Source organism: Bos indicus, chromosome 24, assembly GCF_029378745.1.
Source record: "Bos indicus isolate NIAB-ARS_2022 breed Sahiwal x Tharparkar chromosome 24, NIAB-ARS_B.indTharparkar_mat_pri_1.0, whole genome shotgun sequence".
Taxonomy (NCBI): Eukaryota; Metazoa; Chordata; class Mammalia; order Artiodactyla; family Bovidae; genus Bos; species Bos indicus.
The window spans coordinates 5,379,288-5,667,645 of NC_091783.1; the positions used below are offsets into that span (position 1 = coordinate 5,379,288).

Below are 288,358 nucleotides of genomic sequence, written 5' to 3' on the forward strand. Positions count from 1 at the left end.
TGTTATAGAAGCCCAGACTGACCAAGACAATATGGAAAAATGTTTATTGTGTATCTACCCTATGTCTCAGACTTAAGATGGCAACAGAAGGAACATTAAGATCCATCAAGAATCTTACTAATTTGGAAGAAGGTAATGGCACCCCACTCCAGTACTCTTGCCTGGAGAATCCCATGGATGGCGGAGCCTGGTAGGCTGTAGTCCATGGGGTCGCTAAGAGTTGGACACGACTGAGAGACTTCACTTTCACTTTTCATTTTTATGCATTGGAGAAAGAAATGTCAACCCACTCCAGTGTTCTTGCCTGGAGAATCCCGGGGATGGGGGAGCCTGGTGGGTTTCTGTCTATGGGGTCGCACAGAGTCGGACATGACTGAAGCAACTTAGCACCAGCAGCAGCAAAAGGCCTTAAACACATAACCATACTGCAGACACTATAATCACCACATCAGATACATGTTATAAAGAAAGTCAATGCACTCACGGACTCTGAGAATCTGCAAATTGGTCAGGTGATGGGGGAGTGTTGGGAGCCACCTTAGGCATTACTGACAAAATGGAGGCACAGCCCCAGCCCCCTCTCCTCATTCTGCAGGCACGGACCTAGGATGAAGGAGTTAGCTCTTGTGATTCTGACTTGTTTCTTCCTTTCTTCGGTTGAGTTGGCTGGAAAGAATGTTAAGGTGCTTATTGTTCTTGAGAAAAGCGTGAGAAAGCACAAAGCCTTCTGCAGTTGTGCCCAGAAAATAATCTATAAAGTAACCATTGACATTTGTTCAAGGATTTTTACAAAAAATGTCCCAGGATGAGCACATAGGCTGCAGCTTGAGGGCATGGAAAGGATTGTTATCTGAGACCTGTTTCTGAGGGAAATGTTTATGGCAAAGGAAGTTTGCTGAGTTTAGGGTTTAGGAATAATTAAGAATAGCTAGAAGCCTTTTTAGGCTTCTACTTAAGATACTTAAGAGCTTAAGATACTAGGGGCAAGCATGATTTAGAAAGATAAGAAATAAACTGAGGGATGTGGTATGAAGCCCAGACATAAGCATGAGTTACAATGTAATCACAAGTAAACAGGATTCTGAGAGAATCATGAAGCAGGGACTCTCCTGTGAAGAGCAACAATGAGACAATAATCTGGGTGAGGGGGAACTGAAAATGTCAAACCTCTGATCTAATGCTTTTGAAAAAGTATAAAAGAGAACCTGATGCTTGAAATAAACATGTATATCATTTCTTGCTGACACCGCTTATCCCTTCAGGCTGATCTCCTGGCGGCTGGAGCTGGACTCCAGCAGGGGAGAGAGAGAGTGCAGTTGGGGTCCAAGGCAGTGAGTACTGGGGTGGTGGTAGAAAAGCAGAGTAGAGAAAGGTGATGTTTTTTCAGGATCTACCGAAGGAAAAGTAGTGCATAGAGACTGGGGATTCCAGCAGATGGAGCAGCTGATGCAAACACTCACAAGTGGGAAAGAAGATGGCACTTCTGAAACACTTAAAAACAAGTTTGGATTTTAAGAAGGATGGGGAAGGGGTCAGCGGTGGTGGTCTGAGATGAGGAGTTAGGAAACAGAGTTTCCTAATGTGTCCTTTATTTTATTTTTAGAATTATTATTATTTTTTTTGATGAGGACCGTTTTTTAAATTTTATTGAATTTGTTGCAATATGCTTATGTTTTATATTTTCTATTTTTTTGGTCATGAGCTATGTAGGATCTTAGCTTCCCAACCAAGGACTGAACCCACATCCCTTGTATTGAAAGGCGAAGTCTTAGCCACTGGACCTCCAGGGACATTCCCTAATCTGTTCTTTACATAATTAATTCTGGGATGTCACTCATCTGATACATTAGGGAGAGATTATTTAGGAGAAAGCATTGCTTAAATGCTTTGTATATGATTTCATCTACCTCAAAAGTCTGTTCAGTAGTCATAAAATAAAAAGATAATATTTTATTACATTTATAAGTATTCTATGTGGTTTATCTACTACATAGCAATTTAGCTGCAAGTTTAAAGAATGTATGCTCAGAGGGCAGAATGTGATTCCCACTGTTTCTACAACATAAACACAACATTTGGCTCTCTAACAGATTTTTTTTTTTTTTAAGTCTGCTGCTGCTGCTGCTAAGTCGCTTCAGTTGTGTCCGACTCTGTGTGACCCCATAGACGGCAGCCCACCAGGCTCCTCCGTCCCTGGGATTCTCCAAGCAAGAACACTGGAGCGGGTTGCCATTTCAAGTCTAACAAGTAGCTATTTTAATAAACTGCTTCACTGATATGGGCTTGGCTGAATGGGTCCATGTTATAAAAATAACTTTACTACTTAAGAGTTACAGTTTACATAGGGTTTTGCCATTGTTGGTGGCCTGGCTGTTAAACAACGAAGACCATATATCAGTATTTGAACAACTCCTCAATTCAGTCTTACACAGCTTTGCTGTAAGAGTGATTAATGATTCCTGCCTTTCAATTAAACAAGACCTGTGTTCCTCTTGGGCATCCCAGGTGGCTCAGAAGTAAAGAACCTGCCTGTCAATGCTGGAGACAAGGAGACTCAGATTCGATCTCTGGGTAGGAGAAATCCCCTGGAGTAAAATGGCAACCCACTTAAATATTCTTGCCTGGGAAATTGCTTCCTGGCTTATGACCCCTAGGACTCAAGGCCCCTTCTTGGAGGGGCAGACTACTTGGGTGCCTCAATAACTGTCCATATCTTTTCTTCCCTGGCAAAGAGATGATCTGATCCCTTATCCCTTTGGTTAGAAGGACCAAGGGGAGAGTCAGTCTTGGGAGCTGGCTTTTCCAACCTGTTGCTTTGGCCTTGTCCTTGATATTTGAAAGCTCAAAAGGGGCACTAACTTCTGTTTCCTTTTTTATTTCTGCCACCAGCTCCCTTTCCTGAGTCAGGGAATTTCAAAGTCTAGGTGAACAATGGAAAAGTATGATGAGCAAAGCAAATAAATAGCAGAAACAATGGACTATCCAACCATTAATGCTCCCCATTACCTGTGTGGTACACTAGCAAACAAGGAGCAGAAAGTGAAGTCACTTATTGTCTACACTTGCACAAGCAGAAAAGCTAGAATTGTTTGTTGCCATTGCAAAGCTTGGAGAAGGCAATGGCACCTCACTCCAGTACTCTTGCCTGGAAAATCCCATGGCTGGAGGAGCCTGGTAGGCTGCAGTCCATGGGGTCTCGAAGAGTTGAACATGACTGAGCGACTTCACTTTCATGCATTGGAGAAGGAAATAGCAACCCACTCCAGTGTTCTTGCCTGGAGAATCCCAAGGACGGGGGAGCCTCGTGGGCTGCCGTCTATGGGGTCGCACAGAGTCGGACATGACTGAAGCGACTTAGCAGCATTGCAAAGCTCACAGAAACTGCAAACATGACAGAGAGGCAAGGCTTTAAGGTAGCACAAGTTAAACCATTTTCAAGCAGTTTTTCATCTTTTGCTGAAACATTTACTCAACTGTGTTAAAAAAAATAACCTGGACAATTTCTTTAGTTATAAAGGCAAAAGAATGCATCAGACATTTAGAATAACACGTGTGTGTGTGTGTGTGTGTGTGTGTATTTTCATTTCCATTTGTTGTTTCCTTTTGTTTTTTACAGGCCTATTTGAAATATTTAAACTGAATGTCCATTACCACACAGAAGGCTTTTGCTGAACATAGATTTCTAAATTCTAAAGGTACAGATGAAATAGTTAAAAGTCTAATTTTAAGGTTCATTTATTTTGTTACATATTTAATTAGCATATTATATAAACGACATATTAATTTTGATATATAACATATGTCCACCCTTACATAAAATAATTTTCTTCAAGCTATTCACACAAATCTCTGGCGTGAATGTGAGTAATCGAATACATTTTTTTCCAGAATACATTTTCATCCATTCCATCCAAGTTGTTTGATTTACAGCACTTTTAAAATTTGTGTATGATGTTGTCACTGGATATTTTAATATCCAGACACAATAACCATAAGGATAGCAGGAGTTTACAAAATATTACCACCTACTGTCCCATTTTTGATTAATTTTTTAAGTTTTGCAATAGATATGTTGTCACACGAATAAAACATAAATAAATCTAGATTGAGATTTCTGTTTTCATCCCATCTGTCAGGAGTCCTGTATGAGCATCAGAAATGATGGTGTATTGATGCTGTTTCACACCGTATCTTCTCCGAAAGAAGTAAAATATATTCATCCATATTCAAATCTGAGAACATTTTAAAACATTTTAGGAACATCTCATTTTGCGAGATAATTTGAGAGATGACAGTCACTACATTAGTTTTCCAGGGCTGTCATCACAAAGTGTCACAGACTGCGAGGCTTAAGCAGCAGACCGTTTTGGGAATAGAGTTCAAGACCCAGACCTCGGGCGCGCTGGTTTCCCGGGATGACTGACTCCCGGGCGTGCTGACGGTCATCTTCTCCGAGTCCTGCGATGGGCGTCCCTCCTGCGTGTCTGTGTCCCAGTGTCCCCCTCTTATAAGGACATCAGTCATATTGAATATGACTCACAGTGGAGCCCACTCCAATGACCTCATTTTACCTCCATTACTTCTTTAGAGACCCTGTCTGCAAATGCTGGCACATTCTGCAGTGCTCGGGTTAGGATGTCAACATATGGATTTGGAAGGGGGTCACAATTCAGCCTATAACATATGTTAATCACAATAAAATTATCAGATACCAATATTACATGACAAGAATAGTTTAAACATCTAGGGAAAAAAAAACTACTGAATAATAGTAAAATTAACAAAAGATCAATGTAAGGTTACAAAAGGTTGACAAAATTACTGCTATAAAATTAAAATTGCTACTCTTTTTTAGGTGATCTGGGTATATTTAAATTTACAAAATGTGAGCTTTTAATAAGGACACTTTCAAAATCAAGCAAAAAAGAAAAAGGTTACTAGTTTACCCAAATTGTAAATAAATTATTGTAATTATTTTCAAAATATATCAACTGTATTGCCAGAAATGTTAAGAATACTACTTTGACTACTAAAGTTAGGTAAATATTTAAGTATTAAAGATGTGTTTATTTAGAAACAACTGATTGTAGAATATATATATGTATAGATTATTTGCTTCACTCGGAAAACATAAGCAAAATTATTATAGTGAAACAAAAATTATATGGAGATCCAACCAGTCCATTCTGAAGGAGATCAGCCCTGGGATTTCTTTGGAAGGAATGATGCTAAAGCTGAAACTCCAGTACTCTGGCCACTTCATGCGAAGAGTTGACTCATTGGAAAAGACTCTGATGCTGGGAGGGATTGGGGGCAGGAGGAGAAGGGGACGACAGAGGATGAGATGGCTGGATGGCATCACTGACTCGATGGACATGAGTCTGAGTGAACTCTGAGAGTTGGTGATGAATAGGGAGGCCTCGCCTGCTGCGATTCATGGGGTCGCAAAGAGTCGGACACGACTGAATGACTGATCTGATCTGAAAAAGGAATAAAGTTGATATATATTATTATAAGAAAATATATAATGCATTTATTTATTTAGGAAACATTACTTTAAAATAAACATAAACTAACAGAATGTTGCTGGAATCCATGAAAAATTCAGGAATAAGAGTCTGGTGGTCAATAGAAAATAAATTGTAGGGAAGTTCTATTATTCATGGAAATTTGGCCAAATATAAATTTATAGGTGTAAATCATTTTACTATAAATTAATATTTTAGCAAAAATACGATTTAGGTACCCCAAACAAAATCATGAAAAATATAGTGAATACGATGTTTATGATTCCTGTTGTTTTTCAACACTTTATTAGGAACATTTTCAAAACTATATAAACATTAAAATAACTTTACAGTGAATTCTCATATGTCAACCATCTAGATTTTATAACTATTTTTTTTAATTTACTTTATCATATTTGAACCGTCTATTCCTCTATCCATTTATTAACTCATCTCATCTTCTGATGCATTGCAAAGTAAGTGAAAGACAACAGAAAACCCATTATATTCATCAAGCATATAATCTAGGAATAAACATGTACTTACACATTTTTTCCCATCTGTGGTAAAAGTTACATACAATAAAATACACAAAATTTAAGCTTATTTTTTGAAAAGAAAGATACATACACATGGATACAAATAATATGAAACTATAAGAAAACTATTAAAAATAGGTCATCAAACAAAAATATTATAGGATTTACATAATAAAAAGCACAATTCCCTTAATAATGCATCCATGTCCAGGAAAACAAAAAGTACACTGGAGACACCACAGCTCTTCAGGTTGATAATAAACCAGCCCCCAGGAAGATCATTACTCTTTGTGTTCCTTTAGACCTGGCAACACACTAAAATCACAGTGCAAGCAGGAAACTTATCTTAAATAGAAAAATAGTACTGATGAACCTCTTTACAGAGAAGAAATGCAGATTTAGACAAAGAGAACAGACTGTGGACACAATGGGGAAGGAGTAGGAAGCTACTGTATAACACAGGGAGCCCAACTTGGTGCTCTGTGATGACTTAGAGGGAGTGGATGGTGGGGAAAGGCTCAAGCGGGAGGGCGTATATACATATACATACACACACACACACACATACACACATGTATATGCATATAATTACATATGTATATATACACATATATACATATATATAATTATGATTGATTCATGTTGATATACAGTAGAGACTACCACAACATTGTAAAGCAATTATATTCCATTGAGCTATTTCAAATCCTGGAAGATGATGTTGTGAAAGTGCTGCACTCAATATGCCAGCAAATTTGGAAAACTCAGCAGTGACCACAGGACTGGAAAAGGTCAGTTTTCATTACAATCCGAAAGAAAGGCAATGCTAAAGAATGCTCAAACTACTGCACAATTGCACTCGTCTCACACGCTTTAATGCATTGGAGAAGGAAATGGCAACCCACTCCTGTGTTCTTGCCTGGAGAATCCCAGGGACGGGGGAGCCTGGTAGACTGCCATTTATAGGGTCACACAGAGTCAGACATGACTGAAGTGACTTAGCAGCAGCAGCAGCACATGCTAGTAATGCTCAAAATTCTCCAAGCCAGGCTTCAGCAATACGTGAACCATGAACTTCCAGATGCTCAAGCTGGTTTTAGAAAAGGCAGAGGAACCAGAGATCAAATTGCCAACATCCACTGGATCATCAAAAAAGCAAGAGAGTTCCAGAAAAACATCTATTTCTGCTTTATTAACTATGCCAAAGCTGTTGACTGTGTGGATCGCAATAAACTGTGGGAAATTCTTCAAGAGATGGGATTCCAGACCACCTGACCTGCCTCTTGAGAAACTTATATGCAGGTCAGGAAGTAACAGTTAGAACTGGACATGGAACAACAGAGTGGTTCCATATAGGAAAAGGAGTACGTCAAGGCTGTATGTTGTCACCCTGCTTATTTAACTTATATGCAGAGTACATCATGAGAAACACTGGACTGGATGAAGCACAAGCTGGAATCAAGATTGCCGGGAGAAATATCAATCACCTCAGATATGCAGATGACACCACCCTTATGGCAGAAAGTGAAGAGGAACTAAAAAGTCTCTTGATGAAAGTGAAAGAGGAGAGTGAAAAAGTTGGCTTAAAGCTCAACATTCAGAAATCGAAGATCATGGCATCTGGTCCCATCACTTCATGGGAAATAGGTGGGGAAACAGTGTCAGACTTTATTTTTGGGGGCTCCAAAATCACTGCAGATGGTGACTGCAGCCGTGAAATTAAAAGATGCTTACTCCTTGGAAGCAAAGTTATGACCAATCTAGATAACATATTGAAAAGCAGAGACATTACTTTGCCAACAAAGGTCTGTCTAGTCAAGGCTATGGTTTTTCCAGTGGTCATGTATGGATGTGAGAGTTGGACTGTGAAGAAAGCTGAGTGCCGAAGAATTGATGCTTTTGAACTGTGGTGTTGGAGAAGACTCCTGAGAGTCTCTTGGACTGCAAGCAGATCCAACCAGTCCATTCTAAAGGAGATCAGTCCTGGGTGTTCTCTGGAAGGACTGATGCTAAAGCTGAAACTCCAATACTTTGGCCACCTCATGTGAAGCGTTGACTCATTGGAAAAGACTCTGATGCTGGGAGGGATTAGGGGCAGGAGGAGAAGGGGATGACAGAGAATGAGATGGCTGGATGGCATTACCGACTCGATAGACAAGAGTTTGGGTAAACTCCGGGAGTTGGTGATGGACAGGGAGGCCTGGTGTGCTGCAATTCATGGGATCGCAAAAAGTCGGACATGACTGAGTGACTGAAATGAACTGAACATACATGTGTATATAATAGCCGACTCATTGGAAAAGACCCTGATTCTGGGACAATTGATTGAGCACAGGAGGAGAAGGGGGCAACTGCGGATGAGATGGTTGTATGCCATCACTGACTCAGTGGACATAAACTTGGGCAAACTCTGGGAGAAGGTGAAGGACAGGGAAGCCTGGTGTGCTGCAGTCCATGGGGTTGCAAGGAGTTGCACATGACTTGGCGACTGAGCCACAGCAAAAATATAATATCTTTTCCAATGGGAAAATAAGTTCCAAACTCAAAAACTTTGTCACCAAGAAACACAAAATCATATACCTAGATAATTATTTCTTCTTTTTACTTACTTGCATTTTTTAAATTTTTTGCAGTGATTGTTATGTCCTTGTTGAACCAAGTTGACAGAAATGTTAACAATTACAGTTGACAGAGTGTTGAAGTGTGCCAGTCACTTTCTAAGTGCTGCACATTCTGTAACTCATTTTATCTCCACAGCTCTGTGAGATGCAAATTGCTGCTGAGCCCCTTTTATAGATGAGGAAACTCAGTCACAGAAAGGTGAAGTTGTTTGTTCAGTTAATGAGGAGGGCCATCAGGCTTTGCCCCTCTGCTGTTGTTCAGTTGCTCAGTCATGTCTTACTCTTTGAGACCCCACAGACTGCAGCACGTCAGGCTTCCTTGTCCTCCACGATCATCCAGAGTTTGCTCAAACTCTTCTCCATTGAATCAGTGATGCCATCTCATCCTCTGTCGGCCCTTCCCCTCCTGCCCTTTGCCCCTTGCCCCTGTATCAGAGCACGTGTGACTGCCCCCATGCATAGCCCATGGAGCAGCGGAGTGTGTGTTCACGTTAACACAGAGTATTATAAACAAACCAGCTTTCAGTCTGAGTTTTCCTTCTCATTATGCATGGACCCTGTGCCTTGGCATTCTCTAAATTTAATAGTAGGGCTTCAAGTGATTGCTGCTGGCGTGCTGGCAGCATGTGAACACTCTGTAGTCTTTTTATGGGTTTAGAACCTTTCTCAGGTGGGATTTTCAGCAGTTTCAATGGTAATTACATGAAATATGTTATCTTCAGCTGCTTTTTAAAAAATTCATGAGCATGGATGGTATTCCAGGCAAAAGGGAAAAGGCCAAGGGAGACCAGTTCACCTGGGTAAAATGAAGTTGATTATGCATCCTCTGGTGAATCTGAAAATGCGTTCTTAATTTCAGTTGTTAAAAAGAAAATGCTTCCTTTTCGGAACTGAAAGAGCATCACTCTGTTCTGACCCATGAACTTGGCCTGACACATCCTATCACCTGACACCTTGTTCTCATCACAGCCAAATAGGATTAGAATATCTTTAGTTTCAACACCTCATATTAATTTTCTCTTTTCCACTTTCATAATTTCAGTTCCTGGGACCAGATGCCCTAATTAAAAAAATTTTTTTAATTAATGTACTTCTTTAAGAAATGAAAAGAAAGAAACTCAGCACACACTTCCAGATTGCCAGTGCCCACTGACTGGCTTATTGGCTCAGTGGCAAGTCCATCTTCATTTACAGTAAAGAGATTGAATGTGCCCTCTTTGGAGTGATCTGTGCACAGCCAGAGGACGAGCTTAAAGAAACAAGGTAGCCTGGGTAACAAAGGGGGCTCTAATAAGTTCTGTAAAGACTTGTCCAATGCTGGTTTTGAATAAAGATGTAAGACCTCTCTGTTCAGCCCTGTTAATGAACAGCATGGAGCTTTAGATAGTCTCAGGAGAAAGACTCCTTTTTTTTCCATTATAAAGAACTACTTCAGCAGAATGTCTGATAATGAGATGCAAAAACCTTCTACAGAGTCTCTTTTATTACAATCCCCAAATGAAAGTGGCTGCTAGCTATCTTACCCCGATTCCTTCCCATTAGATAGGAAACAGTTGTCCGACTGTGTCATAAATAGATTTAAGGAAATCTTGTCCATTGCCCAAATTTGGCCCTGGAGTCACAAACACACACACAAAATTCAAGAGCACATACTTGTCTAAATTGAGAGTAAAATAAAGTAGCTACTCTGAGAAACTTCTGGAAAGAAGTAGGGGGGAAAAGGAGAGAAAAATGGATCACTTCTACTTTACCTAGCAGGTGCCTCTCAAAAGGAGCTTCCTTTATTTCTTACATTAAAATTTTAGGCAATTGCAATATACCTCTTTCTAAAGCTATACAAGTAGTTATCCTTGTCAAGATTGGAAAGAGAATTTAAATAAATTTGCCTGCCATGTGTAATCCAGTGATTTGACTCTCATGAAAGATTTCTGAAAGATAAACAGAAACTCTTTAAATACACTTTTCATTTTATTTCAGAGTAAGTGTGTATGTGTTTATTGTTAATATTGTTGATTGATCCCTTGAATGCATGAAAAATACATGACATGCATGAAAAGAATTGCTTAGCTAAGGGAACCTCAATTTAGAGAATTGAATCATTTTATTTCATGTCCCATAGGTCAATTCAATCTCCTTATGGTATTTCATCTCTAAAAAAATGGTTTCAGTCCAGCTAGTGTAGTTCTTAGGTATTCTGGCATGCGATTTAGCCTGACTTTGGGTGTATTTAAGAGTCTGAGAAAACTAAAGGACTTTGGTTTGGTCTTTATCCCAGAGAAGTACAAGCTTCCAAACTTAAGGGAAACTGTTCTTTTATCTTCTGAAACAGACCTTATGAATCAGAAACTCATGAAAGCAAAACATTCTTCTAAAAAAAATTCCTCTAAGGCCAGGCAGAGATAAAAGTCCTTCATGTTAGGATATTTAAACCTGTGAAAGATTATCTTTGTCAAAGAAAAACTGTCCCAGAAGGGTTAAACAGGTGTAGACTAAAAAACTGCAGGTGAGACCGAAAAATCTCTACATAGGTAATTGTCATCTGTGAACAAATGTGTACCCAGCCCGCTTACCTTCTATTTCATTTTCTTGCTTTCTTGTATTATCAAGAACTTCCAGTATGATGTTGAAAAGGCATAGTGAGATTTCCAGTATGATGCTGAAAAGGCGTGGTGAGAGGGGATATTTATGCTTTGCTCCTGATCTTAGGATCATGCCCTCCAGCAGCTCGGGAGGTAAGAGCCTGGTCAGGACCTGAATGAGTTTGTGTGGTTGGGAACTTCTACGTTGCTTGGAGGGTCCAGAGTGCCAGAGGACAAAATGGAAATAAGTTTCTCAGAAAGAAGTGCTCCTACCAAGAAGCCGGTGGACCTTTCGAGAAGCTGTTTCCTTTGCTACTATTTCCATCCCTTTTAATGTTTCGGGGTGGTCTCTGACCTGTTTCTAGGACTCAGAAAACAAACAGAACACACCACCCAGGAGACATAGATGAAATTCACTTTGCCATCTCTCCACAGATATTGTAAGAAAAAAAAAATTTTTTTAAGTTTGCCCTGGAAATAACCCATGTTTTGAGGATACTAGCTAGAAACAGATAACATGAATCTAGGAGGCCAAGTTGCAGCAAGCGTGTTAAAACTGAGAAGGACAAATTCAGACTGAGGGTTTGTTCAAACCTGCCACTGCGTGTGAGGAATAAGCTGGACTGCACAGTGAAATGGTGTGCTGATGGCAGCAACTCGACAGGTGTAAAATTTCCATAACTGTAGGTCAAGAAGTTTAATCTAGTTTTATGAAAATGAGAACGCTCCTAATGGAGGCCTTTCTGGATTGTTCTTTGACGGTTAATTTCTGTTTAGTCTATCTGGGACAAAATCATGGGAGTGTTCTTGAGTGTATATGACCATCATTATGAGTAGAACACTTATAATAGTCTTGAGCTTCCATGGAAATGCACCACAGACTAGGTGGCTTAAATAACATAAATTTATTTTTTCACAGTTCTGGAGGCTGGAAGTTCGAGAGGGAGTTACCAACATGTTTGATTTCTGACGAGGGCTTCTTCCTGGCTTGTGCATTCGCCCTGCGTCCTCCTCTGAGCTCATGTGGAAGGAGAGAGAGCTAGTTCTCCTCTCCACATAAGAACACCAGTTTTATGGGATTAGGGGCCTACACTTATAATCTTATTTAATCTTAATTACCTCCATAAAGGTTCAGCTCTAAATACAGTCATGTTGGGGGCTGCAGCTTAAACATATGACTTTAGGCGAGATACATTTCCATCTATACTAGCTCTATAATGATATATTTATATTATTCATTGTTTCACACATTTAAACTTCTATTTTTCTTTAGTTTCATGTATCTAAGGTTTTTCTAAAAAATCTTATTTAAACTTCTAAAATGTTGCTGAAAACTTGAGAGATCTCTGGTTTGGGTAAATGGTCTGAAAATTCCTAAGGCTTCAACTTTGAGTCAGAAATCCCCTGAAACTAATTCTCTGTAACCTGTTTGTGATATGTTGTGCATTTAGTGGCATTAAAATATTTAGAGATAAAGTAAGCTTAGAGTAGTTTATGAATTCATCTTATAAAACAGAGAAATTGTTTACCATAAAGGAAGAATATTAAGTGTGACAATTTGGACTTAAATGATGAAGAAATGGTTTATGACAGGTTAGTCCCCTCAAAAGGTCCCAAAATGGCTTTGATAAAGAGAAGTGAAGAGTTGACTGAGCAGATAAGGCTATTGTGAGGGGGCTGAAATCTCATTTATTTTGTTTCTTTGCATAATAAAGTCTAGAAGAGATAAACCAAGAATCAGAAAAGTGCAAATACAGTCTGTATAAAACCAAGCACTCTTCAGATGAAAGGAAATTTCATTTTCAACTGTGTGACACATTATTTTGTCATGTAGAATTTAAAACCATGAAACATTGTTTTTTATATATTTCATAAGAACAAATTCCGTTTAGGACTTGAGTCTGAGTGAACTCTGGGAGTTGGTGATGGACACGGAGGCCTGGCGTGCTGCGATTCATGGGGTCACAAAGAGTCGGACATGACTGAGCCACTGAACTGAACTAAAGAACGTAACACAAAGAATTAAACAACAGCAATTAAATAATCAGATCAGATCAGATCAGATCAGTCACTCAGTCATGTCCGACTCTTTGTGGCCCCATGAATCACAGCATGTCAGGCCTCCCTGTCCATCACCAACTCCCGGAGTTCACTCAGACTCATGTCCATCAAGTCAGTGATGCCATCCAGCCATCTCATCCTCTGTCGTCCCCTTCTCCTCCTACCCCCAATACCTCCCAGCATCAGAGTCTTTTCCAATGAGTCAACTCTTCACAGGAGGTGGCCAAAGTACTGGAGTTTCAGCTTGAGCATCATTCCTTCCAAAGAAATCCCAGGGCTGATCTCCTTCAGAATGGACTGGTTGGATCTCCTTGCAGTCCAAGGGACTCTCAAGAGTCTTCTCCAACACCACAGTTCAAAAGCGTCAATTCTTCGGCACTCAGCCTTCTTCACAGTCCCTCACATCCATACATGACCACAGGAAAAACCATAGCTTTGACTAGACGAACCTTTGTTTGCAAAGTAATGTCTCTGCTTTTGAATATGCCATCTAGGTTGGTCATAACTTTCCTTCCGAGGAAGAAGCGTCTTTTAATTTCATGGCTGCAGTCACCATCTGTAGTGATTTTGGAGCCCAGAAAAATAAAGTCTGACACTGTTTCCACTATTTCCCCATCTATTTCCCATGAAGTGGTGGGACCGGATGCCATGATCTTCGTTTTCTGAATGTTGAGCTTTAAGCCAACTGTTTCACTCTCCACTTTCACTTTCATCAAGAGGCTTTTTAGTTCCTCTTCACTTTCTGCCATAAGGGTGTTGTCATCTGCATATCTGAGGTTATTGATATTTCTCCTGGCAATCTTGATTCCAGCTTGTGTTTCTTCCAGTCCAGCGCTAAACAGGGTACAATATATAGCCTTGATGAACTCCTTTTCCTATTTGGAACCAGTCTGTTGTTCATGTCCAGTTCTAACTGTTGCTTCCTGACCTGCATACAAATTTCTCAAGAGGCAGATCAGGTGTTCTGGTATTCCCATCTCTTTCAGAATTTTCCACAGTTTATTGTGATCCACACAGTCAAAGGCTTTGGCATAGTCAATAAAGCAGAAATAGATGCTTTTCTGGAACTCTCTTGCTTTTTCCATGATCCAGCAGATGTTGCCAATTTGATCTCTGGTTCCTCTGCCTTTTCTAAAACCAGCTTGAACATCAGGAAGTTCACAGATCACATATTGCTGAAGCCTGGCTTGGAGAATTTTGAGCATTTCTTTTCTTTCTTTTTTTTTGAGCGTTTCTTTACTAGCGTGTGAGATGAGTGCAATTGTGCGGTAGTTTGAGCATTCTTTGGCATTGCCTTTCTTTGGGATTGGAATGAAAACTGACCTTTTCCAGTCCTGTGGCCACTGCTGAGTTTTCCAAATTTGCCAGCATATTGAGTGCAACACTTTCATAGCATCATCTTTCAGGATTTGGAATAGCTCAACTGGAATTCCATCACCTCCACTAGCTTTGTTCGTAGTGATACTTTCTAAGGCCAACTTGACTTCACATTCCAGGATGTCTGGCTCTAGGTGAGTGATCACACCATCGTGATTATCTGGGTCATGAAGATCTTTTTTGTACAGTTCTTCTGTGTATTCTTGCTATCTCTTCTTAATATCTTCTGCTTCTGTTAGATCCATACCATTTCTGTCCTTTATCGAGCTCATCTTTGCACGACATATTCCTTTGGTATCTCTGATTTTCTTGAAGAGATCCCTAGTCTTCCCATTCTGTTGTTTTCCTCTATTTCTTTGCATTGATCGCTGAAGAAGGCTTTCTTATCTCTTCTTGCTGTTTTTTGGAACTCTGCATTCAGATGTTTATATCTTTCCTTTTCTCCTTTGCTTTTCGCTTCTCTTCTGTTCACAGCTATTTGTAAGGCCTCCCCAGACAGCCATTTTTCTTTTTTGCATTTCTTTTCCATGGGGATGGTCTTGATCCCTGTCTCCTGTACAATGTCACGAACCTCCATCCATAGTTCATCAGGCACTCTATCTATCAGATCTAGGCCCTTAAATCTATTTCTCACTTCCACTGTATAATCATAAGGGATTTGATTTAGGTCATACCTGAATGGTCTAGTGGTTTTCCCTACTTTCTTCAATTTCAGTCTGAATTTGGCAATAAGGAGTTCATGGTCTGAGCCACAGAAGCTCCTGGTCTTGTTTTTGCTGACTGTATAGAGCTTCTCTATCTTTGGCTGCAAAGAATATAATCAATCTGATTTCGGTGTTGACCATCTGGTGATGTCCATGTATAGATTCTTCTCTTGTGTTGTTGGAAGAGGGTGTTTGTTATGACCAGTGCATTTTCTTGGCAAAACTCTATCAGTCTTTGCCCTGCTTCATTCCGTATTCCAAGGCCAAATTTGCCTGTTACTCCAGGTGTTTCTTGACTTCCTACTTTTGCATTCCAGTCCCCTATAATGAAAAGGACATCTTTTTGGGGTGTTAGTTCTAAAAGGTCTTGTAGGTCTTCACAGAACCGTTTAACTTCAGCTTCTTCAGTGTTACTGGTTGGGGCATAGACTTGGATTACTGTGATATTGAATGGTTTGCCTTGGAAACAAACAGAGATCATCTGTTGTTTTTGAGATTGCATCCAAGTACTGCATTTCGGACTCTTTTGTTGACCATGATGTCCACTCCATTTCTTCTGAGGGATTCCTGCACGCAGCAGTAGAAATAATGTTCATCTGAGTTAAATTCACCCATTCCAGTCCATTTCAGTTTGCTGATTCCTAGAATGTCGACATTGACTCTTGCCATGTCTTGTTTGACCAATTCCAATTTGCCTTGATTCATGGACCTGACATTCCAGGTTCCTGTGAAATATTGCTCTTTACAGCATGGGACCTTGCTTCTATAACCAGTCACATCCACAGCTGGGTATTGTTTTTGCTTTGGCTCCATCCCTTCATTCTTTCTGGAGTTATTTCTCCACTGATCTCTAGTAGCATATTGGGCACGTACTGACCTAGGGAGTTTCTCTTTCAGTAGCCTATCATTTTGCCTTTTCATACTGTTCATGGGGTTCTCAAGGCAAGAATACTGAAGTGGTTTGCCATTCCCTTCTCCAGTGGACCACATTCTGTCAAATCTCTCCACCGTGACCCACCCGTCTTGGGTTGCCCCACGGGCATGGATAGTTTCACTGAGTTAGACAAGGCTGTGGTCCTAGTGTGATTAGATGGACTAGTTTTCTGTGAGTACGGTTTCAGTGTGTTTGCCCTCTGATGCCCTCTTGCAACACCTACCGTCTTACTTGGGTTTTCTCTTACCTTGGGTGTGGGGTATCTCTTTACAGCTGCTCCAGCAAAGCGCAGCCATTGCTCCTTACCTTGGATGTGGGGTATCTCCTCACCACCGCCCTTCCTGACCTTCAGTGTGGGATAGCTCCTCTAGGCCCTCCTGAGCCCGTGCAGCCATGGGTCCTTGGACCTGGGGTTGCTCCTCCCGGCCGCCGCTCCTGACCTCGGACGCGGGGTAGCTCCTCTCGGCTGTTCCTGTGCCATTGCAGTCTGGTACTCTTGGCCGCTGCCCCTGACCTCGGACATGAGGTAACTCCTCTTGGCTGCCGCCCTTCAGGCATGGGGTCCTCCCGGCTTCTGCCCCTGACCTCGGACGTGGGGTGGCTCCTCTCGGCCATGCTTGGCACGCCCGTCGCAGCCGCCTGCATATTAAATAATATACTGTATATTAAATAATTTAATACTGTATATTAAATAATATACAGTATTTAATTGATAAGCTAATTTAATACTGTATTATATATAATTTAATGCTGTATATTAAATAATATACAGTATTTAATTGATAAGCTAAAAATCTATAACTCTTTGGTGGTTTTAGTTTGATTGTTGAAACCGGGTTAATTTTATGGATTTCTCCTTTTAAATCCATTGGGTTAAACAAAATGAGTCCCCCATTGAAGTCTTCTCCTCCACTTTTGTCCGTTCTTCAGATATGCAAAGGTTTCACCATCACAGGAACTTCCAGGCTCGTGCCCCTGGGCTAGTTTGGAGTTATGATAATATATTCCTACCAATATGAGTCCAAAAGATGGTACTTAGAACAAAATAGTAGCATTTCACAAAGTGTATTTATACCATTTGTAAGAACACCATGATTCCTAGTCCATGATTCCTGCTCATTTTGAAGTCAAGTGTTATTCTTCATGTTCTTTGATGTGAGAGTAGGTTGCAGGGAGCTTTATAAAATCATCTCTGATGAAATTCAAAATAAAATGAAAGTTTAGGAATGATGCCCAGTCTTTGTTTCCATTTCCCTTGACATGAGGTTTGTGCACTCAGGAATCACCGTGTTGGGACAGTGAACTGCACCTTTTTTTCTGCCCCCAACCTGGGAAAGCACATCACCCAACCCTGAGAATGACCACACTGCATGTGGGATCTTAGCTCCCTGACCAAGCATTGAACTGGTGCCCCCTGCAGTGGAAGCACAGAGCCTTAACCATCAGACCACCAGGGAACTCCCTCCAAGGAGTTTTAAACGTGCCCCAGGTCTGGGTTACATATAGGACCACGTCATACTGCACTGTGGCTCTGCATTTGCCAGTGTGTGGACCCCATCTCACCTCCCCAGCCCCAAGCTCCGCAAGGCCAAGCGAGTCTTCACCAAGTGGCACCCACGCCCACATGGCCTCACACAGAACAGCCACCCAGGCAGTGACTCCAAAAGTGCTATATAAACGGGCTAAAATCAATAAAGCTTTTGAAGTGAGAAAGCTCCCAGCTTTCCTGGGAGAGGCCCTAGGACACCAAACACATTTTGCAAAGCATCCTATCATGCAGTTAGCCTCCAAGGATGGATGGAGGCTGTGAGGAGGATGACTTAACGCCCTGCAGTCTAGCTGATGCTCTGCTGACCTCAGTAGCACCCGGGCAATGAGCCCTGTGCCCTTCTCTCACCCCACTCTGCCCGTGCAGGCTGCTGCCTTTATTTCTCTTTCTTGCTTCTGTCCTTTCCTCTCTACTGCTTCCCGCTTTAGGCTGCAAGCATATTCGTGTCTTCTCTGTGCTCCAAAATAAAAAAAAAAAAACTCCCTGGACCACAACTCTTCTCCAATTATTTACTCCCTTGTCGGCGCAGTGGTAAAGAATCTGCCTGCCATGCAGTTGACCTGGGTTTGATCCCTGTGTTAGGAAGGTCCCCTAGAGAAGGGAATGGCAACCCACTCCAGTATTCTTGCCTGGAGAGTCCTGGGGACAGCGGAGCTAGAGAACATATGGTCACAAAAAGTCAGACACGACTGAGCAACTAACACTTTCTTCACCAAAATCAGTCTTAAGAGGAATGCTTTTTTCCCCCTTTATTCACACATATTCCATTTACTCCTCGAAACACTGAAAGGGTGCATCACTGCCTAGGTCTCTGCACCTAGCAAGAAGAGCTCGCCCGAGCTGTGCAGATGTACACATTTCAGCCAAGCTCCATTTCCTGGACCCCTCTGTATCTTTGTTAGAATCAGTTCCCATGCTCACCCCAAGGTGAGGCCAAATAAATTGAAACATCAGAATTGGAGCAGAGAAAGGTTTATTTCAGGGCCATGCAAAGACACAAGACAGGTGGACATGCTCTAAAAAACCTCAAGCTCCCCAAAGAGTCTCAAGCAAAGCATTTTTAAAGGCCAGGTGAGGGGGTAGGGGCATCACAGGGTGTGCTGTGAATTGTACACAGTTCTCTGATTGGCTGATGGGAAGGTAACAGGCTGATGTTACCAGGGTTGACATTCTCAGTCCTTAGGCTCCAGGAGCCCTAGGGCTATGTGTTGGTGGTCATCACATAGTTAACATCTTCCATTTGACACGGGCATAGCGGGGTGGGGTGGGGTTTCAATCTGTTAAACAAGTAAGGAAATGTGCATCATACACACTTATCTGGGAGGAGCTACAGAAAATATGGGGGAAACTTCTCCAACCATTCTGATTTCTTTCCCAGCTTTACTGAGGTATTGACAAGTTACATGGCATAAATCTAAGATATACAGTTTGATGATACACATGTATATTGGAAAATGTTCATTACAATAAAGTTAGTTTGGACTGTGAAGAAAGCTGAGCACCGAAGAATTGACGCTTTTGAACTGTGGTGTTGGAGAAGACTCTTGAGAGTCCGTTGGACTGCAAGGAGGTCCACTCAGTCCATTCTAAAGGAGATCAGTCCTGGGTGTTCTTTGGAAGGACTGATGCTAAAGCTGAAACTCTAGTACTTTGGCCACCTCATGCGAAGAGTTGACTCATCGGAAAAGACCCTGATGCTGGGAGGGATTGGGGGCAGAAGGAGAAGGGGACGACAGAGAATGAGATGGCTGGATGGCATCATCGACTCGATGGACATGAGTTTGAGTGAAGTCCAGGAGTTGAAGATGGACAGGGAGGCCTGGCGTGCTGCAATTCATGGGGTCGCAAAGAGTCAGACATGACTGAGCAACTGAACTGAACTGAACTGAACACATCCTTCACCTGATATAATTACCATTTTGTGGTGGTTGTTATGGTGAGGCCATTATAAAGAGAATATCTAACTCTTTGTGACCCCCAAGGACTGTGGCCTACCAAGATCCTCTGTTAATGGAATTTTCCAGGCAAGAATACTGGAGTAAGTAGCCATTTCCTTCTGCAAGGGATCTTCCTGATCCAAGGATCAACTTGGGTCTCCTGCATTGCAGGCAGATTCTTCACTGTTTGAGCCACCAGGGAAGCCCCAACTATTGTCACCATGATCTACATTATACCTCCATATAGTATTCATAAATTTGTACCCTTGACCTACATGTCCCCATTTCCACCTAATCCTCATTCTACATTCTGCTTTTTTGAGTCTGACTTTTTCAGATTTCACATACATGCAAGTGAGATCATACAGCATTTGTCTTTCTCTGTCTGGCTTATTTCACTTGACATGAATAATGATAAATGTCATTGTGATAAATGTTGATGGTTTTGCCTACTCAGAATCTATTTCCGTTTCTTTGGGGATTACCTGGCTGATGTGCCTTCATGAAATGAACATTTCCTTTGTTCAGTGGCTGGAGGTACCAGGGATGGAGGTGCTCAATGATGGACAAGTGCCAACCTGAATCTCTCTTAAATTTGATTCTTGAATGAAAGGAATTAAAATGATGAGAGAGGGACTTCCTTGGTGGTCCAGTGGTTAGGACTCTGTCATTCCAATGCAGGGGGCCATGCCTTTGACCCTTGGTTGCTGAACTAGGATGTCACATGCCAGGTTGCATGGCAGAAGCATTAGTCTTCACCTCTGTCTTGAGTGTCTGACCAATATGGCTTCTTGCTGCTTCCCGTTCTGATAAGTGTGCAAATTTATCCATCCTGGAACAGGATGTTCCTCTCTATTGTTTTATTCTTCACATACTGAAAGCACAGTCCCTTACATATGGTACATGTTAAATAATTATGCACTTAATAGAATCAGTATGTGGGTACATATATAGGTAACTGAGGCCAAGAACAACGGTTGGAGCTCAGAGTTTCAAATGTTTGAGTAAAAAGTGCAGTGTAATCTCAAATATCAGGGGATGAATTTACAAGAGTTTATTTAATCTGCAGATTTTCACCAATTTCAGGATTTGTCTCCTCCATTCTTTCATAATATTCCTTGCCTTAAACTGTAGAAAGAGCCCTTGATTCACATACTCAAGACTACCTACTTCTTTAATCATTCCTTATAAGCTCAGACTTCTGTTACTTCTCAGTTTTCTTGTAACACCTCTTTCTAGTCAAGTCTCACTTTATGTCCTGTTTACAACTATTTCCCCAGCTGTTACTAAATCATTCAATGGGCGGAGTTTACTTTGTGAAGTTTCTTTTTTTTTTATTCATCTAGTGTGACCATCCTCAAAATTGCTTCCATATTTGACACAAAATGTAACAACTGGCACTGCAAATTGGAAGGGGGTAATTAAAACTACTATACTAATTAACTTGTGAAACTAATTAAATATATTTTAATGAGCCACAAATAATATAGCTGAATATAATTAAATCAAGTAGATGGGGAATTAAATAGATGTTACTTGCAAGGTGATCTTCCCAGGTGACAGGGATCACACAACTATGCTTTTGCTGTTAATGGGCATCTGTGTGTTCAAAGGATGCTTTAATTTTCTTTCTCTATATTCTTGGGTGGATCTGTTGTCTGATGATCCTCAACCTTTTTGGCACCAGGGACCAGTTTTTTAAGGACTGGGGTGGCAGGGAGGCATGGTTTCAGGCTATTCAAGTGCACTACATTTATTGTGTATTTTATTTCTATTGTTATTACATCAGCTCAACCTCGAACCATCAGGCTTTAGATCTCTGAGTTTGGAGACCCCTGTGTTAATCAGTAAATATTTATTACCTGCTAAGTGTCATATGGGTTTCCCTGGTGGCTGAGTGGTAAAGTGTCTGCCGCAATATAGGAGACCCACTTGCAATACAGGAGATGCAGGTCTGATCCCTGTGTCAGGAAGATCCCCTGGAGAAAGGAATGGCAACCCACTCCAATGTCCTTGCTTGGAAAATTCCATGGACAGAGGAGCCTGGAGGGCTACAGTCCACGGGGTCCCAAGAGTCAGACAGTAAATCACCATGTGCCATATACCCCTCCAATATTAGAGAAGCAAAGTCTTTGCCTTGAAAAGTTCTCAATATAATAGGTGATACAGCAATGAAAACACTAATTGCAATGCAGTGATATTACTGATGAGAGAGTAAGTCTAAAGGCATGTACCTGAAACAAAAATCCTCATTTTAATAGAGTGATTCATTTTATAAAGAATTTCCCCCAAATTTCTCTTACTTAAGGTTATGGTAATTCTTTGGGATGGGCATTGCTTTCCTCACTGTTTGCAGATGAAGGAATGAACATGTAGAGCAGTTTAGTGGCTTCCCAGGGTTACATACTTAGCAAATGAAAAAATTAGGATACAATTGCTCAACTATTCATGTTTCATGTTATGCACCGAGAAACATTAGTTGGTGGACTGACTCCCTCGACTTCCAGTCACGGCACAGGGAAGGGTCCCTGTGGTTCACACACGTGTGCACACACACGTTGCACACACATGTGCCGCATCCCTGGGAATATGACTGCTGATGAAGTCGAAAATTGGAGTTGGGAAGCTCAAATTCAAGATGTTGAGAAAATGTGAATAAAAGGAAATGATTAAGTTTTCTTCATCAATTAAAAAAATCATTTACTCTGCTAAGCACAGAGTTTCTTCCCCCAGCACTAGTGCAGCAGGCTTGCAAGGAAAAGTCCTCATCAAGAAGAGAAAACAGGAGCTTCCTGGCAGTCCAGTAGTTAAGACTCCATGCTCCCATGCAGAAGGGACAGGTTTGATCGCTGGCTGGGGAAGTAAGACCTATGTGCCACACAACATTGCAAAGAGAGAGAGAGAGAAACAAGCAAATTCACTGCATGACATTGTGATAAATTTTGCTAGAAGGCAGGAGATAGAGAAGATCTTTCCTGCAAAGATGTAGAGGAGGAGGGAAACTGCCTTCATCTGTTGAGGAAGCAGAGGAAGTGAGAGGCAAGATTTTGTAGGAGAGACGACGCCTGAAGTGTTTTGAGATGTCAACAGTGAGTGAGAGTTACTTACTGGACAAAAGAGAAAAATTATTCTAGGTTATATTGTATGTAAGATAAAGAATTCAATTCAATTATTTAAAAAACTAACTCAATGAGCATATTTGCAGTCACTCTGAGGTGACCACGAATCAATTTTTGAGAAGCTTAGAAAATTCCAAACAATCTCTATGTAAATATTTAACTCTGCTCTTGGAATCCATGGAATTTATCTGTGCGTTGTCACTTCAGACGACATGAGGATTGTCAATCGCCATGTTCCACTTCTTGCTGCTACTCAGATGTCAGGTTTGGGGAGAGTTGGTGGAAGCACATTAATTATGCCCACATTAAAAGCTGGATGTGGAAACACATCCCCTTTCCACCTGTTTATTTACTTATTCTTTCTCTTTTCCTTAGACATCACTGGCCAGTGATCACCGCTACTCCACAACACCCGAAAGCAAGAAGTGCCCTCATTTACCTGACGTTAAAATCAAGCTGATTTCTTCCAGCTCAAACCTTTATCTAGTTAATATATGTTTCACACTTCAACCGGTTGCTCAGCTGTCGTATCACCTGAATGTACTTTCAGCTTGGTTAATACATCTCATAGAACCAGCAGCAGAGCACCCCAAAAACGTTATTTTTCTTTCTGAGTGGGTTTTCCTGGCTGGCATCTTCTTGTTCACTGGGGAAGAAATAATTACTTATCTACCAGTGCCTTCCATGAGTTCACAGGACATACACTGCAACCCTGCTTTCTATTATGGATCTAGACAACCCTTATTTATTACCTTTGTAGGTCAAGGCACAGTTCTGCATGATGTGGAAGTTAAGTTGGTACTTAAATTACTTCCTGTAAATAACACTCATTAACCATGGTGACCTGAGAACACTTTCAATTTAAGAAGCTGCCCAGTGAGGAGAGTCCTTATATTAATTCTGATACAGCTCCAGCTTCTCTTGTTCTTTTTACTCATTAACTTCTGGCTCCTAGAAGAGCTCTTTCACCTCTTTCCACATAGTTCAGTAACACATTTATTTCTGAAAGAAATGACATTTGTTGTTGTTGTTTACTCAGTAAGTCGTGTCTGAATTTTTTGACCCCGTGAACTGTAGCCCACCAGGCTTCTCAGTCCAGGGGATTTCCCAGGCAAGAATACTGGAGTATGTCTTCTGCATGGCGGGTGAATTCGTTACCACTGAGCCACCTGGGAAGCCCTGGAAAAGTATCTAAATCCTAGTAATTTATTTTCATAGCATTCAAATGTTCCCTATGTAAACCATGCATTTTTGTTAGATAAAAGAGATGCATTTTAAGAGAGAGAAATCTTACAAATTCTTTCATCAAAGACAAAAAATGACACATCTTTATCTTTATAAACTCTATCAACACTAATGTTCTTTTTATATATTACAATGAATTGTAGGTAATAGGAAGCTCATCTAGAAGTCAAAATGCTTGAGGCTGGTACAAAAGAATATGAGAAGTAAAAACTGGAATTGCACTACCAATTTTCAACTGCCACTGACGTTTCTAATCTTTTTCTGAGTATAACTGGTACAACCAGGTGTGATTGTTACAGACAGGAAAAATATAAATATGCCTGTGTGCTTATGTTAAGCCAAATTTACAGAAATGTAAATCAATTTTTTTCCCATACTTCAAAAAATTATTATTTGAATGAGGTTAAAAGAATGCCTTAGGCATATGTATATGTCCTAAGGCAACTTTCATTTGTTACATTTGAAAACATACCACAACAACACCAAACAGGAGATATGAATGAGTCACATGGTTCTGGAATTCAGATTTAACTCCTGGATTCGCTGGAGGAAGAGGAGTTACTGCCAAGTTCATAGTGAGTTCTTTGTGGGAGTGGTTTTGCTGTGATTGGCTATGCTGAAGGACAAAAATACCTGTGGAAAGTGAGCATAATCTCAGGACTACTACATAGAGGACGTGTACAGCATATGCTATGTCTCTGCTGCTGCTGCTAAGTCGCTTCAGTCATGTCCGACTCCGTGCGACCCCATAGAGGGCAGCCCACCAGGCTCCCCTGTCCCTGGGATTCTCCAGGCAAGAACACCGGAGTGGGTTGCCATTTCCTTCTCCAATGCATGAAAGTGAAAAGTGAAAGTGAAGTCGCTCAGTTTTGTCCGACCTTCAGCAACCCCATGGACTATAGCCTACCAGGCTCCTCCGTCCATGGGATTTTCCAGGCAAGAGTACTGGAGTGGGGTGCCCTGATCACCATGAAACCCCCTCTATGGCAGCTTCTCTTTGGACTAAGTCATTATCCTTGATGTCTGGAAAGATCAAGTGCTTATCCTGCAAATATCTGTAGACTCGAAATCACATTCTAAGTGTCTGGTAAACATGAGCACTCATCCATAAGGCCCCAATATTCACAGGTTTATAATCTAGCTCAAGAGGCAGAACTAAAACATATAAAATGATTGGAGAAGAAGTAAATGTTAAACCATGTCAAATTCCCTACCATAAAGAGTTAAGATGGATTAAACAGCATTCCGCTCTAGAGTTGGTGGAGAGGGTCACATTATTAAATAATTTGTAGGGTTTTATACAATTCCAGGAAAAAGAAATAACATTACTGGGAGGAAAATGATGAACGCAAATTGGATGAAAGATACCGGGCAGGTCCACCTGATCAGAGTGGAATTTAGGAGTTACGTGTGTGCATGCTCGGTAGCTAAGTTGTGTCTGACTATTTCACAATACCAGGGACTGTAGCCCACCAGGCTCCTCTGTCCATAGGATTTCCCAGACAAGAATACTGGAATGGGTTGTTCTTTCCTTCTCCAGGGGATCTTCCCAACCAGGGATCGAACCTGCTCTCCAGCTTTGGCAAGAGGATTTTCTTTTTCTTTCTTTTTTTTAACCACTGAGCCACCCTTAGGAGTTACAAATGCTGTTAAAAAAAATTGAGAGAGATGAGCCATATTCCAAGCTGATGCAGGAGAACACTTACGTGGCCACCAGGGATGATTTTAGATCTTTAAGCCATTGTATTTTGGCAAGGTTGTCTAACAGGGACATGAAGAAGGATTAGAAAGAAGACATGACCCACAGCCAAGGGGATAAGCTCGGGACCTTACAGTAATCCACGGACTTCATTCTTATTTTCGTTGTCTGGTAACTTAAATAGTGTCTGCTTCATAATAGCTTCTTAATAACATTTTTTTTCTTTTGAATTGATATTGAATGCACTTGTCCTTCCTGACCCACCAGAATTTTGAAAGGAGCTAATTGAAAATGCTTTCCAATCAAAAAGCATGATCCAAAGGATGTTGCTGTATGAAAGGAAGGGTGAGAAGCCCAGATGTGGACGATACCATGAAAAGCACCTCCAAGATTTTAAAATTAAGGATGGAAAAAGCACGTGTCCTTGAAAAGCAGCACCAAGAAGAATTTTTTAGAAGAATAATGAATATACACCTGAATTATTTAAATCTCATGTGAAGATGCTTTAAGGGGTGAAGTTTACATGGGAGATCAGAATATAAATGCAGGTGGCAATACTAACTAATATTCATGGTCTGATAAAAGCCAAGTAGCAGTCTTGCCTTCAAATACCAAGGAGTTGCAGGGCATAGAATATGTTTTATATTACAAGATTAGAATTTGTTGGCCATTATTACATATATGCTGACTCATTTTTTTACATTTTAATGGTCATATGAACTAGTAAAACTAGCAAAATTAGCAATTCAAGATGCTATGAAACCCAGTGAACAGACAAACTTGTTGTATTAGAATTCAGGGAGCATAAGAAAAAGTCCAGGAAAATGGTGGTGCTTTTCTGTTCTAATGGGCAACCAAAACAGCCTTAAAATGTTGTTTGAAGAATAAGCGTGTATGCGTGCTCAGTCACTCAGTTGTGTCCAACTCTTTGCAACCCCATAGACTACAGTCTTCCAGGTTCCTCTGTCCATGGAATTTTCCTGGCAAGAATATTGGAGTGGGTTGCCATTTCTTACTCCAGGAGATCTTCCCAACCTAGAGATCGAACTCGCATCTCTTGTGTCTCCTGCTTAGCAGGTGAATTCTTTACCACTGAGCCGCTGAAGAATATAGATTGCCAAAGAACTCTATATATTATTTAATTTTTCTTAAATAGATTTTTAAAACCTTCCAAAAGAGAGTATTTTGCTGAGGCCACTAAATAAGCTAAAGCAAAGTTGTATGAAATAAAAAATACAGCTCCACCATATAGACTGGCTACAATAATTTCTTTCTAGAAATACAAAAAGTGGCCACATTAAAATATGTTCAGTATGTATTCTTTCTTATATGTAAACAGAAAAATGTCCTAGAGTTTTCAAATAGTTGTTATTGAATCACCTGCTGGACCAGCTCCTTTGATGTTTGGGTCGTTTATTCTCATTTTGCTGTCTAGACTGAAGAAGCTATTACTTAATCTCAGGCATGGTTATTTTATCCATCTGTCCTTAGAGAAGATTTGACTAAATCAATTTAGCTCTAATGTAGAAGCATGCTCCCTGGGATTATTGAAGAATGATATATTTTCCAACCACAGAATAAATATAGAATATTTTTTCCAAGTAGTAATGAAGACTACATGGATCATTTGCACAGCAAGAACAAGATTATTATTATTTGAAATGTTATACATATTCATAGGGCAAATGTTGAATATTCATTTAAGTATTTTAAGAAAACATGTATTGTCCTGAGACATCTGTTACTTATCTTTACTGTTATGCTATATCTAATGTAAAGGGAACATAGCCACTGATATTAGGACAAAAATATTGGGTTGGTCAAAATATCAGTTCTGTTTTTCCATAAAATGTTAGGTAGGGGAAAATGAATACATTTTGACCAACCCAACAGAATTTAGTAGTCTATCCAAGAGGGTATGTATGTGCAGAAAAAGTGATTCTGTTAAGCTAATTTTGGCCAATTACTACACTGAAATTAGAAAAAAAATATATATGTATATATATGCACGATAGTTCTATTTAGACTATCATTAGGTTTCTATATGGAAGTGTGAATTGTTACATATGACTATCCTGTTATTTATTGAGAAGAATATTAGAGACCACTGGGTCCTAGAAATGCTTCCTTTAACCTGGTGGCAATACTGAGAAGTCCTAACATGAACTTCTTACTTTCATTTTAACATTCTTTGCTAATTCAGATGGCAAAAAAAGAAAAGTTCTTAGCTAGAGGTAAGAAGATGCATCTCCTTGTATTTAACTGTGACGTTGAATCCAGATGACTAATAGAGTTAATCCTTGACCTGAATCATGGCAGGTGCTATACTTAATCTAAACTTTCACATATCATACCCCCAAAATTGTAACTGTAGTAAGAATAAGAAAATAATAATAATGCTTGCTACTTCTAAACTATTGGTCACAATTACCATAGTATTACATATGCAATTTCTTGAAACTTCAGAGTATAAAACAAGATAAACATGGGACATTACTATTAGAGATTTTCCTTAATGGTATGTTCAAGAAGTTGATGGTAACTTAGGAGAGTGTGTTCATTGTGTCATTGTTTTCACTGACAGGATTTATAAGCATAGATGTAGATAGTGATGTTTATACATTTTATTTTTCTATCTAAACTCTAGGGGCCTTCCTTAGAAGGGGGCTTCTCAGGTGGCAGTAGCAATAAAGAACCCACCTGCCGATGCAGCAGACGTGGGTTTGATCCCTGAATCAGGAAGGTGCCCTGGAGGAGGTCATGGCAACCCACTCCAGTATTCTTGCTTGGAGAATCTCATGGACAGAGGAGCCTGGCAGGTGGGTTGCAAAGAGTTGGACACGACTGAATCAAAACAGCAGGCACATTTAAGCTATTACTAGTCAATGTGGCTTCTGACCTGCCAGAATCAATTTAAATACAATTTTTAAATTTCTACATTATTTTTGAAATTGATGAGATAGAATATTTTATACAGTTCTTTTCTATTATAAACAGGTTTAGACAGATATTGATACATATCATGAATATAATTTCCTCTTTTAATGTTCAGTTATAAATGATGATGTTTTAATACACTATAGGAAATACAACAAATTTTGATTGATAAATATATCCCTTCTACTTTATATTCAGACTTGTATGATTTTTTTTAAGTAATTTTTTTTTCTGTGTAAGCTTCAAATACTTTTTAAAAAATTACTACATACACTTATATAACATCTGATTTAAAATGTTGGCACAATTTTTCATCACATCTCACATTCATAGCTCCATTATTTTTCAGAGCTAACAGTCTTTTTTTCATAGATGTAAAGCAAAAATCTACCAAGCAAAAATAGCTTAATGATTAGGCCACAGAAAACTCAAGTAATCAAAATACTCAAAGACTCAGATTAGCATGAGAAGAATTGGACATTAAATAATGCTTATCATTAAGGCCTTGAATTCCTAATTCTACCTTCCTTATCTTTTGTCATCAGGCTGAATGTTTGGTACTCAGTTATTTACTCCTTTCTCACAACCAAGCTCTCAAATAATCACAGCCCTTTTATCTAAATCTCTCCATAACCCACACTTACAATATGATAAGCATGGTAATTGATATTTTGGCCATGGTAGTTCCTTTGTCACTGGTGCCAAAGTCTTAAGAAAACTTTGAGAAATCACATGGAGAAAGAAAAATGTTTATTTTTACTATATAGTTAGTTGTTTATTTTGTTGAGTTACAGTCCTTCCAATTTCTCCATACAAGAAAATAAATTGGCCCTGAATCAGTTTAATAGTTAATTTTAAAAAGTAGTGATTATAAACTACTTTTTAAAATTAACTATGTCATCCTTCATATAAGTTATTAAACTGATTCAGGGCCAATTTATTTTCTTGGAGAAGGCAATGGCATCCCACTCCAGCACTCTTGCCTGGGAAATCCTATGGACGGAGGAGCCTGGTAGGCTACAGTCCATGGGGTCACTAAGAGTCAACACGACTGAGCGACTTCACTTTCACTTATCATTTTCATGCATTGGAAAAGGAAATGGCAACCCACTCCAGTGTGCTTGCCTGGAGAATCCCAGGGACAGAGGAGCCTGGTGGGCTTCCGTCTATGGGGTCGCACAGAGTCGGACACGACTGATGCGACTTAGCAGCAGCAGCAGCAGCGATTAAACTTAAAAATTTAAGGAAAATGGAATAAAAATGTTTAGCATGAAATATTTAACCAAAACCAAGAAACCAAAAATGGAAAACAGCAATTATTTTAATATAGAAGAATATCTCCTTCAGGTTTTCACTTAGAGTGATCTTGGAAACACGGACTTTCCAAAGAAAGGCAACATAAAGAAATGAAATGTGGAGTAGAAAACAATCTTACAAGCATCTTCATTGATGTTCAAATGAATCTATTTAAAATAAAATGTTGATATATAATCCACCATAATTCTTTGCTTTCCAAAAATTAAATGTCTTGATTGTATTTTGATTGTTTACTATTTTAAAAATTAAAGGAGAAATTGAGAAATACTGAATCACATATGTAACTATATTTCAAGAAGTGAAAAATGCAGAATCTATTATAAATCGTGTTGTGACCTCACAATATTGTTTGACTCTTTTCTGTATTTTTAATGAAATGATTTAAAGGACAAACTTTATTTATAATTGTCAACAAAACCATGTCAACTCTGATAGCTTAGCCCCCCTTGTGTGCATTTCAACAATTTCCATTTCAACTTCAAATGAGCTTTATTTTGATCCAACGTGTGTAGGACGATAACAATACTTTAAGCAGACATGACAAATGTTTACTCTTCGAGTGTGGTCATGCTACTGCTCTAAGTAAGCTGAGATGCAGGCATGTCATAAAGACAGTAGTTTTCATCCATAAAGCTGAGCATGTTTCAGCGTGACAAAGATTTCCTGTTTTCAAAGATTGGCAAAAACTCTTTCTATTTATTCTGATTGAATTTATTAGAAACTCTGTTCTATGATTTACATGATTGTATATTATGAATATTCAAAAGCTAAGTATCTGCAATTTAAAAAGCCAATAAAACCACAAATCAGTTCCAAGATGGTTATAGTCAGACACTTTATTGTACACCTGAAGCTAACACAACATTGTAGATTAACTACACTTTAATTTTTTTAATGGTTAAAAAAACAATAAAAGGGACCTCACAGTACTTCCGTAGCTCCTCCCCGAGGCGAGGAAACGACAATCAGATCCCTAGAAAGGAACTCTCACCAGAAGCTGGCCATGCTGATGCTCTGATGTTGGCCTTCCAATCTCCAGAAGAATGAGAAATAAACTTCTGTCATTTATACGCCACCCACGCTGCGGTGTTTTGTTCCAGCTGCCAAGATGGAGTTGAGACATTGTTCTTGCTTTACGTTATGCGTCTGTCTAGCCCCTTTGGACTGAGCAAATCCTCCATTTTGGAGTTATACAGAGGACACAAACCATTATTTGGATATTACAAAGAGACATGAATGTGCTTGCTACCCATCCTGAAGATGCAGTGCATTCTATCTATATTATCAATTCAGAATAACTGGTACTTAAAATCTATCAGCCTGAATTGCATGTCTTTCTCAGCCACTGAAGAAAGATTAAGAGAACCACACATATGTTGAATCTCCACTATTTTTGCCAGACTGCAGTGTACTAATATTTTACTTCAATAAAACGATAATTTGGTTTGATACTGTACACTGTGTATACAATAAATATTAGCCTGTACCATCAGGCTGAGTAAATGATTGCAACAGCTCAGTTTGTCATTTCGTTGCAGAGGCCACTTGAAGTGAGGTCAGAAGTGGTTTCCTGCTCTTGGTGATGCCACTTCATTATGATTGGTTTATAGATGCCTAGTGGTATTATTGACACTTATTATGGCCGAACACTCTCTTTTATCCACATCACAAACACTGGTGCAGCTGTAAAGCTTGCTTTCAAAAGAATATTTTTTTAAAACTTTTTATTTTGTATTGGAGTATAGCCAATTAACAGTGCTGTGATAGTTTCAAGTGGTCCACCCAAAGAGACTTTTTTTTTTTAATATACAAGGATGTAAATATGAAGAGAACATAAAAATATGTATGATAGGAAAAATTAAATCTTGTGATGAAAAGGCTGAAATTTTTTCATTGAAATGAGCCCTAAAAACTGATGTGTGACTCAGGGCAGATTTCGACTCAGTGTTTTATTGATGCCATCTGCCTGAGTTCCTACTGAGTCAATCACTCATTGATCCTTGTTCCATTTAGGTTGTTAATAGATTTCTCAAGAAAAGTCAGTACAGCTAATATATTTGCAATTTTAAAAAAATCACAAAATGCAATTATCTGAGAGCATTTGTCATTATCTTAAAAATAAGTTTAATTTTATAAGAAAAGCATCTGTTCATTCTTTGGATTCCAGATCATTACTTTTAAAAAGTCTTTTATTTGCAGAGATCAAGGTTTACACATTTAATCAAAATGGTAGTAGCATCTTGTAATAATCTTCTCTGAAGAGGTGGAAGGGTGACTTCAGGAATAAACTGTTAAACATCAGGTATAAGGAGGAAAGGTCTAGAAAGCTGAAACAATGGAAATCTTTTGTTTCCCAAACAAACGTGAGATTTGGGATGTGCAGTTTGTAGAGATTATCCTTAATATGTAACCTATAAATGTCAACATCTGCTCTTAAAGCTTTCAATAATTATGTTTGTTAAAGATCAGTAAGGTTTATGTGGTAATTCTCATTGGTGTCAGGGTGGTCACTGAACTTTTGTTCTTTTGGGAAAGTAAACATACCATTTAGTGACTTTCTGTTTTTCAATGAAAAGTACTTCCGTCTCTATATTTATTCATGCTAGTTGGGGAACAGACTTTGCCGAAGACTAAAGGAAATGTGTAAGGTCAGAGGTATTGAATTTTGATGTATATTTATACTTTCATAAAGCAAGTTCTTGAAATAAAGTGTACTACAAAAAATGTGTCTCCTTGTTCAATAATGCTATCTTAAATCTCTCATAGGTTACAACACCTCCATGTGGATTTGCATCAGATCAAAAAAATTTAGGACATTTTTTACATTCACTTTAGGCCTTTTTTGGGGCTTCCCAGGTGCTGCTATTGGTAAAGAATCCGACTGCCAATGCAGGAGACGCAGGTTCAATCCCTGAGTCAGGAAGATCCTCTCGAGGAGGGAATGGCAACCCACTCCAGTATTCCTGCCTGGAAAATCCCATGGACATATGAGCCTGGCAGGCTACAGTCCATGGGGTCACAAAGAGCCAGACACGACCTAGTGACTAAACTATACTGAGCGGCAGTACAGTTCAGTTTACTAATCAGTGTTTACTTACTAAAAGCTCATTGTGCGTGTATGCTGCTTGTTTGTGTCTGCATTTTTTCAAATTTACCATTATGCCTAATGTCAGCTGAGTATGTTGATATGATGATGCTGGGACGTGAAGGTAGTGATTGAGTCCCCATCAGGAATGTCTGAGAATAAGGGAATATTGGGTTTAATAACAACTGTGAGCTTACCAGTAAGAGGCCCCATGATACATGATCACAGAAGAAAATCTATATGGGGGAGAGAGATATGACAGACTTGACATTTAAACTAATCTTTCAAAGTATGCAAGCATGAATGATTTAACAACCTTTAATAGAAATTTGCTTCAAAATGATTTACCATATGCTGCAGACAATTTTGAGAAGAACAGAGATTCCAATTAAAACTTAATTTGGTATATAAAATGGAGTTTCTCAGTTACCTGTATTGTCATTTTAATTTTGGATGCCACCATGTTTGTGGCCTGTGGCCAGCCAACACACTGCTATAAATCACTTGCAACATGGAATCGATTATGCTGAACACAGAACTGTATTCTTCTTGTTGTAAGTATAGAATATTTAAAACCAATTAATATTCCAAAATTAATTAGAATGTATTTCACAGCTCAGCAATCTCACAAATAAGGTCCTCATTAAGAGAAAGACATAATGAGGCATTCTGATGACAAGATAATCAGCACATACTGTATTTGCCTTGTATTATCTAGCAGGATAATATTTTAATAGCCCAAGGAAGTATATTTCTTGGATAGGTCTTACTGAAACCAAAGGAGAGGCATTGCTTTGTCAGGTATGAGAGGAATTCACCACTTGCATGAGTCAGAGTTCCCTGGAAGAAAGTTTATCTTAGATTCTGAAGGAAAATGTAGGATAATTTAGACTAGAAAACATGTCGCAGGGGTAAAACCTATACTTTCTCAGAGGGCTTATGTGGAAAACTGTGTTTCTCAGGCTTCCTGGTAAACGGTTTCCAACATGGCGGCCACCACTTGCTTCCTCCTGCACATACATGCTGTTTCCTTTTCAAAAGGTGGAGGGCTTCCCTCTGCCGTGTGCTGGCCCTGTGTTTTGCTTTGACAAATAAAATATGAAGAAACAGCTTTCCCAGATTCTTGACCCCAAGGCTTATGATGATAGGCAGATTGTAGTTCCTGACTCTTGGAAAGCTCTTTCTTAGAACCCAACCTTCTTGGGGTGAAGAGGAATACAACAGCTGAACCTGCAAATTCCCACCCAGCAGCCAGCACCAAATTCCAGTCATCTGAGGAGGTATGTTTGGTCATCCTAAGCCATCCCAGTGCTGTAGTCAGTGCCAAGGAAAGCAGAAGAAATGCCAATGGATCTTCAGAACTGAGACAGATATGTTGTTGTTATTTAAAGCAGCATGTTTTTAAGAGACTTTTAATACATCAATTGAAACAAAACACCTTGTGTATACATTAATGTTCAGTCTAAGGCAGATTATTGCAAATTTTAATTTGTTTTGTTTCAAGGAAAGCTGTTCCTTTCATTTTGTTCATTTATTTTCCTGTTATTAGTGTGCTACGTGCTATCTTAGGGGATTTCGATACTTGTACTATATTATTTTCCAAGGGAAAAAAAAAGTATCTCGTTAAGCAGGAATGACTTAGAATTAAGAATCAGATACTTAAAGGAGGCAATTTTGAGGAAGTGTATCCTCTGAGAAACTCTGGGAGAGGTCCACTCAGGGAACAGAAACAAGCCCAGGAGCAGTTTTTAATCACTAGATTGAGAAATACCTACATTCTGGGACATTGCTTGATAACTGAACTTTAGCAGGGAAGGAATGCAGAATTCTGAAGGCAATTCCAAAAGGGACAGAAAAGGGGGAAAGTGACTTATGGATAAGAAAATCTCATCTTCATGAAGTTCGTGAAGATGTTCTAGCAGTGATTTGCTGTGTAGGTGGTGAAAATTAGGTGCATGTGTAGACTCTATAATCAAACCTGAATAAGAGCTGGGGTGGGGGCAGGTCACGGGGAAGGGTCTGCAGCAGACACTGCGATGAAGGAAAAGAACACCCCCACCGTAATTGCGGGGTGCAGGGGGAGAGGCTTAGCTGGTCCTGGGAAATCTCATGGACAGAGGAGTCTCATGGGCTACAGTCCATGGGGTTGCAAAGAGTTGGACTGAGCGACTAACACACACAGAGCATAATCACAGGCTAAACTGCACTTGCCTGAGGAAAGTTATGCATTGTTACGGGGGACAAATTACCCTGTCTGACACCACTTTTTAACGCTTATAAAGCATGCTTATTTTTTTGCAGTGACATCTGAAAATACAAACAAATACACAGAGTAAATTACATTCTAGGATTTTTTAACATTTACATTACACATAAGAATTATGCCATTTGTCATTACATTATTTTGCTCAGAAGTTGCACTGGAAAATTTTGACAAAATCCATTATTTCTCTCCTAAAATTGATCATTCACTCTTATAGGTACCCAATGAGTGTAGCTTTCAACATATTTTACATTGGATAAAAACCTCCCTTAATGGCTTAACCTTTTCACAAGATACTTTATCTTGTACCTTTATAGGCTATAAATGTTTTCTGTCCGGATGAGATTCATTTACAGACAAAATAAAATAGAACACAAAGCAGGTTATGTGTCAGTGCTTTTAATTGTATAGTTTATTTACTAAGGTCCATATAATGGTCTCTGTCAATGAAAATTTGCAAACATTACTGCTGTTGTATAGTGGAGATGAAAATAAATTTCCAAGAATAGAATAGATATGTACTGGCTACACAGCCTTTAAAAGGAATAATTATCTGTGTTTTGGCATTTTTAAGAGAGTTATGGCACAATTCCTTCAAAATGCCTTGTGGATAGTAGATATTCAATGGATGCTTTGAGAAGTGTAATCATTTCTGTCCTTACCTTTGGCTGATTATAGTCAATAACATCTCCTGCATACAAGTGAGATGCTTCCAGCAGTTTCTCCTGTTGACAAGAGAATTACTAGCTGAATTTATTACAGTTATAGGGTTTAATGTTCTAGCTTCTATTTACTCAATGGCCACAGAGTCAAACGGAAGAAATGCCTATAAAATGTGTGATATAAACATGTTCTTCAGGAAACAAGATTACAGCCACCACAAGAGACTCATCATTGACTCATGCACCATTCTTATAACAAATCCACTTTAGAGTAGTTAGGGCATTGTCATGTTGGAAGTAGTTTATTTTAAATAAACAAGTTGGGTGCTATGAAACTAACTCTAAAGAATATGCACTTTTTTCATTGTATGCTTTATTCAATACAATGCAAGCTGCAGAAAATTTTCAAAGACTTTTTTTAATATTGTATCTAAAGAGAAGTACTTTGCTTGGGACAAAAATATTTGTTGAATAAATGAGTAAATAGAGCCTACAGGTGAAAAGCCTGCTTTTATTTCCTAGTTTGCAAAGCTGATGCTAGAAAGTGAAAGAGGGCCAATAGGTTGTAAATAACTGCATCTGTTTTTAAGCACAGTTGCTGCCATGCCAGGTGGCTCGGTGGTAAAGAGCCTGCCTGCCAATGCAGGAGACACAAGAGATGTGGATTCGATCATTGGGTGGGGAAGATACCCTAGAGGAGGAAATGGCAACCCACTCTAGTATTCTTGACTGGAAAATCCCATGGACAGAGGAGCCTGTAGGCTATAGCTCAAATGGACAGAAAGAATTGGACATGACTTAGTGACTGCACATGCACACAGGGATAAACAGATTACTCTGAACTTTTACAAAACACCCATAAAGAGAGAACGAGCAGGCAGTTCTACCACTAGTCTTTAAAAAAGATGACAAGTCTCTGGTAGTTTCTGACTTGAAGGTTTCCTACAGACTTGAATGAAACTCTAGAAACATTGACAAGATAAATGTGAGATACTGCTCACTATGGAAGTTAAACATTTTTAGGTGGAAGAGTACCATGACCTCAAATCTGCCCTAAACATAGCCTGAAAATACAAGGCAAGTCTTCTGTGCTACTGCTATTAAAAACCATAGCACCACCATCACTAAGATGTTTCTGAAAATGACATTCCCTATGGGTAGATTCCATCACCTTACCCACTGGGTCAAAAGGTCTTGACTACAATAGTCAGGCACTTTCCACTCATTTCAGGTATCTGTTTAAATTCCCAAAGGAGCTTTTTGAAATGGTACTTTCTGCCCTGTGACAACCTAGAGGGGTGGGAGGGGAGTTGGGAGAGAGGCTCAAGAGAGAGAGGACATATGTCTGATCCATGTGGATATGTGGCAGACACCAATACAATATTGCAATTATCCTCCAATTGAATAAATTTTTTTAAAAAGTGGTACTTTATTAAAATGACCAAAGAACATGTAGAAAATATTTGAGCCCACATTTGTAGAAGGTTTGTTTGGAATCTGGAAATAGGAAGGTGTGAATGAATCTGACTGTATCTGGATAATTTTGCCCAGTGGCCTTAGAAACTGCAATGAAGAGGTCAAGATCACCATTAGATCCACGAGAGAAAAGCAGTGGACAGAGCTTTGCACTTTTCTTCTCAGAATTTTGGAGTTCTTCAAGTGTTGGACTTTCTACTTTCCATCTCAGTAACCACATCTGCACATATTTATTGAACAATAAATATATGTCTTTGAATATGTACAATGGTATGGATGACATTTTATAGTCAAAATATTAATTCCTGACAAATTTTTTTCTTCAGCTCTCATCGAAATTAAACAAGTGTAAGACAGTTGAACTCATACTTCTTCTGTAGCCTGGCCTGAGCAGAGTGGTCTACCACTATCTGATGCTTTTAAATTAGTCTGTCTCTATTCCTAATATCAAAATTTAGCTAGTATGTAATTCATTTTTTTTTTTTAGATCTCATTCTGAAGCATGTGGGATCTTAGTTCCCTGACCAGGGATCAAACCCAGACCCCCTCCATTGGAAGCTCAGAGTCTTAATTCTGGGACCACCAGGGAAGTTCCCTGTATTTCACGTTTTAAAGTTCCTTATTCTTAACTGTGCTTAGGGCCTGTATTTTTTGACAAAATGGTTTTAATAGTTCATAGTTTATTGTATTAGTGTTCTAGCAGATTTATACATATATATTTAAATAGATTATTGTAGCTATCTTTTTAAAAACTGGAGTAATCTTTACCAAATGAATTGTGAGTTTCATCTCTACAGAGAAAATGAGTAGAAATAGAAGCATTTTTAGAAAGAGAAAATTTTCCAGCCATGCCTTCATCAGTTCAGTTCAGTCACTCAGTCATGTCTGACTATGCAACCCCTGAATCACAGCACGCCAGGCGTCCCTGTCCATCACCAACTCCCAGAGTTCACTCAAACTCATGTCCATCGAGTTGGTGATGCCATCCAACCATCTCATCCTCTGTCAGCCCCTTCTCCTGCTCCCTATCCCTCTCAGCATCAGGGTCTTTTCCAATGAGTCAACTCTTCGCATGAGGTGGCCAAAGTACTGGAGTTTCAGCTTTAGCATCAGTCCCTCCAATGAACACCCAGGACTGATCTCCTTTAGAATGGACTGGTTGGATCTCCTTGCAGTCCAAGGGACTCTCAAGAGTCTTCTCCAACACCATAGTTCAAAAGCATCAATTCTTCAGCACTCAGCTTTCTTTACAGTCCAACTCTCACATCCATACATGACTACTGGGAAAAACATAGCCTTGACTAGATGGACCTTTGTTGGCAAAGTAATGTCTCTGCTTTTCAATATACTATCTAGGTTGGTCATAATTTTCCTTCCAAGGAGTAAGCCTCTTTTAATTTCATGGCTGCAGTCACCATCTGCAGTGATTTTGGAGCCCCCAAAAATAAAGTCTGACACTGTTTCCTCTGTTTCCCCATCTATTTCCCATGAAGTGATGGGACCAGCTGCCATGATCTTCATTTTCTGAATGTTGAGCTTTAAGCCAACTTTTTCACTCTCCACTTTCACTTTCATCTAGAGGCTTTTGAGTTCCTCTTCACTTTCTGCCATAAGGGTGGTGTCATCTGCATATCTGAGGTTTTTGATATTCCTCCTGGTAATCTTGATTCCAGCTTGTGCTTCTTCCAGCCCAGTGTTTCTCATGATGTACTCTGCATATAAGTTAAATAAACAGGGTGACAATATACAGCTTTGATGTACTCCTTTTCCTATTTGGAACCACTCTGTTGTTCCATGTCCAGTTCTAACTGTTGCTTCCTGACCTGCATATAGGTTTCTCAAGAGGAAGGTGAGGTGGTCTGGTATTCCCATCTCTTTCAGAATTGTCCACAGTTTATTGTGATCCACACAGTCAAAGGCTTTGGCATAGTCAATAAAGCAGAAATAGATGCTTTTCTGGAACTCTCTTGCTTTTTCCATGGTCCAGCGGATGTTGCCAATTTGATCTCTGGTTCCTCTGCCTTTTCTAAAACCAGCTTGAACGTCTGGAAGTTCACAGTTCACATATTGCTGAAGCCTGATTTGGAGAATTTTGAGCATTACTTTACTAGCATGTGAGATGAGTGGAATTGTGCGGTAGTTTGAGCATTCTTTGGCATTGCCTTTCTTTGGGATTGGAATGAAAATTGGTGCCTTCATAAGTCACATCAAAAAGTTGATCTTATATAAGACTTATCAGCCACCTAACAATACTTTCTTATACAATGACAGCAATCCATGCCCTTTAGCATAAGTGCAGAAGTAAATGTTCTTTCACATTATAATTCATATTGAAATCTATTTACTTTTTCCTCCCTAAATCTTCATTCCTTATTTGTAAATGAGATTTTAAATAAATAGATAATCTTCAAGGTTTCTTTAAACTCTCAAACCCTGAGATTTTCCATGGAGCCTATAATTTTATTCTCTAAAAGTTGTCTTCCCAAGATTTCCTTCCCAAACCTTGTGTCTGCTTGTCATTTATTACATTAGTCTTTCACTCAAGTTTTGTACCATGTGTAATTGTTACAATCAGTTATCTGTCTGGGTTTCCTGGGGTGACTCAATAGTAAAGAATCCACCTGCTAATGCAGGAGACTCAGCTTTGATGCCTGAATGGGGAAGATCCCTTTGTCAAGGAAATAGATACCCTTTCCAGTATTCTTACCTGGGAAATCCCATGGACAAAAGAACCTGGTGGGTTATAGTCCATGGAGTTGCAAGAGTCAGACATGACTTAGTAACTAAACAGTAACAATTATGTTTTATCAGTTAAATACATACACTACTTTCCTTATGCTACTGCTAAGTCGCTTCAGTTGTGTCCGACTCTGTGTGACCCCATAGACGGCAGCCCACCAGGCTCCCCCGTCCCTGGGATTCTCCAGGCAAGAATACTGGAGTGGGTTGCCATTTCCTTCTCCAGTGCATGAAAGTGAAAAGGGAAAGTGAAGTCGCTCAGTCATGTCTGACTCCGCGACCCCACGGACTGCAGCCCACCAGGCTCCTCCATCCATGGGATTTTCCAGGCAAGAGCACTGGAGTGGGTCGCCATCGCCTTCTCCGACTTTCCCTATACTGCTTGTAATTGAATTTGTCTTTCATGATTGAGAAGGTATTTCAAACTCTGCACTCTTTTGAAACTAAAGCTAAAAATATTTTGACTACCATCCCCAGTAGTTGTGCAAACATGCAAAATATATGTAAAATTTACGAATATCTTTGTGATAGAGAAGCACGGTTCTTATTGAACTTGGTTCAATAAGATGTAGCTAAGTAAGATGATGGTAAGAAGTAAGTCTCCAAAGATACCTCAACACTGCTTTTAAATAGCACAAAAGATTGTCAAGGACTGGTATATCCAAACCACTTTGGGTAGAGAATATGCCCATGTGAGTTCTTAGCATATAAATCAAGTCCAACAACGGTAAAGTGAGATTAAGCAATGCTAACGCTGAGATCAGGGCTTCTCAGGTGTCTTAGTGGTAAAGAATCCACCTGCAATTCAGGAGGCCTGGGTGCTGAGTCAGTCCCTGAGTCAAGAAGATCTCCTGGAAAAGGAAATGGCAACGCACTCCAGTATCCTTGCCTGGATAATCCCATGGACAAAGGAGTCTGATGGGCTACAGTCCACGGGGTCACAAAGAGTCAGACATGACTGAGTGACAAAGCCTGTGTGCAACGCTGAGATCACAAAAACATCAAGGTAAAAATCACTACATAAATGTGGTCATTTAGCCTCTTGGTGCATAAATGAAGACACATGTTGTCAGCAGAAGATGATAAACAAGATTTTTTGCATGTTACTATAACATACAATGTGTACTTTACCCAACATAATATAGCATAACATATGAGCACATTTTATATGTAGCAAAGAGAAACACTGAATTATTTTATCAAATTCCAGAGTCTATTTCTACTAATTTTCACCGAATCTGTAAAATAAAATTACACAGTAGAAAGCCTTCTTTTCAAACAATATGACCACAGGAAAAACAGAAGGCACATTTTCATATTACTGAACCATAAAATGTGTGTGCCGTCACAGGCGAATGGAGCCCCCAGGAAGTTATTTAATAAGACCAAACTTCTGTTCCTTACAGCTAAGTGTTTTTCTCCTGTAGAAGATATTATGCAATCCAGAAAAGACGTTGCCCTTTCAAGCTAAACTGCAGGTGACAATAACATAAGAGTCCATTCAGAGACCTTTATTTATTTATTTTTTCAAGTTAGACTTTATTATTGACAATGGTGTTAGGTGCACAGCAAAAGTGAGCATAGATTTTCCATATGCCTCCTTCCCCTGCACACACATAACCTTTCCCATCTTCCAAATATCCCACCGTTCTATCTATTAATATCTATCTACCTATCCATCCATCTTTTCATCTCTATCATCTATTTATCCACCATCTATCAGTCCATCTGTCCATTTATCTATTCATCTCCATCTACCTATGTATTCACTCATCCATCTATCTATCCATCCATCCCTCTACTGATCTCTATCTGTCTATCCAAAAAAAAAAAAAAAGAGAGAGAGGAAAGAGATAATTACAAAATAGTGACTGCCAGAATGAGTTAAGAGAACAGTTTGTCTACAAGTCTCTGTGAAGTTGTGCTTTGTAAGTTCAAAGTACCATCACAATAGAATCTTTATACTTTTAAATATTTTTATGATGTGGACCGTTTTTAAAGTCTCTATTGAGTTTGTCACAACATTGCTTCTGTTTTACGTTTTGGACTTTTTTTTTTGGCTTCAGAGTTTATGGTATCTTAGCTCCCCAACCAGAGATCAAAGCTGCGTCCTCTGCATTGGAGGTGAAGTCTTAACCACTGGACCACCAGGGAAGTCCCCCCAATATAATCTTCAGTAGCCTTTCTTTAGAATTCTGATTTGTTTTACATTTGCTATAAAATTTTAGAATCTGAGATTTTTCAAGCCTGTAAAAAATAATGGAATCGGTGGTGTTCAATATTGCCACTTCATCAATTTACAAAGTGCATTGAGACAAAAGCAAACTGATCCAACACGGTATTGCTGTTGTTGTTTAGTAACTCAGTCAGGTCTGACTGTTTTCCAACCCTATGGACTGTAGCCCACCAGGCTCCTTTGTCCATGGGGTTTTCCAGGCAAAGATACTGGAGTGGGTAGTTATTTCCTTCTCAAGGGGATCTTCCTGACCCAGAGATCGAACCCACATCTCCTGCATTGTAGGCAGATTCTTTACCACTGAGCCACCAGGGAAGTCCAACAAAGTGTAGATTATTTAAAATTCCTTCCTAGTTACTGGCATATACTGTGATTGCACTCTGGATTTTGTGATTTCTGACTCAGTGCTTGGTTTTTATAGCCAGGTACCCTACTGTAGACAGTACTCTAACTAAATACATTATGTTTGCATTCTAACTACAAAAGTCTACATCTTATTTTAAACACCTTTAAATGGTCTTATAAAAACTGTGAGAAGATATATATATATGTGTGTGTGTGTGTATATATGTATAAAATTACCAAAAGCAGATTTTTTTGACCACTTAAAATAAATGTTGGTAGTTTAAAATGCCTAAAATATAAAATGTATGTGTAATACTACAGAGGCTGTGATTTATTTAGAAACAATCATGTTACTCCAGGAAACATGGTTATGCAATAAATGACGACATATACGAATAAACAGTGAACTTGCTTTTCAAAGACAATTAGATCAACTTGTTTGGAAATAGCTCCTTTCAAACTCAACGGAGATTATCACATTCATGACTTGTGCAAGAAGGAAAAGAATCTGATTTTAAAGTTTCATTTAATTTTACCCGGGGGGGTGGGGTGGAAACCTAGAGAAATGAATAAGCAGAGAAATGAGTAAGCAAATAAATGTTCCAATTTCCTTTCGATAATTTATTAAAGAATATCAACTTAGAAAGGTCAGGATGAGCATATTTGTTGAGACTTAAGAAAGGTGACTGCAATGGACTAAATGTTTGTGCTTCTCCAAAATTCATATGTTGATGCTCTAATTAGAAGCCTGGTGATATATGATGTCCTTTGGGAGGCACTTAAATTATGCTATGAGCCTGTGATAGGATTAGTGTCCTTAAAAGGATAGGAAGTGACCAGAGCTCTCTCTCCATAACATGAGAACAGCTAGAAGGTGACCTGGTGAAGCAGGAAACAGAACTGTGAGGAATAAATCTATTTTTTTAATGACTAATCTATTGTTCTTGGTTATAGCAGCCTGAGCTAACAAAATGGAGAGCTATTAAGGTAATTATTTGCTCTCAAATAAATATAATTGGGGGGAGGAATATAATTTAGCTCCAAATTACTGGAACAAATGGTCAGCCATGGGAATGATAAATCTTTTTTTTTTTTTTTTTGCATTTCATTTTTTTCAATTTTATTGAAGTATAATTTTGCCTGGAGAACTCCATGGACAGAGAAGCCTGGCAGGCAGCAGTCTATGGAGTCGCAAAGAGTCAGACATGACTGAGTAGCTAAGCACACACACACAAAATTTGTATACAATAAATACACTGTTTTAGGGATACATTTAGATGAGTTTTAGCAAATGTATGTACCATGTAACCAACAGTGCAATCAGGATATAGAACATTCTCATCAGCCCTGGAAAGGTCCTTCATATCCTTTTGCAATTAATCCTCACCTCCCCTCCGAGTGTTTAGGCAGACACAAAAGTGGCCAGTGCCTGAGCTTAGGGCAAAATCCTGGGACCTGAGATCATTGTGGAGGTCCAGGAAGCTGGAACGACGTGAGAAAGGGAAATAGGGGTGGTGAGAGCAACCATGGACCAGGGAGCAGTTCACACTTGGCCAGGACATCTTAGTAAGGTTTTAGACTTTTACTGAGTCAAGTGGAAAGCCAGTGCATGACTTTTAAGTAGAAAAATGTTGTGATTGGCTTTGTCTTTACAGGAGCAATAATTAGAAGCAGGGAGAAGAGATTTGGGGGGATGGGATGATGATGGTGGCGGATGAAGTGGAGACAAGCGGGTGATATTTTGGAAAATGTATCATTGCTCTATAAAACTGAATCAAAAAGCAAGTAGCTTGTTGGAGTTAAGGTTATGGATGCTTCGACCTGCAAGGTCATGATGTTATGTATATATTTGATCAGTCACCATGCTCAGATATTTTGTCGATCACTTTTCTAGGTGTTTCAGTAAAGGTATTTTTCAGATGAAAGTAACATTTAACCAGTAAGCTTTGAGTAAATTGTAGTGGATTTTATCAAACCAGTTGAGTTTTCCAAAAGAGGAGGGAATTCTTCCAGCAGGTGGTCCTCAGCTTGAATGCTGCTTCTCCAGGTCTGTAGCCTGCTTGCTCCCCATCCTGCAGATTTTAGATTTGCCAGGCTCCACAATCCTTGGAAGAAAAGCTATTAAAACCCTAGGCAGCATATTAAAAAGCAGAGACATCACTTTGCCTACAAGGGTCTGTATAGTCGAAGCTATGGTTTTTCCAGTAGTCAGGCACAGATGTGAGAGCTGGACCATAAAGAAGGCTGAGTGCTGAAGAATTTATGCTTTTGAAGCGTGGTGCTGGAGAAGACTCTTGAGAGTCCCTTGGACTGCAAGGAGATCAAATCAGTTCATCCGAAAGGAAATCACCCTTGAATATTCATTGAAAGGGCTGATGCTGAAGCTGAAGTTCTGATACTTTGGCCACCTAATGAGAAGCGCCAACTCCTTGGAGAAGACTCCAGTGCTGAGAGAGATTGAGGCCAGGAGGAGAAGCGGGCAACAGAGGATGTGATGGTTGGATGGCATCACTAACTCAGTGAACATGAACATGAGTTTGAACAAACTCCAGGAGATAGTGAAGAACAAGGAAGCCTGGACATGCTGAAGTTCATGGGGTTGCAGAGTCGGACAGGACTGAGGGACTGAACAACATCGAGAATCCTGTGAATCAGTTCCTTGAAAGACATCTCCCTCTTTGTGTGTACAAGTTGACCCTTGATCAGCTCAGGGGTTAGGGGTGCAGAACCTCCACATAGTCAAAAATCCACACATAACTAATGTCCACTCTCAATATCCAAGGTTCTGCATTCTTTGATCCACCAACTTTGGATCATGGAGTACTGGAGTATTTATTATTGAAAAAATTCCACACAGAAGTGGGCCCGCACAGTTGAGACCTGTGTTGTTCAAGAGTCAACTATATAAGTTATGTCATGTCAGTTGGGTTTCTCTGGGAAACCCTAATACACAGTCTTTGATATACTGCAGATTAGAGGTACCTGGAGAGGTGAGTGTAGCAAAAACCATACCCTGAATTGTGTCCTTTTATTATTGACCTCCTGCGGCATGTCAGAACTTGGTTAGGCTCCTGGGGATACAGCAGAAGGAGAGAAAATGAGGAGATCCCTGTCCAACTTTCCCAGTGATCGCACTTTGGAAACGTGCCTTAAACACTGTACATTTCAGGTTCTTAACTTAAAAATAGGCATATGACTAACCTCATTCAGTTGTTGAGAACTTTAAATGTCATAATGCATATAAAGTATTTAGTGGTGAACCAGGCTCAAAATGAGCTCTTTAAAATGACAGTGTTATTATTACTGTCTCCCACTCAAAGGGCATTATGTGGCTGCCATGACTGTTAACAGTACAAGTGGTAATAACAGTCGAAGAGATAATAATACCTTGCACTGACTTGACTCACTTAACATTTTAAAGAACTTTCATATATTATTCATTATTATGCCACTGATAACCTATGTAGATTATTGTGCTTTTCATGTCAATGGAAACCAGAAAAATGTTGCATGATTTTATCCTCAATTAAATATAGGGAGGTATCTGGCTGTATATGCCCATCTAACATTCTGCGTGTGTGTGTTAGTCACACAGTCGTGTCTGACTTTTTGTGACCCCATGGACTGTAGCTCACCAGGCTCCTCTGTCCATGGGGTTCTCCAGGCAAAAATGCTGGAGTGGGTTGCCCTTACCTTCTCCAGGGCATCTTCCCAACCCAGGGATCGAACCCAGGTCTCCTGACTACAGGCAGACTCTTTACTGTCTGAGTCACTGAGGCACACAGTGGATAAAATTTTATTTGGCTTCTGTAATGAGTAATCAGATTTCAAATAAGTATGATAGCACCAGAAGTCAATTAGTTGTATATGGAAAATGTTAAAAAAAAAGAGTGTATAATTTCTTTAAGAATATTTTAAGGAATATAATTTTTTTGAAAATTTAAAAATGAAAAAATAAACAATAAACAGAAACTGTTTCTTAGCCCCCAATTGTGCATATATTGTGTCATTGAGGGAACTTTGCAGAATTGAATTAGAAACAATTTTAGCTTCCTCGGACATTTTCCAAAAGTTTTTCAATGGAAGCTATTTTGTTGCATTTTAATTGTTTTCCCAAAGAGTCAATTGATTTTATCTAATGTTTTAATTGACAATACAACAATAGGATTAATGATAATAATAAAGTGGAAATGACTCAGCCATGCCCGACTCTTTTTGATCCCATGGACTGTAGCCTGCCAGCCTCCTCTGTCCATAGGACTTCCCAGGCTAGAACACTGGAGCGGGTTGCTGTTTCCTACTCTAGGGAATCTTCCCAACCCAGGGATTGAACCTGCATCTCTTGTGTCTCCTGCATTGTGAGGCAGATTCTTTACCACCACTGTGCCACCAGGGAAGCTGTGAGATGGAGTTGGAGAAGCACAATTTAACAAACACTGTACTATTGTTAATGGAATTATTAAAGTATTATTAAATATCATTTTCTATGGTAACAGTTTTTATGTTAAATCTTGGTCAGTGAAAGAGTTCCAATTTCTATCCCCACTATTGTGTTAAATACATGTTATTATTTTAGGAAAGAAAACTGGGTTCAAGTCTTTCCTCAGCTTCAGCCAAGATTAATGCATACCAAAGGAACAAGTTCTTTCTTCTAAATTCACCATCTATGGTTTTATGAATGAGCAGGACTGAACTGACCTGCTTCAGTTCAGTTCAGTTCAGTCACTCAGTCGTGTCCCACTCTTTACAACCCCATGGACTGCAGCACGTCAGGCTTCCCTGTCCATCATCAATTCCCAGAGCTTGCTCAAACTCATGTCCATCAAGTCGGTGATGCCATCCAACCATCTCATCCTCTGCTGTCCACTTCTCCTCCTGCCTTCAATCTTTCCCAGCATCAGGGTATTTTCAAATGAGTCAGTTCTTTGCATCAGGTGGCCAAAGGATTGGAGTTTCAGCTTCAGCATCAGTCCTTCCAAGGAACACTCAAGACTGACTTCCTTTAGGATGGACTTGTTGGATTTCTTTGCTGTCCAAGGGTGTTTTCCAACACCATGGTTCAAAAGTATCAATTCTTCGGTGTTCAATTTTCTTCATAGTCCAACTCTCACATCCATAAACGACTACTGGAAAAACCATAGCTTTGACTAGACGGACCTTTGTTGGCAAAGTAATGTCTCTGCTTCTTAGTATTCTGTCTAGGTTGGTCATAGCTTTTCTTCCAAGGAGCAAGCATCTTTTCATTCATGGCTGCAATGACCATCTGCAGCGATTTTTGGAGCCCCCAAAAATAAAGTCTGTCACTGTTTCCATTGGTTCCTCATCTATTTGTCATGAAGTGATGGAACCAGATGCCATGATCTTAGTTTTCTGAATGTTAAGATTTAAGCCAGCTTTTCCACTCTCGTCTTTCACTTTCATCAAGAAGCTCTTTAATTCTTCACTTTCTGCCATAAGAGTGGTGTCAACTGCATATCTGAGGTTATTGGTATTTCTCCCGGCAATCTTGATTCCAGCCTGTGCTTCATCCAGCCTGGCATTTCGCATGATGTACTCTGCATATAAGTTAAACAAGCAGGGTGACAATATACAGCCTTGACATATTCCTTTCCCAATTTGGAACCAATATTTTGTTCCATGTCCAGTTGTAACTGTTTCTTCTTGACCTGCATAAAGATTTCTCAGGAGGCAGGTAAGGTTGTCTGGTATCCTCATCTCTTTAAGAATTTTCCAGTTTGTTGTGATCCACACAGTCAAAGGCTTTGGCGTAGTCAATAAAGCAAAAGTATGTTTTTATGGAACTCTCTTGCGTTTTTGATGATCCGGTAGATGTTGGCAATTTGATCTCTGGTTCCTCTGCCTTTTCTAAAACCAGCTTGAACATCTGGAAGTTCACGGTTCATGTATTGTCGAAGCCTGGCTTGGAGAATTTTGAGCATTACTTTGCTAGCTTGTGAGATTAGTGCAATTCTGTGGTAGTATGAGCATTTTGGGGCCTTGTCCTTCTTTGGGATTGGAATGAAAACTGACCTTTTCCAGTCTCGTGGCCACTGCTGAGTTTTCCGAATTTGCTGACATATTGAGTGCAACACTTTCACAGCATCATCTTTTGGGATTTGAGATAGCTCAACTGGAATTCCATCACCTCCACTAGCTTTGTTTGTACTGATGCTTCCTAAGACCCACTTGACTTTGCATTCTAGGATGTCTGGTTCTAGGTGAGTGATCACACCATCATGGTTATCTGGGTCATGAAGATCTTTTTGTATTCTTGCACCTCTTCTGACCTCCTTCAGAGGGACTTAATGAAACTTGGAAGAGAGCCGATGCTCTTGTGCTTTTTTGGTTAAAGTCAAACTTGCTTCTTTCCATATATCTCCCAGGACCATTTTTGCATTCTCATATTTCAGGCTACTTACATCTAAAATGCCATGAAGACTTCAAAATATATCTGTGTTTCATTTCTATGCACTAGTGGATTTAATATACATCAATGAGAAAAAAAGTAGAGTTGTGAAGATGGGTAAACTGTTTGAGAGTGTTTAGGATGGTATAAGAATAGCCAGCTATTATAACAGGGTTGGAAAGGGGTGTAATTAATTGATCTAACATTTTAAAGAATATTCATTATATTCAAGTGATTTACTTATTCTAATTAAATATTATTTCAGCTAATGTACTTAATTTGATGGGTTCCTGCTCTAGGAATTACTTGATTAAACTCTCTTTGACTTGGCAAAATTTTATTTGTGTGACTATTAAATCTCTAGCTTATTAATGTCATTGGCGCAAATAATTGTTTTGTATTAAAATGTGAAAGATTTTTATTTGTTTCAAATGCATTCATTATAGTACTTCCTTGTTTTTAAAATGGTTTAAAATATATTTGTATCCTCAAAAGTAATTGATGAAATGAGTAGGGAAAGTGGTACTTTTTGCAAATCAAGGAAATGATTAAATGATTTTCAGGGGCTTCCCTGATGGTCAAGTGGCTGAAACTCCCTGCTCCCAATGCAGGAGACCCTGGTTTGATCCCTGGGCTTCCCAGGTGACAGTAGTGGCAAAGAACCTGCCTGGCACTACAGGAGACATAAGACACATGAGTTCAATCTCTGGGTCAGGAAGATCCCCTGGAAGAGGACACAGCAACCCACTTCAGTATTCTTTCCTGCAGAATCCCCTGGACAGAGGAGCCTGGCAGACTACAGTCCATGGGGTCCCAAAGAATTGGACATGACTGGAGCAACTTAGCACGCATGCAGGGAAATAAGATCCCAGATGCCTCAAGACCTGGCACAGCCAAATAAATAAATAAAAGTAAAGGAGACTCACATGAGTTGCCCAAAATCATACAAACAAGAGGTAAGACCTGGATGACATTCAGGTCAGGGGATTGCTTGTTTAGGGATGAATAACTAATTTGGCATAATTAGTCTCTGTTAACATCCATTTCCAGGAAATGTACTGATGTTTACCTATGTTCCTCATTCTGAAGGAGTCTTATATTGATAATATGGATATATTGAAGTTATTCTTCTAAGGAGTTTTGTCTGAAATTCAATGATATCCATCTCAAGTCCTCTCCTGCCGTCATTTCATTAGACTGTGGTAAAAAGTATGTCTGTGACTTCAGGGCACCCTTGAATAGGGGATTTGCAAGGGCTGTGGGGAATAAGGCATGAAGTTCTATGCAATCGAACAGTAGGTTGTGATGTTAAAGCAATTGCAGGTGGGCAGCTCAAAGCCAGCATGCTAAGTCAATTCAGTCATGTCTGACTCTATGCGACCCTACAGACTGCAGCAGCCAGGCTCTTATGTCCATGGGATTCTCCAGGCAAGAATACTGGAATGCATTGCCATGTCCTCCTCTGGGGGAATCTTCCCGACCCAGGGATCAAACCCATGTCACACATCTTCAACACTGGCAGGTGGGTTCTTTCCCACTAGTGTCGCCTCATAAGTCCAACTGCAGCATAAAGACAGTAAAATGCTAATGAGATGAACCCAGAGAAGATGCGGAAGAGCCCAAGATACCCTAACTCCTGGACCTTACTGACCAGCACTACTTAGTCTTCAGTATCACAGACCACCCAGCTTAGTTCATCTTCACAGGAATATCCAGGCACACCAGAGTCTGGAATTCTCCAGGCCAGAATATTGGAGTGGGTAGCTATTTCCTTCTCCAGAGTCTGTAAGTTGACTGTAATTGATGAATCAATAGTTAACATTCATAGCATTCTCCAAGTTTAAATTTCATGAAATGCATAGATTAACATTATATTTCTGTTATCTTGCTTCTAAAGCTTAAATGTCAACCTGAGGAAAAACTAGGAAAACAAGCAAAACTCAAATCTCAAAAACAAAACATCATAAAAAATGATTGTTGCTTCATGAGGTCACTTTATTTTCTAAGAGAAGAAATTAAGGAGTAATATTTTCCTGAAGACAGCCAGTCCGTGGTTTTTTCAGTAAAAACAAAACAAACAAACAAAAAAACAATCAGTGGTGTTTTTGTAGTAAATTCTCCTGAATAAGGTTCTCTGACCGCTTCTGTTTCAAACATGCTGCTTCTCACATCTTTGTTAAGATGAATTATGGTTTAAAAGTCAACAAAGCTTTAAACTTCTAAAGCCATTGGTCACTACTCATGCTATTTTTTTAAACGTCAAAGCTACACTTAAAAGCAAATCTGCATTCTCTTTGCTGGATTTGGAGAAATCAAGGAGCTCTGAATCATCCATTTGTAACCTGTGCTGATTTAAAAATAAAAATTGCATGTGAGAGTTGTGAGTTAAGTTTTATTTGGGGCAAAATGAGGACTGGAACTTAGGAGACAGCATTTCAGACACTCTGTGAAGCTGTTCCAAGGAGGGGTGGGGGAGCTAGGATAACAGGAGTTTTGCAACAAAGGGCAAGCAGTAGGAAACATCTAAAGATTGCAAATAATTAAAGAAACCAGCTCTGTTTAAATTAAGGAATTTAGCACTTTTCTATGAAGTGAAAGAGAGTGAAAAGTTGGCTTGAAACTCACATTCAAAAAACTAAGATCATGGCATCTGGTCCCATCACTTCATGGCAAATAGATGTGGAAATAATGTAAACAGTGAGAGATTATTATTATTATTATTATTTTGAGCTCCAAAATCACTGTAGATGGTGACTACAGCCATGAAATTAAAAGACGCTTGCTCCTTGGAAGACAAGCTATGACCAACCTAGACAGCATATTAAAAAGCAGAGACATTACATTGCCAACAAAGGTCCGTCTAGTCAAAGCTATGTTTTTTCCAGTACTCGTGTATGGATGTGAGAGTTCGACTATAAAGAAAGCTGAGCGCTGAAGAACTGATGCTTTTGAACTGTGGTGTTGGAGAAGACTCTTGAGAGTCCCTTGGACAGCAAGGAGATCCAACCAGTCCATCCTAAAGGAAATCAGTCCTGAATATTCATTGGAAGAACTGATGCTGAAGTTGAAACTCCAATACTTTGGCCACCTGATGTAAAGAATTGATTCCTTAGAAAAGACCCTGATGCTGGGAAAGCTTGAAGGCAGGAGGAGAAGGGGACAACAGAGGATGAGATGGTTGGATGGCATCACCGACTCGATGGACATGAGTTTGAGTAAACTCCAAGACTTGGCGACAGACTGGGAGGCCTGGTGTACTGCAGTCCATGGCGTCGCAAAGAGTCGGACATGACTGAGCGACTGAACTGAACTGAACTATGTATAGGAAGATATAAGAGTCTGGGTGAACTGAAATCATTCCTATAATATGCACCTCAGCTCTCCAGAGCCAGTATCCTGTTGTTTTGTTTTTAAAAAATACTTATTTACTTGGTTGCATCAGGCCTTGGTTGTGGCACGTGGGATCTCTCACGTGGCACGTGGGCTCTCTAGTGTGGCGCTCTGGCTTAGTTGCTCCACAGCATGGTTAGTTCCCAGACCAGGAATTGAACCTCCATCCTTCGCATTGCAAGGTGGGTTCTTAACCCCTGGACCACCAGGAAGTGCCTGTCCTCTGTTTTTGTAACTGAGCAGAAGCCTACGGGTCATTCCATGGATTGACCCTCCCTCATATCCTCTGCTTAGCTCCTCTCTGAAGCAATTAGATAACAACATCTGATGCACATTCCTGAGTTGTTTCACAGATAGGAAAACAACCCATCAAATGTAAGATGTTAACTATTTGATGACCCTGCGCAGACAGCCCCGGGCCTCCAAGAGCCTGAGGGCTGAGAAATAACCCCTGTGACATCCCCTTGCTCCCTCACCATCAGTCAATCAGAGAAACGTGCACAAGCTCATCACAGACCCTGTGACCTGCCCCCCTCCCCAACCTGGCTTTTAAAAATGCACTGCTGCCAAGAAACTTAAAAGAAAAAGAAAATGCTTTGGGACGTTTTAGGGCATGAGCCACCTGACTCCTTGCACGGCCCTGAAATTAAACTTTCTCTGCTCCAAACTCTTATGTTTCAGTTTGTTGGGCCTCACTGTGTGTTGGGAACACACACTTGCACTAACTTTTCCGCATCCTGCTTGTCTCCAGGGCTCACTATAGGGAGTGGCTGCAGTCTGGTGGCTGTTAGATGGCAGGTATTACTTTCCTTCCTGAATGTTCGCAGGGCTCACCAGCTCACCATCCATGGTGGCTGCAATTGCTGATGGCTGTGACCTCTTTTATTTACTGATTAGCGGGAAATATTTCATTTCTCACCTATGTGGTCTTGGGCTAGTGACTTAACATCTTTGTGCCTCAGTCTTCCCATCTATGAGAAAATTATAATCATAATGGTCACATTAGTTTGCTATGAGAAATCAGTGATAATAAAGGCAAAGCCCTCAGAAAAGACCTACCAGATAGTAACCACCACAGATGTGTTCCTTATAAACATCAAGTGCTCTGGCATCAACAAACCTGTGTGGAGCGATCTGGGAATTTATGTTCCGAATTGGAGCCAAGCTGCTCCCACTGTTACTCAGAATGCAGGTATTAGGGAAACAATGAGCACTGCTGCAAATTCCAACAGTTATTTGATGTTTGACTGAACCATAGAACCTGTTTCCATGCATAATGCAGAACTAGTCCTTTAAATAATTTACCAACCACTTTATTGACTAAAAGAAATGTAAAAATGTGTGAAATACTAGGCAACCCCTTATACCCGTTCTATCTGGGGCTTAAGACTGGAGGCTTAAGACATGTTTACCCTCTTTTCTCTTAGGAGCATATGCCCCGAGCTTAGTGAGCATTGTGCTATATTAACTTGTGTTTCCTTTAGAGAACACAACGGCAGAGCATCTTCTCATAAGTACAGAGGAGGAGAACTCTGTGTGTGGACTTACGTTCTGACTACTAGAATAGGATCTCCCTGGAGAGTAATCAGCCATTATCTTGTTCTTTTGGTGAAATAATTTGAAATTTTTATCCCATGAAAGAGAAAGATGTGGGGTTGACCTAAACAAAACAGGGCAAAATAGAAACATGCAATGGCTTGGAATAATGAACCCCATACACCTTATCATGATCTAAAAATCGCTCCATGATTTAGCTCCTATCTCTCAGCCTAAATTTATTTTGAAATTACTTGTATTCACGCAGTTCACTCCAGACCCAATTGTTCCCATTTTGGATTTTGCCTGAACACATCAATCTCATTCTTTGCACTGATTCACCTCTCTGTCTAGAAACTTTTTCTCTCCTGGACCTTCACAGGTTTTTATTATTTTACTTGTTTCATTCAGGTCTTCACAGAGATTCAAACTGAGACTGTACAGCACTAAGGATGCATTTCTTTCATCGTGAAATAAGCCGTATGAGTCCACACATTGCTGTGTGGAATGTCAGGGTGGTGGATCCACAGACTGTGGTGCCAGCAGAAACATCATGTGCAGTGGCTTGGGTGAGAGAGAGGCAGTGATGTAACAGTGTTTGGTTGAAGGACTCTGGGTCACCTGCTCTCACAACTCACTTGTACCTCTGACCTGTCTGAGTTCGGTGTCTTACATACTTTCCTATCTGATGATAGAGCGTTGCTGTACACACGAGTAGGTGGATCAGACTGCAGTGGTTTAGGACAGATGCCCAGCTCACACAGTCACCTGAGTGTCCATAGCTAAGTATTCAGTTTCTACAAGGTCAGAAACTGTTTCTCAAAAAGGAAACATGATATGCAGAGGAGGGTATAAATTTGTTCCAGAATCTGAGCGGTATGTGCAGGATTCTAGTATAAAGCCCTGTTTACAGAGATGCTTGGAGTGACCTTGGTGCTGCTGCAGCTTCGGAGCAGCCCTGATGTCGCCTGAACTTGCTACGGAGCCTCCCCCTGCTCCGGAACCCACACAGAACAGGCAGCCTGTGCTTATCTCTGCCTCGGTCAAAGTGGTTCATGATACCTGGCACATTTTGCCTCTACACTATCTCGATGTTTAGAGAAATTTGGAAGTGTGCATTTCCAGAAAATATACAGAACTGATGAAAGGGCAACATTAAAAAAAAACCCCACAGTTTGTCTTTTAAATAATGCCCAAATACTTAACATAATTACATAAGGATAAAAAACTAAAACAATCAGACAAAAACAAACCCAAAGGTCTCTTTCAACACTAAAATTATATAATTCAATAACCTATTTTTGGACCTAAGATATTATTTACAAAATAATTTCTTTTGAACAAAATATATTCATCAGTCTCATAAATGATTAGCAAGTATATTTCAAATAGGATGTTAAAGTTCATTAAGATCACAAGTTTTTTCCTGGTTGGATTTTTTTTCTGATTAGATAAGCACAAAATTTTACTTATATAAATGTCTTTTTAAAAGAGATAAGTAACTAGAAAAGTATATATATTAAATATAGTTATATTAAGCTACATGGAAGCAACCTAGATGTCCATCAGCAGATGAATGGGTAAGAAAGCTGTGGTACATATACACAATGGAGTATTACTCAGCCATTAAAAAGAATACATTTGAATCAGTTCTAATGAGGTGGATGAAACTGGAGCCTATTATACAGAGTGAAGTAAGCCAGAAAGAAAAACACCAATACAGTATACTAACGCATATATATGGAATTTAGAAAGATGGTAACAATAACCCTGTATACGAGACAGGAAAAGAGACACATATGTATAGAACAGTCTTTTGGACTGTGGGAGAGGGCGAGGGTGGGATGATTTGGGAGAATGGCATTGACACATGTATAATATCATATATGAAACAAGTTGCAGGTCCAGGTTCAATGCACGATATTGGATGTTTGGGGCTGGCGCACTGGGACGACCCAGAGGGATGGTATGGGGAGGGAGGAGGGAGGAGGGTTCAGGATGGGGAACACGTGTATACCTGTGGTGGATTCATATTGATGTATGGCAAAACCAATACAATATTGTAAAGTTAAAAAATAAAATAAAAATAAATAAATAAAAATCTATAGATATTCCAGGATAAACCTTTAGTTGTTCAAAGTTATATGTCAATGAATATTATTTTAAAGTTTTATTTTCCATATGGACTGTCTAGATAAAGGACTGATTTATGATGTATGCACTAGGTACATGATATAAATTTGTCAATCCATAAAGAATTAGACATTTAATGATTAAATAATAAATGAGCTGATTTTTTAATAGAACATACACTTCAAACTGTTGAAAACGATTATTTGAAATCTAAACAATTAAACTGAATTTTATTTTCAGATTCATCAAGAGAGTTGAACCAAATATAAGGCTCAACTTTGATGATTTCCAAGCATGGCTCCAGGGACTTCCCTGGCGGTCCAGTGGTTAAGACTCATTAATATACAGGAGGCCTAGGTTCAATTGCTGGTCAGGGAACTTGATCAGCAACTAAAAGCCTGCATACAGCTAAAGACCTGGTACAGTCAAATAAATAAAGATAAATAATATTTTTTTTAAAGAGCATAGAGAAGTATTTTTTTTTAATGGGGATGATAGCAGCAGTAAACTTTAGGGATTGTTTTGATGATTAACTGCGATTTGTAATTGCATGTTAAGAGGTACAAGAGGGAATTTAGACTCTTAAGACCTCTGTAAATGGGCACCAGCCTGGCTGAACTCATCTGTTATAATTTGCCCAATCCATCCACTATCCCTTCCGTGGAAGATGCTCAAAGCACATTAGTTGGATGAATGGATGTCTTATTACTGCACTGTGACCTGCAAACCGTTCTCGTGTTCCCTCTCCACATCCAGGGTTTCCTTCAATGTTCTCTGCCGTGTCTCTTACCCACCTTTAAGCTGCTCCCACTCCTTAGTAAGAGGAATGTTTAACTCACCTCCCAGCCCACCGTGTGCCTTCCCTGTACAGCCTTGTCACTCACAGGACTCATTTTTATGCTGCTCTTCACTATTGTCTTGTTCAACGCTACCTTATCTCTCCAGTAATAGACATGCACTGTTAGCCAAAGGCATATTTGATGATACATAAATTGCTTTGGTTGTCTGATGGATGTTTACGGACACAGACAGGTATTTGATTTTCTCATGTTTGCTCTGGGATGAGCTAGCATGAAGATTCAGTCTCTCAAAGCAGAATATGAATCTCATGCCAGAAGTAGATGCATTTTGATTTCAGAAAAGTCATCATAGAAAATAATGTGTCAAGGGCTCATCTAAAGATTATTTGTTTTGAAAACCAAGCTAATTTAGACTCTACAGAATTCTGGGCCTCCCTGGTGGCTCTGCGGTAAAGAATCTGACTGCCAATGCAGGAGACGCAAGAAACGTGGTTTTGATTACTGGGTCAGGAAGATCCCTTGGAGGAGGAAATGGCAACCCACTCCAGTATTCTCAGCTGGAAAAGTCCATGGATTGAGGAGCCTGGTGGGCAACAATCCACAGGGTTGCAAAGAGTCAGACACAACTGAGCACACACACACACACACACACACACACACACACACGATAATTGATAACGACTCAGAGCTCTGGAAACTGACTAAAGGGGAATAACAATCTGAGAATCTCTCATGCTTGAAAAACCTCTGAATTTCAGGAGAATTCCAAATGATGGATGTAGACAGTCCGCCTGTAGAGGTGGAGCATAATCCCTCACTCCTTAAATATCGGGGCCACATAGTGACTATTAAAGGATGAACACCATGAGATCCAGATTTAATGTTACCTTTTAGTCCCTCTAAACGTGCTGGACAAATTGAAAAAAATGTCTTTAGCCCAAGAGGTTATAAAGGGCTTTTGCCATCCAGATAAAGACAAGGCAGAGACCCAAGGCAGAAAAGAGTCTGAACATCAATCCAGGAGCTCAAGTTAACCCAACTATCACTTCAAACAGAAATTGTAGCATCAAATTAAACTGGCACATAAGAGGCTTTTAATTTAAGACCTGGAGGCATTAGCTAATTTAGGGTGGGTGCCAACCAGTGTGACAAAGTCTGAATACAAATGGCAGATACAGCAAGGACGCATGGCTCTGCCCTCAAGGACCTCACAGTGGGTAAAAGAAATACATTAAATGTTCATAACACAATAAGACTGTGGAGACATTCCTAAAGGCCATGCAACACAGAAGTGAGCAGTGTGCTGAGATGTGCTTGGGCTCCTACTTGAGTTCAAACATACATCTGTAACTTATAAGCACGGAGGTATTATAACCTCTTGTAGAAATAACAAAGGACAATACATACTTATTTAGGAAGTAGCAATTTCCAGTTACAGAAAGGATGACTGGACAGCCTCCTATTTGCCAAGCTATTTGGGAAACATTAAGTACATTTGTTACACATAAAAGGAATAAGAAGTCTGATAACTTTCTCAATGTCACGACGACAGGAAGAAAAAGGATTTGAACCCACATCTGAGTGACGCCAGTGTTCCATCCTTGTAATGGACCCACACCGTTTACAAAAGCTATCCAGTAGAACTCAAGTTTTTGTTGTTGTTCAGTCACTAAGTCATGTCTGACTCTGAGACTTCGTGGACATAGCATGCCAGGCTCCCCCGTCCTTCACTGTCTCCAGGAGTTTGCTTCAATTCATGTCCGTTGAGTTGGTGATGCAGCATCAGAGTCTTTTCCAATGAGTCGGCTCTTCAAGCAGCAAGTGGCCAAAGCATTGGAACTTCAGCTTCAGCATCAGTCCTGCCAATGAATACTCAGGGTTGATTTCCTATAGGATTGACCAGTTTGATCTCTTTGTAGTCCAAGGGACTCTTGAGAGTCTTATTCAGCACCACAGTTAAAAACACTCAGCCTTCTTTATGGCTCAACTCACATCCGCATATGACTAGTGGAAAAACCATAGCTTTGACTATATGAACTCTGTTGGCACAGTACTCAAGAACCATACACTCAATCCATCTACAGGAGGCCTGTTTCGATGGCTCTGTCGTGGTCCAATGAGGGAACTGAAAGCCACACCAGTTGTTTTAACAGAAGTTGGGAAGTTTAATATACACATAATCATTAGTTTATGAGATTTTAGAAGGCAGAAAAGCAACTCTGAGATATCATCATATGCCAGCAGCTACTTTATATGTATATACATATAATATATATATATATTTAAATTATGTGTATATGTGTGTGTGGCGGGGGGTAGTCGCTCAGATGTGTCCAACTCTTCGCAGCCCATGGACTATAGCTTGCAAGGCTCCTCTGTCCATGGAATTCTCCAGGCAAGAATCCTGGAGTGGGCTGCCATTTCCTTGTCTAGGGGATCATTCTGACCCAGGGATCAAACCCAGGTCTCCTGCATTGCAGGTGGACACTTTACCATCTGAGCCACCAGAGAAGCCTATATATATATAAAATTTAATTATTTATTTGGTTGCACCTGGTTTTGGTCGTGGCACTTGAGATCCTTAGCTTCAGCATATAGGACCAGTTCCCTGACCAGGGATGGAACCCCAGTCCCCTGCACTGGTCGTGTGGAGCCTTAGCCACTGGACCACCAGGGAAGTCCCCAGAAGACACTACTTCTTAAAGAGTTGAAAGAAGAAAGGGCAGGAATCGAGATTATTCAAATCTAGATGTTTCAAAGATGGGCCTTTGAGCTGGAATGAGAAGTCTAAGAAGGGTCCTGTCTCTCCAGGATCCTCAGTCAGGAGCTCAGAGAAGGGGTGCCTATGTCTGTCTAAGGAGAAATGTGGTTTGTAGAAGCCAGCTCTTGTCTGACAAAGCAAAATATACCAGGATGAATTTGAAGCTGGGAGACAGTGGTTTAAGAGCCATCATGCTCAACAAGATCGCATTTACAAAAAACCAGATGCCCTTTTTGCATCTTTTAGAAATTCCTCCCATAGCTACCACTGGTTGTAAGTCACCACCATTACTAAAATCAAGCAATATCAGGAGCTGCTATTAAGTATTTTGTCTCCCAAATACCATAAGTTACCAAAGAGAATGCAGAACTTAGTGGATATATAATTCATGTTAAATTTTTATTTATAAAATGAAAGTTAATTTTAGTATGCCTTTTGAAATTAGTGCAGGAGTATTGGTATTTTTATCATAGACCCATGACTAAATATAGTTCCTCTGCTGCAAACTTACATAAAATATTTACTTAAGGATAATTATACCACAAAAGCTGATTCAAATGCCAGGCTTCATTAGGAGAGTTTCACAGTTGTCTTAAATCGAGACAGGAGGGTTAATCAAAGTGTAATTACTCTGACCTTAAGCCACATATATCTTTTTATATGTCATGCTATTTATAATGCATTTTGGCAGATCAGCCTTTCAAACATATCAGAGGTTGTTTAGTAAAAAGGAGTTATTATTAATATCATTAGGGATGCACAGAAGTCAGAAAGAAATGGTTACTGGATTCCACCTAAATACATAATGGGCTATTGGAGATACAGAGAACTATAAAGAAGCTCTCAGCTCATCCCAAACTTGCATTCCTGTAGGAGATAAGGCAAGCAAACAGGAAAATTACATTACTCACAGTGTCTCCTCAGACCAAACATATGCTACAATCTATAAGTGCTATAAAAATTGAAAGAAAGAAATTCCCTGTGAGACTCGGGGAAGCTTTCAAGAATGAAGTGGAATTTGAGCTTGACCTTGAAGAATCATTACTCTCTGCTCTCATTTAGCACCTGTGCCAACCAGTCAGTGAAAGTGAAGTGAAAGTCACTCAGTCGTGTCTGACTCTTTGCAACCCCGTGGACTATACAGTCCATGGAATTCTCCAGGCCAGAATACTGGAGTGGGTAGCTGTTCCCTTCTCCAGGGGAATATCAATCAATTGGGGAGTTCAATCCCAACCCAGGGATTGAACTCAGGTCTCCGGCATTGCAGGAGGATTCTTTACCAGCTGGGCCACAAAGGAAGCCCAAGAATACTGGAGTGGGTAGCCTATCCCTTCTCCAATGGATCTCCTGACCTAGGAATTTAACCAGAGTCTCCTGCATTGCAGGCGGATTCTTCACCAACTGAGCCATCAGGATAGCCTGTCAAGCAGCACCTGAAGCCTCCCCACCCACCACCAGGTTAGCTCTCTCTGCATCAGTCCCCAAATTCCTCCAGGACAGGAACCTTGCTTTGTGTATCCCTGAATATCTAGTTTGCTTTAATAAGCATGTTCCAAACAGTGTGTTGGCCACCTGGTGAGAAGAGCTGACTCATTGGAAAAGACCCTGATGTTGGGCAAGAATTGAGGGCAAGAGGAGAAGTGGGTAATAGAGGATGAAATGGTTGGATCACATCACCGACTCAATGGTAATGAGTTTGAGCAAACTCTGGAGGATGGTGAAGAACAGGGAAGGCTGGGGTCACAAGTAGTCGGACCTAACTTAGTGATTGAACAAAACAGTGTGTTATATGGACCTGGATTAAACATTCCTATGGAAAGGTCAGTAGCTCCCATTCTTTCTCAGAATCTCACCAGGAAGAGAAGCATGTAAATGCAAAGGGCCGTGTACTACACACAATGGCAAAACCATCCACCTGCACCCAAGACAGAGGCCTGTGCAGCAGGCAGAGAGAACAGCCTTCTACAGTATTCAGTTCAGCGAGTTCTGACAGCTGTCCCACCTGGCAGACCACCAGTTGCCAGGTTCCCTCTCCCTCTAAACGTTCCACATGCCCCTTTGTGGTCTGCCCCTTCCTCTGCCTCCAGAAACAGTCAACTGCTCTTTCACTGTCATTACAGGCTAGTTTGATTTTAGATTCTATTTCGCATAAATAGAATCATCTGGAATGTGTGATGCACATAATATACCCGATAGGCACACCACTTGGTAACTGATTTCTTTCTTTCATGCAGCATGAATATTTTGCTTTTCATTCGTCTTGTTTCACACATCACTCACTATTTGGTTCCTTTTTGTGGTTGAGTATGACTCAGTTGTATGGGTTGTCTGTCTGTTCAAGTGTTGATGGACATCTGTGTTGTTTCCAGTTTGGGGCTATTATGATTAATTTCCTGTTTTCAGGAAGACAGTATAAAGGGTCAGAGTGTCCCTCTTGCATTGGCTATTTCTTAAGTAACTTTAAAAATAATGTATCACTGTGGCACATTTTAGGATAGCCCTTGCTGAACCCCAATGAAATAGTACTGCAAATGTAGGAAATTTGTTACAGAGGCATCATTTACTGTAAATGGTATGCAGAATCAAGAAAGAATAAAAGCATGAAATTTTCTTTCCTATTTTTTATTCTCATTATCATTCTGAATTATACAAGTTAAAAACCACACTTGATTTTGAAACGTGTGAGTAAAGGGGAGTTTAAAATGGATACTAAGTCATTTAAAAGTAGAGACTGATGCGTTATTTGTTCTTGAATTGATAATTCACCAGTGCCAAAACTCCATCTATAAACTGAAATGTTAGTTTTCTTTACATTTCATTTTTTCTTGAATTTTGAAAATTATAATTTCTTGTATGACTTCATATTGTTTTGCTTTAATAAAAATATTGATTTTATATTGTCTCTCTCAGGTATATAACTTTTTTTGTGTGTAGTGAATTACACTGACCATTGGAAAAACTGAAAACTTATAGAGGAATATACATAACTCTTCAAAGAGTAATGACTATGTCAGTAAAAATAGCACTTATAGCATTGTATCAAAATATTAATATTGAAATACTAAATTATATAACTGGCTATTCCTTTTAAGGTTTTCAATACAGAGACAGATATAAGTATAACATAAATATTGAACCAAAATCTAAGTTTTGATCTCGATTAGACAGTATTTCAAATATATAGCTAAATTTGAAGAAATTACTTTATTCAATAACCATTGAAGGGCTATTATGTATAATGTTCTCATACTTCATTTTAATCTAACATGGGAAAAAAACAGAGTTTAGGCTGGAAAGAAAATTCAAAAGCTAATATTTAGAAGTCATAAGAGCTGATAAAAATTTCACAGTAAGGAAACTATATGTGTGGAGAAGGCAATGGCAACCCACTCTAGTACTCTTCCTTGGAAAATCCCATGGGCAGAGGAGCCTGGTAGGCTGCAGTCCATGGGATTGCTGAGAGTCGGACACGACTGAGTGACTTCACTTTCATGCATTGGAGAAGGAAATGGCAACCCACTCCAGTGTTCTTGCCTGGAGAATCCCAGGGATGGGGATGGGACCATCTATGGGGTCACAGAGTTGGACACGACTGAAGTGACTTAGCAGCAGCAGCAGCATACATATATTACATATATATTATATAGATAATGGCTAAATTTATATCAATAAGAATAAATTTATGTCACTAAGAATATTTCAAACACTTACAGAATAAATCAACCACAATTTCTGCATAGAAGAATTTTTGAAGTCCTGATTTATTTGTTATTTACTTACGTGACATATCATTATGGAGTTTTAGAAGTTTAAGCTCTCAAATTACTGTATGATACTGACTGCATGATCTTCATATAAATGTCTCCTCGGATGAGGTATTTATTTTTTACTTTGACCTTTTAATTCAGGATAACTCTGATTATAATTATTCTCTTCATGTAACTGAAGTCAAAGCGGTACTTAAAAATCTCAATATTAATCTCTCCAGCAACATTAAATTTTAGCAAGCCATTCTTTGGGCCCTAAATAGGGCTAAATATTCTTAAGAAGGAAGCATGAGTGACAAGCATTAAGCTAGTTAGGAACATATGCATTTCTATCCGAATTGTTAATGCTAAAGGAAACACAAACTTTAAACGATACAATAGACCAGTTAGACCTAATTGATATCTATAGGACATTTCATCCCAAAACAATGAATTTCACCTTTTTCTCAAGCGCACATGGAACCTTCTCCAGGATAGATCACATCCTGGGCCATAAAGCTAGCCTTGGTAAATTCAAAAAAATAGAAATCATTCCAAGCATCTTTTCTGACCACAATGCAGTAAGATTAGATCTCAATTACAGGAGAAAAACTATTAAAAATTCCAACATATGGAGGCTGAACAACACGCTGCTGAATAACCAACAGATCACAGAAGAAATCAAAAAAGAAATCAAAATTTGCATAGAAACGAATGAAAATGAAAACACAACAACCCAAAACCTGTGGGACACGGTAAAAGCAGTCCTAAGGGGAAAGTTCATAGCAATACAGGCACACCTCAAGAAACAAGAAAAAAGTCAAATAAATAACCTAACTCTACACCTAAAGCAACTAGAAAAGGAAGAAATGAAGAACCCCAGGGTTAGTAGAAGGAAAGAAATCTTAAAAATTAGAGCAGAAATAAATGCAAAAGAAACAAAAGAGACCATAGCAAAAATCAACAAAGCCAAAAGCTGGTTCTTTGAAAGGATAAATAAAATTGACAAACCATTAGCCAGACTCATCAAGAAACAAAGGGAGAAAAATCAAATCAATAAAATTAGAAACGAAAATGGAGAGATCACAACAGACAACGAATTGTTAATGCTAGCTGCTGTAACATTTAAATTACAAAATCTAACCAGTTAAATACAACTGTGCTTATTTCTTCCTTATACAATACCCCACATGAGTCTGGCAATTTTCACAAATATTTGAGTTATTTTCATCATAGGTTTCATCACCATTTCACCCTGAGCTCTCTTACAGGCATTGCCTAGAGAGAAAAAGGCAACAGCTCCAGGACACTGGAGTTTCAACCCATCAGCCCCAAAATGACAGCATCGTCACACATCATCCATTCCCCAAACTGGCTCCGTGGCTGAAACCCAACTTCAAGTGGAATTTGGTCAGCATGGTCTTTCCCACAGCTGCTCCTAAAGTCCCTTTTCTTCTTTTCAAATGTCAAACAAAAATTCCCTTTTCTTCTTTTTCCGATCACTTTACTCATTGTGATTTTTTTTATTCAATGGACACCTAGGAAGAAATGTAGACATTGAAAAAGATAATTACCCAGTCCATGGGAATAATTGTCACAACAGAAGTTCCAATAATCTGCATAAAAATAGAGGCAACGGTGTTGCCCACAAAGGGAGAACTTGGCCCAGAGGAGATGTCATTTATACTAAAGTCCCACAAAAATGTCTTCTCTTCTGACACTGATATTCCACTTGAGAGATGCTTTGCCCAGAGTTCAGCCCAGTGAGGCTTCTGTTGCTGTCGTCGGCACCAACAGTCCTGTTGCTTATGCAGAGAGAATGGGAGCGTCTAGGCTGAGGGTTAAGAGATGACTGCTTTCACTGTAGCCTCCAGGATGACCTTGAAACTGTGCAGAGACTAAGCTGTTTGGTATGACTCCAGGAGAATCTCCATATAATCAAATACAACAGTATATGACATAATTTCCAGGCTCCCTGCTCTCTGCTCCCCTAAGTGAAACCATTTCCTAGCCAAAGTGGTTTTCTAGATGTCAGACAGTTCCGCTCTCTTTTACATCCATCTGCTGCTCAAACTACCCCACTGCCCACTTCTATCCAGGTTTTAGTTTTCTTTACAAGGAAATTCAAATCCTACATCATCACATATGGTTTGCTGCTGCTGCTGCTAAGTCACTTCAGTCGTGTCCGACTCTGTGTGACCCCATAGATGGCAGCCCACCAGGCTCCTCCGTCCATGGGAGTTTCCAGGCAAGAGTACTGGAGTGGGGTGCCATCGCCTTCTCCATAATATATGTGTGTGTGTGTGTGTGTGTGTAAAAAAAGTCCTGAATGCAACCATCATATTTGACTTGGAGTCTTTAAATAGTTTTCACAAATATATCCAGAAAAGGAATTCTTTCTTAAACCTGAAGAGCATGCCAATGAAGCTGAATTACTTTTGTGTAAAAGACGTGCTTGAAAAAAACTCAGTGATTAGTGATTTGTGAATGAAAGTTTTAATATCATATTCTGCTAATCACCAAAAAACACAAAACCTGTTGTCTGGTTTAAAAATGATATAAGAAATCTCTTTAAAATGATATAAGAAAATAACTATTGTTTCTTCACCATTATGTTCATTGATGTATCTGGAATAGCTTAAATGAGTATCCCATGTGAACTGACCTTAAATCACAAGTAAAACAAGACCACACAATTAAAGGGACTCTGCAGAAAAAGGTTAACCCAGAAGGACTGAGACTTCATCCTTAGGAAGTCCTGCTTATAAGGCTGACCTTTGGATGATGTCTGGGAGCTTGAATTTCAGAACTATTCTGTGATAAGAGTAACAAGCTGTGCCTAAACTCCTTGAGCAAATACTATAGTTTAGACTGAAACTGCTTTCCTTTCGAGAGTCTGGGAATTTGGTACATGCCAGAAGGGTGTGCATGTGACCAGTGCTCATTAAAAATCATTGGTGCTGAGTTGCTGGTGAACCCCCTTGTAGACTTTTCCCTGTGTTGTCCCATCTAGCTGCTGAGGGACTGAAGGAATCCTGTGTCATCTTCCCACCAGGTGAGAACTTGTGTTCCTTGTACCTAGGGTGCTGTGTGCTAGGTCGCTTCAGTTGTGTATGACTCTCTGTGACTCCATGGACTGTAGCCTGCCGGGTTTGTCTGTCTGTGGGATTCTCCAGGCAAGAATATTGGAGTGGGTTGCCATGCCCTCCTCCAGGGGATCTTTCCAACCCAGGGGTCGAACCCATGTCTCTCACGTCTCCTGCACTGGCAGGCGGGTTCTTTATAGCTAGCACCACGTGGGAAGCCCTCCTTGCACCTAGAATCCCCCATGTTCCCCTTTTTCCCCCTTTGCTGATTTTATTGTGTGTCCTTTCACTGTAATAAATCATAACTGTGAGTATGACTATATGCTGAATCCAAGGAATCATCACGTGTAGCGATGGTCTTAGAGACCTCTGACACAGTAACAAAAATTACCAAAATTATGCATTTGTCTGCAGACATCTTTCTGTATGAGCCTGTTTTCATTGGTAGCATATTCATGTCAATTCTTCTATACTTGCACAGTTGGAATTAGATGAAGAAGACTCTGTGCACAGAAAATGAAATTTCTAAAGAAAAAATAAAACCTAATTAATGTGGTGTCTCAAAAAGTACGATGTGTACAAAACAAGAATAACAATCATGGTTAGAGTTCAACTTAAAAAACTGTTTCTAAAATAAGCATAAATGTCTTAATTGTATATATCAATTTGTTATTTTATAATTCTACAAGCAATTGCTCTACTGAAAAAATACTTTTTAAAATAACACAAGCATATGGAATGATTTATGATTCATTTTCAAAATATTCTCAAGGATACATGCACTTTCCAGGCTCTTCTTTTGCCCTCTCCATCTCTTACATGTTCCATGATCAACTTATTAACTGGACTAAAAATTCCTTTAAACCAAAAGAACTACTACTTTGACAAATGCTGTGGTATCTTTTTACACTTTCCTTAGTTATAATGTACAAATTTGAACTTTGACTATTGGGTCATTGAGAGTTGAAATATCATATTGTAAAACTATTAACAAAAAAGCATTATTTATAATTTGTCTCTGTAACCACATTTTCAGGATAACGATACCAAGTACCAAGATTACTCCAAACCCTCTCTACATTATAATGCTTTTATATATGTTTGATTGTTAACTGTGTGTTATCTAAAGCCTTTGACTGTGTAGATCACAATAAACTGTGGAAAATCCTGGAAGAGATGGGCATACCAGACCACCTGACCTGCCTCTTGAGAAACCTATATGCAGGTCAGGAAGCAACAGTTAGAACTGGACATGGAACAACAGACTAGTTCCAAATAGCAAAAGGAGTACATCAAGGCTGTATATTGTCACCCTGCTTATTTAATTTCTATGCAGAGTACATCATGAGAAACGCTGGACTGGAAGAAGCACAAGCTGGAATCAAGATTGCTGGGAGAAATATCAATAACCTCAGATATGCAGATGACACCATCCTTATGGCAGAAAGTGAAGAGGAACTAAAAAGCCTCTTGATGAAAGTGAAAGAGGAGAGTGAAAAAGTTGGCTTAAAGCTCAACATTCAGAAAACGAAGATCATGGCATTTGGTCCCATCACTTCATGGCAGATAGATGGGGAAACAGTGGAAACAGTGTCAAACTTTATTTTTTTAGGCTCCAAAATCACTGCAGATGGTGATTGCTGCCATGAAATTAAGATGCTTACTCGTTGGAAGGAAAGTTATGACCAACCTAGAGAGCATATTGAAAAGCAGAGACATTACTTTGCCAACAAAGGTCCGTCTAGTCAAGACTATGGTTTTTCCAGTGGTCATGTATGGATGTGAGAGTTGGACTGTGAAGAAAGCTGAGTGCCGAAGAATTGATGCTTTTGAACTGTGGTGTTGGAGAAGACTCTTGAGAGTCCCTTGGACTGCAAGGAGATCCAACCAGTCCATTCTAAAGGAGATCAGTCCTGGGTGTTCTTTGGAAGGATTGATGCTAAAGCTGAAACTCCAGTATTTTAGCCACCTCATGCAAAGAGTTGACTCATTGGAAAAGACTCTGATGCTGGGAGGGATTGGGGGCAGGAGGAAAAGGGGACGACAAAGGATGAGATGGCTGGATGGCATCACTGACTTGATGGACGTGAGTCTGAGTGGACTCCGGGAGTTGGTGATGGACAGGGAGGCCTGGTGTGCTGCAGTTCATGGGGTCACAAAGAGTCAGACACGACTGAGTGACTGAACTGAGCTGAACTGAACTGATAGTATATTTGCATTTCATCTGATGAGTTCCTTAAGTGAAGAAGTTCGACATATTATTTTCTTTTAAATGTTTGTTTGTTTGTTTGGCTGCCTTGGGTCTCGGTCACATCACACAGGAACTTCCACTGTGGTGTGCAAGCTTAATTGCCATTAGCATGTGGGATCTTAGTTCTTCAACCAGGTATCAAACCTGCATCCACAGCATTGTAATTTTGTTTTACCTAAAACATTAAATTTCAAGTAATTCTATGCAAATTATTTTTTTAATCTGTTGCAAGAAAATGAGAGTGAATAATAAATAAGGTGCTTGCTTAGCAATTGTGTTTCAACAAGTACAAACAGCAACAAATACATGTGTAAATTACATATATGAAAGAAAAACATTCACAAATATGTCGCTTATAATTCTAATGCTAAAGGAAGATTGTCATAGGTAGTAAACTAGAGAAGACTGAGAATAGTCAAATAGGGTAAATATAAAGAAAACCACACAGGCATAGCACAGTAAAACTTAAAATTTAACCCAAAGATTCTTAAAAGCATCCAGAGAAACACAGACTTCTCAACCAGCAACAATAGAATGTTTAAGAAAATGGATAATTACATTCAAAGTGCAAAACAAACATACTGCGGATCCAGTTCTATATGTAGCAAAAATGCTTTCCAAAAAAGAAAGGTGGTCCAGTGGCTAAGACTCTGAGCTCCCAATGCAGGGGGCCCAGGTTCAGCTACTGATCGGGGAAGTAGATTTCACAGTCCTCAACTAAGACCTGGGGCAGTCAAATAAGTAAATTAATTAATATATATAATATATTATTTTTTTTAAAGAGAGGCAACTGAGTACATTTTCAAGTAAATGAAAATTTATAGGATTAGTGAACAGGAGATGTGAATGTAAAGGGAATAATTAGAGGGTTCTTCAGACAGAAGCAAAATGACCCCAGAAGGAAAGTAGACCCCAGAAAAATGACCTTGAGTCACAGATTTGCCACAAGAAGTACAGAGCCTGCTGAAAGTAAATATGTGGACTTGTCTAAATGATTACTGTTTGAATAAAACATTAATGATAATGTCTTGGGTACATAAATGTACAGAACAGTAAAATAGCTGATGATAATTGCACAAAAATATAAGAGTTGGTTTGAGAATAAAACAAGAGTTAAATTGTTTTAAGGTCCTTACAATGACTAAGTGTTGAAATTCTACTATATAAGCAGAAACCAACACAACATTGTAAAGCAATTATCTTCCAACTAAAAATTTAAATAATAAGTCTATATATCAGATTCTAATGTTAATGATGGATTTATAATTTCCATATCAAACCATAAAATTTAGTAAAATAATATATAATAGAGGAAGAAAATGAAATACAATAAAATTTAATTATTTGAGAACTAGGAGAAAAGATATAGTTGAGATGAAAAAGTGCAGATAAGATGGTAGACTTATGCACATACATTGTAATGACATTAAATATAAATGAGCAAAATTGTCCAATTAAAACTCTAGCCTTACTGGGTTAGATTTTACAATAAATCTCCTGTAAGTTTCTTATAAGACAACCTTTAAATATAAAGCTACAGCGAGCGGTCGGCGTCCCCCAACTTCTTAGAGGGACAAGTGGCGTTCAGCCACCTGAGATTGAGCAATAACAGGAAAAAATAAATAAGTAAATAAATATAAAGCTACAGATAGAGGGTGAAAATAAAAATATTGCAAAACATATATGTTGCAAGTATGAAAAAAAAGGAAGCTGGCAACAATATACAAAAAAAAAAAACAAACCAGATTCAATATTCTTTAAGAAAAGATTATTGAGATAGAGATGTTTTATAATATGAAAAAAGCAACACATTAGGAATATATAAAAAGTCTAAATATGTTTGCACCTAATCAGATAGCCTCAAAATATATAAGGCTAAGAGAAAAACAGAATTTAAAAGAGTCCCTGACATGTAAAATCACAGAGGGAGATAATATGCTGTTTACAATCACTGATTAAAAGTGACTGCTGAAGACAAGAACAATTTACCCCATTCTTGTCACAGCATCTTTATGAGTTTATGATTCCTCTCTCATGGGTGTGCTGAATTTTAAATCTGCAATTAACATGTGAAATATCTATGGACCTAAAAGAGCAGTTTGAAAGAATACGCTGGTGATGCTGTCAACAGTGATATTTTGTCCTTTGAATAAAAATGAACCCTGGTGATGCCATTAAAACATGTTGAGTGTGATAATTCCTTAAAAAATAAAAATGATCATGAGAAAAAATGGAAATAAATAACTTTGAATGTTCGTGTAAACATAGAAAAGGTAAAGCAAGCTGACAAGATGAGAAATGCAACAGACGCTTGAGGCCTAAGAAATATATGCAAAAGCTAGTCCACCCTGAACTGTACTCATGATATCCTTGAAATGATCAAATTCAGGATAAGTGCCTTATCAGCTCTAAAGTGAAATTCTGTGTTAGTGTGTTAAATTAGCTCTTCAACAGGGTTCCCAGGTGGTGCAGTGGTAATATCCACCTGCCAGTGTAGGAGATGTGGGTTCCATCCTTGGGTTGAAAACTCCCCTGAGTGGCCCACTCCAATATTCTTTCCTGGAAAATTCCATGCACAGAGGGGTCTGGCAGGCTACAGTCCAGGGCGTTGCAAAGATTTGGACATGACCTAGTGACTGAGTACACAGCACATATTATGTAGAAAATTTTATCATGTCCTTATATATTTGACTAACACAGAGATGTTTTGTACAAGAAGTGGAATCTTGACTACTATTGCTTCCAATTTGTTAAATAATAAATCTTTTAAATATGTATTTCTTTGTGTGTGGTGGGTTTAGTGTGGCACTTGGGATCTTCAGTCTTGTTGACACACGTGGGATCCTTTTCTTGATCTTCTTGTTGCCGCAGCGTGTGGGATCTTTAGTTGACAGCAGTGTGTGGGATCTTTAGTTACAGCATGTGGGATCTAGTTCCCTGACCAGGTATCAAACCTGGACGCTCTGCATTGGTGCACAGGGTCTTAACCACTGGACCACCAAGGAAGTCCCTAAATAACTAAATTAAAGATATTTTTAATACAATAAAAATTATATTTTTCTCTACTGTGCCTTTGCAGTTTTCAATAATAGGGAGTTTTGTGTGAGAAAATTAATTATGTAATAGTGTTGTTCAGTTGCTAAGTCATATCCAACTCTTTGTGACCCCATAAACTGCAGCACACCAGGCTTCCTGTCCTTCACTATCTCCCCAAGTTTGCTCAAACCCATGTCCATTGAGTCAGTGATGCCATCCAACCATCTTATCCTCTGTCACCCCCTTCTCTTCCTGCCCTCAATCTTTCCCAGCATCAGGATTTTTTCCAGTGAGTCAGCTCTCTACATCAGGTGACCAAAGTATTGGAGCTTCAGCTTCATCACTGGGTAGCTGTTTCTTTAAACTCTGTCAGGGGTGATTTATTGTAATTCTATAAAGATTTCAATCAAGACATCATGGAATGTCATGCATGATATAGATTTCTAATATCTATTGAAGGCAAATTCTTGAAAGAGCATGGATGCTTCCCCCTGGTGCCTCCCTTTTCTCATCTCTCAGCATTTCAGTTCTACTCCTAGCAGGGCTTTCAGGCTAAGTCCCACCTCTGCGTGGACTGTCTGGATTTGCCTGGCCACATTTTTGCTACTTCCCTTTCTTGGTCAAACTCACCTCCACACTTCTGAATCAGGAGAGGTAATTCTGAACCTTCAGTTCAGTTCAGTTCATTTCAGTCGCTCAGTTGTGTCCAACTCTTTGCGACCCCATGAATTGCAGCATGCCAGGCCTCCCTGTCCATCACCAACTCCCGAAGTTCACCCAGACTCACATCCATTGAGTCAGTGATGCCATCCAGCCATCTCATCCTCTGTCGTCCCCTTCTCCTCCTGCCCCCAATCCCTCCCAGCATCAGAGTCTTTTCCAATGAGTCAACTCTTCGCATGAGGTGGCCAAAGTATTGGAGTTTCAGCTTTAGCATCATTCCTTCCAAAGAAATCCCAGAGCTGATCTCCTTCAGAATGGACTGGTTGGATCTCCTTGCAGTCCAAGGGACTCTCAAGAGTCTTCTCCAACACCACAGTTCAAAAGCATCAGTTCTTCGGTGCTCAGCCTTCTTCACAGTCCAACTCTCACATCCATACATGACCACAGGAAAAACCATAGCCTTGACTAGACGGACCTTTGTTGGCAAAGTAATGTCTCTGCTTTTCAATATCCTATCTAGGTTGGTCATAACTTTCCTTCCAAGGAGTAAGTGTCTTTTAATTTCATGGCTGCAATCACCATCTGCAGTGATTTTGGAGCCCAAAAAAATAAAGTCTGACACTGTTTCCACTGTTTCCCCATCTATTTCCCATGAAGTGATTGGACCAATTGCCATGATCTTCGTTTTCTGAATGTTGAGCTTTAAGCCAACCTTTTCACTCTCCACTTTCACCTTCATCAAGAGGCTTTTTAGTTCCTCTTCACTTTCTGAACCTTACCACACGTATAAACAACGGTCTTCTGGAGGCCTATTGGTTTGTTGTGTGCTTTTCTAATTATAATTTCAAGTATTAAATATTCTATCCAGAGGAAACAGTGATGAATAAAGAAAATAAAGACAAGAATGCTGTTAACATTAGACTATTACCAGATTTCTCATGTCCAAGACCTTGTACTCATACAGCAGTTTTAACAGATATCCAATGAACTTCAATTAGTGGTTGAGTCACCTTCATGGTCCCTTATTTCTGACTGCTTATAATATGAATAAAATGCTATTTTCATATAAAATCTTACCAAATTTTTTGCTATTCATTGACAGAAACTACCATGAGAGAGAAAAATAAGCAAGAGCTTGATTTGGCCCTAGCAAACAGAAGGTTGTCCTCCCACGGATCTGCTTTGACTATTGTTTAATGTCATAAACCAAACTTCTCAGTAATTCTTATAGAAGAATGCCGAGAAGGTGGATTTCTACATTTCCAGAAGAAGGATGGAAATTCTTTTTTTGCCTATTTGCTTATCATGCATCTTCATAGAATGGGTGGTCACATATCTTGCATGATACTTCAAAGACCTTACAAACCAAAAATGTGCGTGCAAGCTCACTCCCTTGGTTGTGGCCAACCCTCTGCAACCCCATGGACTCTAGCCCTCTAGGATCCTCTGTCCATGAGGATTTCCCAGGCAAGAATGCTGGAGTAAGTTGCCATTTCCTCCTCCAGGGGATCTTCCTGACCCAGGGGTCAAATTTGGATATCTTGTGTCTCCTGCATTGGCACGTGGATTCTTTACCACTGAGCCATCTGGGGAGTTCCAGCTAAAAATATCTTACCTTTATTCTTTTTCTTGGATATCCCTAAAGACTAAAGTCTCAGTCCTCTGTTTAAAGATTTCAAATTCTCTATAGAAAATGTGTGTGTGTGTGTGTGTGTGTGTGTGATTTCATACAAAGAGTAAAAGAGATACCATGAAGTGAAAGTGTTAGCTGTTCAGTCATGTCTGACACTTTGCAATCTCATGGGCTGTAGCACTCTGGGCTCCTCTGTCCATAAAATTCTCCAGACAAGAACTGGAGTGGGTAGCCATTTCCTTCTTCAGGCCAATTTCTTGATTCAGGGATTGAACCTGATCACCTGCATTGCCAGGTAAATCTTTACCATTTGAGCAATCAGGGAAACCCCATATAGTCCTTGCTGCTGCTGCTGCTGCTGCTGCATCGCTTCAGTTGTGCCTGACTCTGTGCGACCCCATAGACGGCAGCCCACCAGGTTCCCCCATCCCTGGGATTCTCCAGGCAAGAACACTGGAGTGGGTTGCAATTTCCTTCTCCAATGCATGAAAGGGAAAAGTGAAAGTGAAGTCGCTCAGTCGCGTCCGACTCTTTGCGACCCCATGGACTGCAGCCTACCAGGCTCCTCCGTCCATGGGATTTTCCAGCCAAGACTACTGGAGTGGGTTGCCATTGCCTTCTCCATATACTCCTTAAATACACTAAATTTAAGTTAAAGTGGGATAACATGTACTGCTTCTCAAAATTCTGAATGAGTACCTCCAGTATATCTGGGAACTCTAAGCCAAAGTAATTTATGGGAAGAAAAAAAACACCACAAAATTTATTTTACATGCCTCACTTTAATCATAAAAAGAATTTTTCTATTGCTTTGCTACATTTTATTATCAATTTCACATAAACGTATTATTTCTTTCCCATGGATTTGAGAAAAACAGTATTATTTTTCAGTTCTAGTAAGAACAAAGATCCTTTTAAAGAACTATACATCGTTAGGTCATAAAAGCCTAATTCTTCTGATTTGTGGAGTCAGTTTTACATGTATTATACTTATTTTTGATGGGTTTATTTATTTCAGGCTGAATTTCATTTGGAGGGAGTCTATGAACAGATTAAGCTGTTACATTTAACAGAAATGCATATCCATATGGAGAACAACCATCCAAAATGATTCATGATCAATTAGAACAGGAAGGAGCCGCATTGTCCTGCTTTCAAAATGCTAACAGGATTATTTTTCAAGTTGTGATATTTTAAATGGAAATTGAAGAGGTGTGGAAATCTTTAAATATATACAGAAATATTCAGCAAGGACTCTTGATATATAGAAGGCAGTATATTTAATGCCTTTTGCTTGTGCATGCTCAGTAGCTCAGTCGTGTCCAAGTCTTTGTGATCTCATGGATTTTAACCCACCAGGCTCCTCTGTCCATAGGATTTCCCTGGCAAAAATACTGGAGTGTGTTACCATTTCTTCCTCCAGGGGATCTTCCTGACTCAGATCAAACCCACATCTCCTGCAGCTCCTGCAGGTGGATTCTTTATCACTGAGCCACTTGGGAAGCCCCAGGAGTGCATGCTAAAACTTTTTGTATTTGTCCAACTGAATCATGTCCAACTCTTGTGAAATGATGTCCTTGAAATTCTTGTTGAAGGATTCTGAGTAAGCTATCACTTCTTCTGATCAAAAAATGAGTAGTTTTGTAGACCTAATAGGTAGTGTAGTATAAAAATAATAATGTTGATTTATGTTGATGTATGGCAAAACCAATACCATATTGTAAAGTAATTAGCCTCTAATTAAAGTAAATAAATTTAAATTAAAAAAATAATAATTAAGAAGAGGTCTAGTTTAATCTACTGGAGAAGTGAATGAGTATTTTCACTGAGATGTAGATTTCAATTGGTCATTCAGGAGCTTCTATGGAGACTGATTTTGGAGGGTAGAACTTAGAATCAGTCCTCAGTTTCCTCTGTATTAACCATATAGCGAATGGATTCGTTTAAGTTCTTTGCTGATAGTGATGTCCATGTAGTTACAGAATGATGACCATCATTACAATTGTATTAGGTGGTATGTGAGAGCTCTTTCAGCCCAGATCAGCTGCCACTGTCCACAATTCTATTTGCAACCATCCTGAATAAAAATTGAGCAGAAGGCTAATGAAAAAGTGGTTATTAGCCCAGGAAAGGTGGTAAGGAGGGGGCTTGGACCAGGTAGAAGTTTCATAAGAACATTAATCATAATAGGTAAAACATGTACCACCAAAGTATATACTAGGCTTTGTTCTAAGTACTTTTCTTAAATTAACTCACATAGTATTCATAGGAACCTTGTGAAATAAACACTCTTTCCATGTCCATATTGTGACTACTGGAAAAACCATAGCTTTGAGTATATGGACCTCTGTTGGCAAAGTAATGTCTCTGTTTTTTTAATATACTGCCTGGGTTTGTCATAGCTTTTCTTCCAAGGAGCAAGTGTCTTTTAATTTCATGGCTGCAGTCACCATCTGCAGTGATTTTGGAACCCAAGAAAATAAAGTCTGTCACTGTTTCCATTGTTTCCCCATCTATTTGCCATGAAGTGATGGGACCGGATGCCATGATCATAGTGTTTAGAACATTGTAGATAAGAAAGTTGAAGCCGATGTTAATTGACTTTCCCAAATCACACAGTGAATAATTACAGGCACCAAGTAAGCGATCTCACTATGGCCATTGTCCAAAAGAGAGAACCTCTCTGAGGTATCAAAAAACTCTTTAATCAAGATACATGTATATTCCTGCTATCTCATTAAAAGCTACATTTCCAATAAAGTTTTACTTCTTACACAATTTACAAGTGTATCATATCTTTATCCAGTTTTGTTGCGTTGTGTGTTAGTCACTCAGTTATGTCCAAATCTCTGCAACCCCTGCCTGTAGCCCATTAGGCTCCTCTATCCATGGGATTTCTCAGGCAAGAATATTGGAAGCGGGTTGCCATTCCTTTCTCCAGGAGATCTTCCTGACCCAGGGATTGAACCCTGGTCTCCTGAATTGCAGGCATATTCTTTACCAACTGAGCCACCAGCGACGCCTCATCTGAACACTAAAAATAATTATAATGATACTCCAGTTAAGAAGGAAAAATGGATGCCAATTTAGGTTGAGCAGAACATTTTAGGTTATATATAGATAGATTTACAGATGTGTGTGTAGCATATGCACATATACATGCATATATATACACATATATATGTGCTTAGTAAAATATTTTTAAAAATTAAAGCATATTATAATAGAATTGGATACTGGAGGGAAAGTAAAATACAAATAAAAATTCAAAGAGGAAAATGCAGCAGCATAAAATTCACAACTGTTAAAGAACAATTTTTTTTCTGTATTTTTTAAAAGACTATGGTGAGTATTGAGTGACATTGGTGTATATAATCTATGGTATATATTTAGGTGAAAGAAAATAGCTGTGATTTGTAATGTCAATATCTCCAATATTGCAAAATACATCTTATATAACTAATTAAACTTGAGATGAAAAACATAAGATACCAATTTAAATGTGAGGGAATGATGCTCAAGCATGTAGTGAAAGAAACTGCTTTATCCCCAAAATCTCAAAACTGTATTCTTCAATTTGGCCCTGTCCAAGAGATGGTCACAAATAACCACCCAGAAGGTATCAGAAAAAATAAATTTCTCATGAGTTACTGATTAAGTTCTTAAGTTACAGGGTACAAAGAATTAACTTATGCTTACATTACAAAGTGATTTGAATGTGTGTATCTTTTCTGCTTTATTGACTATGACAAAGCCTTTGACTGTGTGGATCACAATAAACTGTGGAAAATTCTGAAAGAGATGGGAATACCAGACACCTGATCTGCCTCTCGAGAAATTTGTATGCAGGTCAGGAAGCAACAGTTAGAACTGGACGTGGAACAACAGACTGGTTCCAAATAGGAAAGGAGTTCGTCAAGGCTATATATTGTCACCCTGTTTATTTAACTTATATGCAGAGTACATCATGAGAAACATTGGGCTGGAAGAAGCACAAGCTGGAATCAAGATTACCGGGAGGAATATCAATAATGTCAGATATGCAGATGACACCACCCTTATGGCAGAAAGTGAAGAGGAACTCAAAAGCCTCTTGATGAAAGTGAAAGTGGAGAGTGAAAAAGTTGGCTTAAAGCTCAACATTCAGAAAACGAAGATCATGGCATCCGGTCCCACCACTTTATGGGAAATAGATGGAGAAACAGTGGAAACAGTGTCAGACTTTATTTTTCTGGGCTCCAAAATCACTGCATATGGTGACTGCAGCCATGAAATTAAGACACTTACTCCTTGGAAGGAAAGTTATGACCAACCTAGATAGCATATTCAAAAGCAGAGACATTACTTTGCCAACAAAGATTCATCTAGTCAAGGCTATGGTTTTTCCTGTGGTCATGTATGGATGTGAGAGTTGGACTGTGAAGAAGGCTGAGCACTGAAGAATTGATGCTTTTGAACTGTGGTGTTGGAGAAGACTCTTGAGAGTCCCTTGGACTGCAAGGAGATCCAACCAGTCCATTCTGAAGGAGATGAGCCCTGGGATTTCTTTGGAAGGAATGATGCTAAAGCTGAACCTCCAGTACTTTGGCCACCTCATGCGAAGAGTTGACTCATTGGAAAAGACTCTGATGCTGGGAAGGATTGGGGGCAGGAGGAAAAGAGGACAACAGAGGATGAGATGGCTGGATGGCATCATTGACTCGATGGATGTGAGTCTGGGTGAACTCCGGGAGTTGGTGATGGACAGGGAGGCCTGGTGTGCTGCAGTTCATGGGGTCGCAAAGAGTCGGACACGACTGAGCGACTGATCTGATCTGATCTTTGCTGGACACATCTTTCAGATTCTTAGGAATGATGTCTGTCTGCAGATGGGCTATTTCAGTAAATAACTTTTTTTAGAACAAATAACCCAATGGACTTGTTCTCCTTTCCATTTTCACTTAAGTCCAACAGTTGTGAAATAAAAAGTGTTTGACAATGTTAATATCTAAGTGTTAAGAGCTTTATAATATCTATGGCCAGGCAAGTCAGAACAGTATTCCAAATTCAGATTAAAACAGGTTATGCAAGAAGAACTAACCCAGAATGACTAAATAATGCTAATTATTTGAAACTGTTTGCTCATGACAGTTGAGTATTCAAGTCACTATCAGTGTGACAGAGTTGCTTAATTACTTTCACACCATAATTCTTTTTTTTTTATTTTTAAACTTTATGATATTGTATTAGTTTTGCCAAATATCGAAATGAATCCCCCACAGGTATACATGTGTTCCCCATCCTGAACCTTCCTTCCTCCTCCCTCCCCATACCCTCCCTCTGGGTTGTCCCAGTGCACCAGCCCCAAGCATCCAGTATCGTGCACCGAACCTGGACTGGCGACTCGTTTCATACATGATATTATACATGTTTCAATGCTATTCTCCCAAATCTCCCCTCCCTCTCCCTCTCCCACAGAGTCCATAAGACTGATCTATACATCGGTGTCTCTTTTGCTGTCTTGTACACAGGGTTATTGTTACCATCTTTCTAAATTCCATATATATGCGTTAGTATACTGTATTGGTGTTTTTCTTTCTGGCTTACTTCACTCTGTATAATAGGTTCCAGTTTCATCCATCTCATTAGAACTGATTCAAATGTATTCTTTTTAATGGCTGACTAATACTCCAGAAGCAATTGTTGCTTTTCAACAGGGCAAAATTTTGTGATTATTCCTTCAACCTCACTCCCACCAGGGCAGAGAAATGGTTCTCAGAGCCGCATTTTTCTTTACTCACACCCGCCAGGTGACCATAGGTAAAAACAATAACAAAAATGAAAACTTCAAAGTTCAAACTTCCTAAAATCAAAAGAGCGTCTCTAGGCCAGCCTGGACTCCACCGTTGCTCTCCAAGGGAGGTTCCTGAACCAGTGGCACCAGCATCGCCTGGGACTTGTTAGAAATAGAAATTCTTGAGCCCAGCCCACACCTGCTGAGTCAGATTCTCTGACGTGAGGCCCAGAAGTCTGTGTTTTAACAAAGTCTCCAAGTGAATCTGATGCACACAAAGAGTTGGGAACTGCTGATCTGGAGGAAAGCCCGCACTCCTTGAAGTGATAATGCCTTGGGTTTTAATCCCAGCTCTGACACTTACAATGCATATAGCATCTTCTCATTTACTAAACTCCTCTCAGTTTTAGCTTTGTCATCTACACACCAGAGACAATATCGACTGAGATGATGTTCTTGTAGAGACAATGGGGTCAAAATCTCTCAGAATGCATGGATCGCTCCTAACTCATCAAAGCTGGCAGTGCCATAGAGTCAGATGATGAAAAGGGAAAAAAATTTCAAGCTTAAGACTGAAGACGCTCTGTCAGCAGAATCAGACGTGTGACTGCACACATGTTCTGAGAAAGAAAGTTCTTCCCGGTAGCTGCTTTTAGCAAATGCCACCAACACTCCTGCTAAAGGGGTAATAATTTGCCCAAAACTGATTGTGATGCATTTTTTCTAACCAATCAGGGGCATTCTCTGAAAGCAACGGGGAGTGATGCACACAAGACCTGGAGAGTAAGAGTATTTGTCCATTTGGGGGAAGGAGACAGGCCAGTTGATACCATTGTTGCCTTCATCAGATTGGAAATATGACTTCTGTTTATTTTTCAGTGTAAATGAGCTTTTGAATTCAATTGAACTGGGCTACCTCTTCTCAGATGGATGGGTGTTTCATGTGTCCTGGATATTTAACGGGCTTCCCTAGTAAAGAATCTCCCTACGATGCAGGAGACCTGGCTTCGATTCCTGGGTTGGGGAGGTCCCCTCGAGAGTGAAACGGCCACATGTACTCTTGCTTATTTAATATCTACTATTCTTCCCACATGCTCGTTGTCTTTACAAGAAAAGGACTCTGCATGTTTGTTCATGCATCCCCAACATTTACAATCATGCCTGAGCCATAGCATCTATGCAGTAAATATTTGTTGAATGAGTAAGATTGTTTCTTTGCTATCTTCATTACTATGTAATCATCGATTCATAATTTTCAAGATACAGTTTTCCATTAGAAAAACTCTCTCCATTTTGAAAAACAATGATTTCAAACATTTTACATGATCAGAATCCTTTTATTCTTGTATGCTGAAAAGTTGAGTCCTTTTCTAGAATTCAGTGCTACAGCCCATTTTCCTTCTTGTTTGAAACACTGCAAAATGGCAACCTAAGGTATACGCCTTTGTTTTCACATTATGCTTTAATTTTAATATGCAACATTTTAAAAGTAGGAAGTAAAAGTACATAATGCCACATGAAAATACAGAAGACAATTGTTCAGCTTTCCATAGTAAATCTCTATCTGGAAAAATAAAAAAGTGGCAATTCAGATTTATAGGGAAAAAAATGACTAGAAGAAACTGCATAGAAAAAAGTGAGACATCAATTTGCTTTTGTAGCCTCTCTGACAGGACAGTCCAGAAAGCGAAGAGGAAAAAGGGGAAGACTGCAGAGCTAGGTAGGGCTGGACCCAAGAACTAAAAACCCCTCAAATGGGTGTGTGAGTGACTCTGCTTACTGCCACGCTGGGGCAAACATAAATCACTGGCCTCTTATTCATTGGAGATTTCCTGAAAAAATAACCAAAACCTACCACCACACTCAAATAATTCAAGAAAGAAGAAAATAAAAGGATATGGTCTTATGGCTCTGTAGGTTGAGAAAATTGAAACTATTTTAAAGGGAAAAATTAGGAGAAGATAGAGCCATGAACTTTCCCATTTTATGTCATGTGTCAAGAAAGGAGCAATGGGAGATAAATACTCATTTCTTCTTGATGTGAGTCATGCAGAATTTGACACATAAGTTGTTTTGTTCCTGGTTTCTGTGATTTTCAAGAGCATCGTTGATGTCCCTATTCTTGAGATGACTGGAAAGAGGGGTGTTTGGGGGGTGAGAAAGACATCTCTGAGGTCATTGTTCACAGGTTCCTGTGTTGCCAAAGACTCTATTGTGGAATTTGGAGGTAGAGTCAGGACATCAGGGTCAGAGGCAGGGGATGGGCTTCGCAAGGGGATTATCCAGCCCACAGTTTGAGCCACTGGGTTTACAGGCAAGATAATAAATCATGTATTGTTATTTAGAAGTCTTAATAGTCTTTAGAAGTCTTAATTCCACCTCACTTGCTTGGGCAAAATCTTGAGTTTGATTACCATATGATTATCCTACATCATCCCCTCACTTAGAAAACACAACCTGGGTTTCCACGGTTGACCTCTGACCTTCACAGACTAATCCATTGCCTACAAAAGTCCTATTTTACATAATTCCCTTCATGAATTGTATTTTCTTACAGAAACTTCTATACACCCTTCTCACTGACAGATTCTTCAATTAAATTTAAATAGTGTTTTGATTGGCAGATGCCTCGAATGAAGCAAGGTTTATTAATGATATTATTATTCTCATTTTCATCTGGTTTGAGAATCTTTATTTGTCTGAAAAAGAATCATTTGAGTGTGATATTACATCCTTTTACTTTTAACAAGTAGCAATCATACTCCATTGATGATGCTGAATAAAAGAGATTCATACAAGAAAAGTTCACACAATTTCTAAAAACTTGAGATGGCCTTTTAGGCAGATTATCATATATGAGCCATTATCATATATAAGCTCATCTATGAAGATTATAAGGAAAGTCAGTACAAATCAACATGCAAACACTTGCCAATCATAATTTATTTCTGTCCGAATTTTTAAAATTTGTATAAAAGTGGCAAACTATATTTTGAATCAAAACTGTGTTGTATGTTTCACAGGTAAATAATTCACATGAATTCACACTATGGACTTAATATCCAAGAACTAATAATATAGATCTTTGTTGGTGAAATAGAACTTTAAAGAAAATTTTAGATATCTTACAAATATTTCCAAAGTGAGGAAAATGAGAATGCAAAATATCTTCTACAATAAAATTCCATTATGTCTAGACACTTAATAATTATTACTTTGATTCTTTTCTACTCATCTCCCTCAAGAACACTCTAATATCCACTCCCAGTAAAGCCTGAGCTAATAATGAGAAGTATTTCCTGAGGGATTAAAACCTAACCTGGCATCCTATACTATTATACTATTATAAATAATATTAGATTCTGATGTTTGGTCTAGAGGGTCATATTTATTTGCTTTTAAGTTTCAGTATTAATATCAGAACATGGTCATTTGAATCTTTATGGAAAAGATGGATTATTCAATAAACATTGTGATAATTAAGCAGCCAGTTAGATAGGAAGAATAATGAATCACAAGTTTATAGCTTTTATCAAAACAAATTGAGAGAGCTTAATTATATGAAAAAAATCATGAAATATTAGAAGAAAATACAGATTAGGAAAACAGTTGCAGTATGCAAGACATCTGTAAGCATGAAACAGAAATTAAGAATTATTTTTAAAAGATAAATATTATTACCTAAAATATTTTAATATCTTACATGGCAAAAAAATGACCACAGATATAAGAAAAAAGTAAGGATGAAAATAAAGGAAGTCACTTGTGACAAATATGGTACTGTTAACTTTATATTACTATATTTAATAATAATAATAATAATAAACCAATAGAAAAATGAGAAAGGAAATGTCAATGTTCTCTGCAAATAGGATACACTTTTAATTAACATAAAATATTAATAATCACATTTGTTATAAGAAAAAAGAAGACAAGAAGGACATTAAGTTACCACTTTTATCTACAGCTACCAAAGATCAAAAGGTTTAATACCTGCTGACAAAAGTGTGAGGAAAGAGGTATTCTCATATTCCCTATCAATTGCTAAGGGATGATAAGAAACAAACAAGAAGACCACAAGTCACAGTGGCTTGAGAAAAAACAGATGTCTATTTCTCTATCATGTCAATGCCCGCCGTGTCAGGGAGCCATGCAGCTCTTCTTCACGAGTTCATCATGGATCCAGATGTATTGTTCTTTCATCTTCAAGGAAGATACTCAGCTGTGTGGAGTGGAAGATGGATCCCCGCTGTTTCACTACATTTTGACAGAATGGAGCAGAGAGAGGCAAGTCCTGGGACTGACGATTCCCTCCCAGTCCCCATCCAGGACTTTCTTCACTCTGTAGAAGAGGAGAGGACAGAGTCAGGCAGGAGACAACCTCAGATTGATGACAGTTCCCAGTAGGACTGAGACATCTGTGTATCGATCAAAGGTAGTGAATTCTAGTTTTCACTCCGGTCAGTCAGGGTTCCCTGACCACATGCGTAGGAGAAGACAGTGACCAGGTGGGCTGGGGCTTCTCTTCTCCTGAGCCTTGAGTTGACCAGGAGGCCAGGAGGCATTGACTCACCGTGGTGCTTAGACAGTGAGCTGGTAGCTTCCTGCTGGCCGGCTGCTCCATAACTAGACCTCCGTGGAAGATGCCACAGGTACGTCCAAAGGACATTGTCAGCTAAGGCCATCCATCAACTGACCACAAACCTCAAAGAGCAGGCAGAGAAAAAGAATCACATTAAAGAGATGAAACCTCATAGAACAGCCATAATGACACAGAGGAGAGAAAGGTGACAAATGACACCTACCCGTATAAACAGACACGCAAACAAATAAAAATTCAGGGGCCATACAAATATTCAAGAAAAAGACTTCATGGATTTTTTTTTAATAAAAAGAAGGTTTAAAAAATATAGAGTGTGTATCTATATATCTGCTTTGGGAGCACCAATCATTTAGCATTTCATCATACAAGCTTGTGTGCTCAGTCCTGTCTGACTCTTTGTGACCACAGGGATGGTAGCCCGCCAGGTTCCTCTGTTCATGGAATTTCCCAGGCAAGAATACTGGAGGGGGTTGCAATTTCCTTCTCCAAGGGATCTTCCTGACCCAGGGATCCAACCCGAGTCTCCTACATTTCCTGTGTTGGCAGGCAGATTCTTTAACACTGAGCCACCTGGAAAGCCCTTCAGTTCAGTTCAGTTCAGTTCAGTCGCTCAGTCATGTCTGACTATTTGCGACCCCATGAATTGAAGCACACCAGCCCTCCCTGTCCATCACCAACTCCCGGAGTTCACTGAGACTCACGTCCATCGAGTCAATGATGCCATCCAGCCATCTCATCCTCTGTCGTCCCCTTCTCTTCCTGCCCCCAATCCCTCCCAGCATCAGAGTCTTTTCCAATGAGTCAACTCTTCTCATGAGGTGGCCAAAGTACTGGAGTTTCAGCTTTAGCATCATTCCCTCCAAAGAAATCCCAGGGCTGATCTCCTTCAGAATGGACTGGTTGGATCTCCTTGCAGTCCATAGCATCTCCTAAATAATTTCTTAATAAAATTTTCCTCATTTTCAGAGCACTGGTGAAATATTGTTGTAGAACACATTTTTTTTAATTTTAAGAACAATGAGGATACACTGTAGCATAAAATGCTACATATATTACAGTATATACATTTTTTACTTTTGTATGCCCAAATCATTTATTACTATTACTAGGATGCACAGCAAATGCTATCATCATGAATTAATCCTGCTTTGATAGATTATTCATTCATACAAAAAAATCAAAAGAATGTACCTTTCAAATACATCTAAATGCTTCATCAAATCATGGTTACTGAGGTATGCAGCTTTTCTCAAAAACAAGAATTCTTCTTGTCTCTGTGATTCTAAACAGATTCTGAATTGATAAAGCAACAGGAACATGACCTACTCAGGGTGAGTATTGACTATAGCAAGTGTCAATCAAAGACTGATGGGCATCAATCTTTTTTTGAGGAAGATAAACGACTTTTTTTTTTTTTTTTTTGCTTATTTCTTATCTATGCAGTTCTTTGGCTCTAAAATCTCTGGAGATTTGTACAATCTTCAGTAGAACACTGTATTGATTCTTGAGTTTAGGTGCCTAGGGGTATCATAAATTGCTATCCCACCATCTTATCATTTTATTTAACTCTCAGATCATTTGCTTGGTGATATTTATATCTTAACTATCCTTCTAAATGTAAAAAGCATTTCTTAGCCTTTTTATTGAAATTTCATTGTACATTCCTAAATTGAATGTGAGTCTCATCGATTTCTGTCCTTTTCTTTCAGGGAACTCTTCAGTGTAGAGTGCTATAATGTCTTCTGATGACTGTAATTCTCATTCATTCTATCACCTTTGTGCATAATACCAGTTGGCATTGATTTCATACTGAATGGCTTTTTACATTTGTAGATTTAATCATATTTTTCCACTGAAGATTTGCCTATGAGAATTTATTTTTCAAATATCATGACATTCTGAATGTAATGTGGTATCCTGAACTGGATCCTGGAAGCAAAAATAAAATGCATGGATGAGGGGAAGGGGACTGAAATGGAATCAAGTGTGGACTTGAGTTAGTATACCAGTATTGGGTTTTTTTCAGTTGTGACAAATGTACCATGGTAATGCAAGATGTTGGTATCAAGGGAACTGGGTGAGAGGAGTATGATGATTCTACCTGAGCAACTTCTCTATTAATCCAAATTTACTGAGATATAAAAATTTTATTTTAAAAATCATAGTACCTCAATCATGTATTGATATTTCTATGTCTCTATAGTGAAAACTGCTATTATCTGTGTTGATAATGTGCCTTGCTTTTTTATAATTTTTAAAAGATAACATTAAATACAATTAAAATCAATTTGTAATATTTCATCCAAAAAATAAACAGTAAAAATGTAATTTATTTTCTTGTCTTGTCAACCGTGCCATTCTGGTGATGGAAATGAAGATGGGTTTATTCATTATGATGAGTTCTTGGCATGCTTTCACTTGTTTAGCAGATTGCATTTTCTATTTAATGCATTTTAGGATTTTTTTTTTGATCCATAAGTTGGTGATTCAATATAAGCCAATAAATGGAAAAGTATTATTCCATATGAAAATAGACTATCTCATATTTCATATTCTAGAATTACAATCATGAATTCTTTTTAATTATTTTTTTATTGAAGGATAATTGTTTTCCAGAATTTTGTTGTTTTCTGTCAAACCTCAACCTGAATCACCCATAGGTATACATATATTCCCTCCCTTTTGGACCATATGTAAAATAGATAGCCAACAGGAATTTGCTGTATGGTTCATGAAGCTCAAAAAGGGACTCTGTGTCAATCTAGAGGGGTGGGATGGGGCGGGAGGTGGGAGGGAGGTCCAAAAGGATCATGAATATTGATACTCCACAAGTACATGAAGTGTCATAAATTATTTTCTTAAGATCAAATATTGCTGCCACAGGACGGTGTATGTGTTACTTCCACCCACCAGACAAATAAAAGATTAGTAATATTTGTCACAGATAGTATACTCCATTTACCAATAGTTGAAGAGATAAATTACTGTGTAAATTTTAAATTGTTAATAGCCATGATACATTAAACTCACTCTCTGGAAAGAGGCAAAAAATGGAAAGATTTAAAGTTCAGTGACTCTGCTGCCAAAACACTTAACACATTAACTTTTACTGACAACATTGCTGGAATTCAAAGGATAATTGTCACCTATTTACTCAAGGTCCATCTTGGGAAGATAGGAGCTGAAAGCTTGAAGATCTAGGACATTATTATGAATGTTTAAATTGCCATAAGCCAAAGAGCCAAAGAAAGGCAATGTCAAACAATGCTCAAACTACCAAGTAATGCTCAAAATTCTCCAAACCAGGCTTCAGCAATACATGAACTGTGAACTTCCAGATGTTCAAGCTGGTTTTAGAAAAGGCAAAGGAACCAGAGATCAAATTGCCAACGTTTGCTGGATCATCGAAAAAACAAGAGAGCTCTAGAAAAACATCTCTTTCTGTTTATTGACTATGGCAAAGCCTTTGACTGTGTGGATCACAATAAACTGTGGAAAATTCTGAAAGAGATGGGACTACCAGATCACCTGACCTGCCTCTTGAGAAACTGATATGCAGGTCAGGAACAACAATTAGAACTAGACATGGAACAAAAGACTGGTTCCAAAGAGGAAAAGGAGTACGTCAAGGCTGTATATTGTCACCCTGTTTATTTAACTTATATGCAGAGTACATCATGAGAAATGCTGGGCTGGATGAAACACAAGCTGGAATCAAGATTGCAAGGAGAAATATCAATAACCTCAGGTATGCAGATGACACCACCCTTATGGCAGAAAGTGAAGAACTAAAGAGCCTCTTGATGAAAGTAAAAGAGGAGAATGAAAAAGTTGGCTTAAAGCTCAACATTCAGAAAACTAAGATCATGGTATCCAGTCCCATCGCTTCATGGCAAATAGATGGGAAAACAGTGGAAACAGTGGCTGACTTTATTTTTCTGGAGTGAATTCTCCAAAATCACTGCAGATGGTGATTGCAGCCATGAAATTAAACAATGCATACTCCCTAGAAGGAAAGTTATGACCAACCTAGACAGCATATTAAAAAACAGAGACATTACTTTGTCAACAAAGGTGTGTCTAGTCAAGGCTATCGTTTTTCCAGTGGTCATGTATGGATATGAGAGTTGGACTATAGAGAAAGCTGAGCACCAAAGAATTGATGCTTTTGAACTGTGGTGTTGGAGAAGACTCTTGAGAGTCCCTCGGACTGCAAGGAGATCCAACCAGTCCATCCAAAAGGAAATCAGTCCTGGGTGTTCATTGGAAGGACTGATGTTGAAGCTGAAACTCCAATATTTTGGCCACGTGATGCAAAGAGGTGACTCATTTGAAAAGACCCTGATGTTGGGAAAGATTGAAGGCAGGAGGAGAAGGGGAAAACAGAGGATGAGATGGTTGGATGGCATCACTGACTCAATGGACATGAGTTTGGGTAAACTCCGGGAGTTGGACAGGGTGGCCTGGCGTGCTGCAATTCATGGGGTCGCAAAGAGTTGGACACGACTGAGTGACTGAACTAAAGTGCCTGTTGACAGATGAATGGATAACATGTGGTCCATACTTGCAATGGAATATTATTCAGCCCTGAAAAAGAAGGACATTTTGCCTTTTGCAAACCATGAATAAACCTGGAGGATATGAAGCTGAATGAAATAAGACAGACACAGGAAGACAAATACCATATGATCTCATTTATATTTGGAATCTTAGAAGAAAGTCTAACTCATAGGAGTAAAATGTAGCATGGTGTTGCCATGGGCTGGAAGGTGGAGAAAATAGGAAGATATTGGGCAAAGGATAAAAACTTTCGCTTAGAAGAAGAAAAAATTCTAGGGATCTGACATACAGTGTAGTAAATATAGTTAATAATATTGTGTTGTATACTTGAAATGTGCCAAGATCTTTGGTTCTTATCACAAACACATACACAAAGAAAGGTAACTATGTGTGGTGATAGGTATATTAATTAGCTTGACTATGATCCATTAACACAATGTAAAGTATGTTCAATATGCACTTTTATTGAGTGATAAATTTTGGTAGCTTCTTTTGTACCTTTAGTAATTTCTTATACTTCTTTCATAATCTTCCTTTGATTCATGTTATTATTTATCTTTCAGGTTTATTAAGAAAAATAATTTGAAATTATATTATGCTTTTTTTTTAAGTGACTATCCCATGACCAGCAGAACTCTTAGTAAGTGCATAATGGTAAATATCAATCGTTAGTATTGATAATTATCTTAATTAAAACAGCACTTTATTTTGAATCTCAGAAGTGATTATTTGTTCTACTGCTTCTCAATTTTATTAGCATAATTTTGGTCATTAGGAAAATAATAGATAAAAGTAAATGCTCTATATTTTATATAACTTATGCAGAATATATTGAGTAAATTGAATTGCAATTATTCCATACAAGAACATATTGTGCACTTAAAAGTTTGAATTATCTAAATTTCAGTACTTGAGATTGTAAAATAAAGGTGGCATGGAAAGTATGGGCAGAAAGAGTTCTGACTTCACTTTAATGTTACCTGATTAATGATGCTAAATTTTATTCTGACCATTAAAATATCACTGATTCTCTATTGAAAATTTGCTTCTCTGGAGCTAAGAGTATTCTCTCTGTGAACAAGTATCTCCCACATTACAAAAAATTTACAGTCTCATGAATTCACATTAGAACACAATGAACTTTTCCTATCTTAAGAAAAATGTCAATTACTTATCTTTTGCAAATCAATGTCATAACCATAATATAAACACTTTGTTTCATTTTCTCGAATTAAGTAAAATACAGCCTAACAAACACTGAGCATTTTCACTGGTACTCTCTCCTTTTTTCCGTGATCTCCTCAAACTTTAATTTTTTTAATTAATTTTTTAATTTTAATTGGAGGCTAATCACTTCACAATATTGTAGTGGCTCCTGCCATACGTTGACATGAATCAGCCATGGGTGCGCATGCGTCCCCCATTCTGAACCCCCTCCCACCTCCCTCCCCATCCCATCCTTCAGGGTCATCCCAGTGCACCGGCCCTGAGCACCCTGTCTCATGCGTGGAACCTGGACTGGCGGTCTATTTCACATATGGTAATATCCATGTTTCAATGCTATTCTCTCAAACCATCTGCTCCCGCCTTCTCCTACAGAGTCAAAAAGTCTGTTCTTCATCTCTGTGTCTCTCTTGCTGTCTTGCGTATAGGGTCATCGTTTAATTTCTAAGTGCTCTTGTCATTACCTGGGTCTCAACTTGCTCAGGCGGACTTTTTTTTTAATTTTTATTTTATATTGGAATATAGTTGATGAATAATGTTATGTTAGTTTCAAGTGTACAAAAAGTGATTCAGTTGTACATAAACATGTATCTATTCATTTTCAAATTCCTTTCTCTTTTAGGTTGTTACAGAATGTTGAGCAGAGTCGCCTGTGCTGTATAGTAAGGCCTCCTTTTTGGTCGTTTATCTTATATATTGTGGTATGTATATGTAACTACTAATCTATCCCTCCCTACTCTTTCCCCTTAGGTAACCATAAGTATGTTTTCTATTTCTGGGAGTCTGTTTTCTAAATAAGTTCATTTGTAATTTTTTTGATCCTGCATATAAGTGATATCATATGATACTTGTCTTTCTCTGACTTACTTCAGTTAGTATGACAGTCTCCAGATCCATCCCTGTTGTTGCAAAAGGCATTATTTCATCCTTTTTAATGCCTGAGTAATATACCCTACCCTTTTAAATGTTCGATCCAATCATAACTATGAAGACATTTAATTATATGCCCATCTTGAAGGCTACAAAGAGTCTTCTCAGTAGACATAATAAATGTATTTAGAACTAAACTGCTTTTCAGGGAAGCAGTTGTTACATATACTTGGTATATTTTAAAATATTTAATGTTAACTATATCAATCTCAATAAATTTTGGTCCCTGTCAGAGTTTACATTGTAATCTTCATGAGTGCATGCCAGCACCCCATGTGCCATACGAGAGGAAATGCTCTAAATCCAGGGAGATTATTGAATCTAATTATCAATATTTATACAGTAGCGCTTTTTGACAAATGCTCAGAGAACTGTGAAGTGGTTTTTAATGTTTAAAGTGTATGAAATAGATTTGTTTCATATTCCAACAATGTTTGCTATTGTTTTAAGCCTACACTGTTGCCATAGTTACAGCATGAGGATCAAAAATCCTCTTTTCTTTGTAATACGTTAAAGGATAACTTTATAATGTTCTGATAGACTATAATGTTTGTTGAATACATCATCATATAAATACAGTTTTTATTTTTCTATCAGACTCCCCCAATACATCAAACATGAAATGAGCAGGAATTTTTTGATACTGACGATGAATAATAATACTTAATATTTTAAGAATTCTGATCAAAACAAACTAGAGCAAGGGAGGAGAACAGAGTAAATTTTAGTTTACTTGATTTTGTTTTATTATTACAATCATACAATTTAATCTTTATTCACAGTACTCCAAGTCATCTATTAATTTATCCAAACCAATAATTGCAAGTTAAGATAAATTTATAATTTCTGCATCAGGGGAGACCTATTGTGACTTTGAAAGCATGATCCTTGGAAGCAAGCCCTCTGAATGGTGGTCCTCTCGCTTCCCCTCACATATCTCAGCTGTCTGGGTAGAGATTAAATGTCCACTCCTTCATCATCTAATTCTGCATATCACGATTAAGTCACTTATCTTTTCCGTCATGCTTTCTGTTTTGAGAATGCAGGTATGGCAGAGAAGTACATATGACTTTTTGCATCTCCTTAGCAAAGATGGGGAAGGAATAAGATCAGATGTGGTGCAAAATGAAACTGCATCTGCAGACAGAGTGCTGAGCTTTGCAGAAGAATGACTAACACACTGTGGGTTACCTGCTGGCGGTAATTAATTCTTCAATTAGAGAAGCAAATATCAAAAAGAGCAAACATTTAAAGAAACCTCTTGGCCCAAATGCCAATTGCTAAGAGTGTTTTACCTTGAACTTTTGGATTTCCATTCTGCCTGTGCAGTTTCAGGATGAGATGAGAGTATATGCTGCAATTAAGGGTTTTGTTGAATAACTAAATCACACAACTTTTCACAAACCATCTACTACCAATGCTTGCCTGAAATTGGCTTCCCGCTCAAGAGGCTAATTGCTTAAACACACCAGGCATCTGTCGCCCTGAAAAGTCCTATGAACAGCTTCTACGTGATTGTTTTTTAATGAAAAAAGAACTGCAGTCTCTATTTATTCCTTTCATTCTCTTGAGGTAAAGAGACTTTCTTCTCAATTTAAAACCAAATACTATTATCAATATCCCTTGAAAATTCTACTTAATTAAAACACTCTAGTCATTAAATCTGCCAAATAAAACCTTGGTGATGTTTTTCAGTTAACTGCACTTAATTAGATTTATATAATATGAGTTAGTTCAGGTTCTGGAGTTTATCCTAAAGAGATTTTGGTTTGGCCAAAATGGACGTTCCTTGGTGGCTCAGTCGGTAACGAACCTGCCTGCAACGCAAGAGACCCCAGGTTCTATCCCTGGGTCAGGAAGATCCCCTGGAGAAGGAAATGGCAACCCACTCTGGTATTCTTTCCTGGAGAGTCCTATGGACAGAGGAGCCTGGCAGGCTACTATCCACAAAGAATCAGACATGACTGAGCTACTAACAATTTCACTTGGTCAAAATAAAGAGAAAGATTAAAGAGCAATGGATATCAATGGGATAAAATACTCTTATTTCCATGTCCTCATCTGGCTCAAACAACAAAGGAAAAAGTCTCAGGTTCTTGTTTAGCCTATTACCAGAAATGCATTCCCAGGACTCCAGTTGGTACAGCCTAAGGTGGCTCAGTGGTAAAGAGTCCGCCTGCCAATGCAGGAGATACAAGTTCGATCCCCAGGTCAGGGAGATCGCCTGGAGAAGGAAATGGCAATCCACTCCAGTATTCTTGCCTGGGAAATCTATTAGACAGAGAAGCCTGGCAGGCTACAGTCCATGGGGTTGCGAAAGAGTCAATTTAGAGACTGAATAGCAACAATCCCTGCACACACATCTGTGGCTCAGTCCACAGGACAGCTCTGTGTTCACACCTGACTCAAATCCAGGTCACCAGCCTGCTCTCATGCACTTATGGGAAAAAGGAGATCATAAAAACCTGGCCTGTATACCATAGGATTTATGAATTTTATCTTCCTCAGTTCAAAAAGTCAAGAAAAAATAATCTCTACAGCATTAAATTACAGTGCAATGGGACCCTGCCTCAGTCTTTTAAAAGAAAGGGTAAAAAAGTGTGCCATTAGGAAAATCACATGATGAAGGTCTGTCATCTGCACTCCTCTTTCAGGTCCTAGAAATTATTTTCAAGGATGTTGATAATAATTACATATGAACATCATGCCAAGTTGAAAGCAGACTTCTTTCTGTGCAAATCACATCTATGACAAAACACAAGGAAATAAAATGCCCTGAAGTCAGCTTGGACAATCCATGTTTAGAAGCATAGATTAGGGACTTCCCTGGTGGTCCAATGGCTGAGACTCCATGATCCCAATGCAGGGGCCTGGATTTGATTCCCAGTCAGGGAACTAGATCCCTTTATGCTACAACTAAGATCTGGTGCAGTCAGATAAATAAATAAATATTGTTAAAAGAAACATTGATTAATATTTATAAATTCACATGAGAAACATTTTCATGCTCATAAAATCTTAAATTTTAGGGTAAATAGCTTTGTTTCTTGTTGATTAAACTATAATGGAAAGAATAGGACTGAGTATTTAGACCTGGAGGATTCATGTCAGTGCTTGGTCTGGTATTCTGCTGAAACAGGACATCTTACAGGAATAGGAAAACACCGCTCAGCAAAGATCATGGCTTGAGGTAGGTCAGAGGAAAGATCAGAAGTTTAGACACCTAAGGCTAAATGTGTGCTCACTATTTTGACCTAACTGGACAAGATACACACTGGTTTGCTTGCTTTTGATTTATTTCTATTATTTATTCCATTGAATTAATGTATTTGAAAATTGCTATTAAGGTAATGCTAACAGTATGCAAAAGAAAAATATATGAGGCTGAAAGGTTAACTCCCCAGGTTGGTAGGTGCCCAATATGCTACTGGTGAAGAGTGGAGAAAGAACTCCAGAAAGAATGAGCCAAAGTGAAAACATCCAGTTGTGGATGTGAGTGGTGATGGAAGTAAAGTCCGATGCTGTACAGAGCAATATTACACGGCAACCTAGAATATTAGGTCTATGAATCAAGGTAAACTGGAAGTGGTCAAACAGGAGATGGCAAGAGTGAACATCAACATTTTAGGATTCAGTGAACTAAAATGGACTGAAATGGGCAAATTAAATTCAGATGACCATTATACCTACTACTGTGGGCAAAAATGTCTTAGAAGAAATGGAGTAGCCCTCATAGTCAATAGAAGAGTCCAAAATGCAGTACTTGGGTGCAGCCTCAAAAATGACAGAATAATCTCTGCTTGTTTCCAAGGCAAACTATTCAATATCATAGTAATCTAAGTCTATGCACTAACCACTAATGCCAAAGAAGCTGAAGTTGAAAGGTTCTATGATGACCTACAAGACCTTCTAGAACTAACACCGAAAAAAAAAAAAAAAAAAAAGATGTCCATTTCATCACGGGGGACTGGAATGCAAAAGTAGGAAGTCAAGGGATACCTGGAATAACAGGAAAGTTTGGTTTGGGAATACGGAATGAAGCAGGGCAAAGGCTAACAGAGTTTTGACAAGAAAATGCACTAGTCATAGCAAAAACCCTCTTCCAACAACACAAGACAAGACTCTACACATGGGCATCATCAAATGGTCAATGCTGAAATCAGATTGATTATATTCTTTTCAGCCAAACACGGAGGAGCTCTATACAGTCAACAAAAACAAGACCGGGATCGGACTGTGGCTCAGATCATGAACTCCTTATTGCCAAATTCAGACTTAAGTTGAAGAAAGTAGGGAAAACCACTAAACCATTAAGGTATGACCTAAATCAAATCCCTTATGATTATACAGTGGAAGTGAGAAATAGATTCAAGGGACTAGATCTGATAGACAGAGTGCCTGATAAACTATGGACCGAGGTTCATGACATTGTACAGGAGGCAGTGACCAAGACCATGCCCAAGAAAAATAAATGCAAAAAGGCAAAATGCCTGTCTTTTTGTGCCATTGGAAAGCTATGCTTTCCATTATAGTTTAATGGCTTAGCCTCACAAATAGCTAAGAAAAGAACAGAGGCTTAAAGACAAAGGAGAAAAGGCAAGATATACCGATCTGAATGCAGAGTTCCAAAGAATAGCAAGGAGAGATAAGAAAGTCTTCCTAAGTGATCAGTGCAAAGAAATTGAGGGAAACAGTAGAATGGGAAAAACTAGATGACTCTTCAAGAAAATTAGAGATACCAAGGGAACAGTTCATGCAAAATGGGCTCAATAAAGGACAGAAATGGTACGGACCTAACAGAAGCAGAAGATATTAGGAAGGGGTGGCAAGAATACACAGGAGAACTATAGGAAAAATATCTTAATGACCCAGATAAACACAATGGTGTGATCATTCACCTAGAGCCAGACATCCTGGACTGAAGTCAGGTGGGCCTTAGGAAGCTTCAAAACGAACAAAGCTAGTGGAGGTGATGGAATTCCAGTTGAGCTATTTCAAGTTCTAAAAGTTGATGCTGTGAGAGCACTGCACTCAATATACCAGCAAATTTGGATGTCTCAGCAGTGGCTACCAGACTGGAAAAGGACAGTTTTCATTCCAATCCCAAAGAAAGGCAATGCCAAAGAATGTTCAAACTACCGCACAATTGCACTCATCTCACACTCTATCAAAGTAATGCTCAAAATTCTCCAAGCCAGGCTTCAACAGTACACGAATCAAGAACTTCCAGATATTCAAGCTGGTTTTAGAAAAGGCAGAGGAATCAGAGATCAATTGCCAACATTCAGTGGATAATAGAAGAAGCAAGAGAGTTCCAGAAAAACATCTACTTCTGCTTCATTGACTATGCCACAGTCTTTGACTGTGTAGATCATGACAAACTGGAAAATTCTTCAAGATATAGGAATACCAGACCACCTGACGTGCCTCCTGAAGAATCTGTATGCAGGTCAGGAAGGAACAATTAGAACCAGACATGGAACAACAGACTGGTTGCAAATAGGAAAAGGAGTATGTCAAGGCTGTTGTCACCCTGCTTATTTAACTTCTATGCAGAGTGCATCATGTTAAATGCCAGGCTGGATGAAGCACAAGCTGAAATCAAGATTGCCAGGAGAAATATTGATAACCTCAGATATGGAGATGACACCATGCTTATGGCAAGAAGCAAAGAAGAACTAAAGAGCTTCTTGATTAAAATGAAAGAGGAGAGTGAAAAACTGGCTTTAAAACTCAACACTCAAAAACTAAGATCACAGCATCTGATCCCATCACTTCACAGCAAATAGATGGGGAAACAATGAAAACAGTGACAGACTTTATTTTCCTGGGCTCCAAGAAATCATTGCAGATGGTGACTGCAGCTATGAAATTTAAAGACACTTGCTCCTTGGAAGAAAAGCTATGACCAACCTAGGCAGCATTTTTAAAAGCAGAGACATTACTTTGTGTATAGAGGTCTATCTTGTTGAAGCTATGGTTTTTCTAGTAGTCATGTATGGATGTGAGAGGTGGACCATAAAGAAGGCTGAGTGTTGAAGAATTGATGCTTTTGAACTGTGCTGTTGGAGAAGACTCTTGAGAGTCCCTTGGAGTGCAAGAAGATCAAACCAGTCAATTCTAAAGGAAATCAGTCCTGAATATTCATTGGAAGGACTGATGTTGAAGCTGAAACTCCAATAGTTAAGTCACCTGATGCAACAAACCAACTCACTGGAAAAGACCGTGATGCTGGGAAATATTGAAGGCAGGAGGAGAAGGGGACAACAGAGGATGAGATGGTTGTATGGCATCACTGACTCAATGGTCATGAGTTTGAGCAAGCACCGGGAGTTGGTGATGGGCAGGGAAGCCTAGCATGCTGCAGTTCATGGGGTCACAAAGAGATGAACATGACTGAGACTGAACTGAACTCAACTGTGGGCTTCCCAGGTGGCACTCATGGTAAAGAACCTGCCTGCCAATGCTAGAGATATAAAGGCACATGTTCGATCCTTCAGTCGGGAAGATCCCCTGGAGGGGCCATGGCAACCCACTCCAGTGTTCTTGCCTGGAGAATCCCATGAACAGAAGAGCCTGTTGGGCTACAGTCCATGGCGTCACAAAGAGTCAGACAACGACTGAAGAGGCTTAACATGCAAGCATGCACAATGCTGACTGCTATATCGCAAAATCAGAGCAGAATTTTCATTACTGTTCAAGTAAAGTCCGATTGGTGGCTGTTGCAAGCTTCTTTTTCTGCCGGTAGAAGCTGAACATAATGAGTGGTGGAAGAGCCATCCACAGTCAGTTCAGTTATCTCACAGCAGAATTATATCTGGCTTGTTTCCATTTGTTCTTAAGCAGATCTGACAGTGGAAACGTCTTATAAATGTACCACGTTTCCTATAACCTTTAACTCAGGTTATTCTTAAAAACATGAAATAAACTAGAGGTAAATAAATGTATGAGGAAGCTTCCAACTTGAAGTTTAAAGTTCCAAGTAAGATGAATAAAAGAAAAATCAGCTAAACATACCACATTCAGGTTAGAAAATCAAGAGAATAAAATGTTTCCCCCAGAACACTTACTAAATTGAACTTTTCAAAAGAAAACCAATTTTATTATGTAGGGAACATTCCAATAAAAAAGTTAGAAACTCCAATGAAGAAAAAAAAAATTCTAGGTGAAAGACACATAATCATGTACACTATTTGACTTTATAGTGAAACATTACTTCCATGATAATATTGTTTTACACACTAAATATTAGTTGCTTAAATAAATAGACTACAAGTCTCACCAAAGGACGAAGTACAGGAGAAAGTGTGCTGAAAAATAGTTAAATCTTTAGCTCTTCAAAGTAGTTAAATCTTTGATTGCTGCTAAGTCGCTTCAGTCGTGTCCGACTCTGTGCGACCCCATAGACGGCAGCCCACCAGGCTTCCCCGTCCCTGGGATTCTCCAGGCAAGAACACTGGAGTGGGCTGCCATTTCCTTCTCCAGTGTGTGAAAGTGAAAAGTGAAAGTGAAGTCGCTCAGTTGTGTCTGACTCTTCACAACCCCATGGATTGCAGCCCACCAGGCTCCTCTGTCCATGGGATTTTCTAGGCAAGAGTACTGGAGTGGCTTGCCATTGCTTTCTTTGAGAATCCTATATACAGCAGTCTAAGTAACTCTGGAGATATGGATTTAATGACCAAAAAGAAAAGCTAAAGGTTGAAAAACCTATTGCCTTGGAGAGAAAAGGCAAAGAGGCAAAGAAGTTGAGATGGTCATTCCACATTAAAATTTGTTTAGGATTATTCTGTTTTATCCATCTTCGTGTATGTTTGGGAAATTTTTATTTTTTGAGGATAAGCTCAGAATATCACTGTTGGTCCAATGTCAGCTCCAGAACCATAGTTTTTCAAGTTAAGAATTATCTAATGTTATATCAAGTTTTCAATCATGAGTTAATTTTTGTTTTTCCTTAGATTTGCCTTTCTGAACAAAATTTGGCCTGGAAATAATACAGAAAATAGCCATTTTCTGTCTTCCATTTTCCAGAAGCCAAGTTCTCTTACCATGGGTTAGGACCATCACGGGTCCATGGTTTGTACCGTCCAAGGCTTGGTATAACAGATCAATGACTGTACATAAACAGTGGAACTGATGCATAGATGTTAGCACCACATACCCACGCAATCCATGCATGGTTTCTTCTTCATCTATGAAATGAAATACTCAGTCTTATCATTAACCTTCTCATCTGATGTTAGAAATTGTCTTTAGGTAACAATAAGAGAGAACAATAGATGAAAATAAGTTCATCTGCTCCTCTTCACTTTTCTATAGCTTAAACATATCTGAAATAAGCAAAACCACCAACCTTGAACGAGAAAATAAGAAGGTATCATGGCAGAGAAACAAGTACACAATTTGAGATTGAATACAAAGCAAAGGGTGGGGGGTGGTGTCTTGCAGGCTGTCCCCTTCCCACCCATGTTTCTCAAGGACATATCCATGTGAATACCACAAGCCTGTTTTAGTCTTGACTGGTAGGTACCACCTCCTTCTCCTCCACCTGCTCTGTTTCTCCAGCCACCTGTTTCCTCTCTCAGCAAGTCTCTGCAACACACAACCTGTGGCAATGACTTTATTCAAAAGAATATTTTTACTATTTGATCATTCTTGAAACTGATTTAGGGAAAAGGGGTGGGATGAAGGTGATGTGACTTCTGGTACTACTAGCCACAAATTATGCACTTAATGTTTTATGTTCTTAATGCCTAATCCTTTCTTTTTCTGTGCATATCATGGGGTACTGCTTCAAGACCCCAATATTCCTGAAATGTTTTTTCAATCCAAATGTAGAAGTCCAATTCAAACAAATCTAGACACAGTTTCAAAAGCTGCATAATCAGAAGCTAAATTTCGGTGTGTACTAGAGAAAAACTGTTGTATATTTTATTGAAAAATGAAACTTAAAATTGGAATGCATTATCCACCTACTAAAAATTCTGGAGGTAATTTCAGATGCCCAGTGATTTCATCAACAACCAGTTTCTCTCAATATCCCATACCATCATCTTCAGATAATTAACTTTAACCATAAGCTTGCTCCCTTATGATCAAAATGGCCATGAAATCATCTCTTTATACATTCTCAATTATGGAGATTTTTATGATAATGCTTATAATTTCTGTGGATTTGCTTCTAGGCTGAAATCAGAATTAAACAAATAATGGATTATTTTATAATTCACTATTGACTTTTCCAATAAAACAAAGCAGTTATTCATCAATAACCAACTAAAACATAGTGATGATGTTTTATTTCTTAAAATAAGCAAATTATATAAATCCTTTTGTATTTATCTAAATAATATTTTGATTATTTTATTTTTCCAAAGTTGGGTCTTACTCTTAAAATAAATGGTCAATAGATATATAAACAGATGTTCAACCTCACTAATTATTCAGTTATCACTGATATCTGATATCAGTGACCAGCCACTTTGGCTGTAGAATTTAATGCATTAGTTGCTGACCTTAAATCACTCTCTACTCTTGGAGGCAGAAATGGACAAATACATATGCAAATGTTCTACTTGAGTAATCTCTTTAAAAACTAACTTCCACATTTCATTGTTTAATCCACATTCTCCTTACAGTAATAGGCTTTAATTTTATATTTGGTATTCCACAAGAGGAGATTTTCTTTTCAAGCACCTCTATCCATCTGTATGTGGTTATGAATCCCAAGTTCTGTGCCTAAAATTTTAAAAATTAGTCAAAACTATATACCAAGAATAAATTACAAAAAATACTTATTGCTAAGGGTAACAAAAACAATATGTTTCATCTTTGAAATATTTAGATTTTCTAAGGAAAGGCAAATCCTTCATTTCAAAAAGATGGACAAGGTGGTTCTTATAAGTATATTCCAGTTAGGTAATATAAGGTATTGTAGTCCAACATATGAATATTCATTTTCTCTTTATCCATCTATCATCTGCCTATTTATCTAATGTATTTTCACTTATTATTGAGCACTTTTTTCCTATTTGGGGGGATAAAAATTATAATCATTTTACTCTTTTTGAAAATAATCTATACCATCAGTATTAGTACCTAGGTAAGATGGCCTTAGATACGCAGAGAGTATCCAGTGGCTGTGTAAGGAGTTTACTTTAGGAAAACATGTTGATTCTTCATGAATCAATCTGACCTTCTCTCATGCATGTGTGTGTGTGCTACACCTCTTCAGTTGTGTACGACTCGTTGCAACCCTATGGACTCTAGTCCTCCAGGCTCCTCTGCCCATGGGATTTTCCAGGCAAGAATAATGGAATGGATTGCCATTTCCTCCTCCAGAGGATCTTCCCAACCCAAGAATCAAACCCAAGTCTTTGGCAGGTGGGTTCTTTATCACCAGCACCACCTGGGAAGCCCCTTCTTCTCACTCCTTTGCAAAACTACTCTCTTTATTCAATACAGAACATTCTTGAAAAGGAAAACAAGCACTCAAAAAGAAGAAGCTTTATATAACAGGTTTGTTCTTCCCTAGAAGACTTTGTCATATAAAAAATCATTTGGGATAAACTCCCAAAACAAACACAAAAGATAAATCTCTGTTCACTAACATGATTGTCATGACCACAAATTTGCACAAGTGATATATTTGGCATTAGTTTGACTACCCCTCTGAATTTTCTGGAATCATTTCTAATACATATTGTAGGCTTCCACAGCTGTAGCATCTATAACAAATATTTTTCCTGTTGTTTGAGTGTGAGTTTTCCGGTGGAATCTTCACGGTAGCTACATTAATGTATTGAGGAATACCTCATTCAGACTTGGAAACAGAATACCTCATTTCACTTGGAAAAGTGAACAACTAACTGGGTGTAAATTTAACAGACTGTGTTCAATGTACAAAAAGATGATGAGCTCTGTTTCCCTATTTCTGAACTCAGCCTAACCTCAAGCTCTAACATTTGCTCAAATACAGGAAGACAATTATTTTCTAAATTGAAGATACACAACCACTTATGATAAAAAAATTCAACTCCTAAGCCCCATTCATTGATTCTTAACCAATAACAAGGATAGCCATGTCCTATGGGGAAAAAATCTGTTATTATTTTGAAAAGGACATAATTATTAGTAGATCCTGGGAAATTAATGAGCAGGTGCCATGCTGAGGACAAAATACAAATATCAAGAAGACATTTTTGATATGGAGGAACTTTCCTGTAACTCAGAATTTAACGGCTTGACAAGGACACCTAAAGCAAGCACTAACTGTTAGCTAAGTCTTTCTGGTGGCTCAGAGGCAAAGAATCCTCCTGCCAATGCAGGAGGCACAGGAGACCTAAATTCAAAGCCTGCTGTTTTGTGACAACTTAGAGGGATTCGGAGAAGGCAATGGCACCCCACTCAGTACTTTTGCCTAGAAAATCCCATGGACGGAGGAGCCTGGTGAGCTACAGTCCATGGGGTTGCAAAGAGTCAGACGTAACTGAGTGACTAACACACACACACAAATTACATTAATGTATCTTTAAATGAGAAAAAACTGTAAATCAATACAGTACCCTGTCACAGTAATGGATAACATTATAGTAATAAATAAGTATATTTTAATAAAATCAATATTGTATAAAAGATACAATTTATGTACCTACTAAATTGTACCACTGATATTCTCTTCTTTATTCCTTGGTTTTAAAACACAAAAGAACCTTCAAAGAAGCATTCATTTCAATTTCAAAGATGAGAGATCATGCTTTTTAGAGATGGCCTTCACAACATCTCCAGTCGCACATGTTGCTCTGTGATGCTACTATGTCACTTTGCCACAGATAGTAAATTCCACTTCTCTGTTCCCTTGTATCTGGGTGGACTTTGCGATTGCTCTGCTCAGTGGAATACGACCAAAATGATCATGTGCTAGTTGAAGCGGACACTTTCACTGGCCTTACAGCTTCTATTCCCTGTTACTCGTACATCAAGAAACCACTGTCAGATATGTAAGCAACCTGATACTGCCATGCTGTGGGAAGTCCAGGCCACACGGAAAAGCACCGGGGAGTCAGGCATCACTGTTTAAGAGTGGAAGAGTGAAAGAGAGAATGAGGGACCCCGAGGCATCGGACATAGGACGAAAGCAGTTGTCCTGGAAGTTGATCCTCAGTTCTGGCCCCATCCACTGGTACCTCATGGAGCACAACCAGGGCACCTTCTCACAATCTTCTTCATGGTCTTGCAGCAGTACGCTACATGGCAATTAAAAAAAAAAAAAAAAACCTACAGCAAGTGTCATTGGCTTTGGTGCTGAGCAGAAGTTGGAAGCCGAAAGGTCCTTAAGGAGACTGTTACGGGGAGCTGAGAAGATAACGCAGGAATTGTTATCAGAGTCAGAAGAAATGTTGACATGCATTATACAGTGCTGGAAAGTTTAACAAAACTGCCCATGTCTGCTCACCTTGTCTCTCCTTATGTTGGGTGTGTGTGTGTGTGTGTGTGTGTGTGTGTGTAATTACTCATCTATTTCAGTAAGAATTTATAACAACATGACAATTACCTTCTGTATGTCAGGAGTTTCCATTCTTTGAGCTTTCTCTTAAAATTCACTTGCTATTTTCTTTAATTGCTTTTTGGATTTTTTTTTAAGCTAAGGTGTAAAAAAATGTTTGGTTTTGTTTTTCTTTTTTTTTTTTTAAGCACTTTGGGCTTCCCTGGTGGCTCAGAAGGTAAAGAATCTGCCTGCAGTGCAGGAGACCTGGGTTCGATCCCTGGGTCGGGAAGATCCCCTGGAGAAAGGAATGGCAACCCACTCCAGTATTCTTGCCAGGAGAATCCCATGGACAGAGGAGCCTGACGGGCTACTACAGTCCATGGGGTCACAAAGAGTCAGACATTACTGAGCAGCTAACACTTTCACTTTCATGGATATACTTATTACATTCAACAGTGGCTCTGAAGTTATACATATCCTGGCTGGACGTGATTAGTGAAAAAAAAAAAAAAAAAACAGAAAAATATTAGGGCTTTCCTTTAAACTCAGGTGAAAAAAATCCAAATTGAGTAGCAAGTTCTTTTTTTTTTCTTCCTACTCTTCTCCCAGGCTGTGAATTAGAAGATCTAGATTCCATCAGTCATTATGTTACAAATGAAGTGGTATTGTGGAAATCACTTCTTCTGGTCTATTTTTCTTTTTCATTCTAAAATGATAGGATGGAATAAGACAGAGGATTTCAAACTCAACACTCACAGAAGTCAGAAAATCCACTCTATTCCAAATTCTACGTACTCATAACTGATGCTGTAAAAATACTGACAGTGATGGAAAACTATATGTTAGTACAAATGAAATGGTAAAATGGTGCAGATATTCCCAGCATAGTATCTAGGGGTAGCTGAGGATGGAGGAGATCGTCATGAATTATCAGTTGTTCTTTCAGATTAATAAATTGCTGACATTTAGGAATGCCAGTATTGGAGAAGGAAATGGCAACCCACTCCAGCGTTCTTTCCTAGAGAATCCCAGGGACAGGGGAGCCTGGGGGGCTGCCGTCTATGGGATTGCAAAGAGTCGGACACAACTGAAGTGACTTAGCAGCAGGAATGCCAGTAAACTGTGGTCCAATGATGATTTTTAAGTGAAGCAAGAATTATCTAGAATTGGACTTAACAAAATACATTACTCAAAAGCATCAGCTTATAAACCTTTGAACCAAAAGAACTATACTGTGCTTTAGTTACAAATTAAAATAATTGTAACTTAGTCCTCTGTGATTTTAACTCATATTAACTTGGTTCTCATGATCTGACCTTATGAGAACATCTAGTTCCTGTAATACCAAGGCAGGTCTCCCACATTACAGTCATCAAAAACAAAAACCTTAGGACACACATTTTTAAATAAAATCTTCAAATTTCTATTCTATGCATATATGAGAACTATTTTCTCTTTACTTACCTGTTTGTTTCTTTGACAAAAACCCACTGTGCTCAAAGTACTGTGTCAGTAGTCTTCAGAGCGCTCCTCCACAAGCTACTGCTTTATGTCATTTCTGAAAACCTTTTCTTCATTAGAAAGCATCATTTTAGAAGGAAGTATAACTGTGAAAGGAGTCATGTATTGTATATAAGCTTGTAATAACTATAATTAATCCTTTATTTCCCAGAGAAATTTATAAGAATTAACTGTGTATGTCATTAGAAAACTATTTTGAAGAATATTATTTTAAATGATACATTTACTAAAAAGCACTGATGACACCATCTCTTGATTAAAAAAAAAAAAAAAAAGTAACTGTAACTGCTTGGCACAAATTCTGCTGCAGTATCACTCCTTCCTGAAACTGCACTTTTTTACAAATTTGTCTGCCCTAAAAATGGGGGAAAGAGCTATTTTAAATTTCTCTTTTTGTCATGCAAAAGGAAATGAAAACATGTGGGACATTTCCTTGCAACATATTGAGTATAACAGAAAAGGGAAAGTCAAAGAAACAATAGATAAATAGATAAATGACTTTGTTATTATAATATTTGTTAATTTATTTCCATGCACTAAAGCTTGTTTTTTTCCTAAGAATCATGAATTTGAATTATGTCATGAGTCAGATATAAGCATTGTCCTAATTTAACATTCAGAGTTATTCTCAACAAGTAAGTTTCATCTTTTATTATTTTCCAAATCATCCACAAAATATCCAATAAATCATGGTAATAACAACATGATATGTCCTAAAATAGCTAAGAGAAGTAAACTTAAGTGATGCTATTATTTATATACTTAAAGATAAAAATTATCTTTGGCACCCACAAGTACCATTAACATATCTAACTTGGCAATTTTAAGTAGTCTTGCTTATAGTCATTAACAGATATTTTGACGTGGAATATGTAGATTTATTCTTCACCTTAATTTACATTATCTAAATATGATTAAATCCTTTTTAAACCCTTGATGGAGGCTTGTTTTCTCCCCCAAAATAACAGTGAATAGGTACAGAACAATGAACATTTCGATCTCAGTCCATATCCTTAGAAAAGTTCCTTTAGTTTATGCTGGTTTACAGACTACTAGCGATTTCATTAGGCCAGTGGTTACTAACAAATCTTCTTGTTTCTGAGCCACTGTCAATTAAAAATGAACCAGCAGAAAAATAAAGTTTTTCTAAAGTGTACCTGGTATAGTTCGGTAGGTAATGGAACTTTTTTATTCCCCTCACATTTCTCCAGACATGATAATACATTTTTCCTGGAGGACAATTACCATTAAATATGAAACAAGATGAGGAAGGGCATGGCAACCCACTCCAGTATTCTTGCCTGGAGAATCCCACGGACAGGTCGCAAAAAGTCAGACATGACTGGAGCGACTTAGCATATAGCCCTACAAGGAAAAGCAGGTCTCGGCATGAAAGATGGATAACAACTCCAGATCTGTAAGTACAGGTGAAAATTGGCTGAGTAATGTAGTCCTGTGAAAGTTCTTGCCCACAAGAGGCTAATATTCTTATGATATAATACTACATATTCATACTAGGAAGAAAATCATATTTTATTTTACCTATTTTTATAACATATCCTATCTGGCTTAAATGTGAGATTTTAAAGCTTTTACCTGTCTTCTGTTTTATGCAGATTTTCTACCTGTCAGGATACATTTATAGATTGAAAGGAAATAACTTTATCAATACTGCTTAAACTCAGTTTCAATACTAGAATACTGCAGATCATTTAAAAAAATTCCACTGTCTGGCAGCAATTATTTATGACCTGTTTTTGATAAACTGACATTACGACTTGTATATTGAGTTAATAAAATGGAAGAAACAGAACTTTAAAATATGTTAGGAGATTTTCAAGAGACTAATACAGCATGTATTGGAAGCACTATGGATTATAGTAATTTTTTTTAACACCACCTATTTTAGCCATTTAAATAAAAAACACTGAAGAAGATGCCAATAGTTCAGATGAATTAACAAAAGATCCCTAGTAGACCTGGAGCTTTATTGGTTTCTATAGAGACCCACATGTATGCAGATAAATACTTTCTTTTGAATCAGAAGAGCAAGTGTCCTACACCAATTCTTTTTGTTGTTCTTGTTGTTTAGTCACTAAGTCGTGTCCAACCCATCTGTGACCCCATGGACTGTAGCCCGCCAGGATCCTCTGTCCATGGGATTCTCCAGGCAAGAATACTGGGGTGGGTTGCTGTGCCCTCCTCCAGGGCATCTTTCCGACCCACAGGTTGAACCATTGTCTTCTGCATTGGCAGGTGGACTCTTTACCACTAAACCACCATGGAAACCCCAATTCTTTTTAGGGTTTTAGAATTCCTTCTTATCATTCATTGTTATAGGGTGCACTGTTCAAAAGAAACCAATGACACTCTGATTGGGTTCAAAAGGCATTAATTCTGCCTTCTATCCTGTAAGTAGTCTATATTTCAATGCTAAATTTGGAGAACTGTGACAAAGCTCCCTCTTTCTAGGACAGCACATTGAACTTATCAAAGCTATCTGTTTATAAGCTTTCTCTTTCAAAATAATCATATCTTGAAATCTGGCCATGTGTGTGCAAAACCTTCCCTTGGAGAAGCTTAAATTTTCCCATATGCTGCTTTTTCTCAGAAAGTAAAAAAATCGTGGGTCCCCATCAGTGAGGTAGCATTACTCAGGAAGTGGTGGTTCATGACTCAAAAGGGAAAAGGCAGGTTGCCAAGCAAGCAGGAGGTGGTGGATGGTTAACAGGACTTGTGCATGTGTGTGTGCAGGAAAGTGAATGAAATCTTCCAGGGAAAAGTTGCAGTCATAACCTGGAAGAATCCAGGGGGTGGAGCAAAAGGCTTAGCAGCTGCCTGACTCTCTCTTGGGGAGTGAAGAGTGAAGAGAAGACCTGAGCACCTCTCTCATGGAGCTTCTCTCCCGGTTCAGGATATGGAGGCTCAGAACTTGGACACTGAGGTTTGAGTAGAAGTACAGCCCTTCTCATTGGAAAAGACCCTGATGCTGGGAAAGATCGAAGGCATGAGGAGAAGGGGGCAGCAGAGGATGAGGTGGTTAGAGAGCATCACTGACTCAATGGACATGAATTTGAGTAAACTGGGAGATAGTGGAGGACAGAGGAGTCTGGTTTGCTACAGTTCATGGGGTTGCATAGAGTTGAACACTACTGAGCAACTGAACAACAATGCTTCAGCCCCAGGCACAGCCCAGGAGGCAGGGGTAGTCAGAGATCAAAGAGACCCCTATTTCTGAGAATCTGATCCCAAAGACAGACATGCTGGCCAATAGGAGACTGGAGGAATTACCACGTGAACAAAAGGTTTGGGTGCCCCTCCTCTTTGCCCTCCGGCCTGGATAACCCCTTCCAATGCAAGGCCCCCACATTGGTCTAGCAGTATTTCAGTGCCCCCTTCGTTAGTTAAGTTACAAAGACCTGTGTCCTGGGAAAGCAAACTGGGGGTGGGGTTGGGGGTGGGGGATTGTTCGACATACTTGAGTGGATGGATTTAGCAAAGACCAACTTTTCTTCTTCTTACCTTAAACTGCTGTTGAGAAATAGATTTCTCTTAAGAAAAATTTTAACGTTGCCACTGTTTCATTGAACGATTTTTTCCCCAAAAAGTCACTTTCATAAATAATATTTTTGGATGCAAAAAATAATTACCATCCAGTCTTTAGCATGTCAACATTTTACTATCAATTTATACATCTTCTGCCGTTTTTAAATGGTCCTCCTTCACCCATAGATGACCTGTTCTCTTTGGCATCTATTCACCATCTACTAACTGCTCAAGTCTTCCTTGACTTCACTCCCATCCACTCAGCCCCCACCCCAACACACACACACACACACACACACCCCTCGCTGGCACAAGAACCGCTTGCGGACATGCTATTTCCCACTTTGATCCTTTTACGAGCAGAAACGTGGGCAGATACATAACAGTTTTCAGAGATACTTCTCCGGCTCTCCACCCATCGGCTCACCCTGGCTCACCTTGGTTCATCTCTCGAGTTCACAGCTCCTCTCGCAGGCACGCCTTCTGATGGAGTTGGCGCTCGGCGGGCGCGCAGTCTCTCCCTCTGCGTTCTCTTATCTCTGTCTCTAGGTCTCTCTGTCTCTCCTCTCCCCTTTCCCTTTTCACCCAGTCTGGCGTTCTCCTTCTATTGCTCTAGCTCTCCTTCTCACCCTGCCCCATCTACCCACTTTTCAGTAAATGGACCAAAACACACACACTCACAGTCCTCTATGTCATCACTTTACCCCACCACGGTCGAGGACTTGCAGCTGCCCGGTATCAAAGAGCCAAAGGCTGGAAGGAAGGAGTCTTGGCGATTGCTTCCGGGACTGGGGAATCCTCTCGGGCCTCGGGGTCGCCTCATTATCCCTCATCTCAGATTACTGGCAGGAAGACCTCCATCCTCTCGCCGCTGCTTTGCTGGGAACCTGAGGGCAGGGCGGCCGCGAGCATCCCGCATCTCCCGCGCGCGCGCACGCCCGTGGGCGGCCCGGCGCTGCAGCAGCAGGTGCCAGGAGGGGGCGGCCCGGCCGCAGGTCCGCGCGCACGGCTCTTTCCTCTCTGCCTTTTAAGGTGACCTAGTCTCGGCGGCGCAGCGCCCCTCAGGTTTCTACCTCCTCGAATTCTTGGTACGCCTGCCTCCTCCCCGCCGTCATCGCCCCCCCACCAACTCCCAGTCCCAGCGGTGGAGTCGGGGGCTGCGGCTGGGAGCGCTCGGTTCCGGGGCCGCCGAGGCGGGGGCCGGGGGTCGACTGCCTCCGCTGGGCCCCGAGGTGCGGGCGGCTACGGGTGGGTGCGGGCTGAGTGCGCAGAGCCCGGAGGGTGGGACGCAGCCCGGGGGTGGGGGGTTACCGCAGCGTCCAGGCAGGGACACTCCGCTCCACGCGCTCCAGCCCTGCTCGGGCCACCTCGCGTTTACGGTTCTCCATATTCGTTTATTCTCATTTTAGAAGCTGGATATTTTTTTTTCGGGGTTGTTTCCCCAGCAACTCTTTTTCCCTCCCCTCTCCGAGTTTAACGCGCTGCGCGAGCGCGCGTCTGTCCATATTGGCGTGGGGTAGGAGGTGATCGGTGTTTGCTTTGGGGTTTTTTAAAATATCTTGGGGAGGGCGAAGGAAATGCGCTAGAAGCCCGTGCCTCTGCCCGAGCGGTTTGTCTGGGGCGACCTCCGAGTCAGACCAGGCGATAAAAGGCGAAACTTTTAATGTTGCCTTCGCCTCCGGCGCGCCGCTGCCTGGTCTCCCAGCCTGAGCCCGGGGTATACGGCTAATTCGTCACCCCCGAAGGGAGACGGGACCCGCTTCCTCTAGCCAGATGGACTGTGGGGCGCGGGGGACAGCTCGATCGCAGTTTCTAGGCGTTTTTCAAAAGTGAACATGTGAACCCCGAGAGGGATTTTCACTTGCTGGCCCCTCCTCCTCCCCCGCCTTTTTAGCCGGCACGAGGCTCCAGCTCGGGATTTGCCCGGCGCCCTCTGGACCCCTCTGCCCGGGCAGGCGGAGTGACGGCTCCCAGCCTGGTCCTCGCCCCTCTCCCCCTCGCCCCACCCCCAGGATCGGAGCGGGTGTGATGTCCTTGCAGCCGCCGCCGCCCCTTTCGGCCGCGCACCAGCCCTGGGGGCGCCGGCCGAGCGGAGCTGCGCGGCTGTACGCGGGCCGCGGGCTTCCCGAAGGGTCACGCCGCCCCGGGCTATGACTCAGGCGCCCACTTGGTAACTCTGCCATCTTCCCGCTCCCTCCCCGCCCCGTTCCCGTCCCCGCCTCCCCCCCCGCCCCCCGCCACCCGGGTCTCTCCGCCACCACCCTGCAGCCCTCCTCCCAGACGCCCACCCACCCGCTCCTCTCTCCGCAAGATCGCAGAGGTGGCGCGGAGCCCGGCGAGCCGATGACGGACCCCTTCCTCCTCCTGTCTTCAATGCCTCAGCGGACGATCCCCAAGGGCTGGACCGAGGAGGGCTGCTCCGACCTGCTGCTCGTGGTGTATGAAACTGGGGACTGAGCGAGCCCCAGCCGCCGCCGCCGCTGCGCGCTCCGTCGCTGCCGTCGGTCCGGACCTGCCCCTGCCTGGCCGCGCCGCGCGGCCCCAGCCCTTGCCCGGCTTCGGCTGGAGTGCCCCAGGGCTCGCCCCGCGCCCGCCGCCGCCCGCGCGCCCTCCTGCCAGCCGCGGCGGCGGCGGCGGTGATGCAGAGGGGGCGGGAGCAGCCGCCGGCGGCGCGGATGGAGGCGCCCGGCGCCCGGGCGTGAGGCGAGCGTCACGGCCGGGATGCTGCCGGCTTCGCGGCGGTGAGAGGGCGAGCGGGTGCGAGCGCGAGCCCGGGGCGGAGGACGCGCGGACTCGGATCTTGCTGCTGTGTGGGCTCGGATCGCTGGCTTTCCCCCCGCCTCACTCTCCCCCCGCTCTTCATCTGTTCCCGGTTTGCACCTCTCAACCCTCTCTCGACTCCGTCCTCTCCCTGACCACTGGAAGTCTTCCCGTCTCTAAATGGAATTAGTGGAGCCTGGAGCCTCTGGTGTAAGGAACAGACATGATCTATGGACGCAGTTTGTTTCACAGTGAGTACCTCTTCCCGCCACGCCGGGCCGCCCCGGGGACCCTCCTCCCGCCTCCCTCCCCTCGTGGCCGAGCGCTCAGGGAGAGCCTGGCCCCCGCCGCGCCCTCGCTGGACCCCGCAGTGCCCGCGAGTCTGGGGCAGATGTAAACTTTCTGTATTGCAGCATCCTCGACCCGGCGTGGGGGCGGCGCGCGGCGGTGGTCCCTGGAGCTGAGTGTCGGCCGAGGAAAACAGCCTCGCCGCGCGCCGGGGCGTCGGGGGGTGGAGGGTGCCGAGTGCCCGATGGGGACGCGCACGTGCGGCAGAGGACGGGGAGCGGGTCCCAGGGAGGTCGCAGGTGGAAGTGGGGGAGAGAGCGGGTTCGACAGCTCCGGGGAGAAGGAACGGTCCTTTCAGGGGCTTCTGGAGCCCAGCGGGCCCGTGTCGCCCCTCCGGTGGGTCGTGTGTGAGCCACCTGAACGCCACGCTTGAGGCTAGCGCGAGTGCCAGCCTCAACTCTTCCGGAGAGTGTAGATAGACCTCGAGTGTCGCTTCACGAGTGTGCGGTTCGCATGCGGTTCAGGGGAGAGCGGGGGACTGGAGGCAAATAGCGTCACAAGTCATCGAGTAAAGGCAGGCTAAGAAGATCCGTGGTGGGAATCTCACAGGATAGAGGGAGGGTGAGGCTGACCGTGCCACGCAGCCACGTTGCTGCTGTGTTCCTCACAGGACACAATCCACAGTGCGGTTCCATCCGAGTAGAAACCCCAAACCAGCAGCTTGGTACTGGTGGCTGTAAACGTGTGTGTGTGTGTGTGTGTGTGTGTGTGTGTGTGTGTGTGTGTGTGTATAGACATGGCAAGTTAAAAGTAAGACTTTTTTTTCTACCTGAACACAGACAGTAACAACCAGTGTTTTAATCTAAAAGCAGACAGGCTATATAGAGTACAAGTAAAATAATGGACATCTTTCTCAAACATTAATATCAGGGCTCACATATACTTTTCCTGAAACAGTCTTAATGGATGCCTTTTTAAGATCCTGTCCTGAACTTTCGTGTAGGAAATCATTGTGGATTATACCTGCCCTTATCCAAAATCATTTTAAAGTGGACTTAATAATTATAGACCTAATGAAACTGAGAGCTTTTAGATAATTGACAAGAAAATAAATGATAAAAGAGAAATACAGAAGGCAAAATCAGAAATTATGAAGACTAGATTACTTTAATACTTCTCTCAGTTTTAGACTTTGTGAAAATATTAAGTCAAGGATGTGGAAGTAAAACAGTAGGATGTGTTTTAATGGTCTTCATAGATTTACTGTTAAGTTTTAGGTTAGAGTCTTTTTCTGTTACTGAAAATCTGCCTTAATAAAATGTTTATAGAAATAACCTTTCTTAAAATTATAAAATATTCCTGGATAATACAAAGGATTGCATCAAAGTTAAGGTTAGGAGAGATTCATTTCCTAGCCTAAGCATGCTGAGGAGTGGGGTTACTTGGCAGGTCAGTTTTGTAAAAAAGAAACATGTTTATTTTGGTACTTAATGCCTTCAGTCCACATTAGGCTGTTCTTCCCTTGTTCCCCTCCCCCACCTGCCATAGGATTTGGTGAAATATTTGTTTCCTAAAATACAGTAACATTGTTGATGAAAACACTTTTCCTTTTCGTCTTTTGACCTGCTGACCCTCTGTCTTCTTTGCAAGAAGCTGGCAAAGTCATTTACAAAGGGCAGCCAGGCCACATTCCTGAAAGCCCACTGTGATGTGACATTAGTAGGTGACAAGTGGGCTCTTAGTCTCAAAGTCTGAATTTGCCTTAGGAGCTTGAGTCTCAACCATTCTTAACTGGCATTACTTCCTGAGGAGATTCCTAAATTGTCTTGATTTGTACATTTTGAATCAGTTTGTGCAAGTTCTTAGTTATCTGAGAAGGGTTGACAGTAATAATCTTCTTTGATATCTTTTTATCATTAAACTGTTATGTTGTTAATAGAATTTGGTCATCTCAGTGTACATTAATCTTCCCAATTTTTCTGTTCTGTTTCAGTTGTAGCAAGTTTAATCATCCTCCATTTGTCTGGAGCAGCCAAAAAAGGAACAGGTGTGTTTCTTTGGAAAAATTCAAGTGGGAGGTCTCTCCTCACTTGCATTTTCCTGTATTCTTCATATTCTTAATATTCCAGAATATCTGAGAGTTTTATAGTGTATATAATTGATTGGTTTTGACTAAGACAGCATTTAGAAGTTAATTTACTAATGGATATTGTAAGAATGTCCTCTCTATTTTTAGTTGTATAGAAAATTGGATAATGGGGCTTTAAAAATTTTTATTTTGCAGAAAAGCAAACCACCTCAGAAACACAGAAGTCTGTGCAGTGTGGAACGTGGACAAAACATGCAGAGGGAGGTATCTTCACTTCTCCCAACTATCCAAGCAAGTACCCCCCGGACCGGGAATGCATCTACATCATAGAAGGTGAGGGAGCCAAGTCCGGCCTGGCCGTCCCTGAGCTCTGGATGGACAGTGTGCATATAGGCATTACAGAGATTGCTTCTGGAGACCGTACACATAAATATCTCTGAGTGAAGCCAATAGCCATAAAATCTGGAATCGAGCTGATTATTGAAGTCATTAGTAAAGGCTTTGTTGTTGTTGTTTAGTTGCTAAGTCGTGTCCAACTGTTTGCAACCCCGTGGACTGTAGCCCACTAGGGCCCTGTGTCCATGGGATTCCCAGGCAAGAATCCTGGGGTGGGTTGCCATTTCCCTCTCCAGGGGATCTTCCTTCATCTAGGAGTCGAACATGTGTCTCCTGCATTGGCAGGCAGAATTCTTTACCACTTAGCCACCGGGGAAGCCCAGTATACATAGAGACATTACAAAAATTGGTTCTGGACACCCTACACAAAAAAATGTCTCTGAGTGAATCCAGCAACTATAAAATGTGGGATCGAGCTAATTATTGAAATGATTAAGTGAGTGAATGAAGTTGCTCAGTTGTGTCCAACTCTTTGCAACCCCGTGGGCTGTAGCCCATCAGGCTCCTCCATCCATGGAATTTTCTAGGCAAGAGTACTGGAGGGGGTTGCCATTTCCTTTTGCAGGGGATCGTCCCCAAACCTGGGTCTCCCACATTGAGGGCAGATCCTTAACCCTCTGAGCCACCAGGGAATCCCTGAGTGAAATGATTAGTAAAGACTTATAAACAGGTAAATTCTGGAAAATAGAAAGAATTTAACAACTTAGTTTATTTTGCAGTTGATTTCATTGATGTGGAATTCTTAATTAATGGAATGGATGTATGATTGGTATAATATTACTGAATGTGTAACCATTTTGTCAGCTCATCTTTTATGGGTTAAATAATTAGTAGAATAATCTATATTTCTGTTGTTTTCTCTCTTAAATAATATGAAGCACCCAAAACGTATTCGTGTAGAAAGAAATGTAATCATGTAGGGTGGGAGGGAGGCTCAAGAAGGAGGAGATATATGTATACCTATGATTGATTTGCATTGTTGTAAGGCAGAACACAACATTGTAAAGCAATTATCCTCTAGTTAAGCTTTTTTAAATTCATAATCATATTTTCCAAATATCAATCTGAATATTATTCTGAGCCTCAGTCTGTGCTCAGAAGTGACATTTTCATCCTTTCACACCAAAGTCAGCATTCCAAATGATGATGCTTCTTCTCATCAGTTTTTTTCCCAGCCTGAAGGATAAAAAGTGCTGAAAAAGGGATTCGCTTTTCTTTGAACATTTTCCATTTCCATTACCCTTGTAGACACCTCTCTATTAAGGACAATTTTTAAAAATATATGAACATTTCATCTAGTGGTTCTCAATATTATGTGTAGCACCTAATGGCCCCAAACTTGCAACTTCCCAAACACCTGTGCTCCCCCTACCACACACACACACACACACACACACCCACCCACCCACCCACCCACCCACACACAGAGTTACCTTACCAGAGTTAACCATAGAAGGTATTTATGCTCACTATTTACTTACAAGCAAGGCACATGTTAATTTGATAGGTCTTTCTTTCATGTCAAGGACAAAATTGAAAGTTGGGAAATAAAGAGAACCTCCTATCACTGTGAACCCTTCTTGAAATACTTCATGCTGCTGCTGCTAAGTTGCTTCAGTCATGTCCAACTCTGTGCGACCCCATAGACGGCAGCCCAGCAGGCTCCTCCGTCCCTGGGATTCTCCAGGCAAGAACACTGGAGTGGGTTGCCATTTCCATCTCCAATGCATGAGAGTGAAAAGTGAAAGTGAAGTCGCTCAGTCGTGTCCGACTCTTACTGGCCCCTTTTTCATTCATACATTTCACAAATATTTACTGAACCACTCTTGTTAGTATAGTTTAGAGAGTATTGAGCAACATAGACATGGTACTTGCCTTATGGAACCTACAGTGTGGCCTGGGTACTATGCTCTTTTCCAGTAAAGAATCTAAAGTGGCTGTGAGATGAGCAGTGTTTGGAACAGGGAGAAAGACGAGGCTATAAGGAGAAAGAGATGCTTGCATTCGGTTCTAAAGACCATTCAGGACACTGCCATTCTCCGTGTAAAATAGCATGTGCAGAGGTTCAGAGACACAGTGTGGTTGGTTAACCACGTGTCGATATAGAGGGCTTTTGCAGAGGGTAAGGAGAGGGACAAGTGAGGAGGCTGGAGTGCATGTGGTCTCAGGTAAAGGAGAACTTGGTATCCGTCTGCCACCCAGGCCGGTTTGGACTTGATATTGTAGACAGTGGGATGCCACTGAAATAACCTCAGGAGAGAAATAGTAAGCTGAGATTTTGATGAAGTAACTGGAAGAAAAGAACCGAAGTGGAAACTATTGTGAAAGACCAGGTAAACCACAGGGAAACTCTGAACTACAGAAGTGACATTGATGGGAAAACGATGAAAGGTATTTGGGGAACTGAACCTTGAGTGACTGGATGTAGGGAGGGGAGAGTAGGCATCCTGGGACTATTCTATAGGTTCTGGCTTGGTGACGTGTTAGATGCGATCCTTATGGCACCTAAGGAATAGGGGTGGAGAAAGGGGGGTTAAAGGGAAAGCCACGTGTTCAATTTCATGTTCATGGAGATGTCTCATGAAGAAATTGCATGTGTGGATCTTGAGTTCAGTAAATAGTCCTGGCATGAAAGTATATGTTTACAGGTGATAAATACAGAGATTGCTGTTGCGACTGTTAGTATGAGTACCATCATCAAAAGGGCATTTATAGCATTTTAACTCTTTTAAAAAATACAGATGCCGGGGTCACCTCCAGATTTTCTCATTTAATTGGTCTTGGATGGAGCTGCAAATACTATTATATTATAATCTCCCTCCTTTGGGATGTCCATGGCATCCAGTGCATTGGTCTGGAAAGAGAGGAGATAAGAAATACATAGACTAGATTTTTGTAAACTAATACGTAAGGGAGAGCAGAACAAAGAGAAAGGCGATGTGGACTATGAAGGAAAAGGCAGAGAGTTTCTGGGTTACAAAGTGGTCTCTAATTTTCTGCTGATTACATATCTCAATTCTATATACGTTTTGATACCCATGCATTCATTTTAAAGGCAAGCATATACCGAAGGCTTTAGTTTTAAAGCCATTCAAGTGGCTTAAATATATATTTAAGAACTGGTGTGGAGGGAACAGGAGTCATTCGGGATGATTGCTGATCACATGTAAAGTGGGCCCTCCTGTGCCAGGTCTTAACTTTCAAGTTTCTGGAGGGGTTGGTCTTTGGAGAGGGTCAGGAGGCTGGAGAGCACTCAAAGGATTCGAGACAGCTCTTTGCTAACTAGCATAAACGTGTGGATATTTCAAGAGCTGTGATGGCTATGCTGGGGGTACCCTGACTGAGTATCAGTCTAGAATGCCAGAATTTTGAACTGTTGGCCATGACAAGGCAAGAATGGAAAAGCTTCAGCAAATGCCTCCATGCAGAGGTTTACAGAGCCGCTCACCTGTTCTCACTTTCCTGTGATGAAAGCTGTAAGCACATTTATAAAGATAAGCTCATTTACTGCAGTTCACCCAACAGTGTTGTTGTTTTTGACAAATCCTGAAGGACAAGTACTGTGCTTGAGTGCTGAAGGAGGAAGGTGGTTGGTGGTGGTTTAGTCACCAAGTCAGGTCCGACTCTTGTGACCTCATGGTGTGTAGTCTGCCAGGCTCCTCTGTCCGTGGGGATTCTCCAGGCAAGAACACTGGAGTGGGTTGTCATTTCCTTCTCCAGTGTATCCTACCGACCCAGGAATGGAACCTGGGTCTCCTGCACTGCCGGCAGATTCTTTACCGACAGAGCTATGAGGGAGGCCCGAAGGAAGAAGGTAGACAGATACAGTTTGTGTATTTAGATTTAGAGAGGAGACGTTTTCTTTGTGTGTGTTGTTTTGTTGTTGTTTGTTTGTTTTTAAAGCAAGATTTCCTCACGTAAACAGGAGTTGGTTTGGAAGTATACAGGTAGTCAAGAACGTGGGAAAACGCATGGAAACTTGAAAGGGCATGCTGTCTTAGAAAACGTGAAGGCCTGGAATGGCCTGGGCTCGGGCTGTTCGTGAGGTGGAAGAGCCTTGCTGGGGTGAGCTGTAGGAGGCTTCGAAGAAAGCTGTGTGTCCATCCTGTTGATTGTTCCTTTATAGCTGAGGGTCTCTGAACGAGTTTAAGCCTGAGAATGATGGGATAAGACTTGTGTTCTGGAAGAGTTACTTTTCATATTCCTCTACACACATTTTGCTCTAACCAAGACATCTGATTGGGACTACTTGAATGACTGTAGAACTCCACGCGAAGCAGATCTCAAGTGGTGTCTGACCGGAAAACTGGCTTCTCCTGAAGATACGGGAGAAGTAACGGAAAGACGCCTCTCCACTCTTTAAACCTGAATTGGGAGCCTCTCACAAAAATACCGTGACTTGTTCATTGTGTCAGACATTGAAATGGTCTTTTTATATCAGAATAATATTTTGGGCAACCTCCTCAGTTTTAAGAATCATCCCTTAGACATTCTTACAGAAATTTTATCCCGTAGAATACTAACTGAAACAAACGGCCTTAGTGTTTCTGTGTATGTCACAAAGTTGGATAGAAGTTATTATACCAGATGAAATCTTAAATAGAATCCGAAAAGTCAAACTACAAATTTAAAAAAGGACCTTCTAGACATAATCTTCCTTTCTCTTTTTTAGCTGCCCCAAGACAGTGCATTGAACTTTACTTTGATGAAAAGTACTCTATTGAACCATCTTGGGAGTGCAAATTTGATCATATTGAAGTTCGAGATGGACCTTTTGGATTTTCTCCAATAATTGGACGTTTTTGTGGACAACAAAATCCACCTGTAATAAAATCCAGTGGAAGATTTCTATGGATTAAATTTTTTGCTGATGGAGAGCTGGAATCTATGGGATTTTCAGCCCGGTACAATTTCACACCTGGTAAGTGGGGACTTGTTTTTTTCCCCGTCAATGTTTTCTTCCTTAGCTCTCTTGCTATCATAGTGTAAGAACTTCTGTAAGACAACATTATCATTTCCAAAGAGCTTCCCAGTTCTATTTGGAACCAAACCTATAGTGCTCTCTCTTTTCATTTCATAAATTCTGAAAGGGAAATTACTTTTCCTTAAAATTTAGCCTACTCTAGAGGTAAACCGTAGTGACTCAGGGGTTTACATGGTCATCAGCAACACGATTAATTAGTTGGACTTCCATTATGCCGAAACATGTAATTCAAGAGGCAGTCTGTAATAGAGAAACTAATTATACTTTGAATCCCAATAAACTTGAAAAGGCAATTGCAATACTGTAAAATGTATCCATCGAAATGATCTTTGGAGAACTTGAATAAAATATTCATTTGTTCTGAAAATTATCATTTTTAAAGCAAATGGATCTTAGGATAAAGCCGTCTAATCTCTTTTTTAGAAATGCAAATCCCTAAGAGTTGTGATGAAAGGAAAAGTGAGCCCCCTAGCAGCCCAGTATTCATTTGCAAGGCCTGGCACACATTATCTGTTATTATATAATTATCCGTTCTATGTCAATTTTCCTTTTAAACTGTTAATATTAAAAAAGGCCTATGATGTTGACTGGCTTACTTTATGATGAGCTATCATTTGTTACAATAAAAATTGTTATCACATTTTAAACTTTGTGAACATCATGCTGCAGCAATTTGAGATTTGATGAGGTCATTTTTTTTTAATGGAAAGATGACTCAAATTACATAAAGCACATTATTTACTTATAATTACATATTTTTTTAAAGTTTGTGTGTATCGTTTTACTCAGGTTGTAACAGGCAGTAAATTAAATTGAAATGTATGTAAACTTTGTTCAAGTTTCCATCCCACGTTACAGAGGTAACATCAGAGCAGGGCTGTGATGCTCCATTCAAACACTAAAATGTTTTAAATAATTAATATGAGATTAATGATGACTTTTATTATGATACTATAGACTAATAATATAATTAAAATAAGTGAGATACAAACTCTATGTGTTAGCCTTAAACATTACTAGATTGTGGTTTTTATTATGTTTTTCTAATATTGGGTTGTTAACAGAAGTCATGGATATTTTATATGTGGCGATCAAACTTGATGTGTTCTGAAAACGTATAAACATTGTGATTACTTAATTAATGCTAGGGTTTTTAATGGAAATACATATTTTCTTCTTGACCGCTAATTTGGAATATAACCAGAACCTAAAGACAATGACATGTGTTATGATCTAGGCTTTCCTAAGTTCCATTTTCATCCTGAGATTGGTAATCATTGGAAACAATGTGAAGATATAAAATTGTAGTCTCATTAGAGATGTAGAGTCAACTTCATCAACTTAAGCAATGTGATCCAGATTCTGGCTCTATTTGAGATGCATAAATGGTGATGCTCAACTGCTATCCTTGGTTTTCAAAATCTTCTTGGTTCTCAAGTGCTGTTCTTTGCTCCTTGTTTCTTTAGAGCCATGCTACTTCATCTGTAGAAGAAGATTTTATCACCAAGAGCTACTGAATCAGAAGGGAATGTAGGGAGGTGGTTCATGAAATGATGAATACGTCAAGGATAGCCTTAAGCTTCTCTAGTCACTTGGACAAACCAAAGTGTATCAGAAGCCTACACCTGGCATCTGAGGGAAATGTAGGACCATAAGAGATGTGTAAAAATCCCATGTCTGTGGAAGTGACATTCCATGGCCCAAGGCCATTGTCTGAGTGGCACCATAATCCACAACTCATTCTGTAAAGAGACAATATTGAGGAGGCCACTTAGTTGATGAAGGAGGCAGAGATTAGTGATAATTTGTCTGTGGACAGAGGAGTCTGGCGGGCTACAGTCCATGGGGTTGCAAAGAGTCAGCCATGACAGACTGACCACAGAATACACAGCATATAGAGAACAGGGAGTCACAGAGACTTCACTTTAATTTGGGCTTTATTTTTATTTAGTAGTATGCTTCAAGTGGTGATTTGTGGAAGTTGAGCAGAGTTCTTCAAGTTCACTTTATCATTTAAGTTATAAAGCAGTGCTGACATTCTGAGGGCCCCCAAGCGGGATGCCCACTACGAGGGGATCTTCCCCACTGGCCTCCAGCATGGCCGTGAGGAACACTGGTTTTAGAAGCAGATTAGGCTTCCAGTTCAGACTTTCTTATTCTTGCTTGCTATAAATTTCGGACATGATTCTTAATGTTTTATGACACAATATTTTTATTTGTAAAATAAAAATACAAATAATATTGATTACCTCAAAAGATTTGCTGGAAGATATTTTGATTACTGACCAATGCATATTTATGGACTTTTCACTTCCTATAAGATCTCAACTATTGATAGCTCTTATTTTATTAATTTGATTGTGTGTTCTTTAGAAGTAAAGGAGGCTTGGCATACTTTATTGGGAGAGCAAGCATCCCACATTTTTTTAAAATTACAACTGCTGTTTCCCTGACTTTGGGGGGTGGATATGCAAAACTTAACCTTCCTGATGTCACTTTTCCTTATTAGGTTTGTTTAAGTGGGTCTAAGTCTCCACAGGAGGGTTATAGTTACTTCTGATAACAGTCATAAAATACGTTAGAGCAGAAATAGCACTGAGAAGACCAGGTGGTCTGCATTATTTTTGAAAATTTATCACAATCTGGAATCTGGATCTTAATTTATAGTCTCGGAAACTTGAGGTGGGCATATGAGAATTTACCCACTCTTAGTAATGAGTCCCATTAACCAAGCTTAAAAGACTGAATATACACATATATGTGTAAACACCTATGCATATACATATATGCACACATATAAAAACATACATACATTTTCAGTTAAGTGTTCCTAGACGCACACAGCTCAATGTTTCTTGTAAGCAACCATGCATAGACATCCAGATTATAATAAGATTATACAGTGAGTGTGAAATTCAGATACTGAAGCTTAACTTGGTAACTTGCATCCAGCTAAGGTACATGATGATTCACCTCTATAACATGGATTGTTTTTTCCCAGTGATGGTTTAGGTTTAAGCTTTTTGTTGTTGTTTAGTCACTAAGTTGTGTCCAGCTCTTTGCAACCCCATGGACTGTAGCATACCAGGCTCCTCTGTCTCCACCGTCTCCCAGAGTTTGCTCAGAATTGTGTCCATTGAGTTGGTGATGCCATCCAACCATCTCATCCTCTGTTGCCTTCTTCTGCTCCTGCCCTAAATCTTTACCAGCATCAGGGTTTTTCCAATGAATCAGCTCTCTGCATCAGATGGCCAAAGTATTGGAGCTTCAGCTTCACCATCAGTCTTTCCAGTGAATATTTAGGGTTGATTTCCTTTAGGACTGACTGGTTTGATCTCCTTTCAGTCCAAGGTACTCTAAGAGTCTTCTCTAGCACCACAATTTGAAAGCATCAGTTCTTTGGCACTCAGCCTCCTTTATTGTCCAACTCTTGCATCTGCACATGACTATAGGTTTCAAACTGCCATGGGCCATTTCTTCTGTACAGTCTTGAGCTGTGGTCTTGCCTGACCAGGACACTAATTTGTGTCAACTCTTATCTCAAAACTTGTTTTTGTCTCTTAGTATCTGAGTATCTTTGACTTTCTTTCCTAGTCACCTTTAAACATAGGCCTTTAATCCCTGGCTCCTGTGTTTCTGGGAACTACTTGTGATCTGGTGGTAGATAGTGGTGGATGGAGGTCACGTGTGGGCTTGGAGGGTGAGAAGCAGAGCCAGAGAAGATGCCACCGATTCACTCTTACAGGGATTTCCCATCTTCTGAAACATTCTGATGACTCTGCAGTTTTTATTTTATAGGCTATGACTATTTCTGGATGCTGTACCTTTACACAGTGCAGTGATGAATCACCTAGGATTACAGTCTAGCATGCGCGAGAAGGATTGTGAGATTGAGCGACAGTCAGAGAAAACTCAGCCAGTCAAACTCTGAGGTCTGCAGAAATGAAGGACAGGGTGAGGTCTGAAAAAGATGGCTAAGGACCCCAGAGCCCTGGGGGGAGGTTCCGGGATGATCCCTCTTGGGAAAACCTCTCTGCTTCCGGTGTAAACACAGCTGTGTTGTGACGTACACTCTCCTGCTCCTGAGACGAGAAATGAATTCAGAGTTACTGAGAATGTTACAAGTTACATGATGGAAAATTTGATAACCCACAGATAATTGAAAAAGAAAACATATTAAAATTGCAATAGACTGATATTATTTTCTCATCTTAATAAGGTTTTCTCATCTTAATAACATTTATTGGGAAATATTTTCTCACATGAGAAAAAATTTTATAATAAAATTACTTTAATAATACTGGAATAATATTCACCAAACTCGTAACAATGATTACCTTAGATGATTTTGGGAGTAGGATGGTTGAGAAGGAATTGAAGAAACCAAAATAGACATATAGTGAAAATTTATCAGCATTATCAGTTATTTTTTATTTTTGAAAAGGATACTATATTATTTTTGATATTACTTATATAAATAAAACAAGACGAATCAAAAAGAGAACATACCATAGTTGGTCATTTTAGGATGAATTTTATTCAAATTTAAAATGTATTTTTAAATAAAAATGAATTTTTAGAAGAGTGGATACCACTTCTCCACAATCCACATTTTTTTTACTTAAACAGAAAATGCCGTTTCAGTAGAGAATAACTCCCCCCGCAGCCAGCTTCCCTAGGCCTCAATTTTCTTTGCCACTTGAAAATATAAACTAAAGAGAAAATATATAACCGTATGTGCTGTTCCACCAGTTCAGAGGCATTATCAGGGAGTCTGTGTGATATTAAGAAAGAAGAACATCCCAGATATTTTATTTTTGGGGGATGTAACCCTTTCAATCTCTTTAGGAACAAATATCTCTTCTTGTTGTTGTTTAGTCTCTAAAGTGGAGTCCAAATCTTTTGCGACCTCATGGACTGTGGCCGGCCAGTCTCCTCTGTTCATGGACTTCTCCGGGAAAGAATACTGGAATAGGAAGTCAATCCCTTCTCCAGGGGATCTTCCCATCCCAGGGATCAAACCCCATCTTCTGCATTTCGAGCGGATTCTTTACCAGCTGAGCCACCAGAGAAGCCCAGTTAGTCTTGTGCTTTCCTTCCTAATGGGGAGACTTTCTGCTCTTTCAGTTCAGTTCAGTCACTCAGTCATGTCCGACTCTGCAGCCACATGGACTGCAGTACACCAGGCTTCCCTGTCCATCACCAACTCCCTGAGCTTGCTCAAACTCATGTTTATCGAGTCAGTGATGCCATCTGACCATCTCATCCTTTATCATCCCCTTCTCTCCCTGCCTTCAGTCTTTCCCAGCATCAGGGTCTTTTCCAGTGAGTCAGTTCTTCACATCAAGTGGCCAAAGTATTGGAGCTTCAGCTTCACCATCAGTCCTTCCAGTGAATATTGAGGACTGATTTCCTTTAGGATTGACTGGTGTGATCTTGTTGTCCAAGGGACTCCCAAGAGGCTTCTCCAACACCACAGTTCAAAAGTATCAATTCTTCACCACTTAGCCTTCTTTGTAGTTCAACTCTCACATCCATACACGACTACTGGAAGAATCATAACTTTGACTAGATGGACCTTTTGTTGGTAAAGTAATGTCTCTGCTTTTTAATATGCTGTCTAGGTTGGTCATAGTTTTTCTTCCAAGGAGCAAGCATCTTAATTTCATGGCTGCAATCACCACCTGCAGTGATTTTGGAGCCCAGGAACATAGTCTGTCACTGTTTCCACTGTTTCCCCATCTATTTGCCATGAAGTGATGGGAACGGATGCCATGATCTTCTTTTTCTGAATTTTGAGTTTTAAGCCAGCTTTTTAGTCTCATCTTTACAGACATAGGAAATGGAAACCCACTCCAGTACTCTTGCCTGGAGAATCCCATGGAGGGAGGAGCCTGGTAGGCTACAGTCCATGGGGTCGCAAAGAGTCGGACATGACTGAGCGACTTCACTTTCACTATGTCAGTTTTACAGACATAAAATGTAATGTTTTTGAAATCTTCCTCTTTTGATGATATTTTCCTGAACTTGCTGTATGTATCAAAGATATACACATCCTATTGGAGAAATTTAGTTTAAGGATTATACCTCAAAGTATCAAATAAGTCAGGTTGAGTTAGGTGTTGTCATGGGATGAATGGCATTGTCAACATTGAAATTATCAGGATATTTTGTACTTAAATAGCACGTTTCATCTGAGCAGCGCAAAGTGTTTCAGGAACATTCTGCACAATTCCTAGACTCCTTGGAAAACTCCATACTGATTCACTCCAAAGGCAATGCAAGGGATACACTGCAGTGCAGTGATTTAAATTGAATGTTTAAAAAAGATTTCTGTGCATATTAAATTATATATATTAATTAGGTAAAATACTGTCATAGACTCAGTTACTTTAATTATCCATTGCAGTGCTTTTTCTATCTGAAATGTGTGAATATTAAAACATGTTGAAAATTACTAATTTTTCTTGTCTAGATAATCAGAGTTTAGATATGTGCTTTGGTGGTAAGAAAGAAAAGCTATATTTCATCTATCTGTACCAGTTTTTCAGTAACTAAACTTTAATTTGCATTTTATACTAAAAGATGAAAGAATAAAAGAGTTTATAGGTTAATGTTAAAACAAGGACAAGGACTTTATCTGATTATTTTTTTCACCTAGAAACAAAAGATTGAATAAGTTTTGGTCAGATAGCATTATGTTGTCTTTCTATTATCTTTACACTGTAGGCTCCCAGTATTCTAATTTCAACCCCAACAAATACTGTCAAATGGAAAATGTATGAAATGAAATTACATTTCTTCTTGAGGCTTTTATTTTTCAAGAAATGAAACTGAAAACTTGAGAGTCACAGTAGGGACATATAATAATTACCAAAGATATTCATGTAAGGGCAATTTCCCCATGCTTCAACTCTCATCCCCCCAGCCTGTGATTTGGTTGATCTGATGTGTATAGAAGAGGGCTCAAGGGAAAGGTTGAGGAATAAGTAAAGAGAGCGAGCGAGGGAGAGAGGCTGTTTGGTCTAGGTGGGTGTTCAGGAGAGAAGTTGAGAGTGGGAGAGAATTTCCAGGATTAGCTCCCATCTGTACAGAGAATATTGAAAGCTGTAGCAGAAGAGAAGAAAGATTTTTAAAGAAGTTTCCTGTACAGAGAGAATACCTTTCCTCATCTTGTTCTTTCCTGGAAAGGTAGAGAAAAGTGTTTAGGTGTGTATTTTTATTTTTTGTTATTTTAATGATTAATTGTTGGACTGCATGTTTTTGAATATGATACGTTTAAGACTGGTCCATGTGGAACCTCGGGTATATTTACATTGTAGGCATGTGTTTTCTTTAGATCTGAAAGAGACCTTGAAGTTCATCTCATTCAGCCTTTTTTATTTTAAAGATAAAGAAAGCAGTGATCTAGAGAAGAGGCGTTGCCCAGGTTCGTGAGCTCTGTGTAGAAGTTCAATGACTGCTTGTTCATCAGTTACATAACCACTGTGCTGATACACCTTTCACAAAGGTAGAGATCATGACTTTAATTACACCACATATTGTAAGTGCTTTCAGTTTAGTTATATTAAGAAATTTAATTAAGGGATAGAACTGTATCACCCACATTTCACCATTCCTGGTTATGGATTTTAAAATTCACCTTTCCCATGTTGCCTGAAATGCCGTTCAGTTGACAGTGATGAAAAAGGCAATGATTTATCTTCTTTCCCTCTACCTCTGTTATAAACATCTGCCTTTTCAGCCCCCACCCCCCAGCCGGAAGTGTGTGACTCATTTCCTGTTCTTCCCCAAGGTCTCCTGTTACTGACCTGGTCAGTTAGCTGTGTGTAAAGTGCTCTCATGACTGGGAACTTGTGACTGATGTGCTAAATACTCAAGGAAAAACCTTGCATTTCTTTCTCCTGCAATGACTCCCTCTTCCTAACACATGTGTCTCTGACTTTTTTCAGAGACCAGTTGCTTCCAGTCACCAACAGCTTCCCTCTCCCCAGGGCTGCTGTGTACAGCTGTTATGTCCAGGACACTAGGCTGAGGGAAGGAGAGCTGATTCCGTGCCCATTCAGGCGCCCCAAGCAGACCCATATCCAGAAATGGGTGCTGTTTACTAATTTCCACAAAGGCGTCTTATGGACTATCTAGGATTATACATTGATCAATCACAACATCGCCTCTGAGCCCATCACCTTTAGACCCAATCACACCTTTGGATGTCCCAACATCCAAAGACCACCATCCACCCTCCACTAAAATTGTCCTAAAGAGAAATGGTATCATCCGAGTCAGAGAAACATTCAAGAAATACAATAAAGGAACAACAACAACAAAAAGCATATGTTTTATCTCCATTTTGCATTCTTATGTTTTTTTCTAAGTGTCCATAGTTATGAGGCTTTTTGGTAAAATCTCCTAGCAAACGCTAACATTTAACTTATAGCATATTCAAAAAGTATTATGCTTTTCAAATTATAACATCCTGTATCTATATGTTTTGACTAAGAAAACATTATAGTCTAAGTTGTTTTTTTTTTTCCAAAATTTTTCACAATTTGCCCATAGTTTAATACTTCTTATTATTTATTTATGTGCAGAATCAATCAAATAGTTATCAGGAAAACACTCACACTGTTATTTTGTTGACCAAAAATGTCCTTCTATTTTATAATTTGTCTTCCATTATAGCTATTTAAGTGCAGCTCATGTAACTATACTCAAAGTGAACTCACAGAATGACTTAATCTCTACTTGTATTTGCCACTTACTTATTCAACAAGTATTTATTGATTTACTGTGCTAATATTGTAAATATATAGTGTGTAAAACATCCTGTCTTCCCTAAAATGAGTCCATATCCTATGAGAAGAGTAAGATATTGTGTAGTAGAGTAATGCCCTTCCCCCTTCAAAAAGTTGATACTTTATTTCTATATGTATGTATATATGTACCTATCTCTCTATATCATTTGATTTTATGTGAATGCCATCTTTATACATAAATATGGCAGCAACTCCAACAAAATAGCAACTTGCGATCCTTTCCAGAGATGTGCATGGGATGGTGGCATTTTTGTTTGCGGCAATAATAGCTATTTGTAGAATCTGGCACTCTGTAAGCCTCTGCCTCTCCATGGCATAACTCCCTGATGCCTTTGCTTCAAAAGAGCTATGCTGTCTGTTGTTGCTTGCTCACTTGGCTAGCTTCCCACCATTCCACAGCTATGCTGACTTGCTTGAAATTCTGCTTCAGTACATCCTGATGGCATTTTCCCTCTCCAACTCATTTCAGACACCTCACTTCACCCAGACGACCACAAGGATTACAGAGTGATTATGATACAGAAGGGACTATTCACAATCAGCAAGCCATGTGCCACAGAAGAGCTAAACTTGGCTTTTAAGCAGAAGGACATATTAGTCGTACATATGTCACTTCTGTTCTGTTGTCTATTGATCATAACCCAAATCAGACGACTGTTCTATTCCCTTGGAACTTTCCTTCTGAAATTTGCACTTCAAAGCCCCAAGGAATTTCTCTAAGTGATTCAAAGAGAAATGAGATACAGAGATCCCTATTACCTTAAAACATTCCCAGACATATTATGCTTGCTGGTGCAGTCTGAAACCATATTACTTTTAGCAGATTTGGCGGGTAAACAAAGTTGAATTTGTAGACTGGTCAGTGGCAGTGCTGATGAGCTAGGAAAGCAGAGATGAGGGTTGTCATGGCAATGATAGGTAAAGTCTGACATAGAGAGTTTCCACAGCATGAAAATGAGTCAGGTTTGCAGAGATCTGCTGTGGTAGATAATTGGTTAACTGGTGAGAAAATTATTCTTAGGTTTTTTGCATGGGCATCTTACTTTCCTTTAATAAGTATTTTCAAATAATATTTACAATTTTATTATTTTATTTAAATTTTCAAATAATACTTGGGATAAATAAGGTTTATCCCAAATTTAAATTCAAAGAAAATTATCATCAAAAAGTAAACAACCATGCTTATGTTTTGTTGACCACTGTTTTATCATTTGTATCATTTCTTCTGTCCATTCCATTCATTATCCCCTTGGTTCTTGCTCTTGCTTCTGCTTCCCCATTCCTTCTTTCATTTACCTGAGTAGTGGCCACATACCTCTTTCCTTGACAGCTATAGGCAGTGTGTATAAAGTGCCAACTTTTGGCACCACTGGCTTCTACTAACTCCTTACTGCCTTCTACTCACAGGTTGCTGGGTCCCTAGGCTCTTCATTACGCCTCCTCACTGTACCAGCCCCGTTGTTTGGTCTGATCCCACATTTTCTAGAAAAAAATTCAGATATTGTGTCCCTCTTGTTTATGAGCCCTGACATAGGAAAAATGTAATGATTCTATGAATAAATATGGTGTTTAGTTTCCTGTTCAAATGTCGTTGTTGGCATGTATGTTCTTCGGACTACGCTTTTCATGTCTAGCTTGAGTTGTGTATCAGTTTTTCCTCCATTAACAACTTATATGTTCCATTCTAGATCATAAAGTAGTCCACAGTAAAGCCCAGCTTTTTGTTAACTTAAGGCACATTGCTTCTAAGGATGTGCTTTGTTGTGTTGTTTCATTATCTATGGATGACATGTTCTTTTATGCCTAAAAGGTACCCTTGTTTTAGAAAAGTTCCTCAATAGCTTCAAGTTATTTTCAGTGTAACATCTCTGTCCTCATCAGGAAAAAATAAGTTGAGGCCATAACTTCTAGTACATATTTAAGTGAAAAGAGTTGTTTAGGCATTTCCTTTGAAATGTGCAGGGGAACGCTCCGTTCCTCTCAGAGAATATCGGCACTATGCTAGGTTTTTGTTGCAGTCTACCTGGACAAGTCTTCAGTTTTTCATTTCTGCATAAACCTATTTTTCTCAGCTTCATGGTTTTCTAATAATTTCATATTATACGTATGTGTACATGTACATATATATATATATATAATATTTTGTTAAATGTAGTCAAATATGGGTCATAGTTCTAGACTGTCGAAGGTTTGACTTAGACAAATAAGACTTTCTTATTATGTGACTTTCGGCAGCAGCAGTTTACTTAATCTCTTAGAGTTTCAGTTTCCTCATGAGACCAGTACTTGACCCAATATCATTATGGATTTTGCTACCAACGATATGGCCAAAATATGAACATATTTTGTTGGATGTGACGTGATATTCTCTGAGATCACATCTAAACCTCGGATTGTTTCTTGGAGTCATTCAACAGCACTAAAAGAGTTTTGACCCATAGTTGGTCCAAACTGTGCAGTAAACGCTGAGATGTGAACATGACTGAGATGCAGGATCTCTTCTTGAGGAACTGAGGGTGTTTTTGAAGACAGGAATATTTATACCTAATATAGTGAGTGCCACGGCAAGTGCACAGAGCGCTGGCCCCTAACGGGTAAGTGGGGGCATCACCTGATGACAAGAGGCTTGTCACTTGGTGGCATTTCCCTGCACACCCCTCCCTGCATCCTCAGCGTGACCCTGTATCCTCCAGGCCTCACCCAGCCAGCTCCATCATGCCTTAGTGACGTGCATTACAAAAAACTTTCTTTCTCTCCATTGACTCCAGACTTCTCGAAAGGAAGGAACTTTGGTTTATATCTTAAAGTTTCTAGAGCCTCTTCAGTGTTTGGCATGAGTCACTGAAATTTACATGAATGAACACCTACATGAGTTAAAAGAGAAATGAACGGAGTTAAGTACCCAAAGAAGGTAGAAAGAATGAGATAGCAGGCATGGAAAAGTTGGTAAAATGTATAGCAGGAAGTCAAGATCATTTGGCATGTGGGAGCTTTAGTTGCCACATGTGGGATCTTTAGTTGCAGCATGTGGGATCTTGTTCCCTGACCAGGGATCAAACTTGGGGCCGTCCCTGCTTTGGGAGCATGGAGTCTTAGTCATTGGAGCACCGAAGAGGTTCCAGTCAAGACCATTTGGAAAGCAGAGTTGTGATTTTGTAAAAAGTTGAGATGAGACTGATTCAGATAAATAATGTTTCAAAAGCCATGGTAGTGAAAGTCACTCAGTCAAGTCTGACTCTTGCGACCCCATGGACTGTAGCCCACAAGGTTCCTCTGTCCATGGGATTCTCCAGGCAAGAATACTGGAGTGGATTGCCATTTCCTTCTCTAAGCCATGGTTCAATTCAGTTCAGTTCAGTTCAGTCACTCAGTCGTGTCCGACTCTTTGCGACCCCATGAACTGCAGCACACCAGGCCTCACTGTCCATCATCAACTCCCGGAGTTCACTCAAACTCACGTCCATTGAGTCGGTGATGCCATCCAGCCATCTCATCGTCTGTCATCCCCTTTTCCTCCTGCCCCCAATCCCTCCCAGCATCAGAGTCTTTTCCAATGAGTCAACTCTTCGCATGAGGTGGCCAAAGTACTGGAGTTTCAGCTTTAGCATCATTCCTTCCAAAGAACACCCAGGTCTGATCTCCTTTACACTAAGCCATGGTAATGATATATAATTTTAGGAGAAGTGGGAAATAAACTAGTATTTTAAATTGAATGGCAATATTTGAGACATTTATTGTACTCCTGCCTGTGATTTATTAGAATGTGGAGGATGGATTGAGTAGAGAAAGAATAGAAATGCAGGAAACAAAGATAAACAATTAAAATCATGCAGGTAAGAAATTGTAAGAGCCAAAATGAGCGTAGTGTGTGCGGCAATGTACTGAAAGAACAAATTTGACATCAGTAAGATTTAGTGACACATTAGGTGTGCGTGTCAAGAAAGAAGAGTAGAAATGACTGAAGTTTCCATCCTTAATGATTTGGTGATTATGTCATAACTTATGTTGGAGAATAAAAGAATAGCAAGTGCTATGTTTGTTTTTAAAGATGTCGAAAGGGAAGTGCCTAGTGTGAAAGCTCTGGGGGCACATTGCAAGCCGGTTAGCAATTCAGAGCTGAAGCAGGACGAGCAGCTAGGGAAGGTGAAGAAGTGAGCGAATTAGAGAGCTGAGCACAACTAATTATGACATCCACAAATTAGAATAGAACATTGTATGAGTTTGAGCCAATACTCCTCCAAGTAAATTAGAACACAAAATTGTATATTTTGGAATTTTACATTTTATTTGGTCTTGGCTTCTTCTTATTGGACAGTCTTAGTTGGTAATCAATTGGCATCCATTTTTCTTTGAGTGTAGGTGAACTTTAGGGGCTTTCCAGGTGCCTCAGGGGTAAAGAATCCACCTGCCAATGCAGGAGATGCAGAAGACATGGATTTGATCCCTGGGTCAGGAAGGTCCTCTGGAGGAGGAAATACCAACCCACTTCAGTATTCTTGCCTGAAAAATTCCATGAAGAGAGGAGCCTGGCAGGCTACAGTCTATGGGGTTGCAAAGAGTCAGACATGACTGAGCATGCACGCCAGGACATAGTCCCATGATTGGAGGGCTCTAATGATTAGGGGCTTTTTCCTGAGTTATGGAGAGAACTCCTTCCATGAGACAGGTTACAAAAGATGAGCTTCCCTGGGATGGTTTTGAAAGGTTCAAGGGTAGACATGAGCTGTACTGCATATTGAATGACAGATCATTTAGTAATATTTTCATTTTCTTTCTGTATGGCTTTGCCATACTTCCTTTTAGTAATGATATCATTTATTTATACTTACTTTTGAATATATAATATCTCAATTATCAGGATAATTTCAGGTGGTTTTCAAGATTTGAAGAAACACATTTGGTCTAATTTAATGAAGAGGTCAGGGGAGGGAGAAAAGAAGAGTTCCTTTTCTGTATTCATTATTTCCCTGTAATTCAGACAATATTTACTTTACTACTTTATCTGCTGCTTGATTGTCTCTATTGCATTTACCCTGATTGCTGTTGAAAGCTGTAACATTGTAAAAGAGCAATGGTATTCACTATTGGCTACAATTTAGATGGTAGGGATAAGAAAGGGGAAGTTAGTTTGGAAACTATTCTGGTACACATATCCTACATATTTATCAAAGCTGCTTTCTTATCAAAAGTATTTGGATTTATTAGATAAAATATCTCCTTCCCAAATTTCTCCATGTTGTTGTCCAGCAGAACAATATGTGATAAATGCAGTCATTCAAAATTAATTTAAATGAAATAATGATATGATTAGACAGTGATTCTTGCCTTCGACTGTCTGATTATAAGATATTCATCTTGATAAAGCTAAAGAATTATTGAGTTCTTATTCTATGCCAGAGGTTGTTCTAAGCACGTTGCATACACTATTTCATTTGATTTTTATAGCCCACCTGTGAGGTATTGTATCATTGCCATTCTCGTTTTAAGTTCTTGAAAAAACAAATATTTAAAATTTTGCATATTGTGCTTAAGGTCATCTCCCTACCAAAGCTGAGATTTGAACCTAAGAAATGTTTATATTTAGGTATTATGTCCTGCTGTTAACAGACATCTGTTTCCTTCAGGGCTAAACTTGACTTTTTTTCACCCTTTGTGATTTTTATTGTAGAGCACTGAGATGTTTTCATTCATGCTAGAGTTTATCCTTTCTGTGTATTTTGCCATCTTTCAGATAACAGCAAGTTTTGTCTCTATGTCATAATTAAGCAAATAAATAAATTCCCCTGGATTTTTAAAACCTTAATTACAAGAAATTACTTTTATTATTGGTTGGAGAATGATCCTATAAGCCAGTCTCTACTGATGAGAAATATTACTGATGTGGAATTTTAGTCACCCCAGCCACGAAAATCTGCATTTTATTTCTTAAGTATTTTAAATTAATTATTCATTTATTTTTAAATGTCTAATATTAACTTTTTGGCTGTGCTCAGTCTTAGTTGCGGTATGTGGGATCTTTAGTTGAGGCGTGAGGTATCTAGTTCTCTGACCAGGAGTTGAACCCAGGCCCCCTGCACTAAAAGTGCAGAGTCGTAGCCACTGGGCCACCAGGGAAATGCCAGGGGAGAATGTGTGGATGGCATGCAACTATTGGATTTTGAGAAGCTGAAATATCAGAAAGTGAGTCTTAATGATCATAAGAAGAACTTTCTTAGAAATTAAAGAGTTATAGAATCCTCTCAAGCTTTCATTCACTGACAGGGAAAGAAATTTCTACATCAGTTAAAGGCTATAGTTGGAAGTAAAATAAAGTAAGATTATTCCTCTTTGAACTCCGTAGGAATAAACCTAGTAAATCCTAGTAAACAAATCTATTAAAACTATTTTCCTATTTTAGAAAGAAAAAACCAAAAACTTAGAAATGTTTAAAAACCTACCCAGCCTCACTAAGTTTACAAGTTACAGTAGAAAACTTAAAATCCCTTGAAGTTTGACTCTAACTCTTGCTTTTAACTCCCATGCAGTACTTCCCAAGAAAGTTAAATTGATAAACTAATTGTGGTCCTAGATACCTTCACAGTAAGGAAGAACAATATTTTAACCCAATTTTTATTTTGCCGACCAGTGCAGTGATTGTTTAATCTTCAACCCACGCCATTGCTCTTCCTACATTTATTTTATTGTAGTCTCTCTGGAGTCAATTGGCGAGTCAGTTCTGCAGAGAGCTTCTTAATAGAGATCCCCTAGATGTCCACTGTTATATTTATGATGTTCAAACTTGAGCTCATTAATTTTGCATGCCAAGTGAACACCACACACTAAAAAATTACCCCAGGCTTAAGTCTTCTCCTGTGTTCTATTTGTTGTTATTCAAGAGCACCATGGTTCATCCAGAAATTCAAATTAGATGAACCATATTTAATTAGAGAACCATATTTAATTTTCTCTCTCCTACTCCCTAAGTCCTCATCACTCACTAAGTTCTCCTGAATCTACATCTTGAAAGTTCTCCACTGCTTCTAATCTCCCCCATTCCTACTCACATTATGTTCATTCTGGCCCCCAGGATGCCTCATCTGGCCAAGTGTAATATCCTGTGTCCTTTTTTTCAGACGCATTTTCCCATCTCTCTAACCCACTCCTGCCAGAGTTATATGAGAGAAAAATCGAATTGTATTCACCCCCTGGTTAAAACCATTCAGTGGCTGAGTATCCCATTTCTTAGGAGGACAGTCATGGGCCTTAACAATGTGACGTCTGTCTAGCCTTCCTCCACCATTCTACTTTTGACTTACGTCTTCCATTTATAAAAAGCTATTTGCAATTACGCTCTTCTGTGCTTCTGCACGTTTCTCCTGCCTAGAATGTCCTTCTACTCATTCATTTATGTAGGCTTTTTTTTTTTTTAATTGGAGTGTAATTGCTTTACAGTGTTGTGGTAGTTTCTGCTGTACAACGGAGAGACTCAGCCATATGTATGCACATGTCCCCCTCCTCCTCTCTCCTCCCACCCACCTAGGTCGCCCCAGAGCTCCGAGCTGAGCTTCCCACGCTATGCATCAGCTTCCCACTAGCTGTTTTACACGTGGTAGTGTGTATACGTCAATCCCAGTCTCCCAGTTCATCCCACCCACCCTCTTTCCCCACCCGCCTCACCAGGCCCACGTGTCCACTCACTGTATTGGCGTCTCTATTCCTGCATTTATTAACCAAGACTATATTGTGTACTTGTTCTGAGCGTTGTGGGCATTGGGATCCACTGATGATCCTGACACCTAAGTATCTTCGTCTTAAAGGTCTTAAATATCTGGTTACAGATATTAAATAACATATTTTAAATGATTAATTAGTTACACCAAGTCCTGGAACCAATCCCTCATGGATCCTTAGGATGACTGTGTTATATCCCTCTCTTACTGCTCTTCCGAGTGGTATTGTGATTAACTGTTTACATCATTTTCCTCCCACTAAACCATGAGATTCATAAGGAAGTAACTGTGAGTCATATTTGTGTTTCAAATATTAGCCATGGTATTAACATATAGAAGAATACGCTTCATGTATTTCCTCCTTCTCATCTGTTTATTTCTCAACCAACTCCTATTTTTACTTGCGTGTCCACTTCAAATTCAAGAGTATCAGTATTTGCTTCCCAGAAAATTATGTTTTCCTTCCATATTTCATGTTTTGAGTAGTGGCACCACCAATTCCTTGGCCTTCAAACAACAAGCTGTGCTTTATCCTTCACTCTTCCATCTCATTTAAACATCACATCGTTCAGAAGTGCTTTCTAATTATTTGTTGAATTTCTGCCGTACCTTCCTGCCTTGGCACTGATTTTGCGCCCTCCTCATTTCTTAACTGAGTTGCCAGAAAGGAGTCTTAATGTGTGTTCCTGCTTCAGGATTGTCCCTCCTGTAATACCCAAACATCTACTACAGTGATTTTCTAAAATTCACAGCAGGTCATGATGCTGGCCTAATTGAACTCCTTTATCGGTGGTTCTTTGCCCCGGGATAAAATCTAAACTCTTCAGCAGGGCACACAGGGTGTTTTGTGATCTCCTTGCTTCTCCAGTCTGATGCCTGGATGCTCCAGTGCTCAGAACTCTGATTTAAACGTCTTGAACCACACTCAGAGCACCCAAGGCGTCACCGTTTGTGCCACTGGAAATGCTGTCCGGCTAGTTGCCTCTTCCACTTATCAAATTCCAAGTCACAGATTAATCTCAGATGAAGACCACTCTGCTCTGTGAGGCCCCTCTCCTGCATATCCCTACTGACACTCATGGGCTTCCTATTGCAATCTTAGTTGTGACTTAACCCTCTCCCACTAGAATACTGTGAGTTCTTCAGCTCAGATGTTTTGCCCTAGGACTTTAAAAGGAGAAGGCAATGGCACCCCACTCCAGTACTCTTGCCTGGACAATCCCACAGACGGGGGAGCGTGGTAGGCTACAGTCCATGGGGTCGCTAAGAGTTGGACATGACTGAGTGACTTCACTTTCACTTTTCACTTTCATGCATTGGAGAAGGAAATGGCAACCCACTCCAGTGCTCCTGCCTGGAGAATCCCAGGGATGGCGGAGCCTGGTGGGCTGCCGTCTATGGGGCTGCACAGAGTCGGACACGACTGAAGCGACTTAGCAGCAGCAGCAGCAGCAGCAGCAGCCAGCAGGACTTTAAAAATCACCAGTGACATAATCCTGGAAACTACTATATATTTAACATATTTTAGCCCAAACAATGTTGTCAATAAAAATTCGAGATAGTAGTTTATTTCTCTAAACAGTGAGAGATTTGGAGATGACTTCAGGGCCAAAAATAAATGCATAAATAAATGAATGAATAACAAAACACAAATTTTCTTTGGCTCAGCTCATTATGATCTGCATAAAAATGTTATGTAGTTGACCACTAAATTATTTTCATTACTTCTGTTATGCAAAAAGAAATTAATATTGTTTAAAATACTTGATTAACTTTTTAAAATATCATGTAACTTAAAAGTGGAATTGGAGCTGGGGCGCAAATAGTTTTTCTGTGTTATATTGTCTGGTATAGGCTCTATTTCTATGGAAATGGTTTGCATTAAATATCAGCAATCTAGCATAAAGTTACACATATTCAGATCCTTTTAACTGGTGTTCTAAAGATTTTGCTACAGCAAAATAGAACCTGTGGTTCAAAGGGAAGTATCTCACTTTAAAGGAGTTCAGTTAAATCCTGCTCCATCTACTTTGTAGTCATGTGACCTTTGATACCCTTCAGATCTCTCGCCTAGAAAGTGGGAACAACAGCACCAAATTCATTGGGTTACTGAGATGTTTAAAATGTAAGGCATGCAAAGGTTTTGGTACGTTGTATGGAATTATTGACTTAGAAAAATTCACAGCCTAAAAGTTGAGAGTTATGTTAGAACTTCAAGCCTGGGAGGCAGCATCTCAAGTAACCCGGAGAGAACTGCTCTCAGGAGGTTGGTGGGGGAGCCAGGTTATATGGAAGTCATGCAACAAAGGGCAGGTAGTCTGAACGTCAATTGATTATTGTTAAAGGGAAAGCAGATACCTCCAGTTAAGGAATTTAGTGCTTTTCTATTAATATTTATGGAAAGATGCAAGAGTCTGGGCTCACTGAAATCCATCCTTTGATGTGCACCTCAGCCATCTGGGGCCAGCCTCCTGTGTTTTCACTTCCAGAGTCCTCCCAGCCCCGTGGGGGAGGGGCTGCAGTCTGATGGCTGCCGGATGGCAGGTATTCTTTCCTTCCTGAGCCTCTCAAGGCTCATCAGCTCACCATCGGTGGTGCTGGCAGTCTCAGATGACTGTTACCTCCTTTGTTGATATGGCAGGAAATATTCCATTTCTCAGAATATATTGCTTAATAAGCATTTATTGCATTTATCACTTTTCTCTAGATTGCACATACACACTAGAATCTTCAGTGACTATTTGAGCAAGAAACATGGTTAAATCTGTCTCCAGGGTAGGAAATAAAATATTTCCAGTGGGTACTTTTAGTCATAAACTAAATGCAACCTGTAGATTCTCTGTTTTGATTGTATGAGTTATTTAAGTAAATAGTTTTCATGCTTTTTTCCCCTCTTTTAATTTTGTATGTCAGATCTACCTAATGTTGGTCAGAGTCATTGAAGAGACAAAACTAGGGAAGGAAAGTGATGATTGCCACTTTTTGTTTTATCTGAAAAGTTCTTTACCACCTTTTGCTGTGTTCTTATTAGATTCCTCACCATTAATTGCTTTAAGTAGAACTCTCTGGGCATTTTACCTTGTTGAGAAAAAATATTCTTCTTTCATAAAATGTTTTTCCCTTGAATATTCCTACTTTGGTGACTTTTCTTTGAATTCCTATAGCATGCCCTTTCTAGACTATATCCCCAGATTTGGCAGTAGTTATTTTTTACTGCTGTGTGTTATTCTATAAGTTTCATGTTAATAGGTTAAATTTTCCTAGGTAGGTTTTACTTTCCTTGATCTGATTCTGTATATTATTCAGTATCTACTGAGGTTCTTTTAAAATCAGTATATAAGTAATGATGGATTGATGACCAGAGAAAATAAAGTAGGATAAATACTTTTAAAATCTTTAAATTAATAAGACATTTCCATTGAACAGTGTTCAGACTACCCAAGAGTATTCCTAACTTTTGCTCATTATATTTTTCAAGTTATCCACATAACAAACCACATATTGAAAAATTGAATAAGGTAGTATTGTTAAGGAAAGAGTGTGTGTGTGTGGTTGGGGAGGGGGGTATCTAGCTGCTTGCCATTCAAAAGCCTATAAACAGGCCAGGTGGCTGAAAAGGAAAGTTTGCTTTATTTCAGGTGCCTGCAACTAGAGGGGGGAGGGGGCCAACATCTATTCAAAGGTCTACGCCCTTCAGCCCCTACTCCCCTCCCCTGGACAAGCAGGGAGTGAGACCTTTTATAGACAGAGTCGGGCAGGGCAGGCTCCATGCAGAAACAGCACAGTCAGCTCTGACCGCCTTCAGATTGGTCATCAGTGGTCTGACCAGTGTCATCTTGATTGTTGTAGGTACAGTTGTTTCAGTTCCAGGGTCCATTTGTTCCCGTTTCTTTGAGGCTGGTTCTCGGAATCGTGGCGGCTTATGTCCTGGATACAGTCTGGTCATCGTGTAGTCAACTTCTTCCACCTGGGTTTTCCGTATCTATGAGACAGCTCACAGGATAAGGCTCGGAAATTATCTATAATCCTTGAGAAGGAACTAAAAGTCCTTGACTGTGCTTAGTGACTACATTATTATTATTTGGTCTCCTTTGACTGTTTTCCTTTGTCTCAGCATTTCTTACTTCTCTGATTGCACTTGTTCTTTGACTGAAGTGTTCCCCAGACGGAAGGCAGGCTGAGGACATGGAGGGGCAAGGACCATAGGGCCCTGCTCCTTGTCAATATTACTTGCTAATAAAAATATATCATTATTAGGAACAGTATTTTATTACACTCCTATATAAGCAAAATGTACATCGTTTCACCAAAAACTGAAAAATTTTAAACAGAAAGCTGAATTATAATAAATGATGCATTGGTATGTTCATCCCTGTTAGTCTGTCTAAACATCAGGACAGCCAGCAGAGTATATTAGGTTAGTCTAGTCGCAGATCAGTCCCTTGGGTCATCCTAATAAACCAGAAGATGTTGTAACAGGGATGATAAATATCAGCTGCCCAATGCTACCTATGAGCTCAGGACACAGAATTATAAGCCTTGCAGTGTATGGGTTAATAAAAGCCTAAAGAAGATGACTTGGCTATTTCTTAATTCTTATGCAATATAATTCAGAAGTGGCTCTTCCTGAAGGGTAAATGTGAGCAAATAAAACCTGAAGTGTTTATTTTTCCCTGAAAGAAATTTGATCTTTAAGAGAGTGGTGCAAACTACCCAAATTTCAGACCTGAGACTTATCAACTCTTGCAAAAAATAATAATTTTCCTAAAACTATTTTGAGTCTTACTGAAATATCTAGGGTGTTATGAAATATTTCTGTAAATAAAGTTCAGGGCCTATATGTTTGTATTATATTTTCTAAGAATTATAAAACATTTTACATTGCAGCAGAATTTAAGAGTAAGCACACGGTAGACCTAGCAGGAATTTTAAAGATTATCTCCAAGTTTTCCTGTTAGTTATTTATTCATGTGGTAAGAATTGGAGATAAATAAATAAAGCTTGTATTGTTCATATCTACTTTAGGAGACAAAGGGTACAATATGTTACATGTCATAATAAAGGTAACATATGGTTTTAAGGAAGAAGATGCCTACAACTCAGACAAGACTAAGCAACAGAAAAGCATTCTCAAGGGGTAAATCTAAATCTAAATCTCAAAGTACTTAGAAGGAGGAAGGTATGAACAGACCTTCCAGACTCTTGCACCACAATGCCCCAAAACAGAAATATTGCTATTGCTTTTCCATTTAAAAAAATATGCAGCAAGTGATTTGGCTTGGTTGAAATAAAGGCCAGGCACAAAAATATAATAAATGATGTGTTTGGAAAAGGTATCCGAGATCAAAGTCAGTATTTGTTATGCCAGCGTATTTGTTCAATCTTTAAACAATGGAAACCACTACCAAAAGATTTCATGTATGGAGATGATCGTTGTTGAAACAGAAATATCATTGGATCACAAGACAGAAAGTAATTTGGGAGAAGGTAGACTTGTTTATGAATTGGGAACCTGTAAAGTATGTCCAGGTGAATTAATATGAGTTCCAGTGGTAGCACTAGAGATGAACAGGAAGATACAGCACCAAGAGTTATGGAGATGTTAAAATTTATAGTGTATGTTCTCTGATTATATGTGAGGGGAAAAGACAGTGAGTTACATTGAAACATCTTTGGTTTGAGGTGAAATGCAGAAGTGAAGCAACATAGTGTTTTTTATTATCTAATGCGCCAGACTGTAATTCTGTGACATAGATCATTCTTAATTCATTGTTGTAGCTCCACTTGTTGAATAGAATTTTAAATTATAGGAGAGATCTGATCAGTGAAATCAATTGTGTTAGTCATTGGCTTGGGGGTGGTAGTAGAAATCATGGGTGTAGATTTTATTGCTCAGCAAAGAAATGCCGAGAAAGATAAAGACAACATTTGAGTAGGTGTATTGGTAAGAAAACAGAGAGGGTGCCGTTTGACACCTAAAATAAATGCTCTGATGGGTGGCTAACTAGTGTCAGAACTTCAAGTGCTGGAGTGAGGATGTCAGAAGCCAAGGGGAAGAAACCATTTTAAGTAAGTTGGTTTCCAGTGTAGAAGCTGAAATATAATTATCAATCTGATTTTTTTTTTTCACTTATCAAATACAATTTTCCCAAGTGGTTAAAGTAGAATTCAAAGTGCAGATAAATAAGCAGTGAATAAATTTGGGCAACCAAATAAGTAAAGAATAACCTTTCAAGGACCTAGTCAGTGAAAGAAATAATGGGATGGGAGGATGAAGAATGGGTTGGTGAATGAATCTGAGGGGCAATGCAGAGACAAGGGAGGGGGATGGTTAAAGTCCATCTTTTGTCACTTCTTTATGCCAAGACTTGGCTTCACTAGGAATTTGCTTTAACACAGGTTTTTCTTATGCCTTGTCTCTACCTGGTGAAATCCATCTCCTTCCTGACTGTGTTATCCCCCAAATGAAGTCTGCTCCACCAAATTCTGGCAAGCTTCTTGATTACATCTGCTCAATGAGGAATCACTAGCCAAGTCACAGCACCTAGGCCTTTGTTATTTTTGCCATTTTTCTTCTTCTTTCTTGGGATCCTTGTTTAGATATTCCAGTCCCTTCCAGTGCCCAATATAAGTGATATGACAATGGTTTTCTGAAGACATATGTGGTGTTACCTACGTTGCTGAAGTTCACACTTTGATGCCAGCCTCAGTTTCCGGTGTCTGGATACTGTCCATGGTGCTGAACATGTGGACGCACATGCCACAGCTTTTGCCAATTTCAGCAGCACGGTTCCCACTCTCAAGCCCGAGCCAATACAGCACTGCTGTTCCTCTCTCATGTGGGGGCTGCTCCCTGCTTCCGTAATTCTGCAGATGACATATATGCCATACGATAGGATGACAAAGCAATATATATTTTAGTACTTCCTCTTTGATTTCATCCACACATGTAGCCCTGGGGACTGGACTGAGGCAATCTCAGAGACATACACTATGAGTTCTTCCAAAGTGCCCTTCTTCTTTATTTATATAGCCAAGAGTTTCTCTTTTCTTGGGCTAAGGTTAATTCCACCCCCATCCCTGTGGATACACTCCCTATATATTCAGATGTATCTTAACCTGCCTGGGTCCGTCCTGGGATACTGCATTTTATCCTCTACCTCTATGGCAGTGCTCAGCCCTACACATGCACACATTGTCTTTATAATGGCACTGATGTTGCAGAACCATACTGTTACTAGAAGTCCTAGCAGGACCAGCTTACGATCCTGACTAAAGAACAGTGGGTGTGCTGCATCGGTTTCAGAGAAGCTGGGCAAAGATTGTTTTGTTCCCTAGGGTTTTGATTCTGCTCTTATTATTCCATTTATTTTTTTCAATCTTTTTGGCAAAGGAGAAAATAATTTGCTTGGGTTCCAAAAAGTAAACATATGTTAGGGTAAAACAAACACAGATCTGTTTTAACAGCTAAAGTAGATACTGGATGTTGAAATACACATTTAAATTTCTCAGGTTTGAATGATCTCAGGTGTGCCAGGAATGTGCTGAGACTAACTGTGAAAATATAAGAATAATGATAATAAGTTTTATTATAATAAGATTTAATAACTAGTCATAGGGTCTTGGGTATTTCTGGATCTTTATTCTTCCATCAAAGAAGTGGAATCAGCTTGTCATGACCCACTAAAGAAGACCACTGTTGGGGTTTTGGTTGGTCTGTAGATCAACTTGAGGAAAGCCAGCATTTTTAATATGTTGAGTCTTGTAAAATTTCATAATCATGGTGTACACTATAACCCGTGTCTTATTTCAGATCAGATCAGATCAGTCGCTCAGTTGTGTCCGACTCTTTGCGACCCCATGAATCACAGCACGCCAGGCCTCCCTGTCCATCACCAACTCCCAGAGTTCACTGAGACTCACGTCCATCGAGTCAGTGATGCCATCCAGCCATCTCATCCTCTGTCGTCCCCTTCTCCTCCTGCCCCCAATCCCTCCCAGCATCAGAGTCTTTTCCAATGAGTCAACTCTTCTCATGAGGTGGCCAAAGTACTGGAGTTTCAGTACTTATTTCAGTGTCTTATTTAGGTCTTCTCAAATCCCTTTCAGTGTCATTCAGTCCTGTGTCTTTAAAAATGTCTTCTTTGACCCATTCGTTTGTTGTAGCAATTGTGGTTTTCAATTTCTATATGAAGTTAATTTATTTTTGTTACTAACTTCTAATTTAAGTTGTATTGTGATTAGAAAATGTGGGATGTTCCTTATTACCATTTTTTCCTTTATTTTCTGATCTTTCCTACATTTGAAACTGTTCTGGGATCATATTTCTTTGAGAATTACAGCCTCAAATTTTCCTTTAGAACCAGTCTCTCGGAGATAAAAATCTTCCCATGTTTACTTACTGTCTAAATGTCTTTATTTCCCCTTCATCCTTGAAAGATCCTTTGGCTGGCTGACAATTTTCAGGTTGACAGGTATTTTCTCCCAGCTCTCAATAGATATTATTTGACTGTCTCTTGGCTTGTGTTTTTGCCATTGAAATGCCTGCCATCACTCTAACTGTCATTGCCCTTAATTGACATGGCCTTTCTTTCTGCTCCTTCAAGGTTTTATCTTCATCTTCTGTTTAGTGATTCTCCTGCCATGTGTCTACATGGATTTCCTTTTATTTATTTACTTTGTTGGAAGATACTATACCCTCTAGATTGGTGGCTTCATATTTTCATTAGCTCTCCAAAATGTTTAGCTATTATTTTTTAAAATATTGCCAATTTCAATTGTGTTCTTTAACAAATTTATATGCGGAAATTCAATTTTCAGTCTTTTTAAAAAAATAATTTCTTTTTGTATACTTCTTTTTGCAAATGCCTCTTTCAAATCGTTATATGGATATCTACAGAAAGTATATTCTGTATTTGATGATTTCACTCTCTAGAATCTACTGTATGTTATTTCTACTGGGTGTCATGTGGAATGATGACCCTTCTCCTTTTGTGAACTTTCTATATTCTCTTTTAATCTATTGTAAAATGTGGACTAATCTGGGGAAACTTCCCTCTTAAAATGGCTTGTTCTGCTTCTGCTGTGTTTCTGCCGGTAGCGAAGGGTAACACCTGACCAGTGCCACTTCAGCACCCTTGAAAGTGGTTTTCAAATTTCAGAACCCCCGTAGAAATGTCCATACAGAAGTCACATATCAGCAGTACCCTCCTTTGTTGTTTTGTTGTCTAGTTGCTCAGTTGTGTCTGACTTTTTTAAGATGCCATAGACTGTAGCCTACCAGACTCCTCTGTCCATGGGATTTCCCAGGCAAGAATACTGGAGTGGGTTGCCATTTCATCTTCCTGGGGATCTTCCCACCCCAGGGATCGAACTCACATCTGCTGCATTGCAGACAGATTCTTTACCACTGAGCCACTACTGGAGGAGCTCAATACCCTCCTTGATGTATGTTCAAACATTCAATTTATGTTTGCATTCTTTTCCCCACATTTTCTCCTTCTCTGGACCAGGTCACTAAAGCCCAGCCTCCATCAGTACAGCAAGAGCTCAGTTCAGACTTGTAGGATTGAGTCTGAGAGTCATTTTGTGTTTGGTGAACCAGTGAGGTCTCTATGAGTGTGATTTTCATGGGACTATCCTTGAGGAAGAGTGTGTACATGCGTGTGCATGTGTATGTATGTGTGTTTAAGTGTAGTGCTTCTTAGAACTTCTAGTCAATTAATATGACAAGAAATTGAAGTCCTCAGAGTCATTTCCAAACAATTTACTATGAATATATTAAACATCAATAAAAAATAGACTAAATATAAAATTCTGCAAACCCACTTCTGAGCCTTTAAAATATTGGAAGGTTACCATATTAAACAAATAACTTACACATTTGAGAACAACCACTACGTGTATAGAAATACCGTTTTACTGTCTGTGTCTGTAGCTTCCAAACCATCAAAGAGTTAGAAGGGAATACAGAAAGCTTATAAATCAAATGGAAGGCAGAAAGACAGGACAAAAGAAATGTGAAGAAAAAGGAGGTTTAAGAAAATTTAAAATTTGGTGGCAAAAACATCTTTGTTTATATTTAATACTGCTGCTCATCCTGCTAAGTCACTTCAGTCGTGTCCGACTCTATGCGACCCTGTAGACGGCAGCCCACCAGAAATTGTAAGAAATACAATTTCTTATTGTATTAGAACTTTCACAAGAATATGTGACAACCCTTCTGTTCTATCATACTAAAAGCAATATGTAATTTTATATTTGGTCCAAATCTCTTTTATTGTAATTTAAGTAACTTTTCTAGTCTTGAGAAAATATTTGGAAACCATTCTCATCCGATCATGTTCTCAGTAGTTAATGAATATTTCCCAGACCTTTCCTATTGTCCAAAGAAGACTCTTAATTCATCTGTACCAAGTACTCAGAGCCAGATAACTGTAAATTCAATTTTAGATCATAACTCTAAAACTGAGGCTCACAAAAACTTTATGAGCAGAGAAACATACGCATGGTAGAATGCCATGGAAATATAATTAGAAATAAAGTTCCCTTTAGTCAAGTCCTATATGTGACTTGAGTCACAATATGACCAAGTCCCATTACTTCTTCAACAGTTATTTCATGAGTAGCCACTAAATGTTAGGAATTTTGAGAACTGTGTTTACTGAGATGAAAACAAACCAAAAACCTCTGCCTACTCTCTAAAGTACTTGTCTACTCCATTAAAAGTTTTGGATGAGTAAACATTATTGCCATAGAACAAAATGGTGTAATACAGACATAAAATTGTATAATAAAGTCAAGTTCTATTCCCAACAGAATATTTTCCACATGGCAGTCACAGTGTTCTTTTAAAAATACAGCCACAAAATCATCCCTCTATGCAACCGCCTACTATTTTTCTTTTCCATCCGGATCCTTCCATTGCCAAGATCGCCTTCAGGAAAGGACCAGGAAGTAAATATTTTGGGGCCACACAACCTCTGTGAAATTCAGTCAAGTTCTGCCATTGTGGGGGGAGAGCAGCCCCAGACAATGCATAAAAGAGTGGGTGTGGATGTGTTCCAATAAATCTTGTGGGTGGACAATAAGAATTTTTTAGTATCTTTATTTTTTGGAGGGAAGGAGATTGGAGAATTTATTGCAGTAGCTTCTTTTGTTCTTGTTTTCCCAGAAGTTGGATTGTGTATGCAGGTTTAATAATTTACTTTTTTAAAAAAGCTTAGAGAACAATGTCTGCCAAGAGTTAAGTCTTCAGCTTTTATTCCTATGACAACTCATGCTGTTTTGATAATAGTAGCACAATTATTATCTATTCCGTAGTTATAAGATGCATGAAATTTGGGCTTAGAAAAGTGTCACTCTGTTTCATCACCAAAATTATGTTCTTGACTCTGAGCTCGCAGATTTGCTTAGCAGTAAACAACTTCATCTTATGCAGTACATTTTCTTTTTCTTTTTAGTCATAGTCAAAATTCCTCTCAATTCTTTTGACGCCTCCTCTGCAAATGGCTCTGTTCTCTGCTCTACTTCCCAAGTCCTGCCATGGGACACAAGAGTAGGGCAGCGTTCCTCATTATCTTTCGTTGATGGTATCAGGAAACGGTAGCTACTACACTTGCAGTCTGATCTGTGGCTTGGGTTGTGCCCAGTGTCCACTGTCTATGGGGGCATTGGTCCATCAGTAGCTTCCTGGCATCATGAGCCCATGTGAGTTGACTCTCTTGAACGGTCCGCCTGCCTGTTTGATGATCAGTTGTCTCTCTGGTGCCACCTCTCCCCACCTCCTCCAGCCTCGGGAGACTGGAATCCCAGTCAAGCTCCCACATGACTTCTAACATCCTCTCTGTACCTGTGAGTCACACACAGATCCCCCTCTATCTGTGAGGGGTCAGAGATGCTACAAGACCTCTGCTATTCTCCTCACAGGCTATTTCCCGCTGAATCTGGTATTAGGAAAACTGTGGTCACAGACAGGTTCGATCCCTAGGTCAGGAAGATCACCTGGAAGAGGAAATAGCAACTCACTCCAGTACTCTTGCCTGGGAATTCCAAGGACAGAGGCGCCTGGTGGGCTATAGTCCACGGGCTTGCAAAGAGTTAGATATGACTGAGCACACACATGGGCACAGAGGTGTCTAGGGAACACCCTCCACTCATCAGAGTCCAGCAGGTCTTCAGCTTCTCTCCTCTTCTGTTGAGAGCACATTGGGACAACCTAGAAGACTAACAGGAAACCAGCAGGTGAAGGTCAACATGTAACCCGGGTGACCGTGAGCACACTGTGTCATGACAGCCTCACGCCTTTCCCCTTGCAGCTCCTTTAAATCATAGAATGACACTTTAGTCATGTAGCAGATAAGAGTATGGCCTCTAGAGCAAGATTACCTGCATTTAAATTCCACTTTTTCCACTTGTTTGAAGCACAATCTTCACCATTTTTCTTAGTCACCTGAAGTTGTACTTCCTTCAGCTTTAAAAATTGGGATGATAACCACCTTGAGAGATAGATGTTACTGTGAGAATTCATTCAGGTCAGTTCAGTCGCTCAGGTGTGTATGACTCTTTGTGACCCCATGGACTGTAGCACGCCAGGCTTCCCTGTCCATCACCAAGTCCTAGAGCGTGCTCAAACTCAGGTTCATCGAGTCGGTGATGCCATCCAACCATCTCATTCTCTGTAGTCCCCTTCTCCTGCCTTCAGTCTTTCCCAGCATCAGGGTATTTTTTAACGAGTCAGTTCTTCACATCAGGTGGGCAAAGTATTGAAGATTGATCTTCAGCATCAGTCCTTCCAATGAATATTCAAAGGACTGATTTCCTTTAGGACTGACTTGTTAGATCTCCTTGCACTCCAAGGGACTCTCAAGAGTCTTCTCCAACACCACAGTTGAAAAGTATCAATTTTTCTGCACTCAACATTCTTTATAGTCCAAATCTCACATCCATACATGACTACTGGAAAAACCATAGCTTTGACTAGATGGCATAGTTTTACTAGACAGCAAGCCATAGTTTGACTAGACTTGTCAGCAAAGTAATGTCTCTGCTTTTTAATATGCTGCTTAGGTTGGTCATAGGTTTTCTTCCAAGGAGCAAGCATCTTTTGGTTTCATGGCTGCAGTCACCATCTGCAGTGATTTTGGAGCACCCCCAAAAATAAAGTCTCTCACTGTTTCCATTGTTTCCCCATCTATTTGCCATGAAGTGATAGGATTGGATGCTGTGATCTTTGTTTTTTGAATGTTGGAGTATTAAGCCAGCTTTTTCAGTCTCCTCTTTCACTTTCTTCAAGAGGCTGTTTAGTTCTTCTTCACTTTCTGCCATAAGTGTGGTATCATCTGCATATCTGAGGTTATTGATATTTCTTCAAGCAATCTTGATTCCAGCTTGTGCTTTATCCAGCCTGACATTTCTCATGATGTACTCTGCATAGAAATTAAATAAGCAGGGTGACAATATACAGCCTTGACGTACTCCTTTCCTGATTTGGAACCAGTCTGTTGTTCCATGTCCAGTTCTAACTGTTGCTTCTTGACGTGCATACAGATTTCTCAGGAGGCAGGTAAGGTGGTCTGGTATTTCCATCTCTTTCAAAATTTTCCAATTTTTTTGTTATCCACATAGTCAAAGGCTTTGGTATAGTCAATAAAGCAGAAGTAGATGCTTTTCTGGAATTCTCTTGCTTTTTTAATGATCCAACAGATGTTGGCAATTTGATCTCTGGTTCTTCTGCCTTTTTAAATCCAACTTGAACATCTGTAAGTTCATTGTTCACATACTGTTAAAGCCTGGCTTGGAGAATTTTGAGCTTTACTCTGTTCATGTGTGAGTTGAATGCAGTTGTGCATTAGTTCTTTGGCATTGCCTTTGTTTGGGTTTGGAATAAAAACTGCAGAGCATCCGAGTCTTTTCCAATCCTGTAGCCACTTTTCCAGTCCTGTGACCACTGCTGAGTTTTCCAAATATGCTGGCATATTGAGTACAGCACTTTCACAGCGTCATCTGTTAGGATTTGAAATAGCTCAACTGGAATTTCGTCACCTCCACTAGGTTTGTTCGTAGGGGTGCTTCCTAAGGCCCATTTGACTTCACATTCCATGATGTCTGGCTCTAGGTGAATGATCACACCATCCTGGTTATCTGGGTCATGAAGACCTTTTTTGTACAGTTCTTCTGTGCATTCTTGCCACCTCTTCTTAATATCTTCTGCTTCTTTTAGATCCATACCATTTCTGTCCTTTATTGTGCCCATCTTTGCAAGATATGTTCCCTTGGTATCTCTAATTTTCTTGAAGAGATCTCTAGTCTTTCCCATTCTATTGTTTTCCTCTATTTCTTTGCATTGAACCCTGAGGAAGGCTTTCTTATCTCACCTTGCTATTCCTTGGAACTCTGCATTCAGATGGGTATATCTTTTCTCCTTTGCCTTTAGCTTCTCTTCTTTTCTGAGCTATTTGTAAGGCATCCTCAGACAACCATTTTGCCTTTTTGCATTTCTTTTTCTTGGGGATGGTCTTGATCACTGTCCCCTGTACAATTAACTTTGAGGATTAATGAAGTCACCAGCATTAAAGTGTCTGCAAATTGTGAGGATTCGCTAAATGTTTCATGATTCTTATGAGATAATTCACATAATTTTATTTATTTATATAAAGTAGAGGTCAGAAAGGGCAAGAAAGCTCAGCTCCGAGAATCAAACTATAGGCACTAAGGCATCGATAATAAGCAGGGTGCTAGCCAGTTTTAGGGCTGTTTCTGGGCAAGAGGTGGGCAGGAGAGAAATGGGGGCCTGTGTGTCATCTGTATTGATCAGGGTTCTTCAGAGAAATGGAATCAATTATGTAGGGAATCAATTATATCAATCATAAATATGAGATTTATTAAGTGGAATTGGCTCCATGATTATGAAGGCTTAGAAATACAAACATCAATAGGTGGGGACCAAAGAAAGCAGATGGTTTACTTCCAGTTCAAATCCAAAAGTCTGAGAACTAGGACAGCCAATACGGTTTAACTTATATGCAGAGTACATCATGAGAAATGCTGCGCTGGATGAATCACAAGCTGGAATCAAGATTGCCGGGAGAAATATCAATAACCTCAGATATGCAGATGACACCACCCTTATGGCAGAAAGTGAAGAAGAATTAAAGAGCCTCTTAATGAAAATGAAAGGAGTGAAAAAGTTGGCTTACAGCTCAACATTTGGAAAACTAAGATCATGGCATCCAGTCCCATCACTTCATGGCAAATAGATGGGGAAACAGTGGAAACAGTGTCAGACTTTATTTTGGGGGGCTCTAAAATCACTGCAGATGGTGACTGCAGCCATGAAATTAAAAGATGCTTGCTCCTTGGAAGGAAAGTTATGACCAACCTAGACAGCATATTCAAAAGCAGAGACGTTACTTTGCCAACAAAGGTCCATCTAGTCAAAGCCATGGTTTTTCCAGTGGTCACATATGGATGTGAGAGTTGGACTGTAAAGAAAGCTGAGTGCCGAAGAATTGATGCTTTTGAACTGTGGTGTTGGAGAAGACTCTTGAGAGTCCCTTGGACTGCAAGGAGACCCAACCAGTCCATCCTAAAGGAGATCAATCCTGAGTGTTCATCAGAAAGACTGATGTTGAAGCTGAAACTCCAATATTTTGGCCACCTGATGCGAAGAGCTGACTCATTGGAAAAGACCCTGGTGCTGGGAAAGATTGAAGGCAGGAGGAGAAGGGGACGATGGATGGGATGGTTGGATGGCATCACTGACTCAATGGACATGAGTTTGGGTAAACTCTGGGAGTTGATAATGAACAGGGAGGCCTGGCGTGCTGCGGTTCATGGTGTCGCAAAGAGTCAGACCCGACTGAGCGACTGAACTGAACTGAACTGAACTGAGCAGTATCAGTGGAAAAGCTCCAGACCCAGATTTCAGTTTGAGTCCAAAGGCAGAAAAATCTGATCTTATTCAAGCAGGCAGGCTGGAGGTCTTTCCTTTTACTCCAGCTCCATTGTTGTTCTATTCCAGTCTTCAACTATTTCATGGATGAGGTCCATCCACATTAAGGAGGGGGCTTCCAGGTTGGCTCAGTGGCAGACTGCCTGCCAACACAGGAGACACAGAAGACGTGGGTGTGATCCCTGGGTGGGAAAGATCCCCTAGAGAAGGGAATGACAACCCATTCCAGGATTCTTGCCTGGAACATCCTATGGACAGAGGAGCCTAGCAGGCTATATGGTCCATGGAGTCACAAAGAATTGGACATGAATGAGCTCACATTGCCTACCTTATGCTAAGGAGGGCAACCTTCTTTACTGTCTACCAATTAAAAGGTTAATGTCATTCAGAAACACCCATACAGACATACAGAGAACAATGTTTGGCCAAATATCTGGGCACCCCAGGGCCCAGTCAAGTTGACAATTAATTGTTGCATCATCCTGTGTGTTTCCCAAGGAGAGCAGATGTCTGCTGAACAAATGGTACCACCAATACGAGCAAGTGGGCTGGTGGAAGAGGGACAGAGTTCTATTGCCTGGTTAGGTAAAGATGGCAAAGGATACTGCAACCAGCATAATCTGTCCTTGATTCTGCCTTCCAGTCTGGATGGTTCCAACACATTAATCTTGATGTTTAACTGCTCTACATGGAGGTAAATTGTGATGAGTTGAAACTTTAGAAATAGGAGCTTATACAATCTATTTCTCACACATTTTTTGTCAGTCTTTCCTGAAATGTAAAAAGTAAAAAATCATTTATCTGTCTCTCATTGTCTATATATAGACTAAATGAACATCAATGGACTGTCCATATGTCAAAGACTTTTCTGAATTTTTTGGAGTAGTTTAGAAATTTGAATTTTCTCACTTATCTAGCTTTAATGTAAAACATATTCTTCACTTCCTTCTAGTACAGAAGCAGAAACAGAACCATTTTATTTTTTCTAGTGCCAGAATAATGTTGTCTATATGTTTTAGTTTTTATAGTATGCATCTCATGCCAATAAGTACATTTTGAAATAGATTCTGGAAATGGTTTCATTAAATATAATTAACTGAAAAAATTAAGTCCTGATATATTAATAATATATAAATTTAATATCCTGAAATGACAGTCTTTTCATATCAAGTATAATTCAGAATTAATTTTATGTATTTAAAGAAAAAGTAGGGGGGCAAGATAGGGGTATAAGATTAAGAGATAAATTAGCAACGAGGATATATTGTGCAGCATAGGGAAATATAGCCATTATCTTGTAATAACTTTAAATGGAGTATAATCAATAAAATGTTGAATCACTATGTTGTACAAATACATCAATTAAAAATAAACTTTTTTATTTCTAACATATTTTATTTTGAAATTTCTCTACATTTAACATTATTTTTCATGCTTAATATTATTATTGTTTGTTTCCTTGTGAGGAAAGTTTCATGATAGTTGATAATAAGGAATTTCAATATTTGAGAAAATAAATTTTAAGATAGGCAAATTAAGAAGTGAAACTAGAATTATATCAAAAGTCTTAATGTTTTTAATATTTCAAGTCTTTTAAAATTCAGATTTATATATTTTAGTGTTGGAAGACTTAAGATTAATTAAAGGCTTTATTGTCAGAACAGAACTTAGGAATGTTATGAAAATATCTCATTTTGAAATAAACCCTATATTGATGTTAAATATGTTTGTAATCATAGCATTACTTAATTGTGAAGTGTTAATCAGTTGTCAAAATTTCAGCAATTATACAGTTTTTTAGAAGTTCATAATTTTCTGTAAAGAACATAGTATCAAATATATAAATAAGCTAAGATTTGTTAGAAGAATATATACATTGTTGGAATGAAAAGTGTCACAATTTTCCCAGCATCATTTGTTGAAAAGAAGGTCCTTTTGCCATTGAATGTTTTGGAACCCTTTTCAAAAATCATTTGACCGCATATGGGAGGACTTAGTTTTGCTTTTTATGTCAATTCAGCTAAAACATTATATACAAAGTACTGAAGAAATGGGGGACGAAGGCAAAGAGATTGGTTAGAATTCTGATGCCCTAAGGTGAGAAGGTGGGACTAAGATCTTTGCAGACTGGAAAAGGAGGTTGGTAGTGAGAGGTTTTACAAAAATAATTGAAAGCTCTTGGTATCTTGCTGATGAAAGAACGGTGCAAAGTTAATTTTGTTTTTGAAGTTTTCAGCTCAGGGAATCGCGAGAAGGCTAATGATTGATAAAATGAAAAGTCTAAGGGAATAAAATTAATGGGATCTCATCAGTCTTACTCTCTGACTAAACAGGAGGGACCTCATTTTCTCCTTCCAACCTAAAATTTATGATGTTGATTTATACTGCTATAGACCATTACTTTGGGGAAACTATGGATTATTTTTACACCTCTTAAAGAAATAACCTGAAATGCAGTTATATTTGAAAGACAGAAAAATAAGCAAAGGGAATGCAGATTTAACAAATGTCTCAATAAATAACTGGGTCTTAAACTAGTGCTGTCTAAGGGCAAATGAACAATTTCAGAGTTTTTGTAATGCAATAGTGTTTTCAGAGTTACACAAGTATTTTTTTAAATGCAGTGGAAAGAAATGTCAGTATAGTGCTATTTAAAATTCTAAGACATATTCCAATGAACATTTCAAATTGTGTTTGATGTAGGTTGAAAATTAGCTTGATTTTTTTAATCTTTAGGAAATGATAGATTTGGGGATCAAATGGATGCTCTGGCATCAATCATTCTCCCCAGGATGGAGGTAACACTTTTGAGAGTTAACTCTTTTGCAGAGTTGGATGGGTTTTGGGAGCTCTGGTCTGATATGGCTAACATGTTGTTCAAAACTAGGTTCCCAATTCCAATCACCTGTATTCTCAAGTGAAACAGTCATGAAAAATACTGTCTTATACACTCATTCGAACCTGCAGAATCACTGTGATCTGGGGGACCTGAGGAGAGGGGGATGGAAATCGCTGTCAAAAATGGAAATGGAAAGATGATAAATTTTTTTGTAATTATTTAATTCCCCTAGATTTAAAATGGATAAAGATTACTCACTAGTGGAGAATACAAAAAAGTGATGATCTTTCCGTTTTCAGATAGTTTCATAAACCTAGGAGAAGACCTCTGAAATTGCCAATTGTGATGTTAGATACAGTGCTTTCTTACATGGCTTCATACATATTTAGATTAGCTCTGTTTTACTCTAAAATTTGGATATAATTTTTGGGCTAAATGACATAAAAGGTCCTTCTGTACCTAGTCTATGTTGTTATACACTAAGGGAAAAATGGATATCTGGAAATTTACCAGGTATCTAGCTTACATTTGGATATTTATAAACATTTGTAAGAATTATGTTATGACTTTTATGCAGGAATTCTCCAACTCATCTCAGGCATTTGAGGAAGTGAGATGCACTTCCCCCAATTGAAGGCTTTCTAGTAGAAATAATTGCAGTGTGAAGAAGATAATGAGGCTACAGCAATTGTATTTAATTTGTAATTTTAAAACCACAAATAATATTTTAGGTATATAAAATAATATTTCAGGTATTTTTCATCCATTTTTCACCCAAGAGTGAAAATTCTAAATTTTACATGGATATAATTTGTTTTTAGGTGTCACTTTATACATCAGGAAATATGTATCCTATCTATGATCTATCAATAGTTGATATTGGCAAGTCTGCTTTGTACCAAGCCCAGCTGATATTTTTATCCTAATCTTTTAGAAAGAAGCCTTATTGTTGTTACGTAATACAAGTTCAACATCATTAAAGCTTTCTGGTGGATTCTTCTTGATGAAATTAATATTTAATTCACTTTTTGATGATATATTTTGGCTTTTCTTTCAGGTCCATTTTGTTTAATTGAATACATTGTCATTTTTTCATTTATTATTGTTATTAACACTATTTAACTGGCAAATCATTTTGCTCTTCTAATCTCAATCCTTCCACATCTCCATGCATTGCTTGTGGCTGTGATAAAGGGCTGCTCATGGCCAAGTTTGGGGATTTAAAGAGCAGAAGTCTAGCTAGAACTCAAAGATTCTGTCCTTGGTGAAAGGGGGTGGGAATTGTGACTTAAAAGTAAGATCACATTTACATATAAAGACAGAACAAAGTCTGGTCTAGACTGGGAAGCCATTCCATGGACTTCAGGAGGATTTTTCAGCAGGAGCGTCCTGCATGCTTCCACACAAATCAATTGCTAGTGCCAGAGCTTGGCTTGTTGAATTTGCTCTTTTTTCTGGTCCCGTTGTGGCTCTCTTTGCCCATGTGCACTGCTAGTGCCTGGCATACACACTCCAGTGTCCTTGCCAAGGGTACCAACAGAGAACATGCCCCACGTTTCCAATTAGAGGCTGTTCCAGTTCTATTTAGAAGGGGCTAAGCTCGTCAAATTGACAGGAAGTTCAAAAAAATCTTGCCTTAAAAAAAAAAAACAATCTTGCATTGAAGCTAAATTTGCTTGGCTTTACAACTTTGCTATTATTGTTGTTGTTCAATCACTAAGTCGTGTCTGACTCTTCGTGACCCCACAGACTGCAGCACGCCAGACTTCCCTGTCCTTCACTATCTCCTGGAGTTTGCTGAAACTCATGTCTATTGAGTTGATGATGCCATCCAACCATCTCATCCTCCGTCACCCCCTTCTCCTCCTGCCCTCAATCATCAGGGTCTTTTCCAGTGAATCAGCTCTTTGCATCAGCTATGACTTATAAGGCTTCTTCAGGATACTTGCATTTATATTTTTAAATGAAATGAAAGACATAGCATTTTAATAAAATATGTCATTTTATTAGTTGTCAGTGATGTGATTTATTTAGCGTGAAGTGACCTAAATGGGATGAAAGATGCTGATGTGAGGATGAGCCATTCCTCACCACCCCGCTTCCACACACACACAACTTGTGGAGCCACCCCTGCTTTCGGTTCCTGCCATGTTCAGAGCCAGGAGGATTCTATTCCTCTGTAGCCATGTACACACACGCCGGGCAGATTCCAAAGCAATTAGTTATCCCCAGACTCTCAGTTGCTCTCAGGAAGTCATTTCCTGTTCTGACTCGTCTAGGCATAAAACCTCAGATCCAGTCTCAACTACCTGCCATGGTCTGCTCACTGGCTGTAAAAGGATTTCCAGACATGAGGCTGAATGAGAGGAGTATAGAGTTTATTAGAATCAGAGATGCTGTTAGAACAGTGGGCTGGCTCAAGAGAGAGTCAACCCCTTTCGTGGACTAGTAGCCAATGGTTCTAGGCTTCCCTGGTGGCTCAGCTGGTAAGAATCCACCTGCGATGCAGGAGACCTCCATTCCATTCCTGGATCAGAAAGATCCCCTGGAGAAGGGATAGGCTACCTGCTCCAGTATTCTTGGGCTTCCCTGGTGACTCAGATGGTAAAGAATCTGCCTGCAATGCGGAAGACCTGGGTTCAATTGCTGGGTTGGAAAGATTCCCCTGGAGGAGGGCATGACAACCCACTCCATTATTCTTGCCTGGAGAATCCCATGGACAGAGGAGCTTGGCAGGCTACAGTCCACAGGGTCGCAAAGAGTCAGACACGACTGAGGGACTAAGCACAGCCAATGTTTATAACCTGAAGACAGAGAAAATCCCCACTGGAAGAGTGGCTTTAGGTGACTGGTTAGGATGCTATAGCTGCTGCTGCTAAGTCGCTTCAGTCGTGTCCGACTCTGTGTGACCCCAGAGATGGCAGCCCACCAGGCTCCCCCGTCCTTGGGATTCTCCAGGCAAGAACACTGGAGTGGGTTGCCATTTCCTTCTCCAATGCATGAAAGTGAAAAGTGAAAGTGAAGTTGCTCAGTCGTGTCCAACTCTTAGCGACCCCATGGACTGCAGCCTACCAGGCTCCTCCATCCATGGGATTTTCCAGGCAAGAGTACTGGAGTGGGGTGCCATTGCTTTCTCCGAGGATGCTATAGAACAGGTAATAAAATGAGTATTTTACCAAATATGGGGCCAGGGAACTGGCTGTTTAAGATCAGGAGACTCATGGTAACAGTTGCTATATGTGTGTGCTAAGTCGCTTCAGTTACGTCTAACTCTGTGCGACCCCTTGGACTATAGCCCGCCAGGCTCCTCTGTCCATGGGATTCTCCAGACAAGAACACTGGAGCAAGTTGCCATGCCCTTCTCCAGGGGATCTTTCTAGTCCAGGGATCGAACCTGTGTCTCTTAGTCTTCTGCATTGGCAGGTGGGTTCTTTACCACTGGCACCACCTGAGAAGCCTTTTGGGCTTGGTTAATCCCAGAAATTTTTCCCTCTGACCTTGGTACAAGGCTGTACACCTGGGACCTTGAAATAGGCCTCCACACTATCTGCCAAAATATTTACTCTAAACTCTCCTATGGTCAACCTTCCAATCTTCCTCCTGATTACTAAACAATACTCACTATGCATGTCAAAAGACATGAATGGGTACCGGGAAGGGAGCGATGAGAAGTAATGGATGAAGAGAGGAGGGCATTGGAGGTATTTTAATCACTGACAGTGCTGACAGCACAGTTGTGCCAGCAAGAAATGTCCTACTAAACCAGTTCTAGTGGAAAAAGATGGTTCAGAAGATGGATTCAGTTATTTGTGGTTTCATGTGATTTAGGACCTACTTAAGAAGCCAAATCCAGCCTCTGTGCCCCGACACTGAATTAATTCTAGGAGACAGAGTTCTGGATCACGTAGAAAAGATTAGCTTTGTTGCTTTGCTGGGTGAAGGGGGCTGCAGTGGGCTGACGTCCTCAAAACTGTGTGTCCCAACCTGGAGGTGGTAGTGAGTTGTTTTGTATTAGTGGTCCAAAGAAGGCTTGATCAGCTCGTGGACATGCTCCTGATTGGTTGGTGGTGAACTAATGTGGAGTCAGTCATCGGCCTTGTGGTTCCAATGGGTCTGGGGTCTATGTGTTTGTGGGCAGCATACTGTTAACCTCTCTCACCTGGTGGGGGTTTCAGTATCTGAAAAACAGGTCAAAGATACTGTGCTGTATGGGCTTCCCCGGTGGCTCAGCAGTAAAGAATCTACCTGCTGATGCAGGAGACTCAGGTTTGACCCCTGGGTCAGGAAGATCCCCTGGAGAAGGAAATGGCAACCCACGTCAGTATTCTCACCTGGAGAATCCTGTGGACAGAGGGGCCTGGTGGGCTACAGTCCATGGGATGGCAAAGAGCTATGGACTAACAAACAGCACCGTGATGTGTATCCCTTGAGGGGAAACCAGGACTCTGGGCCAGGCCTGCACTACTGTGCATTACCTCTGCGTCTCCCCCATCGCCTACTTTGCAGTTATCTGGACTTGGTCGTTACAACTCAGGGAGGGTCCTGGAGGCTAAATGAAGACTGTTTCCGGTAATCCAGAAATGGGGGACACAGGAAGCCTTTTGTGCCCAGGAGCCCCACAGGGTCTGGCTTGATTCCATGATCATCTACTTACTGGATGAGTGAATGAGGGAATTCTGAGAGAAACTGTTGGCAGGGGAGTGGTTTGCCAATAATCAATCAAGAGCTTTCCTGGTTTCCCTTGGACAGAAAATTTAATACGTTCTATAATATCTGATTCAAATACCAAACTCTGGTTTTGGACAAGCTAGTTTATTTCTTTTAATTGTCTTTGTTATTCTTTTAACCTTCTGATGATTTCTTCTTCTCTTCTTTCCTCAAGGTTTGTCTCTATTCTATAGAGAAATGCATATTTTCTGCCTGGAATATTACTATTGCCTTGTGACTATCAAAAACAAACATTGCAAAAGCCTACTTCATGTGAACACAAGCAAAATCCAGCATCTGTGCATTCATTTTATAAGGAAGAATATATTCTCTCAGTATATTTAAAATTAAGAATATGAGCATCATGAGGACACAGAAAATATTTACAGATAAATAAATAAGGAAGTAATACATCTATAAAAACCATGCAAATATCAATAATATTTTACAGGACTTGCAAACTTCCTTCCAAAAATTCTTGTATGTTTTTATTTCTAAAATTCATATATGCATAAATTTTATGTTAATCTAGAAAGAAGAAATCATGATATGTAAACTCTGCACTGCGGGCTACAGTCCATGGGGTCACAAATAGTGGGACACAACTGAGTGACTAACACTTTGACATTCATATTCACGTTTCCCTTATGAAGGCAAACTCATAGTGAAGCCACTGTTGTCATAGATAACAGTAAACCTTTAGAAGAGGCTTAAATGCATATTACACTGTGCATTTTATACTGGGTTGATGTTGCTTCTGGAGAAAAGAGAAATCCGATTATTAGAACACTATACACTATGATGATGCAAGCTATCTTAGTACTGTGCTGCCGAGTGTTTTTGCAGTCAGTTTTTAAAATGGCATCCTAAATTCAGTTAACCGATTTCCAAAACCACAAACAGTACTTTTCAATCTTGAGTAGGAAACAAAGCTGAACACCGATGGGCTGCAGGCAGGTGAAAAAGACAGGAAAGTGCTTATTGACGTGGGCAGTTAGTTTCGAGGCAAAGGCTGATTTAATAAAGATACAGACATTACAGATTTTCAAAAGTAAGTAGAGATGAGAGGTGGAGACATTATGGAGCTCATGACATAATTCAGGCTGTGCGAGATGGTGAAAATTTGACGAAAATACCAATTAGCTTTCTCTGGTTGAGCTGTGCACTGCAAACATACTACAGTATCAAAGTTGATTTCTGTAATCAGGGGGTTTTACATGGCCATGTCAAGCAATTACATTTTCCCATAAATGTTCTTCTAGAAACACTGCTGTGCTCTATGGTATAATGGCTCACTTGTACTTTTAAAAGCCTAAACCAACAACATCTTGATGTTAGTTAAGAAAAATATGCTTCCGAACTATTCAGTGATTTGTGCAAAGTTTTAGGTTTAGCCTTTGGGTCAGAACTAGTTTATTTTTCTAAAGTTGTCGAAGCTCTATTTTTTTTTTTTTCATTTATAAAATGAAGATGCTTCTGATTTTGATTTAGTCATAATTTAGTCAGATAAACAATAGTTTACTGAAAGTCCAACTACTAGCTGGGGCTTCCCTGGTGGCTCAGATGGTAAAGAATCTCTAACAACAATGCTGTAATATTGCTAACATTGTGGAAATTTCCTTGGTATGTAAAATAATGAATTGCACAGTCCTGAATTTAATAACTTGCCATAAGAAGTTTTGTTTGGATTAGACATTTCCCCATAATTCAAAGATGGAGTTGGTTAAGGCAGAAGTTCTGAAATATTTTGGTCTCAAAAGGCTTATCTTTTAACAAATACTGAAGACCTCAAAGTGCTTCAGCTTATAAGCTATATCATTCAGTATTTGTCATATTAGACATTTAAACTCATGAAATTTTAAATAACTATTAATTCATAGAAAAATCACACTGAAAACCAATTACGTGTTAACATAAAAGCATATTTTAAAACATTGATTAATATTAACATATCCATTAATGAATATTAAAATAATAATAATTAGGGGGATTACATTGTTTCACAATTTTGTCTGGCTTAATAGGACATAGCTAGATTTCTCAGATCTGCTTCTGTATTACAAATTTCTAATGTGCTCTTATGATGGAAGTATATGAAGAAAATTCAGCCTCACAGAGAAATGTAGAGGGAAAAGGGAAGAGTGTTTCACAGCCTTTTCACATGGATACTAGCCCAAACTTCATAAAGTGATAGTTTCTCAAAGCTTAGTTGCAATGGGGAATGGGAAACTGTGTCAGTGTTCATATTCTGTTTCATTAACATCTGTTAATGTATTTTCCTCTTCAAATGCCTCTTTTACCCATGCATAATTATTTAACACCAAAATCACTAAATAATGGTTATTGGATCACTGTTAAGCAGATCTTCCAAATATGAACATATTTCATTACTCAATATCGAAAGTCACACTTTTCACATAAACAACAGTCACACTGAAAAATTACTTCGGTACTGAGGATCTATCAAATACACACTGATGGATATGTTTCAGTTCGCTTGAATTTCTTCGTTGGCAGCAAATATTTTCAGTTTGTTTTCCTTGAAAAGTCAGCATATTTACTCTGTTCTTTCTGCAGAAAAGATATGTAATCAAAATTTTACATTTTGAAAAATTAGTAATTTTGAATGCCTCATCAAGGAGATTCTAAAGCAAGAGGCTTTTGTACTGTCAGGAATGCACGGGCATGAATTATGTAACGGAACCTAACAGCTAAGGTTTGGTGCCATTGTCCTGATTCAGCAGTTTTATTCACTTATTACTTTTTGCACCATCAGTGCAACTGTCAACACAGATGTTTCAGTGGAAGTCCTAAGATTTAGAAGCTATCCAACAATTTGAATATTTCAATACTACTTGTGTTTGTTGCCAAGCGTTCATATAAACGAAGATCTATGATGACTTTGAGAAAAATAAGCAAGCTCAGCCATGTCTATACATCTGTCTATCTGTTAGAAAAAAGTAAGGTTCCGTAGAAAAAATGTTAACTGTCTTCTTGTTTAAAGCTAAAATTTTACATCTGCAAGTTTCTGTATAGTTGGAAAGCGGCAGTGTCTTGGGTTTTGTTGCTTTTTAAAAAAATACTCTTCAGCCAGTAGACATTCAACAGTGTCAGCTGATGAAAGCATTGCTTGATTAGTTTTTCTGGTCTGTGTGTGCTTCTCTAGTCAACACAATAACTTGCTTTGTAAGATATTTCAGTGACTGTTATTTTTAGTTTGAAAAGTGAAATGAATTTTTGCTTTTTTGGTTTTGCAATATTATTTTTTGTTTATTCAAAATTTTCCCAAATAAAAAGTAATATGTAATAACTATGCAATTATATAATATTATCTCATATACAATTATTAACATACATTATTTCACCATAAAATTAAAATATGTGTATTTTACTATATTTAAAGAGGCATTGTAGACTTTTGTAAAATTAGGAAACTTGCTTTCTTAACCTAAGTGCATGTTTTAACACCTAACGATGCTGAAAAAGAAATTGAAATAACAGAGTTCTCTGACTCATGGAAGTGAAAGATCTCCTTCAAAGAAAATGAACTAAACTCTAAATAAGAAATGAAAGTATAATGAAATCTGTACTTCCCCAGGCTTCATAGATGTTAAAATTTAACTGACTGTGTGTTATGCAACTGGACATTTTTGAATGGTATTACTGCATTAGTTCAATTGTGGCATAATTTTGAGGTCAATCACTAAAGAAAAAGAACTGAATTTTTCAACTGTAAATGTGATGAACTCTTTAAAATCGAAAAATTATCTGTTACAGCTTTCAAACTAGAAATGCAAAAGACAACAAAGCATCTTAAAAGGTAAGTTCTCACACTGGTTGGAGAAGCAGACACAATACTCTCTCTAAAAGAGAATTTTAGCTTTTAAAGAGCGTATTATGTTTATGTTTAAAATATTCAAGACTTCCCAAACTATTAACTGTCTCAAAATAATGCTGCAATCAAACTGTCACAATAAAACTACTATAAAATATATTTCTCCTAAATCACAATAGGGCAAATTATTAACATCAATAAAGCTGAAGGAAAGATAGTTTTTTTTTTCCCCATCTTTTCATTTCTTATGTAAAGCTTTTTCATTTTATTTGGAGTACATTTCTCCTTTCCATAAATAAGAAACCTCTTTGAAATATGAGTTTCATTCTTTTCTCAAACTTTAGATGCAGACATTGTAATGGTGATGGAGGAAGTGAGTTTTAGTCTCCTCCATCTCTGACAAAATGTCCATCCTTCACAGTAAGAAAAATATATTATAAATACATTTGTTTCATTTCAGAGGAAATACTGTTAAATTTCATAATGCTTATACTTTATCTATCTATCTATCTATATATATGTGTGTATGTGTTTGTGTATTTATAAAATAGGACAGGAAAAACGTACTAATTCTAGCTGTGCTTCCGTGTGGACTCAAGACAAAGTTCAAGATTTCTAAATTAGAATGTATTGGACAAAAATGGAGTTATAGAGATTATGGCAGGGGAAATTAAAGATAACAGGTCAGTGCCCTATTAAATCATTGAGAATAAAGTGGGCTCATCTCTGAAACTGTATGTCATCTCTACCCTAAACTCACTGCCTGAGACTGCTCTTGAAAACATGAGCGAATGCTTCTTTAACCACACTTGTGATGTTATCACGTGTCATGTAGGATCTGAAAAACTCTGCCCTACATTCTTGAGAAATGAGGATAGCAAAAGACAACATTTTAGTAGGACTGTGAAACAGGTTAGCCATTGGATATCATGAAAGAGTCTCCTGAACCCTAGAGGCCCCTGACCATAACTTGAACAGTGTTGGGTTAGGAGAATAATTTGTGATAATAACAACAAAATCCTAAAACCTCAGTAATTTCAGTAATTGAAATTTACTTCTTGCTCATGTAGCCTCATCAGGAAAAGGCTGTGCTCCACTTCCATTTCGGAACTGGAGCTGGAGTTCTACATCTTCGAGGTCTGCCTTCTGATGTTGACCCCGGGAGAGAGAAAGGGAGTGGATAATGTTTTCAAGAAATACTTGTGAGTTCAGCCTTCAAGTAAACATTACTGTTTTGCCCATATTTCACTGGACATGGTACCCAGAGTTGCAAGGAAGCCTGGAAACATAGTCAGCTGTGTGCCCAGGAAGAAAAAAGATGTGGTTCATTAAATAGGAGGTCAGTCTTAAATACAACACCTAAGTACACTTAAATACAACATTAATGATTTCCTATAAGTGCCTCTGGATTGGAAAAGTGTTGATATAAAGCATTGCAAATCAGTCAACAATATAAGATAATCAAGTTATATCAGTTCATATAACTCATACAAGTTATACATATAACTTGAATATCTTGTATTGTTGACTGATGTGCAATTATTTTTATACGCAAACACTAAGACATATGTTATATTCAGTAACATTTATTGTGTACCTATTATGTCCAAGCAGTGTCTTGGGTCATGGATAAAGGGAGGAAGAATACATACTGGTGTACTTTTTTATAGTCTAGTGGGAGTAGGTGGTCAATAAAAAGATAATAAATATGAAATAATAATGAGTTTTTATATTTAAAAAATGAACAAAAGAAAGTGGGAGTCAATGCTGCCTTAGAGGGGGTCATTCAGAAAGGTCTTTCCTCAAAGATATTTGAGCCAAGAACTGAAGAATAAGAAAGATTCATGGGTGCAAGAGCCCTTCGGGAGAGAGATTGCAGACCTAGAAAAGAGCAAGTTCAAAGTGCTGAGCATGAGAACAGCCTAGGGTGCTGGAGAAACAGAAAGCGTCCATGTGTTTTGAGAGGAGAGTGTGAGGTTAGCAGCCTGGGGTGTGCTGGGCAGGTGGTCTGGGAAAAGAACAACCAGGATGTTGTGTTCCATTACAGAGAGTTGTGGCTTTAACCTTAGGGCAGTGGGAAGCCAGGTGTGTATCATGATTTGATTTGTGTTTTTAAAAGTTGATTCAGATTGTTTAGTGGGGCATAGACTTGGGGAGCTCTAAGTCCAAGGTCACTGTGCTTCTGCATAATAATTTATGTCATTGCCCTGGACAACCTGAAGCAATAAATCAATCTCAATATCCTTAAATTCGGTGTTGGCTGTTTTTACAAATCACTGTGTTGTTTATTTTTTCTTTGTTTCTGCAGCTCACAGGGGCCATGTATTAATGTGCTGGTCATATTACTGGTGTCTAATTCACAAATGATTATTTTCCCCAAAGAATTTTTTTTAAGCAATCAGTGCTCTCACCATTAATACAATGACAAAAATACATTTTTTCAATTCTCAGAACTGGAATTTCTCTCAACGTTGTCTGGCATGAGTTATAAAAATGACAAATGTTAGCCTTCAAACTAGAGAATAGAATACCAACTACATTCTCACAGGAATCACAGGAACAGCTCTGCAAGAGAATGAAACATTCTCATCAAAAAGGAGATAGTGAGTAGCACTAATGACCATTGTTAAGTATTATGCAAAATAGTAAAAAAGAATGTAATGAATAATAAAGAGTCCAGATAACTGAGGATGAGATGGTTATAGCGCATCACCGACTCAACAGACATGAGTTTGAGCAAGCTGTGGGAGATAGTGAAGGACAGGGGAACTGGGCAAGCTGCAGTACATGGCGTCTCAAAGAATCGGACACAACCGAACAACAACAAAAATAACTGAAGTAGGCAAGCTTAATGGCTGGAGCTTTTCAGTACCAATAAAACTGCTAAATGATGACAGGCAGTTTGCATAATTCTCTACAAAATAATTCTTTTCTTGTATACAGTAGGTATTAACATACGCATTTCTTGAAAAAATGATCAAATACCCATTGACTTAGATGAAGGGAAAAAAGTCTCTGCTAGGAGGAGACCGATCCAAATAAACTCTTTGTCCTCATTTCTCTTTCTTTAATGGAAATTCCATACAGGTATTTCTGTTTTCTTTTCTAAAAAGGTAAAAGAACTGTTTTCAAAATACTTATGCAAAATAATTTCTTTGTTGATTCTAAATGTATTGTTATTCTAACAGTGTCCTGCAATAAAGTGAGTCTAAGAAGAGGACAGAGGACGCGTCTAAATTGTAGGGGGAACAATCCTACAGTCCTTTCAGCTTCAACAGATCAGTGCAATTTACTAGTTAAAAAACCCACAAAAAATTAAATATTTCCTTTACTTTGTAGAACTAGTGACATCAGTCTGCAGTTATGGGCTCGTGCGTTCACATACAGAGATGCGCTAAGAGGCATTCTCAGATACACATGGACATACACGCACACATGGTCTTAATATCCAGACCTAATTCTATCCAGAAAGAGTGCTAGCCTTCAATACTTCAGCCCCAGACCATTATTAAGTGGTGTCTTACAAAACATTTCTAACTTCGTACGACTTTTGATTTATCACTAATACCATAGTAGCAAAGACAAATTAAATTTCACAATCATCTTTTAAATTGAATACCATGTGTCTCCAAGATAAATCATAGCCTTTGATGCCTTTGCCCATAAATAAGAGAAAATCAATTCAAAGTAACCGAGACTATAGGGACGTGTATTGTTTCAAAAAGCAAGAAGCTCAGAGAGTTGCAAGTCCAGACAAAGTGAATACAATGCCCAGTGATATCCTTAAGGACTCACAGTTCTCCATGGTTCCATTCTGCTCATCATTTGTTGCGGTTGTTTAGTCACTAAGTCGTTTCCGACTCTTTTGTGACCCCATAGACTATAGCCCGCCCGAGTCCTCTGTCCATGGAATTCTCCAGTCAAGAATACTGGAGTAGGTTGCTGTTTCCTTCTCCAGAGGATCTTCCTGACCCAGGGATCTAACCCTCATCTCTTGCAATGCAGGCAGATTTTTTTTTTTTACCACTAAGACACCTGGGAAGTCTCTGCTCATCAAAAGATTCAGCATTTTCTTTCTTTAGCCTCTGCCAACATCATAAGTTGCCCACCACACATGATCCCAAAGGGGCCAACATCAACATGCCGACAACCTGAGCTGGGAAAACTATACGCCTTGTCTCTATATATTATCAAGTGAAACGTTCTCAGAAGCCCTCCAATAGGTTCAGTGGTATGTTATCCTGGCTGCATACTCACTTCGGAATCAATTCCAGGAGATGGAAACGAGACTACCACTTTTGGTTTATAACAATTAAGATGCTGCAGAGGCTCATGGTAAATCAGGCTTCCCTGAAAGCACATATGGGGCTTCCCAGGTGGGAAAGAGTCCACCTGCCACGGCAGGAGACTCAAGTTCAATACCTGGGTCAGGATGATCCCCTGGAGAAGGCAATGGTACCCCACTTCAGTATTCTTACCTGGAGAATCCCATGGAAAAAGGAGCCTGGGGGGCTGCAGTCCATGGGGTCACAAAGAGTCAAATACAACTGTGTGACTGAGCAGGAAAACACCTAAATGAGCAGAGAAGGACAGACCCCTGGACTGGGGGAGACTGAGAAGACTGGGAAGGGACTGGATGTTGAGTAGACAGAATCCTGAGGAGCTCTTTGAAAACTAGCATGGGATGAAGAGTTGGGGAAGAAGATTTGAGGAAAACAGGATGGGGAATTCCCTGGTGGTCCAGTGGTTAGGAATCCTCACTTTTACTTCTGAGGGTCTGGGTTCAATCCCCGGTCGGAGAAGTAAGATCTCACAGGGTGCACAGCCCAGCCAAAACACCACCACCAAAGGAGCAGTGTAGCGCAGTCGGCGGAGAGAGGGACTTTATGGTTTATGGTGTTCCACTTTCAATTCTGTTTCAACAATTTAAAGACTCTTTGAAATCACACAAAATAATTGTATCTAGAATAGGTGGACGTTTACCCAAACCTTGACTTACCTATGGATTTTGCTGTTGGTTAGTTGCTCAGTGGTGTCAGACTCTTTTGTGACCCCCATGCACTGTAGCCTGCCAGGCTCCTCTGTCCATGGGGATTCTCCAGACAAGAATACTGGAGTGGGTTTCATTTCCTCCTCCAGGGGATCATCCAACCTAGGGCTCGAACCCATGTCTCCTGCCTCTCCTGCATTGGCAGGCGGATTCTTTACCACTGTACCACTGGGAGGCCCCAACTATGGATTCATTTTACAAAAAAAAAAAAAAAAAAAAAACCTGTTGTCTGATTATAAAGACAATGAGTAAGATTTTTACTTGATTATTAGATGAAGGAATGACATTGGAAGGTTTTTTAAAGTGGCTCTTTGATAAAAATCCTGTAGTAATAATATTATATAAATTAACATTATAGTCTTAACATTATTATATGGTTTTTATTTAACCATTTAATTTTCCTTAATAGGTTTATAAGGGAGATTCCTGAATGATTCAATGATATCTTACTCAGTATCATTGTAAGTCATAAATACAGAATAAGACTAATTGTCTTTTTCTCAATTTTTAAGATCCTGACTTTAAGGACCTTGGAGTTTTGAAACCATTACCAGGTTGGTAAAACAGATATTTAATACTGTTCAGAGACCTTTGTTTTCTGCTGTGATCTATACTTTTGGTTTATTACTCAAGTTCCATTTTTGTATGTTTGTCTGGCATCTCGTTATTTAGTGTGTGAGTTTGAGATGGGCGGCCCTGAAGGCATTGTGGAGTCTATACAAATTATGAAGGAAGGCAAAGCTTCTGCTAGCGAGGCTGTTGATTGCAAGTGGTACATCCGAGCACCCCCGCGATCCAAGGTCAGTCTCAAGGTGAAATGCAGGTTTGACAGACAACTTGAAAAGTGTCTCCAGCATTGCATTGCTTTGAACCAACCAGACATGCTAGTATATTTCCGAATGCAATCATAAGCAATCATTTTATTTTTGTTTTGAAATGTAGCGTGTCTTCCTCTGTTTAATGTAACTTTCAGGGTCACAATCATATGGAAAGAATGCTGAAGAGATCCTTGAATAATCTGGACAAGAGACTCTAGGGTAAATCTACCTCTAAAAAATGGATTGAAACGTTGTAAGCAAGCTATGGATTAATTAACTTATGCCCTTATTGTCAGTATCTGCAGTTTGCTTGCTTTTTAACTTAAACTCTATGAAAGAAATTGTCCAGGGCTCACAAAGTCATGTATTTCTGGTGTGTAGCATTGTCGTCCAGATTCAGACTCAGATCTCTGTTTTGGAAACACTTGTTTAGGACAACTCTATTCATGCTATTATGGATGTGTCTTAAGAAATACTGGGATGAGAATTTTGTACCAGTAGCAATCACTGGTTTAGTGTGTTGATTATTTGCTTATTCTCCCTTTATTGTCATCCTTTAGAAGTAGAATATAGTTACAATAAGGCTTTACTGATTTGTTAGATTTAGAGTTGCTGGTTTATTGAAGTTGAACAGTTTGTCATTTAATTAATTGGCCTAGTATGTATATAAACTCTCAAGCACTATGGTGAAGAAATGAAAAATTATGCTGTCATATCTCCAGTTTAATTTTTAGACAACTATGTATCAAAATAATCCATGAAATAAGATCATTGAGGTATTTATAAGGTGTAGTAGAGTGAAGGAGAAGACCACTTGCCCCTGGTGAGGGGAATCAAAGGTAGAATCAAGTTGCATTGCAAGGCATCTTCTGAGTTTTGATGAGGAATGATGCTCTTAGGTAGACAGGGTGGGACTTGCCTTGATAGGTAGAGTAAATAGCTTCCCTAAGGTCATGGGATCATAAGAGATCCCCACTCTCGGGGATTAACTGCATGTGACCACGTGAAAGCAGAATTCCGGAGGTGAATCGTTAAGCTGAAGGATTCTGTTAGTGCCCTTCAAGAGCCCAGATTCATCCTGAGAGCGTTAGTGATGCATGTGCGTATGTGTGTGCCAAGTCCCTTCAGTCATGTCCGACTCTGAGACCTCACGGACCATAGCCCGCCAGGCTCCTCCATCCATGGGATTCTCCAGGCAAGAATACTGGAGTGGCTTGCCATGCCCTCCTCTTCGTGATACATACAAGACTGTGAAACAGCAAAGTGATGTGGTCAGATGTTTCAAAAAAACAGATCTTCCTTGTCTAGAAAGGACAGAGTTGTCACCCCAGGCTAGATATGAAAGAATTTGTGGCTAGATATTCCAAGTGAGGGAAAAATAAGACTCATCTCCATGTGAGTTGGAGGAATATTTCAGTAAATATTTCAGGAAATATTTTTATCTTCTCTTGATTTCCTATGCATATGTCTTTGGGGTTTGCATATAATTTGGAAGTGTGGCATATTTTTCCCAAACTTCTGGTGATGGAGATTCAGACCATAGTCCACTTTCCAGCTTTACCACTACAGGTCTCTCTGCATCAGAACAATTCTTTTAAAAGGTTAATTAACTTTGTTAAAATTATGATTTATGGCCAAAGACATAGTAATATTTCCATTAGAAAAATCCAAGGCTACTGGGGACATAAAACCCAACCTACTACAAAGATTATGTGAGAGTTCAATTGCAGTTTATTATGTTCTTACTTAATTCGTGGATTCACGTGTGCTATTCATTTTCCTTCAACTCTATGAGTGAAAGCTATTTTAGATTTTTTTTTCAACAGGAAGTATCTGAGCCCCACCTCATGGTCATAACTGGCATCATTGTCACCGCAGTGTCAAAGAGAGGGTGTCAGTGAAAGCGCACACACCGTTTCCTTCCAGCTGGTAAATAGACCATCTTTTGTAAAATCCCAGAACAATGCCAGGTGTACCTGCCTGCTACAGAATCTGGCATTCTGTGACCCAAAGGGGAAGCCGCCTGCAGAGCTGGACAAAGATGGCTCTATTGTGACAGGCCTTCTCTGTTAAATTAAAGGTTAGGGGATAGGAAGTGGCTTTGAATAACTGTCGAAAAAAGCAAGAAGTGGAGATGACGCTTTACTTGGGGTTTCTATTTATATGGAGGTCCTAGCAGCCTAGGAGAACAGACTATCAAAGCACAAGTTAAGCTTGAAATGGCTCCTGTGAATATGTGAATGATAACTGGTGACTGCAGCATATTACACAATGAAAGTGCTAAATAGCTTACTGGGGTTCCATTAAAATTTACGTCAAGTGTATGTCGCTTCTCAGCCCTTTCATAAATAGAAAATACACTATCTGATACCGCCTTTGTTTGAGAATTATAATACAGATGATTGCCTTTAATTAGAATGTGATTAACCCAGATTTCTTAGAAATTGGAATACCAGAGCCAGAAAGAAAGTTGGAAATCCATTACTGATAAGTGTGTTTAACAGATGAATAAGCAGAGTCAGGATAGTGAAGTTGGTTAACAATGAGATGTTGAAATATGTATCTGTAAGCAACTCTTTCAGAGTAGGCAATGGCAGGCCACACAGGTACTCTTGCGTGGAAAATCCCATGGACAGAGGAGCCTGGTGGGCTGCGGTCCATGGGGTTGCTACGAGTCTGACACGACTGAGCGACTTCACTTTCACTTTTCACTTTCACACATTGGAGAAGGAAAAGGCAACCCACTCCAGTGTTCTTGCCTGGAGAATCCCCGGGACGGGGGAGCCTGGTGGGCTGCTGTCTATGGGGTCACACAGAGTCAGACACGACTGAAGTGACTTAGCAGTAGCAGCAGCAGCAAGAGCAAGCAACTCTTTGGCTTTCATATAGATTCTAGAGCAAGTGAGATTGGAGCATATTAATTGTGTCTCGTTCTGGATCTGGTTCAGTAAAGAACCACTAAGGAAGGATATTGGATGAGCCAATTATGGTAACAATGTTAATTTCGTGAAGGTTGGACCTTATTTCTCTCTAGGTACATGCATGTGTGTGTAAGTCACTTCAGTCATGTCCAACTCTGCAACCCTATGGACTGCAGCCTGCCAGACTTCTCTGTCCATGGGATTCTCTAGGCAAGAATACTGGAGTGGGTTGCTGTGCCCTCCTCCAGGGCATCTTTCCAATCCAGGGATGGAACCTGTGTCTCTTACGTCTACCTGCATTAACAGGTGGGTTCTTGACCACTAGTGCCATCTGGGAAGGCCCTTCTCTCTAGGTACCCAGTGCCAGGAAAAATCTGTCATTCAGTTAACAGTCATGGAAAAAATAAACTGATATATATACATATATATATATATGTGTATATATATATATATAACTGGACATAGTGACAATCTATAAACATTTAAAGAACCGTCAGGAAATAGAATTAAGAGGATAAGACTTAATTCGCATGTTTTTTAAGTACTGCAATTTATTTGAATGCTTGGATCTAGAGAAATATTAAATATAAAGAAGGTTTTTGTTTTTTATTTTAATAATGGAGATGTCCAAAGATCAAGTTGAGAATTCATGGGAGGAATCCAATAAAGTTTGGCTGGGATTTTGTATAATAATTAAAAAGTCAAGTTATTCTTTGGCATAGATAATACTAACCTCCTTTTAAGACCAAAACCTGATGAATCTATGATAACTAACTGCTCAGATATTTGATTAGTTAGTAGAAGGATTGAAGCAAGTTGCTCTCTTGACCCCCAATCCAGTGTGATGTCACAAAACCACAGTGTTTGGGGAAATCAACAACTTTGTTAAGACAGGAAAATAAATAAGTCAAAAGACTTATAAACATATATAAATTTAAGATTATTTATTTAATAATTAAGGTTTGGGGAGGATAAAACTATAACTTTTATTAACTATCCATCATTTAAGGCTTCAAAATAATTTTTTAAATGTTACTTAATTCAAAATGTTGTGAATAATATTAAGACAAAAAAGAACAAATTTACAAATACAATAAATTAATATTTTATAGTGAAGTTGAGTTTTCAGACTCATGTGACCTTAGCAAAGAACACAGTGCAGCTCACCAATACTTCTGACCTACAGAACTTAGAGATAATACATGGGCATTATTTAAAGCAGACTTCCCAGGGAGGGCAGTGACAAAGAATCCACCAGCCAATGCAGGAGATGCAAGACACGTGGGTTCGATCCCTGGGTTGGGAAGATCCCCTGGAGGAGGAAATGGTAACACACTCAGTATTCTTGCCTGGGGAATCCTATGGACAGAGGAGCCTGGCAGGTTATAATCCATGGAGTCGCAAAGACTGAACGACTGAGCACAACCACACAACAACATTGTTTAAAGCTGCTCACTTTGTGGTGACTTGTTATGGGAGCAAGGAGAAAATTAATGCATAAGCAAAGGGTAGCAGCAAAAATTGATGACAATGGTAAGCTTAGAGGCTCTAAAGACTGAGCCTGCCCTTATTATCTCCAAAAATTAAAATAAAAATTGGATGAACGACATGAAAATTTTAACTGACAAGAGAACTACCTATGACAGTGTTATGCTTCAACTTTGTTTTTAAATGAAATCACAGTTTGTAGCATCAGATTTTGGAAAGTTACTGAGATGCTTGTCTGTGCAGGCCAGAAAATCACATTAATGTTGTTTTATCTGGGTTTGTTGTGTGGAGTGTGTGTTTTTTCAACACTTCAGAACACAGTATGATGTTCTGGTTTTCTCCTCTGAATAAAGGGCATGCTGCTGTCCTCCAAATTCATGGGGTATACTACTTAAAATTAGAAGGCCCTGCAAGTCCAGCCACAAACAGCAACCACAGAAGTCCTGGGCAACAAGCTTTTTAGAATGTAGCTTTATCTATCAAAATGTAAAGTAATATTGAAACTGTAGTCAGTGTTTCTCAGACTGTGGTGTATTTAGTTTATATTTATCATGGACAAAACCGTTCTGGCAAGTCTTAAAACATGACCCCGAACAGTGTTTGTCTTTCGCACATCACTGGGAGACAGACGATGGAAGCAGGTTGAATGGTTGATAGTAAATGTTTGCAAGTTTATTAAGTTAGTAAATTGTTAGCCAGATATCCTTGGTTTAAATATGCAAAAGGGATTCTACTCTCCCATTAGTGTGACTTGGAAGACAGACATTACTAGAAATTGCTTATATGTTCTGAAGCCTCCCAAGTCCTATCCCACAAATCATTTTGTCAGCTCAAACTCTTTGTGATTGATTAGAAAGAAGAATTCATCAAAATGATGCACTGAGAAAGATTGCAATCTGACTATTTTACTGAAGTTATATATGATTCTGTTTATCACTTTCTCTTTTCTTCAGCAGACATACTAACAAGCTTTCTATTGTTTTCGACCTTAAGTAAAACACTGTCACATGGCATTTTTCTCCTTAGTAATATTATGGCATGAGCTTTAAGCTGACAAAATATCATTTAAATCCTAATGTGGGAAGGTTTTTTTAATGTGCTATATACTATAGCTAGAATGGGAAAACTTGATCACTGGTCTAGTTAATGGATTTGGTTTGTGCAGTAACAACTCTGTACTCAGTAAAGCTAATTATCATTGGATATTTTATTTATTTTTAAAATTTAAAAAAAAAATTTTTAAATATATAATATCCTGCTGCTGCTAAGTCACTTCAGTCCTGTCCGACTCTGTGCGACCCCATAGACGGCAGCCCACCAGGCTCCCCAGTCCCTGGGATTCTCCAGGCAAGAATACTGGAGTGGGTTGCCATTTCCTTCTCCAATGCATGAAACTGAAAAGTCAAAGTGAAGTCTCTCGGTCGTGTCCAACTCTTAGCGACCCCATGGACTGCAGCCTACCTGGCTCCTCCATCCATGGGATTTTACAAGCAAGAGTACTGGAGTGGGGTGCCATTGCCTTCTCCGATATAATATCCAGTGAATGTAATTGTTCAATTCCTCTTTGGATAGCATTCTAATAAGTTTAGTTCAGTTGCTCAGTCGTGTCTGACTCTTTGCAACCCCATGGACTGCAGCACGCCAGGCTTCTCTGTCCATCACCAACTCCCCGAGTTTACTCAAACTCACGTCCATTGAGTCAATCATGCCATCCGTCCATCTCATCCTCTGTTGCCCAATTCTCTTCCCGCCTTCAGTCTTTCCCAGCATTAGGGTCTTTTGCAATGAGTCAGTTCTTCACAACAGGTGGCTGAAGTACTGGAGTTTCAGCTTCAGCATCAGTCGCTCCAATGAATATTCAGGACTGGTTTCCTTTAGGATGGACTGGTTGGATCTCCTTGCTGTCCAAGGGACTCTCAAGAGTCTTCTCCAATACCACAGTTCAAAAGCATCAATTCTTTAGCACTCAGCTTTCGTTATAGTCCAACTCTCACATCCATATATGACTACTGGAAAAACCAAAGCTTTGACTAGACAGACCTTTGTTGGCAAAGTAATGTTTCTGCTTTTTAATATGTTGTCTAGGTTGGTCATAACTTTTCATCCAAAGAGCAAATGTCTTTTAATTTCATGGCTTCAGTCACCATCTGCAGTGATTTTGGAGCCCCCAAAATATAAAGTTTCTCACTGTTTCCATTGTTTCTCCATCTATTTGCCATGAAGTTATGGGACCAGATGCCGTGATCTTAGTTTTCTGAATGTTGAGTTTTAAGCCAGCTTTTTCACTCTCCTCTTTGACTTCATCAAGAGACTCTTTAGTTCTTTTTTGCTTTCTGCCTTAAGGGTGGTGTCATCTGCATATCTGAGGTTATTGGTATTTCTCCCAGCAATCTTGATTCCAGCTTGTGTTTCATCCAGCCTGGCAATGGCACCCCACTTTGGTACTCTTGCCTGGAAAATTCCATGGATGGAGGAGCCTGGTAGGCAGCAGTCCATGGGGTCGCTAAGAGTCAGACACGACTGAGCGACTTCACTTTCAGTTTTCACTTTCATGCATTGGAGAAGGAAATGGCAACCCACTCCAGTGTTCTTGCCTGGAGAATCCCAGGGATGGGGGGAGTCTGGTGGGCTGCCGTCTATGGGGTCGCACAGAGTTGGACACAACTGAAGTGACTTAGCAGCAGCAACTCTGCATATAAGTTAAATAAGCAGGGTGACAATATATAGCCTTGACGTACTCCTTTTCTTATTCGGAACCAGTCTGTTGTTCCATGTCCAGTTCTAACTGTTGCTTCCTGACCTGAATACAGATTTCTTAGAGGGTAGGTCAGGTTACAGGTATTCCCATCTCTTGAAGAGTTTTTCGCAGTTTACTGTGATCCACAGAGTCAAAGGCTTTGGCATAGTCAATAAAGCAGAAGTAGATGTTTTTCTGGAACTCTCTTCCTTTTTGATGATCCAGTGGATGTTGGCAATTTGATCTCTGGTTCCTCTGCCTTTTCTAAATCCAGCTTGAACATCTGGAAGTTCATGGTTCACATACTGTTGAAGCCTGGCTTGGAGAATTTTGAGCATTACTTTACTAGCGTGTGAGATGAGTGCAATTGTGTGGTAGTCTGAGCATTCTTTGGCATTGCCTTTCTTTGGGATTGGAATGAAAACTGACCTTTTCCAGTCCTGTGGCCACTGCTGAGTTTTTCAAATTTGCTGGCATATTGAGTGCAGCAGTTTCAGAGTATCATCTTTTAGGATTTGAAATAGCTCTAATAAGTATGGTCTTTAAATATAGAAAGTTCTTCCACTTCAGCCATGCAGGTTCTTGTAAGAGTGCACACCATTCACCTCCCATGGAAAACATCAAATGAGAAAACAAGGGCTAACTATGCAAATCACCTTTTTAATTATATCAATGTTCTTCTATAAGATAATCTTATTTTTAAAGAAAATTTAAAACAGCCATTTATTTCAAAGGGACACATTTGTTTTCTGTGAATTTCATTCATATGTCAATCATCAGTATGTTTCTTAGTCCCTTAAGAAAAATAGAAATGGTTTGTTTTGCTTGCTTACTTGTTGATTTTGTTGTAGTTTGTTTTTGTTTAGGACTATAACTTTCTTTCTGGACTATCAGTCTGAACATTTTCAAAAAAATTTATCTGAGTCTGCAAAGTTTGGTACCAAGGAGAAAAGTGTCAGGCAGAACTGAGTTGAATACTGATCTATTACTTAAGGTCCTCTGTTGCTTTAAGAGCATCACTTTGCTTTTTTAAATGTCATCTTATCTTAAAATAGTTTTGATAATAGTGTGCATCGCTATCGGAGAGATTTGAGTGAGATAATGCCTTTGCACAGTGTCTTGAGTTATTGTCAATGTACGATGCAAATAGTTAGCATTTTAAGTTTTGTTTCTTTATTCAGAGTCAGAAAGAAACCTGAAATAATTGTCCAGACATATTCACCCCTGAATCAACCTGAAAATATGACACAATCAAAAATCTTTCTTTCTTGAATTAGTTGAACAATCACCTTAATTATTTTTCTTTCTGTGGGCATCATGTTTGTTTCTTATAATTTTGTAAGAACACTGGAGGGAGGCATTTTCAGTCACTCTGCTCAGTGTCTTCTATTATGAACTACGTGTGTTTACAATTCTAATTGCATATTACTCTGAGGGCTAATTAAATATGCTGGAATCATTGTGTACTATTTGAGAATATAAATATATATTTGATTTTTGTTGCATTTAAGTTCTTCTACCTTCCAAGAATACTTAGACTTTATAGTTATTTATATTTTTATACAGTTTTCAATTTGTTTACTTTTAATCAGGATGGGCCTAATGAAAAGATCTTTAAAATAAGAGTTCAGGATTTTAATCCTGTTTAAGTCTCTCATATTGATTTATTTTCCTTAAGTAAGCTATTTGGTCTCCTTTGCTTCCTGGCAAAGATCATGTGAATGACAGATACAATTCCTTTGTACAAATCCATGTGAAAATTTGAAAAACAAACTAGTTAGTAGAAACTTGTTTGATATTTGCAGATATACCTTCCTAGGATGGACAGTAGAATTTTCTGGATAATTTTCTGAAATGCAATATTTGGTTGGGAAGAGTAGATCTAAGATAGGCTACATGAGTAATATTTGAACTTTTGAAAGAATAAGATAAAGCAATAACCTGGGAATGATAAACAGGAGGTTTTCTTAGACTACAGGTTTTATAAGGCTGCAGTAATGGTGGGTCAGTAGTAAAGAATCCACCTGCCAATGCAGGAGACCCGGGCTCAATCCCTAGGTCAGGAAGATCTCCTGGAGAAGGGAATGACTCCAATATTCTTGCCTGGGAAATCCCAAAGACAGAGGAGCCATTGGACATGACTGAGCAACTAAACAACAGCAACAACAATGTCACTTAATTTAAAATCAGTATAAAGTATTTGGGAGTTTTGGTACAGCTTCCAACTGAGATTTTACAGATCACATATACATGAAAACCTTCTCACCATACAAAGCATAATAAAACTATGGTGTTTGCCATTACTTCTCAGTTTTGTCTATTTCTCCCTATTTTCTGTTTTGTTCTTACTCCTGAGAACTATATGAAGATTTCCTGACTTAAGATTCACATTTTACTCAGTCAGTTCCTTATACGTCTACATCATACTACATATATGCTTTTATGTCATAATTTAGAGTTATATTATAAATAACTTGTCTTGAGAATTATTGCATACCATTTCCTCTGCAAATAATAAATTTTCATTTATTATATATAATTATCATGATTTATAGCACTCAAAGTCTGGTGTGTAGGTGCCCAATAGATATGTGATGGATGCTGAAAAAATGAAGTCAATAAAGAAAACAAAATTATAGTCAGTCATTAAACGTACATCCATTAAATTTTATGGTGAGTGTTTAACATACATAACACATGGTCAAACACTGAAAATAAAATAAGTACACCAGTGTCCCAGCTTTTTAGGAGCACACAGTTCAACAAAAGTTACGGATGACCTGTAACTAAAGCTTAAAGTATGTCCAAAATACTATTGTAGCACAAAGGGAGATTAATGCCACTGTGGTTGGAGAATGGAAGAAGTCATTTTTTAATATTATTGTTACATGAGTTACAGGCATACGACACTATAATTCGCCACCTACATACTCTGCAAGGTCATCGCCGCCTCAAGACCAGTTACCATCCATCACCATATGGTTGACCCCGTTTATCTATCTTGCCCACCCTCAACTCACTTCCCCTTTGGTAACAACTATTCTGGTTTGGTTTTGTTGTTTTCTATCTAACAGACTGATTTTTTTTAAACTGTGTTTAGTTTGGTTTTTAGATGCCACATATGTGTGAAATAATGTCTGTCTTTCTCTACCTAACTTCATACAGCATGATACCTTTGGGGTCCATTCATGTTACTTCAAATGGCAGGATTTCATTCTTTTTTGTGGCTGAGTAGTAGTCCATTATATATATTTATCATTGGTTGGATTAATTGCTTTCAGTTTTTAATGCAAATTCATGGAGAGTCAAGTAATGTCTGTTGCTCTTAAAACAGTATGTCTGAAGGAGTGTAATATGATAAAAGGACTACAGACTGGCTTGAGGGACCCTGTGTCTAATTTGTAATTTATATCATCCAAGTCTGCATTTCCTGAATATAATAATAAATGCACCACTTTATAGAGTTTGGGGGAGTATTTAACAATAATCTCTAAAGCAGGTTGTACAGTCCATTTTACCTATTAAGTGTTAATTTAATTTTTATTTATATGGACGTAACTAGATGGTTTGACTCTATGTTATGGTTAGAATGACCACAGATTTAGCTGTATTTTAAAATATATATACTCTATCTTAAAAATGAAGCAGTGTAGTTATGTGAAATAATTTAAGCAAAGTAAAAGTAGAGACTATCTTTTGATGCCATTCCTGGTTTTGTTTGATATTAGTACAAATGTTGCATTTCCACGCATTTTTAGAAATAAATTGAAGTCATGGAACTCTAACAAGAATATATCAACAATATTTAAAACACGTTTGTGCTGATTAAAATAAAACAGTAAGTATGAAAACTAATAACTGATTCCAGAAAAGAGAAGACATAAGGATTATTTGGGTAAAAATACCTAAAAGAAGGGATAATAACATTTGAAAAAAGTATTAAGCAGAAGTTGATCTGAGTGATATAGGTCTTTACTTTCTACCACCCACAGGGACAAAATAATAAGACTGATTGCAATCAAGCTTGTCTTGTGAGACTGAGGAAGAGAAAGGAAGCCCTGGTGCTTACTGAGCTACTTCCCTCTTTTCAGGGAAATTATCGCATCTTCCTTGTTGTTTTACAGATCTACTTACGGTTCTTGGACTATGAGATGCAGAATTCCAACGAATGCAAGAGGAACTTCGTGGCAGTGTATGACGGAAGCAGCTCGGTGGAGGACCTGAAAGCCAAGTTCTGCAGCACGGTGGCCAACGACGTGATGCTCCGCACGGGGCTCGGGGTCATCCGCATGTGGGCTGACGAGGGCAGCCGCAACAGCCGCTTCCAGATGCTCTTCACGTCCTTCCAAGAACGTAAGTGTCTCTGCTCTTCGCTGCTCGGCCTTCCAGTGGGTCGGAGGGTGCAGATCTCATGCACTGTGAATGGTGTTTCCTTCATGCAGCTTGAGCCTTAATAAGTTGTTCAAACCGCTTAGATTCCCTTTCCTTCTCTTTGATCCAGAAACAGGAGAGTTACATATGGCCTTTTGATTACTTACATCAGCATATGCAGGGCTTCCCTGGTGACTCAGATGGTAAAGACTCTGCTTGCAATGCAGGAAACCCGGGTTGGATCCCTGGGTTAGGTAGATTCCCTGGAGTAGGAAATGGCAACCCACTCCAGTCCTCTTGCCTGGAGTATCCCATGGACAGTGGAGCCTGGTGGGCTAAAATCCATGGGGTCGCACAGAGTCAGACAGGACTTAGGGACTAACACAGCAACACAGTTATCAGCATATTCACTGTAGCCTTACTTAAGACATTTCACACTGCTAAACTGGGGTATGATTAATTCTGTTTGTCTTTGGGTTAGATCTTAGGAAGCCAGGGAACGGAGGCAGCAGTTTCCGATGATGTTTGAGTTTAAATCTTAAAAATCTTTGTAAAAATATTTGGTAGGTTCTCTTTAGTAAGCTTCTCTTGCAGTCCCATTGATTTTAAATAGGTCTGTGACTGAAGAGTTCCAGGTGAACTAGATGAAGAGGAAGAATTGATTGGGAAGAGAGTAAACAGAAAAAGTTCCAGAAAATAGTTTAAATGGCACAATGGATGATACCCAGAGTCATGGGCAAAAGCACAGCAATTTTAGAAAATCATGTTCTTACAAGTAATGAGTCATATGAATAGACATATATTTGGAATGTTCTTCAGAAACCCTGAGTAATTTATGCTTGATAAATGTATGCAAATGAAAAATAACCCCAAGAAATTCGGCTTTATGGAATCAGTACCTTGTCATTTGAAACTGTACATAAGAAAAAAAAAAGACAAAATGTTTTTGAAATGTCAAGGATTTCTCAAAGTTAGCTGCAGCAGCCACTATCTTTTTTTTTTAATCCAAAAATGTTAAATGTACCAGATGATTGCTTTGCACTATGAATGGATGGTTTTGGCTTTAAATTGCTCTCTACTTACCCAGTTGGAGAATTCTATGGCACCAGAAGGAGGGAATGTCCCTCAGTCTTTCTGAATCTTGATACCATCACAGGTTAAGTCTCCCATCCTGGATTGTTGCAAATTTAAACAGCAAGTTGTTATCTTGGTCTTCCTTTCAGGAACTGATCAAAATGTTAGAGGTAGCACATCTTTATTTCAGCAAGATATCTGGAGGAAAAAAACCTCATTTTTTTGCTTAGAATTTAAATCAATTCAGGCTAGAAGATAGCACATGTGGTGTTTTCATCAATGAGTACTCTTCTAAATCCAATCGATTGTGCTTTTGGTGAGGATCAGATTATACCTTATTCAATATTTTTATCAGCCTTGGATAATTATAGGCTAAGAACTTCTTTCTAGTTTAACATATATGGCAGGTCTAGTTAATGCATTAAATGATATAATAAAGTCATTAAAATATTACAAAATATGCAATTTTTATCAAAACTGCACTATAATTTAGTAAGGATAAATTACAAAATGTCTTCTTACATTTCATATGTCAAGCAAAGGAACCCAGACTTCAGGATTTCCTAAGATTTTATTTCATTTAACCTCAATAGAAGCCAATACTTTTTAAAAATAATTGACAACAATATCTAATGCAGTCTTAGCTTGTGGTAACAGATGTGCAATAAGCAGCTCAGAGGAGATACTCTCACAGGAAGCTGCAGTGGTCAAAATGCAAATTGCACAGCCTGTTATTTTCTGAGTGTTATTAATGAGAGCAGAGTAATTAGCTAGGAGCGGCTGATCCAGATGCAGAAGCATTTAGAGTCAGGGGGAAAGGCTAAAGGAGAAGGTATCCCTATCCTAGAGATTTCTTTTGTCCAAAATGTGACAACTACCTTAAACTTGGGGGAGTGGTGGTATGGATTAATGTCTGAGAAGTAAGATTAATGTTAAATTAATTATATGAAGCCATTTGACTGTGATTCAGGGAAAAGTGTCTAGCTCATAGAAAGTGTGATATTACAACATTGAATGAACTTCCATGGAAAATATATGAGAAATGGGTTCTCATCAGATGTGAATGGTGTAGGGGAAGTGTCTAGGCTGGACAGGGGGGAGGGAAGACGAAGCGCCTTTCAATTCAAAGGTGGAGATCTGTGAGTCTTTAAAGTTCTACTTATTTAAAGAATGATGGGGTTGTATCATACTGTGTATGTATCGTGCTTCCCAGATGGTACTAGAGGTAAAGAACCCGCCTGCCAATGCTGGAGATGTAAAAGACGCAGGTTCAATCCCAAGGTCAGGAAGATGCCCTGAAGAAGGAAATAGCAACCCACCCCAGTATTCTTGCTTGGATAATCCCACGGACAGAGGAGCCTGGGGGGCTACAGTCCATGGGGCCACAAAGAATAGGGCACGAGTGAGCACAGCACACACATATGCAGTGAAGATTAGAGATGTGAACCAGTGACCAGCCCTTGCTTACTCTAATAGTGAGAAAGCACCTTGATATTTTTCTTAGTTCACACATTTCTTAGATGGTATCCCCAGTTCAGTGTTGAGAGGTGCTTTAGGGCATATTCAATAATATTCTAATGTCTGTCAAAATGTCTTTTTTAGGGCTCTAAGATATTTTAGAGGTTAGATAAGAGCTTAGATAAGAAGAGGTTAGATAAGAAGTCATGTATTTCAATCCCAAACACTTTATGAATTCAAACAGAAAAAGAAAAGACCCAGGGAAGGTTAACTGACTTCCCCTGAATACCCTCAACCCCATGCTCAATGATTTGTTAACGGCACTGAAGCAAGAATGTAAGACCTGAATCCTGATCTTGGCAGGTCTCCATGGATACCTTTGTCATCTTTAAGGAATAAGCAAAGCTCCCACTTTCTAAAGATGATAATGATGTTAAAAGCAGATTGCACTTATGCATCACTCATGACACATATTTGTCAGCATAGTTTTACTTGCTTTACAAACTGAATTTTCATTCTTCTGTCTTACTTAATGCATCTTACACTTATGTTTCATGGTTACATTCTGTAATCATACATTGTACAGCATCGTCCATTACCATAAACATCAGACTAAAGTAGAATCATGACAAAGGGCTTCTGTTCTCGAAATATGAACCCAGGAACTAATGGATGCCAGTGGGAATGTATTTTCAAATCATTTTTATTTTTGCATTTGAATCTGTTGTTGTTCATTGTTTTTGTTCAGTTGCTAAATTGTGTTCAACTCTATGCAACCCCATGGACTGCAGCACACTGGGCTTCCCTGTCCTTCACTATCTTTCAGGGTTTGCTCAAACTCATGTCCATTGTGTCTGAATAAATCACAGAAAAGACAAAGGATGAGTGTGTAAGAGAGGTACAGAAATTCTTACTGTGAGTCATCAGATGTTGAGGTTTCCCATGCACATTAGAGGCATTTTAAAAGTCTGGGTTAAATGCCAGCATTTGCAGCAACAACAAACATCGTCTAGCATAATGGGGGGACTATAAGATCACTGAATGGAGAAGTATTTACCTTCAACTGTGTCCTGAGGAATAATGTGATGTCTTCACTGGATCACTCCCATAAATAGCATACTCCTGCCCGCACTGTCTTGCTGACTGTTCAACTCAGCCTTTTCTCAGCTCTACCTGAGATGGCTGCCTTGATTAATAGTATTACACTGCTGCTGGCTGCTGCTCAAAGACACTGGCTTCAGAGGAATAGTATCCAGACTTTACCCCACAGAGCAACTTTGAAACCTAGCAACTAGAGGAAAAAAAAATAGTATTATCACCAAAGAGGCACTGTCTTTCTTGATTATAGTCTTTTTAATACTGGCATTTTGTATGCAGATTACTCACAATCTCAGTCCTCTCAAACAGTTCATCTAACGGAGATGAAAGCACATATAGGTACCCAAAAAGATCTCAAATTTTAATATATTATTAATAACCTTGGATGGTGTTCTCTAAGAAAGATGACTAATTTAAATTTAAATGTATTCTGAAATGAAGAAGAAAATATATTAACCATTGTGACTTATTTGCTTTCTTGGGTCAAAAATCAACAAATAGGAGGAAAAAATCAGATTAGAAACACAATTGAGGATAAATAAGAATGAATCCAACTTGACATAAACATAGAACACTTCGAATAATTCTTACAGTGATATTGAAAGTGTGTTATACTTTATTTTGGTAACTCAATTTCAGATTGCCTGTAAGGATAGAGTTTTACACATTTGCATCACTTTATATAAAGACATTGTCTTGCTCTGAATAATCATTCAGATTTTTAAAAAATTGATTAGAATTGGTATAATTTCAACTTTGAGCATACTTATATATGAAAATGCGTGATCAATTATGAAAGAACTGTATGGTTAAGTATTTGATATGCATAATGGAGACATTAGTGAAGTGTACCTCTTCACCGTGAGTCACAAGTCAGACTTTCTGAGCCGGTCTTTTTCTGTGTTTCAAGAATTTGCAGCAACTGAAATGAAAGAATACCCTGAGTACTACCTCATGGTGACTTTTCAAGCTCCACATTCAACTGTTCTTCTACTCTTATTTAGACCACAATAAAATCTCAATCACTTAATGCTTGATTAATGTGCAGCGTATTTCTGATAAAAACAGACATGCAACTAAAAAGAGATGAAGAAAATTGTTCACTTTAAGGATGTGGGAATACTTTGCTAAAATGAGATTATATATTTAGTCTCATATCATTTTATGGCAAAAGAAGATAGAATCTAAACTACAGGTTTAGATTCAATATATATATATTGATATATATAATTTCAATATATATTTCAATATATATATTTCTTTATTGTAAAATAAACTATATATATATAGTAACTTTTAATTTCAAAGAGGAGTTGAGTTGAAAGGTTCTGTGGAAGGCAGAATTCTGAGATGATCCAAAATATTTCCACCTCTCAATATTTGTTGTTGTTCAGTCAGTAAGTTGTGTCTGACTCTTTGCGACCCCATGGACTGCAGCATGCCAGACTTCCCTGTCCTTAGCCATCTCATGGAGTTTGCTCAAACTCATGTCCATTGAATCAGTGATGCCATCCAACCATCTCCTCTTCTGCCATCCCCTTCTCCTCCTGCCTTCAGCCTTTCCCAGCATCAGGGTCTTTTCCAATGAGTTGACTCTTTGCATCAGGTGGTCAAAGTATTGGAGTCTTACAACCTTTCTCCCCTTGAGATAGGCAGAACCTGAGTAGCTTGAGATATGATTTTTTAATTAAAGTACATTATATAGTAGAAGTTATTTTGAAGATATAAATAAGATCCTTAGTTGATTTTGATCATCAAAAGGGAGACTTCCTTCACCAATGTGTTAAGTACATGTCTTTCATCTCCTTGCTTTAAATTCATTCCTAGGTTATCTTCTTCATTTTGATGTAATTGTAGATGGGATTGTTTTCTTAGTTTCCCTTTTGGATAGTTTGTTATTGGTATATAGAAGTGCACTGGATAACCTGGTTGGTCTCAGTATACACTACAAATATTGATAATAACCTTTATTCCCTTTTGAAAGAAGTTTGAAGGTTCTAGTCCTTGACAAGCGTACTTCTTCCTGTTCCTCCATTCGTTGTGTTGTTCCTTCAGTAAACACGGAAGCACCAGGCACTGGTGGCACAAAGATGAGTAAGAGGGTTGCTCCTCTCAAGGTGCAGCCGCACTCATTCAAAATTCAAATGTGTGACTCATTTCAGCAAGCATTCCCTTGTATCTGGAACTCTGTTCCTCCCACCACATACTTCCTCATGTACCTCAGTATATCATCCACTTAAACCCTGCATTCTAGGAAACCAAATTCTCTTCTTGTATAGTTTTTTTTTTTTTTTTCTCCCCCTTCAGCTTTTGTTTATAGTAGTAGGATCCTTACTCTTGTCATGGTAATCGGTGATTATTTCACTGTTCAGTTTTATTACCCTATCCTGTCTTGTCTAGAACATGGTTTGGCCTGCCAGCTGCTGCTTATACCCAGTCTGCATTCTGTCCTAGGTAGTACAAATTCTCCGTTTTGTAATGCACAAGTAAATTACCATATCACCTCAATAAGCTAAATTTAATGGATCCTAAAATGAAAAAAAAGTGTGTCGATTGTACTTTGATTATTACTATAAAAGTGCACAGAGCTCAGTAACACTCTAGGAAAATACACCAAAAAAATTTGATAGTAATCTAATCAAAACTGTAATATTTAGTTTTCCCTCTAGGAAAGTCTAGGCCAAACACATTTACAAGTTTGGGTCATGTGCTGAGATCAAAAATCATTATCAGTTCAATTGCATACAGTCATTCAGTCATGTCTGACTCTTTGTGACCTCTTGGACTACAGCACACCAGGCTTCCCTGTCCATCACCAAATCCCAGGGCTTGTTCAAATTCATGTCCATAGAGTCAGTGATGCCATCCAACCATCTCATCCTCTGTTGTCCCCTTCTCCTTCTGCCTTCAATCTTTCCCAGCATCAGGGTCTTTTCCAATGAGTCAGTTCTTCGCATCAGGTGGCCAAAGTATTGGAGTTTCAGCTTCAGCATCAGTCCTTCCAATGAATATTCAGGACTGGTTTCTTTTAGGATGGACTGGTTTGAGGGGGACTCTCAATAGTCTTCTCAAACAGCACAATTCAAAAGCATCATTTCTTTGGCACTCAGCTTTCTTTATGGTTCAACTCTCACATCCATACATGACTACTGGAAAAACCATACCTTTGACTAGATGGACCTTTGTCGGCATTATAGTCTGTATGTATTTCATCAAGGAAAGAAAATTGTAAGTGCTAGAGGGAGCAAATGACCAATTATGAGGTAGATTAAGTGTAAATTGACGTTGTCCTGATAGAGATCTTTAGTCATCACTGTGGTGAGTTTGTGTATTTTTAAAAGATTAAGACCAGTAACCCAGTAATTCGTTAGTCTTTGAATTAACAGAATTGCAAGCCTGAGGCTATGGTCTCCATTGATGCTTGGCTTTAATTCTTAATTACTCCAAGTTCTGGACTTCCCTGGATGCTCAGTGGTAAAAACCTGCTTGCCAATGTAAGAGACACAGGAGACTTAGGTTCCATCCCTAAGTCAGGAAGATCTCCTGGAGAAAGAAATGGCAACCTACTCCAATTCTTGCCTGGGAAATCCCATGGACAGGGGAGCCTGGCAGGCTACCATCCAAGGGTTGGCAAAGAGTCAGTTGTGATTGAGTGACTAAACAACAACAACACTGAAAGTCCTCCTTTGGGGAGTTGTCATGTTCAATAATGAAACCAAATATGCATTAATGTCTTTAACAGAATGCTGCTGCTGCTGCTAAGTCGCTTCAGTCGTGTCCGACTCTGTGCGACCCCATAGACGGCAGCCCACCAGGCTCCCCTGTCCCTGGGATTCTCCAGGCAAGAACACTGGAGTGGGTTGCCATTTCCTTCTCCAGTGCATGAAAGTGAAAAGTGAAAGTGAAGTCGCTCAGTCATGTCCGACTCTTAACAACCCCATGGACTATAGCCCACCAGGCTCCTCCATCCATGGAATTTTCCAGGCAAGAGTACTGGAGTGGGGTGCCATTGCCTTCTCCGAACAGAATGCTGAGTCTATACGAACAACTGTTGCAAACATGTGTTCATCACCTATGAAAACAAGCCCTGGTCCCCACCCCCAAGTCCTAATAATAATCAGAGTGCAGACCCCAGAGAAATATAATGTCCTAATTATTGTAACTAGAGCGATATCTAATTGCACACAATGCATAAATCATCAGGTACTTGACCCAATGCAGACATAATCGCAGTATAAAACTGTGTAATGATTTCTTGGCATCAGATGGGATGGATAAATCATGAAGTGGTCAGTGCCCTCTGTGAGGAAGGAAGTGGTCTCTATACATGCATTATAATATTCTCATGAAGATGCTTCTCTATTTGTAATAGCATATTTCTTAGAACTGTAGGAATATGCAATTTTAGAGGAAACATTTGGAGATCTAATAAATGTGAGTGGGATTAGATTGTGGATAGAACTTCTTATATTAGAAAAGAAAAGATTAAGCTATAGCTTAATAAAAATACTGGATATCTTGACTGATAACTAAGTCACATTGGAACATAGAGCTTTGGAAGCAGATATTGATTTTTCAAAAAAAAAATATGAAGATGATAAAAGAGATGAAGAGAAGATGCACAAATCTATTTCTGGCCTCAAATCTAGTCAGCATTTTTCAAGTAAAATGGCATTTCCTCTAATGGCATAGCCCAAGATACGTTTCATGTTTAAAGTATGGTGGCAGGGAAATTATTCCATTCATTTTGGGAAACACAAAACGTTTGTTTCAGGAGGCAGTTCTAATGGCTGTATATATGTGTGTGTGTGTGTGTGTGTGTGTGTGTGTGTGTGTGTGTGTGTATGCCTGTATTACCTTTTCTTTTTCTATAATTCTGATCTCACCATTAAAAATCATACTTAGCAGCAAGTTATACATTTTTTAATACAGTTTTTGAGTCCTGAACGCTGACTCATATGCTTACTCATAATTGGGATCTCTGATGTTTTAGACATTTTCTTCCATCGAATGCATAAGAAAAATTTAGCTATTCCTTAGAAATTAAAAGCATTGTTAGAAATCCATTTTACTACTTAAAGGAGTTTTGCTCTGATATCTAGTTAGCAAGTATTTAAGGACCTACAATATAGAACCTGTTGTTCTGAGCCCCAGTGATAAGGCAGTGAGGAGAACAAGTCCCTTGCTTCTCATTCTTATAAAAGGAAGCTAATGATGTGCAAGTGAGTTAATTTAAAAAGATAAACCCTAATAAGAATTGTGGAAAAACACAATATGAGGTAACGTGCTAGAGAACAATGTGGACATGAGTGCCCTGGGTGGTTTGGGCAACCCTGGAGCTCAGGGAGAAGCTGGGTAAGACCTTGGGTAAGAAAAAGGAGCTTCCCAGGTGGCTCAGTAGGAAAGAATCTGCCTGCAATGCAGGAGACACGGGTTCATTCCATCAGTTGGGAAGATTCCCTGGAGGAGGAAATGTCAACCCATTCCAGTATTCTTGCCTAGAAATCCTATGGACAGAGGAGCCTGGCAGGCTACCATCCATGGGGTACCAAAGAGTCAGAGACAGTTTAGAGACTGAGCACGCATCCAATGTGTCAGAAGAAACCCCAAAACACACAGTCGGTGCTAAGGAGTTTGGGATTTGATCTCACTTTACTGGGAAGGTTTTGGAGTGTTTTAAAAGGGAGTGATGTTTCCTAAGGCCCACTTGACTTCGCATTCCAGAATGTCTGGCTCTAGGTGAATGATCACACCATCCTGGTTATCTGTGTCGTGAAGATCATTTTTGTATAGTTCTGTGTATTCTTGCCACCTCTCCTTAATATCTTATGCTTCTGTTAGGTCCATACCATTTCTGTCCTTTATTGTGCCCATCTTTGCAAGAAATGTTCCCTTGGTATCTCTAATTTTCTTGAAGAGATCTCTAGTCTTTCCCATTCTATTGTTTTCCTCTATTTCTTTGCATTGAACCCTGAGGAAGGCTTTCTTATCTCTCCTTGCTAGTCTTTGAAACTCTGCATTCAAATGGGTATATCTTTCCTTTTCTCCTTTGCCTTTAGCTTCTCTTCTTTACTCAGCTATTTGTAAGGCCTTGTCAGACAACCATTTTGCATTTCTTTTCTTGGGGATGGTCTTGATCACTGCCTTCTGTACAGTGTCATGAACCTCTGTCCATAGTTCTTCAGGTACTCTGCCTATCAGATCTAGGCCCTTAAATCTATTTCTCACTTCCACTGTATCATCGTAAGGGATTTGATTTAGGTCATACCTGAATGGTCTAGTGGTTTTCCTTACTTTCTTCAATTTAAGTCTGAATTTGGCAATAAGGAGTTCATGATCTGAGCCACAGTCAGCTCTGGTCTTGTTTTTGCTGACTGTATAGAGCTTCTCCATCTTTGGCTGCAAAGAATATAATCAGTCTGATTTCGGTGTTGACCATCTGGTGATGTCCGTGTGCAGAGTCTTCTCTTGTGTTGTTGGAAGAGGGTGTTTGCTATGACCAGTGTGTTCTCTTGGCAAAACTCTGTTAGGCTTTGCCCTGCTTCATTCTGTACTTCAAGGCCAAATTTGCCTGTTACTCCAGGGAGCTCTTGACTTCCTACTTTTGCATTCCAGTCCCCTGTGATGAAAAGGTGATCTTTTGGGGTGTTAGTTCTAGAAGGTCTTGTAGGTTTTCATAAAACCATTCAACTTCAGCTTCTTCAGCATTACTGGTCAGGGCATAGACTTAGATTACTGTGATACTGAATGATTTGCTATGGAAATGAACAGAGATCATACTGTCATTTTTGAGATTGCATCCAAGTACTGCATTTTGGACTCTCTTGTTTACTATGACGGCTACACCACTTCTTCTAAGGGACTCCTGCCCACAGTAGTAGATACAATGGTCATCTGAGTTAGATTCACCCATTCCCGTCCATTTCAGATCACTGATTTCCTGAAATGTCATTGTCCACTCTCGCCATCTCCTGTTTGACCACTTGCCTTGATTCATGGCCGTAACATTCTAGGTTCCTATGCAGTATTGCTCTTTACAGCATCAGACTGTACTTCCATCACCCATCACATCCATAACTGGGTGTTGTTTTTGCTTTGGCTCCATCTCTTCATTCTTTCTGGAGTTACTTCTCCACTGATATCCAGTATCATATTGGGCACCTACCAAACTGGGGAGTTCATCTTTCAGTGTCATACCTTTTTGCTTTTTCATACTGTGCCTAGAGGAGGTGATAGAATTCGAGTTGAGCTATTTCAAATCCCAAAAAATGATGCTGTGAAAGTGCTGCTCTCAATATGCCAGCAAATTTGGAAAACTCAGCAGTGGCCACAGGACTGGAAAAGGGCAGTTTTCATTCCAATCTCAAAGGAAGGCCATGCCAAAGAATGCTCAAATGACTGCACAATTGGACTCATCTCACATGCTAGCCAAGTAATGCTCAAAATTCTCTAAGCCAGGCTTCAACAATACATGAACCGTGAACTTCCAGATTTTAAAGCTGGATTTAGAAAAGGAAGAGGAAGCAGAGATCAAATTGCCAATATTCGCTGGATCATCAAAAAAGCAAGAGAGTTCCAGAAAAACATCTACTTCTGCTTTATTGATTATGCCAAAGCCTTTGACTGTGTGGATCACAACAAACTGTGGAAAATTCTGAAAGAGATGGGAATACCAGGCCACCTGACTGGCCTCCTGAGAAATCTGTATGCAGGTCAAGAAGCAACAGTTAGAACTGGACGTGAAACAACAGACTGGTTCCAAATCAGAAAGGAGTACGTCAAGGCTGTATATTGTCACCCTGCTTATTTAACTTTTATGCAGAGTACATCATGAGAAATGCCAGGCTGGAAGAAGCACAAGCTGGAATCAAGATTGCTGGGAGAAATGTCAATAACCTCAGATGTGCAGATGATACTACCCTTATGGCAGAAAGTGAAGAAGAACTAAAGAGCCTCTTGATGAACATTAAAGAGGAGAGTGAAAAAGTTGGCTTAAAACTCAACATCCAGAAAACTAAGGTCATGGCATCTGGTCCCATCAATTCATGGCAAATAGATGGGGAAACAATGGAAACAATGACAGACTTCATTGTTTTGGGTTCCAAAATCACTGGAGATGGTGACTGCAGCCATGAAATTAAAAGACACTTGCTCCTTGGAAGAAAAGCTATAACCTACCTAGACAGCATATTAAAAAGCAGAGACATTACTTTGCCAACAAAGGTCCATCTAGTCAAAGCTATGGTTTTTCCAGTAGTCATGTATGGATGTGAGATTTGGACTATAAAGAAAGCTGAGCGCCGAAGAATTGATGCTTTTGAACTGTGGTGTTGGAGAAGACTCTTGAGAGTCCCTTGGACTGCAAGGAGATCAATCTAGTTCATCCTAAAGGAAATCAGTCCTGAATATTCATTGGAAGGACTGATGCTGAAGCTGAAACTCCAATACTTCGGCTACCTAATGCAAAGAACCCACTCATTGGAAAAGACCCTGATGCTGGGAAAGATTGAAGGCAGGAAGAGAAGGGGACAACAGAGGATGAGATGGTTGGACGGCATCACTGACTCTATGGACATGTGTTTGAGTAAGCTCTGGGATTTGGTAATGGACAGGGAAGCCTGGCATACTGCAGTCCATGGGGTCGCAAAGAGTCAGACATGACTGAGCGACTGAACTGAACTGAACCTCCACCTGATTTACACTTAAATGACCAAGGCTTCTCTGTTCGCTGTCCCCATGGATCCATGTAGGAGACCATCAGTGAAAGATGATTCCGTCATACCAGTGGAGATATTACTGGAGCTGAGAGAGAGCTGGCAGACCTACAGGACAGTTTGCTGAGGGCATCAGGGCAGAGAGGATCCAAATATGACCCTAAAACTTTAGCCTGGAGCTGAGGAGGTGCCATTATTCACATCAGGAGGCTGTGTGAAGGCAGAATTGAGGCAGGGAGTGATTAAGAGGAGTGGGGTGGTAATGTGTTCTGTGAGCCCATCCAGCCATGTACAATTTGAGAAGGTAATTAAGATGCAAAGTGGGGAAGTTATGGAGTCTGAATGCACAAAATAAACCTTATCTCAGATACAAGTCAGAGCCAGAAGAATGAGCCCCTGAGAATGAAGGCAAACTCAGACTCTTTGGAGAAGAAAATTGCAGCCCACTGCAGTATTCTTGCCTGGAGAATTTCATGGACAGAGGAACCTGGTGTGCTATAGTGCATGGGATCACAAAGAGTCAGACAGGACTGAGGGACTAACCCACACACAAACCCAGATACTCATTTTAAGTCTCAGAGACAGAGAGCTTTGGGTGAAGTAGGTGAACAGCTTTACTGCTTTGCCAGGCAAGGGGGCCACAGCAGGCTAATGCCTTCAAAATGTGTCCTGACCTGGAGGGGGAAGTGAGGAGTTTGATTCAAAAAGGGTGTGATCAGCTCATGAACATTGTTCTAACGGGCTGGTGAGGAGTTAAGTGAATATCAGCATCATCAACCTTCCAGTTCCAATCAGTCTGGAGTCAACATGCTGGTAGGCATAGGGGCATCCTGCTGTTAATTTCTCCCACCTGGTGGGGGTTTTAGTATCTGGGAAACAGCTCAGAGATACTGTTAAGTATATCCTTGGAGGGGGAACCTGGACTCTGCCCCTAGGTTGCAACATGTTTCTTCTGACTGTTCCTCTCTTCCCTAATTAGCATCTGTTTAAACCTGCTCCTGGGAACTCAGGGAAGGTCCTGGAGGCTGAATGGAGCCTGTTTCCTATAATCCAGAAATGGGGGACTGTAAACCCCAATCAGTTTTTAGATGATAAAATGATTTTTTTGAGTTAGTTTTTTTTTTTTAAGTTATTTATTTATTTTTGGCTATGCGGGATCTTTGTTACCTCGAGGGCTTTTCTCTAGTTGTGCTTGGTTATTCAGTCCTAAGTCGTGTCCAACTCTTTGTGACCCCGTAGACCTTCCAGGATCCTCTGTCCATGAGGTTCTCCTGGCAAGAATACTGGAGTGGGTTCTCTGCATCCTCTAAGGACACAATTTGCATTCTCATAGTCATTTACATCACCAACAGTATTCCACGACTTAGCTCAGAGACACTGGAATGAAACCTGAAGGTTGTAGCAAAGGGCACACTGAATAGGAAATTTTTTTTTTTTGGGGGGGCGGTGGGTGACTTCAGTTTTTCCCACCAGGAAAAAGGGGAAGAGGTATTCCCACTAGTTTGCACGCTTCTCATTGCGGTGACTTCTCTTTCTGCAACCACAGGCCTAACAGCACAGGCTCGATAATTATGGCGCGTGGGCTTAATTGGTCCTTGCATGTGGGATCTTCCTGGATCAGGGACCGAACCCATGCCTCCTGCATTGGAAGGTGGATTCTTTACCACTGAGCCACCAGGGAAGCCCCAGATGATAAAAATAATTTTTAAAGAAAAATAGGATCAAGCATCACTTCTATTTCCAAGTTTTCTTGATGAAATACAATGTAATTTTGATTTTGAACTGATCTACCAAATAATAGTTTTATTAACCAGAAAGTACAGGTATTTGAAATATCAATGTTTCAGAGAGATATCTGACAGTTTTTATTTGCATTTTGTTTTAATATTCTCTGAGTAGTATTTAGTGGATTTCTGGGCTTGAAAAGAAACGTAGTGGGTGAAGAAGGAAATAACCTGCATAGAATGAACTCTAGTGTTGGTGCATTAAACAGCAGTTATGAATTAAATATCTTCCGGTTGTGCTAGTGGTAAAGAACCTGCCTGCCAATGCAGGAGGCATAAGAGATGTGGGTTCAGTCCCTGCATCCAGGAAGATGCCCTGGAGAAGGAAATGGCAACCCACTCCAGTGTTCTTGCCTGGAGAATCTCATGGACAGAGGAGTCTGGTAGGCTACAGTCCATGGGGTCTCAAAGAATTGGAAACAACTGAAGCGACTTAGCATGCACCTAATTACAGAATTGGAACAGTACTTAGAGCATGTGACATGATACTGAAAAATGATGACAGATCTATGATTAACACTATAAAATATATGTTTTGTGATTATCATATTTTTAAATAAATTTAATTTGGGGTGTTTGATTGCCCTTCTTCCTCTTGTCCTCCTTTACCTAATTCAGATATGCCAAAAAATTCATTTTGTTGTCTCCTGATCAAGTTTTTATTCCTTAACAATCAGCCATGTATAGATATAAAGGTTATTTGTCTCAGATACATTCATAATATAAGCATCTGGAAAGATTGAATCACTATTTCACCAAAAAATGGTAAATGCTTGCCACCTAATGGTAAGAATGGGAACATAAGAGGATTTAAAAATATCAACAAAAAATAATTTCCAAAAGAAAGAAATGAATTCAGTGAAATATGTAGTTCATTATCTTTGAATATAATAAAATATAAATGTTATATGAAAGCTACTCTTTTACTTCTTAAAATTTGAAAGATAAAATAGACTTGTTTGGATTAACATTTGACTTTTTTTCATGAAAAATCATCAGATTTTCCCAATCATAAAAGTAACTATTTGTGTGTATATGTATATATGAAAAAGTTTCCCAGCAAAACCCAAATATAGTTTATAAATATCCTAGAGGCAATGGCAACCCACTCCAGTACTCTTGCCCGGAAAATCCCATGGATGGAGGAGCCTGGTGGCCTGCAGTCCATAGGGTCTCGAAGAGTCGGACACGACTGAGCAACTTCACTTTCACTTTTCACTTTCATGCATTGGAGAAGGAAATGGCAACCCACTCCAGTATTCTTGGCTGGAGAATCTCAGGGACAGAAGAGCCTGGTGGGCTGCTGTCTATGGGGTCGCACAGAGTCGGACACGACTGAAGCGACTTAGCAGCAGCAGCAGCAGCAGCAGAGATAGTCATTGCTAGCATTTTAGCTTAATATTTCCAGTAAAGGTTTTCATATATATATTTGCATGTGAGACTATAATTTAAAACAATTTTCATCCTATTTTCCACCCAACTTTATACCTCAGTAGTTTCCCTCCTACTACTCCATGATACCTTAAGAATTAAGAATCCTACCACTATAATGATTTTTGAACATTGGGGCAACACTTGCCAAACTTTTGTTTTTGAGTTTGTGTGTGTATGTGTTGTCTCTTAAGAAGTATACAAATAAAATTGAAGATAGTTGGATTTAAACATGGTTAAACATACACTTTTTCGGCAGGGAGGATCACTAGAAGGGTAACACCAGGAGGTCATCTTGGGATATGGTGCTGTGGTGGATCCTAAAACCAGGGAAACCAGAGTCTCACATGCAGCCACTACCAGCATCTAGGAGGCAGCTGGCCTTAGGTCAGTCACATAGCTTTCATTTGCCTTGAACTTCAAGAAGGAGCATTTTGTCTGCAGATAACAGAATATATGGGGCTTCCTTGGTGGCTCAGTGGTAGAGAATCCTCCTGCCAATGCAGGAAACTGCTGTTTGACCCCCAGATCAAGAAGATCCCCTGGAGAAGGAAATGACAACCCACTCCAGTATTCTTGCCTAGGAAATCTCATGGGCAGAGGAGCCTGGCAGGCTACAGTCCATGAGATCGCAAAAGAGTCAGACACAATTTATCGACTAAACAACAGCAACCTGTCTCCCTGTTCTATAGACGTGGTAACTGAGTGAGTATTGTTGAAAAAAGTGATCTCTCCTTAGGGATTATCACTCCTTAAGTCTGAGTTGCTGCCCTATCCTCTGTAGTGTTTAGTACTCTACAACCCCAGGACCAAGTGCCTGAAGAAGCACTCTCTAAGCTTCAAGTTCATGGACAATTAACCTGGTCCAAAAGGGTGCTTTACACAATCGTCTTTATCTGTCCATGCACGAGAGAAGAGGAAACAGTTTGGAAAGACTCAGGGTTAAAATATCCATTTTCTATGTCTAGAAATATCAATCTATGAATGATTAAATCCAGAGCACTGCTGTGCTTACACATAAGGCATCTTTTGGCTCATGGAATATTTCAATACATTCAGTTTCTGGTTTTTCTCAAAAAGAAATACTTAGCGTTAGATTGGATGATAAAATGGTGATGGTTGATAAATCCTTCTGATGAAGTGCAATTGCTACACTCATTATGTCTAAACATGCTTTTAAATAATTCAGAGACCAAATGCAATGCAAATTCTTTCTTCTGTGTACTTGGGTTTTAGCACCAATATGAGGCTATGTTTGCTATTCTGAAATAGCAACCGAGTCCCAGAAATAAGCATATTTCGGATCGTAGAAACTGCCTTTGTGAAATACTTTGAATTTTGAGGGTTACCTTATTAGCTGCATTATTATGTGTTGAGGGAGTGTGTAATTTCCTTGGTTCTGTCTCGCTGCAGCAAAAATTTGAAGCAACAGGTGAATCGGTGTTACAGCTCAGTTTTATTTAGAAAGCAAAGGAAAATACATCCTCGGGCCATGAGGACAGGCTGACCCAAAAGATGAGAAGAGAAGCCCCTGGCTCAGTTTTGGCTCCTCTTTTTATATGTTTTTTTCTTCTCCCCCTGAGCCTGACCTGTATAACCTGGGCTAGCCAGGTGGGCTGTTTGTTCTACCTGAGGTCCTCACTCTGGTCCTCAGACCTTCCTTTGTTCTAGTTTCACGGGCTTTTCCCTTATTTGTGTTCCATTTTGGACTCCTTTTTCCTATTCTAACTACTTAACATTCCCCCCCTCAAGAGATGGGAGGCCTAATTCTTTGGGAATAGGCACATCAAGGTCTCTCTGGCTCCTTCCTGCTGAACTGGATGGCAAGCATCATTGGACCTCCCCCTCTTGCTAGTCTCAATCCTCAGAGTCCTTATAGTGGTGTCCATCCAAGGGTGAGTGATATTTTCTGTGGCTGTAGTTTTATATGTCCTTGTTAAACTGGCGCTGCAGTAGCCTTTTGGCCTGGACAGAGACAAAATGGGTTAGACAATTGATAATATATGGAGCAATCATAAGCAGGATCAATATGGTGATAACAAGGATTAGTAGGGGCATTAACCAACTCCAAATTTCCTCCACGCCAGGAGAAGGATCCCCAAAAAAGAGACTGTAGCCACCCCAAGAACTCTCCAGCTTGTTCTCTGAGGTTCTGTAGGATCTAGAATGTTTTTCTTGAGGATTATGAGACTTTCTTTAACTTAGCTGGAGGTATTTACCCAGAAACAACACATCTCATTCAAGATGGCTCAAGTCCCTCCTTCTTCAGGGATCAGATCTATCTCCTGTCTATTTTGGAGTACAACCCCTGCCAAGCTGTATTGGCTCTTCAGAGCTGTCCTGAGAAATCTTACCCCCAGAAACTTAATTTTGGGGGTGTTCATTAGAATGGCACTCATTTTTAGTCTGAATAGGTATCTGAGATCTCCAGGGGCTCACAGTTGGACTGAGAGCCCTCTTCTGTTTTTTTCCATGGCTTGACTCATGAGTAGTGAATCCAGGAGTTGTGTCCTGGAACCTTGACTGCTGTGAGGGTAGAAAGTGTTACAGGGTAGGGACCCTTCCATGTGGGCTGGAGTGGAGCCTTTGGGGACCCATCTTTCCAGATTTTAATTAGGACTTGAGTCCCTGGAGCATATAGTGGTGGCTCTTCAGAATCTTTAGGGTGCTGGTTGACAAGCATATAAATTGTTGGAATTGTCCGATGGCCATGGTATAAGACCAGAGGATCTGAGCCTCTGGATCTAGGAAGAAGTCATTGGCATAAACAAAAGCTCTCCCATATAGCATCTCATAAGGACTGAGGCCAACCTGTTTCTTAGGGGCAATATGGGTATGGAGGAGAGCTATTGGTAAAGCCTCCTTCCATCCCAGGGAGGTCTCCCCGGTTATCTTTTTTATCCCTGATTTTAAGAACTGGTTGGCTCTTTCTACTTTTCCTGAAGACCAACACCTCCAGGCACAATGGAAATAATAAGTAATGCCCAATGCTTTAGAGACCCCTTAGGTGACCTTATAAGTAAATGATGTCCCATTGTCACTTTGTAATGACCCAGGCAGACCAAATCTTGTAATGATTTCATGGAGCTTTTTGTTTGTTTGTTTGTTTTTACCACCTCCTCCGGCTTCTCAGTCCAGATGGGAAAGCCTTCAATCCATCCTGTGAATATATCTATCATGACTAATAGGTATTTATACCCTTAAGAAACTAGCCTCTGGGTGAAGTCCATCAGTCAATCCTCTCCTGGGTAGGTCCCACGTCGTTGGATGGGCTGGGGTTTTCGAGCTCCTCAGGGGTTGTTTAATTGGCAAGTGTGACAAGAAGAAACCACTTGCCTTATAGTTGTTTGGAGGCCTGTTCCTCTGAAGGACCTTTCTAGTAATCTTTGGAGTGCCTTCTCCCCTAAATGAGTGGTGGCATGTAGGGAGTTAACTAACTTCTATTGGAGGGTCCAGGCAGAAAAAGGAGTCCTTCCTTTTGGAACCACCCCATATGATCCTCTTGAAGGCCTTCACTCTTAGCTTTAAGAGTCTCACCTTCAGTATATGATGGAGTTTCTGGTAAATTAGTCTCTGGAACTAAGGTGGCAACCCCTATTAGGTCATTGTTCTGTAACGCTGCTCTCTTAGCAGCTTAATCAGCTGGTTGGTTCCCTCGTGCCACTTCATGCTCCCTTTTTAGTGTCCTTTACAGTGGGAGACTGAAACCTCAGTGGGCAGATGAACTGCCTCTAAGAGCCTGAGGATTTGATCACCATATTTGACTAGGGACAGTTGGGTGGCCAAGTGGCCTCTGTCTTTCCAAATAGCTGCATGTGCATGTAGCACCAGAAAGGCATACTTGGGAGTCGGTGTAAATGGCTACTCTTTTTCCTTTTCCCAGCTCTAAAGCTTGAGTCAGGGCCATAAGCTCAGCTAATTGGGCTGAAGTACCTGGTGGCAAAGGCTTAGCCTCTGTGGTCTCTAAATTGGAGACTACTGCATACCCGGCTCTTCTTTTTCCATCTAAGACAAGGCTGCTTCATCAGTGTGCCAGATTTCCTCAGGATTGGTCAGAGGATCTTCTGATAATCCCTCTTGGGGTTTTGTCCAGTGGTCCGAGGTTTCTAGGCAACAGTGAAAGGGGAGAGAGCCCTCGGGGGTAGGCAGGAGGGTGGCTGGGTTAAAAACCTCACAAGTGGATATAGTGAGACCTGGATTTTCCATCAGCTCTACTTGATATCTGAGGCTCCTTTAATCAGACATCCATAAATGGCCTCTCCCATTCAGGAGTTGTTTCACTTGGTGGCTGGTAAAAATAGTTAGTTTGCCCCCAAAAGAGAGTTTTAAAGTATCTTCTATCAGGACTGCAATAGGAAAAATCTCTTCCCAATAAGGGAGTAGGACACTCAGGGACCAAGAAACTGATGGGAAAATAGTTGTCCATCCCAGCAACAAAGAAGTGCTCAGGTGAATCTTTTTGTAATTGTTTTTCCTGTAGCACTCAAAATGGTACAGGTTTGGGGGGAGATGGCTGTGAAGCTGGAGGTCAGGAAAGAGTAGGTAGCCCCTGTGTCAACCAAGAAATTTTTGAATCTACCTGCCACATACAGTTGCACTCTTGGCTCCAGCCCTGTTGATGATTATCTGTGACAGGCAGGCTGGCTGGAGCGGGCCATTTCAGTCCTCTTGAACCATCATGAGGGAAGGCTTGGCACTTGACCTTGGGACTCTTGAGTCCTGAGGCCAGAGTGCCGCCCAAGTCCCAATTAATGGCATTTGTAGCGAGCCGTTTTATGAGACTTGTCATGGTTTTGACACTCTGGCCCAATGTCGCGTCTGTCTACAGATTAGGCATTTGCCCTGTGCCTTGTCCTTCAAGGACTCGGGGTTTGCCATAGGGCTTCCCTGGAGGGTGGCCAGCATCTGAGCATGACTTGTCTCTTTCCTTCTCTCCTTCTTCTGGGCCTTGGCCTCTCTCTCCTGTTCTCTTTTATAAAAGGTATTGGTGGCTATCTGGACTGTCTCATCTGAAAAGGCAGCAGGGTCCTGCTACTGAAGCTGTTGCAACTTTATCCTGATACCTGATGTACATAGGGACAGGAATGTGTCCTTTAAAATCACCTGTCCCTTGTAAGAGTCTAAGTCCAAATTGGTAAACTTTTGGAGGGTCTCTTTTAGACTTTGCAGAAAAGCAATGGGATTCTCGCTGGACTCCTCAGTTATTGCTGAGACCAGGCACAGTCCCAACTAACAGGCCTCCTTCTATTTCCATGGGTGGACTTCCTTAGGGGTGAGTCTTTCTGAAGCTTATCCTACCCAGTATTGTTGCAACCTGAGAGCCGGGCATCCTGAGTCAGGGTGCAGATCCCCAGGTAGGTTGAGGCATGTCGGCCTCCAGAGAATTGATTCTCTGGGCAGGTCGAGGCATGTTGACCTTCTGGGACCCCAGGCTGGTGGATCCCCAAGCAAGCTGAGGCATGCCAACCTCCCAGGGAGCAGATCCCTAGGCAGGTCGAGGCAGGTTGACCTCCTGGGATCCCCAGGCTGGAGTTGGGCATCTCAAAGGTCTCCAGCATGACCAGTGCTGGGAAGAATTAAGGGGTTGTAATCTTAACTCTATGCTGGTTTGTCCACTGCAGATGGGAATAGATACTATGATGTAAAGCAATCCAAGACTGTGGCCTGAGACTGGGAACCTGGTAAAACAGCCATAAGCCTTATCCTCTTATTGCTCTGAGGAAATGTAAGTCACTGTTTTCTTCCCCTAGTCCTCCATAAGAGCAGTTTAGGGTGTTTCCAATGGTAAACATTTTATTGTCATAGATCCACTTTAGGTAATAACAGAAGTAATGACAAAAGAGTGGGTTATCTGGTCCTGTTAGGGGCCTTAAGAGTATTTTAATAATAGTCTGGGTGGAGCAATGTTGCCTACAAGGGGGCAGAGTCCTGGTTGTAGGAGTTATGAAGTGGCTTAAGAACAAATTGATAAGAGGCAACAAACTAGATGTTCCATAAAAGTGGAGTGGAGATTTGATCCAGGGGTATGTCTCCTATGTAACTTTAGGAGAAGCATGGTAAGGATTTGGATCCAAATGGCCTGCAGGGCTAACTCCCCAAATGGCAAACATTATCCCTATAAACCCAGTTGCCCTTGAAGAGATGCCACCAATAGATGGGCTTTTAGCAGGCATTGTGTGCCTGTCATCTGCCCTAGTGGGTTCACTGAGAATGCTGTTGATGCACATGTCGTAAGAAGCATGGAAGATGAAGGCCTGAATGTCTAGAGAGATTGGATTTTATACGGTATTTCTCTCCCAAGGGCCAGCTCTTTTCTGGTTGTCCCTGCAGAAGATTGGAAAGGCAACATTGTGAGCCCAGAAGGGGCTCAGGAAAATAGCATAAAACAGGAGGGAAGGGGGCAGGGCCCAACTTTTTAAAAATGACAAAGCCCAAGGGCATAACATAAACCAGTTAAAATCAGATGGGTCCAAGATGACTAGTCAAATTCAACTAAACCTTGATCCTCAATCCACAAGCTAAATGACACACCCAGAGGCACCAGCACAGTTCCAAGGCACTGTCAAGAGACTGAGGAGCGGGTGGTTCCCCAATTGTTGGAATGATCCTCCCACTCATTAGCATATGAAATCACCCAGCCCACAGAAACTAACCACATCTTATTCCACAGCCGCTCCCCTCTGTGATGGCCCACACTCTGAGTGTACTTCTCTCTGAATCCAAACAAAGCCATGTCTTACCTATCACTGTGTCTCTCACTGAGTTTTTTTCAATAAGGCATCAAGAGCCTGAGCTTCATTAGGTCCTGAAGCCAGGCACAATGGATTTTGGCCAGTCTCAAGTCCCAGTTGGACATGACTAAGTGACTAAGCATAGCACAGAGTCCCTGCCACGAGGGTTTGAGTCCCAATCTTAGCTAAATGACTTCAGGTACAACTTTCAGAAATGGAAAGATGATGACTTACCCAATACTTTGTAAGCAGTGGCATAGGTGGAGAGAGGAGCTGAAGGACAGGAGGAGAAAGCAGTGGGAAAAACGTGCTGAGGAATCCCCTTCATAACCTGCCAGAAAATCTGCTAAATACCTGATCTGTGCTCACAGTTTTCATTGGCCTGATCCTTGGAAATAAGTAGATTTCTGATCATAGAAGCTGCCTGTGTGAAATACTTTGAATTTTGAGGATTACTTTATTAGCTGCCACTTTATTATGTGTCGGGGGAGTGTGTAATTTCCTCGGTTCTGTCTCACTGCAGCAAAAATTTCAAGCAATGGATGAATCAGTGTTACAGCTCAGTTTTATTTAGAAAGCAAAGGGAAATACATCCTTGGGCCATGAGGGTGGGACAACCCAAAATTTGCGAAGAGAAGCCCCTGGCTCAATTTTGCCTCCTCTTTTTATATTTTTTCTCCTCCTCCTGAGCCTGCTGTATGTAAACTGGGATAGCCAGGAGGGCTGTTTGTTTTACCTGAGGTCCTCACTCAGGTCCATGGACCTTCCTTTGTTCTATTTTCACCGGCTTTTCACTCCTTTGTATTTTAGCCACCACCATTTTGGACTTCTTTTTCCTATTCTAACTACCTAACATAAGTAAAACTTGATTTCTTCCAGATAATTTTAGGAAATAAGGGGGTTGGTTTTTTAAGAGACAGTCACTTTTGACAATGTATATTGAATTTCCAAGTAGAATAAATCTTCTAAAAATTGATAGAATATGTGCTTTTTCAGCAGTAGTCAGAGAACCAAATGAATGAATGAGATTTAGTTGCTGAGAATATCACAATTTCTATTGTATTTGAAGACTTGACCTGGAGGGTTAATTCTCCACCAATAATCACACTTGCAAGAATCGTCTCTCTCTGGGATATTCAGAGCTAAATTGGCCAGCTAAACTTTTGTTCACTGATATTAAATTAATTAAAATATCTGTTGATTCTTTACTACAACCCTAGAAATTTTAACCCACCGAAAGTGAAAGTGAAAGTGATGTCGCTCAGTCGTGTCTGACTCTTTGCGACCCCACGGACTGTAGCCTACCACGCTCCTCCATCCATGGGATTTTCCAGGCAAGAGTACTGGAGTGGGTTGCCATTTCCTTCTCCAATTAACCCACTAAGAAATTAAAAATACTTTTTTTTTGTTAAAAAAAAAAGCATGTCCATAGCCTTAAAGAACTCATGGGGAAAGATGAAAAACTTATACTAAGTGTTAAACTCTTTTAAAAATTAAAAGTAGAATAGGATTTAAGGCAAAGATAACTTTCTAATAGATTGGAATGATATTTCAAAACTCTATAGATAATTTAATTCTGATAGGATTTGGATAGCAGAGTAGAGATGGAGTTTTTCTAGGACAGAGAGAGAGGGAGGGAACAGTGTGGCCAATGAACCAAAGATCTCAGGAGCATGTGGAGAGCAATGGGAAGTGCTCATGGGCTGAGTGTATGTATGTCCCCAGACATCCTTGAAGGGATGGTGAGAACATACATTGATTTGGGAAGCAGGAAGGTGCCATTTAGTTTTTTTTTTAGCAGGAGGTAAAAATAAGAATCTTTAATGAACTCCTATGCATTCACATTTTAGATGAGAGAAATGTCCAGACGTACAATATGAAGACAATTCAGAATCCAATTCTATTTTGTTTTTGGTGTCTATGAGACAAAATTCATTTTTGTTCAAGGAGTAGAAGCTACGATCATTTGTTTCTTAGCCACTGCACAGCCTGCTTATTTGTTTGTGTTTGTTGTTTGCCTGTCAGTTCTGTAAATGTTAGTGAAGGTAAGGAAGGAAAAATGAAACAGTAGTGGAATAGTAATTGTTTTGCAAGTGAGGATGGTTTCAGTTAACTGGCATATTTGCATAATTATGTCGTGTAATGTGTCAGGAATATGATTTATTGACAGTCCTAGATGCCCTGTTCCATTCCCAGTCAAACCACCAATATTTAATGATAACTGACTGACACATTGATGTTTTGTAAGACATTTTTGAGACTCATTAAGTAGCAGAAACAGAAACAACATCGCTTTTGGAGAATTTGGAATCCAAATCTTTAGTGCCCTTACTAAGCTACTGTTCTACCTCACTGGTACAGAATGCGACGCCATCTTTACCTGTAGATTTAAAATTTTAAAAGCAAGCCCATCCTATTTAATAGTAATTCTAATAATTTTTCCACCTCTTTCTGCAAGGTCAAAGCATATTTATGATCTTTTAAAGGTATTCTTTACTTGATGGATTAGCTGTACTTTCAAAACCACTGCAATTTATCAGGTAGTAAGTGTTTTTTGCATTTTGCAGCTGCTCTAATCTATTTGCAGAAAACTCCTTTTTTGTTCTGTGTACACATTTTGACAACATTCATTATCTGCTAAACAGACCATATTGGTTCTGCAAAATAGTTGACTACAGAAATTCAAATTTGTTCCATACTGAAAAGCAGACTTTTGCAGTAATAGATTGGATCATTACATTTTGCATTATAAAAGCTTTACACCATGTTGAAAGCAGGAGTCAAAGAAAATGTTAAGCCTGATACTTTTCAAAATGACTACTGCATCTGCATCTTTTCTACTCTTTAATACTGTTTTTCAAAATGACAATTACATCTTTTTTATTATTTAACAAGGGATTTAGAGGCAAACCAAGCAGAAGGAAGAAGAAACTCTCCTGGGATCTTGGATGAGGGGGACAGCAGGGGGGGTGGGGAACGGCTTGGAGAGTCAGAGGAATGCCTAGTTCAAGTTACGTTGCTTTTGATTTTCAAGACTTGATCATTTAAAGAAAGTATTCCTCTGGGAACGTTAAAATATTTTAACTTACCTTATGTAAAACATTTTCCCAACAATTTTGATTAATATAGAAAACGCATTTAAAGAAGATAACTTTCCTTAAAAAAAAACCCACAACATGTGGTTTTGAAGGTGAAGATTATAATATGACTGCACTGCTTAGATAATACTGATCACTGATAAAAACTTTACTGATTGATGAACCACTGTAAATTTTGTGTTTTGAATCTAATGGATTTTTCTGGGGATACCTGTCCTGAAAATGGTTATGGAACTATTATTGACAAAAATAAACACTAAAACTACATTTTATGAGATGTGGATGATTAAAAAGGCAAAAACAAAAATTACTTTATAGCCCTGTCTGTAATTCATAGTGTAGTATTACTCTAGAGATTTGTTATAAGTAACCAATTATTATATAATGAAAGAAATGTATTTTTGTAATATTGAAGTCATATCTAACATTAGAATTTGTTTTATTAGACTCATCACTAGTTCTTGTATTTTTATAACCAAGTTACATAATTCTTAGAGTTCTTACTTTATCCAACGTGAATTATAATCTGGAGATCATTGGCCATCGTACCTAAGTTAGTAGAATGTGTGAAATATAGGCCAAGTAGACTAATTTCATTACCATATTACATGCTAAATGTCAGTGAGAATGATATGTATTTTTCTTATGTTGTTCAAGATAAATTTTCCCTTGTTCTGAATTTCCATGATATTCCTTGCTTCTTTTGTATGCTTAAATAATATCATAGGGTTTGGTTTAGTATATAGTTTCTTCATTAGTATTTTGTAAGCATACACTTTCCAAAGTATTTCAATATTCCATTAAACTAAAAATTTTTTGAACAGGATAGTTAAATTTATACATACAGAATTTCAGTGTAAAACATAATGTTATGCATGTGGTCATCAGTGAAGTTTCACTAAATAAATGCACAGTTAAAAAAAAAAAAGAACTCACATTGATAAAGTGCTTCATTTTTATGATGGAAAACCTCCTGTGCCAGTTTTATAAGCTGAACACATCTAGAAGAATGCCAGCTCTGTTAGTAGCACAAGAAATAATTACCGCTATGGCAACACTTCTGCGAATGGAATGTTGGTCTTATCATTTATCTCAATTTATGGCAAATTATCATACTAATCTTTTTTGTTTCTAGGTTTGTGATGTGAGTGCTTTACAACTGAACATCAGTTAAAACTGTTTCCTTCATTTTTTTCTTCTCTTTTAGCTCCCTGTGAAGGCAATACTTTCTTCTGCCACAGTAACATGTGTATTAACAATACGTTGGTATGCAACGGACTCCAGAACTGTGTGTACCCTTGGGATGAAAATCATTGTAAAGGTAATCATGAGTCCCTGGACTTGGCAAAATCTCTCTATCTGTAGTGTGGGAAGAAGCTTATCCAACGTTTGTATGCATCAGTCGATCTTAAAAATAGATTGTATATTGGCTTTACCAACTTCCTATATGTTTTAGAATTGATTTGTAGGCTTTTTTCTTGGCTTTTATTCTTGTTGTTTTTGCATTCCTTAACACACAATGAACTGTCTTTTACACTTGAATGGGCTTCCCTGGTGGCTCAGATGGTAAAGAATCTGCCTTCAATGAGGGAGACCCAGGTTCGATCCCTGGAAAGGGAAGATCCCCTGGAGAAGGGAATGGCTACCCTCTCCAGTATTCTTGCCTGGAGACTCCCATGGACAGAGATGCTCATTGGCTAATCGCCCTTCTGGAGCTGCAGCACCATGGACTGGCCACTGGAGCTTCTCAAGCCAAGTTGGGATTCCTGTCAGAAGCTCCCTCGTCAGTGGCTACACCTCTCCATCAACCCCAGTCTGTCTTCACGGGACATTGTGCATATACTCTAGAGGTGAAAGTGTATCCAAGGAACCTTAGGGCCCTCAGGTACCTAAAGCCACTTACCTCGACTTCAGTTTTCCTACTGAAATGCTTTGTTTCCTTTCCAATGAGAATATCTTCCTTTGATCCAGCCTCCTTCTCTGGCCTGTACACAAAGGTTTGTTTACATAAAGAGCTGAGACTGAAGCTCCAGTATTTTGGCCACCTGATGTGAGAAACTGACTCACTGGAAAAGACCCTGATACTGGGAAAAATTGAGGGCAGGAGAAGAAGGGGGTGACAGAGGATGAGATGGTTAGATGGCATCACCGACTCAATAGCCATGAATTTGAGCAAACTCCGGGAGATGGTGAAGGACAGGGAAGCCTGGCATGCTGCAGTCCATGGGGTCTTGGAGTCAGACACAACTTAGCAACTGAATAACAAAACTCTTGGCTTGGTTATGAATGATGCAATTTTGGTTAAGTTCAAAGTACCACATACCCTCTTCTGTTCAGATCTTATATTCACCAATTTGCAAAGGAAAAAAAAAAAAAAGCAAATAACTGTCCATACTTAAAGTCCAGTGTGTGTGTGCACACTCAGTTGCTCAGTTGTGGCTGACTCTTTTTCAACCCCAGGGACTGTAGCCCACCAGGCTCCTCTGTCCATGGCATTTCCCAGGCAAGAATACTGGAGCAGGTTGCCACTTCCTCCACAAGGGATCTTCCCAACCCAGGGATTGAACCTGCATCTCTTGCATCTCCTGCAATGGGAGGTGGATTCTTTACTACTATGCCACCCGGGCAGCCCTAAAGTCCAATATCTTCTATTAAAATATTGAAGCAGAGAGCCATTACCACAGTACCTATTGCTCACAGAATCAACAAGAAAAGCAGACCTGGCAACAGTTATTTAGAGGACGTGGGCAATGATCCGTGTTGTGTCCAAGGAACCACTTTGGAATGGAAGGGGGTTAAATGTTTTGTGAAGACCCTCATGCAGCACTGTTAGAGACTGGCTTTACTTGGTTAAAGCGGATTTGTTGCCATGGTTCTTGTGGCCCACCTCTCTCCAGGGCACCGCCACTCTCTGTGCACTGATGGGAAGGGTGGGATGGAGGCAGGGCCAGCGCCTCACTTCTCTGGGAGGAACACTCCCGCTTTATGAATCAGGCCCTGGCTGAGGATGGTGACCGCTGGTCTTCTCAGCTTGCCCTTTCAGATAGTTTCACGCTATGAGTGAGATGGGGCGCGTGTGATTGGAGCCTGGTGTGCTCAACCTGCTGTCCAGGTGTAGAACTTCTGTCCTACCAGTGGGGCCTTGGACGGAGGAGGGGAAGGCCCAGCATTGGCCCCCCACTCCTGCCTGGAATGGAGAATCTGCAGGATGGATCTCGGGGGTTGGAAAGAGAGTAGAGAAATGCTGGCAGCTTGCCCTTGCTGGTGGGGTGGGGGGTGCTGTACCTCCAAACTGGGGCCAATAGGGAGAGAAACCATCAGGACGAACTGAGGGTGGAGGAGCTCAAAGGCTACAAGCTCTCCCTGTTCTTAAAGAAATTTAGTAGATTTTCTTGAACGTATGTACCTCTGTTTGCTGTATGCCATTCAATTTCCATAAACTTTAAATGTTACTTTAAAAATTTTTGCCAAAACTGTTTCACTGGGGAAAAGACCCACAGAAATCCTCATGCCAGCATTCCAGAAGTGTCTGTCTTAAAGTGTAATCATAACCTTTTGATATCAGAAAACTGTGAGTTCAGTTATCCACATCAAGAATAAATACAAAACAATATAGGTATGTTCATGTTCCCATGGTGGCATGTGTGAGTTTTCTTACACCAATGAGAAGAAAAAGAATGTACTGTTTTTTTTTAACATGACCAGCTGATTTCCAGATTTTATCCTAAAGGTTTTATGAGACCTTCTCCAAAACATATATTACATTTAAGGGAGCGATGCTGTGCAATGGCGGGGTTGGAGGTGATGGCTGTTTCTGAGGCTAGCAGATAGGGCTCTTGTGAAATTCTTTGTGTCTTTTAAAGACTTGTTTTACATTTAAGACAGTGAAAATTTTTACGCTCAGCCTATTTCATCTTGAAGTTCTCCATGTACGCTTTGACTGCCATATTAATGCGTGGTGGGTTGTTTCTTGTTTTGTTTGTTTGTTGTTTTCGCTTCCTGGACCTGTAGAAAAGAGGAAGGCCGGGCTGCTGGACCAGCTGACCAACACCAGCGGGACGGTCATTGGCGTGACTTCCTGCATTGTGATCATCCTTATTATCATTTCTGTCATTGTGCAGATCAAACAGCCTCGTAAAAAATATGTCCAAAGGAAATCGGACTTTGACCAGACAGTTTTCCAGGAGGTGTTTGAGCCTCCTCACTATGAGCTGTGCACCCTCAGAGGGACGGGAGCCACAGCTGACTTTGCCGATGTGGCCGACGACTTTGAAAACTACCATAAACTGAGGAGGTCCTCTTCCAAATGCATTCACGACCATCACTGTGGTTCACAACTGTCCAGTGCGAAAGGCAGCCGCAGCAACCTCAGCACGAGAGATGCTTCTGTCTTGACCGAGATGCCCCCACAGCCCATCAAACCCCTCATCCCGCCCATGAACAGAAGGAACATCCTCGTCATGAAACACAACTACTCCCAGGAGGCTGCCGACGCCTGTGACATCGACGAGATCGAGGAGGTGCCCACCACGAGTCACAGGCTGTCCCGCCACGAGAAAGCCGTCCAGCGGTCAGTATCTATAGATTTTTTGATGACAAGTATAACCTGAAGACTGAGATGCTTCCAGCATACTGTGTTCTAGTTTGTCTTCCCATTTCAGTCTCTCTTTCGTTCATGACAAACCGTAGTATTTCAGAGTTTGCCTCTTCTTTTCCTTGTTTCCCTGCTATCTATACCTTTCCTAAATCCCATTTAGGTACATATAGGTGTGCTTACACAGACCAAAGAGATTTTGTTTATTTCTATACGTATATAATATTTATTTCTATAAAAGATCTGGTGTTAACTTATATTGCAGATTTATATGGCTAATTTTCTTCCATGTGGTGATAAAGGTTGCTCTCATCAATATTTCTATATTTTAAGATGTGAGATGATATTTGGAATTAATTGCCTTACCAAGGTGGTTAACCCATCTTGCTGAACAATTTTAATGTAAAAATAACATATTTTGCAATATAATGCATTATATTTTTGGTATGAACATTAAAATACTTTTTCCCACATACCACATAATACTTATATTACAAATTGTGTTTGATAGTGTGGTATGCTAAAACCTTAAACATTTATATTTAATTGTGGCAAGGATTAGTAAAAACATTTTCCTTTTGATATGAAGACAATATTATCTATATTGTATTATGAGCCCCCAAATTCATAAAAGTCTTGAGGAAAGAAAATTTAAACTTAGAAAACTAGAAGTGATTTTAAATCCCCAAATCCAATCTACTTTTGTTTTGCTCTGCATGTTTACTAGCATTTAGTTTGTTTTATAAAAGTTTATACTTCCTCCATTCATTATATAACCTCAGAAACCTAGTTTTAGTTGATTAGCTATTTTTGCATGCTGATGGGAAAAAAAATCTGTTTCCACACTTTTATGAATTTTTAGGAATGCTTTTAAGTAAATATTTGTGTGCATATTTATTTTTTTGTGAAAATATTACTTTGTTGAATGAAATAGCCATAACATTCCAGGTTCTGCCTCATTGGGTCTCTAAGCAAACATGAATCTGAATACAACACAACTAGGGTCTAAAAAGAAAATTCAAGGTAAGCAAGTGCCCTTGGCTCCTTCTCCCACTTTGTTGTATTCCGTTTTGTTTCGTTGCAGTCGTCTTGCGGTTTTTTTAGGGAATGTGCTATCTACTCATTATTTCCTGAGATATGTGTTTCATAACATTTCATGATTCGAAACATACTGGATTCAATGCTGATGGATGGATAATTCTTAGTAGACGTAACTTTAAAATACATGTTAAGATTCTTACCATCAAGCATTAGACTACAATGTAATTTAAAAGGATGTTAAGAAATTAAACTTTATATGCTTTAAAGATACAAAAATTGGTGAACTCTTAAAAGAAATATCAAAAGAAACCCAAGGTTCTCGTAGTTAAAGAATTGAATACTGTCTCAATATAACTGAAGTCAACATATAAAACTGGCAATAATTGTATTAATTTGGCAATATCTACTCAAAACGCATACACTATTTGGTGGTACTGATACAATTTGCACACTCTTATTTTTGCATGAATATGTAGCTTATTTCATCCAAATTAAATGCAGCATGTTATGTCAAATTTTATAATATAAAATTTGAATGCTTGATAATGTAAAACTTTCCATAAATATCAGTCGTCTCTGTGTACATCTATTTTTGTTATCAGGTAACATAATGGCTTTATTTTTAGCACTTAATAGTCTCTGTCTCTATTAGACTAATTTGTCTCCAGTTACATTTACTTGACAGTTAATCTCTTCAAAGCTCTTCAGACCTATCAACTATTCTTGAATTAGGTGAATGCTTTCCTGTGCTCTATGTTACCTTGATAAATTGGTGGATTTGTGCGCATATTTCATTGGGAGAAAATGTTTTAACTGTGTTTTATTTTCAGAGAAGAACTATTTATACAAACATGGGGACTGTGAAAAGGAAATTCTATAGTGAATTGTGAAAAGTGGACATATTTCTAAATTCATTCCACTGCCTTTATCCAAACTTAAGAATTACAGACATTTGTTATTACTTCGGCAAGACCTCCCCGCTGCACAATGATATGTTCATTTCGTAATTTGGTTGCAGGCCACCAAGTGCTCCTTAGTTTTTAAATACATTTTGGGATTTACTGGAAACTTGAAGAAGAAATTAGTTCCTGATTGAGACTATCCCAACTTTATTTTTCCTGTGGGTTTCACTTTGTTTCTATGTTGCTTTCTGTCTTTGTTAGATGATTGTACATTGTGTGATATGTGAAAAAGCCCCACAATTTTGGATGAACTTTGTGTTACATGTACATTGTTTTCATTATGTAGACTGCTTGAGAATAGTGCGTTCCTGAGTGATTTTGAACATGCTACAGTGAAAAGTGAAAATATGGACCATGGAAACACCAGCTAGAGGTTTTATGGACTATAAACATCTGTTGTTGTAATATCATTAAATGCAGCCAAAAGTACTAAGTAAAATTACTAGATTGCAATAAGAAAAATCTCAATTTTTTTTTTTGTCTTTCCTATATACCCCCATTTCCTTTTTTTTTTTTTTTTAAACCAAAGGAAGATTCCAAGTTTCAGAAATAGTTTTGAAGTCAGGTATTTTACCATTCATACCCTTTAATAGAAATGATTTTTGATTAAGCATTTAGCAATATGATTGATTGGCAGTTTAAGAAAATACCCTGCATGTCAGTACTGGATATTTGAGTTGGAAAAATGTTCTTTTTATTAGACACGCTGTAAAAAGCATGCATTCTCTAATACTGCTGTTACTCTTCCATTCCCTGTGTCACATGCTTGCTCTTGTAACTTTTTATATAAAGATATATAAAAATGTATAATAATTTTCTAACTTGAGTTAAGAGAAATGCTTTCTTCTATTAGAGTGATAGGAACTGACTTACGTAAGTACACGCTCTATATCAATTCTTCCCACCTTTTAGGCTACAGGAGGTCCTTAAGATTAAGGCATACTTCTTTCAAATTTGACTTTGAAAACTTTATGGAATATGGTCCCCTTTTAGAAAAGAAACTTTTTTTTTCTTAATACTTTAAAATCACAAGCCCCATATGACCCAAAATTACACAATTCTGAGTTTTCCTTATACTCAGGCACATATATAAATCCTGAAAGCTTACTAATTATGATGTTTAATATAAATAAAATAATATTGTAATATATTTAATTGCTTTTGAATTATATATACATTCTATAGTTTGATTTAGTGAGTGGGTAATTTTAAAATATTGAATGTGTATTCTTAGAAAATAATTTATAAAAACCAGATTACTATAAATCTGCTGAATAGCATTTCCAAAACTACTGAATTCTACAGAATTTTGTCCTTCAATGGCAAAGCTGTCTAGTCTATCACAATTCCAACCAGGTAACACAAGCAAGCTCTACAAACTCAATAGATGAATTTACTCACATACATCCCTGTTGGGAATTCTGTGTTACAGAAACAAATAAATGGGAAAGAAAAAATTATGAAAAGAAAATTAATTATGATAGCAATTCTGAGTAGTCTGTATTTTAAAAAAATATCAGTCCACAGAAATAATCACTTCATGAATTGGATAAACTGGTGAATAGAAAAGCTGTGTAGAACATTATAAAGAAAGATTATTTTTATTGTTTTGCTACAGATTTTATACACATTATGTTAAAATTTAGTCTTTTTTAATTTGACTTGACTAATTCTTTTATTATTATGCTTATTTCCATGACCTTTTTATTTCAAAGTTAATGCATCCAGAGATCTGTTTTTAAGTGATTGGCTATATTTTAAATTATTCTCTCTGTTGTTGTTGTTTAGTCGCTAAGTCATGTCTGACCTCTTTGCGACCCCAAGGACTGCAGCATGCTAGGCCTCTTTGTCCTTCACCATCTCCTGGAGTTTGCTCAAACTCATGCCCATTGAGTCTATTTAAAAATCTCTATTTAGAAATATTATCTCTATTTAAAAATTGTCATAAGATCCTATACACTTTGAATGAATAATCTCAAAAAGGATGGTGTACATGTGAACCACTTACTTTTCACTGTCCCTTGAAATATCCACAGGACTTTTCTCTCTAGTTCTTCCTAAAGAAGCAGGATGCTTCCGATCTGCTGATTCACGGCTGAAAGGAGATTTACACCATAAATCAAGAACTTACAAAACAAATCCAACTGCATTAGGTGTAATGATGAAGATAGATGGCTTACATATATTTAACACACAACAGCTCTATAGAAAGCAAAAATATTTCAAATGAAGATAGGCCTCTCCAGTGGTAACACTAAAAATGTCTAAGTATGGGCATTGCCTGATGATTCGAGAAGGTAGTGATGAGTCTGAGGAAGGGACCTGGAGGCACCTGTTGTCCCCGCTGTAAATCTAGATGCTGGACCCTGAGAGTGCGGCGGCTCCACAATGCCTGAGAGTCCCCTGCGGGAAGGTCTTTAAAAGTCAGCATTAAAATTTTACCAGCATATGTATTGGCTATATCAGACCATATCATCTGAATATCAACCTTTGATTTAAATTCAAATGGGGAGACATATGTAGATAAGGAAAGGGATATTTTGAGACTTTCAAGATGTTTCAAATCAAGTTATTTTAATAAAGGTACATTTTTGATAAAGTGAATTCAAATATTACTTGCATGACTGCTTTATTAATCCCATAAGATAATTTTCTGATAGTGTAGTTACACACCACATTCATTCATTTGAAAATAGCTGTTTCAGTTTCAGTTCTCTGCGTTTGAATTCACTTTCAAAATCTGGGAGGCATATCATGGTTATGTGCAACACCTCTGAAACCCTGAATGAAGGTTTTTTTTACTTCTGTCCAAATGCATTTTAGTTGCCTAATTCAAGTCTAGTGTGCTGATTTGGAAATACATTTTTTTGCACTTGATTTTATACATATGCCATTTTTACATATCATATTGGAGAATAATCATATGTAATGTTTGATTTGTCATAATTCCATTTGATTAGAGAATTAAAATGTGGCTATAAACCTAATTAGAGAGGTACGAATAATAAACTCAACCTGCTTCAGACTTCAAACTTATGAGAACTGGTTCCCAGAAGGCTCTTGCTACCGCACCAGTGTGATTGTTAAGTTAAACCATTTATTTTTGTCCACAGTTGTGTAGCCAACATGTTCTTGTTTATCCCCAGCTTCTACCACCTCTCCATACTCTAAAGCATTGTCATTTTACATTGGCTCATTCTTTGGAAAAATAAAAAAAAAATTTGCCCTCCTCTTAATAGACACAGATCTAGACACAAAATGTAAAAGTGGCCAGAAAACACAACATATAAACTATTTAAAATAAAAATTTCCTTTTATATCACATTATAAAATTTGTGCTTTCCATTCGTTTTCTCATGGGCTAAGTTTAACATAGCCAGTGTTTTTATAGCCTGTATAAACTGTGTGCCAGGACTCTTCCTAAGTGCTTTGGGGACAACAAGAAAAGGTGGTGAGCTGACAAGGAACAAAATTATGGAGGCTTAGAGAGGAAAGTGACCTTAGAGAGGACCTCTTAGAGGAGGTCAGTAAGGAAAATGAAGTTCAAAATTATTTGCTAAGCTTTCCATTAGAAAAGCTAATTAGTTACTTCCTGCTAATCTGGCATGGAAGATGAAATATATTCAACTGTCAGGAGTATACAATACAAAGAGTGTTTTATAATAAAGACATTATTAGCACAGATATGGAGGTAGGATATATTCTCAAGGAGAGAAGAGAGGTTTAATGAATAGTTGCTTTTCTAAGCAGATCTTGAAGATTGAGGACTGTGGCCAAGTAGTATATCAGGGAGATTTCCACCTAGAGAAATCAGAGTAGAGAACAGTCTCCCAAGGCCATGGAATTGAGTTGGCTGGAACAGAGGATTAGACTGAAGGAATAATAGTCAATACAGTTGGAAGAGCAAAATTGCATTTACATCTTGATTTGTAGAGTGCAGATAATGCCATCCAAGGGATTTCACATTTCATTCTCAGGATTTCAAGATCTCAGCAAAGTTTGGCTGAAAAATTGTACTTGAAGTAGAATCCTTTGACAGCACTGTATTACCTAAACTGAACAAAACTGCAATAAGTAGAGGAAATCAGAACAGTACCGAAACAAGATACTAAAAAGAACAACTAGTGGATGGTTAGATACCTAGAAATATCTGTCTTATTTTCTGTTTGTTTTCTACCATTTTTTTTATTATTTCAAGATTATGGTTGGGTAACTAGTCAAGATAATAAGTGTTACATGCTAAGCACCATTCTGAAAGTTTTCCATGTGTTTATTCCTTTAGTCATCTTAGCAATTCTATGATTACTACTAACAATACTTGTTATGGTTGTTCTTGTTGTTGTCAAAAATTCCATTGTACATATGAAGAAACTGCAAAGAGTTTTGGTGGCTTTTCTAGGATTACACAATAAGGAATGAAATATCCAGGTCTGAACTCAAGCTGATTAACCCTAGAATCAGCCATCAGTCCTCACTGATATGAATACAACCCTTTAATATTCAATATAGTATGTTTCACTGAAATAAGTTGATGCTTAATCACAAAAATCCCATGCTTTTGTGTTTTCTCAGCTGTAAAAATATGTATTATAGTAACTTCTCTCCATCCTATTGCTCTTGAGGACCAAATGACAATGCATTGGAAGATACTTTTTATACCCTATAACACATTATAAATAAATCATTTTTCCTAAATTATGTGTAAACTTCATTTCCTAGTCAGCATGGAACAAATGCATCATCTACATGGAGCAGTTATGAAAAATAACTCCCGGCCTCCTCTTGTCCACAGTGAAATGTATGACTTCTGGAACCCACCAATTTTTATTTCACCCAAGTGAGATTTTCTCCAGTGCTTATATTATTGCATCATCTTACTGAACAGCATTGTGCTCCAGAGCTTAACAAGTACAAACAGAAACGCCAACACTTGACTGAAAATTCTGGTTTTCAGTCCCAGACAATAGTTCGGTATACATTTGCATGATAGCTTGAGAGCAGGATAAGCAAGCATATAGCTAACTAGATAGGTAACTTCAGTCTCGTAATCATTATTGTTGTTCAATCATTAAGTCATGTCCGGCTCTTTGCAACTCCACAAACTGCAGCACACCAGGCTTCCCTGTCCTTCACCACCTCCCAGAGTTTGCTCAAACTCATGTCCATTGAGTCGGTGATGCCATCCAATTAACTCATCCTCTGTCACCCCCTTCTCCTCTTGCCTTCGATCTTACCCAGCACCAGGGTCTTTTCCACTGAGTCGGCTTATTGCATCAGGTGGCCAAATTATGGTATAAAAATGTGGTATGATGCAATGAAAATAGCTTTTCAGCAGAATGAATTCAAATTCAAATATTAGTTTCACTTCGTATTTTTCATGCGCCCTTATGTTGTTGGAATTCTCTGAGCTTCACTTTCTTTATCTGTAAAATACAAAGTCTGTACCTAATGAAGAAATTTGCTACAAAAATTCGAGATGACACTGTCTATAAATAAACAATGTGAAATGGTGGTAGCAGTATGGGAGCTCTAGTTTTCACATGTGTGTCTAACCAGTTTGTCCCACAGAGTGGGGAAAATGTCAGCTCTGTGGCCCATGTTTATCCACCTGTGAACCAGGCATTGCTGACAAAGAAGGAGCTCTCCAGCACTGTGATCAACCTGGGATTTAGACAACTCAGGAGTAGACCTCACCTTTCATCAGTCTGGGAGGGCTTCTTAGGTCAGGACCAAATGGAAGGACTGTAGGGGTGAGTAGCTGGGGGAGAAGGAGATCAGCCTTTGCCTCTTAGCTATTAATTTGCCACCATCTGTCATAACTGAGGTTGGTACTGGAAGAGACATAGCACAGGTGTGCTACTAATGATGTATAATTGAGAATTGTTATTTCTAGAACATAAGGATTTAAATGTAGGTATCAGGAATGGGCAATTTGGGTATCCCTCAAAATAGCTGTTAAGTGCACAGTCAGTATGACTCTGTTTGAAGGAGCAGATGAGTACAAAAGTTACATTTAAATTAATCATTTCTTTACTTGGCACAGAAGCACTGTCCTGACCTGTCACTTGGCTCCTATTTATTAGCCCTTCCTTCTAGAAATTATGGTCCTTCCCTGGTGGCTCAGATGTTAAAGAATCTGCCTGGAATATGGGAGACCCAGTTTTGATCCCTGGGTTGGGAAGATCCCCTGAAGAAGGGAATGGCTACCCACTCCAGAATTCTTGCCTGGACACCCATGAACAGAGGAGCCTAGTGGGCTACAGTCCATGGGGTCACAAAGAGTCGGACACAACTGAGCGATAACACTTCCACTTTTCTAAACACTGTAAAATTAAGCCAGATTCAAAGTAAGCCTGAGGGAGTACTACTTAATAGCTTTTAATAAAAGTCTCTCTAGATTTTTATATTCTTACATATGCTAACTTTATGAATGAAAGTATCTTTTTAAAAAACCACTCTTTGAAAGGCAGCTCTTCCTAGTAGATCATTATTGTTAAGGATGTATACTACTACAAAACAGTTTCATATAATACACTTGCCCAACTGTCTGAAAGGACATTCTTTATGTGTCAAAAGAAAAGATTAACAAACTCTTATTAATTGATAATATTAAAGAATTATGATTTTATAAATATTCATGCACTTGTGAGAACACACACCCTCTTTACCCCTTTTCTAAGGCCAAGTTTCTTCTCCCAATTTTGCTGAGATTTTTCTATGATATACAGATATTTTCTGACCCTATGTTGTCCTTCAGCCACCTGTAACCAGGCATCGTTTTTTGAAGGACTGTTCTTGTTGGTAAGGTGTTATATATCACCTTCAAATTGACTCTGCTCTGGATGAGTAGGGCTGACACGCTGCAAATGAACCATCTCCTTTGCCAGCTGATCCCTGCTCAGACCTCCTCACAGAGGTGAGGAGAGGAAGATGGAGTGACAGATGAGGACCCAGAGGACATCTAGGTTTTCTTCTGTTTCTGTCAGCCTTCGAGGGATTGAATTCCGTCCGGCATTTACTTGGACTCAGCGCAGCCTCCAAACTCCTTCAGCACCTGGGGACCAAGGCTCGCCGCTCCCTCAGAGACAGATGAACCAGCCTATGTGTCTCCCTCAAAGCACTCAGCCCTGCCTCTGAAGGACTCCTGGATTCTATATTCTGAAAACCTCGGTTCATTTCCGTGTTTCCTCAGCCCCAGAGCTGGCCAGGCTTTGTGTGGCTTAATACTTGTGACCCCCCATCCCCTTTTCATTTTTCCTGTCTTCCAACCTGTGTAACAGAATTTCCTTGAGCAGTCTCTCTGTTGATGAATCTGCTGTGTTTTCTGTTTTCCTGACCCAAAGATGTTGATGGATTTTAACTGAAATGTTTTCCCTTGCTAAGGGCATTTTCGAAACCCTTCCCTGAGATTGTTTTGCTAAACTTATGACAACGTTGCCTAATTAAATTTCACACAAGAATGAAGTATTTGACTCAGTTGTTTCTGAGCTATTAGTTCTTTAGTCATGAGACATTTGAGAGCAATGCATATGTTTCTGATGAGCAGGTATTCCCTTTCATGTTGTTGTTTCGTTGTTTGGTGCCTCAGGCATGTCTGACTCTTTGCCACCCCATGGACTGCAGCCCACTAGGCTCCTCTGTCCATGGGATTCTCCAGGCAAGAATACTAGACGAGTTCCCATTTCCTTCTCCAGGGGATCTTCCCAACCCAGGGATCAAACTGGTGTCTCCTGTATTGCAGGTGGATTCTTTACCACTGAGCCACCAGAGAAGCCCTCCCTTTCATGGGTGTCTCTCACTTCTCATGGGGATTTAAAAAAGAGACTATCATCTATATTAAAATGGCATTGAAATGAAAAAGCATCACATGTTCTCTTTCTGATTTATATTCCTGACCTAAACAGCTCTGGGGCTTCCCAGGTGGTGCTAGTGGTCAGGAATCTGCCTGCCAATGCAGGAGATGCAGGTTTGATTCCTGGGTCGGGAAGATCCCCTGGAGGAGGAAATGGCAACCCACTCCAGTATTCTTCCCTGGTTAATCCCATGGACAAATAAGCCTGGTGGACTGCAGTCCATGGGGTCGCAAAAGACTTGGACATGACTGAAGTGACGGAGCATGCACACAAACAGCTCTAGTCAACTCTCCTTAATTCATTCATGTGGACCAGAGTCAATTCTTATGGATCTCTAAATTTTTCCTTTATTCTCAGGGAATAAACTCCCTTTTTAAAAATGGTTGGTCAGTGCCTTCAGGAGAGCATGGAGATTCTACCCAGGTCTATTAGACATTTTAGAGCATTTCCTAGGAGGGTTAATAACTTAAATTCTAACTAATCAGCCATGGACAGAGAAGGCAATGGCACCCCACTCCAGCACTCTTGCCTGGAAAATCCCATGGATGGAGGAGCCTGCTAGGGCTCCATGGGGTCGCTAAGAGTCGGACACGACTGAGCGACTTCCCTTTCACTTTTCACTTTCATGTATTGGAGAAGGAAATGGCAACCCACTCCAGTGTTCTTGCCTGGAGAATCCCAAGGACAGGGGAGCCTGGTGGGCTTCCATCTCTGGGGTCGCACAGAGTCGGACACGACTGAAGCAACTTAGCAGCAGCAGCAGCAATCAGCCATGGAACGTAGAAAGTTAAAATTTTATAACTTCAGTTTTTCACAAGGAATGACTTCAAATCTAATCACCCGGTGATAAGAATTTTAATCTTTCTAAAGTCAACCACCATCAAACTTTTATCTCAAGGGAACAGGGAGACAACGAAATGTGACTGATAGATGCACTGAGTAATTTGACTCAGTCTGGGGTCTATTCAGTTGTGATTCCCTGCAGTTTGTGATTACACAGAGGGGAATATCCCTTTTCCTGGCTTAATTGGATGAAACTATAGATTGTTATGATAAATTCATTTCACACAAAAAATATTCTTGATAGTACTTAAATTTGAATTTTTACCAGAACACCCACCTGTACGTATTCCTGTTTTCCTAGTAAGTTTAGCCCACTTAGCCATTTCTGAAGGCACAGAAAGGAGTTTTATCTCAAAAGGGTGATGACTCCCTAAACAATAGCTCTGCATTAAAGTATTTGGTCAGAAACCATGATTGAAGGCTCAACTTTTGTGAATCACTGTTCTAAACATTTTACAGGTATTTCCCAGTCAATCCTCATAACAACCTTAGAAGGTAGTTATTGTTAGCTTTATTTTACAGACTTGAAAATGCAGTTCAAACAAGTTCCATAACATACCCAACCTCTTGTAACTAATACATTGTATGGCCTGGATTTAATTTTGGAAGTCTAGGTATAGAATCTATCGGAGAAGGCAATGGCACCCCACTCCAGTACTCTTGCCTGGAAAATCCCATGGATGGGGGAGCCTGGAAGGCTGCAGTCCATGGGGTCACTGAGGGTCCGACACAACTGAGCAACTTCACTTTCACTTTTCACTTTCATGCATTGGAGAAGGAAATGGCAAGCCACTCCAATGTTCTTGCCTGGAGAATCCCAGGGATGGCGGAGCCTGGTGGGCTGCCATCTATGGGATCACACAGAGTCGGACACGACTGAAGTGACTTAGCAGCAGCAGCAGCAGCAAGTATAGAATCTATAGTCTTAACCATGCACGATTTTGCTGCTTTTTGATAACCCACTTCTTAATTTTTAAAAAAATGAGGAAGAAAATGTTAACCACTAACTTAAAACCACTCTTTCTGATCTAATGAGCGCCAATAGAGACAAGGAACAAAAGACAGAAATAACAGTCAATTCTCCTTGAAAGAATGCTCTATGAATTCCTGATGGGAATCACTGGAGTAAGATAGTAGAGAATCTTCATCTGTGGATTCATCATAGCATGATGCAGTGGGCTGTCTAAACTGCTTGTGATAAATAAAATTACAATTCATGGATTTATGGCACAAAATCTGCTAAAAACTGTCCAAATCAGCATGCAACTATCTAAGTAATAAATGACAATATTTCATCACTGAAATGTCTCTCGGGAAGTCATACACAATCCACTTAGAGGGACCCTACGCTGAAATTCTGTCTGGTGGTCCCACAGCAGCAATAAAGGACTGGGAGTGTTGAGTTTGCACCACTGTACTTCACACGCTTCACCTTAGATTCATGATGACCTGTATCCTTTGACATACTGGTGAATTTTGATCTTGTGTAACACGTGATTCTTGTGTGTCTTAATTGAGAGTCTGACTCCTCTTTCTATATCCATGAATTTCCTACAGTTAGACATTTTGGCATTCCAAGAAGTTCAAGGCCACAAATGTATGCTCCTTTGGCTTGTGTTGGTAGTTATCAGGGCCATTGCCAATTTATTCAACAAATGTAACACAAACAATAGCAATTCATCAATAAATATTTATTGCAAGCAATTGGTGAAGAACCTGCCTGCCTATGCAGGAAACTAGGGTTCCATCCCTGTGTCAGGAAGATCCCCTGGAGAAGGAAATGGCAACCCACTCCAGTATTCTTGCCTGGAAAATCCCATGAACAGAGGAGCCTGGTGGGCTACAGTCCATAGGGTCGCAAAGAGTCAGACTCGACTGAGCCACCAAACAGCAAAGGTACACGGACTGTTTTAGTCATACAACAGATGAAAATATTCCCTCTTTTGTGTCATGCAATCTAGTTAAAGGAAACATACAAAAGAGAACAAACAACAGCAATAACAATCACATGTCATCTTATGAATGTGCCTTGACCAAAAAATTAGGCATACTGGAGGAATAGAGAGAGCTGAGATGCAGAATTGTTACTCTATGAGGAAAAGACGAGAGCACGTCTGATAGTGTCATGCTTGACCAAAGTCTTAGTCAAGTAAAATAGGGAGATGTGAATATCTGCGGGAAGAAATTTCCTGGAATTTGGAATGAGAAGACAGTGTGGGAGGGATGGGGCGGGAGTGAGCATCAAGAGATAAAGGGAGGAGCAGCTGGGGATGGCATCAGATAAGGATGATCAAGCCATGCTTTAAAAATCAGATTTTATTCTGACTTAACTGTGAAGCCATTGCAGGGTTTTAGCAGAGCAGCGGCTGAAAGTGACTCAGCTCTACCTGGTGCTTTCTGTTGCTGTCCGGAGAAGAGCCGATGCAAGAGCAAGGACTGAGGTCCCCGGGAACCACTGGGAACCACTGGGGCATCAACAGTGCAGGCGAGAGAGGACAGACATGCCTGACATGGGGCCACCAGGAAAATCAAAACCACCTGAGCTAGTCAAGGCATGGGAGACACATCTACGAAGTAAGGGCTTTTAAGTAAGTTTTGGGAAAGCCTGAAGGAGCAGGGTTCAGAGATGTTGCACCAAAGGTCTCTGCTGGAAGCACCAAAGGAGCTCTGATGCCTACATGATTCTGCTGTTCTCGAGATTCTCTGGCAAGCCCACACAACCATTGGAGTCCACAGAGTGGAGTGAGGCGACGAGCTCTCGAGAACATGCCTGCACGTCAGGGAGCTGCATGCATGCCCACAGCCTCTGACCGTGTGTGCCTTGCCCTGGAGGAGTCTCTTCCATGCCGCAGATCTTTGCGTGAGCGTGGATCACTGACAAAGCCTCTCCTTAATTTATACTTTCTAAATTCTTCAGACAGGAATTATTCCCTGCTTGTCATCTTGCTTTGGTATCATCATCTTTTCCTGTGTCATTCACTATTCAGTGGGTTGGTAGAGAGGGAAGATCAATATTTGGTCTCTGGGAAGAGAAGTCGATGCCCAGCATATTTCGTTAAATACATAATTAAATTGCTTATGTTTGTATCTTTTCTTCCCACCAGGGTGCCAGCTTTTTGAGGGAAAGAAGAAATCCTTTTCATTTTTTTGTAACCCCAGAAGACATGCTGGACGCACAATAAACACTTTCTGGTTGAATGAAAAACTTTTCCATAATAAGAGGAATAATCATAGGGCAAGCTAATGCCAGTAGAGTAAGAGAAACAAGATGAGCAAGAAGAGGGTGTATGTTAGGGTGATCTACGCTGAGAGAAAGTATCTACGTGAAATTAGATTCAATTTTTTGAAGACTTTTCTGCTATGTACCATTTTTGAAGTCTGTATTAAATTTGCTACAATGTCGCTTCTGTTTTATGTTTTGGGTTTTTTGGCCAAGAGGCATGTGGGATCTTACCTTCTCAACCAGGGATGGAACCTGCACCCCTTGCCCTGGAAGGCCAAGTCGTAACCACCAGGGAAGTCCCTCTGATTTGAATTTGAGTGAGTGTGTGAAGAATGTATTGGGCCAAAAGAGCATAGTGTGAAGAGCAGAAAAATACATAAGTAAAATTTTTCAAAAAATGTGTGCTGGGCATAAGCCAGGCTTAGCAGAACTGCAAACATTTTACAAGTTTTTTTTTTCTATTAGCTTTTTTTTTTAATCACAAAAATCTCAACTATTCATGATTGACTTGATTAAAAAAAAAAAATCAGAGATTTACATTCTCCTCAAGGTTTACCAAGAATGATTACTTTGATATGCTTACATATTTTTTTCAGATACCATTCCATTTCTTGGTGCAATTCTTTGTAAATTGACAGCTTAATCCTGTCAAGCTCTGAAAGGATATATCTAAAGACTATCCAAGAAATTATTTTGGAAATTGTACTTGTCAAAAAGCAAAAATGCAATCACACACCAAAAAAAAAAAAAAGGCAAACCCATTTTATAATCAGACTCAATTCATTGCTTTCCCTAGAGTATTCTCGATCTACCTGATGGTCATGCACAAGTCAGATTATGGCAGAAGCTGGAGTTTGGTCGAAGCAAAGACAACGTATGCATCTATTAGGAGGGTTTGGTTTCTCACTTGAATAAATATTTTTTTTTTTATTCAAGTGGTTTTTCAACAATAGATATGAGTTTTCTCGTTTCAGTGTGAACATTTGTACTGAAAATGACAAGTTACTGTGAAACCATTTAAGGTTAATTATAAAGTGATTCTTGAAAATACATTATTGTGTTTAATTGTATCCTGCCTGTAATTCTGAAGGAAGATATTATTATGTTCTCCATTTTACAGGTGAGTAAGATGAGTCTTAAAGATGTCAACTGATTTATCCAGTTCACAGAGCCAATAAATACAGGGACTCCCAGAGATTAATCTAGGTTTCTCATTAGAACGTATTCTAAATGATGACTGCATTTATCAGGCTCCTGAGATGGGCTGTTTTTTGATATGCACTATCTAATTCAATCCTCAGAACCTCATTATAAGATGGGAATAAGTAGCCCCATGCTTTTCCTTGGCGAATTGATGCTCAGTGACATTACATGACTAACGCCAAAGAAAGGATTTAAAACCATTTGGCTGGTTAGAAAGAAAAACAAAACAAAAAATAACAATATGCATGCACCTTCATCTCTATGAAAACTAATTTTCCCATCAATGGTGAGTTGTTTGTTTGATTTCTCTTCACAGGAATTCAGCTGGATTGTCTGTTTTTCATGAAGCACCACCAACACTGTGTAGTAGGATGGGAAACGGGGTTCAAGGTATTCCCTCCCTCTCTGACTCAGGGGTAGTGGTGGTGATGAGAGGCCCTCACACAGCACTTGGAAGGGGTAACGGGGTGGACGTCGTTCTCAGGAAGTCACGCGGGGCAGACGCAGCACCTTCGGGGCCACGTCTCCAAGCTTCCGGTTCCCCGCTCTGGTGACCAGAAATGGCGGCTCCAGCGGTTCCTGAGCTCTGTCCTCTCTGTCCCCCTGTGCTTCGCTCATTAAGTCCTTACGGAACGTATTCGCAGTTCTCAGCCTTACGTTACCGTTCTCCTCTTACATCCGTGGAATCCCCAGGTCCCGTATTAAACTCCTTATTCTTACGGTGTGTGTGACGGTGTGTTAGTCACTCAGTCGTGTCCGACTCTGCGACCCCATGGACTGTAGCCCGCCAAGCTCCTCTGTCCATGGGGTTCTCCAGGCAAGAATACTGGAGGCGGTGCCATTCTCTTCGCCAGGGGATCTTCCTGACCCAGGGATCGAACCCAGGTCTCCTGCATTGCAGGCAGATTCTTTATTGTCTGAGCCTTATAATACCATGGAAATTCTACTTTCCTGACCTGACCTAGACTAATTACAGATGGAAGATTTGTCCTACGGCTTAATCCAAATGGTGGTATTGCCAGTAGTAGGGGTGCAGTGATTCTTTTCTGAAAAGAAAAAAATGGTCATTGGGAAGAACACACTTGAAATTTTAAAAATTATATATATATATATATTTCACTGAGCATCTGTGCTAAGTCACTTCAGCCATGTCCAATTCTGTGCAACCCTATGGACTGTAGCCCATCAGGCTCTTCTGTCCACGAGATTCTCCAGGCAAGAATGCTGGAGTGGGTTGGAGTTGCCATGCCCTCCTCCAGGGGATCTTCCTGATCCAGGAATTGAACCTGTGTCTCTTACCTCTCCTACATCTTCAGGTAGGTTCTTTACCACTAGTGCCACCAGGTAAACCCCATTTATTCCAACCAGTGTGCTTAATTCAACCCAGTTAACTGTGGCGGAACAAAGTAGAAAGCATCATAGAAATAGCATATACAAAGAAGCCTGTGTATCTAAAATGGACAATTTCTCTAATTGCTTTTTGTGATCAGCTACTGGTTCAGACCACCTGACCTGCGTCTTGAGAAATCTGTATGCAGGTCAGGAAGCAACAGTTAGAACTGGACATGGAACAACAGACTGGTTCCAAATAGGGAAAGGAGTACATCAAGGCTGTATATTGTCACCCTGCTTATTTAACTTCTATGCAGAGTGCATCATGAGAAATGCTGGGCTGGAAGAAGCACAAGCTGGAATCAAGACTGCCAGTAGAAATATCAATAACCTCAGATATGCAGATGACACCACCCTTATGGCAGAAAGTGAAGAGGAACTCAAAAGCCTCTTGATGAAAGTGAAAGTGGAGAGTGAAAAAGTTGGCTTAAAGCTCAACATTCAGAAAACGAAGATCATGGCATCCGGTCCCATCACTTCATGGGAAATAGATGGAGAAAGTGGAAACAATGTCAGACTTTATTTTAGGGGGGCTCCAAAATCACTGCAGATGGTGATTGCAGCCATGAAATTAAAAGATGCTTACTCCTTGGAAGGAACGTTATGACCAGCCTAGACTGCATATTTAAAAGCAGAGACATTACTTTGCCAACAAAGGTCTGTCTAGTCAAGGCTATGGTTTTTCCTGTGCTCATGTATGGATGTGAGAGTTGGACTTTGAAGAAGGCTGAGCTCCAAAGAATTGATGCTTTTGAACTGTGGTGTTGGAGAAGACTCTTGAGAGTCCCTTGGACTGCAAGGAGATCCAACCAGTCCATTCTGAAGGAGATCAGCCCTGGGATTTCTTTGGAGGGAATGATGCTAAAGCTGAAACTCCAGTACTTTGACCACCTCATGCGAAGAGTTGACTCATTGGAAAAGACTCTGATGCTGGGAGGGATTGGGGGCAGGAGGAGAAGGGGATGACAGAGGATGAGATGGCTGGATGGCATCACTGACTCGATGGACGTGAGTCTGGGTGAACTCCGGGAGTTGGTGATGGACAGGGAGGCCTGGCGTGCTGCGATTCATGGGGTTGCAAAGAGTCAGACACGACTGAGCGACTGAACTGAACTGAACTGGTTCTGGCTTTGGCAGGAGATTATTTTGGAAATTGCAAAAGGATTTTGCAAAAAGGATATTGACTATGTTTTTAAAGTTTATTCTCTAAAGAATGTATTTCATTTTTTATTATTAATATGGCTATCATTATTTTGGTCACCTGATGCAAACATCCTACTCATTGGAAAAGACCCTGATGCTGGGAAAGAGTGAGGGTAGAAGGAGAAGAGGGCATCAGGGAATGTGATGGCTGAATGGCATCACTGATGCCATGGACATGAACTTGGACAAACTCTGGGAGATGGTGACAGACAGGAGGGCCTGGAGTGGTGCAGTCCATGAGGTCACAAAGAGTTGGACATGACTGGGCAACTGAACAACAATGGCTACCATTTATTTAGAATATGCAACATTTGAGCCCCCTGAGTTTATAAGAAATTTCATATATTTTTCAATAGGTAATGTAGTGCCATTAAATGAAAATAACACTTCCAGGTAAGCATATCTTTAAAAAGCCTGGATTTTTAAAATCATAAATGGTAAAGATGAGGTCTTCCTATATACCAAGTGGCAGCATATTGAATTATACATGATGCAAAAAAAAAAAAAAAACTTCTTTTGTGCAGAGTCTACAAACCTAAAACACACAAAATGATAGCACTGTCACCAATGCTGTCATGAAGATTCATGCAGAGGAAGGCCTTTGAAAACAAAACCTGCTATTAAATGTTCAATGCAATTACCATCAGGAGATTCAGGCCCATCTATCAGGACCCACTATTTTACAGGTGTTACTTATTCCTAGTCTATCTGTGTCTCTGAGGAATAAAGTAATCTTTATCCATAAAACTGCTGCAAATTTATTATTGAATGGAGTTACTATCAATGTATACACAAATACGTAATTTGACTCAATAATCTAATCAAACAGTTATATACCTTGCTGCTTACCTGTGACTGAAACAGATTATAGACAATGTTTTGAAGACATAAGTGAATACTGATTTGTGTTCAAAATGCAACATAATTGAGTATAGTATTTCCAAAGACAGCATGAAAAAGAACTGGGTCTATAATATGGTAAATATGGTGTTATAGAGAATGTATCTATGGCACATTTACAATTAAAAATATCCCTTAAGATGATAGCAAAAACACCTAGCTTCTGCCTCTTTTACTTGAAATGCTGAATCCTTTGCAATCATCACCATGACTGTGATGAATTAAATGAATGTCCAAAAGGAAACCTACATCTCGATGTTTGCAACTTCTATAAGATCCACACTTCCTCTTTACCCTTGTTTTTTAACCTGGATTTTGGCTAAAACACTGTTACTGGTCTTTGGTCCTCAGTATCCACATTCCTTGTGTTTCTGTTGGGTGATGCTCACCGTATGTCCCTCAATCCACTCTTCTACTGAGATAATGTTACTCCAATATGCCAACAATTAGTAAAGAAAACAGTCATCCCTGTAGACTGAAAATTCCACTAAGGGCAAGCACTATTTATTGTGTGTTTTTTTACCTCTCTGTATACATATAGTATCTAACAGTGCCTCAGGGACACAGCAGGCTATCAATGTATGTGTGTGTGTGTGTGTGTATATATATATATATATATATATGCTATATTATTCATCAAATGATACAGAAAAATATAGATATATATAAAGAGTTGGCCACAAAAATTGCTGAACATCAAAGAATTGATGCTTTCAAATTGTAGTGCTGGAGAAGACTCTTGAGAGTCCCTTGGACTACAAGGAGATCAAACCAGCCAGTCCTAAAGGAAATCGATTCTGAATATTCATTGGAAGGACATGTGCTGAAGCTGAAACTCCAATATTTTGGTCACCGGATGCAAAGAGCTAACTCATTGAAAAAGACCCTGGTGCTGCAAAATATTGAAGACAAAAGGGGAAGGGGATGGCAAAGGATGAGACAGTTAGATAGCATCATCGACACAGTGGACGTGAATTTGAGCAAACTCTGGGAGATAGTGGAGGACAGAGGAGCCTGGTGGGCTGCAGTCCATGGGCTGGCAAAGAGTTGGACACGACTTTGTGACTGAACAACAACCAGTTTCATTGCTTTGCTCAGTAACTTTGGTTTCCTGAAATCTATCTTCTCTTAACATTTTTAATATCTCACCTACTTCTCACCGACTACCTTTGATATTGAAAGCTGGGGGTTTGTTCTCCACTTCTGGTCTTGGGGTTTCAGTCAATTTTCATATCTTCCTGGTGGCAACATATTCTCTCAACCTACACTATTTGATATAAATCAAGAAGTGATTTTGCTTTTTCTTTTTAACTCTAGAGATCCGATAGCTCACTGTCATTTCTTCAGTCTTTTCCTGGATCCTTCTTCTTAAGAAAGGTATTTAGAAACATATGAGACCATAGTTACTGGCAGCAAGAAAATCAACTTTTCAATTCCATTCTTAAAGAAAAATCTTCTCTCGCCCACATTCTTTCAAAACGTTGCAGAATAAAGTGACTGTTTGTACTGTCTGCCAACCTGAAATAATTTGACAGATTGCTTCTAAAGTGAGTCTAAACTTAAACAAAATAGAAAACTTTAGTTAACAAACTGAAGTAATGCCATACTCATAGATTTCATAGTTTCATGACAATTTGACTCAGCTATACTCCTTCTCACATTCTTGGTAAAAACAAAGTGTTTACTAGTTTGACTTTTGACTAGCAGCAATAAAAAATAAATACGATAAATATTTGAAGTATTATAGGTATGTGCCATTATGTATGCATATATTATACATGCATAGTAAAGCTTATAAAATTATAGTGTATGTACAATTATATATACATATTATACACATATAATACAGCAATAAAGTAATTTGATTGTGCTTATGTGAGTTTTACCATTTTTACATTTCAAAAAATATTTGCATGTTCACTTAATATTTTAATCATGGCTTCATACATTAAATTAGTATTTGTAAAGTACATACTCTGTGCCAGATACCTATTTGTGACCTAGAAATTTAAATATGAACATCCATGTTCTCATGAAGATGATAAGTAAATAGATAATTGCAGTGCCATAGACTTAGCTATGTAGAGATATAAGGTATATTTATATTTGTATAATATGAATAGAGATTGAGTATCCCGAAAACAGGCAATTCCCTGAAAAAATCAGAAGGATATTTCCCACATCTCTGATATTGGTCTGGTTGTTATATCGCCTTCTTACAAACTCACAGAGACAACCTTGTTCTCCAGCCAAGGCAGGGACCAAATGCAGTTTTTCTGGCCATGAAGCCACTCAAATAACTCTTAAGCTGGGCATCAAAGGAAAATTAGGAGTTTTCCAGCGGAGGAGGCTTGTCAAGGATTTTTCAAGAAGGAGGGCTGCTGCTGGTGGCTGAAAAATGGAAGTGTTTCAGATGCTGTGCCCAAGAGCAGTGACCAGTCAGTGAATAGAGGTCAGGTTGTCTATTTTCCACATTGCTTCTTACTCAGTTTGAAAAAAGTATTCTTGCTCAGTCATGTCCAACTCTTAGCGATCCATGGACTGTAGCCCGCCAGGCTCCTCTGTCCATGAAAGAATGGACAGGTGTGGGTAGCTGTTCCCTTCTCCAGGGGATCTTCCCAACCCAGGGATAGAACCCAGGTCTCCTGCTGTGATCCATGGACTGTAAGCCCCCCAGGATCCTCTGTCTGTGGAAGAATGGACAGGTGTGGGTAGCCATTCCCTTCTCCAGGGGATCTTCCAGACCCAGGGATTGAACCCACGTCTCCTGCATTGCAGGCAGATTTTTAACCATCTGAACTACTAGTTTACCTTCTTGTAAATCCCAGGTGGTGCAGTGTAAATAATCCACCTGCCAACGCAGGAGACTGAAGAGATGCCGGTTCAGTCCCTAGGTTGGGAAGATCTCCTGGAGAAGAGAATGGCTACCCACTCCAAAGTTCTTGCCTTGAGAATCCTGTGGACAGAGAAGCCTGGCAAGCTTCATTCCAAAGGGTCATGAAGAGTCAGACATGACTGAGCACTCATGCACACACAAATTAATATAACCAATCGCCATTCACTCTTGCGTTCAACTTTTGCTGAACTCTATGCTAGAACTCAAGAGAGATGGTGATGAACAAAAAGAAAGTGATTCTCCAACTGTGAAAGACTTAGTCACTAGCAGAGGAGAACAAAGTCATTGAGTGTTCACATTAGCCACTGCAAGATCGTGGGGAGAACAGAATCAGATACTTGGAATCTGGTGTGAGAGAAATGCCCATGAGAGCAGAAAGCAGAAGTCTAGTTAGTCTGAGTCAGTCAAATATCTTGGCTTCTGAATCAGGAAATTACCTAAATTTCTGTCACTTTTGTCTGCAGAGTGACTTTCTGGATCCATTTTTAAGTTGCCCATATGCTATTCATGTTAAAGTTAAAGCTCATCTCTTGTTGTGGTACCTTTAGGGTTTTCTGATGTTTCTTTTGGCTTCCATAAGTTCAGACTGCTGTTGTTCAACTTTCAACAAAATAAGCTCTGCTTTAAGTATCTTTGACATTTCTCTGGTCTTTTCTCTTTCAGTCACCACATATATTACTTCTCATCCATCACCATTAGACATCCAGACACCTAAATTTTCTAATCTGACATCCTAGATAAAGTCACCTTCCTTTTGATGAAGAAATTCTGTTCTGAGTGGCTTCCCCTGTGGCTCAACTGGTAAAAACTCCACCTGCAATGCGGAAGACTTGGGTTTGATTCCTAGGTTGGGAAGATCCCCTGGAAAAGGGAGAGTCTACCCACTCCAGTATTCTGGCCTAGAGAATTCCATGGATCAGACACGACTGAGCAACTTTCACTTTCACTGGTCTGAGTATTTCTTTGGTGCCAAATTGGCATTTTGGAGAACCAGTCTGCATTACAATAACTTCTGTTTTCACCTGAGGGCTTCAGCATCATCTTATCTCTTTTCCTTCCAGATTGCCTCTTGGCGACCCTGTAAGAGATTCAGTGCCTTTCTTGCATTCCAGGACACACCTGAATTTCTCAGTGTGGTGTGGTGGCCCCTCTATTCTCTGCTCCCATAGACTTGAATTCAGATACAATAGTCTGTTCTTGCAATGATGGATTTTCTTGGTTATTTCTCCTTATTGCATTTGAATTTGAGACAAGGGATTTCAGGGGCTTCGCTGGTGGCTCAGGTGGTGAAGAGTCTGCATGCGGGAGACCTGGATTCGATTCAGTCCCTGGATCAGAAAGAGCCCTGAAGAAGGGAATGGCTACCTATTCCAGTATTCTTGCCTGGAGAATCCCATGGACGGAGGAGCCTGGTGGGCTACAGTCCAGTGGGTTGCAAAGAGTTGGACATGACTGAGCAACTGGCACCCATGGTCCTACTAACATTTTTGTCCTCTACGTGTGTGTGCTCAGTTGTGTCTGACTCTTTGCATCCCTGTGGACTCTAGCCCACTGGGCTCCTCTGTCCATGGAATTATCCAGGCAAGAATACTAGAGTGGGTCACCATGCCCTCCTCCGGGGGATCTTCCTGACCTAGGGGTCGAGCCCATGTCTCCTTCATCTCCTGCATTGCAGAAGGATTCTTTACTGCTGAACCATTGGGGAAGCCCACACTTTTACTATAATCCAGCAAAACATCGGATATAGAGAATGTCCAACAAGTGTCCATAGAATTTATGAGCAAATGATTACTTATTAAGAGGGAGAAAACTTGCTTCGCTTTAGTCTTAAAAAACATTTTATTAAGTATTCTAGTCATGATTCCTTATCTTATTCTTCAAACATTACTCTGCCTTTATTAATAATTAGTGTGCATTATGTATGAATAGACTTTAAAAAGTCAACTAACCCACCTGAACTACACTACTGTGAGGGAGGGGGTGGTCAGGAGTCTTTGTTTTTCCATCTTAAGAGTTAATTCCCCAGCAATGAGGTAGATGGTGTGGGATTTTAATCCCTTTTGGAATTTGGGGTTTGAAGCTGTACCCTTCAGAAGGAATATCAGAGTGAATTTACATGAAAATGTTTCCCTAAATAACTAAATTGTTAACAAATATTAATTATAGTGACTATAGTAGTAGGTACATTCTCACTAACTTCTCAACCTTCTTTGAAAATGATGAGGATAGAAAATGATGGGGAAGCAATGTTGTGCCCTCTAAGTAAAGGAAACCATATCGAATGATCTACCTACCACACATGTGAGCTTTTTAAAAGACACATTGAGGAATGGATCATTAAGTTCTCGCCTTGTGGAGGGAGGAGAGAAGAGAGTACACGCTGAAAGGTTTCAGAGTTATCCAGGGTGAACCACTGGCTCCATAGTGGACAAACAGGACCAGAGAGGTTGAGTGACTTCCCTAAAGTCTCCCAATAGCTCTGAGAATACGGTCCTGCTCTTCTCTTTGCCAGTTAGGTGCTGCCAACATAACACCCACAACCTTCTAGGAGGAGAACTATGTCAGGAGGAAGCAAGCTAGATCCCAACATATCTGAACGTAGACTCCAATTTCCAAGACCATCTTCTATTCTATACTAACAGAATCTCAGAGGGGAAAATGCTGTCTCTTTAAACAAGGAAAATGACCTATTAGGTCCCTGTAGTCACCACAATGTGGAATTCAGTGATTGCTTGACACAGGGTGGGAAAGGGGGCCCTGGGGAGACCCCACCGAAAATGGACCCTGCAGCCAGGCCGGTGTCCGTCCTAATTATCAGATGGGACCACACAGAGCCTTAGGTGTTGCTACTGTCCCAGCAGATGAAACACATCCTTTTGGCTTGTGGAGGGTTTGGAGTCCGTTCATGAAACCAGATGGGTTCTAATTAATGCAGGAGCTGTACACAAGCCTACTTCTTTTTATTCCTAACTGGCAGCCTGAGATCCATTTGGGATTTACCTAATGAGTCTATTCCAGGAAACTACCATTTGCATTAATTAACTCTATGATAGGAATGGGGGTGCATTTAGAGGGCTGTTAAAATTGCAAGGAGAGTGACAGATTCACAGTTCTATGACTCTTTTGGCTCTTGAAGAATTGATTTTTAAGGGAAGAATGATGGCCCCCAACCATCTAGAGTTCCTCAGCCTTTGAAGTGTGGCCCGTTTCGCCCAGTGATGTGCCCAGCTTCACGTCCACCTTCCTGGCCAGACATGGCCCCGTGAACAAGTCCAAGGTGGTGATGTGTCAGTAGAAGTCTTTGCATGAGGATTCTGCAAATGGATTGTTTCTGACCCAAAAGAATAGAACTCAGGTGACCCATAACATTTACCTTCTCTTCCCACTTGGATTCTATACATGGTGCATGAATTGAAGTAGTTATCTTGGTTTCATAAGGGCAAAGTGAAAGTGATATTTGCTCAGTCGTGTCTGACTATTTGCAACCCTGTGGACTGTAGCCCACCAGGCTCCTCTGTCCATGGAATTCTCTAGGCAAGAATACTGGAATGGGTAGCCATGCCCTTCTCCAAGGGATCTTCCTGACCCAGGGATCAAACCCAGGTCTCTCCTATTGCAGGCAGATTCTTTACTGTCTGAGCCACCAGGGAAGCCCCTTAATAAGGACAAAGTCCCTATGAAAAGAGTTCAGTTCAGTTCAGTCACTCAGTCGTGTCCGACTCTTTGTGACCCCATGAATCGCAGCACGCCAGGCCTCCCTGTCCACCACCAACTCCTGGAGTTCACGCAAACTCATGTCCATCGAGTCGGTGATGCCATCCAGCCATCTCATCTTCTGTCGTCCCCTTCTCCTCCTGCCCCCAGTCCCTTCCAGCATCAGGGTCTTTTAGCAGAGCAGAAAAGTGGACAGAATTCAAGATGGGTGGCCTCTTGCATCCAGGCTCCTCTGTGGGCTGGCACTGTGTCTAAAGACCAGATCCCCATTTGGCAAATTAGCTACTCATTCATACCCTGAACCCCATGGTGCCCAAGATCTCCCTAGAATATTCTTGTGAATCAAATAGAAAGAAGTCTTATATTTTATGGATCACTTTTCCTTGCATGTGATCATGAGTTTGCACATTGTCATGAAAATACAAATGAAAAAAAATCAGCCTCTCACCTTTCTCTTAGCACAGTATAATATAATATTGTGTATAATACAATACTATGTGCTCAGTCATGTTTGATTCTTTGTGATCCTCATGAACTATGGCCTGCCAGGCTCTTCTGTCCATGGGATTTTCCAGGCAAGAATATTGGAGCGGGTTACCATTTCCTTCTCCAGGGATCTTCCCAATCCAGGGATTGAGCTTGCATCTTTTGCACCTCCTGCCTTGGCAGGCAGATTCTTTACCATTGAGCCACCTGGGAAGCCCATCCAAGATCAACTCACACAAAGCAATTATGAGTAAGAAAGAATTTACTAAATAATCAAGTACATTTCAATTAAAGATCCCAGGAAGTGTTTCACATTGTTGAACCCCAATACACATTCACAAATTCATAGCAGCGGTTTTGTCTTTTGGGATCCCACAAAATGGAGATTTTCTTGAGAATGACCAGGCTCCTCTTCTCCCCGGGATCTTCTCTGCACCCCTCAGTTTTCACTTTGATGTTTCTATGTAACTATCTTTTCTTTGAAAGCCTGAAAGCAATTCCTGCTCTTTACCTCATGAGCAGTACTTTGACTTCTTTTTTGAAGTCATTATACCAATAGAAATCCTGGCTTTCTACTGAAACTATCTTAAAATATTACTTGTTTACATTTCTTAGAAAAAAATCTCATTCTTTTGCTAAGTAGAATATCAATATCTGTTGTGAAAACACAAGGATTGTCTCACAAGTAAAGGAGCAGTTTATGTATACACATTAGTATGGATTTATGTCTAGTTTTATATTTCTAAAAATGTCAATTTTTGTTGACCTTAGTAGTTACATTTCTACATTTCTACTTCCAGATGTAGTATTTATAAATGGCTCCTAAAATATCTACAGAATCGCAGAAGACTGTGAAAAAGCAAGTGGGACCTCAGACCACTCTTGCTTGCTTAGTTGTGTAACTGTTGACGTCTCTGCATTTCTCTGACATTTTATGTGTTAAACACAAATAGTAACACTGCAGTCATTATATAGCTTCCATCATAGCCTGCCTGAGACAACAAGGAAATGTTGTAAAAGGCTAGAGTTGATTTTCCTTCTTTTTTTCCTCTGTTTTGACTTCACTGCATGGCATGAGGGATCTTAGATCCCCAGAGATCAAACCCACGCCCCCTGCAGTGGAGGCAAAGTGTCCCAGCCACTGCACTAGCAGGGAAGTCCCATGGTTTTCTTTTGAGAAAGATGATGAATCTTAGTTTTTAGGTCAAGTCCATAAGTTTTTTAAACCCAAATGAGTTCTGAATCTTGATAATTGTGGTTTGCCTTAAAATTTCACCTCTCAGTATATATTCTATTGAGAATTAATTCAGGAGATGAGCTTGTTATCCCAGGTAACGATCATTTCGCCTTTCAGTAGCATTTTTCTATAAGATGATTATAGCTAAACTGTAAAGCAAAAGGTAAGACAGACTCTCAAATAGACTCAAATAGAATTTTCTTATGTGGGAAACTCCTCAACTAATTCATGGCCACTAGCACCCTGACTAGAGCGTGGCTTCAGGGTGACTCATTTTAAAACACGCCCCTTGCCTTATTTTTTGACAAGTGAAATTATCTGCAGATAAAGTGAGAGAACACTTCCCCAATGGCTCAGCAGTAAAAATATCCACCTGCAAAACAGGGGACTCAGGAGACATGAGTTTGATACCTGGGTCAGGAAGGTCCCCTGGAGAAGGGAATGTTTACCCACTCCAGTATTCTTGCCTGGAAAATTCTATGGATAGAGGAGCCTGGTTGCTACAGTCCATGGGGTCACAAAGAATCAGACACAACTGAGTGACTAACACACACACACACACACACACACAGGTGTTTCTCATGACTTCTAATTTTTGCAAAAAAGAAAATGCCAAATTCATCCTGAAATTCTTATATTTTCTTCTGATTAGGTAAGTTCCCTTTTTTCATTTACTACCTGATTATTTTGGTTTGAAATACAGAATTACCTTTATTTGAAGGGTGTATATCTTTTAGGAAACCATTTTGAATTTAAAATAACCTTACATAAATATTAATAACACATATTTCTGTGGTTATATCAATGTTCTCTCACTAGGCAGAATGTCTTTTTCTCATGCTGGTGAAAAATGCTGAAATGACATACAGAAAAATAATTGCTTAAAATGTTAAAGCCATTTACTATTTCATCACACTTCTTAAAAGCATATTTTATGGTTGAACATTAAATGGAAGCAAATAATTCAACATTGTGCAGATATAATCGACCACTTTTGGAACCAGGAATTCCTCTTGAAAGAAGTTTTACTAAAAATACTTTTAGTGTGTATAAAACTAACACTGTATATTTTTTACCATAAAAAATACACTGAATGATTTTATTGATCTTTTTAAAAAATTAAATGTGAGCCTTTTATAGATCTTAGAATTTTAAATAAGTTTGAAATTGAGTCTAATACATTTAATAAAATGTATTATATTTTACAGTATTAGATTTTATTTTATTGCAATATAATTTACTATAAATCTAATAATTTCTAATCTATTAGAAATCTAATAATTTCTAATCTATTAGAAATCTAATAACTTTATTAGATTTTAATGCATTTATTAAATATTAATAAAAACATATTACATTTAATAAATGTGATACTTATATGTACAAAATAATATAATTATTTAAATATTTTTCCAATAGCTATTATTTATTAACTGCTTACTATATGCCAGGAATTGTGCTTAACAATTTATAGGCATTATCTTCTCTAACACCCACAGCAACCCAATGAAATAAGTATTATTACTTTGCCCGTTTTAAAATAAGAGCCCCTAAACCTAGAAAGATGAAGAATCTTGCCACAGGTTACCTGGTGGGATTAGAGTCACAGCTGTTTATCTGTGAATAAACAGCTCAGATTCTTAACAATATGGGACTCTCCAACAATACCCTGACAGGGTTTTATTTCCTTATTTCTTTTGTCACAAAAGACTTTTATCTAAGTGCTTCTGGCTACTACTCTTCTTTATGATGTTAAAAATAGGTGCAGAAATTTATATGATAAGAGCATGACATTTGAAAATACTTCTCCTTGATTCCAATAATGTAATCCCAATAGAGGCACCTCGTCGACTTTGTCTTCAAAATGACATGCTTTGTAGAAATGCCGCCGCAGCCTTTGTGAGGTGACAAGGCTGATCTTTCTGCTTTAAAACCAGGTGTGTCTGGTTGAATAGAAAAATCTCAGGAGAGGGGTCCTGGTAGTAACTCTCTTCCATGGACTTAGAAGCTGTGAAGCACTGTTGTGTGGAAGAAGCCATGTGGGTTTCATATTTATTCCAAGTAATGATTTGGGACTTTCCAGTCTAATAATACATCACAAAAATAGTGAGCCAAAAATTTAAACTAGGCTTTAAAATAACTTTCTCAGGAGACTTCTGCTTCATTACCAACTCCAGTTCTCCATCCTGAAAACGGAAATTATAACATAGACATACATAGGTATGTAATGTAGACATACCATAATGGGAGGTTGTGAATGATTAACCATATGCTTTAGCTTATTGAAGTCGTAGATTATTACTGAGGATCCCTTTAACCTCTGCTCCGCTCTGCCTGAGGGGCGGAGGGCATGAGCTAATGGGTCTGTTTGCTTCCATTCTAAGTACATGATCTTTACCGAATTTGAACACCTGCACTAGCCCATGCTTTCTGGTGGAAATCAAGCAGAATGAAACATAATACCCAGAGAAAATGCGCTAATTGGTTCAAAACAGACCATTTACTCTTGAATATCATTTGTGTGTATTTTGCCGTCGTTATTACTAGTTCCTAGTCAATCTTTCCCCAGATTCCTAACAATCTATCTTGGAATAAGCCACCGGCTAACTGCAGCCATGAAATTAAAAGACGCTTACTCCATGGAAGGAAAGTTATGACCAACCTAGATAGCATATTCAAAAGCAGAGACATTACTTTGCCAACAAAGGTCTGTCTAGTCAAAGCTATGGTTTTTCCTGTGGTCATGTATGGATGTGGGAGTTGGACTGTGAAGAAAGCTGAGCGCCGAAGAATTGATGCTTTTGAGCTGTGGTGTTGGAGAAGACTCTTGAGAGTCCCTTGGACTGCAAGGAGATCCAACCAGTCCATTCTGAAGGAGATCAGCCCTGGGATTTCTTTGGAAGGAATGATGCTAAAGCTGAAACTCCAGTACTTTGGCCACCTCATGCGAAGAGTTGACTCATTGGAAAAGACTCTGATGCTGGGAGGGATTGGGGGCAGAAGGAGAAGGGGACAACAGAGGATGAGATGGCTGGATGGCATCACTGACTCGATGGACGTGAGTCTGGGTGAACTCCGGGAGTTGGTGATGGACAGGGAGGCCTGGCGTGCTGTGATTCATAGGGTCGCAAAGAGTCGGACACAACTGAGAGACTGATCTGATCTATTATTCATCTGCCAAAACACTTTTGTCCTTCCTGATCACCTCTTCCCTGTTACAGCCGCATGGTTAGCTCACAGACTTCAGGTCTCTGCTCAGTTGTCACCTGAAAGTTGACATCCACCACCTCTCCATCCTGAAGAGCCACACTCCATCGTCTTCTGCCCACACTGGTGCTCTTTATCCCTTTGTCCTGCCTTATCTCTCCTGAGTGATCAGGATCCCTCAGCACATCGTGTTTGCTTGTGTGTTATCCATCATCCACTCTGTAAAGGGAAACTGTGAGATCAGGGAATGTATACATGGGGCTCATTGTCATCTTCTCAGAACCAAAAGCGGGCTTGGAGCAATTTGGGCATTCACTGAATATATGCTGACTAAATGTGGTATTTCTGCTGTATACATCCATCTTCTTAAGTGGCTATTTCCAGTAATCATTGATGTGGTCTGCGTTAGATTTTTGACATTAATAAGCAACATAAAGGGCTTACTAGGTGGAGAAGTGGTAAAAAAAAATCCACCTGCCAATGCAGGAGATACAACAGATGTGGGTTTGATCCCTGGATCAGGAAGATACCCTGGAGTAGGAAATGGCAACATGCTCCTGTATTGTTGTCTGGAAAATTCCATTAACAGAGGAACCTGGTGGCCTACAGTCCACGGGGTGGAAAGGAGTTGAACATGACTGAGCGACTGAGCATCCATGCATGCACACAAGGTACAGAAAGACTTCAGGAAATCTTGCAAAACAATTGTAACTCGCTAAAGTAAAATTTTAATTTGCTGTGTAAACATCTGAAGAGACAGTAATGGAAACACTTGTCTCTGACCTAATATCAGTTTTCTTATGTATATATATAAATCTGAATTTATTTTAAAATCTCCTTGGCATACATGATCTAGTGTAGATCTGAGGTTCATAGGTACCTGAGTTCCAGTCTGAATAAACCATTTGCCAACCGAGTATTGCTTGAACTATAAATTATGGAATAATAATACCTATTTATATTTTTTTCTCATGAGAGTTTATTAAATAAGACCATTTTAAGATCAGATCATCTAGGAAATTAATGACAGATGTACATTAGGTATCCAATGTGTGTTCCTTCCTATCAAAGCAAAACATATACATTTTTATCCAAAAAAAACAGGAAAATGTGTCAAATCTCTATTTTTACTCCTTTCAAAGACTAGTCACCACTAAATGCTTTGTGGGTACATCTGCTGTTGACCAAGCTCTGAAAGACTGTTTCTTCCACCTGCCTTCTCATTCCTGTGGCTCTCTCTGATCCTTTGCAGTTATGTCTTTATTTGCTCTTGAATTGCCTGTCGTCTGACAATTTCGTCCATACCAGTGTCTCTAAGGATTCTGCTCCTGTCCCATCACTCTCCTCATCCCATAATTTTCCCCCAAGTGGTTTCACTCATTCTCTTCATTCTATTACAATGTATATGCTAATGGCTCGCAGGCCAGCTCTATCTTCTAAGATCAGGCCCCCATAATCACCCTGTACCCTGATGGCTTCAATTCGGGGCCTCTAATAGAACTGAACAGGAGACTATCATGTCCTCCAAATGAAACTGTTCTTCTTGCTGTATTTAAATGTTTGATGATTGGATGGCAAGAAGGAGGAGAAGGGAGAAGACAAAACTGGTGATTGGTTTCCAGGTAACACGGTAGCAACAATCGAGAAAAAGAATAAGGCGACAGTGACGTTCTCATTCTCAAGTGTGATGTTGGTTAAACGGATGTGTAACTTTCCGGAAAAGTCTGGCAGGTGCTATTTTAATTAGGGAATCAAAGTTAACATCAGAGAAACGAGTCACATCAAACTTGATAGGATGCAATGAAAAGAACACATTGTCACTTTCATGATATTTGCTTCAAAGATGTGTAACCTGAATCAAATCCTATAAAAACATCAGAAAAACCTAAATGAAAGCACATTCTAGAAAATGTCTGGCTTGTAATCTTCAAAAGTGTCAAAGTTATGAAGCCAGGGAAAGGTTGAGAAGACGTAACCAATTTTAAAGCATGGTTTTGATCTGGGTCATTTTGCTATACAAAATGCTGTTGGGAAAACTGGCAGAACTTGAATGGTATCTGAGGATGATACTCTGGAAATGTACCCATTTTTATTTCTTATGTTTGTTGGTCTTATTGTGATTAATAGGAGAAAAAAAAGTGAAAATTGATAGTTGCTCAGTCGTGTCCGACTCTTTGTGACCCTGTGAAATGTAGCCTGTCAGGGTCCTCTGTCCGTGGAATTCTCCAGTCAAGAATACCCGAGTGAGTTTCCATTCCCTTCTCCAAGGTATCTTCCTGAACCAGGGGTCAAACCCAGGTCTCCTGAATTGCAAGCAGATTCTTTACCATCTGAGCCTCCAAGGAAGCCCAACATAGGAGAAGGTCCTTAGGAAATATACACTCTAATATTGAGTATGATGGACAACACATCGACAATTTTTCTGAAATGCATTGTGGGAAAGAAACTCCTTTATATTGTATTTATAGTGTTTTTTTTCCCTGAAATCTTCAGATTGTTTCAAAATAAAAACAATTACTTAAAAAAAAAAGATTCAAATTTTTCTCATTGCTACACAACTGTGGGGAGATATGAGCTATATGGCAACACAATCAGACTGATGTCTCTGAAAGGTCACTCTGGCTGCTCCAGGAAATATATTTGTTTTGCTTTGTTTTTTTGACCACACTGTACAGCCTGTAGGATCTCAGTTTCTTGAACCTGTGCCTTCCTGCAGTGTCAGTGCAGAGTTTTAACCATTGGACCACCAGTGAATTCCTGGAAGAATATTTGCTAAGTGGGAGAGTGGAGGGATCATAGCACCCAGGGCTTCCCCTATGGCCCATCGGGCAAAGAACTCACCTGCAATGTGGGAGACAGAAGAGATATGGGTTTGATCCCTGGGTCAGAAAGATCACCTGAAGAAGGAAATGGCAGCCCGCTCCAGAATTCTTATCTGGGAAAGCCATGGACAGAGACAGGACTTAGTGACTAAACAACAACAAAATTATTTACATTTAAAGGCTTGATTGGTTAAGAATCCACCTTCCAATGCACCGGGGCACAGGTTCAATCCCTGATCTGGGAAGATCCCACATGCCAAGGAGCGAATAAGCCCCTTCACAACTACTAAATCCAGCATGCCTAGCGCCCATGCTTTGCAATAAGAGAGGCCACCACAGTGAGAAGCCATCACACCAAAATTAGAGAAAGCCCTCCCTCGATGCAACTAGAGAAAGCCCACAAGCAGCGAGGATGACCCAGCATAGCCGAAAACAAATACATTAAATTTAAAAAATATTAAAAAGCAGAGACATTACTTTGATGACAAAGGTCCATCTAGTCAAAGCTATGGTTTTTCCAGTAGTCATGTATGGATGTGAGAGTTGGACTATAAAGAAAGCTGAGCACCAAAGAAATGATGCTTTTGAACTGTGGTGTTGGAGAAGACTCTTGAGAGTCCCTTGGACTGCAAGGAGATCCAACCAGTCCATCCTAAAGGAAATCAGTCCGGAATATTCATTGAAAGGACTGATGTTAAAGCTGAAACTCCAATACTTTGGCCACCTGATGCAAAGAGCTGACTCATTGGAAAAGATCCTGATGCTGGGAAAGATTGAGGGCAGGAGGAGAAGGGGAGGACAGAGGATGAGATGGTTGGATGGCATCACTGAGTCCATGGACTTGAGTAAGCTTCAAGAGTTGGTGAGGGACAGGGAAGCCTGGAGTGCTACAGTCCATGGGGTTGCAAAGAGTCCGACACAACTGAGCTGAATCTAAAAGAGACATTGGGATATATCTATCCACATCCATCTATCTATAATATTCTTTCTGGAGAAGGGAATGGCAACCCACTCCAGTACTCTTGCAACCACCACCCCCTACCCCAAGCTAAGGTCATAATTCTCATTATTCCAGATATATTTACTAATTATTTCATATTTAATGTTTAAAGTACTACTATAATAATACAGATATCACTTTAATATTTAAGAGAATTTCTGGGTTTATGTTAATTAATTGAACCATCCACAATGCAAAATTAAGCCTTCTCTTTCAAAGGTAAGAACTGTGCCAAACTTTTGGCAAAGTGTAATTTTTTCCCCCTGAAACATCAATTCAATCTGATCACTAGTTTCTAATAAATTTAATTCTGTTATGACAGCTTCAGAACCTGAACCTCTCTTGATAAAATTAAGTCAACCGTCTGTACCTTGCTTTCTGCAATGGCATGCCCCCAAAATATTGAATATACATCAAACAATATTTTAAAGGCAATCTGGGAAACACTTTTTGCAAGAACCAACTGATCAATTTTATTTCAGCTAACTGTTCTCTGATTTGTCACTGGTTAAATTTAGATTTTATTAAATCTTGAGTTTCCTATCACAGTAACTCAAAACATTTATATTTCAGAAGAAGGCTGGTTGCTAACACCCTCCAGAATTTATTCAATGAAACCATCTTTAAAACTATATTAGATTATTTTATTTTGTCCACACCCTGCACCATGCTAGACTTTAGTTCCCTGACCAGGGATTGAATCTGTGCCCCAGGCATTGGGAGTGAAGAGTCTTACCCACTGGACCACCAAGGAAGTCCTAGATTATTTTTTAAATGGAAAAAAAAAAAATACTGTTAAATGTATTTTGATTACAAAGTAGTTCCCAAATATGGTCCCTGAGTGTAATATTGTCAATGATTCTAGGTCACTGTTCAACATTGTTTTTACAATCAGGCCAGCGAGGCTTCAGGGAACAGACCAAAAAGTGGAGGTTTTCCACAGATGGGCAGGGAAGGAAAGGCTGATCTGATCAATAGAGGGGAAAAAAAAAGTGCAGGAAGTTGTGCGGTTGATAAGAGGGGAACTATGTTGAGGCCACCACACCCATCACATGCCAGACGGGGAAGGCTCTTGGCAGCCATGCCAAGGGATTTTAGACTTTGTGGGCAGTCGGAGAGAAAGGCAAGATGGTGCAAGAGAAGTAACGTGGGTAAGAGATCAGAGCGGTGGGACTGTGGACTGTGAGGTTGGTTCCGCCAACTCTTAATAGTGCTGTCAAGAACTGGAAAGGCACAGAGGCTTCCCTGGCGGCGCAGTGGTTAGGACACTGCACTTCAATGCAGAGGGCGCAGGTTCGATCTCTGATTGGGGAACTGAGATTTGACAAGCTGCATGGCACTGTCAAATAATTTCAAAATTAAAAAAAAAAAGACTGGAAAAGTTTGGATGTATGGGAACCAATCGTAAAGTGCTATGAGGGTAATAGTAACTGTGAGTTTTCATACTTAGCTGTTTAGGATACATTTTCACATATTACAGAATTACATCCTTAAAAGTATTTATCCCTGAGAACACAGAGGACCTGGGAAGCCTTAAACACCTACAAGAGGAAGCAGTTAGTGGCTGCTCTGGGATTAGAATATAAGCCTGAGAATCAGGGCACCAAATTCTACTCAGTGTTTTGTTTCTTCTGCAAGATAACTGTTCCAGTGACAGGGCTGTAAAGCCTGCAGAATATTCCCACCTGATTTGATGGCAGAATAGGGAAGCAGAGTTTAGAGCTTAGAGCTAAAGACCTAAGACCTTAGAGCTAAAGACTGGTGGCCCAGACAGTAAAGAATCTGCCTGCAATGTGGGAGACCCAGGTTCAATCCCAGGTTCAGGAAGAGCCCCTGGCAAAGGGCATGGCAACCCACTCCAGTATTCTTGCCTGGAGAATCCCACGGACAGAGGAGCCTGTTGGGCTACAGTCCATGGGGTCACAGAGTCGGACGCGACTTAACCAAACAGCAACAATGACGCCATCCGCCTGCTTTATCGCAGTCTTTCTCATCACGTGTGCTGATAGGAAAGCAAAGGCCCAAGTGCCCAACCTGTTTCCAACACGATGGTACCTTTCCTCAGTGGACACTGAGACTCCAGGGTCTCCGGGGTCAAGCAACCACCGCCTGCCTCCCTGCAGTCTCTGCATCCTTATCTCAGCACATCCTGACCTGACTTCTGGATCAGGCCCCGGCAACATTGTTGTTGTTGAGTTGCTAAGTTGTATCCAGCTCTTTGTGACTCCATGGACTGCAGCACATCCAGAAGTGTAGCCCTGTGCATAAAAATTGAGAAAAAAAAATTGAAACTCTGACACTTGCAATGTAGAAGAGGATAAGCAATCCGGTCAGAAATAAATGGAGAATTAGTAGAAGCAGTTTCTATTATCAGCTCTGTTCCTGACTTGCGGTAACCTTGAGTAAAGCTCTGAATTCTGTGATTTCCCCATGTGTAAAATAAACAATGAAAAGATTTTCAAGGTGCCTTCGAGCTCTAAAATTCAGTTATATTTCAAATGGAAAAATCTGCCTGAAGGCATTATCACATTGTTTATAGTTTTCCAATAAACTACTTTTCAATAAATAAACCGCCTAAGGCCACTCTGAATAACAGTCCCTTTCTCTGCCCATCTCTTTCCCCCCTCTCTCTGCCATTCCCTCATTTCAAATTAATGACACACGAAGTGTACACTAATTATTTTATCTGCTGCACTGAGTTTTGACTTGACTGCTCACATAACTCAAAGTCATTCTCCGCTTCCCATACTTTCTCACCTGAATTAAGGTGCGCCTTCACTGGAGGACTGAGGATGCAGGCTAGGGAAGGAAATGTCACCCCCTTGCAGAGGGATTCTTGGAGAAGGTGTTTTATTGGCATGGCTCCTGCCAGGACTCTGCAGTTGTCTTATCTGCATGGAGCAGCTGGCGGGTGAAAGTTGTGCATCGCGTTGATTGATCTTGTACATATTTTGAAGTGTGTTTATATCTGTCAGTGAGTTTTATAACATCTCCCTCGTACTTTACATCAACAGCTTTAAGTAGAGCTCATGGTGTTCATCTGCCATTCAAAATAGCAGAGGATACTTTTATTCTTTTTTCTTATGTAACAATTATTTGCAGGATTTTAAGGTACCCATTATGCAAACTAATATATTATTACAGTGGGTCAGTGGCAGCTGTTTGGAGCATACCATCACAGCAATTTGCTTTAAAATGACAGCCTCATATTTATCCCGTCGGATACTAAATGCAACAAAGACACCTTCTATAAAACCTTCCCAACCAGTTAACTCAGTGCTTTAAAATGGTTTGCCAGATGTTGAGAAAGTATATCAACTGCCTTCCTTTCCTCTTTGAAGCTAAATTGTCCTTATTGAACAACATTGTGGAATTAATCCCTGTTGGTTTTCTAAACAATAAAGCTCTTCACACACACACACAAAAAGCCATTTCTGAAGTTATAGAAAGTAAACACATTTAATAGCTTAGGTACTGAAAATGTCTAACAAGGACTTGGCACTTTGAATCACTTCTCTAAATACAGTAGATATTTATTGACTTTCCATTTATAAGCTTATTTATGCAGATAATAATTTATGCCACCACAGATACTAGTACTGAATGGTGATTATTATTACTAATTACTGAAAAAGAAAATATTATTTAAAACATTGTACCACCACATCATAATTCTAAGAAACTGGTATTATGTGACTGAGATAATAATTCAACCTCAGCTTGCTCTTATAAATCCTAGATTTATATGAATTTTGCTTAATCCTCTAGGAATTACTCCGTAAATTCTATGAATATATTCAGTTCAGTGTATTTTCATTCGGTTCACTGTTTCTTTTATTTCCCCGGAGACTTCCTCTTTGGCCTCAGGATTGTTTGGAACATATTTTTCGGTTTCCTAGCGCCTGGACTTCTCCTGTCTTTGTGTTATTGATTGCTAGTTCAATTCCACTGCGGCCGAGGAACACATTCTATACAACTTCGCTTGTTTTAAATTTATGGAGAGTTGTTTTCTGAGCCAGGGTAAAGTCTATCTTGGTAAATATACCACCTGTACTTGAAACGAATTCATGTCTTTTGCCAAATTTGGGAACTATTTAACTATTAAACTCCGTTTTTAGTCTTGCCATTGTCCTCATCCTCACCCAGGACTCCCATAACACATGTTTTAGGTGTTATAACCACACAGGCCTCTGTTGATCTGCATCTTTTCCGTCCGTTTCTCTCCTTTTTACATATTTATTGCTGTTTAGTCTCCAGGTCATGTCTGACTCTGCAACCCCATGGACTGTAGCCCACCAGGCTCCTCTGTCCATGGGATTTTCCAGGCAAGAATCCTGGAAAATCTTGCCGTGCCCTCCTTCTAGAGATCTTCCCAACTCAGGGATGGAACCCATGTCTCCTGCTTGGCAGATGGAGTCTTAACCACTGAGCCACCCGGGTGTTGGCTTCTTGTAATACATATTCAGTGATACATATTATTCTAACTTCAAGTTCATTGATTTTCTTCTCTTTCTCATTCTTTTGTTGACCACATCCAATGGGTTTTTGATTTCACTTATTATATTTCATAGTTCTAGTACCTCCATTCGGTTCTTTATATCTTCGTTTTCTTTCTTGAAACTTGTTTGTTTGTGCTTATGATGTTGAAGCATTTTTCTTGTGGCTTCTTTAAAGCCTTTGTCAGATAATTCTAGCATCAGTATCATGTTGCTGTTTGGAGTCTGTTATTTGAATGTTCTCATTTTAATCATTTTTTTCCCTTAATTCTTGTCATGACAAATGACTTCCAGCTGAACCAGGGTCCTGGACAAGAGAAGGGGGCCGCGGTTTCTTGCTGCCAGCTGGGGGGTGGTCCAGGTTTCCTATTCAGTCTCTGTCGACACGGAGCAGGGGGATGCCCCTTGCCCTGGTTCCTATTTGACCCTCAGTGGCTTGGAGGGGTGAGGGTGTCTTGCTTCGGCTCCTCAGCTGTTCTCTGCTGATGGAGTGGAGGGGTTGGCCTCATTACTGCTGGGCCATTATCCAGCGGTGACAGAACCCAACGGTGGGGCAGCGGGGCCACCTTATCGATCCTGTCGGGGCCGGGAGTCCTGGCTCTCCATGTGTCATCATCCAGCCAGAATGACGGTGGGGAGTCTGGAGCCTGGGGAGAGCAGAAATCTAAAGTCTCTGCTCCCTTTGATGGCAGAGGTAGGATGGAGCTGAGTTTTTTCCCTGTGGTATTCGCTGAAGTAGAGAGACTGTTGTCTAAACTATTCTGTTGGAACAAAATTGGGTCATTTGTGAGATGAACCTACGGCCTGTTATACAGAGTGAAGTACGTCAGAAAGAACAAAAGACCACCATCATGTTAATGCATAGATACAGAATCTAGAAAAGCGGTACTGATGAGCCTATTTGCAGGGCAGAGAGAGAGAGATGCAGACGCAGCGAAAGGACTTGTGGACACAGCGGGGGAAGGAGAGAAGGAGACGAATTGAGAGAGTAGCATTGACTTATAGACACCACCACCTGTGAGAAAAGCTAGCTGCTGGGAAGCTGCTGGGTAGCACAGGGAACTCAGCTCTCCACTCTGTGATGACTAGAGGGGTGGGGGCGGGAGGTTCGAGGCTGAGGGAACATGTGTTGTACAGCAGAAACCAGGTGAGCATTGTAAAGCACTTATCCTTCAATTAAATAAAAAATCAAAATCCTGTTTTCCCAGGATGCACCTTTCTAGATTTTTTAACCAGAGAGAACAGGCTTTGTTGGGACTTTTTGGACGGTGTTCATTCAGGTTTCTGGGTTGCCGGTAGAATTCTTCAGCTCTAAGTCTGGACTGTATGAGGCAAAAGAAAACCTAGGAACTCCGTTAATTCCTTTTTGGGTTTCAAAGTCACTGTTGGGTCTGCCTTTTCTTTCCACCTTTAAGAATCTTCTTATTTTTGTTTTACACGTAATGTTCAGAGCTTCATTAATGATGAGCAGGAAGAAAAGTGGGGAAAAGGTACTTCTGCTCTGTCTTTACCAAAACAGGAGTCCTCTATATGATCCTTTAAAAAGTATATATACAAGATATGGCATCCCATTAATTGATTAGAAAGTCCTATCCATTGACAATCCAAAAAAATCGTGGAGGCACAACACCCCCCTCCCCTCACCGGATGTGAGTCCCTATAGAGCCTGGGTTTGTAACGTTGCTAAGAAACAACAAGAATTGATAGGAATTGAGTCACAGAGGAAATGAGTTGGGGATCTGTTACATGTAAAATAATAGACTCATATCACTCTTGCAAATATTCTAATCTTTCATGAGCATATACATGACTCAAAATTAAAAAGGTTAGTAGAGGATAATTCTTTTTTGATCAAGACATGATTGATTATTATATTGTGACTATTTCCCACTTGTCTCTGGAACTGCTTTGAGTAACTTCAAATATCATAACCAAACAAAAACTGTATCTCTACATACGACCCATCCAACTTCCACAACCACTCTGAATCGCACTCTGCTGTGCTGTTCTCTCTGGATAACGATTTAATGCATGTTGTTTCATACTTTAAAGCAGAAGCATATGATGTGTTTACAACAGTTTCAGCTTACTTCTTTTGTTCAGACTTCCCTGGTGGCTCAGACAGTAAAGAATCTGCCTGCAATGCAGGAGACCTGGATTCAATCCCTGAGTTGGGAAGATCCTCGGGAAAAGGGCATGGCTACCCACTCTAGTATTCTTGCCTGGAGAATCCCATGGACAGAGGAGCCTGGAGAGCCACAGTCCTTGGGGTTGCAGAGTCAGACACAACTGAACAACTAAGCATACACACGCATTCCTTTGCTGAAGAAAGTTTAATATAGCTTGGAATCTTCATCATTGAAATAGCTAGCATCAATATTACTTTATACTAGAGGAAGATGGGCTTCATACAAAGTAACTGAATATTTAGTTTTAGTGCATTACCATTCAATAGCCATTATCTAGAGATGTGTGGTTCACTTTGGTGCCTGTTGCTCCTTTTTTATCACTGTTTATGAAGGTTTATTCCAAGAGTTGGTGATGGACAGGGAAGCCTGGCAAGCTGCAGTCCATGGGGTTGCAAAGAGCTGGACATGACTGAGCGACTGAATTGAACTGATGAAGGTTTATTAGTGGGCAGAATTGACAACCGATAAAGGCTTTCAAAGAAATGCTACTCTATTTACCTGACTTGAAAGTCATTTAGTAAGTAAAATCATAAAGCTTTTTATGCTTTAGAGCAGCGGGCCTCTTATGGGATCCAAGCTCTTTCTCTAAGATAAGGTAGATTGTCAACTCCTATTTTTATATTCATTTCCTGAGAAGATTAGTTCAAACATTTAACAGTAAAAAAAGGTTTATTAAACCCAAGATAGTTATGTGATTGTCATACAGATTATTTGATCTCTGAGCCCATATATGCATGATGAATACTAATACAAAGCTGTAAAAAATTCAGATATGACAATCTGGTACATTTTAGGCTTTAAGGCAGAGATTTTCTCGTAGCAGAAAGAACAGGATGAGTTTTACTTGGGAGTGATACAGGCTTGACTTTACATTTCTAGTCACAGATATTTAATTTGAGTTCTCTTACTATACCTCTATCAAGTTTGTTACTTTTCCTATAAAATGGAGATGTGCTAAGTCACGTCAGTCGTGTCCAACTCTTTGTGACCCCATGAACTATAGCCCATCAGGCTACTCCAACCCTGGGAATCTCCAGGCAAGAATACTGAAGCAGGTAGCCATTCAGTTCTTCAGGGATATTCCCAACCTGGGGATCAAACCTACATCTCTTATGCTTCCCAGATTGGCATGAGGATTCTTTACCACTAACACTGCCTGGGAAGCCCAGAGTGAAAGTGTTAGTCACTCAGTCGTGTCCGACTCTTTGTGACCCCAGGGACTGTAGCCCTCCAGGCTCCTTTGTCCATGGAATTGTCCAGGCAAGAATACTGGAGTGGGTTGCCATTCCCTTCTTAAGTAGATCTTTCTGACCCAGGGATTGAACCCAGGTCTCCTGCATTGCAAGGAAATTCTTTACCATCTGAGCCACCAGGGAAGCCCAACGAAATGGTGTGGGAGGGGGGAGGTTACTGAGTTTACAGATTTGGGTGATGAGAAATAACCTTCCTTTGAGGAAGAGCATTCCTAAGCCCTATTCCCTACGGCCTCCCAACCACACACACATGGTCTTGCTCAACATTTCATGTAAACAAATGTAATGGAAACAGCATTTCAAGCAAACAGCTTCCCACTCTGCTCTCGACTCATTTTACTCAATTAAAAGAAGATCACAGCTGTTATCCTGTAACTGCCACTGACGCCCTAAGTTCAGCTAAGAGCTGAGGCTCTGAGTCTTGCTGCAGGAGTGAACAGCATGTTTTGCATTTCTAGAACACCGATGGATCTTCTCTTGTCTCTTCAATGAAGGGGAATAGAGATGATAAATATCCAGGCATATAGAGCATGTCTTTCCTAAGATTTTGGTCAGTATCCATAATAACTGGAAGCTCCTGCAGCTTTTTTATTTGTTAGAATCACGCTCCAACTTCATTTAAAATTATGTAGAAGCAGCAGGAAAATATTCCTCTGATGATGACACAACTTGAAATTGATTTTCCAAAAACACTTAGAGCTGACAGTGTTAACTATCACTGAACATCTGTAGAAAAGTCTTTAAAAAAACATTGTTGTTTGCTGTTGTTCAGTCGCTAAGTCATGTCTGTCTCTCTGTGATGCCGTGGACTGCAGCACGCCAGGCTTCCCTGACCTTCATTATCTCGGGAAGTTTGCTCAAACTCATGTCCAGTGAGTTAGTGATGCTAAAGAACTCATTGTATTTTCTAGATTGTTGAGAAAGTATAAGAGAGACCTCTACTGGAGAGAACAGGGCATCTATTGTTATCAGATGAGGTGTCTGCTTCAAAGAAATAACACAGTTCCCACTGCCTGAAGATTTTATATCCTGTACTTCAGAGATCAACCTGTTACCATAGTTCTGAAGATTTATTTATGAAAATGAGTGGACACCATATGGTCAGTTGTCAGGAAAAAGCTGTGTTTGATTCAGAAGCTGAATACAGCAACCACTTAGTTAAATCCTAGCCTGCTTATCTATTAATAAATGATAAGGAAGGCCAGTGGGGACACACAGCTGCCAACTGAACAGCCCGGAGCAGAACAAGACGTGTTTAGTTCCTGCGCTCCCACTAACTGGAGTAGCCGTGGCTGGATAATTCTAAATGATTGAAGATCACATAAAACTTACTGGAACTCAGCTACACCAATGACAAGTCCTTATTTAGCATTTGGAATAATTCCTCATTTGGCATATCCTGGATATTTGCTGAGGACACTTCTAATCTTGTAGATATACAAGATACAACCTTATTACAGTATACTGGAGGACTTTGCATTTTCACAAGTTCTGGCTGCAGTCTCCTGGAGTTTGCAGAAACTCATGTCCATCGAGTCGGTGATGCCATCCAACTATCTCATCCTCTGTTGTCCCCTTCTCCTCCCACCTTCAATGTTTCCCAGCATCAGGGTCTTTTCCAATGAGTCAGCACTCTGCATCAGATGGCCTAAGTACTGGAACTTCAGCATCAATGCTTCCAACGAATATTCAGGGTTGATTTCCTTTAGGACTGACTGGTGTGCTCTCCTTGCAGCCCTAGGGACTCTCAAGAGTCTTCTCTGGCACCAAATCCTGTATTGTGTATAGAATATTTGAAAGGTTAGTAGGTGTTGAGCCTAAAGGACAGAAGTCTTAGACACCTGGGATGTCATGGATAAGTGTTCTGACTATTTTGTACATGAATAGGAATATAAATTATGGGATACAGAAGTTGACTTATTCAAGTTTATAATAAAGAAGTATTTTCTAAAAAAACATTGTCCAAAGAAAAGGTAATTTTTTCCCTTTGAAGATACCACTTATTCGATAAATGTTTATTAATTGGCTACTATCAAATACAATGTGCCTTAAATTGCAGTATCGTATCACCTTTCGATACATCCAATGCAGGATGAACTTTTGAACAGTCTCGAGACAAAATTCTATTTGATCAAGAACACAAGGTGAAGGATAAAAGTGAACATTTGTCCAGGTTGAGTGTTTGCTCTCTGTGGGTGCTTTTCTAATTGCTTTGCATGTATTTACTCAATCTACACAATAACCCTAACGCAGCGTGTGCTCCTGCTTCATGCTGGTTCACACCAGCCTCCGTCTCTTTCTATCCACCTTAAAAAGCAAAGTCTGCCTTCAGGAATTCTGAGTTTGTTTGCATTGGATGTAATACATCTGTGCCTTAAATATCAACATGTCACAATATTGGAATAGAGACTGAGAAAATTAGTAGCTTTAATGACTATGGAACAAATTATTTTTCCACTAAAGTGGGTCTTGGTTATATGCTTTAAAAATATTGAAAAAATAGACAAAAATACTGGGAAACTAGATTCTCTGTCATCTTATTTAGATTTATAAATGATAAAATAGATTTCTACCATCCATCTACAGATATCTTCACGTGGTCCAGCATAAACCAATCCCTGGTCACAGTGCTACCAAGAGAAAGCAACTTATTGGTTACATGCAAGCCAGAAAACATCAAATTAAACAAAAACAAGTTGCAGTAAAAAAAAAACTACAGAGACAGAGATTCACGTCTGCTGCTATTTAGAAATCACTTTGGGTTCATTTCCCCGGGAGGTGGCACACTGTTGGTTCTCTGCCTCTGGTGATACAATTTACCTGGCTCTGATGGGCAAGCCACTGGCAACCCCAGAATTATTAGCAGCTAACTTTTGAGAAAGTAAAATTGTGACCCTCACACAAATCTAAAATAAGCATAACCTGAGTATTATTTAACTCATTAATTAGTGACAAGGCCAATACGATGGGAAAATCACAGCAAAGAATAATCCAGAAGTAGACGCACATATCAAGCAACCAGGAATGCTGAAACGAATTTGCTAATTGATGCAAAAGGACTCACTGTCCACAGGGCATGAACTGTCGGGGATGCCCTTTCCCAAAGTGTGGTTGTTCATTGAATCTCTGCCAAATAAAATACATTTTTAATGTCAATGAAAAATTAATTATTAGCATTATTATCAATTATCTACAACTTAAAGAATTATAAAATAGGTCAGCTGAAAAAGAAGAAAGATCAGATAAGGCCTGAGGGTCACTAGACTTCCCACCATTTCATTGAAAGAACACAAAGTAATCTTATTTTTTTCATTTTAAAGTCTTCCAAACTTTTTCCTGACAGAACTTAATCAAGCTGTCATAGGGTAGAGTATTAAAAATGGTTTTATATCATAGATCATGCTGTGATATTTGGAATATATCTTGAAAGGGGTTCAAAGAAATAAATGGCATTGTTAAAACTTGTTCCATTCCTGCCTTTCTGAAAGAAGTTTTTAAACCAATCTGCAAAAACACTAAAATAGAAATAAAAGTTTGTTCCGCCCTACTTCATTCTAGAAAGAAATGAAATAGTATTAACATATATAAAATATTTGAAAGTAAAAAAATATTTGTAAGTAAAAAAGCCTCATCTAACAGCGATTCATTTCCAATGAAAATTTGCTTTTGTGTCTAATAATGAATAAGACACAGCCTTTGAAGCAATGTATATTATGATAAAAATTATAGACATCTCTTAAAATATGTGAGAAGCTCCATGATTACAAAAATAAAAAGCAGTGAGTAAAAAAATAGCAACAAAAACAGCTGTCATAAAGTGAATGTTAGTCGCTCAGTCATGTCCGACTCTTTGTGACTGACTCTTTGTGAATGCTCATGGATCATCGGCCGCCAGGCCCCTCTGTCCATGGGATTCTCCAGGCAAGAGTACTGGAGTGGGTTGCCATCCTCCTCTCCAGGGCATCTTTCTGACCCAGGGATTGAATCCGGGTCTTCCACATTGCGTGCAGATTCTTTTCTGTCTGAGCTACCAGGGAGGCCCACAACTCTCTTAAGTTTTGGTGATTTGATTGTGGGTTTAATGGTACCACACGCTGGTCCTCATTTGTAAAACAGGTATCAGATTGGATCTGATTGATCCATTCAAGTGCTGCAGTTCAGTGAAATAAGAGGTGAAAGCTTTAAAATTAATTTTAAACACTTGTGTAGCATATTCAAACTGATGTAAAAAGTGACAATTTGTAGTGGTGTAGGGATAGAAAAGTTCTAAAAATGAGTTGCCTATCAGGAGAAATAAGTCAGGGCAGATAAACAAAAAACAGTGAAAGCATAGAGAAAGTAGCAAAGATTTTGAAGACATGATACCCGTTTTTCATTTAAAAAAAAATCAAAATAGGTGAGGTAGGACCAAAAACAGGCAAATTGTCCAAAAAAGGTTTCATAGTATGAACAACAGCAAACATGATAAAACACAAACAAGCCAATATATACAAATTCAATGTAAAAATAGTTACTATGGCAATTGTACCCGGAAAGAGATTTATTTTTTGTCTTTGTTCTGGTAGGATATTTGAAGCATCCGCTTCAGCATCAGTCCTTCCAGTGAATATTCAGGACTGATCTCCTTGCTGTCCAAGGGACTCTCAAGAGTCTTCTCCAGCACCACAGTTCAAAAGCATCAATTCTTCAGTTATCCTTATCTAAAGTTATTCTAACTGCCTCTCCAGTGGAACCAGAATGACAATCACCAGTTACCTAGGACAGCATTCGGGGGGCAGGTACGTACTTTGGGGTGCATAGTAACTATAATAGTTTTCATGTAAACTCAAGCTCCTTTTGACAACTTAGCTTTATACAATTTCACATTGGATAGATATGTACTAATGAGTCAAAAATATTTCCTTTACTGCCACTGAAGTTGCTCAGTCATGTCCAACTCTTTGCGATCCCCCTACCAGGCTCCTCCATCCATGGAATTTTCCAGGCAAGAGTACTGGAGTGGGTTGACATTTCCTTCTCCAGGGATCTTCCCCACCCGGGGATTGGGGGATCGAACCCAGGTCCCCTGCATTGCAGGCAGACGCTTTACCATCTGAGCTACCAGGCAAGCCCTTTCCTTTAGTACATTTTGCAATTAATTTTAGACATAGCTTCAGAGAGTTTTGAAGCCACTCATTAATCCGCAGGGACATTTTACCATGAAGAAGAGATATCTCTCCCCCTGCCAACACCTTCCTTTCTGCTGCGTGATAAAGAAGTAGCTGTTTCAAAGACTGAGAACTTTCAAGGTGGAATTTTCAGTCTTACTGGAGTCTAGGAGAAGTTTTTCAATATCTTTGCAGAAACTGGAACAAACTGTCCTCTTCAATGGATGTCAAAGAAGAAAGTAATGAGAGCAAAGGTTTGACATCGCTCTGTCTGATTGAAGGGCACATGGCCAGCTGATGATTGAAGGTCCACTGTCCCCTCCAGCTTCCTGATTCTATAAATTCCTAAATCAAGAAGTGGCTTTTCTGTGCAAACTTTGGGGGTGATAAAATTGCGTGTGTGCCCTGTGTACATGTTGCTGTTGCACTTCTGCAAATGAGTTACATAAGATTTCTGTGATGTAGCCTAGTAAGAAGTAGTTTCACATTTGTCAACGACCTACCAGAAATCATTGCTTGGTTTGACCAAGTCATCAAAGCATATTAATGTCATCTTCCCTTTGGGATATCTTGTCATGTAAACTGCTCCCAATTTTTTGTTCAGCCTCTTAATAAAAGCATAGACTATAGAGAAAGGATTAAAGAAATGGATTGTCAAAGAAAGGGAAGGAAAGGGGACTTGGCTAATATGGTCATTTCCTCAGTAGTTGGCAGGTGAAAATCGCTCATCGTGGGGCAGGTGAAACCAAGAATGTAGGCACCACGGAGGTCAAAAGGAACTGGACCACGGAGAGAAAGTGAGAGAGAGAGGAAGAAGAAAGAGGGGGAGGGAGAAAGAGAGGAGAGAGAGGAAGAAGAAAGAGGGGGAGGAGGGAGGAAGAGAGAGAGAGGGAGGAAGAGAGAGAGAGGGGGGAAGAAGAAAGAGGGGGAGGAGGGAGGAAGAGAGAGAGAGGAAGAAGAAAGAGGGGGAGGAGGGAGAAAGAGAGAGAGAGAGAGGGAGACAGGGAAAGAATCCCATCAGGAATCAGAGGAGTTAACTAAGGATGAAGTGCTTCTTACAGAAACATTTGCTTTCTAGGTAGTCAGGGAGATGATACCGTGGGTCTATCTTCACCTAAGCGTGGCTGGAGAACAAAAATTTGAAAATACATAGGATGGCTCACTTTGGAGGAAGCCAGAGAAGGTCTCTCCGAACTTTGATTTTCTGTCTCTAAGAATGGAGTTGAAAGTGGTATTGCTGTGATTCAGACCTCTTCCTACAGGTAGAGACTTGACCCTGATTGCTGAGATTGCGGGTTCCACAGGTTTGCGGGCGCACAGCCTCGGGGCGGCTCCGTGAACGCGTGCCCCAGGCCCCGCTGGTGCACCGGACGCCAGGCGTCTCTCGTGAGCCCCGCTGAGCGTGTGTGATGTCTGTCCTTCTGTGCCTCGGGGGCAGCGGTTCGCCATGCCCCTGCGGCGGGGCCCCGCGCATCCCCGGCGGATGCAAGAGATGGAGGCCGCGCGGGCCCCGGGTCTGGTTTGGACCCGCCCCCCGCCCTCTACTGCGCCGGGTGAAGGGCGGTCTGCGCGCCCTTGCTGTCCGCCAGCGCTCGGGGTGCTGTGCTCTTCTGCTCCGCTGGGTAGAAGCAGCAGAGCAGCACTCCCTGTCGCACCCTGTCAGCCTCTTCAGTTCCGAATCTCGAGATGGCTGCTGACATACATGCTTTTGGTTCAAGGTTTGCTCGAGGCAAAAAAAAAAAAGGAAAAAACGATGTGGCCATCTTCAACTAAGAGCACAGATCTATCGAGTGTATTGGAGATTCAGATTTTTAAGGGGAATTTATTATCTTTATGAAATTGGTTAAGTCTAAACTATTTATGAAAGTCTCAGATAAGTTGCAGCTTTGGGAACAAAAACGTCTGCTCGCTCATTTGTTTCAAACGACTAAGGACAGAAAACCCAGGGATTTTGAGAGGTGGTAATGCCAGACAGTGGCCACCGGAGGGAGCTAGTGACTCTCACGAGGACCGGTATTTTTCATGAAGAAAACTTCCTATAAAAACAGAGATTCAGGATGGGGGACACATGTATATCCAGGGCTGATTCATGTCAATGTATGGCGAAAACCACTACAACATTCTAATGTAATTAGCCTCCAATTAAAATAAATAATTAAAAAAACGAGGTTCTGAACTCCTTGATAACTGGATCTCACCCAATAAACTGAAATTCTAAAATTGTGCATTGATTTTTAAATGTGATTTAAGGCTTAAAATATGATTATTTTATGCTTCTGCCTGTCTCTTCTCTTTCTCTCCCTCCAAGAAGCTGAAAAGCAAAAGGGGACATTTTCCTAGGCTCTAGCATATACGATGGCACCCCACTCCAGTACTCTTGCCTGGAAAATCCCATGGACGGAGGAGCCTGGTAGGTTGCAGTCCATGCGGTCGCGAAGAGTCGGACACGACTGAGCATCTTCACTTTTCTTATCATGCATTGGAGAAGTAAATGGCAACCCACTCCAGTGTTCTTGCCTGGAGAATCCCAGGGACGGGGGAGCCTGGTGGGCTGCCGTCTATGGAGTCGCACAGAGTCGAAAACGACTGAAGCAATTTAGCAGCAGCAGCAGCAGCATATACGAACAAGTGGTTTCACAATCTACACTCCACTCACAGCCCCCTCCAGGTATTGATCACAAATAAAATAAAATGCAATATTAATTGCAAAATACATCTTGACATCCTGTTTCCACATCAGATTAAAAATTCATGGTCAACTTCTAGTTTGTTGATGCATTAACTCTGAGTTATTAGAAAAGAGTTCTGCCTGTCATCAACTGGCCGTTTTCTGTGAAGACAATTGGGAGGAGAGCCCTGAGAAGATATCGCGAGTCCTCTGTTTTACCTGTTTGTTTAAGGAGCCCTGCCTTTGTGACGGGCTGGTGAGGGACATTCGAGAATGTGTCTGTGCAGGTGTGGGGGGAAGCCTGCTAACCGATTTCCGGGACCTCTGTTCCTGTGTGCATTTATACATCAGCCATGGTCCTGGGAATGTGAACTTATGCCTCTCGGAAGAGTTTAAGACAATATTTATTTCAGAAGTTAATTGGAGTTAATGAAGACGTTCTCTTAATGGATGATCATTGAACCCAGATTGTGTCCTTTATTTTTTATTTTTCTATTTCTTTGACACACTGATATTATTCCATGGAGACGGTTGCTTCTGGCTAGCTGAGCGCTCTTTACTCTCTGAGTTTTAGAATTTCTGCTTCCTATAGGTAATATGTATGCTCACCAAGAGATGGTTTTGTTTCTTCAAAATGCCATTTGTAGTGACTGAGCTTATTATTTTAATATGGTGAAATCAGATGTCACCTCAAGAGACAAATGGTGAAGGAAAAATCTAGAGATCTTTTTCTGTAAAACATATGTCAAATGGTTTCGAAAAACTTATAGTAACAAGTGAAAGAAAAACTCCGTTTATGTATGAGTGAAAATTTAAAAGACTAAAGAAAACATGCACAAATTCATTTAAAATATGAATCTGAAATCAGATTGATTCATAATTCCCACGTAAAACACAATGCAACTAAAAGTCATAAAGATGCTATAGGCTGTAATATACTCAAGATAGACTAGACCAGACTTCAGTACCTGCACTCAAACTCAAAGAAAGCTTCCGGCCCTGAGCTAATAGACTGGCAAGTGAAAATGCATATGTGTTTTACTTTCAAATATGGTGTGTAACATTGCATCACTTTTTTTATTCCCTAATTTCAAATATATTTTTGATTAACTGATCAATTGTCAGACAGTTTCAGACTAGAAGTATTAAGATGATGGTCATTTCTACTGCCTTTCAATTCCTTGGGAGGGAAGTCTAAAATGGAACACGTGTTTGACAAGGACAGCTGTGCAAACAAGTGCTGACTCAAGTTAACAAAGACTCTACTAACAGGGCTATTGGAAAAGCCTATCATCCAATTGGTCTGAGATAAAGGTGAGCAAATTTCTATTAAGCAAGAAACTGCACTTTTTCCAGGCCCCCAAATGTGAGAAACACTGACAGTCATGTTACCCAAAAGATAAATTATTGAATAATCAGTGCTGCTAATGAGAGTTATCTCAAAAGTACAAAATATCAAAATAAACTTTAAACTGCATATTCATATGGAAACCAAGGTAAAACCCTCTGCAGACAGTCATTCAGACAGTGGATATATTATATCTCTTATGCTCACCTGTCTTTCTCTGGCCAGTATGATACAGCCCCCATGCCCACCACTTCAGTCATCATTTAATCTTGCTCAGTTCCCTCTTTATAATTGCTACAAACAAAGTTCTTTTAAACAGTTCAGTCTTTCAAGGTGGGACCTGACATTGACTCACGGACTCAAATTTGTCTTCAGTTCATTTCCGTTGCCCAGTCATGTCTGACTGTTTGCGACCCCATGGACGGCAGCACGCCAGGCTTCCCCATCCATCACCAACTCCTGGAGTTTACTCACTCATGTCTATAGAGTCGGTGATGCCATCCAGCCACCTCATCCTCTGTTATCCCCTTGTCCTCCTGCCTTCAGTCTTTCCCAGCATCAGGGTCTTTTTCTAATGAGTTAGTTCTTCGCATCAGGTGGCCAAAGTATTGGAGTTTGAGCTTCAGCATCAGTCCTTCCAATGAATATTAAAGACTGATTTCCTTTAGGACTCCTTGAAGTCCAAGGGACTCTCAAGAGACTTCTCCAACACCACAGTTCAAAATTTGTCTCCAGTTTCTCTACAATAGGAAGCCAACAGTAGACAGACCTATGTTCAGTAATTAGTGTTCTAACATTTTATCTTATTTGGAAAAGGTCATTGATTGTCAATGAATTTTCATCATTTAATTTAACTTAGCAAAATTCTAATGGTGTAGGTTACCAAAGAGATTTGGGAAAACTGTTTAAGTAGATACATCATCAGACAGTTTTTGTTTAAACGTTCACCCAAAAACTCTTACTTGTTTACATCCGCTTAATGCATGTGTTCTTAACAATCACACAAAGATTACTCCTGAAGACTTTAGAAAACATTAAAGCAATTAGCCATCTTACATATGTATGTATATATCTGCTGACAAATTTTGTAATTTTGGCAATATCATCTGAAGGTATAAAAATACCACATTTATAATGTATATACATAAGCAGGCATACATTCACACAGAGAAGTCTTTTAGCTTTCATTCAAAACTTGAGTCATCAGTCAAATACATTCATTTTTGAGATTTTTGACAAACTACTCCCAAATCAAAATTTACTATTTTATAAATTACCGTTGGAATTAATTAGCTGAACTTGCTCAGATGCCTAAAGCATTGCTATTTGTGGAGAAGAATTTTAAGTTTTGCTTTTGCTCTTGATCATCAGTCTTGTGGTGACTGTGGTGTAGACTTTGGTTAAGAGATCCCCTTTGCAGTTTGAATTTTTTAAAAGGCCTCTTTCCTTTTTTCTTCCTTCACTCTCAGGCATTTGTGGGCTATGCTTATACTTCAAAGAGATGATAAGATTTATAACTTCAAGAGACAGAGAAGGAATTTAAGATTTTTTTTTCCCTAAGGGTTTCAGGGTAATTGCTGTTTAAAATTTTCTTTTTTTCTTAAGTACAGGACAATTTTGTTCCAATACCTTTATGTTTTATAATATCTATAAGGATTTTGAAAATTGGTTTCGGAATTGTTAAAGATAACAGCTTCATATCACATCTAAGACTTTTGCTTCTGGTTTTGTATAGTTTTCAAGACTGTTGTTTCAGTTACTCCTTGAACATTGAGGTCCAGCTGATCTATTTCCTGATTATTTGTAGGACAGCAATTTTTAAGAAGGGGAATTTATGTTGGGTTTTTGTTTTAAGTCTAATTTTTCTTCTTTCATCATCCTGTTAGGAAGTCCCTAAGGCTAGCTGCCACATTTTCTTTCCTGATTTTAACTTGGTCTTCCTTAGGAACCAATAAGACAGCTGCTTATGATCAGAGCTCACTGAAAATTTTCCTTTTAAATGTAGCCAATTCAAAGGATGCATCATGAATTTGTCTGTCTGTTTTTATTCAGGCCTAACGTGTTTCCCTCCATCCATGGAATTCCAGGCAAGAATACTAGAATGGGGTGCCATTTCCTCCTCCAGGGGATCTTCCCGACCCAGGGATCAAACCCACATCTCTTGCCTCTGGCATCTCAGAGACAGTGCTACCTGGGAAGCCCAAAGAATTTTTTCAGTTATAAATAACTGAAGATTGTTTCTCTAAAAACAGCAGGCAAAGAGAAATACAGAAAGTAAACCCCAAAGTATGGATACTTCCAAGTAGTTTTGAGTTCATCTATTTATTCTGTCAATGCTGTGGCTTTAGAGCTGTTTGAGTGCAGCTCTTTAAACTGAGCACATACTAGGAAAGGAGAGAAGGAACAAGAGACCCAGCATAGGGGACACTAAGATATAAGGCTTTATGTTAATACTCCTTTAATTTCGCTCATTAAGCTTTTACATTTCTGACTTTGGGGAATTTAATTCACAGGATCCTTGACCATTTAGTATTTCTCATCCATCTGTGTTCTGTATAGTCTTCTACTTGTTGGACCCATCCTTTAACAAAACAAAGGTGATTGTCCTTGAGACCCTTATGTTCTTACACATAAGATCAGTAAGTGTAATCAGTAAGTATAATAGAAATCACAGGGTTAGTTACAGATTGATAAGGACTTTGAGAAACATAAACTGCAGAGGAGAAAAAAGAAGAGTTGGAGAAACGTTTACAGTTTTAGGGCTTCCCTGGTGGTTCAGGTGGTAAAGAATCTGCCTGCAATGCAGGAGACCCTGGTTCGATTCTTGGGTCAGGAAGATCCCCTGGAGAAGGAAATAATGACCCACTCCAGTATTCTTGCCTGGAGAATCCCATGGACAGAGGAGCCTGGCGGGCTACAGTCCATGGGGTTGCAAAGAGTCAGACATGACTGAGTGACTAACACTTAAGTTTTCATAAAGTAGTGAGAGTAGAACTTACAAGGACGTGCCCTTTATTCAGACTCTAGAAGCACGAGTGGGAACTAACCAGACCGACATCTGTGAAGACAGCATTGCATTCACAGGAAAAGAGGGAGCTCAAGCCCTGCCTTGGGGACTTGTCTGCAGTATCGTAGGTGAGCAAGGAGGCTGGTGTGGGTGCAGTGAACCCTGTTCACCTCCTGAAAGAGGAAGCGTTAGTCAGTCAGTCATGGCCGACTCTTTGCCACCCCATGGCCAGGCTCCTCTGTTCATGGAAAATTTCAGGGAAGAATACTGGAGCGGGCTGCCATTTCCTCCTCCAGCCCAAGGTCTCATCTCCTGCATTGATAGACAGGCTCTTTACCACCAGGACCACCTGGGAAGCCCTGAGATAAGAGCTAAGGGGCAGAAAAGACAGAGACAGGTCATCGGAGTACAGTCACTCAGTGGAACAAGTGGGACTTTTAAGCAGAATGAAAATCAGCAGGGTGACAGAATCTGATACTTGCAATGATGGTCCTGATGCTCCTTCAAGAACAGCCAGTAGAAGACCAGCATAGAGAGACCTGCTTGAAGTCTCCTGTATTCGTCCAGGTGAGAGGTCATCGTGGCTTGGATCAGCGTGGTGCACGTGAATGAACCCACATTACTGGGCTCCAGCTGCATTCCAAAGACAGAGCCAAAAGGGCCTCCCAGCTGTTAGGAAGCAGAATGTCCAAGGTCCATGGGTTTTCTTCTTCTTCCTTGGTTGTAGAGTAGAAATCAGTGAGATGAGTCAAGGATGCCATGAAGGATTTGGCCTTGAGGATGGAGGGAAGAATTGGCCATCATCAGAGTGAGGAAAGCAGACCCAGAGCTGATATGACGAAGGGGACGAGCCTCTCCATGTGCACACCTGTCGTTTGGGATGTCTATTAGACACACAGGCTGTGTATTGTGCTGGCCGTTGGGTAGACGAGTCTGGACTTCAGGAGAGCTCAAGGCTTACAATACACATAAAGCAATTGTCAGTATATACACGGTATGAGATGGCAAGAGTGAACATCGACATTCTAGGAATCAGCGAACTGAAATGGACTGGAATGGGTGAATTTAACTCAGATGACCATTATATCGACTACTGAGGGCAGGAATCCCTCAGAAGAAATGGAGTGGCCATCATGGTCAACGAAAGAGTTCTAAATGCAGTTCTTGGATGCAATCTCAAAAACGACAGAATGATCTCTGTTCATTTCCAAGGCAAACCATTCAATATCACAGTAATCCAAGTCTATGCCCCAACCAGTAATGCTGAAGAAGCTGAAGTTGAACAGTTCTATGGAGACCTACAAAACCTTTTAGAACTAACATGCCAAAAAGATGTCCTTTTCATTATAGGGGACTGGAATGCAAAAGTAGGAAGTCAAGAAACACCTGGAGTAACAGGCAAATTTGGCCTTGGAATACGGAATGAAGCAGGGCAAAGACTAATATAATATAGTTTTGCCAAGAAAATGCACTGGTCATAGCAAACACATGGACATCACCAGATGGTCAACACTGAAATCAGATTGATTATATTCTTTGCAGCCAAAGATGGAGAAGCTCTATAAAGTCAACAAAAACAAGACCAGGAGTTGACTGTGGCTCAGACCATGAACTCCTTATTGCCAAATTCAGACTGAAATTGAACAAAGTAGGGAAAACCACTAGACCATTCAGGTATGACCTAAATCAAATCCCTTATGATTATATAGTGGAAGTGAGAAATAGATTTAAGGGACTAGATCTGATAGATAGAGTGCCTGATGAACTATGAATGGAGGTTCGTGACATTGTACAGGAGACAGGGATCAAGACCATCCCCATGGGAAAGAAATGTAAAAAAGCAAAATGGCTGTCTGGGGAGGCCTTACAAATAGCTATGAAAAGAAGGGAAGCGAAAAGGAAAGATACAAGCATCTGAATGCAGAGTTCCAAAGAATAACAAGAATAGATAAGAAAGCCTTCTTCAGCAATCAATGCAAAGAAATAGAGGAAAACAACAGAATGGGAAAGACTAGAGACCACTTCAAGAAAATCAGAGATACCAAGGGAACATTTCATGCAAATATGGGCTCGGTAAAGGACAGAAATGGTATGGACCTAACAGAAGCAGAAGATATTAAGAAGAGGTGGCAAGAATACACAGAAGAACTGTACCAAAAAGATCTTCATGACCCAGATAATCATGATGGTGCGATCACTCACTTAGGGCCAAACATCCTGGAATGTGAAGTCAAGTGGGCCTTAGAAAGCATCACTACGAACAAAGCTAGTGGAGGTGATGGAATTCCAGTGGAGCTATTTCAAATCCTGAAAGATGATGCTGTGAAAGTGCTGTACTCAATATGACAGCAAATTTGAAAAACTCAGCAGTGGCCACAGGACTGGAAAAGGTCCGTTTTCATTCCAATCCCAAAGAAAGGCAATGCCAAAGAATGCTCAAACTACTGCACAATTGCACTCATCTCACATGCCAGTAAAGTAATGCTCAAAATTCTCCAAGCCAGGCTTCAGCAATATGTGAATCATGAACTCCCAGATGTTCAAGTTGGTTTTACAAAAGGCAGAGGAACCAGAGACCAAATTGCCAACATCCACTGGATCATCAAAAAAGCAAGAGAGTTCCAGAAAAATATCTATTTCTGCTTTATTGACTATGCCAAAGCCTTTGACTGTGTGAATCACAATAAACTGTGGAAAATTCTGAAAGAGATGGGAATACCAGACCACCTGACCTGCCTCTTGAGAAATCTGTATGCAGGTCAGGAAGCAATAGTTTAGAACTGGACATGGAACAACAGACTGGTTCCAAATAGGAAAAGGAGTACATCAAGGCTGTATATTGTCACCCTGCTTATTTAACTTATATGCAGAGTACATCATGAGAAACGCTGGACTGGAAGAAACACAAGCTGGAATCAAGATTGCCAGGAGAAATATCAATAATATCAGGTATGTAGATGACACCACCCTTATGGCAGAAAGTGAAGAGGAACTAAAAAGCCTCTTGATGAAAGTGAAAGTGGAGAGTGAAAAAGTTGGCTTAAAGCTCAACATTCAGAAAATGAAGATCATGGCATCCAGTCCCATCACTTCATGGGAAATAGATGGGGAAACAGTGGAAACAGTGTCAGACTTTATTTTGGGGGGCTCCAAAATCACTGCAGATGGTGACTGCAGCCATGAAATTAAAAGATGTTTACTCCTTGGAAGGAAAGTTATGACAACCTAGATAGCATATTCAAAAGCAGAGATATTACTTTGCCAATAAAGGTTCATCTAGTCAAGGCTGTGGTTTTTCCTGTGGTCATGTATGGATGTGAGAGTTGGACTGTGAAGAAGGCTGAGCACTGAAGAATTGATGCTTTTGAACTGTGGTGTTGGAGAAGACTCTTGAGAGTCCCTTGGACTGCAAGGAGATCCAACCAGTCCATTCTGAAGGAGATCAGCCCTGGGATTTCTTTGGAAGGAATGATGCTAAAGCTGAAACTCTAGTACTTTGGCCACCTCATGTGAAGACTTGACACATTGGAAAAGACTCTGATGCTGGGAGGGATTGGGGGCAGGAGGAGAAGGGGACGACAGAGGATGAGATGGCTAGATGGCGTCACTGACTCTATGGACGTGAGTCTGAGTGAACTCCGGGCGTTGGTGATGGACAGGGGGAGGCCTGGCGTGCTGCGATTCACGGGGTCGCAAAGAGTCGGACATGACTGAGCGACTGAACTGAACTGAACTGAACACAGTATGAGGCCGTGAGACAGGACTGAATGAGAGGGGGTAGGACGGAAAAGAGAACCGTGAGTGGACCTTGACACTCAAATATAGGAGATCGGGGGGAAAGAGGGGCAGCCACCAAAGTGTTCCCGAGAAAGAAAATCAAGGAAGGGGGAGAAAAATCAGGAGAATGTTATGTCCTGGAACCAAACGAGGAAACATGTGCAGAGGAATGAGGAGTCATCCGTGTTGAAGACTCTGACACTCGAGTTAGATGAGGACAAACGCTCAACAGGGAGTAAGTGATGGGGCAGTTCGCATGATGGGGCCCGTGCCCAGGGCAGATCCTCACGAGCCATGTTGCAAAGTCCTAGATCCTTATCGGAATTCCTATGTCTGGAAGGGAGGAGAGGATGATTTATCTCCTTAATGTAAGCGTAGAGGTGCCTGCTCAGCTTCCCATGAGAAATGTGTTTCTGCCCATTTGAATTGGCTTCTGTTCTGATTCTGGGTGTGTTCGTTTTGAGTGTGGGGGAAAAAGCACTGTGATCCTTGATTTCTTCAAATTCTTTATTTCACTCTAATGAGGAGGTCTGAAACCCTCGTCTTTTTCCTTTTCTTTTTTTTTCGTCTTAATTTGGCCCCTCCACGCAGCCGTGGGACTGAACCCAGGGATCCCAGCATTGTGTGTGTGTGATCAGTTGCTTAGTCACGTCCAACTCTGACCCCATGGACTGTAGCCCACCAGGTTCCCTGTTCATGGAACTTTCCAGGCAAGAATATTGAAGTGGGTTTCCATTTCTTTCTCCAGGGGATCTTTCCAACCCAGGGATCAAACATACTTCTCTTGTATCTCCTATATTGCAAGTGGATTCTTTATCACCACTGCATTGAAAGCACAGAATCTTAAACACTAGACCACCAGAGAAGTCCTCTGAAGCCCTTGTCTTAAACTACATGCATTCTTCTAAGTGTTACCTAAAGAGAGAAAGGAAAGATGAGGGATCAGAAAGAAATGAAGCTTCCTCAATGATATTGTCATGTTTTAATGATAATATGCATTGACATTGTCCAGTATGCCTGCCTTGACTAGATATTTTTAGAAACTTAATTTAGTACTCTTCTACTCTGAAACATGCTAGGCAGTGTAGCATATAATTTAGGGGAGAACAGAGAATCCTGATTTTTGATACCATTGCTTATATACAATGATTGACCCAGACAGGAACTCAGTGGGTGCCGTTAGTCGAACTCTGTGCTGAAATAATAATAAAAATTCCATGAGTGTTTTTTTTAATTATAGCATGATATAAATTACTGACCAAAATAAATACATGGCAGTAAGTTTTAACTCAAACCTCAAAAGGTGATATTAAGCAAGTTGGCTGTATTCAGTGATTCCAGTATCTTAATTTTATTTGATGAAGAAATTATTCTATGAGACTTCCTATCTAGGTGTATATCTGTGGTATCAGTGTCATTGTGTAAACATAACTTGGTATTTAGATAGTATATATACTGATATTTGTATTCCTGTGAATGTTTTCTGGATGCGGGTATAAGTTGTCTAAACCTTTAATGAAGAAACAACAAAAAAAGTTTCCATGGTAAGATATATCCAGAATGGTAAGTTGTAGAAGTAAGATCCCGTAATTTCAGATTCCCCCTGAACCTTGTGGTCAACAGTATCCACATTCAATTGCTTCCTGTGCATTCCACAGAATGGGAAATTTGTTTGTTGTTTCATTGCTCAGTCATGCCCAACTCATTGTGACTACACAGAGTGTAACCCACCAGGCTCCTCTGTCCATGGGATTTCCCAGGCAAGAATACTAGTCCTGGGGATGTGATCAACATCTGTGTCCAGCTGCTTCATGTGCGTCCCACAGAATGGGAAATTAATGCTCCTTACTTTGGGATTCCCTTTGCATGCCTTCAGCATGTCCCAAGCATCTGGGATTTGCAAACGTCTAGTCTAAACTACCTTAGGATGTGTAGGACTAAATATGCAAAAATATCTGTGCAGCCATCAAAGCCTGTGAGACTCTGGCATTCACACAGCATATTGTCATTTACAGCTTGCTGCAGGAGCACAGGAGAGCAGTAAGGGAACGACGTTTGCTGAGAGTGATCTTCTGTGCCCATCTCACCTTTATCTCTTACGTGCATCCCAGGGAATTCGAACGCCCAATTATTCAAGGGAACCAAGGCCCAGAAGTGGAAAGCTTTAATTGTTTCTCTAAAGTGAGAAGCCACTTGAACAGCAGAATCAATTCCAAAGTAATTACTCTTCCTCAGGGTATCCCTTTAAAGTTTATCTAGTGTTTTTTTTTTTTTTAAAACTAAAATACAGTCCTTGAACTTTAGATGGGACGTGTGAATTGAAGTTCAGAATCAGAAGAATGTTTTTTCTCTAAGTAATCTTGGGTTCTCTCCCAAGGAAAGCTGAACGACAACTAGAAAAGCAAAATTGTTTTCAAACAGTTTTCACAGTTAATGAGTGTTTTAGTGATGAACGTGCATAGTAGGCTACAGTGATGGGTGAAGAGATGAAGTGGAAGAGAGGTGGGGGGGGTCATCTTCATATTTAATTCTCAAGGAACGAAGCCTTCATTTACTAGATGGTGGTTTCATAAGAATATTGAAATCATATTATAGTTGATTGTATGATTAAATGTGGCTTTCCAGATGGCTCAGGGGCAAAGAATCTGCCTGCCCATGCTATGTGGGATACGTGGGTTCGATTCCAGGGTCAGGAAGATCTCCTGGAGAAGGAAATGGAAACCCACTCCAGTAATCTTGCCTGGTGAAATCCTATGGACAGAGGAGCCTAGTGGGCCTCCGTCTGTGGGGCCACAAGGAGTTAGACACAACTTAGTTACTAGATAACAACAATAGCATGATTAAATGACTGTGCATTCATCAAAACCTATCCTCACTTTCCAGAAACTCATAAACAGTCAATACCAATCACAGGACAGAATGTCACAAACAGGATTAGCAACTTTGGGAAAACCTAAGTTGTAGTCAGAATTAAGCTGGGCCCCAGCAGAGAATGTACTTCACAGATGTGGTTAAGAGAAGAATCTGAGGGAAATAAAGGATTTTATGTTTGAGAATTCCTGAGAAAGAGGTTCGTTCTCCATCCACTGTTGACCAAACTCCTCAGAGAGTGACAATAAAGCTCTAGATGGGTCTGGGGCATCCAGAAGCAAGGATGCTACTCTTCTTCCTGGAGAATGTCTGGGGAGAAGGTGAAATCCAAGTTTTGGAACTGCCCATGATTTATCTAGGCATCTAGATCTAAACCAGCTTCACAAATGTTCTCTTGCTTTCATGTAATGTTAGGCTGCTTCCCACGTGACCCGGATAAGTGTGTAGAATATGGGGTGAGACTTGTAGACTTGAGTGATGGTTTAGCAGCACCCAAGAGGATCACTGAATAAAGACCAGAGGGGACTGAGGCGTCCATGGACGTCATGATACAGAGATTGACATGAGAGGCAGATGGTTTACTCCCGGAAAGTCACAGTCACGGTGCTTGGGTAAGTGTTGAGAACCCACTTCAGGATTTTAAAAGGTGCTAAATTACCTTTGTAGAAAAACATCTATTTTTGCTTTATTGACTATGCCAAAGCCTTTTACTGTGTGGATCACAATAAAGTGTGGAAAATTCTGAAAGAGATGGGAATACCAGACCGCCTAACCTGCCTCCTGAGAAACCTATATGCAGGTCAGGAAGCAACAGTTAGAACTGGACATGGAACAACAGACTGGTTCCAAATAGGAAAAGGAGTACGTCAAGGCTGTATATTGTCACCCTGCTTATTTAACTTCTATGCAGAGTACATCATGAGAAACGCTGGGCTGGAAGAGGCACAAGCTGGAATCAAGATTGCTGGGAGAAATATCAATAACCTCAGATATGCAGATGACACCACCCTTATGGCAGAAAGTGAAGAGGAACTAAAGAGCCTCTTGATGAAAGTGAAAGTGGAGAGTGAAAAAGTTGGCCTAAAGCTCAACATTCAGAAAACGAAGATCATGGCATCCAGTCCCATCACTTCATGGGAAATAGATGGGGAAACAGTGGAAACAGTGTCAGACTTTATTTTGGGGGGCTCCAAAATCACTGGAGATGGTGACTGCAGCCATGAAATTAAAAGATGCTTACTCCTTGGAAGGAAAGTTATGACCAACCTAGATAGCATATTCAAAAGCAGAGACATAATCTTCCAAAAAAGGTTCGTCTAGTCAAGGCTATGGTTTTTCCTGTGGTCATGTATGGATGTGAGAGTTGGACTGTGAAGAAAGCTGAGCGCCGAAGAATTGATGCTTTTGAACTGTGGTGTTGGAGAAGACTCTTGAGAGTCCCTTGGACTGCAAGGAGATCCAACCAGTCCATTCTGAAGGAGATCAGCCCTGGGATTTCTTTGGAAGGAATGATGCTAAAGCTGAAACTCCAGTACTTTGGCCACTTCATGCGAAGAGTTGACTCATTGGAAAAGACTCTGATGCTGGGAGGGATTGGGGGCAGGAGGAGAAGGGGACGACAGAGGATGAGATGGCTGGATGGCGTCACTGACTTGATGGACGTGAGTCTGGGTGAACTCCGGGAGCTGGTGATGGACAGGGAGGCCTGGCGTGCTGCGGTTCATGGGGTCCAAAGAGTCGGACACGACTGAGTGACTGAACTGAACTGAACTGAACTGATGTCACTTGCTGCCCTCCTTCTCTCTCATCCCTAAAGCCTGGAATATAGCTATAACGGCTGGTGATCCAGCAACCATCTTGTGCCATGAGTTCATCTGAGGACAGAAACATATTCTGGGTGGCTTGAATGGAACAATCACAGCTTAGTCCTGCATAAGATGTGGGAAACCTCATACTAGCAATAGATGCCTAACCTCTAGATTTATCATCTGTGTAAGGTAAAAATTCCTCCTGTATTTCACCACTTTTTTTGTATTTTATTTTTTCATTACACAAAATAGAACCTAAGCTTAATTGGTTCTGGTCATTTCCCCAACTTTATGCATACTGAGATTGAAAAGCATGTCATATAGTTGCTCTCAAATATCTCTTTATAAACTCAGGCCATTCAGCTTTTTGATGTGTCCCGTATTTCCGGCAGGTCCCTTGGGCTGCTTCCCCACATTTGGACATCCTTCCCAGAGACATCAGTGAGAGCATAGTGAGAGCTCAACTCATACATTGCCCAGGAGAAAAAGTCTCTGTGAACCAGCTCTGGGGAGAGAGGGTCAGGGGAGAGAGAGAGAAAAAGTCAGAGATGGAAGAGTCAGACAGAGACAGAGAAGAGAGAAACAAGGAAGGAAGGAATAGAGAGGAAGAACCCAAGAATTTTTTTGACTCACTGAACTGAACACGTGTGTGTATGTATGTGCATGTGTGTGTGTATGCTAAAATTACATCTTTGGATAAAGAAAATACTAGCAAGTAAGAAATCTAAAATACATAGCAAGCAAACTAACAAAATACAGAGCAATGAGGATTTATTAGTTTGGGGCTTTGGGTTTCATTTTGGATTTTTCGTTTGATTTGTTACATGCAAGTTTGTGTTGTAGGAGCTGCTTCTTTCTCACAAAATTTCTTAAATTTTAGTGCGGGTCACTTTGCTATAATATAACACGGAGTGTAGAGAAAATTTGACTGTGCTTGTTTTCCCCAATAGACAACGACAGAATTGTGGAGAAAAACAGATTTTTTTTCTATCATACTGGGGCTCTTTGTGTTCAACTTGAGGAAGTATTTATTTTTATTCCGTAATATCATGAAGATGATCGGTGAAGTGGATTCAGCCAATGAACGAGAAAAAAAAAAACCAAAAAAGACCCCCAAATGTTATCTTGATTATGCCACCGAATGCTCAGGGAGAAATGGAAGTCCATCTTTAGAGTAACTGCAGCAGGAGCTTGGGCGGTTGCCCTGCCAACAAGTTGGGAAGCTTCTGTGCTGGAGGTTGGAGAAGAGGCTGATTTTCACACTTCGCAAGTGTGAAAGCGCAAGCGGGCTCTGTGGGTTTGTGAAAAGGCATCTTTTAAAATGCTGCAAGATACAGACAGAAAGCGGGACCCATCCCAATGCCCATCAAGTGGGGAATGTGGTATATCCATACATTGGATATATGATGCAATGGATATTGTATGGATATATCCACAGCAAAAGGAATGCAATTCTGATTTACATGGATGAATGGTGAAGGTTTTATGCTGACTGGTGGAAACAAGACACAAGAGGCTATATACATCCTATGATTCCATTCATCCAGTGTGCAGGATGGGCTACAGACAGAAATAGACATGAAGTTGTGTTAAGAGAAATGGGAAGTTCAGGGTGTCTCACCTATGGAGGAGGAGTGTCGTTTTGTAGTGATGGAAATGTACATAACTTCAGTTGTGATGGTTGCACTATTCTGTGAATATACAAAAAATACCCAACTGTACAAGATTCAGTGGGTGAACTTTATGGTATATAAATAACTTCTCAATAAAGGTATTAAACATAGGGGAGATTTTTTTAGGAAATATCTTTTTAAAATAGTTTAAGATTAATTTCTGGAAAGGAAGGTCGTTTTTCATCCCATGTCAGGAATGAATTGCCTCTTACCTGTTGTTTGAGCTTGTCGTACACCTCTGAAGCTATCATATAGTTGACCACATGAGAAGGCAATGGCACCCAACTCCAGTACTCTTGCCTGGAAAATCCCATGGAGTCTGGTAGGCTGCAGTCCATAGGGTCGCTAAGAGTCGGACCCGACTGAGCGACTTCACTTTCACTTTTCACTTTCATGCATTGGAGAAGGAAATGGCAACCCACTCCAGTGTTCTTGCCTGGAGAATCCCAGGGACGGCGGAGCCTGCTGGGCTACCGTCTCTGGATGGGGTCGCATAGAGTCGGACACAACTTAAGTAACTTAGCAGCAGCAGCAGCCATCTAAATTATGCAGTCTAGCTAAATCTGTGGTTACAACATGACACAGCAAATATTTTCCTATGGAACAACAGGTCCATTTTAAAATAACACATTTTATTGAACTCAATAAGAGTGTCTTTTTCAGAGATAAGGACCCAAACCCAAGTTAACCTAAGTGTGCACAATTCATCACAAACGGAAATATGATGATGAGACCGACACACGAACTATTCAGTCATCGTGGTGAAGTTGCTCAGTCATGTTCGACTTTTCGTGACCCCATGGGCTGTAGCCCACCAGGCTCCTCCATCCACGATATTTTCTAGGCAAGAGTACTGGAGTGGGTTGCAATTTCCTTCTCCAGCGGATCTTCCCAACCCGGGGATCGAACCCCGGTCTCCCGCATTGCAGGCAGACGCTTTACCGTCTGAGCCACCAGGGAATGGCTGGTATGCAGTATTAAGTATGCAGACTCTAATCTGATTTCTCACTGAATTACATTGATGGAGGCTCCCCAATCTTGACACCAATCAAATGTCCATAGAGTTTGGTCCTCTCTTTTTCCCTGCCCTGAATAGGGATTAGGCATAGGCATAGTTGAGTCTTTCAATTTTTTCCAGAAATGGCAGGGAATAAACTCTGTTTGAAGCTATTACTTTAAAGGACATCAATAGAATACCTTTATGTAAGTCTGTAAGGCACTCTTGTAGATACTGTGGGGAATAAAACAAATCCCCAAACCCCTGTCTTCAAAAATCTTAACTTCTAATTGGAGAGAGTTTATTGATGAATAAGAAGTTAATATAACTATTATCAGAAGGTGACCCCATAGATAACACCCACGTGAACCTTCAAGGCGCTTGGGGTTTATTGTAGGTCTGAAAATATGCACAAGGAATTAAGCTCAAGCAAAGTATAAATACAATCCTGTTGTCAGCTAGGCATAGATTTTGACGTGTGCAACTATTTCTGCTCTTCTCCTATTATATCTGTATTTTTAAATCTCTATAGTTCCTATCCAGGCCCCAAGCAACTAAAAAATACTGTTAGTGTAATTTTAGGGTATGCGTGCTCAGTCGCTCAGTCGTGTCCAACTCTTTGCGACCCCATGGACAGTAGCCCGCCAGGCTCCTCTGTCCCTGGGATTCTCCAGGCAAGAATACTGGAGTGGGTTGCCATGCCCTCCTCCAGGGAATCTTCCCAACCCTGGGATCAAATCCAGATCTCCTGCATTGCAGGCAGATTCTTTACCAGTTGAGCCACCAGGGAAGTCTACTGGTTACTCCTGTTGCTGCTGCTGCTGTCGCTTGAGTTGTGTTGGACTCTGTGGGACTCCACAGATGGCAGTCCGCCAGGCTCCTCCATCCCTGGGATTCTTCAGGCAAGAATACTGGAGTGGGTTGCCATTTCCTTCTCCAATTGGTTACTCCATGTAAGACCAAATCTACATCAAGGAGCTTAATGATAATGTGAATTAAAATTGGAAAGTGGAATTAAAGTGGTAATTATACCATAAAATTGGGCTTTCCTGGTGACTCAGACGGTAAAGAATTTGCCTGCAATGCAGGAGCCCTGGATTCGATCCCTGGGTCAGAAAGATCCCCTGGAGGAGGAAATGGTAACCCATTCCAGTATTCTTGCCTGGAGAATCCCCATGGACAGAGGAACTTCATGCATGGGGTCACAAAGAGTTGGACACAACTGAGCAACTAAACACAGCACAGGAGTAACGGATAGAGGGATGCAGAGGGGGACGATAGTCTGCCCATTGTGGGTTCCAGCCCAAAGCTCTATTTCTGTACTCATTTCTCACACTGGGAAACCCTGATTTGCCTTTACTTACTTCTTTTTTTTTTCTATGTGGTGACTAACACTGATGTTCTGCTTCTTTGTCCTTAGGTCCCCTACTTTTGGTGGCATGCCCTATGAAAACTTGTCCTGTTTTCATAGGGCATTTGGGGGAGAGGAGCTTCCTAACTTTTCCAAATTATCATTCTTTGGGCTTCCCTGGTGGCTCAGATGGTAAAGAATCCTCCTACAATGAGAGAGACCTGGGTTCGATTCCTGGGTTGGGAATATCATTCTTTAGACAATTACATTTTCTTGCCATCAGACCTTGGAAATACGCCCATATTTCCATCTTTCCTACTCCCCTCTCCCCATCATGTTGATCTATAGCCTGGTATATCGCTATGTTTTCAGAGATTACAGAAAATTATCTTGCACATAAAAAACTTTCCTAATGTTTATTGCAACTTTAAAAACACACACTGAGTGAATCAAGTGAATTCTGAGCAGACTAACCAGTGTCAGAAATTCTGTGATGTCAAGGTGGCCCAGTGAGAAATCAATTGCAAAAGTAAGTGTGATTTATAGATCATTGCAGCACAAGATCGGAGAAGGCAATGGCACCCCACTCCAGTACTCTTGCCTGGAAAATCCCATGGACGGAGGAGCCTGGTGGGCTGCAGTCATGGGGTTGCTAAGAGTCGGACACGACTGAGCGACTTCACTTTCACTTTTCACTTTCCTGCATTGGAGAAGGAAATGGCAACCCACTCCAGTGTTCTTGCCTGGAGAATCCCAGGGGCGGGGGAGCCTGGTGGGCTGCCGTCTATGGGGTCACACAGAGTCGGACACGACTGAAGTGACTTAGCACGGCAGCAGCAGCAGCACAAGATAGAGTGTGACCCCGTCACCCCGGTTCCTGGGTGAAGTCTGGATGATGTGGGCTGACTCTACAGCCTAAGAAAGCAAAAAGTCAGACGTGACTAAGCACACGCGCTGGGGGTGGTGCTCAACTGGGCGTTCAGATCGTCGCTTTCCAGAGGTTGTAGGACAGGCTCTGAGGAGTAGGGTCCCCCTTGGACCAACACAAGTCTCCAGAGTATTTTGTGAGATTCTGCCATCCACACTCCCTGAGAGCGAGCAAAAGTGGGCGAAAGCTTCCTTGTGTCTGAGTGTCATTTTTAGTTGCTAGTTTTTCAAGTCTGCGCCAGTTTTGTGGTCTTCCCTTTCATGGGCCAATAGGGATCCATTTTCCTGAAAATCAACAGCAATTCTCGCAGAAAATCTTCCAAAAGGAGAGGGGTTGGGGAGGGGAGATTAGGAACTGACACTAGATTGCTAGAAAGGAGGTGAAATGGAAGATGTGCCAAAAGTGGCTAGCTCTACGTTTCACAGACAGAACACATGCAAGGAGCTTAGACCTCTCTGAGGTTAAAAGGTGCCAAGGGCATTTTCCATCTCTGGGACGCAAGGTCAGGGTCGGGCGGAAAAGGTGGTAGTTCTTCATTAGTCTCTAAGGATGTGAAACAAGTTCTTCCAGTCAAGGCTCAAGCCTTCCGTTATGGGGTGAAAGACGCATGCACAACCCGGAAATTAGGAACACGGAGCTTCATTGCCTAGCATTCAAGGTTCCTGTCGCTAAGCCACCAAGGGAGCAAGTGGGCCATGGTCAGAGCAGTGCCAGCCCTGGTGCAGAGCTGGTTGCAAAACCGCCCACAGCCCCAGACCCCTGCAGCTCCAGAGCCAAGGAAGCCTGTCCACGCCCTTCACCATGGACAGTCTAACATGCAGGGCATCTTGTCGTGTGGCCATTCACTATAGGAATAATATCTGTGACGCTGGAAGGCCATTTCTGTTGAACTTCTTAAACACATTTTGAGTTTGATTGCATTTAATAAATGTTCACTTCTTGGAATACTTTTTGGGATTCTCTGCATTTTCAAAATCTTTAAAGGACCAACTTAATACATATTTATGGACTCTGTTCTCTATGTAAGACATTCATAGCATGTTGTGCTGTGGATATATTCACACCAGTGTTGAAAATCTACTTACGTTAACTGAGATGTACAAAGCAAATACAGTATAGCTTTTTTATATCCTATATTTGATTCGGCTTATTCTACAAGCCTCGCCCCAGTGGATACTAAAAAAATGAGAACCGTCTCTCTTAGACTTAACAGTTTCCTTTCCATGAATAAACTTTAACTATCTAAGCTCAATTACTTCTTAGGGATGAAATAAACCATATAACTTTGCTGTTGTTTTCAGTCACTAAGTCGTGTCTGACTCTTTGCGACCTCATGGACTGCAGCACGCCAGGCTTCCCTATCCTTCACTATTCCAGAGTTTGCTCAAATAACTTGGTCCCCAGTAAACCCTCAGTCTCAGAGTTCTGCCTCCTTCGCCTTCTCCCCAAATTGTGGTCTGGGTGAAAAGTGGGGGTTCATGTGTGCTCACAGCACTTGACATGGGGTTGGGAGGGTCTAGTAGGTCCTGGAATGAGTATCATCATTGTGGCCCACCAGGTAGCTCCCCTGCTAGCTGCCTGGAGTTTTGTTGGCATCACCTGATGGTTCTTCCTCCTGTGTGGTCCCTCCACACCTCACCTACTACAGACACTGGCATGCACTCACCGCTCTGGTTTGATCTATGCCCTACAGTTGTCCCGGAAGTCTTTTCTTTCTCATTTACTTTTCCCCCTCTACAGCTACTTGGCGCATCCATTGAGAGGCTTGGGGGAACCTCAGGACCCTTCCTGCCCGCACCGGGAAGGGCTGGCTTCTAGAAGTGCTGTTTCTCTGTCCAGCCAGACTGTGATGTCTTGTTTCTAGGAATGATCCCCATCTGCAGTGGAGCACAGGCTACCTGGGTGCTGTCTCCTGCAAGATTCCCAGTGGACAGTGGGTCAGTGGGCTTCCTCTGCAGATTTCCATTCCACTACTCACCTGCAGAGATGGTTTAGAGCATATCCATAGATACTCTGATACTCTTTATACAAAAGTGGTATTTAACCTTCCCTTGCAAAAGACTCTTGTCTAAAGAGTGGATACATCACTTTTCAGGCTAGCCAGCCAAGAAGAAACTGGATTTGCCTGTTCTCTTAATCTCTCTCTCTATTGATTCCTATTGATTTTAATCTCTCTCTCTCTTTCGACTGAGCCTCCATATAGGAAGTCCAGCTATCTTGAATTTATCAGATTGAGAGACAAGGCAAAGAGATCTCTCAGGGTTGAGATAAATGCCAATGAGCACTCTCCCAGAAGTTGAAGTCCTTCCAGCCTAGGTACCATCCTTCCAAAGATGCCAGCTCCCAGCAGTGTTGACTCAGCTAACAGCGTGGAGCAGAGCCTGCCCAGGCTGAGGATACAAGCTCTTTAAGACACTAGGTTTCAGGATGGTGTGTTCCAAACCAGCAATACCTGGGACATTCTCTCACCCTCCCTTCTTCTTTTTCTGATGCAAACAGCCAATTCATTGGAAAAGACCCTGATGCTGGGGAAGATTGAAGGCAAAAGGAGAAGGGGGTGACAGAGGATGGGATGGCTGATAGCATCACTGACTCGATGGGCATGTGTTGAGCAAACTCTGGGAGATGGTGAAGGACAGGGGAGGCAGGCGTGCTGCAGTCCACACGGTTCAGGGTTGGACACGACTTAGCAACTGGACAACCATAAACTAGACTTGAACTTCACAGGGTAGGACAAGATCTCTGTGTTGCTACTCTGCCTTCTCTTAATCAGCCTCTTTTTTCCCAATTACCGAAAACCTGAATGCAGAGGCTTTCCATCTCCTGCTAGAGTCTTTCTAAGGTTTTTCCTTCTCAAATTCTATGATTAGTGTAGCAAAGCCTGTCTCTCAATCCATCAAATGGGAGCTAAATGACTTCAGACAAACACAGAGTTTTATTTCTACAAAGCTTGGCTTTCAAGATTCTTGTCTGCTGTAAGATTCAAGGCCTTCTTTGATGAGAAAGCTGATCTGTGACTTGCTGGTCAACACCTCATTCTCCTTCCTTGGGATCTTCAGGCTCTTTGCTTAGCCAAGGAGAGAGAAGGTGACAAGGGAAGGTGAACCAAAGGGGAGATGATGATGTGTCTCCTGGTCAAAATTAAAATAGTGTCTGCATTAGACAAAGAAGCAGAAAACATGCTCCCTGTCCTTGAATAGCTTTTGAGTTATTTCAAGAAGCAAGAAACAGATACGAAAAAATACTCACGCACTGAAAGCTCGGATTGTCAGTTTCCAAGGGAGTGATGCAAACAGTGCTTTTGTACACAGGGAGTGAGATCATGTGGGATTGGAGCAATGAAAGATGGTCCTGGGGGGTAGACTTGACATAGTCCCCAAAGCCAGACAAGACTGATGGAACAATAGGGTGAAGAAATTGTAAGAGTGACCAGCTAGGGGAAGCAAGGTAAACTGAGCAGAGACGAAGCATCTGGAAGGCAAGACGTGTGTGCAGGGTAGAGCCTGGGAGAATTTGAGAGAAGTGCTTGTGTACATGTCCAAGGGACCAGGAGGAAATTGGAATAGTGAGTGGCGGTGGGTTGAATCAACAGGTGAGGAACGCGCATCATCCTTGTTGGTGTCACTGGGGTTCAGGATAAAGATTTTGAGCAGGAAGATGACACTGTCTGAACAAGATTTATAAATATGATTGATTCTGCCATTAGTATAGGAGGTGAGTTAGAGCTGTCAAAATGCTATGAGAATCTGCAGAAGCAGACTGCTGCAATATACGCAAAGTTCTTAAAACATTGTATGGAAGGTGTAACTTCAATTTACGTTAGTTAGTGTTATCAGTACTGCTTTTACTCTGACTGACACGAATAGGGAAGCTGTGTTCTTCAAGGTGGTGCTTCCCTGGTGGCTCAGTGGTAAAGAATCTGTCTGCCAATGCAGGAGAGGCAAGAGATGCAGGTTTGATCCCTGGGTCAGAAAGATCCCCTGGAGGAGGAAATGGCAGCCCACTCCAGTATTCTTGCCTGGAGAATCCCATGGACAGAGAAGCCTGGTGGGCTACAATCCATCGGGTCACAAGAGTCAGACATAACTTAGCGACTGCACACATGTACACACACACACACACATACACACACATTCTTCAAGATAATGGTTATGCACTGGATTTAAACCAATGAGTAGAATTTATAAGTAAATAGCTAGCATCTATATTAAGAAAATGTTGTAACAAGAAAATAATGAACACAGGAAAGTGACATGACTGCTGATAATCTATTTGGGGATCAGTTTGGTTAAAATATTAATTAAGGGTGTTCAAATTTAAAATTTTGTTTGGAGACAAATCACCATATGCCTTCAACATTCTGGTAAATAATTTATATAATGATAATAACAACTTAATATATGCCAAGTACTATTCTAAACACTTTACATTTTCCCAGCGTAATATTCACAATAAACCATGAGATAAGTAGTACCTTTAAGCCTGTACTACAAAGGAGGGAATTCAGGTCAGTAGCAAATCTGAAAGGTGGTATAGTTAGGTGTCAAACCTGGCTCTGTCTAATTGAGCTTGAGTTTTAATTATTCTCTTTGTATCACTTTAAATTTTAGTAAGTCCAGGGGGAGCCAATAAAGACTTTAGCAAAGGAAGGTAAAGCTGTAGTTGAGGAAGGTTCTGCTGGCTCTAGTGTTTTGGAGAGATTGATTGGATAGAAATTAGAATCTGGAGACCATGAAAAAGGTTATTTCCTGATTCTGTACAAGTAATGTGAACTTGAACTATGATGGATTAGAGATACATCAAGGGTGGGGACAAACACAAGATTGGACATGGAAGATTGCCGGGAGCCAGCGTAAGGAACTCTGCCCGTGGCAAAGGTCATGAGGAAGGAGGCTCGGCATACGCAAAGGCAGGATCGAGCCTCAGGAGTCCCCCTGGAAATTCTCAAGCATCTACCCCCAAAACCAGAGTCTGCCTACTTTCTGCTTTGTGCTCTCACCTACACCTTTGACTTTACGGGTGGCTGTCCCCCACTACCTCTCTCTTGAAAAAAGAGTTAACTTACAGCTCCAGTTAATAAAGTTCCTGGGTGTGATAGTGTTTCAACCTACAAACTCCTTTGGAAGTCCTCTAGCCTGCCTGAATAGGTTTTTCCGGCCACATGTGATTGCTCAGAGCCTCCCAACTGTGAGAGGCATGAGATGTTCTAAACTGTCTAAATACAGATTCCTTTGAGCAGTTAAAAGATTGATTAGAAATTGTATTGGTGAAGGGTTTTTCACTTGTTGGGCCAATGTTTGCTGCTAAGTCTTCATATCCCTTACCTACTATGTCCCTGGCAGTGTATTGATTGATATAATTGGTGTTTAGAAATGTAAGTAGTACCTTTAATGTTTATAACCTTGGACCCTTGAGTTAATTCTTTTTCTTGTTATAGCCCACCACACCTTTGCCCTATAGTAATGCAACTTTATCTAATGCTTTTGGAGGGTGGCGCCTGACTAATCACCTTTAGAGAAAAATAAGTTTTCTGAAGAAAGGGTCTTAAAATGTTAACAGGCCTCTGGGCCAGAAGATGATGCAAATCACCTAAACTTTTGCATATGATAAGTTTGCAGGAAAAAAAGCCTGGCTTACTGCATGACTCTACCCCTTCCCCCATTATCCTCTATGCATAACTTAAGGTATAAAAACTACTTTGGAAAATAAAGTGCGGGCCTTGTTCACTGAAGCTTGGTCTCCCCATGTTGTTCTTTCTCTCACCTTCTGGCTGATTTATTCAGCCTCTTTTCTCCGCTGAATTTCCTTACTGAGCTATCCTTATTTCAGCCTCTTTTCTCCACTGAATTTCCTCACTGAGCTATCCTTATTCTACTACTCTTTATATCCTTAATTAACATTTAAATAAGCTGTTGTTTCCTGATCGCCGAAGCCGTCTCCCCTTTGAATTCCCTGGATCCGCCGGGGCTGGACCCCGGCAGAAGATGATGGTGATGTTTCAAAGCATAGTAAGATATTGATAGCAATATTCAAAAAAAAGAGAGTTCAGAAGATAGATATGGATTGTCAGAGCCTGGGAGGAAGGGATGGAGAAGGGAGGAGACAATGGGCCTGATGGTGAATGTGCCTTCATTTAAGTTTCTGTTTATTGCAACCTGCTGGAAATGTGTCAAAAGTTGTTTGAAAAAATAGTCTGGAGCTCAACATGTAGGAATGAGTGCAGTCTGTACAGGAGTTTTTGAAATATCTGACAGCTTTTGAGGTAAAGTGAAAATATGAAATATTGGACTAATAAAACAACACAAAATAGGTGATTTGAGCTATTTTCTAAATATTTCCCCAAGTTACCCATCTTGGCAGTGATCATTCAGTGTGCTCATAGAAGTAGGTGTTTTTCTAAATCTCAGTAAGAGGTCAGATGTCTTATAAGATCAGCTCAACTCCAAATGTGACTAAATTAACCTAAAGCCGTGTTTTTAGCAATGAAAACAGATGTAACACAAGGAAGTGTTATAATGATGAACCCCCACCAGGTGACTGGTAGGAAGTTCTGAGTTAGGAGACCACGTCCTGAGGGTTTGTCAGCATCCCTCCAGTGTCCTCTGGCAGAAAGAACAGTCTCTGCTGCTAATGACTCGTCCTCACTATCTTGATAAAAATCACTGTAAAACAGAGAACTATGACTCATCCAACCACTACAGCTTCATATGTCATTTAAAAAAATCACTTAACTACTTACCCGTTTGCTCTAACAGCAACCTCCTGGTCATGATTTGGTTCCCAACAGAGGGACCTGGCATTGATGGTCATTTAGCCATCAAAAATCTCATGGACTCACTGAAAGAGCTCTCTTCCTTGGCTTGCATTTTCTCTGGAAAATTGATTAAAAAAAAAAAAGAGGATTAAAAAAAATGTACACAGCTGATCAGGTGCTGGATTTAGAGTCAATATATATTAACAGAGAAGCAAATTCCCCTTGAGACAGTTCTTTAAAAAAAAAAAAATTGTCCATTTCTTCCTTGTAGCTTTTTTCTTTAAACATCACGTAGACATGGTAGAGATAAGTCTGTGCCATATGTAATACTGCCAGGGGGTTGGGGGTGGAATGGAGAGAGAGAGAGCGCATTGAAAAAGAATGGAAAACTGATAATACTGGATATGCTGCTGCTGTTTAGCTGTTAAATCGTCTGACACTTTTATGACCCGGTGGACTGTAGCCCGCCAGGCTCCTCTGTCCATGGGATTTCACCAGGCAAGAATACTGGAGTGGGATCCCCTCATTCTCCAGGGGATCTTCCTGACCCAGGGCTCGAACCCTCGTCTCCTGCATTGGCAGGTGGACTCTTTACCACTGAGCTACCTGGGAAGCCCATAATGTTGGCTGTAAGGAGATGGGAATGTGTTGGAACCCATTCAAGGATAGAAAGTGCATGTAGGGAGAAGAATGAGAAAACTATCACATCCTAGCAGCCAAGACAAGAAATAGCTTGTAGGTCAAGTGCTGCAGAGAATAATGTTACATAAGGAAAAATACAGTGCATTGAATTTGCCAGTAGATGGTTAAGAAAAAAGTGGTTTGAATGAAGAGTTAGAGCCATAAGCTGGATTTTAAAGGCATGTAAGGAGTTGAGGACGTAAAGAATTGTGATGGCAGTCAGTTCTTTTTCATAAGTCTGATATGTAGAATCAGGTAAAACATGAGACAGTGGCCTGTGGCTAGAGAGAAGGTCCTGTGTGTTTTCACAGAAGGGGGTTGGCATGGTGTGGAGGATTGTAGGTATATGCACAACTCAGCAAGATGAGCATGGAAAGTGTGGGCTGATTCTTTCCCCTGGGGTGGACATCCACATTGTTTCCCCAAATAGACACTGTGCTTTATACCTGACGCTGTTACAAAAGATGTCCTTATTCTGGGAGAAGTCTCCTTGAAATTGCATTTTTTTAAAAGGAAATATCTATAAAATGTTACGACAACTTCTTGAACAAATGTCACATTTTGAACTTTCATAGCCAGTGTTCATATTTCCACAATCTTCCCAATGTCAGGATATTTTATTTTAGCTGATTCTGCATGGTAGGGAATGGAGTGATAAATGTCAGTTTCTTAACTGTATTAAATGGGATTTTCCCTCCATCTCCGTTGCATTGCAGATGAAGCTCATGTCATTAAGTAGGGCTTATCATGAAAGCCCTGGATCATTTGAGTGGCAGTTGAGGATTTTACAAATAGCAGATCAATTCAAGTGCCTTTCTCTGACTCTTTGTTTTTCTTGACAGCTCTGCATAATCCAACACTCTCTCCTTCTAGAATACACTCTTCCCAGGAATTTTGCTTCTCACAAGCTGACTTTCTTTTCCTGAATCTGAATGCTCCTTTTAGTTCTTTTAAACTGGCTCCTCCCACTTGCTTCACCCCTGTTTTGGATTTATGCCAAATTGCACCCATTTTTTTCAAATTTTCTCTAGAGATATTTTCCATCATTGTCTCATCCAATCTGATATCTATCACATTTATATGATATGCTGTTATGTTTTATCAGCACATTTATTTCTGTTGTTCTTTTGTACCGCATACCACATTTTATTGCAAAGTCCATCATCACTTCAACATGCAGGCTTCATTGGACAGTCATGTCAGACTCTCCGCAACCCCATGGACTATAGTCCGCCGGCCTCCTCTGTCCATGCAATTCTCCAGGCAAGAATACTGGAGTGGGTTGTCATTTATTCCTCCAACCTCAATAGTCCTGCCATGAGTATCATGAGTATAAACCATCCTTCCAAGAGCAACATTAGCCATGATCCTGCTCTAAATGCTAAGCAGTCAAGGCTTGCTTGCCTGCACTAACGTGGGCAATTTCATTGTTTGTATCACGCACACATACTCAAAACTACAATATTTTTGCCTAGGTCTTATTAATTTCATAGCAGACATAAACCTGAGCAAATGTTTGGTGACTATCAAAAATCCTAAATTATGTACCTGTGTATACTGATGTCTCGGAGAAGGCAATGGCACCCCACTCCAGTACTCTTGCCTGGAAAATCCCATGGATGGAGGAGCCTGGTGGGCTGCAGTCCATGGGGTTGCTAGGAGTTGGATGCGACTGAGTGACTTCACTTTCACTTTTCACTTTCATGCATTGGAGAAGAAAATGGCAACCATTTCCAGTGTTCTTGCCTGGAGAATCCCAGGGATGGGCGAGCCTGGTGGGCTGCCATCTATGGGGTTGTGCAGAGTCGAACACGACTGAAGCGACTTAGCAGCAGCAGCAGCATACTGATGTCTATCCTAGGATCTCTATCCTAGCCCATGAGGGAGCTAACCACAGACAAAGATGCTGTAAGATTGTAGCAGACAAAGTGTCTAGCCTCTCTAGAAAAAAAAGAACAGAGGGAATGACAATGAAGGTACCATATGTGAATGTTCAGGTATCCCAAATTATTTTGCTTTGGTTTCATAATTTTGAAATATTAGGTCTCTAATAGGGAGTCAATAGTTGATTCAATCATTTTGTCCACCTGGGCTCCTCTTTCTGTGTAACTAATCTGGAGCCTTAGTGGTGTCTGTCACAGTTCTACAGTCTGCAGCATCCTTCATTCAGTGTACAGAGGGCTACTATCCCTCTGAAGACATCCTTTGTTGAATACACATACACACACACACACACACTCCCACAAAAGCAATATAAGCTAAAGATTAGAAAAGTACTAGTTGATCTCAAAGTATTATTTTTTTTTCTAATTGAAGACACTTTACCTTAAGAAGGGGCTTCCCTGGTTGCCCAGATGGCAAAGAATCTGCCTGTGATGCAGAAGACCTGGGTTCAATCCCTGGGTTGGGAAGATCACCTGGAGAAGGAAATGGCAACCTACTCCAGTGTCCTTGTCTGGAGAATCCTGTGGACAGAGGAGCCTGGCAGGCTCAAGACCATGGGGTTGCAAGAAGTCAGACAGGACTGAGCATCTAATACTTTTTCACTTTTCACTTTTACCTTAAGAAAAAAAAAATACACATGGACTTTATTACATAGCAAGGTAATGCCATGATACTGTCCTTAAAACTTGCAATCCTTAAAACTTTCATTCCTTAAAACTCACTTGTTGG

The 288,358-nt window shown here is 40.0% G+C and overlaps 1 protein-coding gene and 2 long non-coding RNA genes across 7 annotated transcripts; 2 read left to right on the forward strand and 1 right to left on the reverse strand.

Annotated features, from left to right (window-relative positions):
• Positions 1 to 103,712: 103,712 nt before the first annotated feature.
• On the reverse strand, positions 103,713 to 110,966 carry LOC139179380 (uncharacterized). The gene is made up of 3 exons (XR_011563762.1): positions 109,451 to 110,966; positions 105,411 to 105,553; positions 103,713 to 103,813 (listed from the first exon to the last, which is right to left on the reverse strand). It is a non-coding gene; the product is annotated as an uncharacterized lncRNA (long non-coding RNA).
• A 705-nt stretch (positions 110,967 to 111,671) lies between these two features.
• On the forward strand, positions 111,672 to 220,222 carry NETO1 (neuropilin and tolloid like 1). Of its 4 annotated transcripts, none has more exons than XM_070778655.1 (11): positions 111,672 to 112,024; positions 114,055 to 114,108; positions 114,346 to 114,483; positions 119,219 to 119,467; positions 168,951 to 168,992; positions 169,072 to 169,238; positions 180,527 to 180,755; positions 207,369 to 207,482; positions 210,173 to 210,731; positions 211,704 to 211,778; positions 212,627 to 220,222. In XM_070778655.1, the coding sequence occupies exons 1-10, from the start codon at positions 111,997 to 111,999 to the stop codon at positions 211,762 to 211,764; spliced, it is 1,641 nt and encodes a 546-aa protein (XP_070634756.1). In that variant the 5' UTR covers positions 111,672 to 111,996; the 3' UTR covers positions 211,765 to 211,778; positions 212,627 to 220,222. The 4 variants fall into 4 exon arrangements, with proteins under 4 accessions (XP_070634756.1, XP_070634757.1, XP_019842564.1 ...); XM_070778656.1 differs by having other exon boundaries at positions 213,045 to 220,222; XM_019987005.2 differs by having other exon boundaries at positions 169,111 to 169,238.
• A 1,742-nt stretch (positions 220,223 to 221,964) lies between these two features.
• Positions 221,965 to 224,856, forward strand: LOC139179382 (uncharacterized). 2 transcript variants are annotated; one of them, XR_011563765.1, is made up of 3 exons: positions 221,970 to 222,905; positions 223,793 to 224,042; positions 224,559 to 224,856. It is a non-coding gene; the product is annotated as an uncharacterized lncRNA (long non-coding RNA). The 2 variants fall into 2 exon arrangements; XR_011563764.1 differs by having other exon boundaries at positions 221,965 to 222,905; positions 223,793 to 224,856.
• The last annotated feature ends 63,502 nt before the right edge of the window (positions 224,857 to 288,358 follow it).

What these genes read in the sequence shown, in the direction of transcription:
- NETO1 (XM_070778655.1), top strand. Translation starts at nt 111,997, where the DNA reads ATGATCTATGGACGCAGTTTGTTTCACA. An exon ending in GAGCACCCCCGCGATCCAAG is followed by an intron (nt 169,239 to 180,526) that starts GTCAGTCTCAAG and finishes GTTGTTTTACAG; the next exon opens with ATCTACTTACGGTTCTTGGA. An exon ending in GGATGAAAATCATTGTAAAG is followed by an intron (nt 207,483 to 210,172) that starts GTAATCATGAGT and finishes CTGGACCTGTAG; the next exon opens with AAAAGAGGAAGGCCGGGCTG.